At 42.9% G+C, this 270,348-nt stretch overlaps 4 protein-coding genes and 2 long non-coding RNA genes across 18 annotated transcripts; 3 read left to right on the forward strand and 3 right to left on the reverse strand.

Annotated features, from left to right (window-relative positions):
* Positions 1 to 307: 307 nt before the first annotated feature.
* zhx3 (zinc fingers and homeoboxes 3) lies at positions 308 to 16,092 on the reverse strand. Its single transcript, XM_037104387.1, has 7 exons — positions 15,550 to 16,092; positions 8,935 to 9,838; positions 8,745 to 8,852; positions 7,074 to 8,642; positions 5,081 to 5,842; positions 2,666 to 2,942; positions 308 to 1,431 (listed from the first exon to the last, which is right to left on the reverse strand). The coding sequence occupies exons 2-7, from the start codon at positions 9,670 to 9,672 to the stop codon at positions 1,421 to 1,423; spliced, it is 3,465 nt and encodes a 1,154-aa protein (XP_036960282.1). The 5' UTR covers positions 9,673 to 9,838; positions 15,550 to 16,092; the 3' UTR covers positions 308 to 1,420.
* A 3,684-nt stretch (positions 16,093 to 19,776) lies between these two features.
* On the forward strand, positions 19,777 to 24,525 carry rab5if (RAB5 interacting factor). Its single transcript, XM_037105371.1, has 4 exons — positions 19,777 to 20,074; positions 20,939 to 21,042; positions 21,417 to 21,546; positions 22,922 to 24,525. Exons 1-4 carry the CDS (start codon positions 19,967 to 19,969, stop codon positions 22,961 to 22,963), a joined length of 384 nt encoding a protein of 127 aa, XP_036961266.1. The 5' UTR covers positions 19,777 to 19,966; the 3' UTR covers positions 22,964 to 24,525.
* A 1,453-nt stretch (positions 24,526 to 25,978) lies between these two features.
* zgc:158828 (probable ATP-dependent RNA helicase DHX35) lies at positions 25,979 to 35,845 on the forward strand. The gene is made up of 21 exons (XM_037105357.1): positions 25,979 to 26,111; positions 26,510 to 26,637; positions 26,763 to 26,855; positions 27,188 to 27,265; positions 27,406 to 27,510; positions 27,595 to 27,656; positions 27,855 to 27,924; positions 28,951 to 29,010; positions 29,497 to 29,609; positions 29,692 to 29,788; positions 29,894 to 30,052; positions 30,792 to 31,002; positions 31,187 to 31,311; positions 31,567 to 31,621; positions 31,780 to 31,970; positions 32,085 to 32,162; positions 32,291 to 32,420; positions 32,615 to 32,696; positions 32,797 to 32,868; positions 33,733 to 33,844; positions 34,080 to 35,845. Exons 1-21 carry the CDS (start codon positions 26,072 to 26,074, stop codon positions 34,116 to 34,118), a joined length of 2,100 nt encoding a protein of 699 aa, XP_036961252.1. The 5' UTR covers positions 25,979 to 26,071; the 3' UTR covers positions 34,119 to 35,845.
* Positions 35,846 to 36,841: 996 nt separating this feature from the next.
* On the forward strand, positions 36,842 to 228,172 carry LOC119022914. 13 transcript variants are annotated; one of them, XR_005076118.1, is made up of 11 exons: positions 36,842 to 37,187; positions 39,339 to 39,441; positions 59,981 to 60,027; positions 122,573 to 122,656; positions 144,140 to 144,276; positions 210,650 to 210,719; positions 211,123 to 211,242; positions 211,864 to 212,056; positions 218,754 to 218,924; positions 226,056 to 226,449; positions 226,595 to 228,172. It is a non-coding gene; the product is annotated as an uncharacterized LOC119022914 (long non-coding RNA). The 13 variants fall into 13 exon arrangements; XR_005076114.1 differs by having other exon boundaries at positions 226,056 to 228,172; XR_005076116.1 differs by having other exon boundaries at positions 218,754 to 218,879; positions 226,056 to 228,172.
* Positions 50,725 to 63,349, reverse strand: LOC119022915. Its single transcript, XR_005076124.1, has 6 exons — positions 60,197 to 63,349; positions 59,944 to 60,052; positions 57,917 to 58,020; positions 57,705 to 57,766; positions 52,575 to 52,724; positions 50,725 to 52,467 (listed from the first exon to the last, which is right to left on the reverse strand). It is a non-coding gene; the product is annotated as an uncharacterized LOC119022915 (long non-coding RNA).
* Positions 228,173 to 241,954: 13,782 nt separating the features above from the next.
* Positions 241,955 to 245,618, reverse strand: mafba (v-maf avian musculoaponeurotic fibrosarcoma oncogene homolog Ba). The gene has a single exon (XM_037104115.1). The coding sequence runs from the start codon at positions 244,216 to 244,218 to the stop codon at positions 243,013 to 243,015; it is 1,206 nt and encodes a 401-aa protein (XP_036960010.1). The 5' UTR covers positions 244,219 to 245,618; the 3' UTR covers positions 241,955 to 243,012.
* Between the last annotated feature and the right edge of the window lie 24,730 nt (positions 245,619 to 270,348).

Raw genomic sequence — 270,348 nt, forward strand, 5'->3', positions numbered from 1 at the left:
GAAGTTTTAAAGTGCCTTAAGTATTAAAAGCACAAATAATAGTAATACATATATTGCATGTATGTATATATTGTCAATTGTGCAGTTAGTGCAGCAGTACATACTTTTGCATCACAGTAAGAAGGTCCTTGGCTCGAGACCCTGCGGGGGTGCAGTTAAAAGTCCAATACTGATATATTATCCAGCCCTAGACAAAGTAATAATATAGTTTGTAGTCGAAATTAGACAGACATGCCAGTACCTGTAGGACCACCACCCTCTTGTTATCATACACCATGGGTCAGATACCCAATGACACTCCAAGCCACACATTTATTACATTCTGTTTATTCTGCAAATACCATCTGTAAAAATTATACATCAAGCCTAAGTATGGAACTCCAGGAAGTTCACAGTTCTTTTACAGTCAGATTTATTTCTTAGAAAGTCCCATAAAAACAAGATGCACGTACACGTCAGTGACGTAAAGAAGCACTTGATGCTACAACACAAACCAGATTCCATATAGTCTACGATATTGTGTCACCTTTTGTTGTTCAAACACAACAGGGTGCTTGCCTTCTTTGGATGACAGAACTGAACATTATGTACAGATAAGAAATAAAAAGTGAGCAGAAAAAAAACAAACAAAAAACCTAAAGAGATCATCAGTGCTGTGTTTCACATAAGATGCTGAACAGCCGAGCTAGCACATTTAAAGTAAGCTGCGAGCATGAAGTCAAAGTGTATGAGTGCAAGTTGGTGGAAAAAAGGAGCATGAAGATGACCAAAAAAAGGGTTGTTTCGTTGACTTTAAGGCCTCGGCAAGCACCCTGTAGCAAAGAGCTGTGCAGTTTTCGTACCCCCAAAACAATCTACGAGCAGTTTCTGAACTCTTAGCCGAACCTGGCCTGAGGGTGTCCGGTCAGTACAAGTCCAAACCAAACCCCCATCAACTCCTCATCAACAACTGCTGAGCTCTCCATCTTCTCCCCTTTTTTCTTTCCTCCTCCTTCTTCCTCTCCTTTTTCGCCCTTCCTTTCTCCAATCATAGCAGGCAGGTGGAACAAACACGGCACTGCCCCTCCCCTCCTTCACCCCTACACACTCCACTGGAACTTCCTTCTGAGGGGAAAATGGCTGACGGGAGAAGGTCTGTGCCGTGCAGGGGTGGACACAATGGGAGGAGGAGGTCAGAGAGTGGATGGATGGAGATGGAAAATGAGAGCGAGAAGGGGCGATAGTGGCTTTAGTGTCCGTTTCAGTTGGAGGGGGAGGTCATCCCTACCTCTTGGGGTGTGAACGGGAAGGAGGGAGAGGGATGGGGGAGTATAGTTTCAAGGTCCATTTCCATCCAGTGATCCTGTTACAACCGCATCTGCCGCCTTTCCATCCAGGACCACCTGCGCTGTGAACTCACATCCTCCGACAAAAGGCCTCTTCAGTCAGTTCCTGTGGCAATGAAGACGAAAAAATTTAAAATGTATCGCCCTGGCAACAGGCTCCAAAAGTGTGAATTTCCTTCATGATTATACGCAGTGTACTGGTGTCAGACGTCTTTGTTCTTCTGACACAACATGTCTGATTACTCATAACTGGGATCAATGTGCATTTTACCTTAGAGACAACTGTTACAGTTATGATTCATCTCTATTTATCAACATTTAAGAGCCAGAATTACAAATGAACAACACTAATGCCTAGGTGGTAAAACAGAGAGCCGCAGTCTTGTGCTTCCCAAACTCAGTTTTAGTCAAATCTACAGACCGTTTAAGTTCATCCTTACAACAGCCCTGAAGTCACTTCTATTCAGCTAATACGCTAATACTTTCTACACGGTTTGCAAACATAAAGTGGGTCCAATCAACGTCTGAAGGCCTTCACTCAATATTGCTAGTTTTTCTTGTGTAAACATTTTAATGTTTTTTTCTCTCTTTTATCTTCCTTTACATCATATTACATGAGAGCATGTTGTTAGACCATTAACCACAGTGTTTCTACATACTCTACGAAGGAATTAATGTGTCTGACCTCGTCTTGATTCATTATACTTGTGTAACAGACAGTCGTTGTACAGGATGAATTTAAATGAGACACATTACAGTTACCAGTTCTTGTAATCGCTGCCTGGAGAATGCCATTTTTCAAGGCCATGGAGGATTTTTAAGCAATTCTCCTTCACATTCTCTTGTCATGCAGTGTACATTTTTGTTATTTTTGTACATGGAAAACGAGAAACAATAGCTGCATCAATCAGTCGAATGGTTTTGAAAGGAAGATTTCACGTAGCAATATGGTTATTACAGTCGGTTAGGCTTATAATATTTTCCAAAAAGGTAAGTGGAAGTATTAAATAAAAGGAAAGTACCATATAGTCACATCCTGATCTGCTGCGGAAATCCGACCCAAGACCTTCACAAAGAAGTCTACAGTCCAGCATTAGTAACTTACACAAATCGTCCACAGGCTTGTGAAGGCAACTGACAGAGTCAGGTCACACTACAATCAGCTCAGATATGGCTGATAACAAAGTGATTACTGCATGTAAATAGCTACAAAATATTAAACAGAGCCCCTCTAAGGCCTCATGATTATACAGTATAATCTAAGATATTTTTAAAAAGGACTGGCAGACACCGTGTGTGTATGTATCTCACTACAGACTACACACAAACATGAAGACTACCTTTAGTAGGATTCACAGTCTTGTCAGCGTTGACCTCCTCCACTTCCGTTGTGACGCCGCACACCGACTGCTCCATTTTCTCCTCCGTCCCTCCTCCTGGCTGCGGCTCCAGAGGGGAGGATCCTGTTGTTCGTGCTTCAGCTGCTGCACCTGATGCAACTGGTCCTGCCGCCTGAGCAGCAACGGTTTGTTCCATCTTGGGCAAAGATGCCTTGGTGGAGAACCAATGTCGCACCAAGTCCGCTGATAAACCACTGGCCTCAGCCAGCTCCTGCAACTGTGCACGGAGAATAATCTCTGTTAGTTTCACACATCAAAAGGACAGACGTGCAGAGGTTGGACCCAAAAGACAGCAAAACAAAAGCAAAATTATAGAGCATACTGAAGGCTTGAAATGTATATAAAAAGGGCAATCTGACTCAGGATAGAACTGTTTTATGTGCACAACAACACCAAAAATAATTACTGCTGGTATCTCATATCTTATATACTCACATATTTACACCTTATACATCACATTATCTATTTTTATCAATTCAATGCTGTGTTTTTTGTTTTTTTTTGTGGTAATAATCTCATCATCCAGCCCGGAAAGCTGCCAGAGAGACACTTGGATGCATTAGGCAGCGTCAACAAAGAATGCTCATGTGGTTATTAAATAAATAAATCAGATCAAGCCATAAAAAAGGAGGAGATAATATCGCTCAGCTGTTACTCTAGTGTCACTTGGCAGTAAAAAACATAAATAACAATTAAACACCTTTTTCACAGCTCGCCAGATACACTTGCCTCGATGTGCAGACAGACAAATAATATATCTATAAGGAATAATCAGAGAAAATGTATTCACTGTGAAAAAGTAAGTGATTATATTTAGTACCTCTTTCTCCTTTATGTTATACATAGTAAATGCTCATATTGCATCTTCTGGTTTACTTCTGCATGTCTCTTGTACTACTTTGCCACTGTGACACTTTAATTTACCAATGTGAGATCAATTAAGATCATCTTATCTTACATACAGTAGATACTTATGTCAATAACACTGGACAAATGTGGCGCAGTGAGAAAAAAACATAAACAACTTAAACCTTCTTAGCTGAAAAATAAAGATCTGTGCTTCTGATGATAGACAAAAATCAACAAGTGTCACATAGAGAACAAAATGAACGTAACAGCTGTAACATAACACACACGTTTTGACTCCTCAGGCAGCATAGCAGAAGCTTTAATAAACATTTTTGACTCAAGTGAGAGTGTGATTCTGAATCTTTGCTTTATTATAAGCAGCAAAGAGAAACTTTTTTTTTTAAAGTCACAGTCAGCAAACAATGGAGCTCTTTTGAGTCAAACAGGCTGACAGGAAAATCCTAAGGCACTTTAAATGTTGAATATAATAAAAACCTTTCATTTTATGCAGCTGCATTCGAAATTCTGATGAAAACTCTGATAAAACTGTTCCGGGGTACAGGTGCTGTTAAGCTATTCATGACCCAGCACACAATCCTTGAAGCAATAATTGTGAGGGAAGCATACCAAAGTGCACAAAGCCTAATTCTTGCACAAACTGGATGAAATATTTCATTTTAATCTGCCTTTGTGCAACTGTTATGATTACGATAAAACTTAAACGTCAACAACGTCAACAAATCACAGTCACCAAAACAGATTCTTTGCAGTGGAGAAACACAATGATTGATGGAAAACAATCTCGTGAAAGCTGTAAACTGATTACGTCGACACTGAATTTTATAAGGTTTTGAGATATGATTGTAGTTCCTTTTGTGTGTTAAACACACCATTTTGTGGGATCACGTGCACGACTGTGCACCTGCACAAATGCTACAAAAAGCATCACATTTTAAATTTTAAATTGTATTCTGTGTGTATCACGAGGAGCAGGATGCTCCTCAATTCAGCTCCATTAAAGTAGAGACACCTTTTGGAGTGAATCATTTCCTTAGATAGGAGTGCATTTTCTGTTGCAGAGCAGTTAGTTAACCACTACTGCTATCTATTAATTTAGATCGTTTTGATGTACATTGCAGAATTGGCGATAGTGGCTATGCAGATTTCGGCCTTCTCTCGATTATATTGAAATTGAGCGGCACATTAGATGGCATCCACAGCCATAGCTGTGAGCAGTTTCATGCAGGAATTATTTCCTTTCTATTGAACTACACCACCGCAGAATGAGGCAAGCATCTAATCAAAGACAAATGGCTCATACTGGAAATGTAAACATTAGTGTCATCTTGTGTTGTGCTATTATGTTAGCTCCCATAGTTAGCTTCTTAAAATAGCTTCTCTTTCAAGAGAAGATGCACGCTTCCTCTCGCTTCTATGCAGTGATCTGCAGCTGCTTCTCAGGTTTCAGTTAAGAAATGTGTGAATGTTACTTTATGTCTTAAATACCTGAGAGTCGTCCAGCCTGCCGTGTCTGTCGAGGTGGGCCTGGAGGATCTGGGAGTTCCCCTTCTTGAGGTCCTCTTCCAGAGCCATGTTCTGGTGCTCCTCCAGCCACTTGAGCTGGCTGTTCTTCTGCATGTAACGACAGTCCCCAAACCAGCGCACTACCTCGGGTCTGGGCAGTCCCGTAGCTGTGATGAGTTCATCATACTGAGTAGCGCTGGGCCACTGGGTGCGGGCATAGACTTGTTTGAGCAATTGCAGCTGCTCCACTGTCTTCTTACCTCGGATGGCTGTGGGTTTAGGGGAGTGGGATTGTTTGGGTGTTGGAGTGGAGGATTGGGGTGGTTTAGGGGTGGAGGACTGGGGTGGTTTAGAGGTGGAGGATGGGGTGGGGCCTGGGGAGGATGTAGATGTGCTGCTGGATTGAAGTGGTAAATTGAGGCTATCCAACCCTTCACCCTCTGCTTTCCCATTGGCCTCTGTTACCTTCAGCATCTTCAGATTTATTTTAATAGGGTTGACTTTTAGTTCTCCTGAACTGTCCTCTTTCTTTCTCTCTTCCCCATCGACCTCCAACTCCTCATCCTCCTCTCGCAAAGTCCGTTCTGCTTCCTCTTTCTTTTTCTCAGCAGCCATTCTCTTCCTCCTGTCAGCAAACCAGCCGTGGATCTCCCTTCTCGTCATCTTGGTCTCACATCGTAGTCTGTCCACTTCTTCTCCTGGCGGGTCAGGGTCCAGGGCAAAACTGGCCTCAAGAGCTTTCACCTAAACACAAGACAGGAATACAAGGAAGAATTGAGTGAAACTAAATAGATTATTTGATTTACCGACTGGTCAATCAACAGGAAATACTAATCAGTGACCAGGGCTGGTTGATATAGCCTGAAAATAATATTGAGATATTTTATGGTTGCAACAAAAAATATATATCTTAACATTTCTGAAAGAGATTTCAAAATATAAATACTGGGGAACAAGATGAAAATCATAATACTGACCAGCTACCTCAATACTGATATTGTGACAATACTGTAGGAATGACTAGTAGCACTATTATTATTAAAACAAGGAGCTTTTGATGAATACTCATCAATAATGTGGATATAATGACTATGAGGATACAGGCAATGTATTAGAACAAGTTCAAATATGATAAATATCACGAAGTAAAAAAAATTACATAGTTTCACTTTAGAAAAGGACATACAAAATCTAGGACACTGTACAGTCTCATGTCACAATAATGATAAAACATCAATATATGGCCCAGACCTATCAAAAACAGATTTGATTTTTGAATATAAATTGGAGTCAAATATCAAGCAAAAATGCAAAATGTGCTTTGGTCCCAGCTTCTCTGATGGGTGGCTTTACTGCTTTTCTCTGTTCTACATCATTGTAAACTAGTTATATTTGGCTTCAAAACTGCTGGTCAGACAAAACAGCATTTGGAAGTGAATAAGGACATTTATCACTGATTTTGTTTTTTTTTATAGTTAACAATTGACTGATTAAAAGCGTAAAACACAGATTTAGCGATTAGCTCCCCTAACACCGTTGGACTCAAAATCAATACTAGAGCTTGACTGATACATACGTGGGTCGACTATCCCAAATACATTGATATCAGCTTATGTGTTGGATTATTAAACTAAAATGTCCTACCTAGCAAGTGTTTTGTAACCACATTTGAGGGATCAGTAAAAAAGTGTATAAACACACAAATACACATCAATATGTATTTTTACTCCCCAATATCAGGATCAGCCTCAAATATTTAGTATCGGTTGGGCTCTAATCAATACAGCAGAATCAGGGATATTGTTTGATTCTGATTCGACTGCTGACACTACAGTTAGAGGGCTATATGAGCAGCAGCTAAAGTAGATTCAAGCTGCAGGCCTCAGCCATCAGTTAAGACCTATAACTGATTAATCACATTGAAAACAGGCACGATAAACCCACATCTATTGTAAAAGTTACGGCAGAGTCTCACCTGATGCGGTTCTCTCTCCTTGTAGCGGATAGCTGTGAAATCAGGAGAAGGGGGTCTGGGGAGTCGGCGGGAAGGTGTGGTGGGAGAGGTGGGAGTCTGTGATGCTGTTGGGCTAACGGGTGCAGAGCTGTGCTGGGGTGTTTTTGCACCAGAGCTGCTGCTATTTTCAGATAAATCAACAGGGTGGGCACAGCCAGATGAACCGCTCCCTGGCGTACTAGAACCACTCCCTGCTCCTGCTGTAGACTTACTACTCTGTCCACCCGTACTGGAGCGTGAACCTTTGAGGTTGCGAAAGTGGTAGCGCCGGTCGCTGAACCACTTGCGAACTTCTCGTACAGTCAGCCCGGTCAGAGAGATTAGTCGATCAACCTCCTCCTGGTCCGGAAACTGGCAGACCAGAAAACTGTCCTTGAGAGCGTTGAGCTGCCCCTGCGACTTCTTGCCCTTATAGAAGTTTGGGTCCAGGAATGCGTTGACAGGTGTCTGCGAGCCAGGAGCAGGAGAAGAAGACTTTGAGGCAGGGGAAGATGCCTCCTCCATTTTGATGGGTGGAGAGTCACTGGTGGTGGACTCGACATCAGTTGTGCTTGTGCTGGTTGGGTTATTTTTGTTGCTGCTACCATTTGTACCTTTGCTCTTCTGTCCGTTGCTGCCTGTTCTGCTGTTGTTGTTACTAGATTTAGTGTCTATATTGTTTTTGCTTTCTTTGTTGTCACTCTGCACACTGCTGGTGTTGTTGGCTTTGCTGATATCAGTGTTCTTAGCATTTGCATGGCTGGTAACGGAACTATTGCTTTTGTCATTGCTGTCCGCATTAGCACTGCTGTGTTTTCCATTGACACTGCTCGCCTTAGCATAATTATGATTACTGCTTCCTAGACTAAGGTTGATGACACTAGCTTCACTGCTAGTAATAATACCACCAGTGCCTCCTCCCCCAATCCGACTACTACTACTACTACTACTACTACTACTGCTGCTGATGATGTTGCTCCCAGTAATGCTGCTGCCTACTGTCCCCACCACCATGCTAATACCTTTATCTGCCACCAGGGCTGCAGCAGGTCGGGCCTGCATCATGGGGCGTGCTGCTGCCTGCGGCTTTGGTGTGACCGCTAGGGCCACTGGAGCACTGCTAACCTGGATACCGTTTGCAACCACAGGCTGTGTTACAATTACCCCTCCTTGGCTCACAAGAGAGCCCTGCAGGAATTGAGGGATCCCAGTAGCTCCCAGTGAGGCAGGCAGGACTGTGATTGTGTGATGGGCTGGGCTACGGTGCCTCTGGGCCTGGTTCTGTGAGCTAGAGGGTGCAGTCTGGATGATGGTGTTGAACATCTTCCTCCTGGCTTCCTCGATCTCCTCCGGAGACCAACTGATGCCCTGTTTAAGTCTCTGGGCTGTGAACCAGATCTTGATCTGCTCTTCGGGGAACTTTGTGACCACAGTCAGGTAGCAGAGCTCAGCCTTTGTGGGGTATGGGAACTTACTGAAGGAAGTCTTTAAGAAGGAAGAAGAATCCATGGAGGCACTGTAGGTAGGGATGCTGCTTAGAGGAATCATCACCTGGGAAGGAAGTGGGAGAGCGGTTAGAGAGATTATTACTTCATTTAATATCTGATTACCTTCATGACACTGGGACACATGAAATAATGTAAAATCAATTACCTTGGGGAGATTTTTTGAGGAAGAAGATGAGGAATTGGATGAAATATTTGGGGAGGCTGTAATTGGTGCAGATTGATGAAGGCTTTTGCTTTGAACAACTGATACCACCTGTAGAGATAATTTAAAAGTCAAATCAAAACAGACTTTTCCAAAACAACTAAATTTGGGGAGAGAATTAACTACCACCAACCTGTGTGATTGGAGTCTTCAGCAGTGGTAATGATCCAGAACCATTCACAATCTGGATCCCTGGGGGCAGAGTGACCTTGGTCGTTCCATTGTGGACAATAGTGGGAACATGGGTGACTGTCACTGCAGTAGCCTCTTTTCTCTCAGTCTCTCTAGAGGCAGATATAGAGTGTGGCTCTGAAGGACCATCGTCAGAGACTGGATGAGAGACCACTATCCGTTTCGGTTCAGATTTGCCCTTCAGCATCCTCATAATTGGGGTTTTGGTGATAGAAATCTCACTATCCTTCCCTGCCTCTGCCCCAGGCACCAGATTCTGCTCCACCACTACTCTCCTGTCCCTCTTCTTCAGCTGCAGAGTTGTGTTCAATGTGCTGGGGTGAACCCTGGCATTATGCAGGGCCAGCCCCTCAAACTTGGGCGCAGAAACCCCACAGCTCACACAAAAGAAGCTGGGGTCTGCACGGAAGTCTGGGTGCCCGGAGTACACGTGATCCAAGAACAAGTTAAGGTCATGGGTTTCAAAGTTACAAGGCTTACAGGTATAAGTGCCCGTACCATCTTTGACAACATCCCCTGCCTCTGGTTTGGAAGACTCTCCAGGGTCGAAGGGGCTATGTCCGCTAGAAATCCTTGATTGATGAAGAAGAACAGGAGAGTCCCGTTCAGCCTCCTCTACTGGACGTATGATCTTGCTGGGGATCATACAAGGCGTAGTAGACTTCCTCTTGCTCGCCATGGTGTGACCACAGGGTGGGGAGGGCCAGTCAAATGGCTGAGAATGGGGTGTGAGTGAGAATATGGGTCGTTCTCTGGTTAACTATAGTCCAGGCATGGGGGAAGGAGGACAATAGTATGTGTCCATAGGTCCGCTTGTAGTTCCTACTGCAACTTTGAGGGAAAACCTGTAAACGAGAGAGAGGAACATGTTTTAGTTCAGTAGTTCAAGCTGAATCGGTTTGGTTAGTAGCACAAACTCCTGAAAGTCAAGGGAAGAGATGGGAGTGAGGAAACCGATGGGAGGAAGAAAAAGGATGGGATATCTTACGCTACTCAGAACAAGCCGGTTTCCTCTCAGCTGGACGAAAATCGTGCATAGCTGGATGCTTCCAGGTGATTATCAACAGGGTTTTTGGAAAATAATCAGCTGAAGCCTTTAAAATCAGGCATTGCTCTAAAATCTTTAATTAAAAAAAGAAGAAAAAAAACTAAACTCTCCTGGCCAATGAAACTGAATGCTATCTCTTTTATGATGGTTTTAAAACAAGCTCAGTCTGCTTCTGCACTGAAGGCTTTTGGGGAGAGCTCCTGTCCTACCCCCTTCTTTCCCCTCCCCCACACAACTCTCTCTCACTTCCCCTCGTTCAGACACACCCCCACGGGGAAAGCACATTCTGTATTTTCTTTCTCATCCAGAGCCTCTGTAGCTTCACTGGACACCTTTACAAAGATTGCCACAGAAATACACGCTCGTGAACGTGTTGCTTAACACAGGGGCTACTTGATGAGATGTTGTGCAAGTGGGTGCTTCAAAAGCTTAGTTGGAAAAATGGCGCCGTCTGCCAACAGATGCAAATTCACAGACGGGCATGAGAATATGAATCTTCACATTTGGACTTCACCTCTAGATCCCTTGTTTCTATACAAAATGGTGAAGCTTCCTGTGGAGGAGTTTCTCCCTCCCTCTGCCCTCTGCTCCCTCCTTGTAGTGATGCAGTATTGGAGGACAGCTCTAGGGCAATTACTCTCCCAATCACTCTGCACTGACATGACACCTCATGCACGGAACAGCGTGAGCTCACAAAAGTTCAACGGCTCAAAGAAGTCCAACAGGAAAACCTTAAAAACCTTTCAAAAGTATGAGTCCCCCCCTATGCAAAGATATTTGAATGCAGATTTTCTTGTAGGGTTAGAATAAATAATCCTTCCCTTATCATGCACTAACAGATCAGCCCCATACAAACCTTTTCTGGGACTCTTTGTGCATGAAAGCTGCTGCCACACCGCCAGCTCTGTCAGGTGTGCGGTGCTCAATAAACCGTCCACTTTTCCACTGAAATTTAACTTGTTCGATGGCAAAGCCTCTCTCAAGCCTTTACCTACAAAACGCACTCGCACACAGCCTTGCTTTGCACCAGAAAGGTCATGGTACATTAGCTCAAAGCCAAGTTAACCCTCACAGGACTGGGGTGTGTGACAAATGGCTTTTCACACACTATCCGAGCGAAAGAACACAAAGATCACTTTCCTGCAAAAGCCTGCAACCACAGTTTCAGTTTGAGGCAATGCAAAACTTTGAGGTAACTTAATGTGCAGCTTATTTACAGTCTACGCACTTTCATCTTAACTGGAGTCGCATCAAATTAGTCACTGAGAGGGCTACACCTCTATTTGGATCAGAGTGTGAGGGGTTAACAGGCAAGTGAAGTTTGCTACTGTGCAGGGAACGTGATGCCCCTCGTTCCCCTGTGCACCCCCCAGAGAGAGTAACTGCCCTTCTCTTGGGCTGTTGTGTGCACCCCTCCTACTCCCCTGCCATTCAGTTCTGCATCAGGGGGCACCGCTCTGCCAAGGCAGGCTGGTCACATGACCAACACAAAGGCTTATGGGTGGGCAAGCCTCAGCCATCCATCACGTGGTTCTGTTGGGTGTGGGTGGGCAGGCGAGAGGAGAGGAGAGGAGAGGAGATGTGAGAGCGAACGGGAGAGGCTGGTGGGGGATGGGCAGCCGGTTTGGGGTGAAGGAGGGGTGTTAAGTGTCGTGGAGGAAGCACTGAGGTGTTTCAGTGAGGAATTTTTTCCTCAGATACCCCCCCTCCAGTCGGCCAACACCACCCCACCCTGCTAACCCCCGCTCTTCAACACCCCCTTCTTGCTCCAAACTACAATCACACAGTCCTTCCCTCCTCCTCCTCCTCCTCCTCCCTCCCTTCCTCGCTGCACTGCACAAGCAAGCCTGGAATGTTCCAACCCGAGCTCTTCAGCCAGTGGACATAACCTGAAGTTAATCTACAGTGTCTATGTGTCTACACAGTGCCTAAAAATAAGACAAATAGTGAACACATAAGGTGTCACGAGGTATAAAATCCCATCTGTATATTGACAGGCTGACAGGCAACGTGAAAATGGCTACAAAGTTCACATCACATGCTGATGGCATGTGGTAAAATCAAGATCCAGAGCAGTGTGAACACCTCTGCAGACAAAAGGTGTGAGAGTAACCAGCAGAGGCCTTGAACAGGTGAGGAGAAACGATACACACTGCAAGCTGAGCTATTTATCAGTGACTCACAGCGATGTCAGGCTCACATGTGTCCTGTTGGCTCAATGGTATGAGGGCACTGGCTGGTAACTTTAATCTGAATGTTGCACATACGTGGACTGACCATGTGGTGATGATGGGTCGGCGTCTGTTACACGTGCCGGCATTTGCATTTGTGGGTTTCCTGTGAGAGTGCAGAGAGAAGTGAGGTGGGGTGGGGTGGGCGGGGGTGCATGTGTGCTCGCGTTTGTGTGTATGTGGCGTGCGGGGGTGGTTGCCTGCATGCCTGTGTGTGAGGCTTGTTTACTGAGGTAGAGAGGCTTACGTTTTTTTTTCTGTGTGTAAGAGTCAGAGATCTCCCAGCGACACACAGACACGATGTTTTAGTACTCTTAGTTCATAACCTATATTATCTACGCCTCATCAGTGGCTCAGCACAGCATGACCTCCTTTTCATCCCCTGGCCTGACTCTTGTCTAGGCCTGCGATATATCCTCTGAGTGCAGGCCAATAATAGCTCACACACACACGCGCACACACAAACACACACACAAATCCTACAGCTTGGCTGCATAGCATACCTGCATGCTAGCAACTACCCGCCACACCTAACTGAGAATACAGGTGTAACAAATGCTCTCTTTAGCAGAGAATAGGTGTACAACACAAGCAGCAGTGTCCTTGTTTCCTCGATTCCTCCCTCGTCTTTTTTCCTCCCTCCCTTGCTCACTCACTCCCCCTCCCTTTCCCACCATCTCTACACCCTCTTCCTCCCCCTTCCTTCGCTCCTTCTTCTCCTCCCTCCCTGAGCAAGTTTGGCCCAGGGAGACAGGTCGGCAGCGCCACTGGTGTGTTACTGTCCCCATGGCAACCACCTCCTACCCCCTTTCTCTCTCCCACCAGCTCATTTCTCTGAAGCACATGTGTGTGGGTAAACACACACACACACACACACACACACACACACACACACACACACACACACACACACACACACACACACACACAAACACACACAAACACATCTCCTATGCCATCCAGTTGCTGGCTCGAGCGGGACTTGTTTGTTCCACACACCCCTGCGAGTGGTATTTGGAGAGTCCCTGCCCTGCTCCTATTTCAGTGCCTCCCTCACACGGTGTTGATGTCTCCAAGCTAGGTGTGGTCGCCGTCGTCAAGGCACGTTATTGGCTGGAGCTGATGCCATCTCTTCCTGTTAACTCATGCCCGTGTCCAGACATCTGCCCCGTCCCTTGGCCTGCTGTGGCCTGAAGCCTGCAGAGCTCCTGTATCCACTGCTAAAAATCTGGCAATATCCTTCAGAGAGGATCGGAAGAATCACCTCAATACCCAAGCGTAGTCAAGATTATCATCAAGACTGCAGCACAACACGAACCCTTCGCCACCTACAAGTCTCAGTAGCAAAACAGGAATTCTTCACCATAGATTTATTCCATCCCAAACGTCTTCCCATTACTTAATTTAACTGCACCTTAAAAGCAGACAACTAGCCTCCTCCTGTCAATCAACTCCCTCACTCTCCACCCTAAACACTTGCACCTTTTGTGTCTAACACTTTTTTCTGGCAACAATAAGAAAACCTCAATGACAGTGTTCCTACAGCGTCACTCCATCTGCTCCTCAGTCCCATTTGGGCTGCTCTCAGGTCAGAGAAGCGGATGGCTGCGTGGGTTGCAAACGGCTGCATTGCTGTGGCCACTGCCAGTGCATGCGTTGAAACTGGGTTGCTGAGTGGGGAGGGAGAGAAAAATGGCGGAGCACCATGCTCTGTGCTGTCCAACCTAAAATGGCTGACATCACAAGCTGTTAACCAGCCAAGCAGAGCAAGAGGCTGCTACTGCTGCTGCTGCTGACCCAAACCTGCTCGCTCTCTGGACGTGTGAGTGGATCGCACAGCTCCCCCACCCCCCACGCCAGGACTGTAGAAAGGCTCTTGAGCAGCAGCTGATTCTGCTTTTGTGGTTGGGATCTGGAAGTTAATTGTCATTACACAGGTCAACACAGAGAGGAGGATGCCAATTACTGAGGGGCTGACGCACAAAATCAGATTGTTTGGGGCTTAAAATGGGAAAACAAGAGGACTCTCAAGATATGAGAAGAGCAAAAGTGCAAGCCACCGACTTAACCTGTATGAGCTGCAAAAACTCAGGGGGAAAAAAGCAAAGAGAAAGAGGGGCGGGAGGCGGTGAAGGGGGTGTGTGTGAGCGAGACTATTCACTGACATGCACAGCCATTGAGCTCAGGCATCACCGTGGAAACACAAACAGGTACACAAAAAATGAGGCAGAACAATAATAATAATAATAATAATAACACAAAACTTTTGTACCGCTGATCACACACAGACAATTTGCACGGGTTTGTTTTTGTTTTTAAAATCAGTGGGACAGAACATGGGCCTATTCTCACAGTAAAAGGTGTACAGCAGGTGATGGCTGGATTTAAGCTGCTTGTCTATGGCCGGGACTCACGTGGACATCGGACACAAACTGACTGATAGCTGTCTGGGAAAGCTTTGCTCTTAATCCCTGGACTCACAGACAGACAGACAGACAGACACACACACACACATACTCATGACAACACTGACATGATAAATAACCATGGCAACAGCTTTCAAACTTATACCTGTTTTGGGATCGTGGAGTAAAGCATGAGTTTATGGAAAGAGTGAACACAAACATTTTACAATATAAAAAAGGTCTAGTAACACTTGTTAATTAGCAACTCTGACAGACATTATTGGTCACAGGAGGTCAAAGTTATGTCTAACTTCTTCATTCACAGCACAGACTTTGTGTACATCTGCCTTTTGTTTACTGGGAAAAATCCAACATGACACTCTGTGATATACAGACAGCAGCTAGTCTCTACTAATGTGAACACAGTGCTCTCTACACGTGTGGGAACATAGCGTTATTTTTAGTGAAAACAGCCCTGGTTGAACCCCAACGCCGAGTCCCTGAGCGGAGCCGCGTCAAACATTTCCGAAAACGATGCGTGTTCATCTTCCGCTCAAGTTAGGCAGAGTGAGCCCCAACTTAATGGGCTCGTCTGCATGTATGGGTTTAAATACTGTACCCAAATCAGAGCGGAGGAAAAAGGCAAGCCCACAGCCTGAATAAAAAAAATAAATAAAACAATAATAAAAAACTACTCTTTCTCCCACCCCCCCTCGTTGGCTGTCGCCATTTTAAGCAGGCGACATGCAGCTGGGCAGCACCGCTGAGCCAAAGCGCAGCCCGCAAAGGTAAGACCGTCCGCGATGGCTCACATAAGTTTGGGGGAAAAGGTGAAGCACTTGTGTAAATGTGTATGATAAAACCGCACTCACCTCGCTCTGTTGGGGCTCGGTGTATGCGGCGGAGGATTTGAGAAAGTTTACAATGATATGGACTGAGCGGAGCCCGAGACTGACGGGAGGTTCGGGCTTCGCTGATGGTAACTTATAGGCTGGAGCCCCCTCGGTCCATCGGCTGGTGATAAACGTGACACCGGAGCCACACCGGTCCCCACGACGGCCCCCTTGTTTTTTTGCGCTTGTTTATTTCGAGTGGCTCTCGGTGTTAAAGCAGGCAGTGGAGGGGAGGAAAATACGACGGACGTGCCGAGGGAAGAGACGGACACGTGACGCAGACGTCACTGACGATGGAGTTGGCGTGAGAGCTCGAGCTCCGCCGCGCGCAGAGCAGGAGTGAGTCAGACATCCCGTCCTGACTCTGACCCGGCTCTGCAGGGGGGGTCGCGGTCATGCTGGAGGAAGAGACAGAAACCCTTCCGCCGGTCTCGGTGAAACATGATTGTTACAGCAACTCACACCTGTCCCGGTCCCAGGTGACCCACTGTCTTAAAGAGACAGTACACACATGATGTCAAAAGTTAGCCCGCATTCACCCCCCCCCCCCCCCCCCCCCCCCCCCAACCCCACTCTACAGCCATGAGACTCTACGCTACTAATGTACAAAATGATAACAAATATGACATGTTCAGTATGTAGGCTAATTAATCTTACAGTTGTCTCCAAGTTCACATCAAGCAGGTCGACTGTAGATGCACAAAGGCACAGAAACAGTAGTCATCACTCAAAATGAGTTAGTCATATTGGGATATTTTTGTCTTTCACTATTCTGTGACAATTTGTATTTTGTTTGTATTGTCAGTCAAATATGATGCTCTGTGTCTGTTTTTCATTTTTGAACATTGGGTTGCTGTGAGAATTGCAGTCTGGTAACATCAAAACCGCAGTCTGACCTGAGCCTGGCTGTTTTTGCTGACATTTTTCAAGGGTAATGTATGAAAGATAAATACCATTATAAGACATTAGGTTTGCTCCCTTCAGCTGGACAGGGAAAATTATTAAGAAAAATCTAACAATTGATCATAATTTTTTTTAGGGGTGCTGGGATAAAAATGTAGGCGTGCTTTAGAAAAAGGTCTTACATTGCCTGAACTGAGACTCTATAAGCAACTACTATATAAAATGATAACACATATGACCGGTCATTCACATGTTCAGTATGTAGGTTAATGAATCTTGCAGTAGTCTCCAAATTTCCATCTAGTAGGTCAGCTAAAGATGGCAGCTTCATGAGATATTTAGCACAAACACACAAAAACAATAATAGTAATCACTACTTAAAATTACTCTGGGATATTGGGAATTTTTTCATTATTCATTCTGTCACATATCTGAATTTTGATTTTGTGTTTATATTATCTTCATCGACTGTAATAAACTTTGATACTGTTTTACTTTGAGTTTGAATTTCTTCTCCGAAAGTACATAGTGCCCCTTTTAAATTCCTCCACTTTCTACTCACCCCCATGCTGATGGAAAGTCAGGTGAATTTTTGTGGTCCAAATAACATTTCTGTTGCTTCACAGTGAAACAGCAATGCTGCTGACTTATTTTAAAATATGAAAAAATACTGGAAAAAAAAACACATAAAATGGATATAATGAAATAGCACAATAGCTACTGAGCTTGTTTTTATGAAATATGCTGACATAAACATAAAAGAATAACTATTTAAAATGATTCCTACTGAAATTTACTGTTAAAGATGCTTTTGTCCAAAGCAACTAACAGTAATTCATGCTTTCATACACTGAATGGCTGCCATGCAAGCAGGAGCAGTTTGAAGTTCAGTATCTCACTCAAGGACACTTGGACATGCACATCAGGGGAATTGAACCAGTGACCTTCTGATAGCAAGACTGGGGCTCTACTCTGATCTACCACCCTCAAATATAAATGTATTGGGTTATTTGAAACAGCTTTGCGTTGAGATTTTATCAACCTAAGTTATGAACATGTAAAGCTTGACTCTTGTGGAACTTCTCCTGTGTTTAACGAGAAGTGTAATGGACTATCCATTGTGCCACAGAGCCTCCACATTAGGTGTTTGTCAAATGAGGTGCCTAAAATAAACAACTCTCACTACAGCCTCCAAATGGACCATGACGTTGACACCTCTCTAGAACTGTTTAAAAACTAATCATTAAGGATTTATCATTACGTGCTATTGTATTAAAATGCATGTCAGGTTAATGTGTGGGCCATCTGTGAAAGGTATATAGATGGAAAAAAAGCTACTAGGTCACAGTAGTAAGAGCACATGTTGTTACTTCCCACCATTTCTCATTGGAGTAAAAGCTTTCCCCCGTACAGCCACAGCAGTGTCACCGTACCTGTAAACTCACTACTGAGCATTGCAAACACATCATAGAAGCCTATTCTGGGACTATAATTGATTTTCCATTAAGCTGTGTTTATTAATGCATGCTGTTAGACTCAAATTAAAGATGATGACACATCCCACACATCTTCCTGAATGAGTCAACCTTAGTGGGCCACTTTTAAGATTCAAAGCAGAATCTGAAATACACTTACTCTATTTCATATGTAGGGGGTTAAGAATCCATTTACAACCACAGTTTCCGGCTTATTTACACCTCATACCACAACAAAGTACATACTGATGTCTTAGAGCTGAGAAATGTGTTTGGTGCCGATTTGAGATATATTTCCATCATATTCTAGCTGACATTTGGTTGGATTAATTTTCCACATGTGAGATCATCAGTGAACCTGCTGTCATGCACCAAAACCAGTTTAATTTCAGTGTTAAAACCTCACAGACGTTCTCTTCTTCCATTAAATCTGATCACTTAGAAGTCGGTCATTACACCATAAGTCTAATAATCACACTATTAGGCAAATCCCTCCATTAACACCTTTTTATTAAGCAATATGTAAACGCAGTTAAGGTCAAGCAATAGTTGTTGTGTCACATCAGTGTTGATGGGCAGAGGATAAAGCAGTAAGACTTTCACTAAAGGAGGCCCTCTGCTGGACAACAGAGAGAAGGACAAAGGGCATAACTGCAGAAACAAAGACATTTAGGAGTCCATTGCAATGCACTGTAAAGGAAGGCTCATATTATTAATTAATGTCATTATTTCATACATTTAAGTGTTTGTCTTTAGTGTAAATAAAACCTGCAGCTTGATTTGTTTATTTAATACCATAATATTGTTGCCAAAGCTCAACCTTTTGTCTGGTGACCCCTTAAAATGAAGTATTGTTTGATTGAATAACCTTTACAGGGCTGAAATAAGAAAACATTGCAGAAAACTTAACAAAGGAGGAATTTACATTTGAGTTTGAGAGCAACATATTTTCTCTCACACATCTGCACATGTTTTCATGCCACCAAAGAATGACTGACAATGAAGTTTTATGGTGTCTCGTGAAATGCCTGACAAGGCAAACACCAGTGCAATGATGTGTTGTTGTTATTGTTGTATACACATTCATTTAATCATTGCAGCTTCTCATGAAGGGACGCACTGACAGCAACTTGTGCTGAATATAATGTCTGCTTAATATAAGCCACTTGATAATGATAATATGGGGATTTATATTGAGAATTAGAGAAAATTAAGGGGAGGGGAACTGACATCGCCATGGAAACTGCACACGATGACAGGGCATGTCACAGCTTGAGGGAGGAGTTGGACTGTAAGTTGGACAAAATAACAAACTGATTAATTGAGAAAACAATCAACAATGGTAATGAGTATAATGTGATGCTGGTGGAAATACCCTGTGCCTGATCTAATTAACAACTCTATGGGAAAATGTAATTGCTGTGTTTATGTATTTATTTTGATATATAGGAAGGATCTGTAGGAGGAAGACTATATACACTATACAGTTTATGTACTGCCATTTACTAACAGATATGATCAGGAGGACAACTGCACATGATAACATTTGCACAGATAGTTGTAAAACACACATGCTGTGTAGCACAGTACTTAAGATCAGTACATGAAAATAACTCAAACTCGCCTGGGGTCAATGTGATTACACAGGATACAAGCATGGATAGCACAGTGTAGGTATGTTACATGTATAAATATATATAGGACAGATCAGATCCCCACCGCTGGGGGTCGCTGTAGAATTAAAGCAGCTTCTTGGCAGTAGAGGCGCAGAAACGTCGCACTTTCTGATTGGCTGTCGGTTGCTGGGGTCAAATAGTGTTGCGCACGCGCAGGTGGTCTTTTTTGGGTTAGCGACTGAAATCTGTCAGATCAGCGGAGCGTACAATCTCCTCATACCTTCATATATTTCATGCTGTTTCGTTCCCCTAGACATCGCTAGAGGCTCAGGTGTAGTTCCAGGCGTCAGTAGATTTGGATTGTAACTTTTTGTCGTCTGTAGCCGAAGGAAACAGCAAAGAATGACGAGCAATACAAAGCGGAAAGAAGAAAGTCATCTGCTGAATGGGGGTGTAAAACAGTCCACATGGAGCAAAGCCTTCAACAGTAATGCTGTTTGGGAAGAGAAGGTCAGTCAGTTGCCCTTTAAAAAATACAAATCAGCCCGGCTCTTACCTTGTCGTTGTCACCGGTAGTTGCCACAAAGTTTTCAGTGCACCTAATTTGTCGTCAGGTGGCCAAAAAACCGCTGCTATCTGGAGCTAGCTGCCATGCTAAGGATTAATCAGATTTGGTCGGTTTAGCTGACAAATCGATACAGCGAAAAACTAAACGTGGAAATAGGCGACGTGTAAACGCTGCTTGGATTCGTGACCCACTATTCACTGAATTCAAGGGATGAAGTCAACGAAATCCTCTTCATTGCAAATAATCACATTTTTAATACAGTTAATCACTGGTATGTGTGTAAAATGTCAACGATATAGTGGGAAGTCCTCACATTGGAGAGGCTGCCACCATTCATGCTTGATAAGTTGTTTATTTATCTCAATTGTGATGGGCAGTTGATTTTCTATCTAGTGCTTGCAAGCCTGTTGTGTTAAAGTCCTCCTCCTCTCAGCTTAACCTGAACATAAACCTCACCAGTCATTTCAGCAGCTCTTAAAGCATCTCATCAGTTAACTTAAACAAGGCCTCATTGCAGAGGTCATGTGAGACACTTTTTGAAGAAGAAACCGACTTTGGCACGAGACTGTTGATGCCTTTTTGCTGTTTAGTCACAACATCAGATTACTCATTCCTGTAACGAATAATTTGATGTTTTTCTTTCCTGTTGAAAGAACAGTAGCCAGACTAGCCCTGATTTACTGCACTAGGATAGATGTTTAGGGGGAGTTATAATCCATTTTCAAAAGCTAATGCCGGTGTATTGTTCAGAAATGGCATTGCATCACTTCAATCGAAATTAATTTGTCTTGTATTCTCTTTCACAGGATGAGTTTTTAGATGTGATATACTGGCTTCGACAAATTATTGCAGTAATCCTCGGCGTGATATGGGGTGTTGCCCCGTTGAAAGGATTTCTGGGCATAGCCATGTAAGTATCCTGCACAGACTGTGTCAACTTTATATCTGTAAAGGGGAACTATGAGAGTAAATTCCATCTCCATCTCTACAATAATAATCAGAAATACTGTACAATAAGCTGTTCTCAGAGGGAAAAAAGTCAACACAACACTGTTTGAATCTAGAAAGGTGGCAGGTTTTTGTATTCAGTCATAAAAACAAGAATTTGTTTATTTAGTTTGTTTTAGGTATTAAAAATTCAGTCAATTAGGATTGTTCTCTTCTGATTAAAAGTTCTGCAAAACAACATAGTGCACTTTTGATTGTTCTTTAAGTGTCTTCATATTTGAATGTACAAGGAAAACCACAAAAAAGTGAACATCTTCATGTTTTTGCCTTTTTTAGATTCTGCATCATCAACGCTGGCGTCCTGTATGTATACTTCAGCAGCTTTCAGCAGATTGATGAGGAAGAGTATGGTGGCACGTGGGAACTCACCAAAGAAGGCTTCATGACATCTTTTGCTCTGTTTCTGGTGAGGATGCTAATGTTTAGGGCCTCATTTAGACTGTTTGTTGTTTGTTTTATACGCAAATTATGGTGATAGTGAGTATAAAGCCTTTTGTGGCTCCTTAGGAAGCTGCAAGCGTTCCTATAAATTGCCTCCAGTGATGTCTCTCAGTGGCGAAGTTGCATTGTGGGTAATGTAGGTGCCAGGTTTTGATAAGCAGCCCACTATTCTAACATTGCACTTATACAACACTGTGGGACTCATTGACAGTTTGATACCAAAGATATCACCTTTTTGTTCCATGCATTCTTCTTTTTCAAAACCTGCCACTTACATGACCCATGGGAAGGGAAGCGTGCACCAAGTAAATGTTTAATTCTCCACATTCTATGACGGCAAGCATCTAAAATAAAAGATACATTTCGTAATTTAACGCTATGTGGTCTTCTGCATCTGTGACACATAGAGAAGAGGTTCACTTGTAAAAAGATGTGAGAATGAAACACGGCTCTAAAGGCGCCTTCACACTGTGCAATCACTGTGCAATTTCAGGCTTGGAAAGATGACGTGTAAAATGTGGTGAAATCCTTGGTCATCGAGATAAGTCCACTGGTTGCCCATTTTAGAGCTTCAGCAGCTAATTGGTATGCGACAGGAATTGGTCTCGGAGTACATTGGCAAGCTAGTGTCGAGCTTCTGCCAAAAACATATGTACGCCTCAGACTCACATTCTGTGCTGTCCTTTTCCCACAACCAGGACCACACTCGATTCTTACATTGTGCCAGTGCATATTGTTTTCCTGCATTTACCAAAGAGGACAGTGTAAACATTTTAGTAAACCAATATCACACAATGTAAGACACGAGAACAAGCGGTATCACTGTCATTGTACAGTTTATCATGAAGAAGTAAATGTTGATGTCACGATTTAACGGCTTTCGGATTGTTCGATTAAAACCTCACATTTGCTGTGCAGTTTCTTCTGCCACTAGACAAGAAATCTCCCCCGAAAATCAAGGCTGATTAGCAATCCAGTCAATCTGTCACCCTGGCGCCATTCCTATCTGCTTTCATGTCTCAATTTCAGACTTACTGAATGAATAAACTCAGGATTTGTGTACTCCGAGGAAAATGGAAAGCGATCCATTTGCCTTTGCTACAGGAGCATTTATAGCATTTATTATCATTGTTGCATTCATACTTAATGGAAATGCTTTAACATGGGGAGTTAATTAAAAGTAGACATTCTTGTGTTTTAATGTTCTCAGACCTTCTGTTTTGCTTTTTAGTTCGGTCAGTCTATTGTGCTTACTGCTATGAAGTCACACTATGAAATGTTTGTGAAGCAACTGAATTGATCATTAATGTCTAACCAGTTGTTCTTTTTGTCTTTTCCAGGTGGTGTGGATAATCTTTTACACAGCGCTACATTTTGACTGAGAAGAATCAATTGGACACTAAAAACAAACATTTCTGTTGAAGTAAATTGTCAAGACAGAGGAACTCCATGGCTTGTGGGGGTGTCAACACTCCTGCATATACAGTATGACTTTTCAGTGTACAGTGCTTCATTGGAATCCTAGTTTGATTAACGAGATCCTGCAAGACCACCGCGATGAACATGTTCCAATACTGTACATCTCTCTTAATTTGGGGGCCCCTCCATGACACTCCCCATATGTTATATTACCTTCCCCACCACCATCTCTGACAAAACACTAACAAATGTGACCGCCAGATAGTTCAGCTGAGATTGGTAAATCAGAATAAGGATTTTTGTTGGTTTTACTGCAGGCCTTTTCTTGACATTAATGCAGATTTTAAATTGTAAAGATAACAACCATTGTCTGTATTCATCCTCGCTGCTTGCAAGGTTAAGTAACAGGAACTGGGAAATAAAAACGAAGTCTCACCATATAGTCATTAGGGTTCAATCAGTCCACATGTGTGAAGTGTTACCTTTTAATTTAGGGACAAAACGCACCATATTTGATGTCTAAAACTACTCTTAAAGGATTAACTTTTTGTTACCGTCGCTGTTAAATCACCCCCCTTTGAAATGTCAATTCAAAATGGTATGTTTGCCTTTTTAAGAAACCAATCTGGGCCTGACAATAAATGAGTTAAGTGTCATGGCAGTAAGCACATTATAGTACTATAAAGAATAACTCCTACAGTATGTGTCTGTGGTTTTAAATGAAATATGTGATGAAGAGCTTCATTTTCTTTGCTCCATGGATATAAATATAACATTTTTGAATAAAATCTGACAGTTGTTATTTCTTCTGAAGAGTCTGGTGTCCAACAAATGTGAAAACTAGTAGCTAACCACGTCTTAAATCTCACTAATTTTAGCATCACAAACAAGTGCTGGTGGTCAGATACACATATCAGCTGATATCCAATCGCAGTATCTACCAGTAGTATCAATGCGCTGTTACTGCAGTCAGGAACTAACAACCATCTAAGTTATCTGTCCATTGTAATCATTTCTTCAAGGGCAAAGGGGGGGAGGAAATGTGCATGCCGTTTCCAGATGCAAACGTTCACAGATTCAGACTACAAACTGGTCTGTGCACTGCCATGACTTGCTGTTCATATATATCTAGATGTCATTTACCAATGGCATTAGTTAGGAGGGTAGGAATAATTTAAAAATTATCTGTTTTTTTTTTCTCTCACATGTAGCTTCCAGATCAAAGTCTTGCCTGTTTTATTGAAATTAATTTAAACATGTCTGTAAATTCTGTACAATGTCCCTTTTGTCAAATCCACCTTGTATTATTACACAGATTTATTTGTACTTATGTTATATCTTGTTTGATGTAACATATTTCTCAGTATTTTATAGTGAAGAACTCTTAAAAACAAGTTCTCGCCAAGTTCTTGTAATGATACTGTTATATTAGATACGCAGCTGGTGTTTGAAAGGATTGTATTTTCTGATCAAATCTTTTGGGAATCATTAAACATGGGCTTTATTTGGCCTCCATTTTCAAAGAGATGATGTCTGTTTTTTTTTAAATTAAAAAAATGTATTTTTGGTTTGAAAATGTAGATAGATGTAATAATATTTAAATTATCAGAAGAAAAGCAATACCACATGAAAAATATAAGTTAGAACTGTATTTCTAAATTATTCATGCAGAGTTACGAAATAATTAGCAGCAGAAAGTACTTCCAAGTATCAAAAATAAAAAGTATTCACTGGGTGGGAGAATGCCTAGTATCATTATTTCTGTGTAAGAAGCATTTTGATCATTTTCTTTCAGCTATTTCATCGACGGTTGGTTGCATCATGTTTTGTAAACTGACCACATGCAACATTTGTGTGCAACACCCTGTTTTTCAAAGTAAGTACAGCTGTCAGATAAATGTAGTTGAGTAAAAAGTACATCATTTCTCTGACAAATGTAGAGAAAAATAGAAGCAAAGTACCTGAAATTATACTTTAACAAAAGAGTTTCCCTAAAACAAGAGTTCAGTTATTATTTACTCACCCTCAAAACAATGGAAAGATGAGTGTAGTGCCATAGACCATATAACATTTCTGGAGCTTCACAGCAAAACAGTGCTGCGGCATTTTCCTAAACCACTGAAGTAGATAAGGATGTTAAGTTTAACAAACAAACATATAATGACTTCATACGACTTTTTGGGACTAATCCAGGTCCCCAGAAGCCCCAAGTTCCAAAATTGATATGAAAAGACAAATATATACTCTTGATGCACAGTTGAGCTTGTGCATTCTCCCCAGACAGGGTGTGTCCTAAAACTGTTAGCCCAGCAGCTAACATTAAGATTTCGGCTTTTTAGGGTTGTACTTTACAAGGAGAGCTTTTATTTTGCTTTAATAAGTTTAATGTGTGGTCACCCAGTGTTCATCGGGTAGGCTAATAATCTGAGGTTAGATGACCAAACATGAAGTTTTAATAAAGGCAATGAGAAGCTCACCTGGTAAAGTCATGCAGGCAACCTTGGTTGAGGTTTAGGGTTTGAATCTTCCCAGCAGCTTCTGATGCGTGGAGTACTAAGCCATCATGGGCCATGATGTTGAAAAGATTTCTAAAGAAAAAAACAAAACAAACCCAAAACATTTGGACGTCCAGTCAATCTGGGTGGCCAAGTTTTACAGCAAAAAATACATATAGAATTTGAACACTGAGCCTCAAACCCAGTAGTCTGGATGAGGCGTGTACATAACCAGAAGAGCTATTTATTAGCTTTAATAAATATTAATGTTTGATCATTCACTGTTTAGGCAAAGTTTGGATGACCAAACACGAAGATTTAACTGATGCAGATACTGTAGCTGTTTGTGCTCAGTATGGAGCTATATCACTTTTTATAATATAGTAGTATTACGTATATTTTAGTTTTCTTTGTGTGTTTGTAAACAATGAATTTCGCCCAACGTGAACTTGCAAAACACCCTGACATCATTCATAAAATCTCCGACGAAAACCCAGATCATGACGTCAGCTACAAAGTAAAAAAAAAAAAAAAAAAGAAGAAGAAGAAGAAAAAATATGTGACGTAGTAGCCAAGATGGCGGCTCCCCTTTCCACGATGAAATTTTGGAAGCCGGGTAAGTACGAAAAAACGCATAAACGAGGCTGTTCATGCAATTTTTCCGTGTTTGTATTTATACCCGGGCGGCCGCTAATGTAGTTGAGTCGGTCTCGGTTCGGGTTCGGTCGCTTTTCACGGCCGCTGCGTGCTCTGCAGACTGTCGGGCACGAAAACGTAAGCTCTGCGGAATCAAAGTGTGACCTGCCAAAATAAAACACACAAGCTTGAGAGGAGAGACAGCCACACGACAAAAACACGCCGTTAATGCGGCTTTAATCGCTCACAGGTCGTTCATGACGGTGTCGGGACATTGTGCTAACACCCTGGCGGTCGTCCTCTCTAAACCTCCATCCGCCTGCTTGCGTTTTAAATAAAACATCTCGTCTCCACCTTCACCATATGTTCATGCTCCAGGCGCCGAGGCTCCGGGGATCTCCGAGGAGCGGGAGCTGAACACAGAGACCACCGGCTCCCCCATCATCTTCAACCCGCACACCGCCCTCTCCATAGAGAAGCAGCGACAGAAACTCCCCGTTTTCAAGGTTTTCACACCAAGTCTCTGCATGAATGATACAACAGCAGGAGTGGGAGTTGTTTGATTCAGTGGTGTTTAATTGTTCATTCTGAACCTTTTTTTGTTTTGTTTTTGTCATTGTTTCCTATCCAGCACAGAAACAACATCTTATACTTGGTGGAGAGCTTCCAGACTGTCATTATAGTTGGTGAGACAGGATGTGGAAAGACAACACAGATACCTCAGGTTAGTGTGATCCCTGCATTTTGTCACTACTTTGAAAAAAAAAAAAGAAAAAAGATTCCCCTCAAAGTCACATATTCACCAACTCTGACAGCCAGAGGCTCATTATTGCCGCAGTGGACTAACACCCTTCATGTGGTTTTGCTCACACAGAGATTTTTTTTTCTTCACATGACCTTGTCTTGATGCTTAGTGGCCTTTTTTCTGTTTTTCTGACCACATCAGCGAGGCTTTAATTTATGCAGAATCTGCTGTTCTGCAACATCAGTGTCTCCATCTCATGCTTTGTACTCCTCTCCTTGTTTTTTTTGATCTGATCATCTGACTCCTTGCAGTACCTGATGGAGGCCGGCTGGGCGGCCGAGGGGAAGGTGATTGGAGTGACACAGCCTCGCCGTGTGGCTGCTATCTCTGTAAGTCTCGCCACCGCTCAGCCTCTGTCGCCGTTCGCCAATGTCATCTCACTGCAAGACATTTAGTTCACAGTGACAGAAGGACACGTGCCTGCTTCAAATTCAAATCCTCGATTTCCGCCTCTCTTTCCTGCTGATAGGTAGCTAACCGTGTGGCAGAGGAGCGGGGGGCCCTGCTGGGACATGAGGTGGGCTACACCATCCGATTTGATGACTGCTCTGATCCCCACGCCACAAGAATCAAGGTATTCCCCCACCAGATGTTTGACGTCTGCATTAAAGGCTGTCTAATATTCGGCTCCTTCTTTAATTGTGCCCATGTGCTTTAGTTCCTTACAGATGGCATGCTGGTGCGGGAGATGATGGCTGATCCTCTTTTGAAAAAGTACAGGTAATGAAGGCGTCAGAGTTACATAGCTAATTTTCACTCAAACCATGACAGTGAGACAGGGAGCCAGAATGACAAATACCAGCTGCCTGAAACCGGCAGTGAAAGTAAAAGAAAACAGTCGCCTTTGTACACATAAATTTCTTATGAAGACCGGGATGGATTCACTCTAATGTTTTTTATCATGCTGTTTCTCGTCAGTGTGTTGATGCTAGATGAAGCACATGAGAGAACCCTGTATACAGACATCGCCATCGGCCTACTGAAGAAGGTAATGACAGCTGATTCTTTATTGTTCAACTCTGATATGTACTTTATTATCCATTAAAATAAAAAAAAATCCCTAAGAGATTATAATGCAGAAAAAAAGGCTCAAGGTGATATAATTATTAAATTCCCAAAAAAGTTTACAGTTTAAATGCACAATAAAGTAATTGCTAAACTCTTTAATATCCTGCCTCCACTGCATATTGAACATGACTACACTATAATTAACTATGATATCATATAGCAGCAAACAACTACATGTTACTACAAAGATAGAGTGGAGTAATGGCAGCATGACCAGAGAATACGTTCCCACTTTTTAAGTGTGTGTTGTGATCCAAGCCTCTGTTCTTTGTTTTGGTGGCGTCATGTGCATGTTGGCGCAGGTGAGTTACATGCTAAAGCTGTTAAAGTGCCCCTGCTTGGTGGTACGTAATGTTACAGACTATATGATTGGCTGTATGACTGTTGATTAGCTGTTACCAATATTTTGATTTTCTTTTCTTCATCAAAGGTTACAATGACTAGATGCTAGTTGCTGAATGTCAGATATAGCACCTTTTGAATACAACTGTGATCTTTGTCACAAGGTTTTGGTAGCCACGTTTGAGGGGTCATTAAAAGAAATGTGTGTACATCAGCTGATATATTGATATTTTTGCCACCTGATATTGGTATTGTTGTCAGCCCCAAAAATCGAGTATTTTTACTTATTTACAAAATAAAACAAGCCAATAAAAAATGTGTTAACACATGCATGTTAAAGAATTTATTAACCTTACTCAGGCGTGTTTTGCTTTATATATGGCAGCTCCAAAAGCATAGCTAACTGCTAATAAATTCATAAATAACTATGTATTTATCTTGCTAAAGTGACAACAAAAGCTTCTAAACAGTCTGTAAACAGTAAACAAGTTTTTATTAGTGCTTCGAAATGTCTTATAATCGACCAACTAGCCATGAAACTAATCCTAGAAGTTTTTTGCCTTTGAACACTGACTCAACCTCTCGTTTCATGATTCTCCTCCAGATTCAGAAGAAGCGGCGAGACCTGAGGCTGATTGTGGCCTCTGCCACTCTGGATGCCAAGGTGACTGCATCATTAAGATGAACAGATATGCTTGATTCGCGAGAAAGAGAGAAAACAAAGAACGGAGAGAGGGAAGAGTTGATGTCAGGTCGGATCACATTGTACTGACATCCGCGATACTACTGATGAAAGAAAGACACAATCAGGCCACGACCGCGCTCAGCATGAAGCAAGTCAGCTGAAATGCTGTATCAGACATCTGCTGCACTTTCAGTTTAAAAAGGTTTTTAACCACACATGCAAGGTGTTTAGTTTTACTGCAGATCCGAGTTGCATCATTTTTAATATGTCAGATTTAGGGCACAGAGAGTTTTACATTGTTGCTGCAAACATTGGGAAAACACCAGCAGATTGAATATTATTAACTTCCTCTCTAAATGAATCTGGCAAATGTCACAAGCTGCTTAGCTGGTTTCTGTACAGTAATTGTAGCTGCCCTGACTGCCTCATTGATGTTTTCTTTCCTACCTGTAATATCATCTGAAGAAATTCCACGACTTCTTCAACCTGAACGAGTCCGGAGATCCCAACAAGGACACGTGTGGAATTCTGACGGTGGAGGGACGCACCTTTCCAGTGGACGTCTTCTACACCGTCAGGTAGTCAACACACCTAATCCAGTGTTTTAGACAAATGTGTATGATTTGCATAATTGTTTTTAACTCTTTTGTTCGTTCTCAGTCCAGTCCCGGACTACGTGAAGGCAACAGTGGAGACGGTGCTGAAGATCCACGAGACGGAGGATGACGGAGATGTCCTGGCTTTTCTAACTGGGCAGGTGAGCGGCCATATCTTTCATGCTACCCAACCTTATTGTGATCATTTCCATTCAGCAGCTGATTGTGTTCTTCTTCTTATTGTCCCTTGTGTTTTTCCCCCTCAGGAGGAGGTGGAGAAAGTGGTGTCCCTCCTCCAGGAGCAGGCCAGGACTCTGTCACGATACGGCATGAAGAAACACCTGAGAATTTTGCCCATGTACTCTGGACTACCATACGCTGAGCAGATGAAGGTCTTTGAGAGGGCTCCCTCCTCTGTTCGCAAGGTAAATGTTTTGGTTTGTTTAGATGCATTTATAGATTCTGAGTGAAGTTTGCATTTCCACCATTGTAGATAAATTCCCAATTCCAAGCAATAGCCCCAAAGTAGGATGATAATCAGATTCAATTGCTTTTTCACGTCTCTCTATCAGATCTATATTATTCTGAGATGTGTGCAGCGATTCAAAGTTCTCTTAACATTTATTCTGGCAATCTTGTAAAATAAAAGTACCCATAAGTCATACTTCATTTAAAGTAAGATGTCATGTTAAGATATTACTTTATTAAAAATGATAGTCGCCCATACGAATAGTACTCGAGTCAAGTATATTAAATGTACTTAATCAAAAGTAGTTTCCTGACGATAAATGGATTTAAAGCTATTCCAAGGAGCTTTCATTTTTTTGTTGATTCTGGCGACACCTTTGGACAAACAATGATAGCGTGAAGCAAGGTAAACTTTATTTTAGTGCCATAACCAGACTACAGCTTCTTTCCTCCTCATAAATTAATCTTCAGCATTCCACCATAAGCTTTAAAATCTTTTCCTGTGATAATGGTTTGACTTGAGTTTTTCTTGATAATCACTAATCATTTATGCCATTATCACAGAATAAAAAGATTTTCTTGAAATCTCTCAAAAACAATTGACCCATGATCATTGAGGGCATCTACAAGACAAAAGCTGGTAATTTAATGTAATATCCAAAACGTTTGACTTTCTTTCCTATTTGCTTCTTCCAGGTTGTGGTGGCCACTAACATAGCTGAGACCTCCATCACCATAAATGGCATTGTATTTGTCATCGACTGTGCGTTTGTGAAGCTGCGGGCCTATAATCCTCGCACTGCCATTGAATCGCTGGTGGTTACTCCCATCTCCAAGGCTTCAGCCAGCCAGAGGGCTGGGAGAGCTGGGCGAAACCGACCTGGGAAATGCTTCAGGCTGTACACGGGTATGTGAGAGTTTGAAGGAACAGAAGGAAGATGATGAAAATATGAGATGAATGCACACGTTGTTAACATCTGTGGCAAAGTGTTGCAGCCTTGTCCTCCTCCCTCCACCCTCTCTGCCTGTTTTTCTGTCGCTCTTTGTCATTTCCACCCTGTGTTTCTTATTGCCTCTGCTCCTTTCACCAGAGGAGGACTTTGAGAAACTGCCTGCCTCTACTGTGCCAGAGATGCAGCGCACCAATTTGGCTCCTGTCATCCTGCAGCTTAAAGCATTAGGCATTGACAACGTGCTGCGGTTCAGCTTCCTTTCTGTGAGTGGCTCACTTTGCATCCATGGGGTGGCTGTGATGTGTTCACCCACTGTGAAAGGAATTGTACTTTACATTTTAATTAGCGAGAATGGCCCTTGGCCTCTGGGGGGAAATGCATAGAAACCATAAAATTAATTCAGTCATTGTATAGTTAGATGTAATGACAAGACTTACGAGGTACACTAGAGTCTCACTTAATTCTGTCTTTCGGAGTCAATAAAAGTTGGACTTTAATTTTTCTTTATGATCTTGCAGCCTCCTCCAGCTCAGACGATGGTTCAGGCACTAGAGCTGCTCTACGCTCTGGGAGGTAAGAAACAAAACTGTCAGCACGATGGAAAAGTAAAAAGGGAAAATGTCCTTCAACTGCAAGAATAGTGTTCAAAATTCAGTGTCGGCAAGCATCTACAAGCTAAGGTGTCCTTGCACATGATGCAGAATCTAAACCAGCTGTGTGTCTGTTGGCAGGTCTGGACCATTACGGCCATTTGACTGATCCCATGGGTGTGCGGATGGCAGAGTTTCCTCTCAGCCCCATGTTTGCCAAGATGCTCCTGGAGTCAGGAAACTTTGGCTGCTCCAAAGAGATTGTCACCATTGCGGCAATGATGCAGATTCAGAATATATTTGTTGTGCCGCCCAATCAGAAGAAAGCTGCTGTAAGTGGAAAAAAAAAAAAAAGGCTTTCAAAAGGAGCGTGTTGTACTGGATATTTGGCAGAAATGCTCTGTCAGCATAACAATTAGCACATTTTTGCTATCTCACCCGTGCAGGCCCGAGAGCACAGGAAATTTGCAGTGGCTGAGGGAGACCACCTCACCATGCTGAATGTGTATGAAGCATTCATTAAGGTACAGTGTGTGTATATGTACAGTCTGTAGCTCAGCGGGTGACAGTTGACACAACACGGAACTCAGCAAAAAACAGGGAAGAAGTTGACCAACATCAAGACTCTGAAATATTCTCCTCTTTCCTGCAGCACCAGAAGAGCTCCCAGTGGTGTCAGGAACACTTCCTCAATTACAAGGGTCTGCTGCGGGCTGTGACTGTACGAGAGCAACTCCGGCGTCTCATGAACAAGTTTAAGGTACCACGGACTTCCAGTGAAGGTATGTATGCGTTCATTTTATGTAATGTGAGTTCATACCAGAAGAGGTCTTGTTTTTAATCTAGTAAATGTGTGCTACTTTGAAGAAAGTTGAACTTAGTATGAAAACATGGTAGTAACCTTTTGCATCAACCTGTTATACAAAAAGAAAACCAAAATAGTAATTTGACATGTATATTGCCATCTTTTGCACAGGTGACCCTGATGTGATCTTGAAGTGCATTGTATTAGGATTTTTCGCTAATGCAGCCCGCATTCACCATTCTGGTTCCTATCGGTGAGAGTTAGATATAAGACTTTTCTCAGCGAATGATTGTTAGTGTCTGTGCATGTTAAATTCACATGTCACACACACTTGCGTTCCTTTGCTCTGCCAGGACTTTAAGAGATGATCGTGAGCTTCACATCCATCCCAACTCTGTGCTATTTGGGGAGAAACCTCCAAAATGGTCAGTATAGTTTCTTAACGTGTTATCTCGTAGAATAAACATGATTTTATTTTAATTCCTTATTCTTTTACATTTATGTTACACAGAATTGATAGTTTATCAATTTTCATGTACATTGAGTGTAACATTTATGTTCTCCTGCTTAAAGTTTTTCCTAGTTTCCCCACTGTTTATAGATGTTTGGCTCTATGAGGCCATGCTTCACATTCAAATGTATAAAACTGTGTGGAAATTGTTTCCCTTTTCTCCTTTTTAAATGTTTTTTGTGCCCAAAATAGTTTGCAATTTTATGATGTGTGCTGTATTAAGACTGTTGCCAAGACTGTTATACATTACTGTGAATATATCATGTAAATATGACATTGTTAAATCATTGCATCAGAGTAGGATGCATTTCTCTATCCAATGAGTTCAAATTGGTGGTAAACTTAAAGTTGATACTATCTGCAACATTATCAGCATTCAAGCCAAAGTTTCATGGATTTCATAACAAGTATGGGCTCTCTTTCTTCTTCCACAGTACAGGTCACCTAAGGCCTCTTTTATGCTCTGACACACAGAATGATTGAAGAGTTTTGTTAATTGAGTTTGAACTGGTGAAATCAATTGGTAATTAGGCTCTGGCATTTTGAAGGCCAGTGGTTTCCCACTCAACAAAGTGTGCCAAATGATGTTATTTGTGCTGTACAAGTCATTACAAATCTTTCAGAGTGAAAACAAGGAAATTGTTCTTGCAGTTTAGCAGTCTGGAGTTTTGTTTTTGATACATGAGCTTTGAGTTTTCAGAGCTGTGTGCATGGTTCCAGTTTTTCTGTGTATTCAACGGAGAAAAACTATAAAAGTTTTCCATTGTCTCGTTTCCAGGGTTGTTTTCAATGAAGTGGTGCAGACGGCTAAATACTACATGCGTGATGTGACTGCTGTAGAGTCGTCCTGGTTGGTTGAGTTGGCCCCTCACTTTTACAAGCAGGCCAAGGTAGGTCGAAGAAAGAAACTTTTGTGATTACATGACTAGTAACAGTCTAGTTTCTAAAAAGGTCAGTTCGTTGTTGCTGGAGAGCAGCCCCAGTTATGTTGAAAGTGTGTCGCTGTTTTATTATCGGTTTTAATCTCTAAGCCTCCGACACCAACATGTAGCGACTGTTTTAACAGTCTGCTAGCGTGATTACTCCGATTTAATATTAACTCAGTCCTGTCCCTTTCTCTTTCAGCATGGTTCACTGGCAAGCAAGAGGTCCCGGGTCCTCTAAATCTCGCCTTCATTTCACCACGACCGGAAGACTTGTTGAACTAAAAGGAGAAAACCCATCTCAGTTTGCCACTGTGCTCCCCCCTTCCCCCTCCATTTTATTGTATATAAAGATGTAAAATATATTTGTTGTCCATATTCACCCGCACAACCCCACTACACTATGTGGCCATGCTAAAATGGGATCATTGACATTAACAAGTGTGACTTGCTTCATTTGAAAGCGTCCGTCTTACGCTTTGGCAGGGATTTATATTTGATTTGTGAGAGTAAATGGTGATGAATGTGAGATGAGATCGGGCTGTGCCTGATGAGTGTCCATTCAAGTGTGGTCATGTAGTTCATTCATACTTGTACATAGTCAGAGCAGGCTCAGGTCCAGGGAACGGCTCAGGTGCCACAGGCCCGTGCACACCTGGTTCTTTGCTTCATTATTTTTTTAATAGCTGTATTTTCCTGTTACATGATAACTAATGGAAGACACTGGAATGTGAGGATGTTTCCCTTTGAGAGACGAATGGCTTTTTTTTTTTTTTTTCTCCCTTTAGTTATTTCTTTCCCCTCATAGCCTGGGTGCCTTTTATGTTTTGAATTCATTTAACTTATTTCATTTCCTGTTTAGATTTGAGTTCTCAAACTTTCTGTACCTTCATACAGAATGTAGTGATATATATATTTTCAGGAAATTTGGTGCAGAAGGAAATACATTTCTTTATTTTTCGGTGAGCCTCAGATCCTACATCCTAAAATGATACTGTGAAAAGACGGCTTTACTTTTTGATCATTGTTTTCTGATCTGTATTGCCACTTAACTACAGTCTAGCTCAGACATAGTGGCCTTGTCACCACTCTGTGCCAGTTTTTCTTTATCAGCCTAGTTCACATTTCATTTTCAGGTGGAATGTGTAAACGCACCCAAGCATTGTAAATGAAAAGCTGTGAAATCAAAACTAAAAAGTGCCATTTGTTCCTGTGATGACACACAGTGCATTCAGACGTGCATCTAAAGCCTCAAAGAAACAGTAGCATTTATTCGATTTCAGCAATCTCTTTGGCCATCCTAATTGCTTCTCCTTTAACTGTTTGTCTCCGTTCAAGCAAAACAGTATTTGTGCTTTTTTCCCCCTGTTATTGTCAACACCATCTACCTGGAGAGTTACAAAATGGCCAGTTATTTGTGATTTCCGTGATCCATTCCATAACAGCTACATGTGCTCTACATTTCTGCTTTTGTTTTTATTTGTACTTTGTTGTTTTTGGCCCCGAAAGCGTAAGCGAGCAGTATATTGTTCAAGGTTTGTCATTTCACCAGTAAGGTCACTGTCACCAAAATTTACTTCTGCCTGCATGGTTTGTCATTTATCTTGTTCTTGGGGTTACTACCACTGTAGATTCAGTGAAACTGTAATCAAACCGCAGAACAACACATCACACCGTAGCTAGGTAAACCAACTCCAATTAGATGGATATACAAATGAGGTACCTTTGCATGTAATAATGGTACTCTGATGTAGACCTATAGACTTAACATCATCTCCTAGACTTATTGCAAATGAAAACATTCGCGAGATGACTTGTTTATCCTCATTTGTGCTGATACTCTTGAGTATGTATGCAGCCAAAGCAGTAATCTGTAGACCTGTGTAATTGCTCACCACTGAGATTCAAATTGTCACCTGTCATTCCTTCCTCACATCCTCAAATAAAGCCTTATTGTCATGCACCAAGTCAGCTTTTGACTTATTTGTTCACAGGTTTTGCTGCTGAACTTTTCTTACAGTGTGCGACGCTGCCAGCAGGTGTCACTGTTGTATTACAAACAGCTTGTACACTGAGCGATTCAGAGGACTGACAGTAATGTGAGGGCATTTAAGAGAGTCTGTAGCTTTTAGTTCTACATGTGATGTAGTGTGAAACTTCATAAATAGTCTTTTTGCTGTTGACACATGGGCAAAAAAAAAGAGGAGTTTGATGATTGAACAAATAATCCCATTAGAGGCGAAGAAAGGATTAGCGTAAGGACTCTGCAGTAGTGGCCCATTTATGATGTCTTCATGTCAGGTGCAGGGTGTAAATATTGTTTGGAAACATTAAAAAAAACAAAAACACAATATAAACAGACACAATAAGGACCTGAAATTGCACCCTGTTATATTACTTTAATTAGTGTGGTCGCAGTGTCAAAGTGTAGTTTTTCAGACCCTCATTATTTATTGAATCAGCTATGGGACAGTTATCTTCAAAATGCATTTCAGTCTACTACTCTCAAGAATTATAAATATAAGCTTAGGACGTGTCTGAGCTGATCATATCTGACTATATCTGACCCTTCATCACCTCCCTTTTGTCAAGAATCGTCTGAACACAACTGTGCTTGCATCTTGCCTGCACAAGCTCTTAAGTACTCACAGCCCCATTACATTATCTTATGTTGTGCTTTCATTTTGAACTTATCTTTGCTTTTGCTTATTTGTGTGGATTACATGACATATTTGCTTGTAATGTGACTTTCTATGACTTTCTATCTAGGTTTTTAAAATGAATCTCATCAGCACTATCTGCTACTTTACTTTTGTTGCAGTGTTTCTGCTGTTTTGTTTTACAGTGAAAAATAAATGAATACAATTCAAACGTACATTTCTAAATTCATGTGTTCAATCAAATTACCTATGACTAGAGACCATTGTGGGCCCAGGGACTGTTCTAACATAGAGAGATTGTGTGGTACATGCTACATATTATTCAAGAATTTCTGTTTCATCAAAATATCACAAAGTAATTGGTATACTGACAAACTAGGCCCAGCAACACCGGGCAAATTCGGGGCATAACGGACGGGCAATTGAGTGCAGCCGTGCAGGCAACTTTCAGCCACCAGGGAGCACTGACTGAGCGCATAGTTGCTTAGAAGCAACGGAAGAAGGAAGAAAATGGCGTGCTATCGCACCTACGTTGTCCGTCCGACTGGTCCACCTGTTAATGCGTTCATTCTGTTTGGCAGGTAGCTAGTCGAAAATATGTGTCTCGCCAGAGTATTACATACACAAACGTTCAACGGAAAGTGAATAAGGTGTGTATACTAGCTGATAATGAATTTTCATGACAGACATGCGTTGAAAAGCACTTTAGCTAGCAAGCCTCCATGGCTATGCTACGTGCTAGCCCCGTTTTTGACCGTTAGCTAGCTGCTATACTGCAACTAACCCCGCCATATTTTATGGTTGGCAAATTCTTTGCTGGAAATTAGTTTTCTAAGTAAACCTAAAAAAGTACTCTAAGGTTAGGTACAATTTTGAGGCAGTTTTCTCATGCTAGCATTAGCGTCTACCTCAGAGTGAGCTTTTTAAACGGTTTAAGGAAACCAAAATTAAACCAATTACAGGTATTATGTTTGGTAACATTAGGTCATTGGAAAAATAATGTCTCCATCATGTTTATTCTCTCTCTGACAAATGGAGGCTTGGCTATAAAAGAGTACTTTTTCTTGACCCTGTTAATGTTAAGCTTTCAGTTGGGGTCATTTGGGGGCAGCAGAAGGACTTTGTCTCTCGAAGCTTAGGCCAAATGGTAGCATGCATAGCTTTAGGTGTGCCCTCATATGTGCCATTCTCCAGTTCTACCTACTCTTCTTGTGTTTCAGTGGCATGCCCCTATCTCAACTCACTGAGCTACACACTTAACATTAACAGACCTTAAAATTAACCTTTGGTAAGGGCTCCCATAGAGATGGCAAGGAGCCTTCAGAAGAAGAAGGATAAAACAGTGTTGTTCTTGAAATGTTATTTAGGGAAAGAGGAAACAGTCAGACAGTGTAGGACAAGAAGAGTTGTGTTTAGGGTCCCAGTGCAGTGATTGTTGGTTTCCTTTATAGATGAAAAGAGTGAGTGATTGTGGACTTGGGCCAGGTTTCTCAAACCAGCAAAATGACTAAGGGTAAATGAAATTGGCTTCTTAACAGGCACTGCATTTCAACTTACAGTATGATGGTTAAAGGTACATGATTTGGGTACATCTACATGCCTGGGACAACTGTAATGTCCCAGGCAATGTCTGTTCCTCAACAGATCTGTCATTATTTCCAGCGCTGCAGCTAATGTCTATTTTCATTGACCATCAATCCATCCATCATATTTTTGATGAATCAATTATTTGTGTGGTCTTTTTAAATGTCTTTTGTAAAAGTGTCGATCAGTGTTGCTGAAGCCAAGGACGGCATCCTCAAGTTTCTTATTTTGTCCACAACCCAAAGATAAGATCACTTTACAGTCATAAAAGGGTAAAGAAACAGGAAATATTCACATGTAAGAAACTGGAATCAGTGAAATGTGACTCAAACAGATTAATCAATTATCAAAATAGTTGTCTCTTCAATTGATAATTCACAACTAATTGATGAATTGTTGTAGCTCCAGTTATTTCAGTTAAAGTACAGGGTATGGCAGTTTGTTGTGTTGAGATCAGTTAATCAGAAGTTGTTATTACACACTATCCAATTCATTAAGGCATTAACTGTATCAATTAAGAGGCAATGCAAATTGCTGCCCACACATCAGTCAATCGTGACTGAATTTCCCACCGAAGTAAATTAGATATCTAAACATTAATTTTTACCTTGTTGTCAGCAACTTGATGGTTGTCTGGTATTTTAAGTAATCAGTTTTGAGCTACTGTCAACCATAGCCTTTCTGAGCATCCAACAAATGAGAGGTAGGAACTTTTGCAAAACCTGAGCAAATCCAAATACTGTAAAGCCTGTGTAAAGTACACCTTAGTGTTTTCTGGTTCAAAGAAGAACATCATTTGTTAAAAATAGGGGAGGGCAGTCAGAATGTGGCTTTGATTACATTTTAATACATTTATTCTAATATTTTATTTAAACTACTATGTGAAGCTGCTCCTTGTTCCAAACATGTTTTTTCCTTCTTAATATCACCTTTTATTATGGAGATTTGGAGTTGAGCAGCATCACTGACTCTGCAAAAACAAAGATTTCATACAAAAAATAAAACACAACCACCCCACTTTAAGCAATCAAAAGCTTTAAATGTCATGTGAGAAATTGTCTATTATTCAGTTGTGCGATTAATGATTTTATAACAAATATGTCCCAGTCTGAGGTACAAGAAGTGTTGAATCTCCAAATAGAAACCAATTAACTTTTTTTTAAACAAAGTATGAAATGTGTTTCATTAGGTCTTAATGTGTCCTGTATGATTTTTAGGGATCCTTGGAAGCACAATGGATGAAGCAGTGCTGTGACTTTGTATCATCTGATGTGATGATGGCTTCTCTTTGCCTGGTGCCTTGAAAGAGGACAAAAACAAGTAAGGATACATTGGGTACATTTCTACATGTATTTTTTAGTTCCACTTAGCTGCCCATAAGTGTTGTGTAGCCACATACATGCGATGTGACAGCCGGAGGTATCAGTGATTAATCGTGTGCATGTGACACGGACGAGGCAGCAGTTGGAGCAGGTTGTGTGTGCGTGGTTGAGTGTTCCTTGCCATATTTCAGTGCTGTCAAAAAATCATTGACATGTTCCATCCAATTCAAAGAATGTTTAACTGTTTTCAAAGGGTTTGATGGGAAAGCAAGTGATGTGTGACTTGTAATTACCCCCTGTTCAAAGTTTATACTTGTTTTGAAAGACAACAAAGTGGTTAATATTTCTCCCTTCAGTGAACCACCATGATAAGTGCTTTCTCCCAGTGCATGATGGTCTGATTTCTTGAAGGGGTTTAACGTGTAGCTTTGATTTCTGTTTCCTCCATTTAAGTTTGCTTTGCTTTTATGAACACGTTTGGTTGTATGAGGATTTTTTTTTATTTGGGCAATGTTGCAAACCAATGAGCAAAACTGCTTTGTGGCAGAAGAGGCTTATGTGACTTTTTTGCTTCAGTGTGATAAAGTGAGTTTTCATTTGAGATGTTTCATTTGCTGGATAAGCCAAAAATATACATTCCAGTCTGTGTCTTTGTTATTGTTGAAAAGCTGCTTGTGAGTAACATGCAGACTCTGATAAAATATTAAATTCTCTTCAAAATAGAGCTAATCATATTATCTGATGAAAAGTTATGTTACCATACCATTTCAATACTGTGCAGCTCTAAGATGCATGTGAGATTCGAGGATTATGCTCAACACTGTCATTGACGTAACAATAAGAGCTCCTGCTTGGACTTTATGGCAGTTAAGCACATGATTCCTTTCTAACTGCGCAAAGTGGCAGTGATAAACATATTTTCCAAAATTAACATGCTGTGTTAAGTTAAGAATTAAGCTAAAAAGATTGCATCTGTTTAGCTGTAGGGAGAGAGGAAATAATTTTGCAATCATCTGAAAAATCACGAGTAATAAATTAATTAAATCCTTTACTCATTAACACAAAATGTTAATATCTTTTGTACATGGAGCGTGGATGTGTGTTGTTATCGCTCAGTAAATTTTTCATAGCATGAACGATAGGCTCTATTTTTCTATTTTCAAACAGCTGTATGCATGTTAAAAGAAAAAAATCCAAGAGATTTCAAGCACAGGAGGATTTTTTACATTTGGGAGGGAGGATGCAATCAGTAGCATGGGACTTGCAGAGGCCTCCTCGGGTGACAAATTGAAAGTGTCTCGGTCTAGTTTATAGCCCTGATCAGGTCAAACGAAAAATATTGGAGGTCTGGGTGAGGAGACAGGCCCGCCTGGTGCAGATAAATGGACTGATCATTTCTTATTGAGAAACAATTCCTAAAAGGTAGTTTACTGTGTGACTGGGGAAGCGGCGAGCGGAGAGCAGAACACGCACCCACTGCTCCCTCCCTGACCCTTCCTCCACTGCCGGAATTAAATGGATAGAGAGAACGCGCGTTTCTGATGGCACTCCTCCGCCAGAGAGACACTCCATTTGTTATGAAGTAGGGGTTCTGATGAAGTGTAGGGAGCTCCTCTTTCTTTTTACCCCCTTTTTTTCATCCTTCCTTTCTCAGGCACTACAAGGCCGGCCTTCAGTCTGCTTCACATGAAATGGATGGAAGGAGCCGATTGAATTTTACACTCCCCTGGTCATGATTAATGAGTTTGGTGTGGGGCGTCTTGGCAGTGAAACTCCACTACCACTAGCTGGTGCTCAAGCTCTCCCATCACTGTAGCCTAATAACTTTGCTGAGAGGTGGAGGATAGGGGGTGGGGGTGGGGATGGTGTTGGCTGTTAAAGCAGGGCAGTTTTGTTCAAGAAACCGGTCCTTTCATAGCCCACAACCCCTTCAACTCTTCTCCCCCCGTGTTAATAGAAAATCTCTTCTCTTGCCCACTCACTCATTATTACTTCACGGTCAGGTTCTTAGTGTGCTCTGTACCCAGTGTTACTTGGCAGGCTGTGCTGTAAATGTCAATTTATCACTTAACCCATTGTTAAAGGGTGAGAGGACTAATAAAAGATGCCAGGTCATGTTATCGGATTCCTTAACAGATGCTCATGGTGCTGGTTTATGTATTCAGACTCCATGCGTGGAACTTAAATTACACCAGATTTCCCAGAGTGGAACATTTGTCTTTGAAAATTCTTTTTTTATTCATCTCTTGCAGGAAATTAAAAAATGTGAGCAGGAGAGTTGTAAGTACGTTCAAGAACTAAACGACACAAAGAATTACAATGGCTTAAGTTACAAAAGACATACACTTAAAATAAACTTTTGATAATTATATAGTATTATCTTGTGAATAAGAAAATGAAGTCGCCAATCGTGACCTGTACTCCTCCAGGCATCCTCAGGGTATCTGGTGATAAGAGACCCATATTTAATGGCATTAATGGCAGTAAGGCTGGGAGGAACTGGACTGGATTTACAGAAGTGCCTTAGATGAGAGATCAATAAAGAGGTAACTGAGTGGATAAGCCAGACTAAGCAGGAATAGGAGCAGGTTTAATTTTGCATAAATAATGTACAGTCTGAGAAGGGAGAGGGAGACAGAGACAGTGCAGCCAGATGTCAGCTCGATCTTTCTTTTTTGTAATTTATTTTCTCCATTATTCAGTCGCAGTTTATCTCATTTTCTCTCAAATCACCACAACATATTTTTCCTTCATTTCGTTTGAGTCATAATTTTGTTTCCTCATCACTGCTGTTCATCTATTTCCACATTAATTTTGCCAAGTACTATACAAATATACGATGTGTTTATACAGTTATAGCCCAATAGAAGCCCTATAAGTGGATTGTATGTTGCCCTGCTGGAACTCCCAGTGCATCCTTCTCTGTAGTCCAAACCCTGCTTCGATCATCAGGACTTCAGAGGATGATGGATGGCGCTGTCTCCCTCCAGGTTGTCATAGCATCTGTTGCATGGTGCTCACTGTATCCTGCTCTGTTGATGCTTGCATGCACACAGATAGGTCTCCACCACTGTTTGTGTATGGGCCGTTTGGTGGGTAATGATGGAAAATGAGAAACACAAACCCACCTTTCAGCACAAACCTCCCGACGTTTGAAATTATGTATGTTTTTCATGCTACAGGTAACAAGGTGAACACAGAGGGTTTTTTGAGACTAGCTAACATTAAAAGATGACATCCAGGCCACCTTTTGTCTGAGCTAAGCTGACTCTAAACAGAATGGGTGTCTGGGTTGAAATGGTTTAAAAGTGGCTGGCAGGTCCATCCTCTACTTAAGTTGGTGGGGGTGAACATATAGAGGGAGGAGAGAGGAGATAACTGGAGATAAAAACAATGGGAGAGTGACGAAGGGAGGGATAGCTGAATGAGGGAGAAATCAATAGGAAATCAGTGTTTGGGGAGGGCCTGTCGTTTATCAGGTGACACGGTTAAACAGCGTTAAGGCACTAAAAGTGAGAAAAATATGGGCCATCCCCATGCTGGTATTGATCACAGTGGAATGGGGCGGCAGAAGGCCGAAGCCACTAATAAAATAAGACGTATCTGAGTGGGAATCAGCCAGGGATCGATGGGCACGGTGATCAAGGCCAAAAACATCTTCACTGGGATTTAAGCTTGTACTGCCTTCCTGTGCCCCCTTTACACACCCCAGCATGAACAAGGGGTGGTGTGATTGGAAGTGGTGGGGTCACTTAGAGGCCCCTCAGGCTAGACTTATCTGTACCATGAAAGTTTGACAAAGAGGGAGTAGGGTAAAAACATGGATTGGTAGTGAGAACTTGAGGGATGGGATGAGAAAGGGAAATTAGCTTTTTATCTGTCATATGCTTTAATTCATTCAAATGTAAGTACTTTTTTCCTAATCTATACTGTTACTTTTATCTGTATGGCACAGTGACAAAATGTCTCTTCCACAGTTTTTTTTGATCACTTAAGCTCACATGTCGAAGTGTCTTTTGGCACTGAAACTCAAATTCATATAGTGGTCAGGCCAGAACCTTGCATGGCACCTTGCTGCAATTGGTGTGTGAGTATTTTTGTGAATGGGTGATTGAGAGGGAAATTATGAAGTGCTTTTGAGTAAGAGTTTTTAGGTGTTAGCTGTTACTGGAGCTCTGCTGTCGGCCACAATGACAATCCTGCAAGATTTTGCATTTCCCTCTCTCTTTATCTTCATAGGGCCTCATTTAAAAGCTGCTGTGTTGGTGTCATCACAGCAGAGGTTTTGTACCAGAATGGGCCATAGCAAAAAGAAAAAAGCAGGGAAATTAGTTGTTGTGGCTGATTAACATCTGGCAGTCGGCATTAAATGGAATTAAAGTGTTTTAGTATTATTCCAGTGTCTTATTTGTGTTTCAGTATAGAAGCAGTGATGTAAATAGACAGGATATCTCTATACAGACCACTGTTTTCTGATTGTTTACCAGTTCCTCTCATGTTCTCTTTCCATTTATTGCACACCAGATGGAGAAAGAAGGATTCTTTGAAGCAGATATGATAGGAGAGGTGCTAACAGAAAAGATAAGGCCTGCGGTTAAGGGACGCTCATTCCAGTAATTCGAAAGTCTCATTTTTGTCTGTTGTCTTTGTGTGCATATAGTCTTCTGTGGGGTAAATAGCCCAAAGTGTCAATGAGGACACTGGATGTTCTTTGTGTTTGAGACCCCTCTAGACCCTGTCTGCTTTCTGTACTTGGTATATCTTTCAACATCACATACATAACACTGCAAAAACATTGTGTAATAACAGCTGGAAAGCTGCTGTAGTTCTTGGAACATTCTGGTCCATCTTTCAGCATGCTAATGAGCAAGCAGCTATGCTATTCACAGGATTTCGAAGGAAGCTTCCTGTGTTGAGCAAAAATGCCAACTGGCTAGTGCAGGTCAGTGGCAGAGGGCATGACGAGAAAATCTGGATAGTTCAGAGTTTTTATTCAGGACAGGGAGGTTACATGGGCCATGGAAGTCTTACGAGAAGCGAGTGGAAATGCTAAACACCCAATGACCAGAATCAGTGTCAGTTTTTTCTTCTATCTCCACATTTTTCTGCGCCTTGTACCGCAGTATGTTTAGCAAGTGCTACAAGTGAGAGGCAACTGAGGAGAGAGCAGAAGTGTGACAAATAGCAGCAGATCATGCAGAAAATGTGCAATGCTAAACATCAGTTACTGCACATGGGAGAAATGGTGTGTTTGTGCAGTGTTTGCTGTCCAAGGAGTTCTGGTAGGGAAGTTAAAAAAAATAAATAAAACAGGGTCGCTCTCACATCTGGGGACTTGGAATTGAATACATGGCTTCCTTTTCACAGTCTAAAAAAATTATGTTGAGGAGGGCAGAAAATCTTGCTGGGGTTTTGAGTTTCTTTTGATGTGTCCTGATGGCGATTATGAAATCCAATAAAAGCTAATTAGGAAATTAGGAGGCAGATCAATAAAGGTTTGCTCTGGTGGAGCATGCTGTTTCTGTGTGTGAGTGTGTGTGTGTGTGTTGGTGGGGGTTGGGGGTGGTGGGGGGGGGGCGGTCAGTTACTTGTCGACCTCTTTTTGCCCAGGGAGTGTGTTGCAGCTCTGACCCGGCCAAAGCAATTGTTACTGATACTCCTCTGTGGATTCAGTTTGCTCTACGCTCACATGGCTGTAATTTATATTTTGTTGACTGCCAGTTTCTTCGTCCATGTGTAATCTGATTCTATGGGTTCTCATTTTTGCTAATTCCATCATCTAATGTTACACCTAATGTACCCGGGAACCTCTTTATTGCTCCAGCTTTGCTTTAGTTACTTAATTTATTTATTTAGAGTTGGTTTAACCACTGCGAAAACAAGTGACGTAGTGGTGTTGCACTGACAGGAATTTGATGGAGAGTTGTATGAGGTTTCTGTCTTGCCCTTGTCTTGAAAGATGGATGGCTGAGTTCAGATTCTGTATAGACAGCCGCACTATCTTGAATTTTACGCCTTCAGCACTTTTACAAAAGTGAGCAAAAAAGTTTAATATTCATGAAATTAATATCTTTGTTTATGATATCCAAACTCAGCAGTGCATAAAGTATATCTGGACATTTTTGTTTCAAACCTTCATGTGAGAAACAAGTGTAGAACCAGTACGGAGGGACAGCAACCTGGTTCCCACCGGGAATGGGGTTGAAGGGTATGGTGGTGTTGGAGTAGGGGTTTGATTTGAGGGTGTATTGGTGAGAGGTGAGTTCAAGCCATGGGCCTGTAGGATAATAAATTAGTTGCCAGGCCAGGCCAAGAGGATCGCAGGGTGTATTGGACAGTACCGACCCCTCCCCACTTCACTCTCCCACACCCCAGTCCTCTCCTTGGCCCTACATGCCGCCCACCGGTCGGTATGGAAACGGGCCTTATTTAGCGGCCGGACTCGTCCGTGTCCGTGGCTGCCGATTTGTCCTTGTCTAATTACGGCTTCTAGCTGCTGCCCGCGTGCACATGACTAATGGAGGGGCCGGGGATGGGGAGGAGCGAGGTTGGGTGCAGGGGGGAGGCTGCAGGGGAGGAGGAGGCAGTGGACGACCAGGCCGGCCGCCGGTGATTTGTGGACCAGGCACTCTGTCATTGCCCTGGACCCATTTGTCTTCAAGAGGAGTCGGTAAGAAGAGGGGTGGAGGGGATGGGGGTGGCAGCGGTGGGGGCTCCAGGGCAGAAAATGGTTTACAATGACTCCCATTTTCCAGCACTTTCATCCTTGGCCACAACAGCGTGCATGGTTTGCCAGCGATGGGATGGACTGGGCGGCTGATGTGATGTAGGATATGACAGAAACCTTGACAGCTCGCTGCTGCTATTTCTTTTTAGGGGGCTGGCTTGATGGCCACCCTCCCTCTCCCCTGAGAGCAAGCCTTATCTGTTTTCTGCCTGTCATGTGGCAAGAGCAGAGGCTCCGTAGATTCAATGCTCTGCTGTCTGGACTCTAACTTGGAGACCAATTTTATCTCACATGTCTCTGACTATGCACATACATCACCCACAGCTTAGACTTTGGATGTTTTGTTTTCTTTTTTATGTCATCATTCAATGCTCAGCATGTGTAATTCATCCAGAGATTATAGACATTAAAAAAGTTAAACAGTAAGGTCCCATTTGGTAGGCATAGATTAGATATGTAGCAAAGAGTATCTGAGGTGCATTTTGTGCCAGCTTCCCATTCTCTACTGGCCTTTATTCAGCATTTCCCTCCTGTTTTGTGCAACTTGCTGAAGCCACCTGCGTCCCTTTTACACCTGGGGTCCTTATTAGACCCGAGTTTAGGTTTCTTCAGCCGCACAGACAGAAAAGAGCAGCAGTAGGGCAGGAACTACTAACACTGTATTGATTTTACACTGTTTTTTATCTGCCCCCCCCTTGCTCTTTCTCCAGGTCTTTTTAAGTAAATAAACACCAGATTTGTCATGTTTGTCCGAGGGGGGGGTTCGATGAGGGGATAGGGGGTGGTAGTGAGAGGCCAGGCTCAGGCCTTGCGCTGGGTCAGCCATGATTCATTCTGCCATCTCATGGATGGAGGGATTCTGGTAGGATTGTTGAAGGGTGCCTGTGGAGCCTCTCTCTGACCTCCCTTGCTCCTGTCCCTCCCCTAACGCACCCGGGCAGCCCCGGTCCTAAATCACCAACTGTCAGTGTGTTGGCAGAACAATGGTGCAGGGTCTTCTGTTCCATCTCAGGCTCCAGCCGACTGGACATGGTTTCCTCCATCGTTAGTGTGAGCTCGTACCCTCTCTGGTCCTTCCCGGCCCCTGAGCCCCAAAGGGCCCAAAGGAGGCTTGGGGTTAGGCTTAGCCTGATGGTCGGATGAGTCGCTGAGCTTGAGGACCATGTGGGGGCAGGGAGTAAAGAATGTTGCCTCAAGGATGTTATATCTCATTTTTATTTTCTGTTCTATACACAAAACATTTATTCTGGTCATGAGAGAGTTTGCGACAGTTGTTGAATAATAATTAAATGCTATGTTAAGCTGAGGGTGATGAAGAATGTCAACAAGGGTTGGTAAGGGCTTAAAATATATGACGAACAATTTGAGTAGCAATTATGATAATAATTTTTCAGTTGTCATTTATTGAGGAAAAAACAGTTGCTGTTCATAGCCTCTCAAAATGTGCTTCTTTTCGCCATTATATATCATTGTAAATTGAATATATTTGGTTGGTGGACTGCTGCTTGGACAGAAGTAATTTGAAGATGTCAGCTTGGGCTCCGGGAAATTGGGTTATATTTTCAGACATAATTTAGACGAAAAGTGTGATCGATTTAATAGTAAAAAAAAAAAAATAGGCAGATTAATCTAAAATAAACTTTAGCAGCAACCCTTAATTAAATATAATTCACTGGATAAATATCTCAGTGATTGGTTTCTCTTTTTTACACTCTCCCTTTTTGATTGTTTTCTCTGACTTCCCGATTTGCCCTCCTCCTTTTACTGTTTAAAGTCAAGAGTCCGAGGTCAGTCTATCAAATCTCCTAACTGAGGGTCGATCAATATGTCAGCAGCCCAACACTCCCCTCAGCAGTTATGATGATGTTCGTGGTCCTGCGCCTGCCTCGGCTGCTGTTACTGCCGCTACAGCGTGCTGAGCAGGGGATCGAACCCAGCCTGTCAGGGGGCCTGACGGAAAGCATGAATCACTATTACTGGAGCTGCTGTTTGCTCCCCAGTGCTCGGCAGACATGTGCAAACTCTGATGCACCCTAAGTAGTGTACCAGCCTGGACCACACACACACACACACACACACACACAGGTTATTTATAACAAGAGGAACTTTATATACTGGAATGTAAAGGTGAATTAAATGCGAACAAATACAGACACACACACACACGCTCACACACACACACACACACACACACACACACACACACACACACACACACACCTACCTAAATGCGCACGCTTTATCACTCAATTAAGTGTCAGTTGGTATTTGACCCATTAGCTGCTGGAACCTGATCCAGCCTACCCACCACCTCTGGACTTGTTTGCCGCGCTGTAAGCTCAGTTCAGTGGGCCTAGAAGGGCTCCGGTTACCCCTCTAATCTCATTGGAATGTTTTAGCCACGGCTAGCGGATGCCTGTATGTCCGACAAACAGCCCACACACTAATAGCACCATGCTTTGTGTTTTATAGTTTGTGTGTGTCTGTGTGCGTGTTTTTGCACGAGCACAAAACAGTTCCTGTATGGATCTGTTACTGAACGGTGAGCACAGGGCTAGGGAATACGATGTTGAAAAATGGTTTGTGTGCGTGTGTGTGAAAGCAGTGTGTTTGTGTGTAGAAATAATATTCTAGTTTACAGGATGCAATTTCCCCTTAATATGCCCATCCTAATGTAATTTGGCGTCTATGGAGTGTCTGTGTGTTGGGCCAGGCTGGTGTGTGTTTCTGCTGACTGCTCCTGTTTTGTGTTTATATGGATGAGTGGCTCTCTGGGAGAGCATTATGCATCCTTTTCAGCATTTAAAGATTATGTGCACGGTGGCGGCAAAAGCATTAGACAAACAAGGAAATATGTCTTTGATTAAAATATCTTTTATCTTTTTATTGATTAAAAGGCTGAGTTTGGTAATAGAGTGTCTCTGCCCCTTCCCTCTGGGCCTTTCTTTGCTTTCTTGTGCTTTCTATTTTTTCAGTTACCCTTCTATTACTAACGATATAAGGAAGTGGATGTTTAAGTATCTTAACTATACAGTCAAACTAAATATTTTATAAAGCTCATTTCTAAGCAGCTGCAGTTGTGTGAAATTACAAATAATTGCTCATGGTGGCACAATTTCCTTATAGCAATTACATTTTCATTTGTGAAAGTTAGACAACAGCAACTTGTATAACATCAAAACTGTTTCACACAATCAGAACTGAGGCAGCCCTGTTTGTGTTTTTCCTTTTCACAGAGTTGGTTGTTGAAAGAATGTAAAGCCAGACAACAAGTTGCCAACATATTGTACCACAAGGTCCATTTTCCTCCCATTCTTTTAGCAAATTTATTACTGTTTGGAATAATTGCTTTGTCAGTTGCTTCACTATATTTCTGTCCTTTCATTTCCAAGAACATATCTTGCACAAAGAAGAATGAGAGCAGTGTTCACTGTTAAAAAGTCACTAAACCAATCAACTTTGTGGCCAAAATATTCCCAATATGACTGATTACAGTAAAATTCTATAGGTTACAGTTTCAATATTTTTGTTGGGGGGGGGGCTTTAATGAAGAATTGTTTGAGCCCAATTTTAATATTCTGAACATAAGGTGTCTGAACTTACACTACCACACTACATATTCCACTACTTGCATTTCTAAGCACTAAAATACAGTAATTATTTACTAATGATTCGAGTTACTGGAGTTTTCCACAAGCATGTGCAACTTGTAAGTGGAAAGAGTTGGCCAAGCACACTTTTTGAACCTTGACTTCCCTGAGGGGCCACATGTGACAGAGGACTGATAGACACATTTACACAAACACAGTGAACGTCTTGCCTACAATGGCTTGATATCCTCTAGTGGCTTCTAGACATCAGGGTCAAGCCCCGTCTGTACCTCATTAGTCAGGTCACGAGACAAGCTGGGTGAGAGGCCAGATTATGTCCTTAAGTCAGAGCATGTTTATCTGTGTCCTTCTTAACACCTCAGTGTCAGGTTTTTTTGTCCCTCTGGTGATGACAAAGAGAGACAGTGTATCACACACACGGTAATTCTCTGTGTGTGGGTGGGTAGGTGGGTGTTATGTGTGCTTGATGGGGAGACACTGAGCTGAGGCTGAATGAGAACAGATGGAGATGTGCTCTTTAATTAACCCTGCAGAATCACAGGGCTGAAAACAGGCCTCGGTCCGTGAATAACATCCAGCACATCCAGGGTGTGTGTAGAGTGCAGCGTTAGTGTATATGACTTGTGTGTGTGTGTGTGTGTGTGTGTGTGTGTGTGTGTATGGAGTCTGCTGTGGAGTAGCCGGAGCATCGACCCGTTCCCCACCCCCCTTCCCTAGAGCGGGGCGTTTTATTTCTCATTAGCGGGCAGCAAACTGCTGGGGGATGAAATTTGCTAACAGGAATTAAAAGTGCATTAACACATCTGAGAGATTCATTTCTGCTAATAGTTTTATTAGTGCTCTGACCTTTCAGTTCATTAGAGGACTACAGGAGAAGGGAGGAGTGGAGAGAGGGAGAAAAGGGGGAATAAGGGGGTCTTAGGGCTTGCTCTACTTGGGTAAACCTTTAGAAGTGAATGCAATCACAAAACGGACAAAATAGCAGCAAATGACTGCACGTGTTGAGCTTTTTAGATTTGTTAACGATAACTGTCCCTTTAGAATTGTCTACATCCTTCTCTTTTACAAGGTGTGGCCTCTCTCTTCTTTCATGAGATGATAATGATGCAAAAGTGCAGACCACCTGATCTTCAGGCAACTGTTTTAAGATGCTGCCAACTCAGCCTCAGTTGCCCGATGTTCGCCTCCCTCTACTCAATTACCAGAATTTATAACACAATTTTTTTCAGGTCTGTTAGCGCTTGAGTGTATCACTTATCCAGCCGGTTAATTGTTTATGAACTGTGCCCTCCCCCTCTCTCAAATGAAGTGAGAGAACCAAGAAAAGAGCAGTGAGTGTGACAAGAATGGCATTTGGTCGAGGGGAATGGGTCAGAGTTGTCAACAGTGTTTTAAATTTAAAGTCCACCAATCAAGTCCAGCAGTTGTTAACAGTGTCCCTCATAGATCCACAGATAGGCAGTGAAATAGTGATTGAATTTACCCTACCAAGGAGGGCAGCTAAAGGGGAATTAATGTTGTTTTCTTTCTGTTTTATTGGAAAGCAAGTGAGACAAGTTACAGTGCAATTTGCTTTCCCCTGTTCCCTATAATTAGCACCTTACAGAAATGAAATAACATTGACGAGAAGGTCAATAATCCTGATCTATAGTGAAATTAATCCTGCTATCGACACAACAAGCAAACAATACAATTAAGAGCAGAGGGAGGGGAGAGCGGAAAAAAGAATATACAAGGAAAGGAGCAGGTCTGAGGAATAGGATGTGTTTTATCTCCTGGGTTCACTGTGCAGAAATCCTATGAAGGTTTCTAATTAATTCATCCATTGTTAATGAAGGCAAAGCGAGGAACCAGGGATTACACATGAGGAGAGGAAGCAACACAATTAGAGATACCAGCGTAATGATTGCTTTTTAAACTTGCTGCTTTTGTTTCTCCCTCGTAGTTAGTTGACTTGCTGGGGTACATTTATTGGCCATTTTAAAATGAGCTTAACCTCTTCTGTGAGCCACCACGTTGAAAGACATCAAGGTGATGAAGTTAAAGTTTAGTTTTAAGCAACTTTGTGGTAAAAACAGAACTGTGTGCATACATTTTTGGAAACGTGTCATGTAATGTTATTACAGTGCTGATCAGCATGCAGGCAGCACAGTCTTAAATTAACAAAGTCTTTATTTACAGAGAGGCCTCCCCTGTAATAAACAAAGTGACCAATCTCCAAACTGAATGTAGGCTGTTGATTGATATCTTTTTCATCAATCATACTGTACAAACACAATAGAATACAGGATATTCTTAAAACATGATAAACATATCTAAATAGCGTCTCCTTGTTGGCACTGATCAAAGAATGGACCAAAGAGCAAACCGAGGTCGCAGCAGCATTACTCACACATATCTACACAAAACTGTTACAGGATGCCTTGTCCTGTCAGCCCATAGCAGATAATACAATGCCAGTGACAGAAGGGGCACGGGGCTTTTTCCAGCTGAGTAGTTTTAACTGGCGTTTGGACTGGCCTGGGGATCCAGAGGGGAGCAGAGGCCGAGCTTGGTGGGCTGCCGGAAGAATGGTGCATCCGAGCGTCGGAGGGTGAAGAAGGATTGCCTTTCAAGAATTACGAGCCATTAAATCAGAGCCTGGAAATCTCAAGGTTCCCCAAGACTGCTGCACAAGGAATCTGGGCTGGAGAAATATTGTTTATGGTTTAAAAGGCCTGGCGATGGATTTATAAAAGAAACATTCATCATTGCAGGAAAACGGAACAAAACATTCCGGAAATAAATACTCACTCTATAGGTATACTTGTCACCCAGACAGCACAATAACAAGTGAATTGGGAGGGAGATCCTTCATTTGCTGGCAGCTGGTCCCCAAACATGCTCTGTGTGAGTTTGGGTGTGTGTGTGTGTGTGTGTGTGGGCACACAGTGGTTTGAGTGTCTGTGAAAACAAGCAAGCAAATAAGTACTTTTTAGCTATTGAACTTGTGTGTTTAATTTGCTATACAAGAATATCATGAAGTAATTTTTGATAAATAGATAATGTACACTACAAAGTTTTATCCTGACTGGTTTTGCTCTTGTTTTACTGGTTTGTGTACTTTTAAAAAAAAAAAAGTGTCTTCCCATCATTTTCCATTTGACATGCCGGTATAAGTTAGGCCTCCAGGAAACATAATTAACGGTATTGATTATCTTTTGCTGCCCCGTCCCTGGAATAGAAAAATATGGCTTTAGTGAAGTAGCATTTTACAGGAAGGTGATGGGTTTTTGTCAGTGATGTGACCTTGAGACAGTGTGAAAAATCGATGCTGTGGTCTTAGTGCTGTCTGGTACAAGAGGTGCACTGAACAGGTAAATACACTGTTGTGAGTTGTATGTTGTAATTGCCCAGTATTCCAGTGATAGCTGTAGTAGTTTTCTTTTGTAACAGTCCGTATGATCTTACCACATTATACTTGACAAAGGGTTTTTATAATACCACGCCTAATAGTGAGACTTCATACATTAGACCTCTGTGAAATATGTTGAATAAATCAGAAGAGTTTCTAGCCATGTTATTGCCTTTGTTAGACTTTAGTTAGGCATGCAACATTTTGACCTGATGACGATGCTTAATGGAAAGTCAGGCAAAGTTAATACTATAAATACTATAAAAATATTCACAATGATGCTTTTAACCTATCCATCCATTTTCTTCTGCTTATCGCGACTCAGGTCTTGGTGGCTGCAGACATGGTGTGGTATTTCTGATGTCCCTTTCCTCAGCAACCCTATTTTCTGCTTACTTGGTTACTTAGGTCAACACATAGTTCCTTAAAGATGTCGGGTGCACGTACAGTCACATTCTGTAATGTGTCACCTTTAAACCTTCCCCAGCAAGGTGACCACTGTGCCTCTGCTCATCATTGCATTTTATAGAGGTGTTTTCTTTTTGATCTGCTTGATTTCTTATCTACTGTATGTATTTGGGGGGGGGGGGTACGGACACTATTGTCGGATGGGGGGAGTGAGACGGTCGCTATCGTCGGACGGGTGAAACGCTCCTCGCCGTCAGGCGGGGAATGGACGGACGGACGCTAGTCACCCTCACCCGCTACAAAGCAGCTAACATTGAAAATGAGTATAGTGGCGCTGAGCTAGCAGTATAGCGGCGCAGCGCCACCGTTCCACCGTCTGGGGAGAACCCTGTGAATGTAAAAGATTATACATATTGACTGATATTGATGAGTGAGGATTTGATCAATGCCACACACTTATACACACTTGTCCTCTTGGGGATTGTCACATAGGGAAAGTGACTGTAGAATGAAGATGAGAATACAGGAAGAAATAGAGCTAAAGACAATGATGGAGTGGTGTGGAAGGAAAAAAGAAGCGTGGGAGAATTCACCATTTGAACTACACATGTAAGTGTGCGTTGTCAGGGCAGGGTATGCGGGTGTAGAGATAAGTGTGTGAGGGCGGATGCAAACGTAAAGCTGTATGTAAATATGCATGTCTCTCAATGTCCAGGAAGGCATGGTGCTGACAGTCAGTGGGCAGACGTGTGTGTTGTATGTCTGTGTGTGTGTTTGATGGATGGGCTAGGAGGGCAAGGCCGCAGATAAGAGTGCAAACAAACTGGGTAATAAATGAGAGCGTCTGAGGAGCAGTGATGGGGCCCACTCCCAAGCTCCTGATGCATGCCGTCCAGCGCAGGCAGCCATTTGTATTAGAGAAATGAGGAAGCTGTCACAGGGATGAAGAGACAATGTTCATCCCTAAAGAGGAGAGAAAGGTCTCTCTCTCTTATTCTTTCTCTGTCCCTCTCTCCCTGGCTCTCTCAACCAAATACACACACACTGACAAAAGCCACACTTGCTCTGTGGATTTCAGCTCAGCAGGGGGGTAATCAGGGCGAGGTAGGGTGCTAATGTAGGCCGTAATGAGTGGAGCTCTCAGTGACACATCACACACCACTAGCTCTGTTAGGGGAAGGCACAGTGGTGAAACTACTGCTCGTATCTCTCTCTCTCTCTCTCTCTCTCTCTCTCTCTCTCTCTTTCTCTCTCTCTCTTTCTCTCTCTCTCTCTCACGCATACAGATTGAAACGCAGGTGTATCTTCCAGCCTGGTAACACCTGGGGAACCGAACATCGCAACAAATCTGACAAAGAGTAAAATATGTGTGGAGGAGACAGTGAGAGACAAGTTTTGGTTGATGGAGTTGAAGAAAATTCAGCACACTTACTTTTGTACCATATAAATTTACATGAGTGCACTTAGCGCTGCAGAATAAAAAATCATGTTTATATGATTATAATTTCAGTTTTTTTAATTTTTGATTTTTGATTCATGATAAGATAAGAGGGAATGATACTTTTAGAATTTAATTTTCATTAAAATCATATCAATGGGAGATTTGTTGGGAAACAAACAAAAATCCTGTTTTCTTACCTCTGGAGAACAATTGCAGCCTCAGCAGTTTGGATATTGCACTTTGCCATGTTGCGATTTTGATTATGTTTCAATCAACTGTGCAGCACAAACCACAATTATCTAACCGCTGAAGTTGATTAAGATTTCTTGAAAATCAAAACACAAGATAAAGAATAAAATTAATACAGATTACAATGCTGCTTATACAAAAGAAAGTCACTAATTTAACCCTTTAATTTTATGTAGCCCCAGATTGGTCCTTAAAGTCAAGTTGACTGCTCTAAATGCTTTAAAAAAATGTTTACTTCACCTTAATTTGATATATAAATGCAGGACTTTTATTTATTTTTTCCATTCTGGTGTGGTGAGAGGAAGGGAATGGGAGGAAGCAGGAAAACCTGTGCTGCGGGAGAGGACGCTCCAGGACAAAGTCTGTTTGTGTGCATGTATTTGCGATTGCTATTGGTTTGTTATTTACGTTTGTGCTATATCTGGGTGCGCAATCCGTCACCACTGTGACGGCCAGTGTTCTCTGTGCCACCCAGACACTATAAGCACAGCCTGGTAAGGCAATGGGGCCAGGCTTCATATGCTTGCTTGCTTGCTTTATTTATTTATTTGTGTGTTTGCGTGTGTGTGTGTGTGTGTCTGTCTCACTGCCCAGGGCTACAGCTGGGGGAAGAGGAATTTGGGCCTGCACCTGCACGGGGATAATTAATGTGGATGGAGTGGTACCTAAATAAATCAGTGCCTCTTGCAGCCTCAACAGGACTTTTCTGTTTAGGGTCAAAATCTTCCCACTCTGCACTGGATTAATCATGCCTGCAAGCGGAGACGAGGCACAGGCAGCAGGGACACAAGCTGTATTTGCGTGTGTACGTGTGTTTGTTTTGTTTGTGTGTCGCTGCCTTCGTGTGCCCTCTCAGAGAGAAGCTGTGAGGCTCCATCCTCAGCATTGTAATCTCTTAGAGGACAAACAAAACAACAGAAAGTCATAATTTTCACAGTTGTATAATTAGCCCCACCCTCCTCGCTACAGTGATGAATAGGTGAACCTTTTGTTTGCATTTGTCATGCTGCGGTGGCATTGTCACAGATGTGAGTATGTGTGATGCAGAGGTGTGGGGGGTCAGTGCATTCAGGGATGGGTGTGGATGCAGGCTTATGATGAGATGTTTCTGTGTATGTTTTGGGACCCTGGCACTTCTCCTATCCTTCTCATTCTTCTCTGTACATATATTTGTGCCACAACCTCTCTAGTCGAGTTCTCCCTGGTCTATAGAGTGCTTATCTCCACCTCTCGCTGCAATCTCTGACAGCAGGTCTGCTGTTTCTAGTCTAGTGCAGATCTACGTCCTACTCTGTCCACTCCTATCTCTCAGACAGATAGCCTCCGATTGATCTCATCACCTCCCTCATCTATTATTCATGCTACCTTTCATGTCCTGATGGAGGAAGGGCAAAAAGTGGAAAGGAGACACTACCTGTTTGCTGGGACCTCTGGGTTTGTAGACAGAGAAACAAGACTATTCACAATTAGGAGGTTGGTGTTGTTTTTTTTGTCTTCTGTCTCATCCAGCCCTGAACATGTGTTCGCAGATTTCCCCAACCTGATTGATCTGTATAATAGAGTGGAATAGCTTTGGAATTGCCGCCCCATGGGGGTACACAGAGATGGGCACAGGGACAGAGAGACATGTACTTACGGCTGTTTGGGGAGGAAATTAATGGTGCATTTTTTGTTTTTATAATGTGATTTAATGATGCAATTCGTCTAATAAAAAGAACATTTTTTAACATTTACACATTCATTTACACATCCCCTTCTTCACAGAGGGAAACCCAGTGGGCCAATACAAACATCTCACTCCTCTCACCCACTCAGAGCGCTGCAGGCCTTTTTATTGCATTGTGATGGATGATTTCAGTTTGGCATTTTTCACCACCGTGCAACATCCAAATACACCCCCTCCCCATTTGAGTGTATAAGGAGGCCATCCTATATTCACAAAGCTGACATCTAATGCATATTGAGTGTGTTTTGTAAAGGATCATTTGATTGTCTTGTAAATGAAGCTTTGCCTCTCAGCTGCTAATTTAGCCACATTCCATCTCATTAGAGAGGAGAAGAAGAACAAACGACAAAGGCATTCACTGAGAAATGAACACTTCTTTGATTTCGAACAGCACTCACTGCTGCTGAAGTGCCAACAATTTGAATAACCTTGGATTATAGCGATGTCTAGGAGTGCCACAGTAATACACCAAAATTGGAGGGATGAAAACAAAAAGCAGACTTCCCTCAGAGTGTCCGGCTTTTCCTCTACCTTTCTATTACTCTTTTCCTCACCCCTCATGTTTCACCCTGTCCCTCTATCTCTTTAGAGGATGTGCAAGTGTATCTGGTTTCCTGAAGCGTTTAGCACCTTAGCCACAAAACCCGGACAGGAAGCCCACTCTATTTGCAATGTATCAATTGCTCTGAACATCACTCCCCTTACCTCCACCTCGCGTCAGTCGGCAGCTGGCTCAGCACGCACTTCTCACATACCTTCACTCAAATCTGCAAATGCACAGAAGGATTTTTCCTGTAACATTTAGTACCGTGAATATACTGTAACCAAGCATGCAGTCTTCATCAGCACTAACACCTTGAACTAAATAGACACATGCATCCCTTTGTGCACAGATACACACATTCAGAGAATCTGACCTTGGCTCCAGTTAGTCCCGGAGTTCATCCTCCGGCCAAGCTGGCAAGTCAAATGGGCCCGGCAGCCAAGACAGCGGCCCCAGCCACTGCAAGGCTGCTGTCATCTGTTACACAGAAAAACACACAGAGGAACAAAGCAGACAGAGTGTAGAGAACAACAGAAATAAAGCTTTAAAATATACGAATACGGAGAGGTAATGGAGACATGAGGTTGTAGACTTTGTGTTTGACCTTATTTGTTGTATGTGTCAGTGTAATCGCAGGTGTGTGGGCATCTGCATATCTTGCATGCTAGCAGAAATGTTTGCATCTGTGTGCGTGGAAGTGCGTATACAACGTCACGCACGTATACATGCATGCAAATGTATGTATGTGTGTGTGCCTGTGTGTGTGTGAGAGAGAGAGAGAGAGAGAGAGAGAGAGAGAGAGAGAGAGCAGGAATAAGTGCCTGAGGTGATGCCTTTTGAAAGGCACTTTAGAAATTAAAGCTGTGCCACTGTTCTGTAATGGGGCTTAAATGATCCAGAAAACACAAGATATATTGAGCATTTAATGAAACACACAGCACACTCCTTAATTCTGTTCTCAGCCTCACCAAAGTGTCTGCCAAACCTGCTTTACGCACACACAGACATGTACACACATCTTTCACACATTTACTTTAATTATTCACTCACTTTTATCTTGTTTGTTTATTGCCCATATTATCTTTTTTAACGTATGTGTCTTTCACACAAAGGTATGATCAAATAATTCTTAAAATAATAGCACTGATCTTGGTTTGTCTTGGAGGACAGGAGGACAGTAAGGACACATAGAGCAAAACAACTGGGGTACTCGGTAGAGAAAAACGGTATTCAAGTTCTATATATGATGTTAGTGTATGTTATCTATATTTAAGATATTTCATTAGTGTAGACCAGACATGACATACTGAGGTAATGTTTTTTTGTTTAGTTTGGTGAGTGGTTTAAATGTGTGTTGTCGCTGTGTGATTTGTTCTGTTTTGACTGCACTTTGTGGGTAAGATTGTGGGTCTTTGTTTTGTTGATCGTAGTGTATATTGCATACTGAGTAATCTAAATAAAATCTTTAAAAAAAAGATAACAATAGGTCTGGTTATCATTTGAAATTCTTCTGTACTAGTCTAAATAGGACACCAGCACCACAACAATGCTCACTTTCAGGAACACAAAACAAATATTTTTGCAAAGCTCTCAAACTTCCCAAATGTTACATGTTGTCTAAACACTCCATCCCACAAAAACGTTGACGGAAAAAAAAGCCTAGAATCCACACAATTGTGATAGAGATCAGGATCCCAGTGACAAAAGAATAAGTAAAAAAAATCTGATACATTGAAATATAGAAACTTACTTATAGGACAACTTTTTGGATTCATTGGCTGGTGCCTTAATTTATCCTGGTCTCAATGAGGATATAGGCTCACCAGCCTTTTCAGATATTTTCTGGTGTTCGTTTTCTGAATGCTGTGTGCATCTAAACTTTTATGTCATATAATTTCTTGTTGTTTCATCGCTTCATTATTTTCTGTTTGTTGAACCTGGATGTCATTACCTGGGTAATGCGATTGCCTCTGATGAAGGTGGAATCATGTTAAAGATTGGCCTTCTAATGATTTAGCTACTGTAAGACTTTTTACTATTTCCTTTGTTGTTTGATGCAATTTCTTATATTTAGAGTGACTTGATCTCTACATTGTATCACACAGAGCATGTGTAAGTGCAGTTAATAGTATTATGGCTTAATATTCAGCTATGATAGTATAATTTTATATCTAGATATTTATTTCCTCCTCCAGCTGTAGTTATGTGTGGTTCGTTTAGTGCACAACACAGTTTAAATCAGACATCAACCATCTCCATACATTTAACTGAGGAGAGCAGCAAAGCAGTCACTTTCCTCCTTGTTGTCTGTGAATGTCCTTTGTGGTTTGGCCATACATTAATAATGTAAAGGTAATGATCTCGAGACTAAAGGCCCTGTCCTGCCTTGTCTCCCCCTACCTCCCTTTCTCTCTCCGTCCATCCCGTCTGTTTGTAGAGAAGAGGGCTCGGGGCAGAAAAGAGAACGGCTGTCGTCCAAAGAGGGTGAGTCAAAGAAACAGAGGAATTCCTGTAGAAACAGAGCAGGCGACGTGTTGCCTCATTGATTACTCGAGAACAGGGGGAAGGAAGGAAGCAAAGAATCATTCTGAGAAAACATCTCTCCTCTGCCTTTCCCTTCTCCCTTTCCTTTTCTTCTGAAGTTTGGTCTTACAGAATGATGGATGAGGAACTTGCACTGTGGCCTCCGATGTCCTCTCCTCTTCCTCTCTCCTTATCCTCCTCCTCTTCCTCCTGCAGACACACACACACACACACACACACACACACACACACACACACACACACACACACACACACACACACACACTCAGACGCACTGTGTTAGCGAGTGATGGATGGGGAGCTGGCAGTGTGGCAGTAATAGCAGACACCCAGAACTACACTGCCACTTATTCATTTGTCTCCGTATTCACATCTTTATTTATATGTCTGTCCCCATACCAACACCTAAATATAGACATACATATTGAGGAATCGAACTTTGCTTACAAAAAAAGTGTGATTCTCAGAGGATTTTGAGTGAACTAAAACGTGTATGGGCCTTATAATGCACAATATACTCATAGAAAATTAATTGCATGTTTAATCATTTTCAAGGATGTGTGATATAATTGTTAAAAGTTGACATTTTTCTGGATGATTTCATGATTTACTGTTGTGATAAGATCTGGTTTGTGTCCCTGAGTGTGACACGCTACCCGAAACTTGCTGTTAGGAGCACACAACTCTGTCCTACGAATCTGTTTTTAAAAATGGCAGACAAGCACGAATGATGGACAGCAGGCTGCTTATACAACATTACACATTATTAATCATGTTCACATTGTCCGAGAAGAGGGGGTAGGGTGATGGGGAGCAACAGCGCAAAGATGAGATGGAGCGGAGGAGGAGGAAGATGAAGAAAGTGAAGGAAAACGAGGGAGTGGAGGCAAAAGAGGAGGGTTAGAAAGCCACAAATAACTACCATCAATCATCAAGCAGTCAACATTTTCACATGTTAGGATGGCCTGTTATTGGCAGCAGCCTGAGATCTGTTTGTGCGTATAGGGTATTTTGTGTTTGTGTATGTTTGCTCTGTCTTGCCCAGCCCGGACTCTCCCTTTTTCTCACTGTCTTCGCCTCTCCTTAAACTGACGGCATAAACAACAACAGTTGAGAAATCACCCTCGTCAGCAGGAAGCTGGCAGGTGTGTTAACTCCCCCAGTACCAAATTAGGATGTGCAAGATTGCAGAAACGCCTCGGCTCTCATATCTCCCTTTTTAATCACAAACATTTACATGAGCCTGGATGGAAACACACATTAGGCTTTAGCCGAGGGTTTGCTTTGGATGCCAGACAAGGTTTGGGATCACAGTCAACCCTCCAAAACCTAACTGGGATGTTTGCCCGCTAGCCTGAGAGAAAAAGCCCAGGTCAGCCTTCGTCTGGGGTGCTGTAACCTACTGATTTATATAAATGTTATCCCCCCCCCCCAAAAAAAAAACTAAAAAAAACTAGATGTGTTGGAAGTTTGTATTAAATCATCTAAATCTGATGTCCCAGGATTGAACCAAGAAGAATTTTAAGCTGTCTGTGGAAAGTTGCATAAAAAACAAGGTGCAACCTTCTTTTGCAGTTCTTTAATTTGCTTCAGCTAAATAAAATGCCTCCATGGTCCATAAAGAAAACATGAGGTTATCCAGATTTTTCTTCTTTTCCAACTTTTTTTTTTAAGCTTTTAGTCTCCATGTAGATATTTAAGCATAGAGGGATGGCAGAAAATAGAAAGAGAGATGCTGACATGCAGTAAAAGGCCATGGGTTAGATTCAAACCTGGTCTGCTGCGGGGGGACTCAGCCGCCATACATGAGGTGCCTTTGTCTCTTTTCTCTTCTCTTTTTTTAGATTCAGAAACATAGTGCTTTATTAGCCAAGTATGCAAGCATATAAAGTATGTGGATTGGCATTTGTTCCACAAATACAACATTAAAAAAATAAGGGTAAAAACAGAAGCAAAGTAAGGTAATAATAAACTAAATGGAAGTAGAGCGCATACCTCCACTAAGGCTCAACCGTCCTTTTTAATTTAATAAACCCTGAATTTTAACTGTTTTATCCTAACTTAAGATCACCAGATCTATGATCCACATAAAACTTTACTCACTCGTAGGTCCATGCATTATTCTCTGAGATGTTAACAAAAATGTCAAAAACGCCTCATGTATAATATTAAAGAAAGTGAGGAAATATTCCTGGATCCGTCCCTTTACCCAGATCTGCACCAAAGGCTAATGGGGTCTGTTATTGGCTGAAACCCATCCTTCATCCAAGCATTGTGTCAATCCTTTTAGTATTTGTGCTTCAATTATGCTGAAAACTAACCACCCCACAAACAAACTGACATGGGTGGAAACACAACCTCCTTGGCAGTGGTACTAAAATCTTATATCTATTTGCAGATCTCTTGAAATGGGATATATAAGTTTCTTACATATAATGTGATGTAGACAAAGTGACATTTATTAAAGTGCAAAAATTGATTGCCCTGTCTTGATGTCAAGAAAGGAAGAACATTGTGTTGTTAGATTAACAGACTAATTACTATTAAATAACCAATACCTTCCTCATGGTGCTGTACTTTGATTTACAGCCTTTGGACACATTTGATTGTCAAGAACACATTTCTCTATGTTGATCATTTCTGCCTTGTGGATTATGTAAAAACAACACTAGGGGGTGCTCAAGGTTTATCCAGCCAACTGTTGAGGTTTCACATGCTCACAGCTCCAGGTTAGTGTGTGTGTGTGTGTGTGTGTGTGTGTGTAAGTGTGTGTGTAAGTGTGTATGTGTGTGTAAGTGTGTATGTGTGCATGCAGATGTGAAAGTATTGTGCACTTGCTGTCCAGAGAGCGATCCAATTTGAAGCCAAGAGTCAGTCTTCCTTTTCTCCCATTACAATCACGCCACATCCTGCCACAAGACCTCTTTATCATTAACTCTGTGTCTCTGTTTGTGTCACTGACTGGTCAGAGGTTAAGTGTCTCAGTTACAATGTATTGCGTGATAATAAAGTTAATAGATGAAGGTTTTTCATGAGTTGGGTCCATCACTTCATATTTAGTTACTTAATGCCATTGAACATGAACAAACCTGCTGAGTGGACACAAGTGAATGCACTAATTGGATGTTTGAGATATATTATTTTAGTCTTGCTTAGACACTTTCAGAATTAGAAAGATGCACTAATTCTGTCTTTGTTTATGAACTTTTGCCCTCTCTGCTTTCGTCCCTCACACACACACACGCGCGCACACACACACACACACACACACACACACACACACAAGCACGCACACCCACACAACCAAACACACTGATTCAGGAGGTTTGAGATGCGTCTTCTCAGTTTCAACGCAGTAAAAGCAGTGTGTAAAAAAATATCCTGCTCCCAGACTTATTAACTCTCTGTCGGCCGTGTTGGTTTCATTACTAAGATTAGGTTACAGACAGTCATTCAATCACGCAGCCTTTAGCAGAAAAGCACTGTGATTTAGCTCTCCTCATAGGCGCACAACACTCATGTGCACGTTGCCCCGGTGTGGCACACTGTTTAGACGAACAGTTTTCTTGTTGTGGAATTTTCCATCTTTCTGATGGCTGATGCATTGACACAATACAAACCCTCTTGTTGACCCCCAGCTCTATTGTTGTGGGATTCACTTGCCTGTGGCTGAAAAAACATCATATTAGAATGATCGAAAATTAGAAACATGTTTTTTAAAAGAAAGAGCAACAAAACAGCAACATATTGAAAGCGGCGTCTGCTGTGTTGTGAGGTCTTGGTGAACTTCAGTTGCATGTTTGTGTGTGTGTTCGTGGCCAGACAGTGTGGCTGGTAGAAACAGCGCTCAGGGCACTCTGGATAAGGACAGTGGCGTGGTACTGCGAGGGATTTCCACTCCTTCACCACTCATGTCACACTGTCAAGTTTGTGGTACTTGGAGAAGAAAAATCCACCATATATTTAGCTTGTCTTTTGCCATGGAATATTTGCTCTATATTATTAAAGACAAATTCCTCCATAAATTTTTATTCCTCTATAAATCAGCTGTCAGTTTTCCACATTTTTAGTTTTGTGAGGAAACACTGGAAATAATCCCAGAACCAGAATCCTAAACTATAAAATCTAAGACATCTTATGTTTTTCTTATTTTGATCTTTCATGGAAAGAATTTTTGTTTATTTTTTGTCTCTTCCTTCACAACAGAAAACTAGAAAACAAACAGTCATGCAAGACTTATTTTACTGTACACAATGATAGAAATATTTATACACTGCCCTGTTTTTTTTCACCCCTCCTTGGATAATCTTCTCCCTCTCATTGTCAATTGAGAAATTGTTTAATCATAGAACAAGTCATCCCAGGCCCTCCAGATGTGTGGCTGTGAGAGAGACAGCGCTGATGTTCAAGCCCCAGATGACAGAGACAAGTAATCCCAAACATGGATGTGTAGTACAAATGCATGCATCTGTTCTTTGTCAACCTGTAGGGATGTTGACTGATGATGCACCTGACTCCTCTTCTCTTCGCTGCTCTCCTCCTCCTCCTCCTCCAGTCACTTTCAGACTCCGACAGACCCCCGCCTGCCTGCCCCTCTATAGAACATGCGGTGAAATCACGGAAGCACACAGCCAGATTATTCACCGTGCACCGTTATTGAATATGTGACTAACACACTGAGAATCGCTCTGGGAAATCAGATTAAAAAATGAATTATTTATAAGGACATGGAATGCCGGTCCAATAGGGCGGAGAGAGTGGAAGAATACACCTACAATATACCCCAAACAACATTACAAGTTTGATCATGACACTTCCCACTGTAGTTATTCATTTTTATAATGCTCACAAATGTTCCCCCTTATATTCTGATATTGAAATATGACTCATGGTAAAATTACATGGTAAAAGTGTTTTATTATTTTTGTTTAAATGATATTACCTATATTTTCTCTGCCACCCCCCTCCCCATGCACAGTCAAAAAGACAGTTTTATATATTTTCATGGACGCTATAAAGCCCGATATCAAATCCAGTTAAACCACTTTTGTTGCTATTTCTGTGTAAACTCTCTCCGATGCATGCGTCACACTTGAATGATATTGAAATACAGTAGATTAAAAAATGATACATTGGCTGGGTTCAAGAGGAAACAGATAAAATTCTCTTATCATAAATTAGGTTACATATGAGGCAGGAACCAGAATCAAGGATTAGTTATTCTGATTTAAGATTTAGTTTCATACAATAAATCAAATTCATTTTAGGTAGGAAGTAAATGTATGTGCTAGGACTTTTTAAATTCTTTTGAAATGATTTGATCAACAAATATTTTAAAAAAGTAGCAACGTGGGATGATAAGAAAGAAGATAATCTTGCTCAGTTAAACAAAGAAAGCACATGCATTACGCGCAATATTTATCAGCATCAGCGCTGCATTTGTGGTGTGTGAGCTCTCAAATACGTAGGCCAGGAAGTGCATCGTCAGTCTTTGTGTGTGTGTGTGTGTGTTTTCCGGTGTCGATTTATATGCACACAAACCTTATACTGCATAACTCCTTTTCTTTCTGTTCATAACTATTTCACATTGTTTATTCTGATTTTTAATTGATGTGTAGGTCTGGTCTTCTTGGTCTTTCTTCTCTTAAATTTCCTAAATCAAGTGTCTGCTGATTGATTCTGCTAAGCAAGTTAAGTGTCACTCACCTGTATCACCATCTTGTGTTTACGATGTAGCGCACGGATGAACAGTTGCTCCATCAACTTCACCAGGACTGCAGCTTTGTCACCCTCTTCCTTCCCGTCTTTCGGTTTCTGTGCAGATGTAGATTCCCCTCTCTTGGTTGGTCTCCCTGCCTCGGTCTCTCTGTCGCTCTCTCTTACTGTTCTTTGACAAGCAGCCAATGTGCTGACACGGGGAAGCATTTAGGCGTGCAGAGATGTGCCAGAGTAGTCCCTGCCTAAGTGATCTCTCTTTTATCTGATCTTTTGCGCAACGGTCAGATGTTTTTCCATTCATTTGCCTCTCTCTTTCTCACTGTCCTCTGTTTTAAATCCTGCCTCTCCTTTTCACTCTGTCGTGTTTTCACGTCACATTCATACATGTCCACACACATCTGGCCTCCTGTGACAGGTGTGGTACTTGAGTCATGCTGGCCATCGCAGGTGAATGTGGGAAAAGGAGGTTACGTCAACACCTCGAGCCCCTTTGACACCCCTCTCTCCTATCCCTCATGGGCCAAACCACGCACTTGGCAGCCCCCAGGGGAATGCCAGGGAGTTTCCACTATGAGCACATGCAGAGGTGAGGAATAGAAATAATGCACGCACATCTGGAAATTACCCTCTGCTCTATATCTTCACCAGTTCTTCTGTGTTTCCCCATTGCCTTTTTCTCAGGGCTGTTTTAGGTGCTATCGTGTTCACAGTTTTATATTTACAAGTCCCTAAGACAGATATGTGGTCAGCTGGACATCAGTACAACAATGTTATTTTTCTTTTTATTGAGCCGTATGGTCGTGCATTACTGATGTGATCTTATTTTGACCGGGTGTACAAGCAAGATGCAGTTGGATTTAAGTGAAAAAGGCTTGTGAGTCTTGTTTGCCCGGTGGACTTTTCGGGAGCACGCATGGATATAATGTCTGCATTAGAGCTCAGGGCTCATATTTAGCTCTCCATAACCAAAGGTGTGTGATGGGAGTAGGAGTAAGAGGGGAAAGATGGGACGGATGAAGGAGTGGTAGCATCAGCAGAATGTTGTTTTTCTGTGGCCTGGAGATTTTATTTAAAGTGGGGTGGGTGGGGGTACAGAGGGGAAATGGGGAGGCAGACTTGGAGTGGTCCACAGCCTGGAGAAACGGGGGCAGGATGAAGGGGGGAGTTGGGGTGGTGGGAGGGGAGGATGCACAAATTCTCTCTGTTTTTGCTTTTGATTGAGGTTGGTGTGTGTGTGTGTGTGTGCACATTTTAAGAGGTTCCATGAGGGTACCTTGCTGCGTGGGCGCAAATGTGTGCGAGTATGCCCATGCTTTTGTGTGTGTGTGTGCATGGCTGAGGTATTAATCTTCTTTGTCAGTGGAGCCCAGATGCAGGGCCCTTCCAGCAGCACAAGCCCGGACTCAGCAGTCTGCATTGGGCTCTGGGAAGCAGGCACGCGGTGTAAGTGGGGGTTTTTGGGGGGTGGATGCCGCTGGTTGTGCTACTAGACCGGGGCGCTCCGACTGAGAGGGCAAGGGGGATAACACACAGCAGATTAGCTAATGATATTAGCCAGAGAAGACCCTCAGGTAAAACCCAGTGGTCGCAATTAGTGGAGTTTCTCCAAGGTTGCCCTGTGGCCTCTACATGCTCATGCGTGCACGGACACGCACACACACACACACACACACACACACACACACGCACACACGCACGCATAAATGTGTACCCACGGCTTCTGTATGACACACATAAACACCAGCAACCACCTGCATTAAGTACTGATGCAAATCTTGCTCCACATTAAATTATAAGCCCTCTACCGTCTCCCACCTCCTGTGCTGCCTCCCAACTCTAACCCTTTACCGCTCTCCTTCTTCTCCCTATTAACACCACTCATGAGCCCCCTCCGCTGTTTGCCCACTGCGAGAACAGACGAACTAACATGTTTGCTCTGCGGGAAATGCACACACACAATCACTCAATGGGAGCGAAACTGGGACTGCAAGAGAGCCGGCAGAGTCAATTCAAGACTGTGCTGATATGCACAAGTGCTCGAACAAACACACACACAGACGTACACACATCACACACACAGAAGCTAAAAACTTCAAAGCAGGGGGTAGCAGAGATTGACATAACAAGCTGATAAATCTCTTTCTCCGGCTGAGTTGCCAGGACAGCACTGAGAGGAAAGATGTTGGTGTCTGTTGGTGAGGAGAGATATTAATGTATTAACAAAACAGAGTTGATTTCAAGCATATTTAGTAATGAAGATGCTGAGCAGAGCACGTAGTGATGATGAGGCTTATAATCAATCATTAAGTAATCTGAAAAGCAACTGACTGGACTGATACATCATCATCCATTTTGAGGTCTTTGAGCCACAAATGCGTACTGATTGCTGAAAATGTAAACTCTTATAAATGATACGATATGATAAAATGACAAATGATTTCAATTTCACGTCACACGTGGGTGACATGTCTGCGAACTGCCCTTGTTCCTGTTCTAATTCTTGATGTTGTCAACTTCTTCTTCTTCCCATTTAATTCAGGCAGAGGATTTTTCATTGTTCGGAGCGAAGTACAGAATATTATGAATTCCCAAGATTAATTATTTAGTTGATTGTCAGATTGAATTAAAAAATCCCAAACATTTTCTTTCAGTGTCAAGATTTTCTTCTTTTCTCTGTTTTTAATCATTATCATTGGGTTTTGAAATGTTGATTGGTCAAAAAAGACCAAGAGATTTCTGTGGGGTTTTGGAAACCTGTAATGGGTATTTATCTTTTTCATTTTGCTGTCTTTTTTCTGTTGAGACCAAATGATTAATCAACAAAATAATTGATCATGAAAATGATAATCTAAATACCGTGCATGTGTTGAAATCTGTAAAACACCTGCTCACATGCCAGCAGCACTTTTTCATAATTTTCTTTACTGCTATAGTTTCTTGTCATCTTTCTTTTCACCCTCTCTGGCAGTTTATGGTATCAGAAATAAATCTTCTACAAGAGCTGATAAACACGCTGCTCTTCAGCTACACCTCCTCTGTGAAGTTGTGATTGCCACTTAGAGTTGCGTACACAACCTGGCTTTCCTGTGACAAGCCGATGAATTGCGAGAGCTTTCAAAAAGATCTCTTTTGCTCTGACTCTATCCGTCTCTGCCTCAGAGAAATCTCCCTTTGTTGTTCTCCGCTTATAATTCTTTCACTGTCTGTTTTTTTATTTGCACCTTTTGTCTTTTCACATGCACAAACTGCGCTACGATGGGGTAAAATTGTGTCACTGGAATAATAAAGAAGGTTAAACGATCGATCTTTACAGTGCATGTGTGTATGAGAGAGTGAGAGAGAGAGAGAGATAGAGAGCGAGACTTTACATAGTCTCCCTGAGCTTGTCAGCTCCGTCTGGTCTTTTATATGGCCTTCCTTATTATAGTGCTACTTATCTTATCCAAAAGGCCATCAGGCCGGGCGATTAATTTAGGTACTGTATCCCTGAAAACGATGGCTTCCCTCCTCTAGATGCTGTCCCTCCCTCCCTCCGTCCATCTGCAGGAGATTAAACCTAGACCAGCTCTACTTTTCTCTCTCCTTCTGTCCATCATAGTGAAAAATTACCTTTTAGTCTTCCTCCTTAATCGCACTGGCCGCAGAGCAATCAGACAGGAAATAATGGCTCGGCGTCTGGCTGTGCAGGCTCTCCACTACAATGCCTCAAGACTGGATTGAGGTGAGAATGGGGAAGCCTCACATTAATGATTCCTTGTAAGTGTCATCTTTCTAGAAATACAGATAGTGTAAAACTATCGTGGTGTCAAATCTTTGCGGAAATACATTTATAAATGTTCGGCTGCTTCACAGGACAGCCTCTCAAGTCAATTTTCTCTTGCTTTTGCACTCGTCCTGCCTTCCTCATTGATCATTTATTCTCTTGTCCGTGAGCGTTTGTAGAAAGTTTATCCCAGTTAAAAACAAGATGGAATTCTCGGAGCGACTTTGAAAGCAAAACTAAAAGCAGCATTTATTTTTTTGGTGCATTTTGATCCCTGTGAAAATGTATCAGACTACACACAAACTTTTCATCTTGGTTTATTTCTCCATCCTTCTCCACAATTCTTTTTCTCCAAATCTCCACTGCTCAATCTCCTATACTTTTTTCCACTCTGTTCTCACTCATGTTCTCTTGCAGTTTGATTCGGTGTAAATTAATTGCTCCTCATATGGGAGACGGCACACGATTAGTCTCAATCCTGATAATGGTGTGTGGCTTGGCCGCAGGGAATACACTGCCAATTTGCTCACGGCGCATCTGCCAAATGATTGGTGTTTACACGCCACATCCCCTGAGAAGTGTTTGTCACAACGCCACTTCTTACATCTCAATAACACACAGGATCCCAAGGCGGACGTCACCGAAGATGCACACAGACACACTTGTAATAAGCATTGAATATAGTCTGACATGCTAGACTGAAGTACAGACAGAGGTGACTGGGTCCATATGTACGTTTGTTACTGCTCTTAATTTTTACATGATCACACGTTCCCCCTTTCCCAAACAGTTTACCTCCTCCCTTTGCACCCCAATTCTCCCCTCAACCCCTCCCACCTTCCTTTATCTCTCCTCCCTAACACAGTGCTCCTTCTCTGCTGTCCCATTAATCACCCCTCTCTAATTAACAGGCCCACTGTTCCCAATCTTCCCACTGCTCCCACTCCACACCTGGCCCAGCCCTGCTGCCCAGCAGGCATGCAGCTCGCGCCAACACACACTCGCACACGCATATATGCACACAGCACACACTGGTGCGCAGCTGGCAGCACTGACCACTACAGAATTGCGCTTGGAGGAGCAAAATTATAAGAATGGGATAATATGAGTAGTGTTTTAAAAAGTTTTGTTTTTAACATTGTGTTAGAGTGTGTGGGAGGAGGAATTGGACAACCGTGTCAAAAGTTGGCGTTACTTGGCAGAACTGCACCCCTGTCCTCTACTCATCCTTCTCATGCATTCATTCATCACCTCATCAACCCTATCTTCCTTGTAATAACTCATGCATTCAACCCTTTCCTCACCCACTGCTCACTCCCCCTTCACAGTTTTCATTTTTACAACCATCCTCACCCATCCCTCTCTTTGATTCACATCCCATCTCCTCTTCCTTTCCCACCTTCTCCCTGTCCTCCCCCTGTTAGCCAGGGTGGCCCGGCAATGCAGTAATGCCATCTGCCAGCGCAGCATGCCCACAGCCTCGTGTCCACACACACACACTCGCCCACGGACGCACACTCACAAGCACACGCACAGCTTGGCAAGGACACCTTCCAGCGCAGGATATACCGATATCCACGCTTCCGCCACCAGATCACCATAGTCCCACGCGTTGTGTAACACACACACAGACACACACTCACACTCACAGCCCCGATGAGTCACACGCTTCATCTGTCTCCCAACAGGGGGAGCCGGGGAGCATCTGCCGGAGCCGAGACAGGAGTTGTAGATGAGAGGCTCCTCTTACAGTAAGAGAGCGAATCATTACAGCAGTCAAACTGCCTAATCATAGACAAACACAGGAAAGATGACCACATGGGTGTGTGTTCCACACTGACTACAAATGAAGTAAAATAAGGGAAAGCAAACCAGCAATTACATGCAAATGCACATTCTTGAGGCAGCAATCTTTGCTTTTTTTTGCGGCCTGCTGAAACATTGCAGTACTATACACTGTAAAATTGTTTCAGATGTTTATGCTGCAATAACTTTGGTGGCTAGGCTTCAATATATTGATATAGAAATATGGGAGCAGAAACAATCCAGTGTATATTTTGAAATGTGTGATACAGAGAGAATAGATAGATGGAGAAAAAGTTTTCAAGCAAGTCAAACAGCAGCATTAAACATCAGTCCATCAGGCCTTGCTACAAAAATAAGTAGCTTGTGCTCACAATTAAAACCGGGGAAGATATATCATGTCATAGCATGACAGTAAAAGGTACAGGGCAAAAAGACATGCAGGGGAGTAATGTAACATGTTTCCCCATTGGTTATTTATATAATTCATTAATTTATTTAAATCCTCTCGTGCCTGTTGACATTGAACAAGACAGAAACAAAATTGATGGGAAATGCCGCAATTAGCAAATGAGCTCTAGAATGTGTTGCTGTTCGAGCTGTGTTTGGTGCTGCATTGGGGTGCTGGGTGTGTGTGTATGTATGTGTGTTTGTGTGTGTATGGGGGTGAGGGGGGATATGTGTGTGAACGTGGTGCACTGCCAGGTGCGAGTGGGGGTCTGTGGCAGTATATTTATTAGCGGCTGTCAGGGAGGTGACACTTTGATGAATGGTGCAGAGTAATCAGGGCTGGGCTGTGACAGGCTGCACTCACAGCCTTCTACCTGCCAAACAGCCCAATCACACACACTCACAGACACACGTACATGCACGCATATACATAGACACATGAATGAGTGTGTTTTTCATACACACACAAATGCTACTGTATATGCACATGTACAAACACAACCTCCTGTAAATATCCCCTGCTACCAGATGAACTACGTCATCAAACTCCCCTCATCCTCCCCTCCTTTAAGCTCTCTTCCTCATCTCAAAGTCCTTAATATGAGTATCTTATACCTTATAGTCTCTTCTGCCATGGCATTGTGATTTTCATAACCTTTATTGACAGAAAATTTACGAAGGAGCATGTTTTTCTAGAGATTAATGAAAAGGATAAATTGGGTTGAGTTAGTTTGAGGGAAGGACAAAGAGACAGAAAGATTTGGAGTAAAAAATCTGCCGAGCTTTGTTGTTTTTTAATTGCTGGTGAGAGACAAGGTAGCTTTAATTAGTCTTTGTCTCTCTCCTGTTGTTGTGCAGGGTCATAATTCTGTGACTTTTCACTAATTAGTCAACTACAGCCGACTAACTCATTCTTTCCCCATAGGATCAGAATAATGCTTGGTTTAGTGAGTTGGAGATTTCAGGCAAATAATTACACAAGTTTTTCCATTTTTGTGTAACAGTGGCCCGTCTCTGTCTTCTTTTCTTCTACCCATTCAATATTATCTGTTTCCAAATAGACATTGTCAATTTAAAAATGTCCAAACAACCTAAAAATCAAGCAACTGTTACACGCTGTCCTTGGCAAGAAACCACAGCCAAATATTGTATTACAACTCAAACACAAAATGGAAATCATTACTTCTCAGCGAGCTTCTAATGCCTCCAAACCAGCAAGTAATGGGAGGTTGTAATCAAATAATTTCACTGAGGTTTGGGTTTCCAAACAGTTTTCCACTGATTCTATCGACAGACCACAGTCTGGCCCTTAAGAAAGGAGACGGGGGGCGGCAGAACAGAGGAGAAGAGGGGGAAAGTTTCGGGGGAAGAAAACGACTACAGGATAAAGTTGGACAGCAGAGAGGAGTGGAAAGAGAGGATATGATAGAAGAGTAGAGGAGGCAAGAGGAAGGGCGAACTGGCTTGCCGTGGTAGTCGATGTTAATATTGATACGTAATGTTCAGGCATACACCGATTTCTCAAGAAAGAGATTACTTGCCCACAACCCTCACCATAATTTTGCCTAGATAAAACAGCAAGATTAAACCCATTTATTTCATTCTTGCATATCAGCAAAGGCGTTCATCAAATAAAGAAACTCTAATGTGAAAAGGAGCAAACATTACAACCAGTCCACAAAGTACGTAAGTAAGTAAGTAGTGTAAAGATGCAGAGCGTCATCAACTTACATTTTTTTAGAAAAACATCTGGTATTATCAGTAACACGGGGGCTGTTGAGCGTTTATTAACCGGTGGTAAATTTCTTTACCGTGGCATCCCTGGTGGTGGGGTGTGTGTGGGTTATAGGTTTTCTTTTTCACAGGGAGCATTGGTGAAGGCAGCGTATGTGGGACGTGCTCACATTCACTCACTTTATGATGGCCTGTCTGAATAACCTCTGTAAAACCTCAGACAGAGCTTGAGCCTGGCTTGATAGCACCATCTCCTCCCCTTCCAAGTATTCCTCACTGCAAAAAAAAACTCCTCCTTCCCAAACCATTTTTTAAGTCCTTGAAATTGCATTTTGCCAATGCCAGTGGGTTGAGATGATTTCCCAAAGTCCGTTTTTCTATAATCAAGTGTAATTTTGTTATAGTAGAGTGATCAGTTTAGTTGTTTTTGGTTTCAGGACATTTACACTAATGTATACAAAAAAAATAAAAAATACTGAAACGTGGGATAAAAGTGTCATTATTGCGACCAATTTACAGATTAAGGAAGATTCCTAGATGACACTAAATGCATGTTAGAACCACCATTTTCAGCTGTGGTTTTCAGGCTTGTTTCTGCACAGTTTTCCCAGCTTGAGGATACTGAGCAGCATCCAAGTATTGCATAAAGAAGAGATGTGAAGATGCATTTAAACATAACTCTTGTCTAGATATTTCAGGCTTATAATGATCTGCAGTGTAACAGATCAGCAGCTGCAGCTTAAATGAATAAACACACAAGAAGACATATGGAAGAAATTAAATAAACATCCTAATTAATGACTGAATGAATGAATAGACTTGCAGAGGGATTCAACCCCCCCCACCACCACCACCACACACACACACACACACACACACACACACACACACACACACACACACACACACACACACACACACACACACACACACACACACACTCTCTTCCTCTTCCTCAGAGGAGGATTCCCTGCCAGGTTGAGTGAACATTGACGAAGTAACACTTATTCTCTCCATCACACCAATGGAAATCAATTGGGCGGTAATTGCAGTATTTGACCCCTCTTCAGTCTCCACCACATCCCATCCCCTCTCTGTCCATACATTCTCCACGCTCTGACCATAAAGATGAGCCAGAGACAGTCAATTCATTTTATACAGCAGGCATTTTCCACTAAACTTAACAAGACTCCAGTGATATATTTCATCAGTCCCGATAAAAAACCCGAGGAGGAGGATGAAAGACAAACAGGAAGAGGAGGAGAGGAGTGTGTGGACGAAGTTAACAAAAGCAGGAAAAGGGGAACGGTGGATTAAGAGGGGGAACAGTTTACAGAAGATTCTTATTGCAGCTGCCATCTGCATGTGTTCGTGTGTGCGTTTTCTTTCATGTGTTTAGGTTGGAGATGGCTGGTCAGATGGGTAATGAGTGACCCTTCCTCCCTGGCATGGTTCTGCCGTCACACCAACATTAATCTTCCTACATCAGCCCCTCTCTGATCCGACAGTGGGCCTCTTGGGGCAACAGACACACGTCCACATATATACATACACACACTGCACACACACACGCACACACAGAAGCATTGATGCATGAGCGAGGTGGCAATGATGAATGGAGATGTTCTTAAGATCTGTTTAATAAGTGTTAGGCAGGGCCCCTGCGAGGAAAAGGCGAAGGCATATACATATCTGCAAAGGAGACCAACTCACTGGGGCCTGAATTACAGCCCATTTGACCGCATTTGCACTGCTCACCAAAAGAAGGGTGCACAGACAGAGAGGGATACAGTGATGGGAAGTGGTAGAAGGGGAGGATTACAAGTCCTAAAATCAGAATATGTGAATTTTAGGGGTTAAAATGTCTTAAATGATATAAAGTGACTTTACTTCATAATTATATCTTTGGCGGAGGCAGTTGCTTGAGCTAAAGGGACTTGGCTTGGGAACTGAAGGGTGGTCTGCTCAGAGTGTGGACTAGTAGCTGGAGAGGTGCCATTTAGCAAGGCACCAAATACTTATCTGCTTGGGGCTCCTGATTACAGGACATATGCCTAGGTCCTGTTTGTGCATGTATGTGTATTTTGGGCCTGTGTATGTGTGTGCGTTTAAAAAAAACCCAACAGAATGAAATAATTTAATTTCCCTTATAAAATGGGATTCTTCTTCTTCTTCTTCTTCTTCTTCTTCTTCTTCCTCTTCTTCTTCTTCTTCTTTATATTCTTGCATTAACTTGGGGGAACTTGGGGAAAACATAGATCACACTGTAACAAAAACTACAAAAAGAAATCAACTTTGATCCAATAGCTACGTCCTCACATAAAGAAATAGCTACTTCGAGAAGAAAGTATTTCAAGTTGTTGCTGTTTGTCACTTTCATCATTCATCAACCTGGGCAAAATCCTGTGTGAGGACAGTGTATATAGCACTTGGTTGAAGCCCATTGGATATTGCATGGGTAGTCAGAAGAACATAAAGCTGCCGTAAAAAGCCATCATCAGACACCAACCATCCTGTCTTCTGTGAAAAAGTTCTTTATAAAAGGTCTCTTATGTAACTTTAACTGTAATAACAGTAATACTCCCCCCCCCCATTAGTATGTCAACTAATATTCATTACTTGTGACAGGTTACAGTATGGTCCTACCTGTTGAATCTGCATGTGTGTGCACGTGATGGAGCTAGGAGGGGTTGAAGGTGTCAGAGGTGTGAACATTAAGAATCAACTTGACAGTCTGTCAAGATTACCCAGACAGAGGTGACATCTCAAACCCGCTAATAACCATGTACCGTGCATATGGCATTGACACATTCATATCAATCAGGTACCGTATCTAAACATAATCTGTTAACAGTCCTCGATTACTCATCAGTTCTTTGCTCCACAACTGTAGACGCAAATTTCCATTCATATCCTAAGGTATTTTGAGCGTTGGGAGAAAAAAACAGGGTGGTAACAGCAAATTTTATGTTTCATTTAGCATGTTGAGTGTGTGTGCCGTGGTGCTTGGTAAATCATGCCCAAACAATATTAACACCAGACAGTCTCAGTTTTCATTCTGGGACTTTCTTGCGCTGTTTTATAAACTAACACATGTCCTTCTATACATTAAGTAGATCAAACAAATCCAGCTGCTACTGAATCTTCACTTATTTTAAACCAAGGCAATCTGGCCGCTGTGTGTGTGCGCGTGTGTAAATGTGATGGTTGTTGAGAACTTCAGGGGCTCCTCTCTGTCATGCAGCCTCTGCAATTTAATCCCTTCATCTACCAAGCCGTTTGTATTTTCATGTCTTTATCTTTTCATCCATTTGAGCCCTCTTCTACTTCGTAGCTGTCAAGTTGGACCTCACCTCTCAAAATTCCCTCCTTTTATTTTCTTCTCCCGTTCCCTCCCTGTTTAGAGCCTGGTCATGGAAGCTTGGGCTCTGTGTTGTCTGACAGCTGCTGCTGCATGCCTTTTTTCTCTCTCCCTCCCTCTCTTCCCCCTCTCCTCTTCTCTTTTTTAAACACGCGTCCTCATTTCTAAACTATCTATCATGCTGGCAGGGCCAGTGGGGCCTTTAAACTGTGGGATTGGCACTTTCTCAGCTGCTGAGCTGGAAAAGGCGACTGCTTGCAGACGAAGACACAAGCGGCGGGCCAGCCTGCTGCAGGCAGGAGGAACAGGAGGTAGCTTGTCTGAACGCAGGTGGACTGACGATTCTCGTCCACCTTGTGAGTGTGTGTATGTGTGTTTCACTTAAAGTCCTGCAAAGCTTTAATGCTAATAGAGCTCATGTGGTGATCCAAAGCATTCCTCGTTTTAAAGTTGTTGAGATTCTGCAGTTGCTGGTGGTAAACCCTCAGTCTCAAGCAAGAAAAGTTGCACAGATTGAGGAGTCATTTTAAGAACTTAATTAGAAAAAAGTTGATGTTTTTTTTTTTTTTTTATGGGACTGTGAAATAGAGTGTGTGGGTTAGGCGGGTTGTCTGCACCGAGTTGACAAACTCCGTCTCACTTGGGAGTGAGAGGTGTCTGAAAAGATGGGAACTGCTGACAACATCTGTGTGCGCGTGTGTGTGTGTGCGTGCATCGAGGCGCCACATTTGACAAACATGAAGAAATAACAATGCGGTGCTGTCAGCGGGTCTTGTCCCTGGCAGGGGGTTGGAAGCGAGCAAGAAGTGTGATTTTCTCAGATGAGCAGAGAACCCGCGATGACGCCTCATATCGATTTGCACACGCACACATGCTTAAACATGACATGTGCATGCCTGCACACACACACACACACTCACACATTTACCCACCAGGGCCCTGATATTGAATCTGTGCATTTACCAGTGATGGCACCATCCCCAGTAGGGCAGGAAGTGTAAACAAAACAGAAAAGGTGCAGCCAGACTTGCTTGTGATCACACTCACATATGTCCTAATGTTAAAGGCTCATATGTCGATATGCTTTTCCTCTCGAGATCCTATGCCACCCTAAAACACCCCAGTGCACCGTACACACACTCCCAACGCTCCCTGCGTCTTCTGGCACCCAGACAGTCACAGCATGGCCTTGTCATCACAAGCAGAGGTGTGAAGGGATTCAGCAATATGTCCAGGAAGAACACATACATCCATCCCCTCTCGGTCGCACTCTGACAGTCAACAGTTGGCAGTCTGTGCCACTTGGCCGTCCCTTCTGTGTCCCACAACGAGGTTATTTGACAATGAAAATAAGAGACACAGCCACTCTGTGCATTGCAGATAGGATCTCAACTATAATGAGACTATGGGATGTTCCTACTGTGGGGTGAAAAATTATTAGAAAATTATCAGAAATTGACTCAGCCCTGTTTATCGTTTGCCTTAACATTTAACTCTGTGGTATAAACCCAAAACATGTCACCACTTTGCAGGTCGGGTTCCAATAATATATGCAAAAATATTTAGATCAGAAGATGAAAAATAAGCAACATTTTGACTTCAGCAACTAAAGCGAGTCCAAGGGTTAAAAGATGTTTAATGATTAAATGTTTTTGTTCATCTGTTGGCCCGAGCAGAGAAGTGCCCTAAAAATCAACGGAATGATTTCTGAGACATTTGTGTCACTTTTATTGCACTGATAGAGTAATTGTTTAAAAAGATCACCATTTATTATTTGTAAACCTTGTGTGTTCTGGGATATAGAAAACAGTTGAAGGCTGTGCAGACTTTCTGCTGACCTTTTCTAATCTGTCAGTAGAGGGCGGTCTATCCTCAGTGGTCCAACTGCTGAGTGTGTGCGTGTGTGTGCGCGCGTGTGTGTGCTCGCGTGTGTGTTTGTGTGTTTAGTTAATTTCCTTGCACAGTGGTTGTTTTCTTGTGCTCTAATTACACTGAGGCACACAGGCTACCTCTTTCTTTGTCTCTCTGTTTTTTCCTTCTCTGTATGTCACTCTCTCTCACTTATGTCACCTGGGTAAGGTGATAGTTTGGGCAAGTGGCCTCTGCATAGTATCTGTGCGTAGACTTTCCCGTCACTGCCGCTTTAAGTTATGGAAATTTACCCAGTAAATACTTTGTAGAGCTAAAATTACCAAGTAATTGCAGCTGTAATTAAATAACTGTTGGAACATAAGTAGGCTGAACAAGTCCTTTGATTGTTCTGTAACAGAGATCTTATGTGTTTTGTGTGTTGAGACTCAGTTTTCCTTTTATAAAACAATTACTAATGTAATTTTTTGAGCTGACTAAAAAGTTTTTTTTTTAGATCTTTGGTACCTTAAGAAGAGAAAATATTTCTGTTTAGAAACATTTTCTAGCATCTATTGCAGTTTTCAGTTTGGGGCTTGAGATGAACATATGACTTATTTTCCCTGTGCAGAACATATAGGTGCATGCAAAGCATTAAGTGTGAGTCACTTTCTGCCTGAAAAATGTCTCTTTACTGTAAATGACCCGGAACATACTGGAAATGAAATGCATTTTTATTCTGTTTCCTTTGTTCAGATGAGTTTCATCAGGCTGCACTTATTCTGTTTGCTGTGATAATTACTGCAGAGCTGTTGCACTGAAAATAATTAGATAGTAATTTATTGCTGACAAAAAATTAGCTGTTGCTTTTTTACAGTTCATTTTCTTATCACTATACCATTGCAGAAGAACAGTGAGTTTAAGTTTATCAGTTTAAAAGATTAGCACCATTGCAGAACTTTTGTACACATTTGATGCTGTCTAGATCAGGGATGCCCAAACTTTTTCCCCTCTAGGGCAACCTGAAAGTTAATGGTTGGCCATGGGCCAAAAAGCAAACACCTATTGGATTGTATTGTTAAGATGCAAAATGGTGCTAAGATCCCAAGTTCCTTTAATTGATTGAATTCCTGTGTCCCTCCGCCTGCCATGCTCAGATTATAAAAAAAAACAAAAAAAAACATAACAAATAACTCACAAAAACAGCCAAAACAGTGATATATGGATATATTGTAGATTCTTTATTATTTTTTTTGGCTAAAAACATCTGACAGGCCAAATCGAACATCATGCGGACCAACTTTGGCTCGCCAGCCCCACTTTGGGTAGCCCTGGGCTAGATGAGCCAGACCTGAATTTTCTGCACAACAAATCACAGTCTTTTGCCATTTCATCTTTGAATGGTTTACTCTGAAAATGTCCTGTAAAATAAGGGTCAAGAAATAAGCAGATAGTGTAAATAACACAATCTCAACAATTGCTATGAACTAAAAAAAATAGATAATTGTCCAAGAAACTTTATCTTCATCCCTGGCGTATAAATTCAGGTTGTTTCCACTTTGAAACGGTATCATTTATAAAGCACAGAAGCCATTTGAAGTGAAAGTTAATTTAATTTTTTTATATGCACACCTCTTACTAGACAATATTTCATTGTTATCACGTATTTAGCTGTGAAAGTTTATTGATGAAATGAAAGGTTGTGTTTGTGGCTATGTATGACACACAGTGTGCATGTTTATAGTCACCAATTTGCCAGAGCACCAGATATCGCTTGTTACGATAGACCATTTTTCTCTACATTGTTCTTGAAGAGTGTGGTTCAGGGAACTGTGCGTGACATTGCCCGAGTCACCCTTTCCCACAGTTCACTATAGTTCACTCACCACGACTGTGACTCATACAATTATATGAAAAGCAGGTGGTTATGCTGACATTATTCTCAGACTTCAATAATTTTACCCCTATTGTGAGCACACCACACCTCTATTATGCCCTTATGACAGTGTATTAACCAGCCAGTATGGCAAGCCAGACACTGTTGTTTATATTAAATATGGTGAACTGATATATCTTCATTAGATGCAGGTCTTCAGTTGAAGTGGGTGAACACTGTTATCTGTATATAGCTTTATATTGTACATATTGTGATGGTGATTATAAGTTGATGCATGCTTGTAGGTGCCATTTTTATAACAACAAAGCCTGACCTGTATTGAAATATGAATAATCTGCTACAGTATTAATCTTTTATTTTGAAACATATGAGCTTGCAGCACAAGGAATGAGACTCTGAGTATCTATGTCTCTGACAAAGTGTTGTTTAATTGGTTGTCAGCTTTCTTGCTTCAGGAGGCATAACAGCTGAATATATTCTGTACTCACAATGTGGTTGTGTATTGTACATGTATGTGTGTATTCATACAGGTGCTCTGGTTCATCTTAGAAGGTATGCGCTCAGGATGAGGGAGACATGATAGATAAGAGTCTGTTAGAAGTATGTTCGGATTGCCTTCAATTAGTCTGGTCCAGGAGAGATGAGGAGAAAAATTGGATATAGATTGGCACTCCACTGGACAAGAGAGATGGCACAAGATGAAGAGTGTGTGATGGAGGGAAAGTGAGGTTAATGACTGTCTGCTCACAGGCAGGTAATCTCTCTCCTTCTCTCTCTCTTCGGGAGTAATCAGTTTCCTCACACTTCTCTCAGTAGTCATGATAATTATTATAACAATTAGCTTCCTCCTGTCTCTGTCACAGTGAACTGTCCCACCGCAGCTTGAACTGCACAGTTTCTACCTCGCTCAGTCCCCGGCCAGTCCCTCCTCAGCCAGGTGTTTCTCTGCATCATCTCATGCTATCTTACTCAGTCTGTATCAGTCAATCCCTTAACGAGTATTAAATCTAAAAACAGCTCTGCTTTTAGAAAGAATTACCAGGGGCTGCATTGGTGGAAGCTTGTTGCAGATACCAGTGAGACAATGACTGGATCTGAAAAATATTGAAAGATACACAACCTGGGAAGGCCAGTTTGAGTAATAGATTAATAGACTTTTAGTCTTATAGTTACTACAAGTTAATTTAAATGAGATTAAACTGGTTAGTAACCGAGCTTTAGAGATGCTGGTTATAGGTAGGTTTTGTCACCACTGGACACTCTTTCTCCGTGTTACCCAGTATTTCTTGCTAAGCTTGCCGTTGGCTGCTTTATTTTATCATACATATAGGAGTATAGTAAAGATCTACTCTAACTCTCTGCTAGAAAGTGAATGAAGAGGTACTCCTTTAACATTGTGTTACACGCGCTCAAGTGACGAGGCTACTCCGAGAAATCAGGTTGTACAGGATATTGAAAACATTTCATTTTCTAAAAATGGCTAAAAAAACATGATGTACAGCTCAAGAGAGGAGCAGATACCAGGCATACTGTAGGTTACTGTACCACAGCAATTGTTTTGCTGTCAACACTTTCCTGGTGACACATCCTGGTGTGATTGGCTGCTAACTCACACATGCACATGTGAAAGGCCAATTAGAAACCTGGTTGCGTGATAATGATAATCATTAGCCAAGTTAGCCATGTGGCTCTGGAAATGGCTCCACATAAACAACATTGTACGAAACTGTACAGACATTTATAGTCCTCAGAGGGTGATCACACTTGGATGGATAACTAGTAGTAGTTCTGTGTGGACCCTCATAGCTGTTGTGAACATTTGTAATGTCACAACTTATTGACTTCAAAAGTGTCAACATGTTGTCATGTCAGCCCACGGTGTACAAGGTCAAAATCAAATCATTATCTCACACAGGATATTCAAAGTCATCACACAGTCACTTGTGCATGCATATATGTGAGGTGAATAGAGTGCAGGTGTTTTTCCCTCTGAACCTACATTCTTGGCTATCTTTTATCTTTTTAAATATCAAATAATAGAGAAATAATGGCCATTGCAATATTTAAAAGCCCAGGGTGACATCTTCAAGAGCCTTGTCTTGTTTGACTTCAATCAGTTTCATTCAGGATACAATACAAAGAATATTGCGAGTAAGTAGAAATCTCAGGTTCTGTATATTTGTGTTTGTGTGCACGTGTGTCCAGCGTTGTAGTGTGTAACCGGGCCTGTTAGGTTGAAGCCCAGTGCCGTCAATCATGCAGGGTGATGGTGGAAGAGGGGGTGGGGGGTGGCATGCAGATACTACTAGCTGTCAACAGACCACAGGAAAATGGATGCCTGAGAAAGCCATAACTATGATAAATTTACTCCTTCAATTCTCCGAGTAGCCCCCTCCACTCTCTGTCTGTCTCTCTCTCTCCCTCTCACTAACACATTCTGATAGACAAGCATGCAATTCACACACAATGCCCCCCTCCCCTCTTTCCAAGCCCCCATACACTATCTCTCCTAGCCCCCCCCCCCCACACACACACACCAGCAGTCTGCGAGCGTGTGACTAATGTATGCGGTAAAGCTGCTCGCTACCATGCCGCTCACCAGCCCACCACCACCCCGATCGGCCCATCCATCTCTGCGTCCGTACCGGAGACTGCATTCAAATGAATTTGTCACTGTACGTTTATGAAATATTGATGGTGGGAGAAAGTGAGATGGGGAGTGAAGGAGTTGGTTAGGGACAGATCAAAAGGTTTGACTGGTAAAGCAGGGAAGAGCCAAGTGTGAATAAGAGGGGTATCATTGTTGAGTGGAGGCCAGGTGAGGCTTAAATAAAGATGTGAAGTCTCAGGACTGACGGGGGACATGGGAGGGAGTTCAGCAGGGTTCACATACATCAGGCGCCAGACAGCCAGAACACATGGAGATGTAAGCCAAACCATGGGTCAGTGTTAAACTTCAAAATGGAAGAACATTTTAATTGATAATCAGATGCTGTTAAGAACTATTTGCACTAAGCATTTTACTCATTTCCTGAAGGGTCGTTCATGCCAATAACAAATATACGTATTTTCTTACTCAACCGTAGTGGTAATTGAGTAAACAGATGTGAATATGTAAATATGATTCAGTCTGTGATGCTCAAACTACAACCCATGTTTTTCATTCACCTCAAATCCGGGGTTGGTAATTTTGGAGAACCAGCAAGAACAAGCTAGATTTTGAAGGAGCAGAAGATTTGTTGTCATCGCTAACTGTATCCAGCCTCATGTCTTATTTACATGTAAGAAAACACCGAACATTATCACAATGAACTTGGCTACTGTTCATACCCACTGCTGTCAAGGTAGCATTTTAATATTGTGATATTTTGGCTGCACTTTCTTTGCTTTCTTTTTGTTGTTGATTTAATACTGATAAAAATTTTGAAGAATATCAACATCCTCGTTCTACTGGAAAATCCAGTCTCACTGTGAAAAAGTTTTGTGAATTACCTTTTTCCAAAGAAAACAGCTCAAAATGTGCTTTATGTTAAAAGTGTTATAGAGTGAAGGTGAATATCTCAGAACCTGTAAATAACACAAAAACCTTCTGCATGGCTAGATATGATTTGTTGAGGTAACTGTGTTTGTGGTCGAACTGAACCTTTAAGTGTAATTTGCAAAAGAGATTCAGTATTGCCTAGCATGGACTGTTCTGTTTTCACAACACTAACCTCGACTTTGTCCCAATTAAAAGTACAGTAATCGACATGTTCAGGCCCAAGACATTTTATTCCGCAGAGGGAGCAGCCTCGAGAGAACAGGCTGAATGTGACTCATACTAGCACAGAACAATCAGAGTCACGTCCATTGTGTGTTCTTTTGTGTGTGTTGGCAAGTTTGTGGGTGTTTGTGTGGTACATACCAGAACACAGAGGTCACAAACATCTCATATGGGCAGAGGAATGGTAGGAATTCTTGGACGAGGAGCTAATGCACTTTTATAGGCCAATCTCTGCGCAACTTCTACTCAGATATAACTTCTTCAAAACATAACAGAGTGGCAGAGTACAACCTGTATTCTGCTGGAACCCAAAATATTGCCTCCAGTAATCTGTGTGCCAAGGTAAGAGACCGTTTACTGCGTGCAGAGTTATTGACTATTGTGATTATGTGTGATTATTGTGTGGTGCCAGTATGATAAGCTGCTCATTGTCTGGTGTTTGGTCATGACGGAAAGAGGAGAATGAGGAGGCTGTCAACAATATTGACTCATCCCGAGAGATGCATTCCTTCTTTCTCTTGCCTCTCTGGTAAACACATGATCCTTGTTTTCTCTTCCTCCCTCCCTCCCACCAAAACCTACAGTATCTATCGCACCCCCTTCCCCTCCGCCCGCCTTGCTGTTTTCCATCCATCTGTCTTTCCCTCTGTCCCTGGGCCTATCAGCAAGATGAGTCACAGGCCTGCCCATGTCAGGGGCTAAATGTTTAGTCCTCTGCTTTTAGCCCTCCAAGCACAAATACACAACGCAAAGCGATCAAAACAGGCTAAACATGATGATGCTGGAAGTTTCCACCCTCATCATGAGCAGTCTCATGCTGTATTCGGTCAGAGATAAACACAGTGTCAACAAGGCAGTAGAGACATTTTGTGCGTATTGTGGATGTGATGATTCTCAAGGCCGCATAAAGAGATAAGAGCAATGAATGATGTTTAACAGGAAACAGTGATTAAGTTATCTGTCGACCATGTGCTTGAACATTTCAAAGATGAGTTTACCTTGATATGATACTTAAGAAAGAGCATCGTTTGATTGTTAAGATCCTGCTGGCCTTGCTTTATTGCTCAAACAAACTTTTACATAAAGATGCATATCATTTAAAATGCTTAAAGTGACTGGAATCAATATGTTTATGTATTAAACCACAATCTGATAGTGTGACAGGGTTTGCATGTGATCAACAGAGAAATAGCACCTGAATCTTCAGTTTTAGCTCATTTAGCTGTTTTGGTTCACTCTCTCTCTCATAACGTCCACATTCTCTCTGTGGCTACTGCTCAGAACCACAGCTTTATAACTTCCACAAAAACACAACTTTAGGACTCAATTCACTGATTTGTGTGAACTGGCTCATGATATATGATGAAGGCATTTTTCTGATGTCCTCTGGAATCTAGATGAAGAGCTTCACAAGTTGCCAAAGTAAATGTCAACTAACGCCGCAGCTAACCAGCCTTCCGGTGAACACCTCTGGACCCTGTCTGTACGCGGTCTCCAAGAATGACAGAGGCCAGTTGCAGAACCAAGTAGATTTACAGAGTTCTCGTATGGACTTATACTGGAAGCTTTGTTGCTAAAGTGACTGATAACTGCTGCAAAATGTAGCTTACAGTGTGGGGTTCATAATTTGTTTCTGGCCAAAGTATCATTGGTTATTGCAGGTTTATGATGATTAGTGAGGCACATTTAAGCTTATTACAAAGTCACTGGTAGTATTAACGTATGTTATTACTTACTTTGAAAGATACTGTTCAGACCAGCTTCAACGGCACCACTCTGATGTATTTAATACATCAGAGTGGTGCTGTATGTCTCCAGGACACATACACACACGCGCACACACACCATTATTATTATGTATTATTATTATTATTATTATTATTATTATTATTTTGAATTATCTTTCTTATTCTTTTAAAAAAACCCTTAGTTAGATATCTGGCTATTTGGCCCGTCATCACAGCGTGTCTGTCTTTCTAATGTATTCCCTTTGCATACTTCATCTGTATGTGAGCTCATGTGTGCTCTGTCTCGATGTGCGGTGAATTTTATTTAATCTTCTTTTTAAATGAGGATCCTCATGTGTATTGTTGACTGGCTCGATCTGTGAGGTGCAGGGATGAGTGCGTGTGTGTGTTTCTTGTTCACCTGAGAGACAGATAAAGCGATACTGTGGACACTCGTAGGTCACGGCTCTCTATTATCTAGACACGGACTCTCTGTCACAACCTGAATCTCACTCCTTCTTTCCACCTCTTTATTTATCCCTTCTTCCACTCTTATTTATCCATCTCTCCCTCCTCCCTCAGCTGACGCACATGCAGACGTCCCCGAGTCCTCCCTAAATCACTCTCTGACAGAAAGAGCGAAAGAAAGGGGAGATGGAGAGAGAGATAAAGGGGGTAGAGAGATAGATAGGGGAAAAAGAGAGGGATGAGGGTTTGAGCATACATGGAATGAACCTATCAATCCAGGGTGCCTATTATCCCGTGTGAAATGCCTCTCGCTAGCAGACGCCTAGTTAGTGTGCCTGTTCAAAATTAATAAAACGCCAGCCGAGTCTGGACCGAGACTGCGACAGGCCTGGTTATTGATTAAGTCATGTCACAGGAATGGGAGGCTCTGCCATTAAAAGTACAAATTATGCAGCACGTTTAGCCATGCCTCTTATTCATGTAGGAGACAGGCAAGAGTCACTGGAAGAATGGAAGCCTGCTCCATTTTCTTACACTGTCCAATATGCTTCTCTCTCTCTATTGTGTGGGCCTTTTGTTGTACTTAGTATCCTAATGGTGTGAGCCTGTGTGAAAGGAGAAGGTTAGACTGCCGGTGTCTGAAAATGGCCTCAGACAAGACAGTCAGAAGAAGACAAAGAAGAGGGTAGACAAAGAGCGATCGCTTTGTCGTGTACAGCACGACAAAGAGAGCTCATAGTGTCCCGAAGAAAACACAGCAAGCGAGAGACGCGGCTGCGATACACAGATCCTGGAAGCACTTTTCAGGAGTCAGAGCTTCTAGTGAAAAGAAGCCATTTAATCATGTAACAAATTAAATGATATTATTTTGACACGCAGCCAGATGGCACAGCTCCTCTCGTCTTCAGCGCGAAGAGGGATGGAGAGAGGGGGTGAAACAGGGAGAGGTTGATGGAGACGGAGGTAAAATTAATTTGTATGTTGTGAGCTTCCTATGTTAGGTGCTCGGAGTCAGCGCTGTGATGTGCGAGGGAGAGTAACAAGACAGGAGCAACATGCAAAGGCTTCCATCAGCGGGCCTCACTCTCGCCTCCTGTTTCTCTGCCTCACACATGGCTTGGTGGAAGGAAACACAGGTTGATATCCCCTTTTAAGTGTTTGTGTGTTGAGGTGGCGTAGGGGTGAGTGCGGGGGGCAGAGAGAGAGATAGATAGGAGGGAAATGAGAAGATAGGTGGGGAGTGTCAATAATTTATAGCAAGTGCCTTGTGTCAGAAAAAGGGCAGAAAGAGCTCTACCCTGGGATCCTCAGGCCACCATGGTGCTCGGAGCACAGGCTCTCGTTAACACAAAAAATGCACACTCTATACTCACGCACGCACATGCAAACACACACACACGCGCGCGCGCAGACGTCGAAAACCAAAGGCATATGTAAATGAGCATTTGCACGTGCACACACACACATTCACAGCCATACAGACACACAGTCACAAACATGCACACCACAAAAAAACAGCCTCACTTCAGTCAACTGGCAGGTCATTAATTTCAACACTGGAGATGAAGATGGAGAGAGAAAAAAAAAAAATAGCGTGGTGTGTAACGGCGTGTGTCCTGATCCAACCAAGAAGCATCCGCCCAGCCCCTCAAGAAGCCCATGTTTATGCATTCTAAAGTCTTTTTGTTGTTGTGGTTGTTATTGTTGTTGTTTCCAAAGCGCTGAAACCGTTGTGACGACCTTTCAGATCTCAGATGCAAGAGGAAGAGAGATTTCAGAGTGGCAGCTTCTTTGTTGTATGATTTATCACCGATCAGAAGTCAAGAACTGAGGCCTCGGTCTTCTCTGACTCTCGGTTTGGACAAATGCTGTCATTTTTCTGTCAGAGAGGTTTGTCATCTGAACTGTGACCCATCTGTTCGTGTAGGCACCCGAAACAGTCGTTAATGGGATCCAAATCACTGCTGCGTCAACAGCAACGCGATACTCACTAATTTTTGAGCTCCTTGTGAGTATAGGTATGCTGAGGGAGGGGAGGAGGCAGGGAGGAGGGATAACAGAGGAACGTGAGTCCAATTAATCTGTTAATTGGGGCTATTATAGAACAGATGCTGGGGAATAAAAGGAAAATCTCCTTCACCAGTCTGTCTCTTTGTTTATTCTACTTTCTCCTCTCTCTCTTCTAAAGTACCTTTTGGCAATCAGTGCCTGTTTTCCCTTTTCCTCTTGGCTAAAGAGCCAGCCGTGGCTAATGGCACAGTGTACGGCAGGCAGACTGCCCCCTTGGCACAGCCCGCTGGAGGAGCACAGGGCTTTAAGATGGCACGGAGCAGTAAAAATTGTTAGCTGAATAAAGAGGCACTGCAGGGAGGGATAGACCGGCTTTATGGCCCTTTGCACACACCCGGGTGTTCAACTTATTGTGGCTTAAGTGGAAAACTATGAAATGTCCTGTGATTAAAACTAGAAAGTGTCCATTTTTTAGTTGTATGATCTTTTCCAGCGTATTTGTGCATGTATGAACGGTACAGTTCTCCATGTGACTTTGGGCTGAATGGTCTTACGGCCCCCCCAGACGTGAGGTGGAGGAGGAGAAGGAGGAGGAGGAGTGTTGGAACGAGGTAGCGACAGAGGGGTAGAGAAGAGGGGGCGGAGGGGTGGGGGTGTGAGAGCTGAATCAGCGGGAAGCTTCGCTAATCGCCGCGGCTCATCTGTTAATGGAGTTAATGAAGAATGGGAGCAAACCAAATGCGCTGAGATGAAAGAAGTTCCACCACACTGCATAGGCCGCTGCTCTCTGTGTGTGTCCTCTGCACACTCACATAGACGCAAACACAATCCTGCGCACACACTCGCTTTCTCTTCTTTCACATGTATCCTTGCTATCCCACTGCGTTCATCACATTTTCAGCACCTATTGACACAAAACACTTTGTTTTTGCACCCCCTCGCACCAATATGCACATTCTGCTGCTTTCACACTCGCCCATCCACACTCCCGCTCTCACATACGCACACACGCACACGCACACACGCACGCTTTCCTCGCCTGTCCTCTTTCCATATGCTTCTTTATTTCGCCTCATAAAGTGTGCAGGCCCCTCTTTAGCCCCGCTGCTTTCCCCTTGGGAGGATCTACACTGTGATGCGGCTGTGTTTGCACGGAGGTGAAGAGATATTCAGCGATGCCATGAGGACCTCTCACCCAGCTGATAAAGCTGATGGGTTGACAGGTCCCTGCCGACACGCACACACGCTTGCACACACACGCACACACACCCGCTGCTCACTTGTTACAGGCTCAGTAGCACTTATTAGCAATCTATCAAACACTTGTTATTGACACAGCAGTTATCGCTCAATCAAGACACAATTTTTGTAACTCACTCCCATCAATCAAACATTCAATGCATAATTCAGATTTCACCAGAGAGAGCCCTTAGGTCTAATCGTTTACAATGTGCTGTGAAGAGAGTTATTTAATAGCTAATCGGACAGTAATGTATGCGCTGAAAACATTTAGCAATAGTACCTTTGGTAAAGAATTTTCTCTCTGGAAAAAAAATATATATAAAGATTGCTGTGCTTGAGGCCATTTTTGGTGTAGTGCCATAATCCCTTTCTCTATGTCTAAAGACTGGCACCCAATGCAGATAAATTAACAAAAGTATAGATTTTACTGACATACACTCTGTGAAACCTCATTTTCAGGTAGAAACATAAAACTCTTTTATGTGGATTTATGTTAAGCTGCTTTTCACTGGGATTGTGAAACTTTTAAGTGGCATTGTGTCATCCTGTAACACACTGAGGGAATGAACCTCAACCACTACTGGATTTTTGGGTGAAGTCGATGCCAAGTATTATTTGACAGTAAAGTTAGAGCCTAGGGCTGGGCAATACTTAGTTATTATATTTCTATTGTGATATGAAGCTGTATTTCTTAAAGTGTTGATTTGTCCTGGTTTTAAAGGTCGTATTACAATTAAGTGATGTAATTTCTGAACGTCTTTCTACTTGTTCAAATACTTGCCTTTGGAATAGCCCTCTATTTTGAAAAAGCATTTGAAAAGGTAAATCTCATCTTCAAATCGAAAGCCTAATCACATCGTGGATTTGGAGAATTGTGACTGCCCCCCCCCCCCCTCCCCCGTTAACATAGATCGATGGGGATTGTTTAAAATGTTTTGAGATTGTAACCAAGATATGTGTCAAGGGTTACATTTTACAGCTGTCTTTGTTAGAAAATATTGGCATTGTTTTCTGTATTACTGCAAACATAACATTGGCATTTCTCTACTGTTATTTTGAGCTTATTGACGGACATATACAGTGATACCAATAGATCTGCAATAAAGCTATTAGCCGGCTCAAGAAGTAACAATGCAGAAGCAGCTTGACAAACAGTACTACATTACAAGTCTAGCCCACATATGCATGTGGCAGTTAACACGTGATGGCAATCTGTGTGGACGTCTGTATTCATCTCCACAGACAAATAAAGTGCTCAGTTATTATTTTGCTATTTGCATGACAAAAATACAAACATGGTTAGTGTAATGAGCTTGTAGTGAAAGGTTCTTACAATCTTACACACACAAGCACACAGACACACACAGGCTGCTGGTTAATCAGCTGTGTAAAGTACCATATCTATCTTTCAATTTCCCCCCATTAGGGCAGACGCTGGCTTGATTAGGCCCCTAATCTCCTGAGATTGAGGCATTAAAGCATGAGGAGTGATGGGAATGTGTTCTCACATGCTCACACACACAGAAAAATCTGTCACAGCAGAGCCATGTTTGTTGCGACCGTAACACGCCCAGTACGTATAATAAAGTGGTTGTTTTTTTGTTTTTTTTATCGCTCATTATTGTTACATCCTCATTTTATTATGTGTCACCTTTTGACCTCTACAGTGAACTAGGTCTTGACCTGCAGATGTGTTTCCCGCAATTCCTGCTTATGTATGAGTTATTACGTAGGAGCTTGTTGGAGCACTGGACAGCAGAGGAAGCTAGGGATGGGCTTTCCTGTAATCTCTACACAGTCACATACACACATGATGGTCTGTGTTGGACATAAAAGTCATCCCTGTTTACTGTTGAACCATTGTGGACCCAATTCCTGTGATGCCTTTTGTCATTTTCTACCATCTTTACTTTCCAAATTAGTGTATTTTTACTGTATCCCCTCAGTAAATATCAGAAGATATCAGCAATACGGTCTTTCTCTGGAAAAGTTTGGGAGGGAGGAGCATGGAGCAGGAGGGGCAGGTGTATCGAACAGCAGAGTAAAGATGTCTTGAGTTCTGGGCCATTTCCTCCAAGGACAATAACCCCCATCTTGTTTAACAACTCACCCGGCAGGGACTATTACACTCATTTTAATTGGTTCCCACTTTAATTGCCCAGGTGGAGGGAGGGGGTCGCTTTCCTTCTCCTTATGCTCTTAAAGTTAGCCCTGCCAAAATGAGTTTAAGGCAAAGCTGTGTGTGTGTGTGTGTGTGTGTGTGTGTGTGTGTGTGTGTGTGTGTGTGTGTGTCGTTCAGAAAAAAATACATAACATTATCTTGGTGATGACACAAACTTGAATCACTGTATTTCCCCCATTCCTTCCTTTGCTAGAATATAAAAGTAAAACATATCACAATCTATAGATCTTGGTCTCGGGGGGAGACGGGAAGCAGCAGGGGTGGCTGTCGCTCTGTATGATGTGAAACCACCACACATTATGGTCTGAGACAATTACCCTCCTGCTATCAGTGCATCACTACCAGTAGCCTACACACTGTCCTGAACAGCTGGTGGAGACAGAGTGATTGAGATGGGACAGTGAGTTGGTTAATGACAGGGAAAGTGAGAGTTTTGGGTGTTTTGGGGGTTGAAAGAAGGGAAAACAAAGCAGCACACTGACAGGTATGTCCTGCAAAGCGAGACAGGAGACGATGAGGGACAGAGTGGAGGAAAGGGTATGATAAAAGATGAGGGGTAGGGGAGTAAGGTGGCTCAGTTAAGCGTGACCGTGATGCTCGGCTCCACTCTCGTGTAGCCCTGCTAGTGATTTCGCTAAATGAACAGTGATTGTACCAATTAATAGTATTGAATGTTATTCATTACAGCTGTCAAGGAGCAACCTCCTGCCTTCATTAGGCCGTGTCTACCCTCTACATTTATCTCTCTCTCTACACCTCTCTCTGTCTTCAGCTTTTTGCTTTCCTGAAACACTGTCCTTTTGGGTTTAATGCAGAAAATGGTTCTTATGTGATCCTTAAATGTACCGTTGCTGTCTCCTTTCTCTGTATTTCTTTCTCTTAAGGCCTTTGCACACAAAGGACTTAGTGTTTTTGTTGTCTGAAATTGCCACATATGACCTCATGTTGTGTCATTTGTATTTACAGTGTTTAGAATTTTCCCAACAAAAATGATAATAAGCTCCTATTATATTTGGTATGCAAGGTTTCTGCGCCTAATGGTTTTTAATGGATTTAAAATACCTATATGAAACAAATGGACTTGGTTTGCAAAGGCCTTTCTCAAGACCTTTTTTCCCCCTGTGATTGCCTGCATTCAGTGTCTGATTGACTACGCATATGTGTGAATGCGCCATTGAATTTTGTGTCTGACCATGGCAGGAAAGCATGTCCCGTCCCCCACCTGCAGGCTCCTTAGCTGTATGAGTATTGGATGGGGGCAAGAAGGGGTGAGGACATCAGAGATCACAAGGGTTCAGAGGGCCTCACATCCGAGTGCAGGGATTCCCCCAGCCTTCTCTGACAATGGGACAGGAAGGAAGGAGTGTGCAGGCTGCGGGAGTGGGCCAGGCGGTAAAGAGAGGCAGGACAGAATTACATGGGAGATTTGCGTGGGACAGTGGGGGTTGTCAGCAGAGAAGAGGAAGAGGAGCACCTCAGCTAATAAAACCTTCAAAATGTGGTGTGTGCGCACGTGTTGCTGATATTGTAGCACAGACAACCTTGGCACATGTTCATAATTCATTGATAGAAGCACACAGTACACTCAAAGTACATGGTGTAAGCTTCTTAGATTGAATGTAGCCTCATCCACAAATTAAATAAAATCTTCAAATGCAAGGGTGAGGTCTACATTCAAAGAGTAAAACCAAAGTGTTTGAAAGAGTTTGTTCACTGAGGTACGACTAGACACAGGCTGTAGTTTGATGCTGGAAGAGTGCAGTGGAAAATACTGACATGGAAATGGGGAGGTGGATGGAAGTATTTGACTCCCACGACCTTGGATCAGCTTCCAACTTAAGCAAGGATTTTTTATTTTGTTATTTCCTTTAGTCAGCCATTGCCAAGTCTTAAACAAGTCCTTTCAGTTTCCGAGTAAATCTTTAACCTTAAACTGAATCTTTTTATGTGACAAACAGAAAATAAGTTTTATGAAGGATATAATCATGACATGTTGCATAACTAGAAAAGACTAGAATTTGTGTCTTAGTGTTCATAAACAGTTTTGTAGGGTAGCACAGTGTCTTCTGGCATGTCTTGGAATAAAATTAGAGAAAAAGAGACAAAAGTTTTCCCAGAGTGCTGGTGTTGTTTCCACAATTGAAATCTCAGCAGTCAGCTGCTGGCTTGACCTTGAGCTTTTCTCCCTGATTGTGGCCCTTAGCTTGATTTCATTATGCACTGCAAAGCTTTTACTTTGTGTTAGGAGGGATCACAACATCACATCTTAGTGTAAGGTGACTCATGGTGCAAAGTAAGAGCGTCAACAGCAGTCTGGCCTTGAGGAGGAAAAGCTGCTTGTGTCTGTAAACTAAGGGGAGTTGAAGAGATCAGGGATCCTGCTCCGCTGTTTGGAACCAAAAGTTTGGAGGAGGTCATTTTTAAGGGGTATTACATATATTATATATAACTTTAAAAGCATAGGTTTTGGCATGCCTTGTGCAAAAGCCTCGGTTCAGAACAGGAAGTTTAAAAAATGGCTTTTACTTTCCATCCTCTGGCTTTACCTTCTATGCTTGAAAAGGAAAAGAAAAGAGGAAATCAAGGAAGGAAGGGGACACAGATAAAGAGTTCTTATCTAAATTGTCTTGGCCCTGACCCTTACTTCTCATGACTATAGATACTAAATCACTACTGTATCCTAAACTCTGACCCCATGATATCTGACCTTTAGACCTGGTGGCCTGTATCAGCCTCAGCTGGTAAACCGTCCTGGAAAGTCTGCAGAATGTCTTATTGTGTTGTTTGATTATACTGCTGGGATCCTGACAGCATTCCTACTCAAAGCAATTTACTAGACAATACATGTTAACAGTAAAAGTCAACATTGCCTGTAATGGTAGTTGGATAATGAAGTGGTGCAAGGTATGATGAAATGCATGGACCATGTGTGAGTGTACGTGTGTGTGTGTGTGTGTTTATTTCATGGTGAAAGCCCTTTAGAGGATGGGGGCATCAAGAGCTTCCCTGCAGCTGGATCCTGTCGACAGTGCTCTGCAGAATAATTCTCCCCTTGTGACCTTTGGCACATTTTGTTGTGCTATCAAGTTATTTTGTAATGCATAACGTGCAAAACATGCTCATATCAAAGGCAAGAGTTTAAAAAAAACATCAATTTAGAATAAATAATGTGAATTTGCATAATTGCAACAGTAGAATAACTTTGCTGGATATTTGTGATGGCATCTATGAGAATGTGTCATCAAATAAGATAAGAAGTTCAGTACTACATTGTATGGTAAATACATCACTTGTGTGTCACTTGGCATAAAGACCACGATCAGGGCAAAATGTTGTGCCTGACTGAAATTGTAGCTAAAACAACTGGTACACAATTTAAATGAGTCCATCCTATTCTCACTGCCAACCTGTCAAATACAGCAACCTGGTTAGTGACCCCCTTCTAAGTTTGAATCTGTAGTTACCTCTTGTCACTTCTAGTGCAGTGGTATAAAGAGCATGAGAACTTTGAATTTTGGGTGGTTGGATGGATCATGCACTGGACTTTCCATCTGAGACCAACTCAGAAAAAAAATTAGCTGCCTGAATACATTTTCGAGGCACCACTGTACTCAATGCACTTTGTTTTCTTTGACACTGTGTGCCTGAGCCTGGCCAGTAGACGGACTCTGACCATGACCGGTGGTGGCACGCAAATGTCTGGCTTCAGCCTCCAGCACGGCACATAAACTACTGACCAACCTGGACTTGTCTGCTGTGCAAGACAGAGATTTACACTTCGTTTGTGTAGCCCCGCTATGCCTCACACTCTGAGGCCTTGACGAGAAAGTAGGAGAGAGAGAGAGACAGAGACAAAGATGTGACACACAAACACACACGCAGACATATGGAGGCAGACACCATGACTTACAGCCCAGGTCTTTTCCTTCTCTCCACTGTAGGAAGGCTGTTATTATGAAGACCTTCATCCTTTCTTCTTTGTCCCCTTGCTCATAGACTCACTGCAGCCCTGTAAGTCACACTGATGTCAAACAAACACACAGATAAACAGGCAAAAGCAAACACACACACACGATCAACAGAGACATGTGCAAAACCCCCCCCACCCCCCACAGTCTTCCTCTCTGAGTCTGGCGTCCCCCACATTGCCACCAATATTTCTCATGAGCTCTCGGCCACCAGCCCTTCATGAATTTTTATTAAACAAAACTCTAAGCAGATTGATTTCACACCGGCTGCTTTATTGCATTTTTATTTAATTCTTTCTCTCTCAGATGCTCACTTGCTCCTCCTTGTCCTTACCTCAGTTTCACCGCTCCAGCCTTTCACCTCGTATTTCCTTCCTGATGCTTATCCTACTTCCTCTCTGTATTTCCTGCCTGTTTTATCCACTATCTCTCTTTTTTAAAATGCCATACTCCCCTCTTTCCCATTCTCTCTCGTCTGCCTTTCATTCTCTCCATTTCCTCAGGCCTCATTTTCCTGCCAGTCCTGATTTATGTTCCTGGATTTGTGGCCCTGAGGAGGGCTGTTGTTGTTGGGGCTGATGAGCTTTGTTTTGACTTTGTGTGCGTGTGTCTTGGTGTGTCTGCGTGTGCATACTCACATATGTGGTCATGTGCGAGCTTGCTAGAATATGAAGTATTTCAGCTCTACTCAATTAGTCAAGTCACTTCATAAAGTAACACATAAGTTGTTTGTTTCATTCACACAGAAAGTGTAAAACCGGCAAAATTGATTTGTCTTTTTCATGGAGAAAATCTTTAAGCCCAGTGAAGAAATGTTCCAGCACACAACCCCTGTCAAACTGCAACTTTGTGCTCTGAGTGGCAGAAGGGTTTAGGGTGCAAACAATGAACCTCAATGTTTTTAGCTTCTGTCAGATTGTTCCTTTCAGTAACCTCTATGTCTCTGTGTGGAGGCATCTGCATCTGTTATGTTTTGGAGCCTTCTATCAGAACATGACATATTTCTCTGTATAATGTAAAAAAAAAAGACTTTGAATGCGTGTTCCTGCACAATTCCTAATTATTATTAAAGTAATGAATGATGACGATTCATCCAGAATGTGAGTTCTAAATTACAAATGGGCCTTTGTCCCGTCACAGAAGCAGTTAAAATAACTGATGCTCAAATTTTAGATGGACAGCTTGCCTATACTCATACTATCTGGTTTTGTGGTGTGTGTGTGTGTGTGCTTGAGTGCGTGTGTGTACAGTCGTAAGCAATGGTTGTTCCCAATACAGCCAGAAGTGATGAGGCAGAGTAAGGCTCCTGCTGGGTGTAATGAGGCTCCCTGCAGCTCCACACTGCCTCACCAAGTCTCCCTATGTCTCTCTGCCCAGCAGGCTTGTGTTTGCACAGCACCACGCCTCGCCACTAAACCACACATGCACAAACACACACACACACACACAGGCACGCACACACACACACACACACACACACACACGGACAATCTCACCTTACATCTCTTTAAAATGTTTATTGTATTTCTCTTTCTTTTTCCCGCCTCCGTCTTGTATGCTCTCATGGCGTCTTCCTTATGTTTTGCTTTCTGTCTCCTCTCTTAGCTCCTGATCGCTCCTGCCCTCTGTCCTCAGCCCCTCCTCCTGCTCCTCTCTCCTCTCAGCAAGAGTCCTGTGTAATTGGGCTGTTGTCAACAGCACATTAGCCTGGATTAGCAGCGTAGCGACTTCTGGCTGGCGCTGTTGACCCCCTCCAAACACAGGCCAAATAAGGTCATAAACAGCAAAAAATGCAGACAGCAGCAGCAGCAGCCACACGCAGTCGTCTGTGTGTGAGTGTAACAGTAAATGACAGCGTTCTCACTTTAAAAAGGATACAAAGATAGGTTGTAAACCCTATTATACACACAGTTTCTTTTTCTGAGGAATGAGTACATTGTCATTACCTGTCAATAGTCTGAGAATTGTCTGTGGGTGTGTGCGTTTCTTGTGTGAGTGACACAGTGTGAGCCTGTTAAGATCTCAGACATTCACACATCACACACGTCAGGCTGGCTGTGGTGCAAAGGTTGATGTATGTACATGTGCCGACCATGTGTTACGCGAAAAAAGACCCTGTGGAGTGACAGGTTATCTCTCTGAGCCCCCCCGCACCACCCAGTCTGCACCTGCGTGTTTGGACTCAGTCACCATGAGCCGCTGCTGATGCCGTTGAGCGTACCGTAACTGAAGTGTTGAATGTCTAATAGATCAGACGAGACAGCCCCCGAGGTGACTGTCTGACAGGCGGCCGTTCTCTTAGTTGCTCTCACTGTGAGCGCCTTATCTCTGTTGTGTCTTCTTGTTGTGGCTATCTGTTTCTCTTACTCAGAAAGAGCTGTTCCTCCTTAAACTCACAGCCTTGAACTTTAGGGACAAACTGGCCATGACGTACATGCGGCAAACTCCGTGTTTCAGTCAGTGATGCAGAGTTTAATGTCTGTTGGCTTTGTGAATAGAAAAAAAAACAACATCTTTTTTTTCTGTTAGATTGGTGTAAGGAAATATCTGCCGTCAAGGACATCTCTTCTAATTTTGTCTGTCTCTGTTTCGGTCTTCCTTTCTCTCTGTCTCTCTGTAGGCCTCCCATAGCTCCATCCTGTCCTTGTCCACCCACCTTTGTTTCTAAAACAGAGCCACTTTTATTGCTGCCCCAAGGCAGATAGAGCTAGGCTAAAGGAAACAGAGGATCCTAGTGTAAGGATAGGTATGGAAATGAGCCCTCTGTCACAATACTCAACAATATCTCCTGCACTCCCCCCCTTTTTCTCCTGAAAATGGAGAGAGGGGAGAGAAGGGGAGATGCTGGACGGCATTGTTCTTTCCTGCCCAGTTTTGTGAGAAATTAATTAATTATGAATGAGTAAGTGAGTTAAGAAAGGGTTTTTTTTGGATTCTCTTGGTGTTAACATAATTACAATTCTCTTTTTTTAAATGAAGGGACGAGGGCCATTTCTCCCGCCTCTCAAATGGGTTTTTATCGTCTTCAATTTGGAAAAGAAAAGCTGATAAAAGCCTTTATAATGCTTTAATTTGGCATCGATTTGCATGAATCTCCCTCAGTAATTATCAACTTACCCCTCCCCCCTTTGGATGACAGAAACAGTAGATTCTGATAAGAGAGAGAGTGTGTGTATGCGTGTGTGTGTGTGTCTGTATGTGTAAGGGTGGGGGGTATCTTCTGCTCTCCATCTCCAATTTTTCTATTTCCATATCTCATCCCTCTGTCTTTCATTGGGAGAGGCGTGGAGCGAGTGATGGCAGTGGCAGGGGAGAGGGAACAGAAAAATCCTAAATCAAAGCACTCAATTATAGGGCTGCAGTAATTATGGGAGCCCTTGAATTGAAGTGCTCTCGGAGGAGAGATGGATAGATATATGGATGATGCATGAGGGGCGGGACAGATAGGTAAATAAATGAATATGCCACACAGAAATACAATGTAGCCTCTGGGCCCGGGATGACATAAATACACGTATTAATCGATAGGTCGCAAACCATCCCAACGCAATTAAAAGGGTATTGAGTGGAGCGGGCCACACTTGGGCTTGGGAGTGGGCTTTGGCAGGCTGTAGTGGGTCAGAGCCCTGACCTGTGGGAGGGTTAATGCCCCCCTGGCCCTCACTAGCCTCTGGCCTGTGTATGGTGAAATGCTGAGGGTCAGTCCATAAAGGGACTCCAGTCTCTGCGGGGCCCTTTACTGGTCAATAAGACTGAATGAGTTCTATCAAGTACCACTGTGAAACAACTCCACTGCTGATAGTACTCCTAACACTGCCTGGAGAGAAAACACTGAAAACACTTTTTCTGGAGGTGTTTAGCTTCGATAGGTTTATTTAAAAGATAAATGCTGCTTCGAAGTCCCTCCTCTCTCTGTCCATTTACACTTACTGTACATTAGGGAAGGAGGCATCTTCCTTTGGTTTCCAAACTTCACATAACCTAATCTGACTAGCAGATCTGCACTTTGTGAACAAAGAAATAATTATAGCTAGCTAGATTTGTAAAATTACTTACCAAGCTGAGGTAAATAGTGCAACACAAAGGTTGTCCTTTAATGGTTAAGATTAATCAATTATTTCAAGCCTGGCTTGTCTGCAGGGTATTTCAAAATTGAGAAGAAGGATCACAGGTTTGCGATTTAAATAAATATCTTGAAAACATTTTTTGGGCCAGATTGCCCAACTCTATCTCTATTCATTTAAACCTGTGTTTATTTGTTGTCACATGTTTATCCTTTGAAAAATTACAAGAGTTATTCTGTCTAGATAACAATGATTAAATGCAAACTTGGATTTTGGCCATGCAAAAGTACGCATGCGTGTTAAGGTATCTAAATGTGTATATCTATGTGTGCCAGCTTGCTATTGACTGGCTCCAGATCCATCCTCATTTTAGCACATACAGGAAGTTTGTCATGGGCCCTCTGCTGTGCCAGAGCTCATTTGGTTTCGATATGAAATTTATCACAGATGTTCCTCTTCCCTAACCAGGCCTTGCTGCCAGAGACTACAAACAAAAGACCCGTCTCTGCACACAGATAAAAACCAAAAAGCAGAAACAGATTGCAGTCCTCTGTTTGAAAAGATAACACAACATTAGGAGGACATTGAGATTAAAATCAGAGCACTATAAATGTAGTAAATGAAAGTTAAGAAAGGCCCGTACCACGGAAGTGTTAACATTGTAGTCTTGTTGTTAAAGATGTCTTAAGAGATGTCTCTTGTTTCAGTTTTATCTGTGTCAGCTTGTGCTTTTGGGCATCCACCAAAGCCTGTTCTTGCATGTCCATCTCATCATTTGTGTATATGTTGTGTGTGTAAAAGTCAGTACTAAATGGATAAATGGATGGGACACCGCTCTACCTACAGCACAGTGTTTGGGTCTGTGTTTGTGATTAATGTGCCCCTGTCTGGGCTGACAGTGTCAGAGGGAGTGATGCGCTGGGACGAGCGCCACAGCAGCCTGCTGATTTACTGGCTTCCATTTCCACTGGTGTAAAGTCAATCTCTGTGGAAGGTCAGCGGCCCCCACGTGCACATTAGCGTCTTTTAATCCCCATCCGTCAGGGCAGGCCAGCACCACGCAGGTGGGTGCTGGAACACACAGAGGGGACTTTCACGCAGTTCCTCCTTGTGTGATTCCTTTACCCTCGTTATGTCCTCAGTTCATCATAACACACACACTGACCTCATTCAGTTCACAATGCATCAGCCGGGCACTGATACTTGTTTCACATTCATACTTTTTAACAAATGCGTTCAATAGTGCAGTGGATATTTACGCAGTGAATTTTATCACAATTTAACCTTTTTTTGAGGGGGTGGGGGCAGACTGTAGAGGGAAGGAAATGAGGACAGGAGAGAGAGATACCAAAAAATCAGCTTCAAACTGGGATGTTGCCGTTTATGGCCATAAGTGAATTGCAAATTGACATTAAAGTTGACATCAGCAGCTTGTACACATTATCTCCTTGCACAGCTACATGAATTGACTGAAATTATATCCCAACCACAGGAAAGATTGTTGAAATATGTTCTTTTTATTTGAATGAATCACCACAAAATTTGTTAAACGTGCTGCTTGGCTTATTCTCAACTGTGATGTGTGAAAATCTAAACTTGGTGGAAAATGCTTTGTCGACATTATGGAATGGATTCCTACAGACATCTTTATGTTGAAACAGTAAGAGCCTTTGTTTGACCAGAAATAGCCACTCTTTTGCTCTTTCCAAATCCAGCAGACATCATTGTATAACAGACAGAAAGAGAACAAAACTCAGAATAAAAAGTCTTGTTTGTATTGCCACTGTTCCAATAATCTCTAACTCTGTATTGAATTTTATTATAGATATTTGTGGAGGCAACAGAACAAACTGTGAACACAACATTGACAGATAATACTCATGAATTTGTGCTAAAAGAGCCACATTAGTGTTCATTTGGAGTTGTGATTGTACAATGTTCTCTCTCCTTTTAGCTCTGTTTTTGGTCTCCACTAACTCCTGAGGGAAATATCTGGCTCTTAAGCTGCTTAATGCTCCAATATGTTCACCAGCTAGATGCTATTTTGTCTGCCTGCAGTTTGGCACTGGACAGGTTGTGTGCAGTGGAGTTTGAGAGTTTGTTTTTTTCTTTCTTTTTTTTTTTTTCCTTTTTCTGAAAACAGCTGTGTTCTGCGGCTGGAGATAGTTAAACCGAAAATTAGAGAGATGAGGGGAACTGCAGAGTCAGAGGTTCATATCATACAATTTGTTTTGATTTGTTTTGGTGTGATTTAGTCCTGAGCTCAGCTCCCACTGACTGTTGACTGTAATCCTTGTCACTGTCTTGACAAGTCCTCACATTACGGGAGCAGGCTGGACAAATCTTTTAGAATGATGTTCAGTTGTTGTGTCGACCATAACTTGGCGCCAGCGCACAATCTCAAATCAGTTTTACGCCATCGGATAATCTGGGATGTCTCTTTGCTGTGCTGAGTGCTTTATTCTCAATGAGTCTGCTTCCCATGAGCTATTTGTTTGTTTTTTACCTCTTCATATTTATTTCCTCTTTCGGTCTAGAGGATAAGGTGCCTGCTAAATACAGACTGACTGATTGTCTGACTTACTGATTGATTGGTGTCTAAGAAGCCTCTTTTTCAATGCAAACTGTAATGATTACCTTCTTTCTCACTCTCTTTCTGTCTTCATGACCACCCACCTTTACAGAAGCATCGGTCTTACTCTTTATTCCGTATGTCTCGCCTTGTCTCTTTCTCGTCCGCCCTCATCTCGGCCTGATTGTCTTCTATAGGCAGGGGGCTTCTCTCTGCCTGGCTGCTGAAGGACAAGAGCAGTAGACAGGTAATTTTTTAATCTCCTCTCCATCTCCCCTGCCTTTTTACTCCATTCTCTGCTAAAACATTTCATATTCTAATCGGCTCCTATACGCGTCACATCCCCTCCAGCACCTCTTAATACCTTTCTATATATCCATCAAACTCACCAACAATCTGAGTTTATTAAATTTTTTTCCCCTCCTTTTCTCTTTTTTTCATTTTCTCTGGAACAGAATCCAAATGCAGCTTTTACATCCTCTCCCTCTTTCCCTCTCTTTCTTTACTTCCCCCTTCTTACCTTCCCTCCCCACCACCCGTTTTATCCTCTCCCTCCCTCCCCTTTTAACTCCTTTTCTTTCCTTCATTCTATGCCTGGAGGTTAGCGCTAAACGTGCATCATTCAGCGAAAAACAAAAGGAGTGAATTGATTGGGTTATCAGCTGCTGCTCTGGTGGACCCTTTGATCAGAACTGAAAAGCAGCGCTACATGTCAGAATTCTGCTTCAGCAGCTCTTTCTGAGTTTTACAATTACTACACGCCACGGTCACATCCAAAGTTTCCCCTCCCTCCCTCCCACCCCACAGTCTTAGGGTTAGGGCCTCCGGCGATGAGCGTTTTCACGGCTCATTCTGATTTCTCCCTGCTGAGCATTGAGAAGAGAGATTGTGTTAGGGAGATATGCTGCTGTGGTAAAGCTGGCCACAGTATCGTTGGTGATACTGTATGTAGTACGGAACAGTGCTCTTTTGACCAGCAGGGCTCAAGAGTAATGGTGTCCTGTTGTCCATGGTATGATAAAAAAATGTATTTTAGGATGAAAAGAGATCTCATAGACAAAAGGGATTTTTGTATGAATGCATAACTAAAGCTTAGCAAACCACAAACTTAACCAAGCGGTGACTGTAATGACTATAACTGGCTGGCTTCACAGTGCGAGAAAAGAAAAAGATACTTTAAAATCAATCAAGGATGCAGTAAACTGACATTTGGGGACTGCTCTGTGTTTGGCTAAGAGAGCTTAGTTTAGTTTAGCTTAGTTAATCATTGAAACAAGTTTACAGTAAATAAAGGTACCACATTATTGAAGCTAACTTTTGGAAGTGAATATATTTATGAATACATTGTAATTGTTTTGATGAACAAGTAGGACTGCACAATTAATGGAAATATAACCTAAACTGCAATATCCAGGAAGATGCAATTTTTTGATTAAGGTGAAATTTATGACAAAACAATATTGTAATGAAGTACTATAGTGCTGCCTGTCCTGGCCGACATATCTTGTTCTCTGCATTTAAGAAAATATGTTTGTTTGGTAAACACATGTCACATCATCATGATTTTAATAGTTAGTTTAGTGAAAATGAAAATTGTGATATAATCAGTTGTAAAATAATCATTCAACTATGAATCCTATGGCAATATGATTGCTTGCTGATATCGCTCAGGCCTCCTAACAACTATAGATGATTACAACATAGTATAAAAAAACATTTGGAACATTTGCATCCATTATCTTTGGGACAGTTGAAGAAGTCAATCAGGAGGCCTGACCAGGGTGTCCCACTATCTGTCGCCCACACAGGGTTCCTTCGGTGACCTGTAATTGTCTAATTGTGGAGATTCCCGCTCTGCTCTGCGATACAAACAGTGCAAACAAGTTCATCTCCAGATGAGTTAACCTTGAACCAAGATAGATGAACTAGAGGAAACTTGCCAGTTCATTAATAACCAGGCAGCGCACGGCAAGGTCAACAGGTCAACGTGGAGCAGTACTACTTGCTACGCTCTACTTTTCTCAGGCTCTGACATAACCTGCAAGGTCAAAGACAACAATAGAGGGGGAGAATGGCTCTGTTCTGACCTGATGAGAGGCAGGAGTTCATACATCAGATTAATGTGCACTGTATTACAGTAAATGTACATTTGAGGAAACCACTTTGGTAGAACAATGAAACAGAGCCTCCCAAAAAAATAGAGGAAGTTCACAGAAAAAATAAACGCTCAGGATTTCTGATGAAACACACACACACACATACACACACGCACACACACACACACACACATACACACACACACACACACACACACACACACACACACACACACACACACACACACACACACACACACACACACACACACACACACACACACACACACACACACTAAAACAATGGACTAGTTCATTTCTTCTCTCTACAGAGAGCCTAAGGGTCCAGGCTCCTAAACAGTCACCTCGCTTCCTCAGTAATTGGCTGGCTGGTACTTAAGGCCAACAGCTTTTAATAAGCAATAGAGGCAGGAGCCAAACTGACAATAACTGCTGCCCTACATCAATTATTGGATACATATCCATCACTTGTTGACTTATATGTGACCCCAGGCACCTGCCAGCTGAGGTATTGACTAGCCAGCTCTCCCCAGTGCAAGTGACAAGTTCCATTTGCAATCACATTTATTAAACGGCTGTTAGAATGAGTGAAGGTCTGGGCCAGCCCACGTCGCTCCACCAGCTTTAGCTCTTATTAATCTGAAAGCCGCCAAAGAATGGATAAATGTCTACGGCAGATAGATATGAAGAGGTATGTGATGGAAGGATTGGATGTGGTTTCTCACTCTCTGTCAACCTTGATCTTGAGTGCTGCATGGTAGTCCATCCACTAATTTCCAAACAAATTGAACTGTAGTTGCTTTTGTTAATGTTATTGTCTCTCTGTGATAATAATCTTACTGCAGCTGCAGTTACTTAGATGTATGAGTTGAAATATAAGTGATACTCTGTACCAAATGGACCAGCTTGTGCCAATAAGTGCACATATCCTCAACAGTTAGTTGTATTGCTGTCTTTACCCCCACAGTATAATTTGTGTTACATTATATCTTTTGGGCTGTAACAGAGGTTCACTTTATTAGGATATAAGCTTGTGTGTAAGCGTGTGGGTTAGTGTGTTTCTTCGTGTATGAATGTATAACTGATGGCTCGTTAACATGAGCAATACCATTATCTTTAATGGCATTTGTAAAGCCTTGCTGTTTGTGCAAGTCCAGCAGGTCTTCTTGGGGAAGTGCCTTGACAGAAAAACAAGGGCTAGGTTCACTGGCCAAGTATCCATCCTAAAATTAAAAGAGAGTGGGTGACCAGTTTCAATGAAAAGGGTAGAAACCGAGGTGGATCCAGTTTAATTGGATCTATGCAGCTGAAGTTCTATATCTATAGCTTCTGGGTAGAGTTAGGAAGGAAGTCCACAAATGCATCATAACATGAACAAACGAAAACATTACCTCCTCCATGAACATTTGAGTGAGGTCTGATTTTTATCAGCATTGGTGGTTGTTTAATGTTGTGTTCACCAGTGAAGCGAATTTGACCACAGGAACAAGATCATTTGCAGGAAAGTTTATTAGCCCCAAACAGTCAGATTACTGTACCACTAGCCACTACCACCGTATTAACCATTAGCTGTTAAGCAACGGCATGCACAGAGGATGTGTATGTCTGTGTGTTTGCATTCAGGTCATTGAGTTGGCCTCCTATAAGCAGCTAAGCAGCAGCTATGTCCAGCTGCTCCATCCGGCCCGCCCCACACAATACTGTAAATGTCTGTTGTTTTGTTTTGAGGAAACCCTAGCGGCAGAAATTCCATATTGTAAGTTTAAACTGAACATAAAGTTCAAATTTAGCTCTTCCCCCATTATCTGTTTTTAGTATGGTATTACTTTTCTATTAATTATTATTTTGAGTTAAGTAATATTAGCTCCCTACATAGATTTCTACTAGGCAAGTTATTTTGTTCTACTGTCACAAAGTTTCCTGTAGAGTAAAAGAAATATGTAAGTTTCTCTCCTTCACCACTGCCAACCTTTTTAATACACCTGTCCTGCGTTGTTAGCAATCTGCTTACTGACCTTTCCACTTCTGATTTACAAAGGTGAAATTTACATTCATTTTAGCAAAACAGGCAGCCACATTTATCACAAGTCCCGCTCTTATGCTCAGTTGTTCCAATTCCAATTACATACACACAAACACAGCATTGAGGGGCGCGTCTCAATGCTGAATCCGCAGACAAACTGTAGGCCAGGCTGCTACATCTGTTTTAGATGCATGACTCAAGGCACAGAATTATCAGAATTAAGCTGTAAAAGGCTTCTAGTGAATCCAGTCATCAAACTAAAAGTGCAAGAAAGAGGACAGGGCAGGAAAATGATGAAAGACCTGCTGAAAAGCACCGTCCTCTCTTCTTTTCTCTCCCCTCCTCCTTCCCTCAGCCCTCCTCCCCCCTTCATTCCCTGCCCCATTGAATTATGCCTCCCCTAATTGGCTTCAGTGGCGCTTAAAGCAAACAGTTTAAATAAGTAAAAGGCACTTGGATGAGGAAGCAGGGCCTTGCAATTATTGGAACTACATCAGTCAGGATGGTGCTCACACTGGGGTTGTTCTTTCCCTCTATTCTCAGTCTTACTTATTCTCTCCTGCATGAGGATTTTTTGGTGTGGACTTAGCAGGATAAGAGATGATACAGTGAAGGCATGTGTGTGCCTGCGTGTATTTGTGTGCGACAGACTGAGCCAAGGTAGCGCTGAGCTGGCATGACGGGGGAGTGATAGGCAGCCCATAGGTACAGGATCCATTATCTAATGACCGTGCCGTTTAATCACGCGTCTCACTGACATGTTTATAAGGCTGAACTTTGCGGCGCTATTAGAGATGGAGACGAGAGAGGGCCGCAGCCCCAGCCTCGGGCCCCCAGGGCAGGCCTGGCCCTTTACCTCCTCTCCCACACCTATTATATGCTAATTACAGCCATTCCTAAACCACGCTTACAAGGAGTTAATTTAGTGGGCCATTACGCCAGTCTATATTTCAGGGTGCCGTGTGTAGGGCCCTTGTGGGGCTTTGGGAGAGGTGTAGAAGTGAGGATGAGAAGCTGGAGGAAATGGGTGAAGGGTGCTTTATGTCTCACAAGGGAAAAGAGAACAGAGGAGGGAAGAGTGGCAAGTCTACTTGCCGAGCTATTTGTCTGACTGGAATGAAAGAGCTGGCACAGGCACTTTAGGTCAAACAGTTGGTGACAGAGGGAGGATTGTCGACTAAATCAGGCAAAGCTATAGCTGACACAGTTGGTTGGGCAGATTTATAATTAAGGCTGTCCGATATGTAAAAAAAAAAAAAAATCGTATTAAAATTATTTTGACATATTACAATAACAGTATGATCCACGATTACTTGGAATAATTAATTTTGCAATCTCAATTTTCATTAAACTCATAAATATGTGACATTTGTTGCAGTCTGTGCCAAACATGTTTTCTTACATCATAAAACATTCTTTGTATTGCTGGGGTATCTCTGCAGCACCACAGTGCTTCTTCATGAGGCTGTTTTGTAACACATTTGGCAGCTTCTGCAATTTGGACATTGTACTCTATTTTGAGAGTATTCCGATCAAATGTGCAACCCTATTTATAGTGTAAAAATTAATTGTTTACTTTTTAGGAACATACAGGATCAATACTCAGTGTTGTTTATTATGTTGTCGTTCGACAAAGATGATGTGAAATGTATGGATCCCATGTAAATTATAGTTTAAAACAATTTAAACTGTACAGTTCATTCTACTGAACATCAGTATCAGTATGCAATTTTGCGTGCATTTTTCATCAAATCTTACTGATTGTGAAAAAGGCCCAGCTCTTGTGAGGAGCATGTTTCAAGAGATCACTACATGTTTTATTCATGTATTCTGAATAGTTTTCGTCACTTTTAGATTACTAGGCGACATCTAAGGCAAAGTGATTTGAGGATCTGCTGCTAGCTGATACTCTGAGAGGAGGAGAGGTAAAAACAGGCACAGAGGGATAAGCGTACATGGGAGCTGGGGAGGTATGGAGCAATGGGGACATGAAATCAAAAGGCAAAAATGGTAGTGGAAATCTTAGGGGACAGGGGGCCCTGTGGAGTGGCAGAGAGGAGCAAAGGGAGTGCCTGAAAAAAAACGATGGAAAGATGTGGAGACAGCAGAAGGAGGGAGTCAGATAAATGCAATAGCAGAGACGGAATGATGATAGAAAAGCAGGTCCCTGCTTTGGGGGGTAATTAAAAGAGGTTTCTTCTTATCGCTGTTAGTGACACTCTGGCATGGCATCGAATGTACAAAGGACACACGTACATGTGTATATCCCACTTGCTGAAAGCTTGTCGGTACCTGTCCATATGTCTGTGGACATGAGGAGATAGCACTGTGTGTGAGTGTGTGTCTGTTTATTTGAGGCTATGCTCTGCTGTGGCTCTACCTCCAGGAGGCAGGAGGCTATAACTCCATCACCTCCCCGCCTATCGACTCCCTCTAAGGGGGATCGATACTGGAATGATGGCCCTCCTATGTCTTCCCCATCCATCCGCTGGGCCATTGAGTGTATGTTAATGTTATGAATTATCGAGAGAACAGTTACTATTGATTGGCCGAGGATTATTGGTGGGCTGCACAACGGGATGGGGAGGGCAAGGCGAGGCTGGGGAATGGCAGACCAGAAGGGAAGGACAGGTCAAAATCCTGCAGAAAGGTTTAAGTATCTACTAAGACTCCTGACCCTTAAAGGACCTGGGTCAGAGGTGACCTGGAGGCCATGGCTGACTGTTTGATGTTTTCTACCCCCACCCACCCACACCTACCCAACATACAACACTGAGCTTGTTCAGAGCACTCTGTTTTCTCCTCAGACACACATTTTCTCAATATCTCTTGCTCTCTGCCCGACACTTGACGTTTCCTGAGCCTTATCGTGGCTCACAGTGTGATTGTTTACAATAGCATGCATTAGCCAGATATGAGACACAGATACCTGAGATAGATTATTTATGTTAAGGGAAGGGTCCTTAAGTCTTGGAAACAGACAGGTTGTCCTTTATTATTCAGAAATAGTTTCTCCCTCTTTGTCTCTCTGCTCCATTTTTATACTAACGATGCATGGCTGGGAGAGAGTTGAAGAGGGGTGAGATTAAAGCCTGTACACCTGATACTGTCAAAACATAGACCTCCGCCCCTCGGGGAGACATATAAACAGTCAGACATACATTCATACCCACACCCACACGCACGCACACACACACCCGAGCGCGCGCGCACACACACACACACACACACACACACACACACACACACACACACACACACACACACACACACACACATCATCATCATGCCTGCATACACTTACAATCTCCAGTTTGTATGGTTTGGAATTGCCCTGAGTTATCACAGAGCCCAGGGGAGAAGAAAAAAGACTTTCCCAGGCAAACGCCGATCTTATTCAGCTCAGGGAAATTCTGCAGACCTAGAGAAGCAGTGCCACTGTAGTCTGGGAAGAGAGAAACTATTATTCCACAGGTGGACATCACAAGAGTTTCAGTAAAATTCCACCAAACAATTCCCTCATTTCACAGTTGTTTTGTCTTTGAGAGTGGTTCATGTGTTAAGTTTACCGTAGTGTTTCTCTAATGTGTGCAGCAAACACTATAACTGCCACATTGTGATATACTGTACAGTTTACTGTATTTAGCCCATTCAATAGAGCACAAGTACACGAGTAAATATTGTGCTTGCCAACTTCTCTTTATAGTCCCACAAAATTCTCCAAGTCGTCACAGGAGCTGCTGCATCCTAAGCAGATATAAGAGCTTACTGGATACCTGATACACAACAACTTAGTTGATTCTTAATCATTTGAATATGTATTGTATAATATGTATGTCCTCAATACAGTAAACCACAGGTTTCTCAGTAAACTGGTCACTTTAGTCAACTGTAGTGGATTGACAAAAAATGTGACATAGACTCTGAAACACTGTGGATACAAAGTACAGTCATATCGGGTTAATTGTTAATCAGCAGCATTCGTCAACGACAAAAGAGGCCTGACCATCATCCCTGCATTGTACGAGTTATCAAATCTGCTTCATCAATTTGAGAGATTTAGCAGAGGTTCAGTAGAGCTTTGCCCTAACTGCAGGTTTGTTGGTCAAAAAATAATAGCCCCCTCACTGTTCGGGATAAAAGGTATAAAGATTGTGTGGAGAGCATTTTTGTTTTACCTTTGAGCTGGTAACAGTGCCTATATGTGTGACGATCTGTTATGGCTACGACCCACAAATGGAAGATTTGAAAAAGCAGCCAACAGCAGGTAGCAGCTAACTCAAAAATGTCTGCGACAACTTGAGGTCTGGTGGCTCCTTACCCTCTGAGTGGGGGACAAGTTCGACCACTGTTTTGTTCGGTGTCCAACCATCCATTATCTGTAACCCCTTCTCTTGTGCAGGGTCACAGGGGGCTGGAGCCAATCCCAGTTGATATTGGGTGAGGGTGGGGTGGGGGTACACCCTGGACATGTCGCCAGTTCATCACAGAGCTGACATGTAGAGACAAACAACCATTCACACTTACATTCACACTTGCAGGCAATTTACAGTTACCAATAAATCTAACTTGAATGTCTTTGGACTGTGAGAGGAAGCTGGAGTACCCAGAGCAAACCCACGCCAGTCGCAAGGAGAACATTCACAATCCACACAGAGAAGCCCTAGCTTGGAATCAAACCCAGAAACTTAAGTGATAACCACTGTTCCACAGTGTAGAAAGACATAGCCGGCCTAGTGGATGGTCTTCTTGGCAGCAGTATTGTACAGTCTGTGTGTATAAAAGGCTAATATTTGAAGTATTTCAGGGGAAAAGCAGAACAGATCAACAGAAGATGAGTAGTTCGGAAGAAACTAATAGACCCTAAGATGACACCATAAATCGTTTTCTGTTATTGTTCCTTTTATAGTTTGTTGTGTTTATTCCTCCTGTGTGTTTTTCATAAAAGATTACTGTGAAAGGCATGGATTGAATTGGTGATGAAGCTAATGATGACTGATAGAAAGTCTTGATGATGTGCCCATGGCCTGCTTGTGTGCTGGATAATGTTTCCAACCCACATTCCCCAAGGTTTTCATTCAGAGACAACAATCTGCACACTGAAGCATGTTTCATCACAGCAAGAAGAGCACTACGGTCCACCCAGTGACAGATAACCAAGCAACAGCCTGGGGTTGTAAAACTGGTATTCACCTTCATGTGCTTTAAGATCAGTAATGGAAAGCCCATGAGGAGGAAGATAAAGCTCATAATTAGTAAATTCAAGCTTAAATGTTGTACTTTAAAATATTTTTGTATATTTTGTACATTAGTTTCCAAAACCAATTTATATTTTTTTTTTGTCAGATACAGGTAGCACAATTTTTGCATGACAGGCACACTGCAAAACTAAGATTCAGCAATATAAAAGCCACATCAGAACCAGAATGAAGAATAATAATGCATTGTGCATGATGGCAGAGGATGGGGTTATTTCAAGTATCTCTGAGGCGTTTATGTCTGAAGCATTCCCTTCTTCAGTGTTCTCCATTCTGAGCCTATAGACATTTACTGGCAATTGATCCTGTGTCTAAGTGTTAGTCATAAATTAACACCCCTCTGCTCTCCACCTACGCTTGACTGTATTCTCATCTGGCCCATCCAATCACTAGGCTTCACAACACAAGCACACACATACACACACACACGCACACACACTAGTGCCTGACCTAAGCTGTGACTCATTCAGCTTCAGCATTCAGTTATTCTATGATCTTTTTGACTCAGCAGGGAAAGTGTACGTAATAATGTAGTTCAAAGAGTAACGGATGAGTGTCTACAATTGGAAACTGGTGTGATGTTGGAGAATGATGAATTAATGATTCTGGCAACTGATACAGCTGTAAGTTGTGGAAAAGGGTTGGAGAATAGAAGCTAGAATATGACTAAATGCCTGAAAAAAAAAAAAAAAACTAACTTTCTCTGAAGCCATTGGATTTGGTGTGAGAATATATAATTCCTTAAAACAATTCCGTCTGAGTGGACCAGAGCCTGGGGGAACTGCACCGAAGGCTGCTCAAATGAATTAATAAAACAGCATTGATCTTTCATAGTAGCCAAGGCCTAGTCCTGGCCATGTGGTAGGCCGGGGGCAGTGTGTAAAGGCCCTGCCCAGGCTCGGTTAACTGTCTCCTGGGTCAGGGCATAGGAGGAGCGTGGTCCTCCTACTCCACCTGTTCCTGGAAAGAGATCACTGCACAGCTCCAGCAGTATTCACAATGAATATTTAAAGAGGAGCCCTGATTACTGTGTCAGAGCCATAATAAGTGAGGCATTAGTACCTGTTATGAGTAGATAGTTGATAGATTACCCACGTGTTGGGCAGGACAACAGGTTGAAATCGATATCAATATATCAATAATAATAGTATGTCTATACTATATACACAAAATGTAGATTGTACTGAATGAAAAAAAAAAGAAAAAACATCAAAAATAGTCAAACTGAACGTGTTCCAGTGTTATGCAGTGCATGAAGCAGAACACAAAAGTCCCCTTTTGTACTCACTCACAAAAGTCCACACATTATTCTGTGAGAAAATTACAAGATGAATTCAGTGAAAGATACAAAACAATTATAGTTGAAAGGGTTAATTGATTAGTCAGTCAACAGAAAATAAACCTCTTGATATTCAGTTAACAGTTTGAGTCACTCTTCAAGCAAAAATACATAACATTTGTCGCTACTAGATCCTGGAATGTGAGAAAGTTTTGCTTTTCCTCTTTTACATCAGTGTAAACTGAATATCTATCGCTTTTGGACTTAATAGACATCGCAATTGTTTGCCTTTGAAAATTATAATGATCATCTTTCAGTTCAATATAACCAATTAATTAAGAAAATAATAATCAGATAATGAAAATAGTCATTAGTTGCAGCTTCATGTTGTCTTGCACATGGTAAAATGAAAAAAAAAACAACAACTAAGCAGACATACAGAGAGTACAGCACAAAACTTAAGCATCAGATCTCTTAAATCAGTTACCATTGAAAAAATAATTAAGAGCATCAGGACTTAAAGTCTTAAAGAAAAAAGGCTACAAAACAAGAAAAATGTGGGAACAGGTCAAATTTAGTTAGTTCATTTCAATTCCAATAAAATGGAACTAACCAGTGAATAACACCAACCAGTCCTTTAATAAGTTCATAAATAGTGAGCCAGAGGAGACAAGGGTTCAACTGGGGGCTCCTAAATAAAAGTTGCCATGTGCAAGGGCATATATCAAGATCTGGCTATAAAGCCTGCCCTTTAGGGTGGGGAGTAGTGGGAGTAGTTGACTCCTGTCTGCTGATAGGGAGCCGTATATCACTCAGTCCCCAGCCCTGCCAGTCTCGCACACACACTCACACACTCGCACCCTCGTAAATGTCACCTGTTAATCTGGCCTCAAGTGCTGCTCAGTGCACTCACCCATCAACAACCGGAGCTTGGGAGAGTGATGCTCTGAGGCATCCAGAGGTTCGACTGAATGAGAGAAAATGTGTTGGTGAACGAGACATACTTCACATAGATACACACTTGTATGCAGAAATACTGTATACAGGAAAACACACACATTCAATTTAAGAGCACAGCCCACAAGAAAAACAGTTTGAGCTTCTCCAGTAGAGGTTATAGGTCAAACAACAAGCCTGGTATTTACAGTAACACTGTATGGGCAAGTGTGACTGTAATAAAAGAGCACATGGCTTCAGGAGAAACTATGGGCTTGTTGGTAGCTGCTAAAACTAGAGTTAAATGCACTGTGCACTTCTTCAGAACTACCCCCTCCTCCCGTGCCTTTCCAAGGTCCTTGCTATATCTGACCATTTCTGTCACCTTACGAAACAGTCTGACATCCAGACCCACTACTTGCTGCGATTGGTCAGCTGTGTGGAGGTTAGGAAGGGTTTAAACTTCTCTATTTCTTCTTCTCTTTTCTTTATCATTTGTTACACAATTATACCTCTCACTTTTCGTGTAAATAACCAAGTGCAACACTCTGAATGTCTGTTGAGCCTCAAAGTTTAAACAGTATCATGTGTTGCTTTTTCACTACAAACACATTTGATTTTTGACGTGGTTGAAAGAACATCTTACAGATCATGAATACACACACCCAGGCAGTAGAGAGGCATTGACAAGTATAACCATAGAAATATTTTAGCTGTGGTTGAAACATTTAAGAGGACTAACTTGTACCCATGTTGGTAAGTTTTTTGCTGTTTGATGCCCACTCTATGAGACACTACTGCTAATACCAATTTGACACTGTGATGTCTGGGCCGGGGCACCTGCGTATAAGTACCTGAGCTCTTTCTGACAGCAGCGTCCGACGCAAATGCGCTTTTAGCATTGTACATGACATTCCTCCCTCCCCATCTAATATCACAGTTAATTGTGTGTTCCTGAAGGAAAGGCTTTGATTGACAGTTATCAAGCGACATCATATTTCATCACACCTTTGTTTTGAAGAAGGTCATCTTACACATTCTTCACCACACACAGTCCAAATCCACAAAGAAATGTTTTTAAAATTATTTATTTAAAAATAATTTGAGTTATATGACACACATGTGTTCTTGTTTGTGTGTGGATAAGTGGTCTGGTGGTGTGGTCGAGTGTCTTCATATGGGGGGACCTACTCAACCGTGCATGCCAATATCCAGTTGCTGTATATACACATGTGCGCACGAGTATGTGTGTGTGTGGTGATGTGGCTCCAGGACTGCTGTGAAGCAGCCCTTGTCTCATTAGCATGTCAATTGACTCCATCTGCTTTGCACATGAAAGGGCCAGGATGTGTAGGAGGACAGGAGAAAGAAAGAACGAGGGATGTGGAGGGGGGCCGGGGACGGCTGTGTATTTATCTCCACCTTGTAGGAATTTGTATCGTACACTGAGTGCACTTATTAAGGATCACAGTGTGGGGTTCTCTCTCTCTCCCCTTGCCTTCTCTCCCTTGTGCTCTCTTTCTCTTTCTTACACACACACACATATTCAGGTACACACATAAATGAAAAGACTGACACATATGCAAATACACAAGCAGGACACTTCCATTCATTTTCATGCTTACAGTCGTCTGCGCCATATACACTTGGATGTTATATCACAGTGTTTGTTGGGAGATATCCAGATGTGCACCATTGTTGGTGGCGAAGTACAGAAAAAAGCACTAGTCTATAAAGGCTATCGTCAACATATGTGAGTTCACGCTCAACCTTATGTTCTCAGTGTCTCATAGCTGCGAAGTACACCAGTGCCAACACTCCCCTCTCTCCTTCTGCGTGCATGTCTTTAGGGTGATGATAACTCCCATGGCAGGTTTAAGAGCACAAGCCATATCCAAGTGTTGTGAAGTAAACATAGACAAACAAACACTGACACAAGTATACAGAGACACAACATGGGCTGTTGCCCCTGCTGCTGAGAGGAGGGAGGGTGATGAAATGTGAGGGAGAGGGGTGAGAGACACAGAAAGAGGCCTGAGGGTAGGGCAAACAGCAGGTCTGTTTTTGCCTGATGAGCAGATCACACACTCCATAACTGCTCTCTCATTCTATCTGCACCTGTTACGGCATTGATGCTCTCAGCCTCCTTTATTTAGTCTTTATTCACAGTTAGTAGGTTTACAAGCACTTAAGTAGCTCAGTTATTGTCGCTTTTCTGCACTAACCGGATTTTTTAGGGGGCTTACACACCAACACTTACAGGTGGCTGTGCTGTGGCGCGTCCTTGGCTGATCATTGCCTGTAGTTTTTGTGCTGTTGCCATTTCTGTTAGCCCCAGTCGGCCCTTGGCAGTCGCTGTCTAGCCAGTTTTTCACTAGGGATGGGTATCATTGGGATTTTATCGATACTACTACTCTTACTGATTCTCCTTATTGGTTCACTGACTTGCTTTGTGTGCATAAGTGGAGGAGCTCAGCAGAAGACAGGCAACATGATGATAAATTACACCAAACCGGAAAGAAGTTTAAACCCTGCTTAGTTTCTCACCTCCGCACAGCTGGGTCCTCATGGCATGAAATGGGTGTGAATCTGATTGTTGTTGATGGTCTGACAAAGGCCTTCCATAATCAGACGTAGGAAAGACATTGAGGGTGGGGGTTTCTGTACCTATTCAACCAGTTGACTAGCGGTTTTGATGAGGTATACTGGCAGCTCGAGTATAAGCTGCTTTCTCTTTCACCAGCAAACCATCTCACTTTGTTGTCAGCCGTGATGCTTTGACAAAAACCTGACAAATACATTTAAGTTAAGCCATCCCGGTCTAAAAATATGGCTAATTACAATAAACACAAGCCTACAATAACAAGGTTCTTACAGTGCATGGAAACACATCCTTTTTAACCTGGTTTCTATCTCTATCCTGGCTTAATGTGTGCGTGTACACAGTGAAAGCCACTATCAACAAAGACTCCGATCACAATTCAACACTTAACACTTAACTGAAATTTTCAGTTCAGTGTGGTCCCTCCAGGATTAATCTGTTCAATCCAGTCCAGCAGGAAGTGTCTTGTGTCCCAGGGAGATTCTGTCATGGAGGAACTGTGGCGCACTGGCCTCAATGCATTGGGGACGCTTGGCAGATACAGGATGAGCTTTCTCATCCTGTCCACGTGGATTCCCAGCAGTCTACAGAGAGCGGCTGTATCTAGCCTTCAGTAGGAGTGGGGCAGGCTAGAGGGTAAAAGAGGCAATTAGAGAGAGTTAGAGGCAGAGGGGGGAGGAAGAATGGGGGGGGGACAACAGGGATGCGAGAGACAGGGGTTTACCTTCTAACCACGAAAAGAGAGAGCATGTGACAGGTTTCACTGGAGGAAGATGCGGACAAAGACGCACCAACATCAAAGACTTGTTCTCCGTTTCTACTCCTTCCCTCCATTCTTTACCTATTCTTGTGTTTGTGTGCCTCATTCTCCATGCAGGATGGATGTGTGGAAGTGTAAGGAAGGAAAACGCCTCATTTACACAAAAAGGCCCCTTTCACTCTGTGTGCCATCTTAGGATGCCTCATTCCTCTTTCTCTTTTTCTGTTTGTCTGTGAGTCAGTGTCTCTGTGTATCTGTCATTACACCAACCGTGCTGAATAATTCATACAAATAGTTGCCATATTCCTACTGGACGCTACTGGTTTTCTCTTACAGGCAGATGGAGATAAATACTTTAAATGCCATGTGGAGCTCCTGTTCTGCAAGTTTTAAGTAGGGCTACAACTAAAGATTTTTTTTACTAACTAATCTGTTGAATTTTGAAGGAGGATCAATGATTGGTTGTGTAGTTTATTTTACAAAAGTTCAGAAGTTGTAATAGTCCAATTTGTCACCCTCAAATTGCTTGTTTTGAACAGCAGCTTTCCAAAATTTCAAAATGATCCATTTACAGGGGTTTTAAACAGAGAAATTAATCCAGACCTGCCCATTTTCACTCTGTGCTCCAATTACAGTTGAGCAAGCTCGATACATGTATGACCCTCAGACAACTTTCCAGTTTCATGTTAAGCTCATACGCTTTATGTTCTAGATTTGTGTATTTTGAAAAGATGAAGAAGTAAATGGTGAAAAGTTGTTGCACCTGTACCCTGACGCCTTGACAGTGAGAAAGGTGTTTATTTGGTTCCCCATAATAGAGAAAGCTACTATAGTAGATACCTAGATATTATGTCTGAGGGGTATTAAGCTGTACAGTAGAACTCCCCATCTGGTGAACATCAACACCATCACCAAAGACACCTACATCTATTCAAAGGTAAATAATACAGTAAGGTAATTATATCAATGCCATGATTGTCACTGACACATTGCATCTTGTATAGTCATATCTTTTATCTTTTAGGTTAGCTAATGTTAGCAAAATGCTAGATGCAAGATCCTCATTTTTTCTGTGGTAACATTAAAAATGTTTGGAGAAAGACAGATAGGTTGGTTGCTGAAGTATGTTTAGGATGACATGAGTTATTGTTTGCCAGAAAAAGTACTTTTTGAATGAAAAACTGAAAATTGACTATCAGCAGTTCAACATGACAATGACAAATTGCTGTTTCTGTGCAATCAGCAGCCCACAACCCAATTAAATTGAATTCACACTGATAAAAAACAAAAAAAAAACAGCAAAAGCTTTTCTTTATCTTTCCTCGATAAATTAATAAAACAATTAATTTATTAGTTAGTACAATGTTTAAACATGAGTTCTAAGTGATCTGCTTTACTTTAGCGACAGAATGTTCTCGGCAGAAGTGAACGAATGCCCCCCCCCCCTCTTCATTTCTGATTAGTGATGACCACTGTATGAAAAGTGTTTTGAGTTAAGGTACGATATCCAGTACGAAACTGTGTGGTGCTTCATGATCCTTTGTATGTTAGTGTGCTATAAAACTAGATCAGAACTGTCCATGAGTAAGTTGATCCACCACCCTCCTCCTTTGGTTGTGTTCTGTTTGTATATCCCAGCAAAATGTGTTTATGTGTGTGGATGCACATGTAGACATCCGCAGATAGACAAACCGAGTGACGAACACAAGCTCGTGCCTGGTTCCTTTCATCCCTTTGCCTGCTGTTGTGTTTGGTTGCTGTGGTGCTCCTGTGGTTTGCCGGGGGAAACTGGCAGGTGGAGGAGTTGATTTGATGTTGGGTTGGGGCTTTTTGACCAGGGGCGAAATTATGCCAGCTCAAAAGAGGCTGCAGCTGCCTGCTGACACTTGAGGTGTGGGAGTATGTGCTGATATATGCGTCAGCCATACAAACAGCTGATGCCCAAAACTGATAAAAACACCTCAGATGTAAACATAGCGTATAGTACGTTAGATCGAGTAGATAATCGTTTAGCCCACAGTACATGTACTTGTTTGAGAGAGTGTGTCAGTGCGGGGTTTAATTATTTGGACAAGATGAGCATGTGTGGGTGTAGTTTAAAGAGCCCAAATTAGAAACATATGAAAGCATCTTTCCCTATGAGCATTAATGTGGCGGCTCACTCCTCATCTGAAAATAGGTTTGAATCGCCAGCAGGATGACAGGGTGTAGCAGCAAAGGGTGATTCATTGGGAATAGTCATATGCACTATTGGGAACACTCACCTTTTACTCACTGTGTGTTTACATTGTCAGCCTCAGACTCATCTATTGTTATGCAAAGCCAAATTTGAAACAGAAAATTCAATTTGACATGAGGGACCGTATGGATTCAGTTGAGTCTGTCTGTCTGTTTTCAGTTCTAAGTGTAAGCATGCATGCCTGTTAACCCCAGTTGATCCAGGTGCAGAGAGTTGCTTCCTGGACTGGGCTGTGGCTCTGCCTGTAAATCAGCTGTCTTCTCCTACAGTAAGTGGGAGCTTTGATTGGACCGACGGACTCATGCATGTTGAACTGAGTTGGCGGGAGGCAGCTGGCAAGCTGTGTGTTGTTTTTCCCTGGTCTGGTTCGGTATGGTTGGGCTCGGTTTGGTCTGTACCAGCCTGTTGTGACCACATCAGTGGTGCTCACAGGCCGTCCTGAGGAAATGAACAGATACAACTGACTCAGCAGCACTTAGTTCTGGTTATGATCACCAAACACACACACATGCACACACACTATTCTGTCCCGATTACATAGTGTACTGTATGAGCTTACTCATACGCAGATGCACACTCATCTCATGCCGGCTTGGTGTGTGTACTCTGCTACAGAATACACACTCAGCAGTACCCTCCTCCCCTCCTTCTTTCCCTCATTCTCTTTGTGTTTGATGTTGTTCATACTCCAAAGGATACAGTCCTCCATGCCCATCATATTAATTGTCAGGCACCATGATGGAGTCATCAGTCCTCCTACTCAGCAGTAGATTTCACTCACGCAGGTGTTGGATCTGCTGACCCGGCTGTCCGCCCTGTCCCACTGGACCAGCAGGCTATGACCTAATGGTCATCTGATCCCCTCAGCGCCAACCGCCGCCATCGTTCTCCTCCTCCTTTCTCACTTTTTTCAGTCCCTCCCAGCCTCCCCTTTTCTCTTGCACCCTCTCACTCCGGTGTCTGGTTTGATGTGACCAGAATAGTCATGGTGATGTCATCAGCGTGAGTCAACAGGTAGGTGCTTCAGTGTCCAGCTGAGTCGGCGTTTCCGTTTCATAGCAGGCTGGGAAGCTGTTCTTCCATGTGACCACTGCTAAAGCCATCACATCTGTGTTTCACTGAGCACAGGTCCGGCCTGTGTCAGCACAGTGTGTCTTGATTTGACTTTCACTGTGTAAAACGGACATTGCTGTTATTTTTAAAGCCTTTTATTCAACCTGTGTGATGTTGGCATCTGCCTTTTTTTTTAACTGTCAGGGATGTAGCTTCAGTTGAAGGTTGCAGTGTGTTTGTTATTCTCTCTTTGGGGTCTTTCCAAGTCCACATTCCAGTAAACGAGTGTAAGAGCTGTGGTAGTTATGTTGTAATTCTCACTGTCATAAACACTGCTGAAGTGTGTATGTGTGCATGTTTGTGCGTGTGTGAGAGAGAAAGAGAAAGAGTAGAAAGGTGGAGCGACAGGGAGGAGTGTGTGCATGTGTGTATTGACGAGGGTCTTTTGAGTTACCACTGAATGTGGACAAAAACATGTTACACCACTCCAAATTCCCCCTCTGCTGTGGGCACTTTCCATAAACAAACTTTATTTTTCAGAACCCAGACAAAACATCCACCACAGTTCAGAGAACATTTAACAGAGCCCCTGGCCATCGAAGAAAATGAGAGCAATAATTCAGTATTGTTTAGTTTTTTGGTGTATTTCATAACATGATATAACATGATCCCTTGATAAACTATTCTATATACTAATGTGAGCCAGCTTAATTTGACGAAAACAGCAAAATCCACAGGGAAACATATCAGGGGTGATTTACTGGTTAGATTGAGTCATTTTATGTCCTGGCTGTTGAATTTATATAGGACTGATTTTCATGGTTGTGAGCCTCGGATGACACAGTGACACAAAATGATGATTCAGAGAGAAGATTATTAAACATCTGGTTCAGTTCTGTAGAAGTGTATTTACCTCACGATTTCAGCAGAAACTTTTCCCTATTTTCCCAGAAGTTTTTCTCATCTTGGTGACAGCATTTCTATAACCTATATGTGACATGGAGCTATTGAGATGAATCTTAGGCTGACAACAAGTGCAGGGTAATGTTTTTCACATGTGGGCTTGAGCCATAGGGGTAAGTGTGAGAAATTTTATCCCCTCTGGGGTCGCAGTTTATTTGTTCAGTTTGCACTCATGCGCTGTCTGAGTAGGAACCTCTCTCACTCAGACATGTATTTGCTTTCCAGTGGAACTTAGCAGTTAGTTCTCTCTTGTTTTCCTCCTGTTTCATAGCGTCTCTCCTCCAACTCTTCCTCCCCCCCTTCCCCCTACACTATTAGTATCTCCAAAAGTGTTTCTCATTATGCTCATGATCTGACCATATGGTTGTGCGCTATTTGTGTATCTCTGTGTGTTTGTGTGCACTGTGTGAAAAGATCCACAAGAGTGTATTCAGGCCATACAGATACACACACGCACACACACACACGCGCACACACACACACACACACACACACACACACACACACACACACACACATAAACACACTTCAATCACTGAATCACACACTTTATTTGAGCCATTTCATTCTGGGAGATCACAGAGCTTGTGCTCGTTTTTGTTGTGGTCTTTTTATTCGCCTGCTGGTGCATGTCCATAATACACACAAACACAGAGATGATGTGTGTGTGTCTGTGTGTTTACAGCTGTGCTGTGTGGGCTTCACCTCTCAATGTGAGGGTTTTTCAGCTGCTGCCCATTCCCTCTGGTCAGAAACCTGAATGCACACGGTAATGTGCCCATTAACACACACACACACACACACACACACACACACACACGCACGCACGCACGCACGCACAGGAGCTGCGGTTTGACCTGCTGTCTCCAGATGAATACTCTTGAGACCTTTTAGTTTATGGCAGAGCCATGTTGAAATACTGTGGATAAAGAAGGCCATCCAAAATCTAGAGTTCGGGCTGCTGCATGTTGGGATTGGCTGCTTTTTGTGAAAGTTAGAAACACAGTATTGTCTCTGATAATTTAAGAATGTTAAAGGTCTGTATTATGGCAGACAGTTTTAATTTAATTTGGTTGTATTAATTTATGGCTCTGACTACTACTAGAGTTAGTCTCAGCTGAGTTTGCTTTTGTTGTTGAATCAGAGCTGTAACAAATTAAGAAGGCTCCTTCAATGCAGCTGGGAACAAAATGCTGTACCATAGTTATTCATCACCTAATCTTTTCACGCATGTCCATCTGCTTGTTGATTGATTGTTGTTACAGAACAGATTTCAATGAAACTTGGATGGAGGATGGGTCTCGGCCCAAAATAAAGACCCCATTCACTCTTGGTATGGATCAGGATAAAGGGACTGATCCAGAACTTTTTGACCTTAAGCCAGATTAACAGAATAAACTGTAAATGCTGCAAACCAAAAGTTTTTCCTGAAAGAATTAGTGTAACGAGGTAGAGTGTACAAAAAGAACAAGTGCTATCCACTACTAGTTAAATTACTAGTGAAAAGGCAACCAGATTAGCTCATTAACTAAAAATACATAAAGACGAACATCATCACTGGATATTATCAAATGTGTAACAATAACACATATAACACACAATTCAGTTTAATATCACAGTCATCTCGAGTATCACAATATTGTGACAAGCACATAAGCAAGACCATTTTGAATCTGTTTTTTTTTTATATTTCTGACCAAGATATCAGCATTTGACATATAAAGTATGATATTCTTAGGTTTTTTTTATATATGAATTTATACAACTTTCTTTCAGCTATCACTGTGAAAATTGTTTAATCTCTTGTTGTAACTATCTTAAGTTCACCAATAGAAATACTCAGTTCATGTAATCTACCAGGAATGTGCACTTGCGTGACTGTGATTGGCTAACGCACCGCAATAGTTGGCTTTGTTCAGCTTATTGAATCATTCATCATCTCATCTCACTTTGAACCTTAGTTTACTCAGTCATGGTCCAGTAAAAACTGTGCATGTCGAAATTTGGGGATTTAAAGGTTTTCTGGTAAACTGCAGCATTAATTGTTCCTTCATGGGTAGAAACAGTTTTCCTACCTTGTAGGCAAAACTTATCTGAACTACATTGCTATCAAGCTGAAAATGAGCTGCTTTTCTTAGCTTGTGAAAAGTACAAATTTTGTTACAAGGTTGATCATTAAAGGCCCAAATAAAGTGGATATGAAACCACAGGTAGTCTCATTCTGTCTCTCTACTCTCACTCTTCTCTCTCCATCATCTCATCGCAGATTCGTGATGATCTGTCTCTCTTTCCAGCTCCCTCTCACAGCATTTCTTGCCATTACCTGAGACTTGTTTTTTTTCTTTCTGTTCACACAGAGGCACATAAGGCACATATAAGCACATACACACAGGACGGCAACACAATAACCTCGGGCCTCTGGTTATTAGAAAATCACCCAAACCTGTCTTCCCCCCCAGTCGTGGAAGAAAGGGGGAAGATTTCCCAGCTATATTAAAGGAGAGGTAGTAGCCTCTGTCCCGGCTTCCCTTCATCTCTCCCCCGTTTATTCTAATCACACCATGGCTGTCTCCTCTCCTGCCTTTATTTTGCTCTATTTTTCCATCTCTTTGTTTTGTTTTTCTCCTGACAGTGACTGGGTCTCTTCTGCCCCAGGGGAACAGAGTTATGAGCCCGATGTCCTTTCATAGTCAATTGTATAATGCGGTGTGTGTGTGTGTGTATGTGTGAAAGGAGTGGGGGGGATGCTTGAGAGAAAGTGTGTGCATGTGTGTGTACGTGCGCGTGTGCACGTCACTGACAGTTAGTCGCCCACTGAAAGCCTATATGCCAGCGTGGGTGCATATTGTTTACAGATCATGTCCTTCATTGTGGTATTTTGGTTGGGTCCTTCCAGGATTCTGCTATCATGCTGACCTCCTCTCTGTCCTGTCACACACCACTTGAAGTGCTGTAATGATATGTGCACAGTCCCCATCCACATGGCCATCCTCTTCCCATTCTCCCTTGTAACACTGTGTACAATGCCATGCACTGAATGTCATATCAAATTGGCCAAATCGCTCTCTACTTCAAAGTTTACTGCATGTTCTCATGGGCTCTGGGCATGTATGTTTGTCAGGTGTTGGTCAGGGTATCTCAGATAAGAGTGATGTGTCAGTGAGTGCTGGGTGCTGAATGTTCTCCCATGTCCCTCCAAACAAAGCCTCCCCATGTCACATTCTGTCTAGGCATGTTGGAAGGGAGGCTGACTCTGTATCTTGACCCCCTTTCCTGGGCTGGGAAACTCAACCCGCCCCCTTCACCTGCTCCTGAGCGGGAAGCCCGTGGTCTGTGGGTTTTGTTTGGGCTCTGTGCGCTATTTTCATACAACCTAATCTCGCTTACGTTCTGGGAGTAGTGAGGACAAGAATTAGAACTACCAGGATGAGTGGACAGAGAGTTAAAATGGGAAATGGTCAGTCATCGTTCTGACATGTGTTTACATTGTGGCCAACTTCATTTTAGTCACAACTCTCTTAAGAAATAGGTACTTTCCCATGTAGCTGTTTCTGGCAACAGGTAATATATCACAGGGTGGTTGATGTGAGGCAGGTCTTTAAAAAGTCTGGAATTTCGAATAATTAAAGATTTAAAGGTGGTAAAATAGTGCTTTTGAGTCTCACATCATTGTTAGACGTCTTAAAACTGCTTATTTAGTCAAATGTTTAACTTGCAACAACCTTGACTGGAACACTTTTCATTTTTTATTTAGACTTGCAAACTCAAAATTTGAAAACTAATTGTTCTACTTTTGTAAAAGAACTCCCAAACACATTGTTTTATAACAGCCGAGTGAAGTGTAGAAACAGTGTAGTAAACCCCTGCTTCCTGCATAAACTTAGATACAGTTTAATTGTCTGTTTTCATGATGATATTTCAAAGTTTGACATCTTCGTCATATAACATGCATGTTTGATGTTTTCATGTTTCATTAAAACTCTACACATTTACTGAGGGCTGGGTATCTTTAAAACATGTAGATACTATGTAGTTATTTCAATAACAATACACATTCACATGTTGAGTCCAGCCTGCCATAACCTATTTTTTTTCCTGCATGCCTCAAGACAGCCAGTCACCAGTGCTATTAGATCTTTGCACAACTAGCATGCTGCGTGCTCATTAGCTCACTGACCCCTATGAGATATTGATATTGATATTCGATATTGGAATTTTTTTATCAAATGACAGGACATTTTTTGAGACTGCAAGTTCAATACACAGCCCTAATTTACCTTTTGGGGCCGCAGACTAAAAACAACACAATTTGATTTTACCCCCAGTCAGCTGTTAGTCTGGGATGTCACCCTTGGGTAGATATAAAACGCACAAGCAAAGCAAAAAAGCACGGCATGAAATAAGTACAGCAGAAACGTCAGATAGAACGTTACAGCTGCAACTGAAAATGACAACAAGATTGCAGAGTTCACACTTCTCCACAAAGCAAATCCACCCCTAGTTGTTTACCTGGAGGGGACTGTTGTTGTTAACATGGCGTCACTGTGATTTAGTCCACCGACTGCTGATTGAATCACATGTTCAAACTGATACTCCTACCATGCTACTTTGGCGCTCATAAACAAGATTTGATTTTTCAGCTGTGTGAGTGAATGTGAGATCATCCAAGAGCTGTAATGGAGGGAAGCTGGGAGAAGGTCAGCTGGATTTTACAGTATTGTTTATGATGAAGGTTTATCACGAAGGGTGCATGTGTTTGATATACAGCTGTTTAGGTCTGTGATCACACCTGTAGTGCTGAATCACACCAGCCTCTGAAGGAGTTTTATTAGAGGACCAGTTCAGAAAGTAACCCAATACTTTTGATCCATGGCTCATCATGTGTTTATTAACTATTTGACTCATATGTTTTTAACTACTATTTTACTTCTTTTATAACCCCCAAGTGTGCTTTTAGTTTAACTTTCTTTGATAGTCTTGATTAAAGACATTGAAATTGCTCGATTCAGCGGCTATATGACTTCATAGACCCCGCTCTCTCACATTATAGTGCTTTGAGCCCCACACAGGGTGCAGCAGCCTGACCGTGGCTGACTAGCACTCTCCCAAGCTGGGCAGGGCAGTTCTGGAAAGTCCCTGGCTGAGGATGGGGCTGGCAGACTGGGGGGGCTGAAGTCCTGGAATCGTGTATGTTTTCCTGGATCAGGAAGGAGGATGTGGTAGACAGAAGACACCCCTCAGCTCACCCTTTTAAAGAAAATCACCCCCTACCACCCACACCCACACACTACCTCACCCCACACTCAGTCTGAAGAGGTGAAGAGAGCGGGAAAGATTACAATTCCAGTAAATTATGCTCAGTCAGAACAACAGATGGGGCAAACCAAAGTTAAAAAAAAAAAAAAAAAAAAAAAAAAAAAATTAAGGGAGAAAAGTAAAAGATGTTGAGCAGAAGCCCTAATGACAGAGGGTTACATTTACGCATTTACTAAAAAACACATCATACATGCCGAATCTATTGGCTGTGGTGCAGACTTAGTGAATGATGGACTGTGGTGTGTGTCTTGTCTACTTATGTGTCTGTTCGTGTGTATTCAATGTGTTATGTTGACAAAAAATGGGCACAAACAGTAGTCCATCTGGGCTGCCCTGCCTCTTAACCCAATGTCTGGCTGCCATTTATCATACAGGCACGAAAACCTACACACACACATGCACATGCAAACACACACACGCCATTGAATACAGCTGGCCGTATAACCACATCACACACACTCACGCACGTAAGTATGGTCCACATTATCCCACTCTGTGAACATGGACTGGAGGATATTTATAGCTAATAGATTTTTTTCTCACGAGAGGGAGAATTACAGTAAAAGTGTGTGTGAATCTGCCACAGTTGTGTTGTTGTTGTTGTTCTGACAATACTGTAATAGTGAGTGACTCAGACTCTCTGTGCTTGCCAAAATCTTGCCTGCATTTTGTTTCTCATTCATATTTTTTAATTTTTTCCACTGGGCTGTGTGTGTGTGTGTGTGTGTGCACATGTGCTCCATCAGTCACACTCTTTGTGTTTGTATGTGTGTGCACGCGCGTGCGTGTGTCTGTGTGTGTGTGTGTGTGTGTGTGTGTGTGTTGAGCTGAGGAGCTCAGCTGTATGGCCCACTCAGGTTTCACCTTGGCACCAGCGCTCTCACCCTGGCAGCAGATTCCACACACTATTTGCTGCCAACTCTCCACTGCTTTCCACACCACCTGTAACATATGCTCACTTCTAACGAGGGTAACTACAGTTTCCAAGACTGCTCGGGCCACAAAATATCATATATCCTTCTGTTGCAGAGAAACTTACAGAAAATTCCATGTTGATATTGTTTTTAGAATTTCTGTGAGAGTCAGAGAGCCTGTATTTTACTGCATATGCTGCAGTAAAGTTTTGCTCCCGTCTTTACACTATTGTGCCTCAAAGAGTTATTGAAATAATTAAACTCTCAGAATAATGATAAGCATTGACCTCAAGTGGGACCAACATTCCAAAGCTCGAAAGCTGTTCAATATACAGTCATATCAAACAGATAAAAAGCAGCGAACTTCAAATAATGCAAGTGGTTTTGCACTTTTACACTCATCATTTAGTGTCAAGCTTCCATGATTAGATTAAGCTTTTGATTTCAAGATTATGATTCAGTTACATTTTTGATTTAAACATTTTTTTCCTTCCCCGACAGCTGTGCCATTGTTAGACTCTTCTTTCTATGAATTAGGGCTGTAATGACATCAGGTTTTCACTACAGATCAAAAGATGTTTGAAACTATTTAAAATTGTTTCACCAGTCTGTTAGGAATTCACTTCACAAAAACAAAGAGTCACTAGATGGGGTACTACAACACAATTTGAGTTCCCTCCTCTTTAGGATTGAAATCGAGACGCCACTTGCCCTAAAGGGTAACAGATTTTGGGGCGAACTATTGCAAATGCAGGGAAAGTTATGCCTTTTGCAGCAGCAGCTGCACAAAGTCTGATGAACTGCCTTCTGTCAAGGTCTGTTGGGGCTGAAGATTAAAAATACCAAATCTGTGTGTGTGTGTGTCCGCTATTCATATTTGCTTGAGGCTAGCAGCCTTAGAATACGTTAGCTCCTGCTAGCTACTTGCACACCTGAATCTCCAACTGAACTGTCAGTGGCTGATTTGCATTATGGGTAATGTAGGTGCCAGGAAGGAGCAACGATGGGTGAGTAAAAAATGGGGGTTGAGTTATCAATTTGACCATTTGACAAAAAAAAAAAAAATGTCCACGTCCAATGTTATATGGGTGCAAAGCTAAATCATCATTAATTGGTTATGTGTTTATGAATATTTTTTCTGTTATCAAGCCATCAGTCCAATATCGAATAATTGTCTCTGCACTCATATGATACTGTCTGAGCAGCGCAGACAGCAGTCTAGATTCATAATTAGGTGCATCACTGACACTTAATGGCAACAGTATAAATAATACATGATACAAATATTGAGAACCTATTCATACTGTTATCTATTGTATGTATCAGTATGTAAGAATATATAAGAAAAGTCAGTGATTCCCTTAATTAGAGAAAGGTTGAGGAGGAGGATCAACAGGGGCAGACAGATGGAGGCCCAGTGGTGAAGGCGACACCACCACCTCAAGAGTCCCCTCATGTGGGCACAACCTTCGCCCCCCCTCTGCCATTCTCCTACCCGCTTCACCACACCCAGAGGGGCACCGTGGCATCCTACAGGCTGGCAGCTGTTTTTTGGGAGCTGGCCCCTCCTTCACCCTGCTTCTCCTCACCTTACACCTGAGGGAGGGACACAGGGGTCAGATCCCCATCTTGAACTTGTCTTCAGTTCTATCGCTAATGCCACATTAAACAGTGGTGCAATAAAGGACAAGCTCCTGCTGCACAATACAAACACTGCAATGCCTAAAGTAAAGGGCATGGAGGACAAAAGCTTGCTTGCCAGTAAGAGTTTGCGTGTGAGTTTGGTGTGTATGCACAAGTACACAGTATCCGCAAATGCATATGATCTTAAAAACAGAAGGAATAACTTCAGGCCCGTTTCTGCCATGTCAATACAGTAGATCTGCTCAGTGGTCCTGCACTAGCTGCCCCGACCTCCCACTGTGCACCTCTCACCGCGCAGCACTCACAGAATAAATAACAATCACAGCCAAGTGTAAGAAACTCTGGGCTTCACCCAAACTGTGGCCTCGCTCAACCAGCTGTGGGAGGCCAGGGCATCAGGGTGTGGGGTGGTGAGTGTTTGCATGTGTGGTTGCTGGTGTGTATGAGGGATGGCTGCTTGTATATGTGGGTGTGTGAAAGCAATGGAAATGATTGCCTCTTTGTGTGTGTGTGTGTGTGTGTGTGTGTGTGTGTGTGTGTGTGTGTGGCTGGATTCGGGACTGGGAAACGAAGAGGCTGAGTGACCCCAGTGATATTTATGTGTTTTATTATGGTGAAGGTGGTGGTGTGAAATCCCCTGACCCTGAGTGTTGTCTTTGTTTCAGTAGGTTACACTTACCAGTACATTGACAATATGACTCGATGTCGCTGGGTGCAGATTCTTAAAATACGTTTCTTTATTTTTTCTTTATTTTTTTTTCTTTTAGATACTATAGTGGCTGTAGGAATGGCAGTGTTGGTTGTTACACCACTTTGGTACTGACTGAAATGTGTCAACAACAGTGAGATGGATCGCCATGAAACTTTGTACAGACATTCATGGTCACCAGAGGAAGAAGCCTACTGACACCTCATGCATCACATTTTTGGATTTCTCTTCCTTTTTTTGCCCCACTGTGTGACCACTTGCTTCTCTTAAAACAACAACATATTTTTATGATCCATAATGATGAATTTACTTCCTTTATCTTTGATCATGCCCAGCTCAGCCACCTCACCAAAGCCAGACAATCACAATGCTTTGAATTGTTTTGGGTTTTTTTGGCCTTTTCTTGCTTTATTGATAGTACAGCTTGAAGACGGTGACAGGAAACACGGTAATAGCAGGGGAGTGACACGCAGCAAAGGGACCCATGTGCCGCTGCAGAGCCTCGGCACATGGGTCGCGCGTGCTACCGACCGAGCAAAGTGGCTTGTTGACAATTGTTTTCTAAACGTGCGATTATTGTCTTGATTCTGCGTCAAGACAATCTTTCGAAAGATAATCACAGTGCATCTATGGATCATACATACCACACATAGTTATGGTCTAAACTTTCCTTGACCACTTTATTATGCTGCTTATTTCCAGAGTAAAGCAGATGGTAAACTCTGGGCCTTGTGCTTCTATAGGCATTGCTGCTGCTGGGCAAACTGCCTGCTACCTCCCCAGCCTTGAATGCGGCCTCCCAGGGGACAGTCCCAATGCCATCAGGCCCACTTATACCTCTGATTATGCCACTAGGTCCGTTGTTCGATTGTGTTAATATAATGACCAACACTGTATACGGCTGTTAAATGATGTTTTCCCTGCATTACAATAACGCTTATTCTGTGCATGGGGTGCAAGACAAAGTTTATTATGTCTCCTGCAGATCGATAGAAACTTAGATTTATAAATACAGATTAGCATCGTGAATAACAATTAAAGAGTGGATCGATATCACTCACCAAAATAAGTTGGCCTCAGACAAAGCCTCCCTGGGGATTTCCAGCCAGCTTAGCCTCTGACTCACTGCTGGGAGCAACAATAGTTTCCCAGGGGATAGCAGGCTGGATGGGATTGTGAGGAGGAGGAATTAAGAGTTTGAGATTTTTGACAGAGTGGTACATGGAAGAGTTGGAGAAAGGGAAGACTATGAAGGCATTTGCAGGAAGGCTGATGGCAAGAATAAAGGAATGGATGATCGAGAAAAGCAAGGATGTAACGGATTAGCAAGGATGATAAAAAAACACAAGGGAAAGTGAGGCGATAGAATTAGAAAGGATAAGAAAGACAAGATTTGAAAGAAAGGGAAAATGGGAGCCTGAGATGATGGAAAGGATTGGACAAGAGAAAGAGGAACAGGCATGGAGAAAGGGTGCTCGGTGGGGAAGTGGGGTGCTAATTCAGAGAATGGATGTGAATAGCAGCCAAGGCATTTTTGTATTAACATAATTAACAGATGGTGTTAGTGATTAGGTTACATGCGATTCAGGAAGCCAGGGTTGTTAGCTGAGTGTTAAGGCTGCACATTCTGTCAGCCGGAAAAAAAAGAGATCGGAAAAGAACAATGTCAGTGGAGGGAATTAAATCAACAACACCTACACAACTGTGGGGGGAAGTGGGGTACACCCGCACGCTCACATATACACAGATGCATGTGAACACATAGGCACCAGCACTCAAATGCACCCCTCGCGCGTGCATAGACAAATTCTTTACACACACATTATAAGCACTGGTCCAATTGCAGACTTAAAATGCATTGTTTCTGGGTTTTTTTAGTGTACCGGCGAGGGACATAAAGGCGTTTTATGAGCCATGGCCCACTTTCAAAGCTTTGTCTGCTATAAACGCAGCTTTGATATGAGAATAGTGACATGCTGCTGGGAGAAGACTCTTTGTGACTCAGTGAAATGTAAAAATAGTCCTGTTGGCTAACTAATGTGAACACGGTGATGCTTTTTGTTCTGTGTGCTATTGTCTGTAACTATAGGCAGGAATGTGTGTATGTGTATGTGTGTATGAGAGACTTGAGAGCGATTACACCTGCTGTGTTTATGCATTTTGTATCTGTGTATGCTTTGTATTATTGCTTTCATCTGGCGTATCGAGTTGCTTATACAGCAGTGTTCCCACCAGTTGTGATTCGGTCTTTCACCTGTTTGATATTAAATCGTATTACTCACTTCATGTCTGCTGCCATGTGAACGTGTCTGTCTGTGTTTGTGTCTGTCTGTATCTCTGTCTGTCTGTCTCGTCTGCCAGTTGGTTTGTTTTTCCTGTATACTAACAGCAGTGAGTTGACTGCGCTGATACGTCTGTGTACCATGTGAACAGACAGACAGACTATACAGTGGAAACAAACAATTTGCCTTGAAGCAATAGGTACGTGTGCACATGTGTGAGTCGGTGTGTACGTGAGATCATGTGTGTGTTTGCGTGGTGTCTGTGTCTTCAAAGCAATCTGGTTTTAATGACCATGGGATATTGTCCAGCATGTAATTCAGACAGGCAGGAATGTGTTTGGATGTGTTCTGTGTGTCAGTGTGTGTGTAGGTGCATTTGGCAGTCGGTCCGCAGCCAGCCATGCTTACGAGTGTCCTCGTCCAGTGGGGACTAGCGTGATTATGACTGGCCCTCTGGTGGTTTCCAAATCAATCACAGGACCTCGAACTCAGACCAAAACTCTGACAGTCACTACCAGTTTCCTGGAACAATCCGCTCCCCTTAAATAACCTCACATGGTTTCAATGACTTGTGCTCTGTCATCAGGCAAGTTGGCGTGTGACGATACTGGGTGAATCCGTCCGCCCAAGGCTCCTTGGACAATATAAAGTGGGTCATTCAGTCTCTTCGTCTTGCTTTTTGGCTCCACGTTGATGTCTTTGGTTTAAGCTGGCAGTTTAGGAGGCTCATTAGTGGTTGATGGATAGATCCTCGCTGAAGTTTGTTCAAATATCAGGCACCAGTACCAGCCTTACTGTGTTACTGCTGTATCTTGTCCCTAAGCCCAGGCTCATAATAATCACTTTCTGACTTGTTTCCCAAGAAACCTTATATGTATGTAATCGACTTGTTTCAAAGCCAGTGTTATTACGTAACTCATCATTAACTACATGGCAACACTGTTCTGTATTTCCTCTCTGCTGGTTTTGCTTAAAAAAATTTCCCACACTAAAGTTTTTATTCCAAATTTGCACTGTTATTCCAACTGATTTATAGTGTTGCTTTTTCAGATAATTTTTTATTCAAATAATTGTTTATTGATCTAAATAAAGGGATATAGTTACTAATTTTTTAATTAATTAATGACACATGATCTAACCTGCTTTTTGTCACTGTTTGTCATTTTAAAAAGCGAGAGTTAGTTGGCTGTTTTGCTCACTACTACCCTTCCCAGTGAAAAAGTCAAACCTAGAATTTAGGGTCATTCACATCGATTCCCCCTGATAATTTTCTTATTGATCTAATTTTCATTTGCATATGAAAGAAATACCCTACTATGGAGGTTTTTAAAATCTTTTATTATGTTTTTTTCCCCCTATTGCTTCTCCCTGTTATTCAGTCGTTCCATAGCTGTAGAGTTGCAGCACTTCTTACTCTGTTTTATAGTCATGTTTCAGCAGCTTCAGTCCCATGCCTCCTCCAAGTCATGCCCTCTTCTGTTGCCCAACTTAAATCCACAGCAGTCCAGAGTGGAATCAATGCAGAATTAGAGTGATGGCACGCTGTGGCTGGGCTAGGGTCATTTTATGGTGTGGACATGGAAATAGAGGATCAATCAGAGCCATGATATCTTATTACTAACGTTAATTCACCCAGAGGAGTATGGATCCATGCATTAGCTTGGCTGAGCCTTGATTTAGAGCAGAGTGGAATTGAGTGCGGAAAGAACTATGTGTGTTTGTTTGTGTGCGCATGCTACTTTCTTCAGGTTTTGAGATTTGCCTATTTTTTTCACATTTGTGTGAGATTATATAATGTTTTGAGTATCAATATGAATACAGAGCAAATATCTACATATTTACAACATTAGATTTATATACCCTACATGAGGTTAACATATAACTGAAATCAGGGGGATTCCTCACTAGGGCAGAGCGAAAGAGAATAACATGTATATGCACACTTCCTTCTTCAACCCTGAGCAGTCAGGACAGCCCTCTGCCAGACAGCTTCATTATGAAACCAAGCTCAAGTCTACTAGAGCTGGTCATCACTCACTTTGGCCCTGTTGCTGGTGCCTCCTGGGAGTATTTCCTGGTGTACAGTATTTCTTAGGAGTGGGGCTCGCCAGAGAGGGGTCGCCCAGAAAGCATGTTTTATTCATCCAGCCTGTCACTCGGGGTGGCTTGTTTTGGTTTTTGTTTAATGTTTCTTCTGAAGACCGGCATGTGCGTGTGCGTCTGTTTAGTCGCTACTTTGGTGTGACTGTCGGCAGTTCCTCCTCTCTCTGCTTCCCTCTACATTAATACTTGTATGTGTGTGTGTTGTGTGAATAAGTCTGTGCATGTGTTTGTGTGGGTGTTTCATCCCTGGAGAGATGAAAAGCCTCGGACCATATGTTATGCAGCAGTAGCCACAACAGACAGCACTGTTGCAGAGTTCAACAATATGAAATTGCCTAATGGCTGGAGGCCATTTGGAGGTTCATTTGGACCAGTCGCCTGGTTAGTCAGTCGCCAAATTGATTCAATGCCAGAAGAAAAAAGTTTTTGCACTCCTGCTTCACACTGACTTTCCGGTCTGCTTCTCTGTCTCACTACTGTCTTACATTCTGCTATTGGCCAGCTCAGCCATGTGTCATTGTTTGACCAATCCAGAGCTTTCCTTGAATATAAGACACTGCATTACATGCAAATACAAAAGTCAGGTAATTTACTAAAATATGCACAAGCATGCATAGTATCAAAACCATAAGATGAATAAATAGTGGAATCAAAGTAAAATAATACATAAATATAAAATGATAATATGATCCTAAATAACAGTATGATGATGTATATTTGCTGTTTTAGTATGCACTAAGCTGAGGTTGCAGCTGTGTATGGTAGCATTGTCATTTTGTGTTGTAATGATGGTGGAGCTGTCTTGTGCAGCCGCTGTAGCTTCTGTTTTTTGTCCATTATTCCCTTCTGATGATGTTCCTGTTTGTTAAAAAGAAGCAGCTGGTCTCCCTGGGCCAGCAGTGAAAGTTAGCAGTGACAAACACCATCATGATTAAGGAATTGGTCATTCCCACTTCAATCAGGAAAAAACTGTTTGACATTAAACAAACTAATCTTCCCTTTACTCAACCATTGATGATGCTCTTTGACACCCAGTGCTAATTTGAAATGAAACACTACTGGTGACTTTGTTATAGAAGCAACATTTTACTGGGTTGAAATGTTGAATAAAAGCCTTCCTGTTAAAAATGAACAGCTTGAACATTATTATGAATAATTACACCTTCCATCATCACACACTTACAATAACAGCTGGTGGCACTTAGTCTGCATGCTGGTAAAACAGGTAGCTGACAACCCCTTAGAATGTCAGAATGAGGTGCATTGGTGGGACAGATGAAGAGGGAGAATATTCAACAAATACCACAAATTGCAAGTTTGGAACAATATGCATTTCTACAGCAATAACTCATATCATGTCACAATCACCACAATGAGCTATTTTGAATATACATGACATTGTCAGTCGCTGATAACTTTGAATTATTTTACTTTTCCCTAGTTTTCTCTTTTTAGCAGCTGTAGTTGAACTCAACAACAATATTTCTGCAGATGTTACAGAAAAGTCCAAGAAAGGATGTGCATTATACTCTCTGTACAAATGGAGAATATTTAATGTGAAAGTTAGAGAAAGTGTTGAGTCTATGTTTGATCGCAGCATGAGAAGATTAATAGCAGATCAGAAAATAGGTTTTCTAACTAAAACATGATCAAATAAAACTATAAACAGGGGAACTGAGAAGTAAAAGTCTGTTTCAAATAAAAGCCTGTTCATCTCTTCTGTAAAGGCTCGTCTTCAAACACAGTCTATCAAGGGCCACAGGAATTTGGAGTTAATAAAATGTTCAAATGATTTTATATCTGTGATTTACTCAAATCTATGATCTATGATCCCAACAGAGCAAACAGAAACAAGTCTTTAACAATGACATTGAACTTTGCAGTAATACTGGAGCCCTTCTGCAGCATGAGACACCAGACCAAAACCACATAGACCAGTATCATGAAATGGGGTTGGCTATCAAGCTAACAATTTAGAACCCAAATATGGGATTTATTTAAAATTTATCAATTGCAGCATGTGTTCATAAATTCTTGAAAGAAGGGGTCGATGATGGGAGAGCAGAGAGCCATTAATCCTGAAACTTTCCACTCACACTGAAGCTCAAATTACAACTCAGTTTCACCACATGGCTGTAAACAATAAAAAACATAAACTTACCATTTGATTTTCACTAATACTCTTAAAATTGAAATTGAAATTTAATGTACTCTTATGCACTACCATATACCCAAAACCTGACTAAATCAATTTAAGAAAGAAAAACTGATTTTAGTCCAATGTAATTTACATAATCAAAACCAGCACTGAAACTTTCAGACTAAAAAACTCAAGTATGCACAGAGGAGACAAGAGCAAATACCAGCATTTTCTTGCTAATTTGCCTGCGGCTAAATGCTGCATGCTCAAACACAGAGACAGCTACACCAAAACAAACTTGATGCCACAGTGGTATTAGTGGGCCTCAGTTAATGTTCTGCAGTGAAATGCTAATCTCTCAAATCATTGCTGGAAATTGCTGAAAGCACGGTCCCCCATAAGATCATATTCCCTGCAATGATTAGTATAATAATATCATGTGAGATCATAATGACAATGCAAAAGCTATTGCATAACTAGACTTGTACCAAACAGTCTTTTTATATTTAACGTTAGTGTTACTGTTATTAGTGATCACAGATGTTGGGTTGCTTTTACACATTTTTAGGGAAGTGGGATCTGCTGACACTTGCAGATTTAGCAAAATCCACCCTGTTTATGTATAACCACAGTGTTGTGGTTTGCTCCTGTGGATGTAACTATACACTCTCACATGCTTACTTAATACCAAAGGCAACAGCACACACATACGTACAAGCAAAATGTAAACAACCGCTTGTTTGTCTGCATTCAGGTAGTCCCTCATGCAAATATAAAACTCAACAATAGACAGACATTTAAAATGTTTTGTTTTAACCACATGAACTATCCCCACTATCCCAGCTTAAAGGTTTTAAATGCCAGCAGGCGGGAATATGACTGAAGTTTATACAAGCACCTATATGCCACCCACTCCCTCAGACGTCTCTGTATCCTCTTGTGTAATAAGAGAGGGCAATCGATACTGTCACACTGAAAAATCCGAACAAAGAAAGCGACCAAAGTGAAATTGACAGACAGGTGGGGGAGTAACAGGTTTAAAGTTAATTTGTGCTCCCTCTCTCCTTCTTTCTCATATTGTTTCTTGAAGACTCTCCTCCCCTTCATTTTGCTCCCCTCTTTCTATTTTTTTTCCCTCTATCTACTCACACACCTTCCCTGTAGAGGTCATTTTAAAGACAAGGTTTGGTCCAATCAAACTGAAGTTGTATAGCCCTAGTTGTGGCTGCCTGATTGAGAGTGACATTGACACGATTACGACAGACAAACTAGATTAAGAACGACGTGGCACTCCCTCCCTTTCTCCGTCTACCCTCTGTTCCTCCGTCTACCTTCATTCCTCTTTGCTCTTGTAGTCTTTGAGTACACTGTTGTATCTCACACAGACTTTGCCCTCTAACGGCACTCCACATCTCAGCTTCACTCATTTCCGTGGGCCCCCCTAACCAAAAAGTTGTGTCTATTTCCAACCCATAAGGAGAAGTCCACTTCATGTATGTGGGCTGCTTCTTTGAAAGGCCAGTGCCACCACTACAACAGCAGGCCCTGATTGCTCATAGCTCTTGATTGTTTTGTCAGAAGATGATGCAAGTTTCCGTTCTTCCTGCCCTGCTGTAGTTGTCACAATTGACCCATACTTGCAGTTTACCACCACCAGACTCCAGGAACATTTGAAGTATGCTTGTAAACAGCAGTGGGCCCTTTATCCCCCCAATCTCCTCCCCTCACTGTGATGATAGCAAGGTGTAGCAGCAAATGCCGCACTATGCACACCACTCGTATCCATCTCCAGAACTGAGGGCCCTATTCCAATCTATATGCAGCTGTTCTATATCACACAGGTGTGTCTGAGTTGCTGCTTTCTCCTATTTCCTGAAGTCTTTTTCTTAAGTGACATGTAAACAGACAAATTCTTGAAAAGTTTATTCTTGTTCAATCTGCCACTTGAAGAGTTTGATGACAGCAATGTGACTTGAGGTTAAATGCTGATTGAACAGTGGCAACATTAGAAATATGAAGAAATCCTCAGCTTTTTCTCAGATTCCCAGCCTGGCAGAGGTAACCCAGGCTGATACAGGATGTGACTACAGCATCTCTCTACAGGCCTTGCTATGCGATACTGGCATTGGTACCTTCCTTCACATCCTCTCTCTAAAACTGTTAGGCCCTTGAAAATATTTTAGAATTAGCCATTTTTACCTCTTACACTGTTGTACCCTTGTCCGCAGCCATGGTAGACAAGCGGAGTAACTGCCAACTTGAAGGTTTCTTGCCAGGAGGTGAGATTCCAGAGTAAGATGAATATAAACTGTTGAGGTGTCATGCTGTGCATCTCTACTGACCTTAAACGCTGGTGTGTTGTAGGTGGGTAACCTTTTTGTAGGTGATAACACCATTCTGGCTAATTTACCCCTACAGTGGTGAACAGGAGCTGACTCCCAGGTAAACGTGAAATTATATGATACAATACGATATGATAGACCAAGCTATCCATACGTTGACTCATATTCCTAGGCCTACAAAGTGCATTAACAGTCATGACCATAAAGAAAGATATCACAACAATATCCTCAGATTCAGATATTAATTAGAAGCACACTGATTTTGGTATAGCAACAGGATGGCCTGTTGTATAAAATAGTTGTTCGGCCTTGTTGTTGATCTCCCTATCAAATATCAGTCCTGTTAAGACCTGAAACAATTGGTTTATTAATTGATAAATCATACAACAGATACTTTATTGGCCATTTGATGAAAACATTTTTGTAATTTTTCCCAAATAGACACTGAATTTGAAATTTGAGCAGTCATGGCTTTTCCATTCTTTCTGTCATAATTAATTAAAATTCCTTTGGTTTTGGGCGAAAGAAGCTGTATGTTGCCATATGTAGTAAATTACTTTAAACATTTTCAGTACAAGAATTTGAAGAAATAACAGTTTCATGTTTTGACATCTATGTATTGTGTTGCAGAGATATTTAGGGAATTAGCAAACTAACTGGCTAGTCCTAGCCCGTTCCAATCCAACATTCCTGTGCAAGTGCTGCAAATGCTTCCCTGGTGCTATGCGCTCCTTTTGTGGACCACTACAGCTAACTGGGCTAACTGAGCTAACTAGCCGATCAGGGTTCTTCCTAGACAATGGAACGGTAGCGCAGCTCCACCATACTGCTAGCTCAGTGCCACTATACTAATTTTTAATGTTAGCTGCTTTGTAGCCCCCCCCCCGTCCCATGTTTGCGACCATCTGCTGACATGCCCTCCCATGTTAGTTTTTAGTATGAATTGACCAGTTCTTACATGTTGCACCTTTAATCCTTCATTGATTAAATATGATTGTTTTGTGCTGCATTTATGAAAATGATCATGTATTTTGTCAGTCCCATGCTGTGTTTGTGAGCCTGTTTAACTGTGTGTGCATCTGTGTGTGTGTTTGAGTGTGAATTCTGCTATGAGCGGCGAAAGACAATTGCTCGGTCTGATCTAATAAGTGTTCATCTCATTTCTGAGCTTTCTCTTCACCTCCTCTTCTAAACTCTGTTAGTATCGGTGGCCAGATTAGCTTAATGAAGTCCCGGGGAAGTCACTTTACCTTTAGACGTATCTCTGCTCTGCTCCTCATCTCTCGCTCGGTCTGCTCTCCAGGATGGTGCCTTGTAGCCAGGAGAGGAAGGAGGCAAGGGCTCTGTTTTGGGATTCTTAAAACGTCAACTGTAGAAGTTATCCTATGCATTAGATCAGCTCAGTGTAAGCCATATAGTGAGTCTTTGATTGTAACACTGCTCTTTTTAGTGACATTGATCCCATGGTGATTGACCTCTGATCTCTGACTCTTCCAGCTGGCCCTCAGGGACCAAACCAATATGTGCCATCAGCCTCTCCCAATCTAATCACTGTTGCACATAATACAACTGAGTGCTATTAACTTACCATCTGGTAATGGAGTAGCTTGTGACAGCACACACACATACTGTATTGTACTGACATATCACACTGAGATAAATATAAACACGCTATTAAGGCTGCAGTTAAGCAGATATTTCTCCTGTTTTGGAGGAGAAACAAAGGCAGAGGATGTGAGAGACAAATGATGACGCATTAGTAATTATACAGGTACACTTTCCTCAGGGGTAACCGCTTGATCATACATCAGGATCCCTCAGCAGAACATAACTCCAAAAGAACGTTCATTGATTTGTCATAAGTTAGGAGCACCAGAAAGCAAGTGCTGCAGCATTGCTGATATCATTTCTTTTATTCCTGTGTTCATCCTAAACACGTAATGTCCTTTTTTTTATAGCTGAATTCTGAGTCTGTAATGTTTTGAAGTGTCTCCATTAGTGATTGTGTCAGTGGAGTGGTTTTAGTTTCCCTTGAGGGACAGAGTGGAAGGACCCCATTTTGTATCTTCTCAGTGATCCATCTGCGACTGGTCAATACGGAATGATTGACCATGTGTGCTGTATATATACATGCTGCTGTATGGTGCACGGCTGCTGCTTTATGTACTATAAGAAAATCCAACATGGGGTTCATATTTTTGCTTTAGAGAGTATTGCATGCTTGTGTTTGTGTGTGTCGGGGCGGGGGGGGGGTCCACGTGTGTGTGTGTATCGGTGAAGTCTCTTTCATCCTGGCCTGTCCCTGGGGACAAGAGTCATAGTGGGCATGCACCCTACTCCAGACCTTCTTTGATAATCTTCTCTAATTGGTCTGAGTCGCAGTCTCATGAGAAAGCTAATTAAAACAAGGTGTTGAAGGGGAAAATAACAAAATAATTGTGGTTGTGTGCGTGTATGTGTGTGTTATGTGGCATGTTTGTGTGTGAGCGTGTGCTAATGCCAATATTATATTCATGCGAGACCATGTTTCAGTGAAGTCGTATTTGTTTACAAAAACATGACTTGCGGTTCACATGCGGGTGAGTCATCATGTGCTTCTAAGCTAAAATGCGATGAGTCTTTTTGAGCAGGACACGTTAAGGAATTTTCACTTATACTGCATTGTATTTGTCTGTGTGAGATGCACTTCCATATTTCTACCACATGCATGTGAATGTATGCTTGTATGTGGCTGATTTACTGCAGCTCCATGACACATTGATTGATTGAAATCAACCTTTTATGTAGTTGCATTTTCTGTATGACATCTGAGTCAAACACAAAGCAGATCTTCAGTGTTTTAGCTTTCAACCCTTTCACTCCTTCTTAGTTACACCTCTTCTCGCTATGACTTATGTTACCTTTGAGGCGTTTAAATTCATTTAAAGTTAATGGCTTTTTTCCCTTTCAAGATTTCTGTGCTTCACATTTATGATTTCTCCTCTAGTATTTGTGACTTTATGTGCAGATGCCCCTTGATGTTGATTCAGCTTTGCATTCATAGTAAAGAAAGGAAGGCGGGTGGGGATGTTGGGATTGTTGGAGGGAGTCAAAGATTCAAAGAGATGAAGAAAAAGGGGGAGGGAGAGTCAGAGCATCAGAGAGATATCGTGAGAGAAGAGAGTCAGACCATCCTAGTGAGGCACATTGGTGCGGCACCTTTTTTTTTGTCATGACAGCCGTTCAATTTGTTCTCTTCTTCTTCTTCTACTTCTTTCCCTCCCTCATTTCCTTTTTCCATCACTGGCCATCTCCATTTACTTATTGAGCTGTTCTGTCATTGATCTGTCCATCGACTGGCCCTCTGATCCATCCTCCATCTGTCTGCCACTGACAGACTTTTAATTGATGAGAGAGCAGGTCAAATTAAGCAATTAGGCCAAGTGGCGGAAAAAGAGACAGAGCGGCATGTCTTTTTCAGGTAGACAGGGGGCGAGGAGGGGTGGAGGAGGAGGAGATGGTGGAGGTTGGGGGGGTTGAGAGGGAAAAAGAGGGAGAGTGAGAGGGAGAGAGTGAGGATGTTGTGAAGGATAATGAATGCGGGCGGCATAGGCAGATGCGGAATGTTTACGCTTTTTCATTTTGGAATTTGAATGAATTTTTCATAGCTATTCATAAAAAATCCATCAATATTTCACCTGGGGAGAGTGAAGGAGAAAGAGAGGGAGAGGGAGAGAAAAAAGGACCCTTACGGAATGAGTTGTCATGAAAGTCCATTGAAGCAAACAGAGTCGCTGAAGAAGAAGAGAAAAGAGGGAAGGAGGAGGGATGGAGGGATGTTTATGCCGAGGACACAAACACCTAGATAGGGGAAGCGGTGCGTGGGGGGCGGGGGTGAGAGGAAGGGATTTTGGGGGGGGCGTACAACGTAAATGTCTGGGTGAGAATGAGAACGACGGCTGGCGTGGTATCTGTCGGAAGGTGTGTGCGTGTGTGTCTATGTGTTTTGTGTGTGTGGCGTATTCTGAGACAAAGCCATATCAACCACCCCCTCTATCAGTAACAGCAGGAGTGGGGCTGTGTTAATTTTCACTTTGTCAAACCCCATTATGTGAGAAGAACGTCTGATCCTTCCCATTAGCATACAGTCGCCCAGACACCTGCGATGAGATTTCATGTGCGTTGCTTTCTTCCTTGGGAGCAGAATTGAGAGTCACAACATTCAAGGCGCAAAATCAACCAGTGGCTTTCCTTTTTCCACAAATCCCTGTTTGCAATTTCAGATGTCAACGTCTGTCCATCTCTGGTTTTTAAATAATGATTTGCTCTTGTTGGGAAGTTTTTCTTGTGCTCACAGTAACATAATGAATTGTCATAGTCTTGGGTAACAGTAATATCTTTGCTCAGTGTTTTCCACACATAGACTTCATTTGGCCGGGCCACCCAGGTATATCAATGGCCGTCCAAGTATATATGGCAAACATTCACACACTGGTGACAGAGATGTTCTCTGGGATTACACCCCTTCTGTATTATGACCTCCCCTATGTAATGGAGGCCTGCTAAACCATTGTTTCACTCAAGCTTGTGTATACATGGTTGTTGTGATTTCATACCACACCACATTGATTAGTTATACAGATAGAGAATCGAGTTATTTTGCCACATGAAACTTGTAGCAGTAAAATTTGAATTGAGCTCATCAGCGACATAGCAGAGATTGGTAATTCAAAATAACATTTCAAAATAAAGGACTGAAATAAATGTCTCTGTATGTGAAAATTTAACAGCATGAAATTAAAGATTTTGTTCTTTCATTTTAGGGAGGATGGGGTGTCGGGCAGGCTACAAGGCAGTAGTAGGGGAAACACTGGAGTGTGAGATCAGCTGTGCCTCTGCTGAATAAAGCTCTTCTGCACTTTGGGTTCTCGAGGTCAGAATAGGAAAAACATTGCCAGAGGTGAGTTCTTCAGTTCATCCATGACTACGCTGCCATCTAAGATGTTCCCCACTTATTATGGGTCCAGGTGATGAGATGCCAGGATTTGGGCCTCGTGTTTAGAAAGGTGCTGATGATCAATTGTATGATCATATTGAGGGATTGAGTTGGTGATGCTGTTGAATCATATAGCATCTTACAGGGAAGTGCTTCTGTTATGTATATAAATGGGTTGGACAAAATGCCAGAGTCTGATCATGGTTGCCTAAAGGTTAGAGGAACAAGCTTTCATCTGAAGGGATAGTGGTTCAATTCGTGGGAAAGTGGAAGACAGCGCGTGCCCCTCCCTTATTACTACCACTACTACTACCTTGAGCAAGGCTCTGAACCCCAACCAGCTCAAGTGCTCAGTGGCCAGCTTCCTGGTGTGAATGTGTAAATGTGTGAATGTGATCAGTGAAGAGGGAGCTTTGCTTCCAGCAAACCTCCCCTTTTAAAACATAGATTAAAAAATACAATTGAACAGCATCAGAAGTGACTGTACAGTTAAATCATCACATCGCTAAAACTATTTCAATCAAAACTAAATATTCTAACCTTCCTGAATGGAGGATTTGATACTGAACTGTTGTTTTAGACTCTATCAGTTAAACCTAGGTGAACCTAGTAAGTGGTAACTGACTGAATATTACTGCTTCCAGATAAGTATGGCTTTCAGAGATGAGTCACAGACCAGTGATCGGTGAGTAGTCTTGACCCGCACAGCCTCTTGTTGAACTCTGTCCTCACAGGACTGTACCATTAAATCCACCTTGGGGGAAGGTTAGGTGGGATGTCATTTGCATGAATTTATGCCAGCAGGCGGGTCAGTCATCTGTCTACAGGTAGTCAATTAAATATCTAATTAAGTGGGGAGGAGTTTGAATAATGTAGAGGTATTGACTGACCTGGTTGGGTGGATGGGAGGGAGGGAAGGATGATGGCTGCGTTTAAATCAGTGCTGCGGCAGGAGGGTGATAATAATCAGTGAACATTTGTCATACTGTAGAAGCCCACAGTGCACAAGTGTGATGTAACATTAAACTCACTGGATCTCTAAGATCTTACATCGAAAGCAGTTGAAGATAATTCGGATTTTGTCTGTTGCCACCATGAAAATTATTTTATACACAAAATTTGTGCCAGAGACATGAAGTGAATACTGGCTGTAGTTTGGTTTCCTTGGTCACAACCAAAAGAGAAAATGATTATATTATGACTTTCCGTGTCTTGTCTTCTTCGTCAGTGCGTTTACAACGCTCAAGAAAACCGAATTACTGGGTTAGTCCGACTATGATCAGATTTTTAAGATGCATGTATACACCTTAGTCTGACTAAAATCGGACCGGATCGGATTTCTCATTGTCGGACTAATACACCTAGATCATTCGATTGATAGTCACATTATTCCTGCATATATACGCTGCATCAGATTGGATCGGATTTTTACGTTCTGAGCAGGCTCAAGAGTTTTTAACTGGGGCTGTGAGCCGGAAGTAGGCGGTGGCAGCGGTGGCAGCGGTGGCAGCAGTGGCGGCGGCGGCTTTCCTCCGAAATAACTGCAAGCAAGTGCGCCATTGTGCATCTACTTTGTGTAATTATCATGTACACCATATACGAAATGTACAAAAATGTAGCTTCTCCTCGCTCATCGTATGGCATCTTTCTCGAATGCCGAGGCAGCTGGTGACGTAAAGAGGTCAGCCAGAGGTGGGTCTGTTGCCACCAGTTGAAATGGGTACAGCGCCACCTATCGTAACAGGTTTTGACATGCTTCGGCCAGTAATTCAATTTTCTCACCGGCATGTATTCTTGGACAATTGCAGTTGTCTGATTGAGTAGCATAGTCGAACAATGGCTGTAATCCGACTAAGCTGTGCATGTAAACGCACTGAGTGACTTATTACAAATGGGCCAAGAGCTGTAAACAAGATGTCTTTCTGACAAATTGTTTACTCATTAACTGGACAGTTTTGGTGACCTGTCAGCCTGCATCATCAGCATTACACAGCAAAGACATAAGGCAAAAGTCACTGAACTTAATTGCTTAGTGTTAAGTAGGTGCTTTGCAACTACAAACAATCAATTAACAAGTCAACAGTCTTCTCAACCCACTGGGCTGTCAAAGAAACACCACAGTAAGCAATTTGCACAGTATATTGCAGACACATTTTTGTGAAACCCACATGAAATTTTTGCCATATCAGATGTTATCATATGACTGCTTTCCTCCAATTGTGTTTTATCCACCAACACGCAGGTTTCTTCTTCAACTCATCTCACTTTGAGTGATGTTGGGAAGATGGATTTAATGACAAATTTATGAATCAGTGTTTATGTTGGAACCCATCATTTTCTCTTCTCTGCTGAGATGCTGGCAGCCCTGATAGCATGATCAGAAATATCTTTCCCTCTCATGCGTGCTTGTGTTTGTGTGAGAACTTCCGTGTGTCTGCTTGTGTTAAGAATTACCGACAGATTGGGCCGGGGCACTCATGCAATATTTATACAAAACCTGTACAAATACAGGTGGATTACAGCTGTTAAAGAGCTGTAATTAAATCTACTTAATATCTCATAACAGCTCAGCCTCCATATCTGTTTTTTAAGGAGAAAAATGATCTGTAGTTTGTGTTTTTTTGCACACAGTAACAGCTGTTACAACAAACCTTTTCACCCCTTTTCGCCCTCTGTAACCTCAATTAGTTATGTGTAAAACAACAACAGTAGCAGCCAGAACAATGCAAACATATTGCACTGAACAGGTGCTATAAAGCAAAGTGTGCATGTACTTTTATGTGTAAGTTGTCAGGGCTATATTTATATGTGTGCGCTTGGCTCAGTGCCAGTGTGATTGCTTGATTATGCGCTAAAGTGACCATGACCGCAGATATGTCTCTGTTTATGTTGCTTCACAGTGGTTGAAACACAACTATGCTGTTTTGATGGTACTGAAACCACAGATGGATACTGATATGAGTTAAGATAGAAGATAATATGAAAAGATTGACCTCTTGCAGTCACGCAGAATGGCAACAGTGTTCCATGTGGGCGCCTTGCTCATGGGGTTTTTCCAAGAAATTTTGGCTGTGGAAAATTAATAGATAGTAATCAGCATGGAACAGCACATAACTGTCTGACCCAACCCTAGAAAGGGCGTCAACTAAGCTAAATCAGACTCAGAGCAGAAATAGAGTGAGGTCAAGGGCAAGAATTAAATATTTGATATTCCTCTTTTCAAAGAATAATAGAACCTGATAGGATCCAATTAATTTAGTTCAGGTTGATGGCAATTACATAGTTTGTTTTGGTCCTTCCCAACTCATCAAAATGATCTTTTGGGTTGGTGGCTAGCCTGTCCTACTAATCCAAAACATCCAAATGTGACATGTTTGGAATGAGTCGCAATCAGCTGTCTTACAAATTGGACTTTTGGCATTTTGACATTTGGCTGAAAATATCGAGTCAGTGAAATAAAGAAAGTATCTGTTTGGCATGCATTGCCTTCATTTATCTCGACCCTCAGCACAGTTTCTAAAGCATTTTGTCAAAAAAGAACCAATCCAATAGTACTTCAACAGCAACAAACAAAATGATTTAAAATGGCAGAGAGTAAATTCACCCAATTTTTGTTGGTCATTTAACTAGTTTCAAGCTTGCCTTGATTCAGATGGTGAACGCACACAATTCATCAAACTCGGTTATATTGCTGCTGCACACTATGCGGAAATAACCCTGTTTTCAAAGTGTTTTTTTGTGTTCTCTGTGTTTTGGGACAGACAGTCTGACTGATGGGCATCTGGTGAGCATGGTGCTGCGGCACAGCTGACTGCCTCTAACATGACACATAGGATGGTGCCTGGGGGAGTTGAGTGGAGAGTCCCTCATTCCTCACAGTGTGTTTATGGTCTCCACGTTTGTTGCTCTGTTTTCTTGTTTTTAACTCATTCTTTCATTAGAGATTATCAGACTCAATGAATCAGAATTACTGAGAACGACTTCCATCTCCTGCTTCTTCCCATTTCATTTGCCTCCTACTCTGTTTCACCCACCAGCCCTCCCTTGCCCCTCACCCCCCACCGGCTCCCTCCAGATGTGTTAATCAGTACTCCCTGTTAACACATGATTCACCCCATATGTTTTCTACAGCACAAGGCCTCCACTTGGGAGCTGAGATTGTGCGTATGTGCGTGTGTTCACATGAGCGAGTGCAACTTTGATGTGTCTTCTCTCTTATTCGCTCTCTCTTTATTTTTGTGCGTGTGCATGTGTGTGTGCTTGAAAATCCACCAGGCTTGCCCGGGCTTTCTCCAAAGGGCTGCTGCTGTCGGCTCAAATCAACCTCCTCTCCCCATGAGTGAACACACTAATCCATTTGTGTATCTGAGTACATGTTGTGTGTGCGTGCGTGTGTGTGTATGTGTGTATGTAAGCATGCTAATCCAGGGGAGGGCCCTGCCTAACACCCCATGAAAACACTCTATTCACCAGCAATTAGAGGCAGGGGCCCTGGGCCCTGCACTACACTTCCACTGGGAGAGAGGGAGACAAAGGAGGGGAGGAGAGAAGGGAGGAGAGGAGGAGGATATGAAGCTACCACAGGGACAAGAGGAGGGGGACAGATCTGGATATTTGTGTCTTCTCCGTGAGGGACAGGAGGACCGGGTGGAATATATATATGAAAGTGGAAAGGGACAAATCTCCTTCTCGTATTGTCTCCAAGCCAAATGTTGAAGCGCTTGTCTGTCAACAAGTCGCAGAAACAGAGAAGCTGACCAACAAATAACTCGTCTTTTTTTCTGGTGAACCACCATTAATGGATAATTGATATCTATCATGAATCCAGACTGATCGTTATCCACTGGGAGAGATTACACAGAAAAACAGAGCTGGATGGAGTCACGGTTATGAGTTAACAGTCTGGAGACGATCTCTGTGGAACACGACATCTTTCTTCCATTAGGGTCCGCCGAGAGACAGGATTCATCTCTGCCTCACTGTCTGTCTCTGATTTTTTTCTTTTTTTTTGTTACAAGTGTCTTTCTATCTGTGTGTGTACTGTGTGTGTATTGTTGAAGTTGTTCTTGCCCATGTATCCCACCATGAACCACCATGTAAAACACTAAGTGTACCACAGTGAAACACCAGCCCAGGGCCCCCAGCAATCACAAAAACAAATGTACACTTGTAGGGGGGGGTTTCTAAAGTTATCTGCGACAAAGCAAAATTCCCAGTTGATTCAGGAAAAATGTATAACAAACTGTTGTGGGGGATTTATGTTTTACTTGCGCTCGGCATTGATGCATCCCTGATAGGGTTGCAGTGTTACACTGTTTTCAAGGTAAACTATGGTATGAAAGTTGAGAATTTTAGATTTTGGATTTTCATACCAGGCTTTAAGATTTACATCAAGTTTCATGTCTCTCAGGGTGTAACATTTTTTTTCAATTATGCTTAAGCATTTCTTCAACCAAAAAAGACCTTTTGTTTGCGTTTTGTTAAGGGTAAATCATAATCGGGGGGAAACATTTAAAGGCTTGCTAACGTGTTGGGACCTTACCGTGTCTTTTGCGAAGAGTCACAATCACACCAAGCTTAGCCACAATCAATAAATCAATCAGACTTTGTCACCAGATAGAATTGACCTTTCATACCTTCATGTTTTTGTGTATTTGATTAACACTTTGGTGTGGTTCCTGTATGGATTATGTCCTCACTTAACATCCTGCCTTGACTGTCTATTATTTTCTAATATTCTGTAATATTTTAATCATTTTGTAAGTAATCAGTACAAACAAATTCAAAAGTAAAAGGTAATAGCCATACTAGTATCCTCAACAGGGTGTCATGCTTATTTCAGTCCTAAATTGTTTGTATGGATAAACAAATGGAGATATAATAAATATAACAGAAGGTACATACAGATAGCAGACAAACAATAGAGTGACTCTCAGTTGAGTGCATACCTCCACCAAGGCCCTATAGTCCCTTTTGTGCTCACTCATAGATACCAGCAACTTAAATACTCCTTATTTGTTCATCAAGATAAATGAATTTTTATCAGAGAAATTAAACACTGTATCACACTGTCTTGACGTTCTTGTGTTATCCTGTGCAAACCAATCAGCCAAACAGCCAAACAATGGTCAAAGGTGGAAACATAACCTCCTTGGTGAAGGACTCCTTTGTGAGGAATGGGATGCCTTCAGAAGTTTGAGGGATGACAGAGATGGAAATGTTCCCTCAGTGTCTGTGCTGCTGAAGTTTTTATAATTTGTAAATTATCTGTAGATGTGTTCCTTAGTGAAGGTATGACCACAAATTACCATTAATGAAACAATCCCAACATGCTATGTGTACAAGTTTTTTTCATTGTACATTGAACCATGGGTGTTTGCACCATATGGTGAAGCTTACCCTTTTACTTTCCCTGGCTATATCCTCATCTGACCATGCAGAGCACTCATCAGGAATTACGTGTCCAGCGACATGGCTGCCCATACCATTGTAGATCTACCACTCATATTTAACAGTTGGCCCTGGATGCTGTGGGCTCTAAGCATTTTTTCTCAGCTCTGCCCAAACAAAACCCATATGGATGTTGGAAGAAGGGTTACAGTCACTCATCAGCCTCTTTTCTTTCTTCCACTTCTCAGGGTTTGAGGTTAACTGCCTTTTACTGCTTATACTGTTATTCAAGTGTTTTAGCCAACAAATGACTAGATGTTTAATTGAGTTTTGGATAATGAAGATAAAGGAGAAAGGATTTAATAACCTATTATTACAGTGACATATGAATTGGTTAAAAGCAAGGGCTGAATGCCGTGAAAGAGTAAAGGGAGGTTAAAGGCCAGAGTGTGTGTGTGCAGAGTGCTGTTAAAGATGGCAAATATGAATGATATGAAGCAGAAAAGTGCAGAAAAGATTAGCTAGCAGTAACATGTGCAGCACATGCTCTATATGGTTCTGAGTGTGCCTGCACAATTCACCTTAAGTGCTATTGCACGAAACAAAGCTCTCTGCAAAACATACAGTACCGCTGCATGAATATATGCACACTCAACTGTTTTCATTAACGTGTTGTGGGCAGACACGCAACTGTCCATGCATAACCAGTAGTGCAGCAGAGCAAGTGGTGCCTTCAAATCATCGCCATGGGCCATAACCTTGAAAATTCCAGTTAAAAACATTTCCCCCACTTTTTTATCGCTATTTATGTTGACAGCGCCTTGGCTGCTCAGAACGCTCAATCTATCAAAGCATTTCTGCCTGTTTCAAAACTGCTTCAGTGGCTCTTAGAGAAACAAAAAAGTGCCTTTAAACATGAATGAAACCGTATTGCTTTTGAACTCTCAGGTCCCTCGCAGTACCCTCCTCCCTCTCCCTCTCTACCCTTCGTTTCTCCTCCCTCCTGTCTTTTTTGCCAGCTTTAATTTTTAATGCTTGTTCCTGAATAGGTTTGTAATAAAGAATAGGTACAGTAAGTAGCATAAAATATTGATTTTGTACATTTCCTTATGAATTTTTATTCTGTAGAATGATTAAATTTTTCATATTTTCTGCACTTGGGAGATTTCTGATGAATTCATCTCTGTTTATTGTGTGTGAGCACACAACTGGTGTTGCCAATTTGGGGGAATGAATAATGCAGCCGAGGTCCTGTGTGTGCGACTGTGCACGCATTTGTGTGTGTTTTCATAATGCTGGGTTCAGGTGTATTTGGCTCACTCAGATTGCTAAGACATAAGTGTGTGTTCGAGTTTAGCAATGGGATCATTTCTCCCCCAGACAAAATAAATCTGAGGTTGGTTGGTTGACAGCCAAGGAGGATACAGTGAGTGCCTATGAATGTGTGCATCTATGAGAGAAAGTGTGTGTGTGTGTCTGTGTCTGAGTGTGTGCATGTGATATTGTGTATGTCTGCGCTTGGGGCTAGCTGTGAAGCGATAATTAACACAATGGTATGATTAGCCATGCAGACGAGTGGCCACAGGGTCCCTAAAGAGACAGAGGGGGAATGAAGAGATGAAAATTAAAAAAAGGAAAACAGATTTCTCTCCATTTCTACCGTCTGCTACTGTACTTAGACTGGATCTCTCTACAGTGTTCAGTTCATTTTGAAGCACTGCTTTAAATCAGTTTACTTCAGCCTAGAGACAGCTCAGTGTCATAACCTCAACTGCACACACGCCAGTGCTGTCTGGCTCACACACCCACATGCTCTTACACAACACATGCACAACTTCACAGTGAAGAACACAAACATTGGTGTAGCAGAGCCAAGTAATGCAGATCAGTAAAATGCTTGCTGTTAGTCGTAATTTAAGGGAAGTTGTGAAATAAAGAGCCCAAGAGACAGATGCGATAAAAATAAAATAAAGCAAACCGAAGATCTTCATCCTTACCATCCCAAACAACTTCATCCCTGACTTCTGATGGTAAAAGTAATATCACAGAGTGACACGTCTCATATAACGTCTGGACTCGATAGCAGACATCATCTTTTATTGGTTTCAGTGAGAACAGTAATTGCGCAATGGTAAAAAGATAAAAAATAATCTCTTCGATGAAACGCTGGTGAGGGGGGAGGACTTCATTTGTAAGTGAATTGTGAGGCAAGTGTGTTTTGAGGGGACCTTGAGCGTGAGTTTGAGCGGGATCGATGCGCGTTTGGAAAAGCCAATTGTGATCAATGAGAATGGATTTAGTTAGAGGGAGGGAGCGTCGCAAGCACTATGGCGACTGAAGCTGCTGAAATAGACTTTATGAATATTAAACAGCAGGGGGTCGATACAGGGACAGGGCTGCTACAGTCAACACAGGGACATGCTGCGGTGGGTTTGTGCACGGGTGGGTGCAAGGAGAAATGTACATCTATTTTTTTTGCAGAATATCCAGATACCTGAAATACAAACTGGTATTCAAACAAAGTAATTGACTCTCATAATGAATATTTTTCCTTGAAAAATGAAGTTGGTCAGGAGTTATCCATCACCCAAAGTGTTTCTAAAGTGCCGACACACAAACATTGCCCACACCCTGACCACCCCACCTCCAGCTCCCTATTGCTGACAAGCTGAGTGGTGTGATGGGAGAGCGTAGTAAATAAATGAATAAGCAGACAAAGCGTGTTTACAGTACAATGTGACCTCTCTCCTAATATCAACCAGGCTCTCTCTGCACCCCCAACAGATGAACTTGAGGCCCGCTCAAGGGTATCCTTGTATAATGATAAGCCTTGTGTGTGAGTTGTGTGTGAGTTTCATAGGTGTGTGTGTGTGTGTGTGTGTGTGTGTGTGTGTGTGTGTGTGTGTGTGTGTATGTGTGTTGGTGAATGAGTGACTGAGTGAATAATATACCGGCTATTAAGGAAACAAATTGGGCTGGTGTTACCTTGCTTGAGTTGAGTGTGGGGTGCTGTCACTAATATGTTCTGACATGGTCCCCCAAGACCTGGGGAGGAGTGTGTTTGTGAGTGGGTGTGTGTGTGTGAGTGTGACTGTGGTTGTGTAAGCCCACATGTTTACACATGCTTGCATTGATTGTACACCTCTCACCGGGGCTGGGTAGGGTTTGAAATTTTTGATTCACGGTGCTAGAGGTCTTCAATGGTCCAAGGTTTTGAACCTGATCGAAACAGATGAAGAACCTGCCATACCCTGACATGCATAAATTAATGAATAAAATCTGAAAAAGCTGCCTGGTCATATCTGATCCATATCTATGATTTTTTTTCCTGTTCACAATCTCAGTTTTCTTTTCAGTTATCAGACACACTGACACAAAGAAATGCCCCAGTGACAATTGGACCCTTGACCTAATTAAGTTGAACATAATTAGGATCCTACATGATGTAGGTCTCAGAGAGTAGGCACCAAGTGGACTTCCAATTAATTTTGTGATACCTTATCAGAAGCGAATACGTTTTGTTTTTATTGAGCCAATGAAACCAAAAATTGTGAATGTTAAAATTAACACAGTGTATAGGCTGACTTCTAAACCTTGTGAATAAAGACAAAGTAAATAGTTTCACATATTGTTCACGTTACATGTTAATGACCTTACTTTCATATCAAGAGGAGGAGGGGGATGGTGGTTGAGTTACTGGCAGAAAGGCTGCCAAGCCAGAGACCACAGTTCAAGACTGTCTTTCAATATTTTCAAAGTGTGAAACCACTGGCTATTTTTGACTTTGACTTTTTGACTTGAATCCAGAGGATAATTTAAGGTCACCTCGGGACAATTTCCAGTCATGTTTGTGGTGAAAAAAAAACAAGTGTATTTAACAAGACCTCGAGATATCTCCAGATGTGCTTGTGGTGACCAAAACAGGTATTTCAAACTAAAACATGATCTTTTCCTAACTCTAACCAAGTGATTTTTAAACCTAACCAAAGCAAAAGCAAAGTGTTGTCATGACATAGGATTAAAATAATTGAACCTAAAGAAAGGGGAAGCTGTAACATATCTGTGGTTGGTAGAAATGTTCATTATATAGATTTATTCTTGTTACTGGGTTGAAGTAAAAAAAAAAAACAGCATGAAATCACAGTTTTGCATGCATCTACTCACACACGTACTGACACTCTCTCTCCTGTGCCTGTGCTCACTGATGAGTTAATGCTGTCAGTGTTTGCCCTGGCCTCTGCACCAGTGGGCTGATGTCCCAGAGCAGGGAGTCCAGGGAGCCGAGACTCCGGCGTCCTCCCTGTAATACCTCCTGAAGCCGAAGCTGAAGCGGCTACAGGGCATCAAGCCAACTCATAATCTAAGGCATTGCAATCCATTAGTTTGAAAAAGCACAGTGATGACCGACTCTGTGTATGTGTGTGTGCATGCGCGTGTGTGCGTGTGTGTGTGTGTACGTGTGTGCGAACCCCTGAGACGGTTGCATCCCCATTCCCCTTATCCTCACTGCTCCAAATCTCAGTCTGTCTCTCTATCAGAATCAGCGGTCAAAGTTCATGTGTTTGGCTCATCACACTAAGGACTCTGAACCACTACGGTAAACACATCTCTTGCAGTCATGCACAGCTGCTTCATATCACTTAGCCCTGTGCATACTTATCTGTACATGTGCATGCTCTTGTTTCTTGTCTCCTAGTGTCTTTTTTGTTGTGTTTGTTCTCCCTGTTGCCTGTCAATGGACACGCAGGCTTTTACATTGACCTGACAACAACGCTGCAAACGCTTTTAAACATAACAGATGTCAATACAAACACACACACACATTACATTGATTGCTCGTAGAGTCTCTTCCAAATGGTTTACCCAGCAGAGGAGACCTGAAGACTCCCCAGGGAGCAGGAGTAAGGATTGAAGGAGTTAAGAAGGAAAACAGCAGAGTGGAGGAAATTACGCTCTTGATGCAAATGGGGGGAACTAATAGTCTCAACAGTGAGCAAGTAATTTTGGCTGCTTTACCAAGATACACAATACTGATGCACTAGTTTATACCTGGAATGCGTCGTAGTTATTACTCATTTCATAGCGCCTTACATAAAGTGTGTGGATCTGTTAGTGGGTCTAAACCTGTCTGGTTTGTGTAGTATTTTCTGTGTGTGTGGGTGTGTGTGTATGTGTGTGACTATCTGAGAAGTCCAAGGCCGGCTCTGCGTGGTGTGGAGATCAATGTAACCAGTCTGGCTTTGAGATGGAGGGAGCTGTCAGACCTGAATTAGATGTTAAATCTTTTGGACAAAATGTATTGTGTTCAGAATTTATCATGTGCTGTTTCCAGCCCACTGATGTATGTTGTAGTAACTGTGTGTGTTTGTGTGTGTGTGTGTGTGTGTGTGAAGCTGCAAAGGTTCAGTCTGAAAGTAGTGTTTCAGGGCTAAAGTGGCTGTCTGGGAAAACATGATGGATTCCTGTCATGGCTCTTGTGCTGTGGTAAATTTCTGGATTTCTCTCTCTCTCGCTTTCTTTTCCTTCTTTCTTTTCATCCTCACTTCTCTCTTTTCTTTTTCTTTGTTGCTCTTTCTGTCCTTCTCTAATCGACCCCGAGCTAGTTTCATCCACCCTTACTCTTTCTGTTTTCTGCTATGCATGTCTCCCTCCCCGGCAGTCCTCCAAGGCAGTCATGTTTCATATATCTGTCTTCCTTCATACTGTATATCTTAGACCAAAGGTATAACCCATTCATGCCGGCTCTTGTGGCCAAGGCTCCCCACCATCTCTCCCTCTTTATCCATCACTTTTCACCCCATCACTCCTACTCCTGCTCTGTGTGCTCACGCGCCAGTATGTCTGTCGACTGATTATGGAGCTGAGTGCCTGGCTAACTACAATACCAGCTATGTTTTTCTCCTCCAGAAATAAACTGTCTTTTCCCCCTCTTCTGCTTATTTGTTGAATATTTTATTCAGATGTGGCAGATGTTCATTGTGGCTTGTAGTCTAGAATTCTAAATGAACGTCTGAGCGTTGTTTGTTGTGCTGTTTATTTTCCTGTCACAGATGATCATAATCAAAAAACACCTTGAAAAATAAACACTGTAAGACAAGCGAACTGAAGTCAGGTCAGTGATTAAAAAGGCATCAGATTGGTTAAAAATCTGGCAGACAATTGTTATGAGTTGTGGTTAAACAAGATGAGGACTCAAATGCGGACGCACAAGGGAGGCAGGAACAAAGGGCGAGCTTTAATAAAACAAAGCTGAAATACAAAAATCAAGCAAACTAGAAAAAGCAAAAATGAGTCACAAGGACCAAAAGGAAAAAAGCAACATAAAGCTTAAACAAAGTGTAACAAAAGCCAAGTACAATTGAAGGAAAAGTCAAGGAGCGAAAATAAAAAAAAACATACTAATGGGAGAAATGAGGAGATGCTGGAGGAGAACACAGGGTGGCGTCGCAAGGGAAGAAAGACGAACAGCAATACAGGCAAACACGGACAAAGACAGAAGGATATGGACGTAGATGGAACGAACTGACAAACACGAGGGAGAACAAAGACTGTATGCCGACAAACTAATGAGGGGATGAGGTACAGGTTGAGTGAGGCGAGAAAAAGACAGGTGAGGGAAGGAATGGGAAAACACACAGGAGGAAATTGAAAACGGCCCAAAAATATTGTCATGATCTTTAGTCGCAAGTATGATTCACATTCTAAATTGAAGTCCTTTTCCACAATAACGATCTAGTTGACGAGATCAGCCATTTGGCTTGTTCATGTCATGCAGATGTGCTGAGCTTGTGAGGTCATGTGAAGTGCAAAACACAAGTAAGGAGACTTTCAATACCCTCGACCTGAAACTCTTTAGATCGCCTACCTTTAATACTTCATAATAATATTAGGGTTGTGTCTGAAATGAAATGAATTACCATTTACTACCAGGTGTATTCACATTCCACCATTTTATTGACTTGTCGGTAAAAGAGTACAATGTATGCCACAACTTTCAGTGATTTGACAATAGAATTATTTATTCATCAGTTTCTGAAATCGTATTCTACTACACACTATGGAATACACTGTTATCTATTATGTAGGGGAAGGTGAATCAGAATGAAGGAGTCTTTTTGGACATGGCCTTTCAGGTTCTCACCACTTTTGACCCTCAAAAACCCACCGTGGAATCTGTATGACTGCACATTTGACCACTGTGTACCGCTGATTATAGCTGTAAGCAGCGATGCTTTAATCACCAACACTATGAATTTAACCTTTCCATGCCCGCACCTCAGTCCCGCCATAACACACACAGACATACACTCACACGCGCGCGCGCGCACACACACACACACACACACACACACACACACACACACACACACACACACACACACACACACACAAAAGTGCTCCCCATGCATCCTCCGGTGGTACGGTTCAGTGTGAGCGGAGGCTTTCATTGGGCACAGTGGTCCCAGTGAGAAGTCGACCGCAGCAATTAACAGAGAGATGAAAGACACCAGGCTGCCTGCTGAATAATTAAGACTGGTTTGATGAGCAGGGAGGGGCACAGCAGGGAGGTCGGGTGTAAGTCCTCACTACATGAGTGCGTCCAGTGGAATAAAATGTGCGACATGGACATTAGTAAATACATTTGTGTTTTGTGTGTTGATTGATTTGCTTTCAAAACAAAATGGACGAGTGTAGATGGACTCCACAATTTAGACAACAATTACGCTTCAGACCACATTTAGGCATGACGAAGAGTCTAGAAATTTTATTACGTGGTCCTCGGGGGAAGTTAAGTTATCCTGTGGCGGTCGGCTGAGAGCAGGCCCAGACGTGGTGACTGATTTTCAGCCACAGTGGTCTACCATTATGCAAACTACACAGCAGGGTCAATAAGCACATTGATCGGCCGGTTTTCTGGTGAGGTAGAACATAAAGGAGAGAACAAAACCCCAGTGCATGAAGGGAAGAGTTTGATTGGTAAATTTGAAAGAAAAGGAGTACTGTACTGCAGGCAGTGTGAGATACAAGCAGGGAGAATAAAGGGAGCGAGAGATTGAGACAGACACAGCAAACAGGAACTCTCCCAGGAGTGTTTCAGCCAAATGTATTTAAATGTATTCTGCTAATTACAAAACTCCTAAACACATACACGCTGATGCAAACACTGTCTGGCATTTTGTAGCGCCGTTGTACCGAGGTAATTACATGCGCCCGCTTTACGCGCGGTGTGTGTCTGTGTGCATATTTGTGTAAAGATGTATGTATGTGAGTGTTTTCATAAGTGCATTTCTGTGTGTGTGTGCGGGTGTCTGAGGCAGAGAGGGGAAGATAAAAACAGACTTACATGCGGTAGACACGATAAGGGGAGCCTTTTCCACAAAGATTAAGTAGTATGGATTAAAGCAGAACATGCGGGTGGTTGGCTGAGCTTTTCTCCCAAGTGAAGATGAATCAAGACGCTATTATATCTCAAACAAAAACATTAAGTGTAGCGATTTACTTCAAAACAACTCGAGTCTCTTGGGGAAGCCTATCTCAGTTCATACCCAACTACTGTAAAAACACATCTGAGGCCTGTATTTTGGAGCATTGATTCCACAATAGTTCGACATTACAGTGTTCTCACCAGCAGCTTTGTGTAATGGACACACTGTAGGTGGTTTAGTGGTGAGTGAACAGAAATGAAGACAGAGATATCATGAGGTGTAGTTTTTTTTTTTTTTTTTTTTTTTCCCGCATTCTGGCGCTTATCTGGCTGGTCAGATGAAGAGCGGCTCTCAATAGTTACTCTCTAACCACCTGCCTGTGTGACCTCTCCATTGATTTATTGACCAGCATCTGTCTGGACATTTGCTGGGCACACACCTCTGACTGCCCCACCACCACCACTCAGTCCAGTTATGTGGCTGTATGATGGTTATTTGTCCATTCGTGGTAAAGAGGAAGGAAGAGGTTTTGAGTTTATATTTGATGGCCATCTTTTTTTTTGTTACTATGCTCTACAGAGGCCATTTTTGGTATTGATTCAACTTGTGATAACTTTTTTAGGCTGTTGTTTGTAGTGCTGTTGGACTGTATTACATGGTGAGTGGTGTTTCTGTTATGTAGACTACCCTCATAGATTTAATGGGCGGACAATATAATAGTCTTTAGACTTTTATTCATCCCATATCGGGGAAATTCACTTGTCACAATACAATAAGTACAGGAATTCAGAATACTAAAAAAATTCTAATATATACCCAGTAAACTGGAGTGTACCTGAAATAAGCCAATATCATCTGATATATCAGCCTGACTGATCTAGCTGTACTGGATATTGTTTTTGTCAGTTTTGTGATGATTTCAATGTATTTTAAGCATTTTTATGTATTTATTTTTCATTATATTTACAAAGCTAACTTTATCCACCACCTTCCAGGCTCTGTCACGCAGAGCATTTTGTTGTCCTGACGTGAACGTAAACGATTCCAAAATCAAGATTTTTGTTTTTTTCTTTGTGATCATCATCAGTCGTTTGTAGTTAAAATCATAGGCATTCAAAGTACCTTCCCCTCCAAACTGCACTCATCTGAAGCACTTCAGCACATTTCTTCACTGTAACCTTTTTGCGTTGTCCCATCGAACTACAGTACACCTCAACAGAGACCTTCAGTCCTGCTTTGTATTTAACTCTGTTGGCTCTGTTTAGCCAAACACACCCCAGGACTCTCAGTTCAGTTTGTCATTTGCTAATCAATAGATATACAAATAAATGTACAAGAACAAAAATCCCTTTTGTCATGCAGAAGATCTGTGTTAGTCCCAATCTAATGTTCCTGGGACGACAGGAGGCTGTTTGCCCGAGCCCTGTGTTTGCGCAAAGAAAGGAAAACAGAAAGTATGACCAGCAGATACATTATTACATCACCAACTGTTACAACAGAAGTCATTGTTAGGGATAAGATTGCGGAAGATGGAGGTGCGTGTTGGGTGTTTTATTTTCAGAAATGTGATCGTCTTGGCCTCGAACAATCTCCTCTCCTCTTTTTTGGATCAACGAGCTACAGTTTGTACACTGCATGCCCTTGGTTGAACCACTATCCGGTCAAAGTGTTTGTCAGTGAGTCAGTGATAAAGAGAGCCAGCTGCACGACAAAAACACTTCACCTTCACTGTTTTCAATTTTCAGATCCTAAACAATCACAGATGCGTGTCCATGTTACCATGGCTTGAACCGGAGTCTGGCCAGAACAAGGATCTGTAATTTGAACTAAATTGCAACGAGATGCCTGTTTCTCCAGCAGGAACAGTGGGCAAACGAGGGGAACAGAGCCAGGAGAAGAGAAGGAAAGACATGTCTCCAGGGATGCATTTTAATTCACTCAATTGCCCTATATTCCCCTGCAGTTTTTGTTTTGATGATAGTGACGCTTTGCATATCTTCACCCTCCAAGCACAGAGGATGTGCACAGGAGGGGGACCTGTGTGTGTGTGTGTGTGTGTGTGTGTGTGTGTGTGTGTGTGTGTTTTCTACCTTCCAGCATCGGGGTATTGTGTTCAATGGGATTGTGACGACATTAATTAGAGACACAGTGAGAAGAGGAGGAGGAGATTGCATGTCAGTGTTATAGCAGGTAGAAAAGGGAATATCATGGTTCATGGCTCACTGCTTGTTTGTGGCTACTTGTTCGTCTCTGATATGTTTGACAGTAGAGGCGATATCTTCATGTAGAAATTACATAGTATTTTTCTCAACTTAACCTTTTCCTCACGCAGATTAGTCATGTATTGGTAATTTAGTCAATAGGAGTAAATGACCAGAAAATGATCAAAGAGCTTTTGATTGATAATATACTTGTAGATATCATACCCTTTTATCCAGTCTAAGAGCTACTTTAGGGAAATAACTAGGAGACATTTTCTTTGTGGAAACTGTGGTTACAGTTGTGTTTTTGGTGTCTTTTTTTAACCAACGACCCCAGTAGTCAGCATCCCTCGACAAAACACCTGTGGGATCTTTCAATTAGACGTTTGTTATTGCATAAAAGAAGCCAAGTGGGAAAAAACACACATTCATGATTCTTAGATTTTTCTCAGCAAGATCATCTTCTTGGATGAGCACAGCTTTTGCAAGGGTGTAAATGAAATTGTCAGTTATAAGCTAAGGTGAGGCTATACATGGACTACATCACAGATATCACATGACATTGCATAAACATCATCACCGTTAACCCTCCCTCTACACACCATACAGTACAATACACACTTTACTATAAATTGATCTAGTTGAGTTTGAATAGTCCAAATCTAAACATGGACAAATGAGTAGATGAGTCTCTGAGTTCAGCTCTTAAGTGTAATGTCCATGACTACTTCTGGTGTCTCACCTCCTTTTTGAAGACACATTCATGCTTTACAATTCACAAGTGTTTTATTTACTGCATTTTGTGTCTTAGAACAAAACCTGATGACAATAGGCATCTAACCGAAGGGCCCATTCAAAAACCTATTGACTTCAAAAAGAGGGAACTGGAAATGCAAAAATGCAAACTTATTTTTGGGTTTCAGGACTCATTCCTGCGGCACTCTATTGTGTGGCTGGAAAAGGGTGGGAGTAGCTCGCAAGGGGAGTATCAGCACAAAGGAGTGGTGATTTGTGTCTTTGCCCTCTTAGAACTGTCTCTCTACTAAGATGTAACCAAGTTTTAATCATGAAGCCAAGATAGCATTTTTTCTATTTTACTACTTTTTCACTTCGATACACATGAAGCAGTGTACCATGAATCTTATGAGGAGTCCATCTACCTGTGTATCAGGAGCACCTGCTTTGTGTGTCATAACTGTGAGACTGAAGTCCTTTCTTAATTTTTTTTGCCATACATCCAGTCAGTTTGATGACCACAAGAACACAGAAGCTTGTGCGGTTGATTCTGCGACAGTGTCGGTGCTAGTTGCATACGATTTAATCAAAGTAACCATTGGATCTGGCACGTGTGATCGTAATTTGACAATGTGCATCGCTCAAATGAGAGTGCAGATGGAGCACACACAGTATCTGCCACCTTCAGATGACTATACAGGGAGTTAATTAATTGACAGAGAAGGCGTTCATACTTACAAGCTGTTGTGGATGACGGATGCTGATGATACTCTGCCTAGTTGGAAATATTGCCGTAATCAAAAATCAAACTGTAATTCAGATTCCTCTACCTGTTGAAAATGTGTCATGAAAATTGTAACAGACAAAACTCATGAGATGCAATGCGCTTTTGACCTCCCTTTGTAGCACTTCACTGGATTGCCAGTGACACTCCCTCTTCTGCGCCTCTCCTCCCACTTTGGTGTCTGGCAAGTCACCAAAATAGCAGACGCAGGCAAGGGAAAAATAAAAAACCTCACCATTCCTCCAGAAAATGCCACACAAAGATAGAGCCTGGCTGTTGTAACTTTAGCTGTCATAGAGAATTTGCATCAAAAAAATACCAATTTAGCTCGGTATTCACTTGTCTGTTCAGGGTGCAACAAGACCAAGGCAACAAAAGCCCTTCACTGTCTGTGTGTTGTTGGAGCTGAGAAACAGTTAACTTGGATTAAATTGACTGAGATGTGCGTGATTGTGTGTGTGTGCGTGTGTGTGCGTGCGTGCAACGTGCTGGGAAGAGCAGTTGAACAAAGATTTATTTTTGTTAGTTTTATGGCCACAGTGAAACTCCAGGCCTATCCTGGCACCCTGCCCACCCACCTTTATTCCAGATGTTACCATAGTGAAACCTATGGGTGGTATCCCGGCAACCAGACAGCGGTTTGGGAGCTGGAGACGACTGTTGTATGAGAGTGACAGACAGATTACTGGAGAGAGAGGGAGAATTGAATAGTCTCGGCTCTTTCTGTGTTGTTCTTCCCCCTCCGGAGGCCAAGGTCTGGTGTTGATTTAAGCCCTGTCTTAATGTGATTATCACCCCAACGTTAAGGGCTCTGCTCATTCCCTCTGCTACATTGATTTCCATTTAAAACTGTAATTGAGAGGAACAAACATTGGTATTAGCTATTCTCGCTCCCTTGTTCTCTTTCTTACAGCATAGACTGCTCAGTTTTTTTTTTTTCAGGAGTTCATGGAGGGAGAATTTGGTTGGCTGGAGTCCAGGGACGGGGTTGCTTCCTGGGAGCAGAGAGGAGGAAACTGGGATTTTGCCAAAGGCTGTTTACTGTTGGGCAAACGATGGAGCGGGGCAGCGCACACTGTCCCACACTGTCCCGAACTGTCTCACAGTGACACAGCTATGACGGCACTGACCTGTACACAATAACTATAGGTTTGTCTTCAGTCTCATCGCCGGCAATGAGAACCCCATATGGAAAGCTGCGGTTTGGCATCTGTCCCAAGCGATGTTAACTCTTTGAGACGGATGTGGAAGCAAAGGAGCGGATTAACCTTTAGAGCACAGACACAGAAAAAGATGAGGGATAGAGTCCACTCAGTCAAGCTGGGACTTGGTGGGAAATGAGGCATGAAGATGGATTTGGCTTGTTACCAGTTCATTTCAAGAGCTGGGAGGAAACTTGTTGATATCATAAACTTATTTAGCAAATTGGTAAATGTAACTCTGTTAGGGATGGGACAAGAAAAGACATTTCTCTGATTAAGATTAAATGATAAGTTAATAATGGGAAATTTTTGTTACGTGACTTGAAAATGCTTTTTAGCTCGATAACGTACAGCCCTATACTGATTTACTTTGAATTGCCACAGGAGGAGTCTGCATCTTTCTAGTCATTACAAATTCCTAAGCCTGTCACCATGGCTGAACGCTCTGCTTGCCTATTGTAACCCTCATAAAAACAGTTAAATCCGATGTTTGGAAATACTGGAGAACGACAGGAGGATGAGGTGGCCGCCTGCAGAACCTGTCAGAGAAAACCTCCCATTTGCACTCCTATCTGTGTGACAACCATCCAGATCCATACAATGGAACAGTCTGTCTGATTTTCATGATAAAGAGACATGTGTCCTCTCTGTGGTGGAGTGGAAATATTTGTTTCTTCACGAAATGTAACATGAAGTGATTCCAGTATGTTTTTCGTGCCAAGTCAAGCATATTACAGTGATTATTGGCATAATACCAAGATTATCAATTATTTTAGCCATGAAATTTTAATATCCTCCGATGCCGACTTCATGGATGTAGCCAGCAGTTCCGTGGCCCTGGACCAGAGTTTCAGTCATTCTCCACCTTGCTTTCTCCTTTGTAGATCAATAACTCTGTATACCTGCACTGCTATGAAGTGATGCTGTAGAGCAGAGTAGGGGGAGGGAGGATGAGCAGGTGAGCATATGAAGAATATTTTGATGGAAAAAAAAGGGCTGAGACAATGTAATGACAAGTAAACATGGGGGCGAGAGGAAAGACGTGAGAGTCATATTTCCAAACAGGATAGAAAGTGAGAGGAATGAGGAATAATAGCGTGATGGTTATGGGTTGTCTTTGTGTTAAGGGGAAGAAAAAAAAAAAACACCAAACAGATGAATTGGCTAATTAGCTGAGGCCAAATCATAGAGGAGGTTTCTTATTGGCTCGATGGATAGACACACTTTCCTTTCATTTGCATAATCATCCCCATCATCAAAATAAATACTCACACTGGGAGAGAAACTCAGAGTTCAGTGAGGGAGAGATGGAACACGGGGATGGTTGACAATTATGCCAAGCAAATAAGGGGGACAACTTAGCAGTGGGAAGTGTCAAGTGAGTAGCGGTGTTACTGTATCATCATTACTGCACAATGACTGCAACACAAAAGCATGCAAAGGACATGACATGAAACTTGCTGCCGTTACGTTGGGGCAATGGTAAACTACAGCCGGCCTGCGTCATTACTGCGGCGACATCCCACCTGCTCTCTTTCCTCAAGTCTTTTCAGAGTGCGCCTCAGCGTATGCACTTGCGGAGGAGGATTCAAGGGCAGAGCTAAGTGATATTCTATGAGGGAGTGTGAATGAGGAGGGTGGGGAGCACAAAGGAAGAGAGTGCGAGAGAGAGCGAGGAAGAGGAGGGTGAAGAGAAGGAGACAGCGGCAGTAGATGCCACGAAGATAGCGGCATTGTTGGGGACCTTTTTTGTTGTTTGGTGTTTTTGTTCCCCCGCATCATTCCCCCACCTCCAAGTACAAAAGAGAAAAGAGAGTTGACATTCAGCACTGGTGTGGGGAAGCCAGGCAAATGACAGAGCACCCCCCAACTGCTGTCACCTGTGTGTGTGTGTGTGTGTGTGTGTGTGTGTGTGTGTGTGTGTGTGTGTGTGTGTGTGTGTGTGTGTGTGTGTGTGTTTGTGATGGTTTTTATGCATGTGTTGGAGTGCGTGTGTGTGTTTGTACTATCAGGCAAACAGTCCAGGCATTTTGTAATCAAGGACAAACTCACAGAAGACCTTCACCTTTCCAGACTTACTTGTAGCCCATGTTTCTCTTGCTGACAGCGTTTCTTTTTATGATACTATGTGTTGTGCTCACATTCATATCTTCCGAAACCACTTTTTCCCCCATCACGAATGGACTGCATCGATTCACATCTTGTCCTTAATCTTGTTGGGAAGCAGCGATGCGACCAGTCCTGCAGGTGTCGGGGTGTTTGTTGGCGTGTTGTCTCTGGTGCTGGAGGCCCCATTGAAATGCCAGCTGAGTGTCTGGAAGAGAGACAACCTCACTGATCAATCAGGAATCTCCTCATTCATTATTCACAGTGAGCCCCATCCAATCGCTCGGAGCCCAGGGCCACCACACACTGTCATCAATGCCGCCATTGATTATCAGGCCTCATCAGCGTTTGTTTGGCTTGTCAAATCAATGCCTTTTTAACGGCATGCCGTCCCTGCAGGAGACCACAGATGAATATTTCATATCCGCTCTGATCCAATCATAATTCAAAGCGTAACACACGGCTGACTCTCCTTGTGTTGTGATAAATACTTTTATCATTATTGTTCAATTGTTTTCTCTAGTGCTAGCTACTCAGTTTATATAGACAACTACAGTGCTCTGAAAACTGGTGGTTATATATTCCTCTTAACACTAACACACTTCAGGTAACAGTTTTTGTCAAATGCTTGCATGTTTTTTCCAATCTTTGCTGTATAAAAGGCCACGATATGTACTCAGCATGTATGCACAGTTTGCAGCCTGCACTATAGTAGCAGTGCAGGAATGAACTAGTTTTATATTTGGCTTTTGAGTTGTTTTCAATAAGCTTTATAAATTATGAGCGAGTGTGGATTTATGGTAAGAATACACAGGATGATCACTTGCAAATTATGTGGGGGCCTGTGATTAATCTAAAATCTGGCAAAAGTTTGAGGGGATTTCTTTTAATGAGTAAAATATGTTTAGTCTACTTGAGGCTTGGCCTGAAAGCGATGATGGGAAATGAGAGGCTGAATGAAACTTTAAGCATGTTTAGCGTTGTTGCTAAAGCACATTTGCGTTTAAATTGAGTTCTCATGGCTTTTTTTTTTTCCCTCAGTTTAACAGCTGCAGTCGTTCTGGGGTTAAATATTTCTACTTATTTGGTTTGACTCCCACTTCAACCCTGATCCACCTGTTTGTGCAGTGGTTATGACAGGTCAGTGTAGAAAAACTAGTGCTGACAGGCAGAGCTTTGCTGGGAAATGGAGAAAGGGCGCTACCCTCCCCTCGCAGTGTGTCTGTGTGTTTGTGTGTGCATAAATCCCTATGACAGGAAGTCAGCAGGAAATGGAGGGACTTCCACAGCAGTGTTTACTTTTAACTTTCAGCAGAAATATCTGCTTCATTCTAAACAGATATGTGGCATTATGGAGAAAGGAGGGATCTCATATGCCTCTGAAAAGGAAATAGGGAATGTAAATATTATTCACCAGACTAATATTTTTGTTTGTGGTTTGCTATTCAAGGGCATGACGATATATGCAAATATCATCATTTTTAGGATGTCTGGAGACTGGCTGTGTGAACGAGTGGTCAGAAAACTGCTTAAACATGTACATGTAGGATCACTACAAGAGGGAATAAGATCTGGCACCTCCTAACAGAAACTTCTGAATTTCTGAAATCATATCTTATCTCGGTTGAGGATGACATTCAGAATTTTTGTACCGAGGAAACATGTTCTTCCACTGAATTCCATTGAAAAATCTTGTCTTATCTAATGTCTGGAATTTTACAGACCCATCCTGAGGAATTTCCTAAGTTGGGATGGCAGAGACCATGTTTCAAATTCAAAATATGGCCAGAAATGACAGAACCAATGTTGTAAGCCCTGTAAGGCAGTGACAGAGAAGATGGGGAACAGTCAACTCATACTGATACTGTTGGAGAAGCTAAAACCTATGTTAGCCTGATGGAGAAGCTAACATTGGTATTAGCCTATTTGAGGAGCTGACATCTGTGTTTTTTGGAGAAGATAGCACTGATGCTGGCGCTTGTTTGAGGAGTTCTCGTTGATTTTAGCCTGTTGGAGAAGCTCGTACTGATGTTAGCCTGTTTAAGATGCTAATATACCAATTAGCCTACCAGACAAGCTAACATTGATCTTTGCATAGCTTTAAATTTCCTGGACCATTTATTAGTGGGTATGTATCCTCTGTCTCATTGAAGCTATAATTGAACTCATACCTTTCTTGTCTATTTTAGCAAGCTAGCAAGCCGCTGTCAAATTTAGTAGAATGGCCGTTGTCAAGGACACAGTCTGTCTCGTTTAAATTCCAAATACAGATACTGCTAGTTTAGGATTTGCCTCTAGAATGGGAGGGTGGTATTTTTCCTATCTGAGGAAACTTAAGCAAGGACAAGCAGTGAAGAAATTGTTCCCTAATGAGGCCCCCGGTGTCCCCTTGTGCATACAGCCCTGTTGCCAGGCCCTTTTGGGTTTGGAATAGGAATCACCTGCAACAATGAATTTACACTCTAGAATAGCTCTTTTGTCAGATACCTGGATTATCCCGTTGAACTAACAGTGCAGACAGAGGATGTGCTTGCTAAACAAAGACTTTTTGATGCTATGAAACCACAAACATAAACACACACACGTGTCCCACAAATCCCTCAGAACCATGCCTGTGACTCGCGACCAATTGCCGTAATCAGTAAAAGATACAACACAGTCCAAACCTGATTCATCACTTCTGTATACTTAATTGCCCCCTCTGTTCTTCACCTCTGTGTTTTTTCCTTCTTTCATCTCTTTATCTCTAACTCTGTATCTCCTCTGTTTGTTTGACAGAAGCTGAGAGGATTAGTTAGATAGGGGAGCTCTGAGGACGCTGTTTACTGTAAAGCACATTCATGACACATCTTCCCCTTTTCTGATGTGCGTGAAAATAAGCGAGACAAACCCCTCCTTTTTTTAAAAGTGTCTCGCTGTACTGTACGCCCCCTTGTCACATATTCTTGCTTACTCCCTCATCCTTCCGATGCTTTCTCACACTCCCTCATCCCTCCTCACCCCCATAGAGAGTGCCCCGTGTTTCTCAAAGGCATTTCAGTGTTGGCCTCAGGCACATCTTTTGTTCTTTCGTTCTGTATCCCTCTTGTGAACACCCGAACCACAGTCACTGTGCCCCTAGCCAGGAAACACAGGCTGGCCTGAAGCGCTGTTTGGGGCAGTAGCACCGGGTGTAGACAGACACGCTATCACACTCACACCCACACCCACACGCACGCACACACACACACACACACACACACACACACACACACACACACACACACACACACACACTTTAGGATGTAGACATGCACAAAGGCATGCTTTCTGTCTGAGTTTCTGTCTGTATCACTGTCTTTGTCACTCTCTCTCTCACACACATGCTCTCACACACACACTCTCACACACTTGGACTCAGTGCTCTACCTGGGGCTATGAATCAATGAAAGCAAGCTCTGAAGTGTTTGACCTCTGAGTCTGGCTGTTGTGCGTCAGCAGGTATTTTCACTCATAATATCAGCACCAGGGAAGACGCACACACCCACACGCTGACATACATACTGCAGATGAACATGACCTAGCACTTAAGGAAATAGCTAAAAGAGAAATGGTGAATTAAACAGATTCATATTTTTTGTGTGTAATGTGCAATATCTAGGATTTGTATGTGCATTTTCAAAATTGTATTGGCTCATTATTAGAAATCTGATGTAACAGCAGTGGAGGAAAATGTACTCAGGTCCTGTACTTGCAAGTTGCAATACAATACTACAGTGTAGCAATACTTTTTTGTGAAAGTAATAGTATGTAGATTGTAGAAGGGCCTTTTTAGAAATAATCTATATCATGTGACTGGATAATGATTTTAGATTGATTCATTGCTTTGATCATGGTCTTAATGTGTATATCATTTCAGTGTTGAAGATGGTACAGCTTTAATATCATGTGTTGTTGTTGATTATATTTTGCAGCTGAATCTGAAAAAGGAACTAGTAAAAAAATCACTGGAGTAAAAATTGCACCATATCTGAATATGTTGAGTAGAAAGTAGAGTAGAAATGAAGTATCATAAAACTGGAATACTCAACATAAGTACACAATCTGTCTCTTTCGACTCCAGATACTACTGACAAAGTTTTTGACCTAAAGTGAGGTGAGAATATTCATCCGGCTCTTGAAATTCACAAATCCACCTTCCAGCACCTCTACACCTCATTAACTAACTTGTTATATGTTTTATTAACCAAGCAGAAGTACAATAACACCAAGTTGTGTTTTTAGGTTAGGTGAAAGTCTTTGTTAGCAGTCTGTTTTGAATTTTCTCTCATACATACATTCTGGTCTTGTTAAAGTGTCTGTATATGAACATGCACATGTGTATATAGTGAGTGAGTGTGTGTGTGTGTGTGTGAGAGAGAGTGTGTGTGAGAGAGAGTGTGTGTGAGTGTGAGAAAGAGAGGCTGGTTGAGAGGGAGAGTGTGTTTTGTTCTCCCTGAGTGGGTTAGATCTGATAAGGCTGACAGCCACAGGTTGATATTCCTGAGAGCAGCCAACCTCTCCCCTTCACACCGCATGGTGACACACAGACCTACAGAGAGACAATAAGATTTATGTTTCTGTAGAATATTTTGAAATATGAAAAAAGAAACGGGGTGAAATCTTTATGATGTGTTTTCCAGAGGCATGCACAAATCAAAACTGAGGCACCGAAAGCAGGTGTATTGCAGGGATCAGTTTGTGCATTAACAGTTTCATAATGTAATACTCACTGCCATTTAAGAATCAAGCAGACCTGGGAATCAGCCAGCGGACACTTTGCCATGCAAATGCTCCAATGGGAAAAGTCTCTGTTTGTCAATGTGACAGTTACTCTAATATACGCCACACCTCAAAGGCAACGTGTTCTCTCCGAGGCCTACTTCAAACACAGCCCCGGGCTGTCTGTTTATGCTCTGGTCATGTCTGCCTATCTGGTTGTGTTTTTCAGCCTGCTTCTGAATTTGTCTCCCACAGGACTCGAAGGGAATGACAGTACCCACCAAACAGCACATCTACATCTTAATGCGCACAGATTTTATCCGTCTAATTTCCCACGTGGCTCAGGATTACAAATACACCCTGGTGATCCTACATAGAGTACAATTGGCCATCATATTCACATCATCGTTTCACACAGTGCAAAAAAAAAAAGAAAAAAAGCATGGCAAAACAAATACCTACAACTGCACACATGCAAAGCAGTCTCCATTGCTTCCTTTTGCCTGTGATGAGGGCCCTTGAAGAGGGCAAAGCAGTGGCATAATGACATTGAGGAGAAGCACAGAGGCTTGTGTATGTAGAATGAAAGCAGAGAGAAGGAGAGAGGAGAGAAAAGGCTGCACCCTTATTCAATTAGTGGCACTGGCCCGGAGTAATTACTTCTACTCTCCCTAATTCGCATGTAAATTTGCGACGAGCACTGCACTATTTTAATACAATTTAGCGCCACTTTGACTGGATGCCAGTGTTGTGCACATGGAAGAAGATTTGTGTGTTTGTGTGTGTGTGTGTGTGTGCGCACGCACGCGCGTGTGTGTCAGGCACATAACCGAAGAAGAGAGATGAATCCTTTGTGCGATTCCGCCATGGAGAAAGGCAGCGAGAGTCGGGGAGTAAACAGAGAGAGGAGTAGGGCAGCAGAAGGAGAGAAGGTCTACAGTGTTGACACGATGATCAGATAAGATCTGCTGTGGGACCTGACTTACTCTGTCTGTCCTGTGGGAACTGCAGCCCTGACTCTTTCCTACAAATCTGCTGTCACCTCTCCCCTGCCTGATGCTGACACACACACAAACACGCACGCATACACACACCAGCACACACGACACACAGACATGCCCTGAGGAAATACTGACGGGTTCAAATCTAAATGTGTGTAACCCTCAGAGCATCCCCTCACGAGCAGTGCAGGCAATGCAGGTGAGGTAATAAAAAGTAAATCCTAATCTCCGGCACTATCTCTCCCCAGCATAGATTTTCTCTAGCCAATAGATTGTCCGCGTAGATAATTGTCTAATTAGCCAGCTAATTGGTCCGTATAATTAGCCATTTTAGGATATTGTCCAGGATAAATAATATTGGTCCGTGTCAAACACTCCCCGATAGCCATTCCCACACGGCACATCTCTCTGCCCACCAAAGACACGTGAATCGATGCCTGGGTTTTGTGTCTCTGCTGGCCCACAGGTGGATGGATGGACATGAGAAAAGTTGTGTGAATAGACCATGAGACAAACGGGAAAGTATAAAGACATGCAGCTGAACTCAAGGGGGACAAGCAAGAAACTCAATATCTAACACTTTGCATGCCACAGTGCCTTTTTCTCAAGGGCTGCCTACACCAAGAACCATGACAATAACTTCAAGTAGATCGTTTTAAATATCATTCCAGCTCAAGTAGATGGTGGGTATTATGACAAGTATAACGAGAAGCACAGTGGCCAAAGATACCGTTGGAATCACTTTCAGAGCGATTTGATGAACAATAGAAACACTCATTTACAGAGAGGTAGGTTCACACCTTATTAAAGGCTCATATAATGTGAAATCATGCCACACATTACATGCAGAATGTAAGTTTACTTGCAACATACTGCCAAAATATCTTTGGCACTCATGGGATCTCTGATGTTCATCAAGATGTCTTCAAGAGACAAGAACTCTCGTAATGCAGAGTTGGACTTGCCTAACTCCACTCATCTCTGAACAGTTTCCCCCACCCATATCCTTCTGGTGTTCGTTTTGTTTCTCTGTGAAACGTATAACGCCAAAGGCTGATTTAATGTCGTTACGTTACATACAGATATGGATGGAGACTTTCTGAAAGCTTACGGATACGGAATGATGGAGCAGTACCTATAGTAGTCGTGGTGGGGGGCAGTGTAGCAGTGTCACCAATGATTCAAGTGTGACATGACCACAGGACAAGGGGAAAAAGGTTTTAAAAATTATGCAGCTTTTTGAGGAGAGGTTATGTGAGTTGGTGAGAAGTTTTAACTGTATCATGTGACTTCGCCCAGACACATAGACAAACAGTTACTACTGACAGCTAGGAGGAGATGGGAATTTCAATGTGAGTTGGACAGTTGCTAGGGAAAAGTGGATGTCCATGCGAGACCGAGTTGATTCTGAGTGGCGCCCTCTAGTGGTTATATTGCTAAATATCCATGCCAACGTCAGAGGTATCTGTTTTCATACGTGAAGAGAGCATAGATCATCCTCAACGTGTTATCAATATCCTTTTTTTATAAGCTGCCAACATAGTTGAGTAGCTGATGAACACAGGGATATATACTTGACAACACGCACGTTGTAAACCTCACTCCTGATACGTTACTTGAGTCATACCATTCAGTTTTGCTGGAGCTGGCTTCATCTAGAATGACAGAATTAATCACTTTCCATACAAATAGATGTAGAGGCACTATGCAATGAAATAAACCAAAAGCTCAGGTGAAAGAGAGAATTTGCACGCACTCTTATTCAGGACAAGAGGTCACCACAGTCTGAAAAAACCTCATGTTAAATAGACCGCTAATTATCTTTTTTAAAATTGTATTTGCCACAGAAGCTGAATAGGTTTTCTGGCTTGGGTCCTATTCCCTGGACTCAAAATATTCATGACCACCAGATATTAGAGTAGAGGGAGCTGGAACTCCAGATTTAATGAACATTTTTAAATTAAGCAGCAGAGAAAATACTAATTTAAGATTTTAAATTTGATCAATAATTCATCATTTAATTAATTAATCATACATATTATATTGATCATGCATATTAAGGAACTCCAAATGGGTTTGATTAAAGGTTTCATATGACATTGTCACTCCATCTCACCATGAACTCAGCAAACATGTTTGATATAAGTGGTGCAGCTGCAGGCCTTAACTTTTCAATCTCCCGGAACTAAACAATGATCAAATCTTCATCAGGCCTGAGCCTCAGTACGAGACATGAGATGGGGGATTTCCCATTCAAGGCATCTGTGAGGCATCAAAATGGTCAGATGATGTCACAATCCTCCAGGGTGTCTCATTCCTAATTCGCTGGAGAAAGCGAGCAGGCAGGTGAGACAGCAGGACAGTCTAAAAGCTCTGCACGTCACTTGAGAAGAAGGAAGAAGTGCGGTGTGTTTGTAACCCAAGCAGTGATACAGGAAGAGGGGCCAAGCTATGTTTGGTGCTAAGCTAGGATGCTGTTTGTTGATTTGTGTATGGGCTCTGTGAACTTTATTTGAGGTGAAAACAGGCCATGCATTGCCAACTTAACTGTGTATATGGGTAAGCACGAAGCCAAATCTTCAGGGGTGGGGAGTTAGGCACTATGTGTCTGTGATCACATTAGCAGGTGTGTCTCAGCTGCTGAAGTGATTTAGATGCCTTGTGACTACTTTAATGACCTCTGATGGCTTTCACCCCATCTTTTCTTTGTCTTCCTCTCTCTTCCTCTCACACACACTTAATAGAAGGTGAGAAGAAGAAGAGGTTCTTTCTGCCTGTCCTATATTTGCAGGTTTTACGGCACACAGAGCAGCTGTATCTGTACATAGCTGCACTGTACATACATTTGTATTGGAGCTGGGCAGATGTCACCTGTTTTTTTTGGCGTGTGGAAATCCCCAGCTCCCCAGGCCCTGCTGGGCAACGCAATGACTCACTCATAATCTCAAGAGTGTGTTTGTCGGTGTGTGGTGTACGTGTCTCTGTGAGTGTGCACCAGAAGTGTGTTTGTATGTGCACTGTGTGTTTTTGAAGTCTAGATAGACTTCTGGTTGTGTGTGGGTGTATATGTGTGTTCAAGTTTTTTTGGAGGCCTTGTTTTATGCAATTAGGACACAAGCAAGTTGTAGTAGTCTAATTTTTCATAAATGCTTTGTGAGGCCTGGAGAGAAACTAACCATCAGAGGTAAATGATCACAGTCTTTCTGTGGGCTCAAGTATATCCATGTATCCCTGTGTAGGACGGTGTTGGTCTGTGTGTGTCTGGCGGAGACCTTTGACATTCACAGTTGTTCCCCTTTGACCTTATTAACGTCGCCTCGCACTCACCAGACCTAAAAGACTTTTCCGTCCTGTTTGTATTCAGCACAGCGCCTCTGCTCCTCCTCTGACGGATCCACATTTGCTTTGAGTTATCACGGCATTCAAAGCAATTTCTGCTCTGGCATAAAACATAATTTTCTTCCTTGCTTTCGTAACATTCAAATTAACATCTTGTTCCTCACTCCCCTGGCAGGATCATTCGATCTTTCTGTCCCACTTTGGCGTGTGCTCTTCGCTTTCCTAACACGAACTCCTGCTCTCTGCCTTTCACATTCCTTTTCTGTTATGAGCAGCACATTTGTCTGTAAGTGGGAGGTGTATTCCTACAAAGGTTTGAGCCGTTGTCATTTATTCAATTCAGTTGCCTCAATTCAGACACCTAATGACGAACGGAATCAAATTAGATATTTACAATAGGCAGAACGCCCCGGCAAGTCATCTGTACATGCACAAAGAATAAAGGTGACTGCCGTTCAACAACCAAGGACAAGCTCTCTCCTTTTTCTCAGAGTCTCTTTCAGTGCAGCTTTGACTTAGTGGCAGTGACATGGGGGTGTGCACACACACTCACACACATACACACATGGAAAGGCACACCACTGTTTTTGATGCTACGGTATGACTACAAATACGCACACACATGCTCAGATATCCAGGTATGGACATAGACACATATGCTTAGGCCATTGATACAGACAAATTCTCTCTCTCTCTCTCTCTCTCTCTCTCTCTCTCTCTCTCTCTCTGATAGACACACACACACACACACAGACACACACGCCAAATAATATACACAAGTTGCTGGCACTCTGATATGTGCTGCTGGATTGATCCAACTCTTTTATCTGCTAAATAACTTACCATCGATTGAGCGGGGGAAGGAGGAGGAGGAGGTGGGGGAGTAGGAAGAGGAGGAGGGAGACATGGATGTGCAGAGAGAATTAAAGCTCACCAATATCCAGAAGCTGTCCACACCGACCGGAATGAGTCAACATGTCGGCCACGACAGAGATGGGAGAGCATGATAAAAACAGACGCAAGTCAAGAAAAGCTGCATGGGAACAGGGTTTTGTTTCACACCAGCATTCCTACGAAATAATATAGATTTAATTCCTTCACATGTCTCTGGAAGCCCTCCAGTACACTGCCATTATGAGTCCGGACTCTAACAGGTATTATCTATTTCTTATCATTTAAGGGAGCCTTAGGAAAAGTGTTATAGTGGCCCTCTCCTCAGCCTCAGGGGAGCCCGCTCTACACCCATAGAGGGTTCAGAGGCTAATTGGATATATCACTGCGAAAAACATTTAAAATCCCAAATCAATACCTGCCTCTTTAATGCTTTTCCTGAAGAAGTGCTCCTCTCTATTGCGGCCCCTCCTCCCTTCCTCACCGCTCTCTCCACCAGGACCCTGTCTCCTGTACAATCCCTCACCGCCTATAGGGGCCAAGGGATACGTGTAGGGGTCAATGAGCTAAGGGCTACTGGGGGCCAAAACAGAGTGAGCCCCACGGGGGTCATAGAATTGAATGGTGGCTAGTGATGTACATGTGACGCTTATGAGAGACATCACCAGAAATAACATCCAACTCAACATTTCTACCGAACAAGTAACAGTGCATACACCAGCAGATAAAGGGCAGAACAGCAGCAACAGGCAGATTGAGTTGTAATTAGCTGCATGTTCTGTGTATGCTAGCGGAAATTCTTAGAAGAACAGCTTCGATTCTGCAAGTGTTCGAGTGCTGGTGTGTGTTTGTGGTAGTTATTGTGCGCTGTGTGTGTGTGTGTGTGTGTGTGTGTGTGTGTGTGTGTGTGTGTGTGAGAGAGAGAGAGAGAGAGTGCGTGCGTGAGTGTGGGTGTAAGAGCATGTAAAAACAAACAGATGTCCATAGCAACACACCTTCTGCCGAGGGGTGAGTGAGTAAGGTTTAGGGTTAGAGGTCGGCAACCACTTAAAGACCCTGTCCCCTCACTAACTCACCTTCCGACAAACACAAAAATTCCCTTGTTTCCTCAAGCCATGACAAAAAATGCTGTGCCACTTTGAACTCAGTAACAGTGGACCTGGAGCTTGAGTTTCTTGCGGACAACAGCAGAGAAATTGTCCCTTCTTTACCTTTCATGCAGAAGTCAACTTTACCAAGAAAAACAGAAGTTACTGGATGTAACTCCAGTTCAGTGAGTATAGGTTTAGGTCCTCCAGCTGCATGCAATCACAGCCACAGTAAAGCCCATAAATGTAATAAGCTAAAACATCTTTCACAGTAAGGAGGGTATTGCAAAGTCCATGTCGTAGCAAAATGTGACAGTGCTGATGGTGATGAAACCGATGTACTGCCCACCCCTAGGAACATACACTACTTTCACTGTTACTTTATCCACGTTTGAATAAATGTAGCCTCTTTCCATCACTTTCACTGTTCTCAGCCTCACCTCCATTATTTCTCTCCAGAGGTGTTATATTTACCCTCAGCTATATTTTTAATTTTCGGGCCCCAGAGTGCCGTGTTCCCAAATCGCTTTACAAACAGATCCTGTTGGGTCCCTTTAAAACCCTGCAAGCTCTCTCTTATAGCCCCTCTGCTGCTGAGACTGGAGGCCAAAGGGAGCGATGGCAAGCTGCTGATAAATGTTCCAGTAGCGATCAGTAGCAGGTTTTTGAAAGGGGAGTATTTGGAGATAAAATCACTATTTGCATGTCCTGTTTGTATTCACTGCCAGTGATCAAATCTTTTATTGAGTGCAGGATGCCGGAGCACACTTGGGAGAACTCCTGTTATGTCCTGCCCCTGTTTTGAAAATGGTGCGGTGTGAGTTTTAGCGTGTGTCTTTACAGTATGTGTGCACAGGGATTTCAGTTTTGTTTGCGCTTTAGGAATCAGTTTCTAACTGCCAGTTTTTTGTACTGCCAGCATTATTGCCTTTTGACATAGTTTCATTTCCAGAAAAACAGGAAGCAGAGATGGTTGTCGTGCACTTCTGTCCCAGCGGCTGCAGTTAACGTGACCCTGGATGTGCACTGATGTACTTGTGTGGCGTCTCAGCATATGTGTGCATATGTATGTGGTTGGTTGCGAGCAGGGAGTAATGTGACACAGTAGGTCAGACCTGTTAGTGTGTCAAACAGTGAACGTCCTTGATCGCTGACGTGTTTCTCTGAAGTGACAGTGTTAGTGATATTTCTATGACAGTTGATCCTTTTCTGTTTTTGTTCTGTGATCTCCTCCTGCCTGTGCTGTGATTGGGGTCGTGAACCAGAGTGTCCATTCACTCGTGGTCAAGAAGTGGAAGTGGGTCATTATAAGCGAGTCCCCGCTCCACACAAACGTGTTACATCTGACACTTTGTTTTTATTGGAGCTCGTCCGCGCTCTGCTTACAGCTTCACCCCCTCATCCCATCTCCCGTTCCCTCTCCATCCCCCGCCAACTTCCCTCCTCCACTTTCTCCCTCCCCCCTTCCCACTCCTTCCTTCCTCTGTTTGCTTTTGCTCCCTTGATTCACTTTCAGTGCCAACTTCTACCCTTTCTTTGTCAAATTACTCTCCCTCACTCTCTTTACTGTGTCTGCTTGACTGCAAAAGAGAGACTGTGGAGACTAAAGAGAGGAAGGGAAAACAAGGGGGGTGGAGGAGCCTAATGTTGACTAGCAGCTCAGAGGCAAATATAATTTTCAGTGAAGGCAAGGTTATGTTCCTTTGTGTGACTAAACACAACAATGAATGTTATTTAGTTGTTAAATTATCTGCTCAAAATCACTGTGGCTCTCCTGCCAATCATGTACAGTATCTCTAAATAATACGTTTAGAATTAAAGTTGGCAGTTATTCCCCAAATGATGTTCACATTTGCCAGATATGTTTGGAATTTTTTAAGCTCCAGTGGTGTATTTGTTCAGCTCATTTCACATCAAGAGCCCTTTGCTAAATCGACTCACTGCTGTATGCTGGGCTTCAGCTCAAACAACTGACTCACCAAATAAACCATAACTTTCTCTTCATATTAATGGATAGAAACGTTAACCTAGAAGTTATCTTAAATGCAAGTTGCTTGTGCTTGCCTAATCATGCTGAGTGTATTTGAAAATAAATTATTGAATAATGAATGATCAAATCAGATATTTTGTAGATAAATTATATAGTGTTTAACATGCCTGTTGCCCAAAGTGGCCTTTCCAGCCATTTTGTATTATCCAACCAATGTCCATGAACACAAAGATATTCTTTTTATTATCATGTACATCTAAGAAAACATCACGTCATCACATCTAACAGTGAGTGTTTGGAATTTTTGCTTAAATAATGACTAAGGCTCCATCTTACCCAGCATCGCAGCGCTCAGCTTATTTTTGTTTTTCACTTCTTCTTCTTGTAAATCTCTGACCTTTTCAGGCAGGTGCTTGGATCTTCAGGCAACCAGTCATATATTAAATTTGGCGGGACTCGTCATCCTTCACCCTGGTAACCAAGAAAATGGAGGAGAAGATTGTCAGACGTGATAACAGAGACCCTAAAGCCCATTTGTGGGAGCACATTGTTAGTACAGTGAATGTTGCTGATGAGTGTGCACGTGACGCGTAGTAAGCTTGTTTTCGACTTTGTAGTTAGCCCTGATAACACAGCATTACCTAATGCCAATCAAAACCAGCGTGCAGTGTGTTTTTTTTTTTTAACCTGGTGCTCTGCCACTGCATTTCTACCATGTCCACTTTGAACCAGTTAGGTGGACAAGGCCAAACTTAAGTTGTTTATGAAAAACAATTGCTGATTAATTTTATGATGGTTAACTTGTTGATTAATGGTTGTAGCGCTGTTATGATTATGACAACTTTTCAAGTTTCAAGTTTTCATGCCCAGCAATGCAATCCTTTGTACTATTTCTACTGAATCTATCTCTTTGACTGATACACTCGTCACCCACACCTGTCAAACCCACAGCTGACATGGAGGTACATTCTCTGGAGGTTTGTCAAAAGTTGTTCCTGGAAAATTCAGAGACACAGGAGAAGTGGAGACAGGTTGAGGGCAAGTCAAAGATGTAATTTAAAAATAAATGTCTTGAAGGAGGGGTCATGGTTTCGCTTCACTCTTCAACAGAAGAGCACAGTCAGTACACTAATTTTAAACTTAAGTGAAACAGTCATTTCTGGATACGTTGTAATGAAATTGGTCAAAAAGAAACTGATGCACATGCTAAACGTGCATGTACAGTCCTGTTGGGTTTATCTGTATTCTGCATCTTATTTTATGTCCCAGTGCATGTGTGCAGACTGGACATATCCTCTGGAGTGTGACTGATGTGTGGAGACACACTCCATACAGTTGGGACAAGTCAGAGATCTACATGATAACCCTTAGCCGTTAACCAAGAGAGGAGCAGTTGTGTAATCTGTTGTGTTTATCTGAGCTAGTCTCCCTCATGATGACACATTTCCAAATGCCATGAAATACAAATATCAGCCACATAGCCGTCGGCGTAAACAAAAGACAGAAGGTTAGGGCAAAGGACTTCACTGTGCACTGTGCACCATATGGCTTTAGTTTGTCCAGCTTAGTGTCGCCATACAGGCAACACGTGTGGAGAGAAAATTGTAACACATTCAAATTACAGGAATTAAAGGGCTGAATGTAGATGGACAAAGTTAGGCATACATTCAAAAGAAAGAGGGAAGACTTTCTCCAAAGAGGAACCATCAAAATAGGCCATTAAAACTTCCCTAAACTGCCTACACCCACAGTAACTTGTACTTTTTGTCTTTGTATTTTGGGTCTTGTCACCAGGAATTGGCCGACAACTGAGAGTCAAATGAAAATAAAGTTTCAGTGTTGACTATAAACAGGACTGAAGACTTGGCCGATATGCACTTTTTGCATCTGTCATTATTAAGGGTTTGTCTACAGCTAACAGATTAAACAGTCGTTGTTTTGCATTTATTATGCAAATAATGAACAGTTTCCCTTGTGTTTAATACCTGATCTGATGTATCTTGTCAAAGGAGCTCTGTGGGAATGTCTGCGCTGTGTTGGAAGCCAGTCATTATTCAGTGTTAATGGACTCCATTTCAAAACTAGTGTTAGCTTCTTTTGTGCTCTGTTAGCAGGGTGGAGAGAGGAACCAAGAAGAGTCACTGGAGAACCTCCATAAAGTCACTACGAAACGAGTCCAGAACAAATCATCCGCAGGCTTGTAGGCAACCAAGAGAGACAGGGAAGGTCTCATTTTTCACATCACATTACAATCAGCTCATATATGGCCAATAAAAAAAGTCACTTTTTTCTACAAATTCTGACGTTAAGTCTTATATTACTTACTTTAAACGCCATACAAACTACACATTTCCTCATCTCTTGAGTAAATTTCTTTGCAGTGATGAGATTACAGATCACATGACATGGTTTTGCAGATTCCTTCGTGTTTGTGGAGTAATCACGATACAGTTACACAGAAATCCACGCTTATGGTAAACTTCTATCTGTTGTGTGTTTACTATCTATTGTGTGTTCACTATAACATAATCTTATGTTATGGCACAGAGGGCAGCTGGCTGCACAATAACAAGCGGATGAAAAAAAAAAACCTCCTTGTTAAGATGGATGACGTTAGGCCCCCAGCATTCTTATACTATCTATCCCTCTTATAGACAGGCAAACAAATAAATACACAAAGAACTGCACACGCAAATGCACACACACACACACACACACACACACACACACTGACACACACACACACTTCACAATCTCTCCAGTCCTCCTCCAATTCAAATCATGTGCCAGATGCCCCCACTCCAACTGCTGTTAATCATATTATCTAGAATCCCTAGCACTTAAATCCATAACTGCTGTGTGTATTAATCGCAGGGAATCTCGTTATCATGTCTATATTAATTAAAGCCATCTGCCAGGGATGGGGTGAGGGTGTGGATAAGGTGGAGACAGAGCAGTGAGGTAGGGGCACGTTAAGCTGAAAGGCATTTTAGTTGATGTTGGCGGGGGGGTCAATTTGCTATTTTAGGTAATTTGTGCACAGTTGTAACTTGAAACTTTTCCTGCAAGCGGATTGTGGGTGACGATCCAGGCGACGCTAAAAAGGGATCTACTGTGAGTTCACGGCTGGGAGTTGTAACATGACTTGACAAGTACTTCCTGGTTCAGTGTCACAGCATGGTGATCATATATCCATCTGTCTCTGCTGTCAGAACACATTATTCATCCATGGCATGAAGACATGCATGTGTAGGCTTTAACTCTCTGTCTGTAGACCTGCTGGAGGAGAATGGGATCAGACATTTAGAGATCGGGAAGAGGAGAACTAAAGCCTTTAGCTTGCTACGTTTCAATCACAAGCTTGCACCACACAGGAGGCTGTTTGACTGCCCGTAAGTGATGGCGCTAAAGCATCTCATCTCTCCTCATGAAGGGGGTTGCCCTGAAGGAGAGAAGAAGCAAGCGCAGGAGTGAAGTTCAAAACAAAATAATATTGAACTCAGCATTATTCAGAAAAGGAAATGCCGTTAAGTTTTGATATGTTGCCTTTTTTCGCAGTAACGTATGGCTCCGGGGCAGACAGATAGTCAAAGAGAGAGGTGGAGTTACGCTGGGTAGATGGAAGATGGGAAAGGCATGTTAGATGGGAGAATAAAGGAGCGGAGCAGTGTACTGTATATAGCCTCCCACATCCATCCATCTATTGCCTTTACCAGCCACTCCCTCCCTCCATTCACACCCTTCCGTCATCTCTCAAACTTCAAGGCACTTTGGAGGGAAAACATGTCAGTAACTGGGGGCGTAATCCTGGGCGGCCAGTGCTTCTCACTCAAACACGCACAACAAATACACACTATTGCACACACAAGGCCTCGTTCTGAATGACAGCTGATCAGGAGTGCCTGCCAGCGCCCTGCTCTTCTCCTCCGCACGCCCTCCTCTCATCTCAGCTCTCATCTGATTTGATCCATTAGCATTCTTTTCTCTGTGTTGTTCGAGCTACTGTCAGGCTTGGTGGCACAGCCTCAGTCTGAAGCAGTTGAACTGTCGCCTGGGGGGCCTCACCTTAGAGGGCTGACAGCTGCCTGCATAATCAGCCCCCTCTGCCTGGATCCTGATAGGCCCAGACCAGAGAGCATGGGGGCGGAGGTAGGTGGTGGGTGACTTTACAATTGGAGGCCGGGTATTTTTCAAAGATGCACATGAGAAATGAAAGCGGGGGGGAAATTGGTGGTGGTGAAGGTGGGGGATGTATGGGAAAGACGAACAACTAGCAAAGAAATATGAGGGGGAGAGGTAAGTTGGGAGAAAGTGTGATGTTAGATTGATCATCTGTGAAAGCAAACCACAACATCTGATTCGAAGCTGATGACTAATGAGAAACATGGTGTAATCAACCACCAGGAGTGAAGGTATTCTCAAAACTGTATTAGCTTCCCAAACATTTTGATCATTTCGAGAGCAACACAGGCCTGATGAGAGGAAGAGGAAGTATGTGTGGTCATCTGTTGTTTCTGTAGAAAAGCAACTGAAAACATTCAAATCCTGGAACACTGAGAAATCAGGAAGGGGTGACTGTGATCATGAAATGATTAAAAGTGACATAGATTTTGCGGTGTTAAAAGTTAATGTGTCAAAGCATGAAACCAGCGAACTACATTGTCTTGCATGACATTACAAGCTTGTCACCCTACCAAAGAAAAAGAGTTATTGAGAACATTTTTTGTGTACGCAGAGTTTACTAAAAAAATGTTTTTTTGACTACTCACTGTAGGAGCTGGATCTCCAGCGCGCGTCGCTGTCATGGCAGACGAAAAGTGTCGATCCCCGAGTGCAACCTAACAGGCAGGCTTGACGAGTGGTCCACCATTACTCTCCTGCCTGTAAGATTTTGATGCTAGCGTGCCAGTGCCCCTAGCACCCCAGTGAAAATTTGCTTGCAAAAACGAAACTACGGTAAATCTTAATAGTGCCTCTTTTGTCGTAATTATGCATTCACACAAAAGTTTGACTCATATTCAATCACAAATAAAGCCTTGGTTGCTTTTTGGCAAGAGTTTCACTTTAAGAATTGGTCAGTATTGTGAGCTCCAGTTCTGCAAGGTTTTGCTGAGTGTTAAGGGAGACAACATCACTTCTGACTGCTGGGTCTTTCTAAATACGTATTTTTAAAGTTTTTAAAGTCTTATGCTCAAACAGTTTTATGACAAACTGCAGCTTTTGTGAGCTGAAAAAATATCTTTTAAATGGACAAACAGCATATGTGTAACTCATGGCACAATTCAAACTGGATCCAAGAATTTTTCATGTAAACTCTGACAATTAACAACGAGCAGATTTATTTCTGAGATAAGGTCTTGTGGGTCTGGAATAGGTCTCAGAAAGGGAGGGGACTTTACATCACTGTCTCTTACTGCTAAGAGGAAACTCATATATTCAACATTTTATAAAAGTAACACAGTTTGAGGTGACTTGTCCATAATGCTCGTACATCATTTTCCATTTGGTCCGTGAGAAGTAATTTGCAGGAAATCACAGAGCTCCTGTACTCGCTTGAATAGTCTTCTGGAATTGGAGCCAGACCACACACAGCACATAAAAATTAAATTACAGCATCTCTTCCAGTCAAACTAATCCACTTCAGATGGCACTTTAGATTCTGCTGTCCTGCCCTTGACCCCTGACCCTGACACCTGGTTCAGAGCAGGGAAGGGCTCCTGTGCCGGAGCCCTTAAATAGATCTGTCACATTTCACATCCCGGTGTTGCTGTCCCCTCCCCTGGTCCACCCTGACCTAGACAACAGCCCCTCTGTTAGCCTCTGTTTGCTCTGGAGAGAGCCCTGCACCTCACAACCCTCAACCCAGGCCCACCTTAAACCTCTTTCTCCATTTCTGCGGAAGCTCTGCTTCTGTCCACTTCTCTCCTACTTCAGTGTTCATCTCTTTTTTCCCCCTCTGCCTGTATGACTCCTTATTTTTCTCTTATTTCTCCTCGTCTTCAGTCTTTGTTCGGTTTTTCTGTTCATCCCCTCAGTGTTTCCAATCTTCCCTCGCAGCTTTCACTCCGCTATTACTCACTCTCCCGTGAGATCAATTTACCTGTGCGTGGCCGAATCCTTTTCCTCACACAGGACTCCTCTGTATGCTACTGTTATGGAGTCTTCCCCTCCTCTGTCTTCTCTCCTGTCATTCACCGGCTCTTCATCTTTAGCGCTAAGCCTTCCAGAGCTTCTGCTAACTTTCTGCCTCCCGACTCATTTCAAATTCAATTAAACCTCCGGAGATTCAAACTAACTTTTTAAAGGATAGGGGCATATCTCTCTGTCTCCTTCATTCACTGTAACTTTATGGGTTCCTCCTACTCGGATTTCTTTTTTCCTATCAATCCCTGATTCCTCCACCTCCCTCTCTCTTTCATTGCATGCCACTTTATTACCTTCAATCGTTCATTTTTCTTTTTTGTACCTCAGCCCCCACTCTCCCTTTTACTCTTCCTGCAGCTGTCTAAATGGTCAGTGTTATCCAGGTACATGTTATTCTTGGTGGAGGACAGAAGTAGGGCATGGAGCTGCACTCTGTGGGAACAGGACTTAAACCTTTCCAAAGGGAGGGGAGTGGATTTCTCCAAAGCAAACCTCATCAGTCTTCCACCAATCTTTTCTTAACCCGACCAGAAGTGATATAACCCAACTCGTGTCGCAGTCCACTGTGCAGTATATCCTATTGTACAAATCACACCACCGGACTGGAGATATTCAGTAAATCCAAGGTAAATACAGGTGATTTAGGTTGAGGCCTGTGTGAGCTCGGGGCCAGGGTTTACAGGGCCGGTCCAGTGCAGGTGTCTGGCTTTGGACAAAATCAAAAGTATACAAGGGCTGGCTATGTAACAAAACCTGTCCTCTTATTGTTTCACAGTGGTTAGAGAGCCACCGGCCCACATGCTCATTGTTTTACTTTCAGTTCATGAAAAGACATTTGGAAGACCACAAGACGTCCAGTGCAAGATTGTGGCGGGGCACTTTGTAGTCATCGCCGGCCGCAATCGTCTCGCGGATCTCTTCCTCCTTTCTTTCCCATCTGTAATTGGCGGATTAAAAATGACTTGTTTGTATGGCCGTAACAAGATTGTGGTGGGTAAATGAGGACTGCGTGTTTTTGTTTTCAGCCAGAACCAAGCTGTATAAACACAAACACTGTTACAGTTTAATGGCTGCTAAGTGACTTGGCCCATGATTGATGTATGACTGTAATACCAGTCAATGGCCCGTATAAACAGAGTTGCTGTTTATTTTATAGTGTTTAATTCAAATGCAATACAATAGTGTTGGACATAAAGCTGCACTGAATGTGCAAAATGCAAGGAATGATAATGAAATCTTAATTGGTTGAATTATTTATCTAGATTATAAAACGCAGCTCACTCTCAAATGAAAACATGTTTCATTTGCAAAACTTTCATCATCAACTTCCCTTGATCACAGTTATATTCTACCTCGGTGTTAAGATGTGTGTGTGTGTGTGTGTGTGTGTGTGTGTGTGTGTGTGTGTGTGTGTGTGTGTGTGTGTGTGTGTATGTGTGTGTGTGTGACTGTATCCATGCCACAGTGTGAATCTCTGAGTCGTGCCCCAGCTTGCATCGCTGCACAGTAAATCACAGCCAGAGTTTTTAACGTCTTCTCCAGTGTGCCTGGGAGAGTCATTAACACACACTAGAATTACAGAACACTCCTCAGCAACCGTACTTACTATGTGTGTGTACATGCCCTCTTGTGTGTATACGTATGTTTCTCTGACTCGGCCACTGTATGTTCAGGTGCTGCCAACTCCTCTAGTTAAAATGCAGCATTATAAAGCCCAAACCTCTCACTTTCACTTGCCCCATACTAGACTCACCACACGTAAGCATCCAGAGTTTAACATACATTTGACTGCTGTTTAATTCTGTGCTGGACTATCATTTCCATAGGATCATATCCATATACTATTATTAGTCTGGACCCCTCAAGGGATTACTCCAGAGGTTACCCTCTGATAAAGGTGGGAGGGCAATAGCCCTGCCTCCAAGCTGACACGGTTATTGGAGCAGCTATTGCACCGTGGGGATCTATCTTACAGGAAGCAGAGAGAAGAAGGAGGTCCATCGTCTTTCACAGTCAAATCCCACAACTGCTGCAGATAAGGTCAACCCATCTGTCACTGCACCCATCATACTTAACACACTTTACAACAGCTCTCAATGGCCTTACATCCCATCTCCGCCCAAGCCGTCTGTGTCATGTTTCAAGCTACAGTATGGTCATTACTTGCTGATGACCCATGTGTGTTTCTGGGTGTACACAGACCCAGATGCCTGGTCTTTTATTTGTTCACCAGCTACTGGCGCACATGCTGACATCATAGCCCAAATATTGACTGTCTCCTGCCCTGCATGCTCACAAATCTGCACAGAGACAAGCTGTCCTAAGAGAGGAAAAAAGAGAGGAGGTGGTAAAGATAAAAAGTATTAATGAATCTGTCCAATGCAGAAAACACAAGTACAGTCTGTCAAGTTCAAGGGTCAAAGGTCAGTTGTTTTCAGTGGGCATTAACAATGAACTTCCCTGACAATGAAGCAGCTTTCTGGGGTAATGTGAAGCAACAGCGGGTTAAAGATCAAATTGCGACTGTGGTCACATAAATCTTGTCATAAAAAAAAATCTGTTTCTCCATTGTTGAGTTGAGCAGTAGCTCTGTAGCCACTTGAGGAGACCTCCTAAAGAGTTAATCAGCGTGTACTGAGCATTAAAGAGACAGCTCGCTTGAAAAGAAGTTGTGGCTTTCTGGGATTATTGCATGTGGCATGTATTTGCAGACATTTGGATAACAGACTATAAGAGGGCCTGACCTGAACAGTCAAGCTTTGACAGACAGCGTCAATGCTCCATTTTTGGGGGTTAAATTGGACCAGTGTGAGCTCTTGAAGGGTTAAGTGATACAGTGCTGGGGCCGTGCAGCCCTAAGGCTGGGCATAGGGCCAGCTCCACTCATAGACATGGAGAGCTTCAAGTATATGTGTGTGCGTGCATTTATGTGCGTGTGTCTGTCTGTGCCAGGGACAGCCCAGTGACTCACGGAGTACAACCCTGCCCCCTTGGCTAAAGAAGAGCAAAGTTTTAAAGAGACACGAGCAATCTTACTCTCTCTCTGTGTGTGTGTGTGTGTGTGTGTGTGTGTGTGTGTGTGTGTGTGTGTGTGTGTGTGTGTGTGTGTGTGTGTATGTGTCAGGGAGTAGTACAAATTAAGGCACGAAAGGAGGCGCTGTAGAGTTTTTACTCTCAGCTCCTAGCTCAGATGGATGATCACACAGTTCTCATATCCTGTGGAAAGATGTCAGTCCTCTGCCACAAGCCCTGCTGGGAAACTAAGGGGCCACTGTGTGTCACACTTACACACACACGCACACACACACACACACACACACACACACACACACACACACACACTTAAACATTCACTCACTTCTAGTGGATTTAACCTGAACAACCATGCAAAAATGTTTTTTAAAAGAAAAAGTGGAAGGGACGTGTGTGTTATGCAAGTTCGTTCTCTTATTAAGTAGAAAAACAAAATATGTCCTGCAAAAATATATTGTAACCCATGACCCTCCAACCCACGACATGCACTCACATTCAGATGAAAACACACATACACTCTTGACACTCCCATCAAAAATGTTCTCTTGTCTATCTGTATCTTACAGACTCTCTGTCCGGTGTCTTTTACACACACTCACTCAGCTGTTTTCTCTCTCTCTCTCCTTTTTACACACACACTCACGCAAACAGGCGTTGGGCCAGCTGAGTCACGTCTAAATGGCGTGGAGCGTGATTGCAGCGCACACTTACATAACCTCTGTCTCCACACCACTGTCATTAGAGCTGCTCGGCAGAACGGGAGAGAAAACAATTGTTTTAAGTACTCTCCAGCCAGCAGAGCCTCCGGACTCACCGCCTTAGCTGACCCAATGTGTGCATGCAAGCACATGCATGTCTGTGCTTCTCATGTGTTTCATGTAACTTTTTATCTGTGCATCTGAGCACTAGTTATCTGAGCAAGTAATGAGGGAGTTAAGTTTCTCTGCTCCTCTTTGGACAGAGGGAGTCGACATTCTGGCAGCGTTTGTGTGTGTGTGTGTGTGTGTGTGTGCGTGTGTGTGCGTGTGTGTGTGTGTGTGTGTGTGTGCGTGTGTGTGTGTGTGTGTAGAGAGAGAGAGAGAGAGAGAGAGAGAGAGAGAGAGAGAGCCTACATTTTGGCAGGCTCCAGTTTATACAGATGGAGCAGCTCTCGTTGGATAAACCACAGAAAATTCCTCCCACTGTCCAAGTTAGCACTTCTTAGGGAGAGAACTGTGCACCCTCCCCTCTGTCCCCCAAAGCAACCTTCCACACCTCAGTTTCTCCTCCCTCCTGTTGCCCCTTGAGAACCCCTACAACAACCTCCACCTCGTCTCCCTTTGCCACACAACCCCATTGGCAGTCCCGGGGGAAAGTAGAGCAGGCCCAGCTAGTCGAGTCTGGGCAGGCCGGATCTCTCTTCCTGTACCAGCTGAACCAGACCAGAGCAATCGAACCGGAGGCAACTGGCTGACAGCATAGATCCTCTCCTCTCCTCTCATCTCCTCTCCTCTCCTCTCTACCCCTCTTATGAACCTTGACTCATGCACCGTCCATCATGCGCTCTTACTTGTAATAATGACAAGTCTCTCTGAAATCTGGAGAAGTGCTTATGTTAACACTTGATCTTTACTACAGAGTGACCAGAATCATGACAAATGTTTTTTTCAGAGTAATGACACATCCCCTGCTTTTCCGTTTAACCTCAGCTACCTCTACACCCGGCCAAGTCCTTACCTCATGCGGCCGGTGTCATGGCTCATTCACTGCGTACAAATGCCGCTGTGAGATGTAATATCATTATATCCCTGGTAGCTTCGCACTGGATTCGTATATGTGGCATGAGTAACTGGGGGCCTTAGCGTTAGCAGGAAAATGTGTTTTTTTTCACCCTTCTGTTGAATTAGGAGGCTTTTGAAATGAGTTACTTCCAAAACTGAAGTGATTTCAGTTTCTCCGTAATAAACAGAAAATGGAACCAATTTAGACTTGTCTAATCTAACAGACTGTTGAGGTAAACTAATGTCAAGCTAAACAAATGTTTAATGGGGGAGAGTTTCCTCATAACACACACACACACACACACACACACACACACACACACACACACACACACAAACACACACGTGCTCACACAAAGCCAAAATTGATTCTAACGCAATGCTGCGCTCATGCTTATCTTAAAATGACCTAATTCCTCGCCAGCAGTGTTTTCACTGAGCTCCAGCATGTGTTTACCAGTGGCAGACTGCCTCCCCATTAAAGCTGCCATTCCCCTGAGGCCGCCACACTCATTATTAAGACACAGGATATGGACTCTGACCGTGGCGTCCTACCTCTGCTTGTAGCCACATGGTTCCTACCTGTAAACCCTCTTATATATGCCCATTTTTCTGTCTGCCTGGCTGCTTGCCTACTTTGTGCTTGTTTGGTTTTCCTTTCTTCTCTTCTTTCTCATGCCTGTCTGTGTAAGCCAACTTCTATTTTCTCTACTGGGAGTCTGTTGATCTCTGATCAGTGTGTCTAACTGTATATTTGACAAGTTGAGGCAAATGAGTGATTGCTGCAGGCCTATGTAGGGAAATGAGCGATCAAAACTGGCGGTGGAGGGATGTCTGAATTTACCCAACAGCACTGCCTCCATCACACTAATGAATAGCAGGAGCTGCAGGTGTTAACCCGTCAATCAATTTAGTAACACACAAAGTTGTGTTGGCAAACTGAGCAACACAGGAGCTATTAGAAACAATTAATGTGACATAAAAAAACAAACGTAGAAAATGAATAATCAAGTGCAAAAAGGAAGAAAACGTTACGGAGCTATCCGAGGTGCACAGCTTTAGTGTTTGCTGAAATAAGACCAGAGGGACAAAGCATTCAACACCCTGCTGCAATGTGCTATCTGGAAAGTGTTGCCCGATAAGACACTATAGAAGTGTAATGCACTCATAATGAATGCAGTTAAAGAAATCCCCCACCCAGCCTGGATGCTTTTTCTGGCTCCCCCACCCGCCACCCTCCTACCCCGAGGCCAAAGCTCCCCAGCTCCCCAGAATAGAGTCATTAGCCGGGTGCTAATGGTTTCAGACTTTCTAATTGAATGGGAACCCATTGATCTGTAGGCAGAGAGAAATGGTTCTTTTCATTGCCTCAATATGGGCCTGCACAGCATTTGTCTCCATTCAGAATTAAAGGCCATACACGTTGGAGATGTAAGGTGGAGGTAGGCGTGTGCAGACATAGAGGTGCAGCATCTGCATGCTTACACACGTGTGTGTACAGAGGCAAAAATCACAGAAAGTGGGAGCTCATACATCAACACACACTCTCTTACTCACACATGCATGTAGAGCTGCTCTCCACTGTGTAGCCTTCAGGGCTCCCATTGTGAGACTAGCAGACTTTAATCTGTGTTCGCTCGCTGAGTTATCCTGGTGGGAGACTGCGCTCCTCACATCTTTTCAAACACTGCAACAACAAGGGGTTGCCTGGGGCAACAGGGGTCAGGGAGCCAGCTTAGTAGAGATGTCAACTACTGAGCCATCCGCGCACATGTTGGAGGTTGAAGTGCATGGGGCTGAAAACTATTGTCATACTGATAAAGCAGTATGGAAGACATTCCAGTAGTTTACACTGAGTGTACACTCGAGTCATACTCACGTGCCTTTTATCTTTTATCTAATGTTACTGATAACTGTTGTTGTGTATGTGTGTGTGCATGTGCTTTGTCTGGTGTTTTGCTTCATTAAGATGATTCAGATAAACACACTAAAGTGAATGGAACTTTTCAGTGGCCAATAACACCATAAAAAGTGTCACCAGTGGTTAGTCATGTTTTGGTCTGTAACATTTTCCGCCGGGCTGATATTGTGGAAATATTAATGATTTTATACTTGTTTCAATTAACAAAGTAAACTGGAGTGTGAGTGCCCTGGAAAGGAACTGATGCTTTTCAACCAAGTAATACAAATTGACAAAAGTCCAAAATGAGAGTATGTGTTGTTATGTCATCATCATTATTGCAAATTGTTTTACAGTAATGGATTGAATTAGTTTGTGTGCATTTTGTATCTTTTTATGCAGCTCACTGTACTTGAGCTTAATTGAGCAACACTAGTGTTTTTTATTCACATCTCAATATCAGATTTTCACAAACAACTATTTAGGCTAAGGATTGGTAGTTGCGTGTTTGTGTGTGTGTGTGTGAGTGTGTGTGTTTAAGAGACAAAAGCCAGCTGGTTCTGGTTATCAAGCTGGAATTCACTGTAAAAATTACAACATTTTTTTTCTCTCCCCCCCCCCCCAGTCCTTTACCCCAAACCGCACATGCACACACACACTCACCCCATAATTATCCAGCTCCATTGCCTCTCCATAAGGAGGCTCCTGCTGTAGCTACTTCTGGAGAATATGTATTTTACTGCTAGACACAAAAAAACAAATAGGCTCACACTCACACTGATGTCTAACAAGAACAGACGTTGACCCCAATTCAAAACAAACGCTTGCTTATAAATTTATAGATGACAGCTCTATCTAGATAATGAAAAAGGTCTACGTCAAGAGCCTTGGCGTGTGTCAGGTTTAAAGGCACCTCTTATGAGTGGAGTGACATCACGTCTGGGAGGGACCTGTAATAACATCTCTCCTCTCTCTGCAGATTATCTCTAGATAAGTAGTGTGTGTGAGAGCATGTGTCTGATCTCCAATGAAAACGTGTGCACGTTTCTGTGTGTCGTGTGCGTTGAAGAAGGACAACCGAGGTGGTGTTGCATCCTGAAGTGAGCACAGAAGCAGAAACACTGGAGGTCTCGTCTAGACTTCCTAATGAAACTGTGGTTTCGGCATTCAAGAATGAACACAGTGAGCGTGTGTCCTTCTAAAAGTGTAGCATCTGATACTCATCACCAGCTGATCAGTTCTGTCTGTATCTCTGCCCAGACATAAATAATGATCTGCAGAGTATATACTGAGGTGGATCATTAGCAATAACACTCATTTTGAAAAGCATTGAAGAAACCTTTCACGAGAGGTTTCTCTGTGGCCAACTTTCACCTATGCCAGTGGCTTGCATCTGGTAGCCATTTTGTGCCAACAGCACAGTTTCCAGAGAGGTAAACCACAGTGGCAGAAGGTGGAGAAACAGCAACAGCCCACCCAGGGGTTGTTAACCCACAACAGCCCTGTTTGTCACAAATGACTGATAAACACATCTAACCACTGTTGTCTGTTGATTGACAACAACACGTGTAGATAAGACTCCTCGTCAGTGGCTGTGATAGAGGCCTCTCCATCAAACAGGACCCAGGTTAAATGTAGCGAGAGCACATATCTGATTAGAGCAGCAGCTGTAACACACACATGGTTACATCCCTGTCATTTCCTCATGCATTTTCTCTGGATCACTTTATTACCCCGCAATAGCCCCAGGCGATACCAGCCCATGATCCAAGTGTGAGTCTGTGTATCTTTTCCGTGTGTGTGTCTGTTGGGGCAGCATGCCTTCGTCTCTCCCCACCCTCCAAAGTCCACTGTCAATAGCCTCCCTGGACTTTGCCAGGCATGAGAAACAAACATGAGAGTCTGGCCTGCCTGCTTGCCTGCCTGCACGCTCTGGAGTCATTAAGAGAAATGCCCTCACCTCATGTACAATTGCATTGTGTCATACATGAACAACAGCGTAGGTGAGGCGGCTGTGCTGCAGGGGCATAAAGTAGGTGGAGCAGAGAAGAAAGAGGGAAATTGACAGAGGGACAATGTGTGGTGAGAGCTGATCACCTTTATGGTCTGAAGCCACAATACTGTTGACTGACTGTGAGCCAAGTTGTTCTGTCCATGAAGTGTGCTCTCACAGGCTGCTTCACATAAGGGAGCAACACATGAGGAAAGCCATCAAGCAGCATTTTAAGGACTCTTTAAGGGACTTTCCAGTGAAGAAAGACTGATTTGATGCATAATAAAATCAGAAATACAACCAGAAGTTTAGCTTCCAGGATTGTCATTGGTTTAACCTTGATTTGATGTTACAGAGTGGCATGAAATAGACTCTTTCAAAGAATAACCACAATATTGCCTTGGCCTGCATAGGACATTCTTTCAGCGGCAGTAACCCTGGGGTCAGAGTAGAGAGGTCTGGAAAAATGAGAAAGACAGAGAGAGAGAGAAAAAGAGAGAGAGAGAGAGCGCAAGAAGGAGACACGAGATATTTGAAAGACAATGAGAGATGCAGAGTGGAAGAGATGAGAAAGAGAGAGATGACATAAACAGAGATAGAGAGTGGCTGAAGGTGAACTGCAGCGCTCGTCTGGCTCTGGGCCTCGCCTCTGTTCTGGAGTCTCTCTCGCATCCACAGTGACATGTGGTTTCACGGCCATTACCACACCACATTATAGTGCTATGTGCCATAATGTGAGGCGTCCATATGCACTCCACTCTCTGCTGGCTCCATAAAACACGCAGGCCCAACTGTTTTTGCTGGTGTCAATGTGTGCCATTGGATCTCATTTAACTCCTTTTTGTCCTCCTTTCATCGAGTGAAACCCAGAGTCCAACATCCAAAGTTAGAGAAAGGTCGCGCGCAGAATCATAAGCATACAACAGCTACTGTATGTCATAATATTTTCAATACTTTTAAACCAGCAATCATAGCTGGTATACTGTATTGTTCAGATCTGTCATCTCAACCTACAAAGGTCACCATCTGCACATTATTTAGTAAACCAGTCCATTCTAAATGTCAAACTTTGAGAAAACCATGAAATGACAAACAAAGACTTTGAGAGGTCAAATAACAATTCTTTCAATTCTCTATTGTTTTTTTCTCTCTGTGACTGTCTCTCTCTCTTTCTCTCTCTCTGTCTGTATGTGTGTGTGTTTTTTCTGTGCACGTGTGTGTATGTGTGTGTCCTGGGTTGAGGAACAGAAGGTCTCTGCAGGGCTTGCCTGTGTGGGTGGACTCTGGGATTCACCGTGAAAACAACCAAAAAGCCAAGGACATTTCCTAAGTAGGAGCTCACACCGTACAATACAGGGCTTGGTCGTCTATTTGCGCTGTATCTGTGTATTGATTCCAATATATTTTGGGTGTGTTGGTGTAGTTTTGAGAGCGAATTTTGGATTTCTGCTTGTGCATAATACAAGTCAACATTCATTGTCTTGTGTTTGTGTTCTTCAGTGGATCATATTGCATATCTTCTTACGGCACAGCATTTTTTAATGCACACAGATGGAAAAAAGGCAACTAAACTCTGCCAGCTCCTGCTGCCTATAGTGGCGTCTGTGTAGGCGTGTAAAAAATCTACTTATTTGTCTCGTCTCAGGCGATTATTTTGTCCGTGCTGAGTGGTTGACAATAAGCCTTCACACACAGAGCAAGATTGTGTCCTTAGGTCTGATAGTTAGACAGTAGCTGTTGAAACACTCTGCTCTGCTGCCTGAGCCCCAGCCAGATAAGTGGAAGACAAAGACACTATTATATTGTCACACGTGGCCCAGAGACATTACAACTCAACACAATGCCATTGTGCTGCATGCTGCAGTGGCCGTGGGCCTGGATAAGGTCTAGCTGAACCATGCATGTGCAGTGACTCCAGATTATCTGTCACTGACACTGTGATTTATGGGTATGTTTTTAGAGTTGTGGGTGTATGTTTGAGTCCAACTTTTGGGGGCCATACCACTGAATATAGACAATCTGATATTATGACCATGGATAACGCTGTCCTTGGTTCCTCTAACTTGCTCAAAGGGGAACTCTGCAATAGACAGGCAGCTTAATGCTACATTAGCTACTAGTACAACATTCCTGAATCTCTGACCGAAAGAGTGGTTGAGTTGAGTTATGCGTTATGCGTTATGCGTTATGCGTTATGCGTAGGCAATAGAGTGTTGCTCAGCCTGCATTTTTTTTGTCCAAACCCAAGTGAGTCCAAGAGTTGTAACCTAGCCTGATCCAAACTTGAGAGGCATCCTATTGGAATTGAGCCAGAGACAGCTAATGTACAGAGATAAAAGAAAAAAATTGTTATATCTATGGTTACACAGATATTAATACAAGACTGGAGCTAACCTGGACATTTATAATATTTTGATATGAACCCGGCCTGGCCTGTCGAGACCCAACAGATTCCAGTTGGGTATCAATGCTCTTTTTGACACTAGGTTTTCTCAAGCCAGAAAAAGGTGTAGAATAAGAAAGAGGAAGAAGGTGTACTCTTTGAAAAAGGCGTAACCTTCCTCTGTCCGTACAAACCACACGCTCTCTACAGATTCCTCCCTTTCCTGCTTTTTTGTCTTTGCTATCAACTATATTTTGTCCCTCAGGAGAGCAGCTTAGATTTATTTGGCACCATGCAGGCCTCACTCTGGATCTTTTGCTAAACGGTAGCTAGAGTTTATTTGTATAGAGCTGATGTCCACCAGATGGCTGGACTTACTGGACCTGGTTCTTGTGCCGTTCCCATGGCAACCTCTCTGGAGCAATGGACAGCAATGGACCTCTTGTAGCCGGGCTGACTCAGGTCAGTGACAGGTCATAAGACTGTAAACGCTACCGCAGGTTGACTTGGCTGTTCCCTCTCTCTGTATTAAATGCCTCCTCAGACTGAAAGAGTCTGGATGGCTTTAATTGCCTGGGTGGATCCATTATAAGATCAGTTAGACAGTATGTGTGACGTCTTACAGAAGGAAAAGCAACTGACAAAATTTCATCTGTTATATTTTTGACATAAAGGATGGGGTATTTTTAATTTGACACTCCAAGAATAGACTGATATGATTCAGAGGCAAATGTGTTTCTTCCTGGATATGAGCTGAATATGAGCGGAGGGGAAATAGAGAGATAATACTGGTGGTGATCAGGGCCCGGTAGAATGGCCCATGATGGAGAGCTATAAATAGCTTCACTTGGACACTTGTCTTGGCTCCTGCCCCATCCTCCTGCACCACCCTCTGCTCTGCTGTCCCACACCTCCATCCTCTCCCTGTCCTTCCCCAATTCCACCCCCTCCCCGCATGTCTCCATCCCTCCCTCGTTCCCATATAGCACCTGCTCCAACACCTCCTCTGCCAACTGGCTGATGTCATGCTTTGGTACCGGACAGACGTCCTCACGCTTAATTCTGCCCTACTAAATGGCAGAGACAACCAGGCTTACCCACACACACTCCCTCACACACACACATACACGTTGCCACCTCCGGCATGTGATCATCTCACGACACACTGGCCTGGTGTGACTATTTCTACTCTAACTGAGGGTTTAAGAAATGTCCCGAGGTGATTAGGATCTTGTAAAAGCAATCAAAAACAAACCAGCCAGGATTGCCACTCACGATTTTGCATTTATTTTTTTCAGTTTTGTCCATTTATTGTTTATGTTTAAAATGTCCCAGCACAATTTCCCAGAGCCCAAAGTAAAGTCTGATTGCTTGTTTTGTCTAGTTAATGGTCCAAAACTGGAAAATATTTAACATACAGTTAGAAAAGCGAGAAAATCCCCTCAGATCCTGATGCTGTTAAATCATTGGTCAGTTATATTTTTTGGCAAGTGACAGAGGGGACATGACAAGAAACTAGAGGAAGATACAACTGTAATCTAACTGGAGATTTTGTAGTTCATGAGGCCATGAGGACACGTCTGGGATATTTACCCGATAAAAACTTGAGTAATTATCAAGATTAGTAGAAGTAATTGTCTGCGCATTTAATTTTAAAGCTTTTCTGACTTCTTGTATCTGTCAAGGAAAGTCACTATTTCCTGGAATTTCGTTCATTATTACCAGCCGATGACGGCGTTGACTGGTAATATTTGGGTCTCGTATGGTGTGTGCTCCACCACGGCAAAATATTGACACACATCCTATTGTTGCTGAACTACCACAGAAGCAGTTTTGAGCTCTTTGGTAGCTGTTTATATATCTGTCCTTTCTGCCAATAGACGAGGTTAGCGTCCTGTTACTCTCTGCAAAACAGGTCCAGTTCCTGTTATGTGACAGGAAGCGCAGGAAGCCAGACCTATAACTGGTGCAAGGTAACGTGGTTGCTTGGAATAAGGTGAATAAGCAGTTCTGTTTTCATTCAACTGATAACTGGATACTCAGCATGTGCTTCCATTGAATGTGTGTCTCTAACAATGCCTACCACTTCACTTAGAGTTTGGGCCCTTATATGATACGTGTTAATGTGCATCAGCCGCTGAACAGCTTTTGGATTTCAGCCTCTTTGCTCTTCATCACAGACATCCTGTGTGACCTCTCATTAGCTGTGGCACTGACCCATGACTTTGTTATTGCCACACAGGGGTCTGTCTCCCCTAAACACACTTTGCATACCCACTGTCTGTGTGCATTTCCTGTCTGCAGCATCTCTGCTTCCTGTGTTCTTAAACTCTGAAGACCTCAGTTGGGGAACTCGGCACAAGAAAAACTCTCCACTTCACTCTGTCAGGGATTAAAGCGGAGACTGCTTGACTCGACATAGCCTTTCTCCCTGTATACATGCCCATACAAATATACACACACACACAGAGTACCTCTATAAAACTGCCCACTCTACCTCGCTCCATCACATTCTGCCATTCTGTCTCTGTGCTCTCCATTGTCACTTTGCCTTTGCTTTTACGTCCTTTTTTTTATTTGCTCACAGGAAATGCAGTGCAGTTGATTTACAGCAAAGAGAGAGTGTCTGGTTAACAGAGCTCAGTTGTAGTTCTTTTCTCCTTTTAACAATATCCTCCCTGTTCGTTGGTTGTCATTCCACTCTCTTTCTTAGTATTCCTCACCCTCTTCTCCTCCTGTCACCCATCTCCCTGTCTGCACTGACTTTTCATACATCTGTGTGTCTCTCGCCCTGTTCTGTTAATATTTACTTGCGCTCAGCAGCACAGAACTAGACCCCTGTCCTGCAAAGATACACAGACACACTTCACTGGTTTTAGTCTGGTGGAGGACTGGCTGTATAATAACACATACTATGACTTCACAAATAAAATGAAATTTTGAATTAGTGAGAAAAGGTTTATTTTCCTCTTCTTCTTCAGAACCTTGACTATACTTCAAAACCTCTTCTTGCTTTTTCAGGAGAACTTCATCTCTGTTTATACGCTTTCCAGCTGTGAGGTCATGCAGGCCAAATCATCATGCGTGCTGATGTAATTAATGTATTTATAAGCCAGCAGGGGAGGAGTCGAGTGAATGACAGTAAGTAAGGAGCAGGGTAAGCTGAGGCCCTCAAGGCTGTGGAGCCACTGAGGCGTCCGTGCCTGGAGCCTGCTAGTAAAACATTTTGACCCCCTCATTAGGGCCCATTTAGAGGATCAGGAGTCCCTAAAACAACTTGTCTGCATTTCCTAACATAACTGTTGCATGCAGTCATGAGGTCGCAGCTTGAACCAGGTCTGTCTGGTTGAATCTGGAGCCAGCTGCCACTTCCATCCTCTTGTCATCCTCACACGGCTGTGACGAGGGCCTTGCGACATCGACTGCGGCCGCGACTTCGGTTTGGGAGGAGGAACCGTGAATCACAGCACATCTCCCTCTGTCTGTCTCTCTCTCCCTCCCTGTCTCCCTTCTTTTATCAGTCTCTCTACATATGCACATTAACTTGCAGCAAGGCACGGTCTGACATTCCTTTGCAAACCACAGCCATCACCATTCACCCACCCCACCCCTATAGCCCCACGCATGCTGGCCTTGTGCATGCGTGTGCACACACACACGCACATGCATACCTGGACCCGCATGCACACACATACACACTCTAAAGACCCTGTTTATTTAAGGGGAACTGAAAGAAGGCCTTCCTCATCTACTCCTCTGTTCTTTCATGCAATGGAAAGGAACCGTGTGAGCCTGAATGTGGGGCAGATCCTCTCATATGTGAAAAAAGGATTTCAGTAAAACTTTTGTTGAGGTACACAATCACCTAAGATTAACAGCCTCTGTTGTAAAATCCCATCTGAGCGGACCACCTCAGAGCAGTTTGAACAATATGTCTGAATTATTTTGCACATGTGCATTTAATTCAGATCGCTAGTCTCTGATGTGACAGAGATTTAGAAGAGTTTATCTTTTAGTAGTTTGCTATTAAAGAACTAACCTTATATTTATATGTTAATTCTTAATGAAAATGTAAGATTTTTTTGTATTTATTCAGTTTTTTTTATTTATTTGGGCAATTTTTATGTGGTTTTTAATATAAACTTTATTTAAATCTGGCCCTTTTCACATATTATTTTGTATTTTGGTTTATTTTTTGTTTGTTATGCACATTTGCACACTGAACATCAGCACACAAGCGTAAAGATAAAATGTTCTCAAATTCAAATTCAGATTCAAATAAGCGTCACTAGCACGAAAATTTAAGTTACATGTTGTTAAAGCTAAGCTACATATTATTGAATGGTAACAGTTTATCCAGGAAACCTAAATAGATGATCACAGATAAGAAATATTTCTATCTTTAGGGACTTTTTCATGGCTTTATCATGACAGTACAGCTGAAGAGTGACAGGAGAAGGGATAAGTGAGAGGGGGGATGACACGTGGCAAAGGGTCACAGGTCGGAATCAGACCCTGGGCTGCTGCGGAAAGGATACAGCGTCTGGACACAGGGCGCATCGGCTACCAACTGAGCTGCTATACCAGTGGATGTATTTAAGATACATTTTAGATATAAACACTCTTAATAAACACAAAATCACTTAGATGTCTTTGCCTTTGTCACACACAGACACACGCAGGTCTAATTCTTGACCTCTTCCATGTCATGTGGCTGTGATATAGCTGAAACCCAGGAAGGTCGTGTAAGTTAATGGTGTTTGTATTTCTACTCATTTGTTGGTGTTATTTTAGATTTTCAAAAGTGGCCGATGTGCATGTGTCCCCATTTGTTTATTTTTACACTGCTAAGTTTGCATCAGCAGAGTTCCTCATAATGAGTTACGCAGGCTGTATACTGCCAACAACATGCAAAACGCCAATGCAAAATGTTTGCTGATGTTATTCTGAGGTCTTTTAAAACTGGTTGGGGCCAGATTGCACCGAGCCATCCTCTTCCTGCTGTTTATTTATAAGCTGGTCGCTCTACTGACCTCTCCTCTAGCTCTCTTTTCCTCTTCTGTCCCTCACTCATCAAACTATTAATGCTTGGTCATTCTTTCCATTAGTTCACACGCTTCTTCCTTGTTCTGGTTCTGACAACGTGACCGCTCGTTCTGGCCTGGCCTGCGAGAACTGGCTGGAAAAAAAAAAAAAGAAGGACACTCAGTGAATTTCTCAAAATTTTTCCACTGAAACTATGATGTGAGGGCCACCGGCATCGAGTTTCGATGTCGTAATAGTCGTTAACTGTCCTTCGTTCTCCAAGTGACTCAGGGTCAAAATGAGGAAGAGGTTAGCAGGAAAGATGAAAAAGAAGATGAGTAGAGGCAGCAGACACAGTCCTCCCTCCTTTCAGTTCCGATAAATGGCAGCTTAGTGTGTGTCACGCTGTGGATTGCAGGTTAACTGTGCCTTTGATTCATCACATAATGAAATAAAATAGCCTGAGCACAAGACGATGTCAGGGAAATGGGAATTTAACACAACTTGAAATGTTACGTTTGTTGCACAAGCGAGTGGGTGTTAGGGCAAAAGACAGAATCACTGTCAGTGGAAACAAAAGCAACTTTTAAATAGCTAAATTAAATTTACTAAAAGATTATTTGAGATTTTTGTACCAACTTTTGTGAAAAGAATAGACCAACTGATAAATCAAAATGATCACTTCACACACAGTCATTGTTTTTTTTAACCTTTGTGGGCCTGAATGGTTCAGTTCAGACTCTGATAGACTTGCATATTAAATCCTTAATGATTAGGAGGTGTGTATATTCAAATCTCTGTTTAAGCATGCATAAGTATGTGCGCAGTCATGTGGTCTTGCAGTCTGCAGGAGCACATGTTTGGCACAGTTTAATCTTATCTGATAAAGGATTAGTCTCCTTGACACTTGCTCGCACACAGCACAGCACATATACCTCCTTGTAAAAGACGAGATGCTGGTTTGCATGGTGCAAATATCCGTGATGACATCACCTCTTAGCACCAGAAGGACAGGAAATCTTGGTGTGGTAAATCATTACCTCATTGGCTCTTATCATCCAAAGTTACTACTGCCAAGATTCCACAAAGCACATTCGGACTGAAGGAGGGCCCGACTGACTGTTCAAATGTCGGACATGAGTGTTTGGCGTTCTTTTAATTGAATGTTTAGTTTTCTGTGGCGTCAGATCTGATGTCTTTGAGCCATAACACATGCTCATGAGTAATTTAAATCATTTCACATGCATTGATATCAACTGGCACTTGCCCAGTTTGAGTCCTTGCGCACAATTTTGAACTTGCAGCACTTGCAGAAACACTCTGCGCAGTTGGTGGCTGCTTTGTGCAACTTGCTGCTTAGTTCTGTTCATGCATGGGTCAGTCTTTGCATAATAATAATAATAATGAAAATAATATTTAAGCTTTTCATGCAAGATTGTCTTCAGATTACCTACACAAACATAAGTGATTCACAAGAAATGATGCATGTACGTCATCCAGCAATACTGTCTGTAGTTTTGTCTCACTGTTACCTGTTGACTCCATACAGCCATGTCAGAGCAGAATTACAGGGAAACTCTACTGATTTCATACAATGACATCTGTTTGCAGGCGTGGGGGCGAAAAAAAGTCTGCCAAAATCTGTTAAGTTTCCCCGAAGTAAGCAGCAGTTGGAATGGAAGACTACAAAATTGAAGAGGAGAGAGGTTAAGGGCTTTGAAATGAGAAAGAAGTTAGGAGGAAGTGAGATCAAACTGCTGTAGCCCTGCTCCTTATCCTGGGTGATGCTAGTCACCCAATGCTACATAAACTGCTACTGGCATAACAAACCTGAGTCTCTGACCAAGACGAGTTGTTAAGGTGCACTATGGGTAATTTAGGAAACATAATTTAACAAGGTAGAAGACTGCGTGGAATACAATAAATGGTGTGGTGCATTGATGTTCATATTCTTAAAAACTGTCCAACCTAAGACTACTAATGTAAACCAAACAATTCCAACTGCTGTTAACAAGCACTGGCAAAACTCAGGGTATTACATGGAGTAACAGAACAAAATCAAGCAACCACAGTGAGACAAGATAAGCTCTCTATTCATCCCATGAGATATTGTTGATGTGAGATGAAGAGCCAATTCCAGTTGATGTGAAAACAGCTTGCATCGTGTGCAGCTTTAAATCAGATTAACGTTGTTCATGATGGAAATAAGAAGGGCCGATCCTTGAATTTCTTTCTTTATTAAGACAACATGAGTTGTTTGGTTGCACAGCAAACAGTAACTCAAGAGGCTCTCATGTTGTGTTTCTGACAAGGTAGCTACACAGAAATCTGGGACTCGTAACATTAAACTGCCCTGGCTGTCACCTCGGGGAACACGAGTATTGCCAAATCCACAAGGACTGAAGTTTTAAGGATTAAAAGTTCAAATACTGTGTTTTGTGACCTATATATAGATCTGCCAAACTTGTCTGAGGTGCTGTCATGACCTCCTTGAAATATCTGTCTAATATGTGGAGGTCAGCAAACAAACTTTAGACCTCTTTTTATGATGAGTTTTAGCACTATGGCTTCGTAGACTTTAGCTTGGTCATGATCCGAGTGAGTGCACGTGCATAGTGGCTTTTCCACAGTGTCATGCTTTCGATGTGCTGAATCAATGAAATGTTAAGAGTTGCGTTTCCAGCTTTCTCCTTTTTTTTATGTTTTTTAAGAGCTTATCTGAGCGCAAGTCATAGTCACGTTGTCTAAGGAAAGTTCATCAACAGGATGCAGCAGATGCAGAAGTAAAAGAATGGGTGGTGTTTCACAATCCGTCAGAATCTTGAAGCTGCTGGGCAACTTCCCATCTTATTCAACCTTTATTCAACCAGGTCGTCCTTTCAGTTAGAATCTATTTGTCAAGTATCTGGCCAAGATAGCGTGACATTGAAATGTTACAAAAGCTATAACTTAAAGCAAGTTAAAACCAGACAAGAGACAGTTTTAAAGAAATGGAGCTTGTTAAAACAACAACAACAACAAAAAACAACAACAAGGGACAACTGATAGATCAAGGAAAAAAATCCATCTTAGGAGAAAGAGAAGTGAGTTCTGAAGGTTAGTCCATTATCAGGCTGAGCAGACCTGAGCAAATCCTTAGTACCTAACAGGGCAGCCATCTGGTAGAGCAATAATCACAGATGTTGATTGATAGGAGATTGCACAGATATGTCGAGTTTAACCAGTAACCATTACTGCTATTTCCTTAGGCTAAACGAAGACCAGGAAACCAGATGAATATCCAAACACTTGAAAGATGATACTATAGTCAGCTATAGTTTCAAAATTATGGATCCTTATTCAATAGTATGGTAAAAAGATGTTTTGTACTCAACAAATCTGTCTTCCTGTGTCTCTTACTCTCTCTCGCTCCGTCTTCCTGGGAGTACAGTACAGCAGAGGGAGGGTAATTACTTTGTGCTCCTACCCTAAAATAACACGACTGGCCCAATTACAGTCTGGGCCTCATTACACAGCCTCGCAGAACAGAGGGAGAAATACTAGACCAATCAAAACAAAGAGGGAAAGCGGAGATGTAAGGAAGGACAACATTTAGACGGCAGGTGTTGATTTAACTTGCCTGTGAGGGGAGTGTCCAGGTGGCACAGCGGAGCGGGGTACATGCCATGTCCTGCCCTGTCCTGGCAATGTTTTGGGTTCAATCTCTGGCGTCTGCTCGCTCTCTGTTCTCTCCGTCTTTTCCATTTTGTTGCCGTCTTGTGTCACGTACAAAGCAAAAAAAAAAAAAAAATTGCCATTGGCAGACGCTCAGACATTTGAATATTTAGCTCCGTGCGTTATCCCACACATACAGTACTCTTTTCCCTTTCGACCCGTGGCCTCTGGTGTGGTCAGGGTTGGGTAAGGTTGGGTCAATGCCAGAGAAGCCTGTTTACGTAAGACTCTTCAAAGAGAGCCCGTGAAAGAGCACACTGTACAGGGGAAGGGAAGTGTAAATACCAGCCTGATGTTGGCATGACACATGCACGCACATACATCACTTACATGGGTGCACAAAATCTTACAAATAAACATATTCTACACCCCCTCAATGTACAGAAAAGAACATCTGGCATCTGAAGTCTTATCTGTGCTACTTTTACAGTCGGCTTGGAGGACGTGAACCCTTAGTTACTAGAAAACCCAAAGTGTTCTAATGTGTATGTGATGTTGTTTGACTTGCTGTTATGGTTAGACACTGTATCCCAAATTAGACCTACCCCCCTTTTTCTCCCTACTGACCATGGCTTGACAGGAAAAGCCTGCCAGAGCTTTCTGTGTATATGTATATTTGTATATCTGCTGCGTGCGTGTTGGTTTATATGTGAACATGCAAGGGAGTCTTTATACAAGCGTTATCTGTATATTGCTGGACACTGAATAAATGTTTTTGTACGCTTATATTTAATTTTTACCATTAAATTTTTATAGCAGCGAAGGGGTGTCATGCAGAGGTGAAAGGAGAGGTTTGACAGCACTTCTGATCAGACAAGACAGAACATGGTTCTCACACTTACTCATACACACCTGACTACCTGACTGGAATCTGGCAGAGGGCCAAAGGAAATTTTATGGGGAACTTTAAATACTGCCGTAACATAATTTTGTGCGTTTGTTTTGGCGTCCACCCGTTGACCCCGCTTTTCAGAAGAAGTCAGGATAGAAGTGGGACAAAAGCGGTCGAAGGGCTTGTGGACAAAAACAAAAAATCTGAAAAATGATGCATCAAAAGAGAGGAAACACAGCGTAGGGGTGTTGTTTGTAAGAGTTGGAGAGCAGAGACGAAGGTGGTGGTTGAAGGGGGAGAGGGGGCGCTGTGATTCTGTTTCGGTGCCTGGCACAGCATGGCCTGGTTAGGCTCCAGGCCTCTCTGGGGGAGCCAAGTCTTCTCCCCAGGCACTGCCAACTCCCTGTGGTGGTGTAGCTACATGTTCAATTATGCTCTGGAGCCTGCCTGTCTTTACCTATGCCTCGTAGGAAAACACTCCTAGCCTCTGTGTTTGTGTGCTGAGAAGGGGAGTCATGAAGAGATCTCAATGTGGTTTTAAGAACAGGAGAATTCACGGACGTTCAGGCTTCATCTCAAGTTAAAATTGATTGCAGTAGCTCCTGCTGTTTTGTTTCAGTACAAACATTTTATTTAGCTCCTATAGGACTGTAAGAAATTTTAGAAAGTTCTTGTTGATTGAGTCATTGGATACAGTATGGCATACTAAGAAAAGAAACAGTTCTTCCTATGCTGTTATAGTTTCCAGGAAAGTAAAATTGGGCATGCTGAAGTATTTATATAACATGGCAGTGCAGTAGTTATGCTAGTACAGAAAAATTAACAAAATCAAGACAGCGGCACCAGTCCCGATCTGAAAACAAACTTCCTTGATCCTTTGAAAAAAAAAAAAATCTTTTTATAAAAAACTACACATTTGAGTCAATCAGTAGAGATGCACGGATGGAAATTTTCATTAAACTGAAATGCATGTGTCTGCATTTGTGTGTGCAAGCGCACATGCCTGCAGGAGTGTGGACGCATTCCTGTGGGTATGTAAGTGTGTGCATGTGTGTGCCGGCATGCTCGCCTGTGTATCTGGAGGCATCCTTAAAAGGGGAGGGGGAGCAATTATCACTGCCAATAAAACAACAACAAACAAACAATCATTGTTCTGGGCCTCACCTTGTTGTACCACACCCCTCCATAAACCTTATTTCACCAGGACGACTGACACAGAAAATGTGCTGCGCTGTGCTGCCTAAGCAGTCTCCTCAAATAGCGCTTATGCAGTCGACACGCTGCTCCCACGTGGACCTGTGGGCGTGCTCATGTCAATTACATACGTGCACGAAGATATGCAGGGTGTAAAAAGCACATGCATGTGATGTACACACACAGCTGGTTGTGATTTCAATCAGCACCACATGGGTAACTTTGCCTTTGAACACATCATCTTGTCTTCTGGTCTCAGCACAAAAGGACACAGCGTGCATTGAGTATTGATTTGGGCAGAGAGTGTACCCCTCTGTGTGTTTATGTGACGCACCTACCGCGGCCATGGTCATTTTATACCTTCTCCTTCCGCCTCCCCACTTTTTAATTGCTCTTCTCCATCTTTCTCCAATTGTCCTGTATCCCTAATTTGTTCAAAATATATGTGTTTTCCGGGGAGACACTAAATGTGCACCCTGCAGGAGTTTTGTTTAAACTGCGTAATGGCAAATTGTCCCTTTGGAGTGGGTTGTGGCTGTGTGTGTGTGTGTTTTTGAAACATATGCACAGTGTATTTCTGCAATACTCATGCACATCCTGCCTTGCATATACAGTATGAGTGCATGTTGGGTTATAAGCATGTAAACATCCCCGTAGACTGCTGTTGTGTTTACGTCTTATTACCCTGGCAAGAGCTCGGTCGCTGGGGAGCTACATTTGTAAACATCGTGCCTTGAGAGGCCTGCAGTGTGTGTGTGTGTGTGTGTGTTTGCACGCATTTGAGCAAGAAGTCTCAAGAGGTAGTATTGCTCAGTTTGTTTTTTCCTCTTGAATATGATATACAAGTAATGTATGATTAAGCTAAATATTTTGTAAAATAAACAAATAAACATCATTATCAAATCAGATGTGATTTGAAGTGGCAGAAAGGTATGACACGCACATACACAAACACACATACAAAACAATCACACGCACCACCATAAAAAAGATATGTGAATAAAATGCTATCACATCATTAAAGCTCATTTGTGGCCTGCGATGTTGATTGAAACATGCTAAATTTGTCTTCAAAGGTTTATTGACTATTTTATTGACTCTGATCATTTAAATCAACGCTATATTATAATGTATTAGTAAAAAATCGTCAAGTTTGACATTTTCAATACAGAGCTTTAGCAGATCATTTCAGATAGTTGGGATCCGTTCAGCTCGTTCACAATGAAACACGAGCTGCACCAACTTGTCCCCGCTGAGTTTCCCCCTGTCTTTGCGTGCTCAAAGTGTTGAACTGGGCTCCTGCTGGTTTGTTTGGAACTGACCAATCAGGCGTGCGGGACATGGACACTGACATCAAAGACATGACACTGCCACCATTCAGAGTCATGGCCTACTTAACTCTCTGTCTGTCTGTCTGTCTGTCTGTCTGTCTCTTTCAGTCTAACTCTGCACCAAGAATGCACAAACTGACAAAAGACAAGTATGATGTCCATCACAATGTATATTTTTTACAGAAACAGATATCATTATTATTATTTTCTTTATAAAAATCATGATTGTTTCTTGTCTCTTCGTACAGATTATCAGAGCTGCATTAATCTGGTTTTGTGTTGCCACCATGAAATGCTGATCATATAAACTTGACTTTTCATTGTTTGTGACTGGCATAACTGGGCACCTCTTCAACTGGTGAACAGGTCTGTCCTCAGCACAGCTGTTCCTTATTTAAATGTTTTCCCCAGTTTTTGAAGTGACATGCTGTATCATGTCTGGCAAGACTTGACTGTCTTGCAGAACAGTTGGCGCAGGCATTCGTCAGAATTAAACGCTGGGAGCTATTTTCACTATTATAACCAGAACAGTGCACTTGAGCCTGATCATGCTGTACTCATATGCACTACCCTTTGCACCCCAGCAGCAGGGGATAACCCAGCTGACCTGCAATATTATGGTTCTGCTTGGGAGCGAGGCCAAAGAACGGTCTCCACCCTCAACTGGCTGAGCTGTCGCCCTTAGCTGATGTGGTCAGGAGACAGTAGAGAAATTATTAAAAGTCTTGCTGTGTTTCACTTTCATTATATGGTCTTACCCTTGTTTTACTTATATTGAAAGGGGAATTCCAGCTTTTTAAACTTGGGTCCTATATTTGTTTGGGTGTGTCAATGATTCACACTTAGTAAAGTGTCTTGGAATGCAAATGGCGGCAAGGTAATCCTTTCAGACGACTCCGTCTGTCAAACTTATGTCCAGGCTGACAGGCTGTGGTTGTTATTCAAAGTGTCTGACAACATTATGGAAATGATTTGACCTTTCTGTTAAATAATAAGATAATTTTTGTAAACACAAGTCTCACTCATGAAGAAGTCTCGCTGCGAAAGAGGTGTGTTGTTGGAGGAAGACGACGGAGAGATGGAGTTGGAGAGAAGCATTCAGATTTTACCTTGAGAGAAAAATATATTTCCAAAGTAACTGACTAACTGATTTTGACCGTCCAAATGAAGGAACGACTATAACAATTCACCTCGTCAAATATGCGGTGCCGGGGACTTCTCCTTGAATGAGACGCGTGTTTCAGGTCACAAAAAGGATCTCAGCATTTATCAGTCTGTAGGAATTGTGTCCATAATGTTGTCGGAGACTTAAGAGAACAACCTCAGCCTGTCAGTGGCAATTACAGGCACTTTCAGTGGACATTAATTTGACAGTTGTAGTTGCCCCAAAAGATTCACTGCAGCCATTGCAGCTGTGTTGCAGCTGCCAGCTGAGGCGATCTACTGGACTGATACAGAAACTTGTGGTAAGTGTGAACCATTAACGCACAAAGACATGTTAATGTTCCTCTTTAAGAAGCAGTTTTTGATATCTGCCCCCATTTCCTGTTTTTGCTGCTTCAGATTGAAAGTTTTCAAACGCCAAACTACCAGAAGACACCAGGGTTACTGACTGATTAATAACTTCTTGTTGTCGACCTAGCAATTGATAGATATTTTCATTATTTTGTTTTTGTTGGCTAATTAGTTTAAATATTGCAGTGGTAACAGTAGAAGCGGCCACAGCAAAGGTCGGGTGAGGAGCTGCAGGCGACAGGTGGTTACACTCAGACCTCCACTGCAAACAATCATCACGAGTACAGTAAGGCAACACCTTTTTCCATGCTGACACACCTGAATCATCTTGTGCCAATCCCACATCACAGGCTCCGGTAACGCCTTGCTCACGGTGCGGCACAATCAGGGTGTCCCTGTTAAATCTAAATATTAATGTGTGGGAAAGGGGAGAAGAATACAACAAATCAATCGGCGTATGAGGGAAAACACAATGGGCCCGACAGAAAGCGAAGGGAGACACGTAGATGAGGAATTGTGTCACTCATTGAGATCATCATCCCTCCTTGACCTGCAGCACTAAACTGGGAGAGAAACAGTTCACAGTTAACCCTTACTGCCTGTTTCTCCCTGTCTGTCAGTGTCCGTCAGCCTGCAGAGGAGTCATGCAGCTTGGAGGCTGGGACACTCTGACCAGCGTTGAGTGCGGAGGTGTGTAGAGCAACACACACACACACACACACACACACATACACACACTCCTGGACCCCTCTGACTGTTCCCACAGAAAGGCAGACACCGGGCTGTTTATCTAGCCATTAGCTGGGGGGAGGGGAGGCCAAGATGTGTGAACAGAGGTGGACGTGTGGTTTTTTAGTAAGACTGCATTTTTTACACACACACACACACACACACACACACACACACACACACACACACACACACACACACACACACACACACACACACACGATGATTGAACCCCAAAATGTTTTACATACATATTACATGTTTTGGTTGCTCAGGGGGGAAGGGGAAACAAGCTGTGAACACAACAATGACATGGTTGATATTGTGTAACTCATCAGTAATAGTTGCGTATTTACTCCTTCAGCAGTTACAGAGCAAATGAAAAACTCTCTTGCTTACCATATTTGTGGCTCTGTTTTGGTCTCCACCAACTCCTGAGGGAAACATCTGGCTCTTAAGCTGCTAAATGTTCACCAGCTTTTTGGTAAGTGAAAGTCAAGAGTTGTGGGTTGGACAGCTAAACTGCGAGCTTAAACCGGCTCTACAGCACCGTAAAGCTGAGGAAAGCTACAGATTCTGTGGTTTAATCATAACGAGCCACCCGTACCTACCCAAAATATTGATTATATCTGCTTTAATGATGTACTCAATAATGGACTAAGAGTAATGTATTGACATGTAGAGGATAACAGTAAAAACCTGGGGGTGTTTGTCTGGTACAATTAATTTGCATGTCAGTATTTTTCTCCGACTGTTGTTCTTGGCACAGGAAGTGCTGTGTATTGTGTGAAACTGATGTCACATCACATATCATGAAAACAGGCAGCCTTGTGATTATTCATCATGGCCTTGTTTTACATGATAGCGGAGATAGAATTTATAAAGAAAATGCAGCAACGGTGACTTGCAATGAGTAACCTCAATCGCTGCAATACATGTGGGAACTGAAGCTGTTAGATCCATCTGTGCTCTCTTCGAATGCACCAGACTACTTGATTAAAAGCGGTAATATTGTCTTGTAGATGAGATGTAGATCTTATGGGAGATGCTGGTCTACTACTGACTCAACCAGTTAATTCGTTACTTTGGCAATTTAACGTATAAGTACATCCTGCTGAACCCGATCGGACTGGAGCCCCTGGACATGCAGCTGAGACAAACCTGGCGAATGCGACCTCTCTCTGTTTGTCAGCAAGCCGGGCAGTGCTGCAGTGCGACCCCAGAGACCCCCGAGGCCCTCTCAGAGCTCTGCAAGCTGGCACCTTGTTTCTGCCAGTCCCTGTCGTGCTTGCTCTGCGGTAAGTTTTATTTTAATGTCATAATAACCCTGTGTCACAAATTCACATATTAGAGCACACCATCTTCTTCTGTTTAGTTTTGATATGAATGTTACACCTTGATAGACCAGGCCTTGATACTTTATGCAGTTTCTCAAACACATATGCACACATTTACATTGCGTAACATGTATTTACAGTAGCTGGTGCTTTTTTTAAACAGCGACTCACAGTGTGCAGCATTAGAGCAACTTTTTATGCTATCAGCATAACCAGCATCCCACACCACAGCTGCCCTGCGGAGGTGTGTGTTTGCAAAGAAGAATTAACAGATTGAGAAAGAATAATACATTTCGAGGTTCAAGGTGACTTCACTCCCCCAGCTGATGTATCAAACACTAGTATGAATCCTCCACGGTATTAGTGGTATATGTGGATAAATGAGAGCTAAGAGAGAAGTTACCCTCGGGGGGGTGCGGTGTGATTCAGCTGGAAGAGAGGGATGGATTTTCACTTTAAGATAGTATGAGGTGAGGAGTGACGGATGGGGTGAGAGCGGCGTATAATTCTATCGTTTCAGACACACACAAACACAGAGAGACAGAGAAACAATGAAAAAGTAAAAGAGACACTGCCTCAAATATGACACACATGGCCATACACACACAGTTTGGCATGTGTTCACTGTAATACTGTCTCTCTCACTCTCTCCGACCCCCACACACACACACACACACACACAGAAACACACACAGAAAGAGAGAGCCAGACACAAAGAGAAAACTGTACTTAACGGAGCTCCTCCACCCTGTAATCCTTTCAGACCAAACCAAGCCTGAACACCTGCAGTGAGAGCTACGACAAGTGCTCCGGTTGAACAACCATCCAACGCAGTTCATATGTCACAGTCTCTCCTAATGGAATACAAATGACGTATTTTCTCAGGTCACAACCTCTCAGTTATGTTCCAGAATACTAAATCTCAGTCCTGGTCGTGACATGTAGACGTTTTGAAGACTGTGACAGTGGAACTAAATTCTTCCTATCCAGACACTGTGTCACAGGTAATACGACTGTGGGTTTCTTTGGGCTTTCGAGAAAGAAGAGGATGAGGAGAGCAGAAACTGGGAGGAGAGGAGCGTATGGTGTATAATCACACAGACTGGATAACATTGAAATGCCTCGGGCCAGCACTGACAAACACAGCTGCTTACTGACACAGTAAATCTACTGGATGACTCTCTGCCCCTCTCTGCCTGCCTGCAAGCACACATACGCACACACACACACACACACACACACACACACACACACACATACGCACACACACACACACACACACTTGAAACTGTGCATGTTGGAGGGTTTGTGCAGTGCCACTGGGCTCTCTCAGGTTGGATAATAACTCTTGGCCTGTCAGAGCGGAGTGCTAGCTGTCCAAAAAGCTGTCAACATCCCACTTACCCTAAACCCGGCACGACTACGGTCTGTGCTTACGGGATCTTTGCAGGCAGTCTTCCCGACACTCTTTAGCTGGCACATGCTGTCGCAGCCCCAGGAGTCAGACGCAGCTTTGTTTTACTGTAACTGATGGTGAAAGAAAAGTTTGCACAATTGTTTTCATGAATGTTCATTTAGGTCAATGGAGCTGGAGCTGGCCAGGGTAACCTTAACCCTTCTGCTTAACAAACTGGAGATAATAAGGGGACATGAACTGTAATGGCCTTATTTGACCAACTAGATCCTGGAGCTGTAGAACCAAAGGCCCACGGCTAGACCCTTTAGCACATTCCCAACCTGGCCTTGTAACTTTACAATTTTAAATTTCATGCAAAACATCAAAGTCCAATTTTCCATGCAGGTGATATGAAAATCCCTTCCATCAACTTCTGAGGAAAGCAGGTTAGTAGTCAGGGGACCTTTGTCGACATCAATGCATAGGTGACATGAACATGTAATCATTACAGGTTGGTACGGTTTTGCCAACAAAACTACTTGGTTAAGGTTAGGAAAAGATTACACTACCTAAGTATAATTTGTAATGTCGTTTAAGTTACGAGCATTGGCTTTTGGATTTAACCGTGCTCTTCTTAGGGATAAAGTCCTGTGTTGTTGTCCTGTACTTTACTGCGTCATCTGACTAGACTAACTTAATGAGAAGAATGGGTGTGCCACCCGCAAGTTCTCCTGGTCCTAATATTAGCACAAAATGTCTCTTACTCAAACTACGAAAAACGTAAACGTCAAAAATAAATAAATGCATCATTAAGGCTTTCCTGTAAGAGCAACTTTCCGTGAAGTCGCCCCTACCAAAAATATACCACTTCTTTGTTTTTTTGAGTGAAGCACACACGTTGTAGTTGCCTGTGGTCGCGGTTTTGGGAAAGTATATTTGGTCCCAACTCCTCCTGCTGAAACACAGGTAAAGGTCCTGAGTTCCTCTAACAGTTCTTGGGCCGCTGGGAAAGTTCCTGTTGTCGTAACGCCCAAGCTGATATTTGATTTTCAGGCTAAACTTTGCTGTTACAACTCTGGTGGTAGAAGGTAAAAAAGAGGAGTGGGACTCCACACTTCTTTCATCCATCTGTTCATCTTTACGCTTCTTTGTTTCTATCATGTAACTGTTTGACGGCATCTTTAACTTTTTACGTGAACTGACCTGATTTGAAGACCTCGCCGTATTCCCTCCTTGCCGTATGTTTGTGTGTTCATTGTGTGAACATGAGTTAATGTCATTAAATGATGTAACAGCATTATGTCTTTTCCAAGGCTGCCCCCCGCCCCCCATCCCCCCTCTCTTTATTTTTTTCCCCCACCCTCCCTCTGGCTGCAGTAAGGCCCAGATGAAAATATGAACTCAGAGAGAGAAGTTAATCTCCCGCACAAACGCAGAGCGGAGGCTGTAACTCAATACAAGCTGCTTTGTGGGAGGCCAACTTGTCCTCATCTCAGAGAATTAATACAAGTTGTCCACTTATGAGGAATGAGATTAAACTGTAGTTGGCTCTTATTAAAGCCCAGAATGAACACAGAGGCATTAAAGATCTCTGTGTGAGAGTGTGCGAGGGTTGGAAGGTGCAAAACGCATGTGTGTGTGCGTGCGTGTGTGTGTGTGTGTGTGTGTGTGTGTGTGTGCAGGGTGGGGGCTCGAGATTCCCAAGCAGGCCTTATTGGAGATGATTACGCTCATAAAACCTCTGCTCTCTAAATTGCCCCCTCCTCCTCCTCTTCCTCCTCCTCCTTCCATCTACAGTCTAAACACACTTAATCAAGCGCAGGTGTGTCCTGATGCATTTACAGACGCCTCGCCGACAGACGGCAACAACACAAGCGAGGAGAGGAAGCAGGAGACATTTAGCCGTCTTTTCATTGTCTTGAGGTTGACAGATATGAATGAAAATCATGAATGAGAACAAATGTGTCACATGTTGGTTGTCTTTTACTTTGTTTTCTTAATTTCTGTTCCCTCTCCTCTCCTCCATCACTCCTCTCTCTTCCTCTCCCTCCATCTTAATTCACTTCTGGATCAGCCAGTGTCGGGGATCTGTGGGTTAATACGGTTACCGGGATAACAATCTCCCCCTGCATCGCTCCATGATAGATGGGCACTGTGTGTGTGTGTGTGTGTGTGTGTGTGTGTGTGTGTGTGTGTGTGTGTGTGTGTGTGTGTGTGTGTGTGTGTGTGTGTGTGTGTGTGTGCTGAGTGATTGAGCAAGTGGGTGAGTGAGTGAGAGATAAAGTAAGCGGCGGCTGTGTAAAAATGTGTGCTTGTGTGTGTGTGCGGTCCACAAGCGAGAGTGTGGAAGCAGAGGGGGCCGTGGTATCCGTCAGAGGAGAACAATGGCTTTTAAATGAATCTGGGAGGTCGTAAATCACACAAAGAGAGAGCCCAAATGCAGCGCTGATTGCCTGGACGTCAGAGTCGGCGGACGACAGGAAGGAACGAATGAACGAGAGAATGAACGAGAGCCCCAGCGAGACACCTTGTTAACGCCTGAACAAAACGCCTCCATTAGGAACCAATGGCCTACTTATGCAAATGAGTCCACGTACGCATGCTTTTCTCTCCTGAAAGTTCTGTCCTTGGGAGGCACATGCAGTCAGTCAGTCAGGACAAATGTAAATAAATCAAAGGACAAACACTTTTCCATTACATATTTGTCGGTCTGAGGTGAAGCTCAAAGAGAACTCACAGGAGGCGTTCACCCTTTATGCCTGTGCTGGCGTTACACCGTTGCCTAATACTGTTGATCTCTTCAAATATCGAGCCCTGCGAGGACAAAGACATTGCCTAACACAAAATTCCTCTTTGAATATGTGTTTTTCTTTGTCGCGTTTAATTTGGATTGGCTTGATAAAGATATAATTTCACTGTCACTGGTAATGTCTGTAGCTGTTGCTGCGTGTGTTAATACTGAGCCGTTGTAAATCATTAGAGCCATGCTTCATTATGGTTAGCGCGAGTGTTGCCTCAGAGAGAGAGATGAGTGGTAGGCAGAGTGTAATTACAGGTATGTGGGGAGAAAACATGCAATTACAGATGTAGAGGAGGCATTTTGCACACTTTTCCAGTTTGTGTGGTGTGGAAGCTTGATTACCTCCTCTCTCATCAGTGGTGGAAATTTAATTTACCCAAGCGGTTCTGTACATTTTAAGTTTAAGGAAATATTGCACATTTTTTAACAGCTATAGTTACTTTGCAGTTTAAGAAAAAAAAATCATTTGATAAGGATGTTAAAATTGAGATAAGAACTTCCCAACACAGACTTGAGACCCTTTACAAAAAAATGGTGTCTAACTGGGTTCCTTGTCACATTTCAGATGTAAATTAGGTGTCAGATATCTCCCCTGAAAAATGTCTCAAACACTTTCGTTCAAATCACTGTTTGAAGCCCAGGAAGGTACAATTATCCAACATTTCACCCAAATTTTAAGATGAGAGAAAAGTCCAGAAAAATGTATGTAGCACCATTTCTTATTTTCAATTTTTTCCACCCCACCAATTGTTTCAGGTCTCCCTAGAGGTTGTGAGCCATTTGGACAATTTTTTTGTTTTTTATAAAACACAAGTATTAACAATCTAATAATGTTATACATGATAATGTGTCAGTGACAAGGGCCATTTATTTGCATCACAAATAGTTAGTATTAGTTAGTATTATAATAGTTAATATTTTAAGCTCCTCTATACTTATTTGTGAAAAATAGCTGATATAATAACTGAATTGTTTTTGGAAATACTGATGACATATTGATTTGCTGTATCTTTAATGGTGATATAGCAAACATATCAAACAGTTTTGTCTTTACACATTCAGAAGATGCAGGGCAATAATTGTCAGTTATTTGGAGTTGTATCTCGAGGCAACCTTGAGTCCAGTTTTCACTCTTCACTTATCTCTGTTTTTGGTCTCTACCAACCACTGGTGGACTCAGATGGACTTGCCCCCCCTGGTGCCCCCAAAAAAGTCTAAAAGTGACCTATGGGGTGCCCTTCCATTGGAGAAAACATGGTGAACTGCCCTCTCTTCACTATAAATACATCACAACGTTGTGAATGCTATATGTTTTTTGGGGCCCTGAACCTCAAACGTCCTCAGTCCACCACTGCTACCAACCCCTAAAGGAAATATCTGTCTCTCTCTACCTGCTGAACGCTCACCAGATAGTTGCTAACTGTTTCTCTCTGCTGTTTGGATATTGGCCAGGTAGTGTTAAGTATCTTTTCAGAGCTTTATATGCTGTAAACAGCTGCCTGCTTCAGCCTTAACAATGTTTTGAGAGTGGTGAGAATGAAACAAAACAGTAAAGTCTGTGAGCCGACAACCAAACAATGAGCTGATCATGAAAATACTGATTATTGCTGCTTAAAGTAGGAGTATTTTTACTATAATTTAGTGGTACCTGTACTTCAGTAAGGGATATAAATACTTCTTCCACCACCTCTCTCCTGTGTCTTTTTTCCCGGGCTCGTTGTGTACAGTTGCAGTCAAATAACAACTGGCAGTGGCCCGGGGTCACTGTAAGGTTTGAGGTCAGGTCAACTCATTTGGCCACACAGAGCAGCCCAGCTGATGATCCAGGGTTAGAGATGAGAGGTTAAGGGTCAGGGCATCCTGGTTAGTGCTTCTTGTGTCACCTGTTTGCTCACAGGGAAAAGAGACAACAGAAATAGAGGCGAGAATAAGAAGTGTGAGAAAGTGAAGACACAGAAGTAAACAGGTGTCTTAAATCCTGGCCTCTGTCTTGTTGTTTAAAGGTTGTTTGGATTTCATCCACATGACGTATAAAATGTTACGAAAAATGAGCCAAAAAAAAACAAACCTGTAATAATTTCAACATCTGAATTCTCTTGCGTTCGTGATCTATCTCTCACTCCCCCTCTCCCTCCCTCCCTCGCTGTAACCATAATAGTGTGTAATGTGCTGGCTGATTAGGACTTTGACGGCGAGGTTCAGACCAGCCACCCAGACACTGAGGTTAGTTAGTCTGGGTTTTGCGGCCAGACTGTTTGGCTGGGGATACCCTCCTGTTAGTTAAACCTACATTGACCGCAAGTCACATTCCCACACATATACGTGTGTGGACTCAAACCTGCTTTGAATGAACAACGACGCAAGCCGGTTACTGACTAACTGAAACACGAATGTTGCTGTAGGTTGTTGTCCTTCCTGAGAACAATTGGCTATTTGTACTGTTTGTTTTTAAATGATTTCAGGGTCTGGTCTGTCGGTGGGTGGACCCACAAGAGTGGGACACTCACAGAAGAAGATGCAAGAAAACAAAAAGGACAGTCACTCCTCAATGGCATGTTCCTGAGACAAATGCGACCCCTGAAACAGAGGTATGCGACAGCTGCTGGGGACTGAGGAGAAAGAAAAAGTACAAGGTAAGAAAAGAGTCAGTGCTCCGACTCACTGCGACATCTCCAAGCGTAAAACAAAGACAGGTGGGTGTCTGCAGTTGGGTTTGAAATTGTCCGGTGGCGATGAAAACATTCGGAGCAGTTGGTTGCCGCAAAGTTGCCGTTGTCTGTATTTTTCTCTGACGCACGCAGTGCACATAAACACACAGATGCGAAAACACACACACAATATTTACAATACTTAGAGTATTTGGTGACGGGTTAGAGGAGGCGTGACTGACCTCCTCAGTCATAATTAAGAGCCTAAGAGAGCAGAGCCTTTAGGCCTTTAGGCCAGCCGGGGGCCCTGCCCAGACACACTCCCTCAGACTGCACTGTTTATGTTTCATTAGAGCACAATTATATGTCGCATCCCTCTCTCTCTCTCCCGACACCTCTCACTCTCACACACACTCTCTCTCTCTGACTTTCCCCCAATTCGTTCATGTGTGTCTTTGACATGTGTGCGTTTTGCTCTCAGCGTGTTCAGAACAGAACAGTGTGTGCCTGGCTCCGGCGAGCAACAATATTTGTCTCCCCTCAATCCTTATCACAGGTCAAACAAGCTGCTGAGAGGCCCTTCACTCTGCTATACATACAGAGAACAGGAGGGGGAGGGGGAGAGGGAAAGACGATCAAATATTATATAAAAAAAAATACTATGGAGGTGTTACAAATCAAAGAATGTAGCAGGGGCTGCTGGAGGAGGGAGCATGTACTGTGTGACACTAGGAGGAAAGCAGGAGGAGGAGTGCCTTCCAGTAAAAGGTGGACAGCTCCTCTCCCCCGGCTGTCTCCACTTCAACACCGCCACAAAGGAAATGACTACGCATTGCACGGATTAGACAGGAGAGTTGTACAGTCCTATCTGTGCCAGATAAACCACACATCTCAATACCAAAACAAACGAGGTCCTTGCAACTTCAGCATGTCTTTTTTTTCTTATAAGTGAAACAAAAACGTTACATGCTGGAACTATTTTTTGGCGGACGCAGTGACTTCAAGCAGTCTCACCTGGTCTGTCTGAAAACCTCACCTTGGCACTGAAGGTCCTGAAAGTCACTGGCCTGGACAAGAAAAAGTTCCATCACATAACTTGAGAGTGAAAAAGCCAAAATGTCGAACTACTGCTTAAATTGCAATGGCAATGATGTTTTTTCCTTTCTCTGTTATTTTTACCAACATCCATGAATTAAAACAGACACAAATGATTAGAGCTGCCGGGTGCAGTTTAGCTCAGAGGGTAGAGCAGGCGTCCCATATACAGAGGCTTTGTCCTCACTGCAGCGGCCCGGGTTTTAGTCCCAGCCGGGGGCCCTTTGCTGTGTGTCACTCCCCCTCTCTCACCCTGGTTCCTGTCATTTCTCCAAGCTGTTCTGTCACTAAAAGTCCCCCCCCCCCCCAAAAAAAAAGATTAAAGCTGCAACAGCTTATTGATAGAAAGACTCGAAACCTGCTGGAATAAATGTTTGCAATGTTTCTGCAGCCATGGATATGTTGAAACTTTACATTTCTATAGATTCAGTTTTATGTTGTGATAAAGCTGTGCTAATGGTCTGCTTAGGTTTAGGCAGGAAAACTACTTGATCAGGGTTAGGAAAAACCTTGGCTCAGCGTGCCACAAACATGGCTGGAGATGTCTGCAGGTGTCCTTAAACATTTCTGGTAGTTTAACGCTTTCAAATGTCGAACAAAGTCTTGAACTGCTGTCATTAGCTTGGCAGCCTCTTCACCTGTAACTCAGCCACCATACCCTCTACTCCTGACATGAAAGTCAGGTCATAACCATGTAATGTAAACGTGATACAAACCCATTTTAGTGATGTGAACACGGTTGGTAGCCTATGACATGTAGTAACTTATCAGCGGTTTGCAGAAACATTAACTGCCAACATTTTGTCCTGGTGACTGGGCTGGAACCTGCAAGCTGCCCGCTATTTTGATAATCACTTCATCGTTTCTGTCATTTTTCAAGCAAAAATGAGAAACATTTGCTGATTCCAGCTTTTTAAATCTTTTAAAAGTCTACTGATATGATTTATGACGGTAAATGAAGAGTCTCTGTCTCTGTTGGTTTGACAAAAGAAGCTATTTGAAAAATGTCATCTTGGTGTAGACTAAACAATAATTCGATTAGTTGTGAAAAAAATCTACAGATGAGTTAAAAATGAAAATGAAATGATGGTAAATGATTTTAACCAGGTACCTGCACTCTCACCTACAGCAGGACTCTGGTATCCCCAAGTTACCAAAAAACAAAATTTAAAAAAATATCTGGGCAACAAGTAACAGTTCAGACTTTTGCCATGAGGTGTTATACAGATGGTATATACACACTACAAGGTGGCTGAACCACTGTCAATTATGCAGTGAGAGCTACACATGAGATCGCAGCCCTTTAAAAGATGCTGTGCTCTGTGAAAGGCAGAGGAGAGGAGACGAGAACAGCTCCAGAGGGCACAGAAATGTCAGAAAGCGAGTTTTTTCACTCCTGCTGTCTTTACCTGAGGATACTGAGGAGTAATTAGCAGGTCTAAATCAATATTTAGTGATTCATGGTTGTTTACGCCTGCTCCTACACCACCATCATCATCAAACATACATGGATGCACATGTTGGAGTCATCAGGTCTAGACATCCAGCCAGGGCAGAGACAGTGTTAACCCCATCCATGACCAGAGGGCGCAAACCACACACCAGCCAAACTCTCCAACAAAAACACACACGCACGCACACTGTAGGTAAATCATACACATTCACCTACAGCTGTGTTGATTTGATTTGGCAAAGTTGAAATGCTGTTTTATGGCTGTTATTATACCCCACAGGTATGCTCCACAGTCTAATCTGTGATCCTGATCCTGATCCCCAGTCCTACGCTTGCTATCGTTTGGCTTATCTGAATGGCAGGACAGATGTTTTCGTGAGCATCCCCGACCCTTTCTTTGCTCGAGACATCACTACCGTCTCTATCTCCTCATGAGTCATGGCTGGAATCATTCTCCTGCAATTTTGGCTTGTTGTCTCGTTTATTTTCATCTTGCTTTCGTCTCTCTTGTTCCTGGTTTCCCCCTCTTTTGCCATTTCCTTCGAGAACAGGAAAGCCCCTTCACACAAACAGCCCTAGACCGTGCATTCAGTACTCTCTCTCTCTCTCTCTCTCTCTCTCTCTCTCTCTCTCTCTCTCTCTCTCTCTCTCTCTCTCTCTCTCTTTCTCTCTCTCTCAGTTCAGCAGGCTATGTAAACACTCAGTGGACTACAGCTGGCGTAAAAAGGAGAGTAGGGGGACATAGTTTGTGTCTGTGTGTGCGTAGGTGTGTACATATTTATGTGAGAGCATACAGGCAAATGCGCACTGGAATTAGGAGTGAGGAGACATTGACCAAATGAAGAATAGTGTGTGTGTGTGTGTGTGTGTGTGTGTGTGTGTGTGTGTGTGCATGACTGAGTGTATTTGGAGTGGGGGTGTTACAGGCATGAGATACCGAGGGACCAGCGAGGAAGCTCACAAAAGTCTGGAGCTTGTGGGGATATTGAATGGCTCATTAAGTGTGTGTGTGTATATGTGTGTGTGAGTGTATGTGTGTTCATACAGCTGTGTATGCCAGACGCTGCTGTACAGGAAAACAGGAGTTGGCCTGAGACCTACCCGATCAAAGAATGTGTTAAATCAAAGTTGTACTGTTGCTCACTTGTGTGTATTTTTAGTGTAAAGTGCTAGATGTTGTGTGTGTGTGTGTGTGTGTGTGTGTGTGTGTGTGTGTGTGTGTGTGTGTATCGACACGCCTCTCTCTCTGAACGGTCCTACAAATTTTGTGTTTGCTGAAGGAAATACCTTGACAGGTTTTTGGAACAGCCGCCTGGGTACCCCCGCTCCATCTCCCACTCTTTCTCTCCATCCCACTCTCTTCCTTTGGTGTAGTTTTTTTAGTGTTATTTTACACTTACACACCCTTCCTCTGGCTCCGAGCAACACGCACTCCCTCTTCAAAACTTGTGTTGTGTAACTGCCATTTGGTGATCAGAAAACTTAACATTTGGAGGATGAAGTGAGAAGTGATTGTAAATCTCCTTCTGTGATAGTACCGATGCGTCATTAGTTATGTCACAGCCACATCCTGAAATAAATAAAGTTTTTCGAAGTGTTTCTTTCCAGGGATCTTTGGTATTATTAATAGCATTCATTTTAAAAAGCTATACTACGCAAGTCCGCAAGTATTGATAAGAGGAGCCTGTGTACTGGCTGCAGACTCCTCTACCCACACCCTTTTTTTTCTCACTTCTCACACTTTCCCTCCTACCTCTATTTTCTCTCTGTTTCACACAATCAGCGTTGACAGTTTAACAGCAGACAGAAATGCTCTCACATTTTTTTTTCTGCGACAGATGTGTCAGTGTCCCATAATGATGAAAGGTGACATTCCACAGAACTCGCGGAGACGGGAAGCGCCGCTCAAAGGCCACAGGAAACAGGAAGTAACCAAGGATGAGCTGTGCATGTCACTTACGGTTACCGTTGAGGAGACTTAGGAAGTCGTCAGAAGATGAGTTGTGACGGTTTGCTCAAATGCAGAAATGAAAGAGAGAGAAATCTCGTGTTGAAATTCGAGGTAAAGTGATTGCAAGGAGTGTGTGTTGACAAGCAGCATAACAGACGCGGAGGGAGAGAGAGAGAGGAGCGGAGAGGGAGTCTATAACTAGTTTTGTGTTGAAAGGTCAAAGTCAGGCCTCGGATTTGAAATTGAAATGAAGTGTTGGTTTGGCTCCGTGCCCACCTCAGTACTCTATGGAAAGAGAACAAGTGTGTTTGTGTGTGTGTGTGTGGTAGCACCTGTGTACACATTTATCCCCATTTTCCACAGTTTTATATACTTTCTGTTTGGATTTGTTACACAGGTATAAAGACTGAAAACAATTAATTTTATATACTGTGCATTTAACTGTATATTTTGATTAGGACAATGCTTCTGTTCCTCTGATGGCATCAGTTACAACCAACTTCCTTTCTACAGATTGGCTTTTAGTGTTAAGGCAGCTGGATGCTCTGAGGTGGTGCCCCTTTCATTCATGAGGACGCTCCTTACTGGGGCAAAACATTCTTAAGGCTTTTGAATTTTTAAGCCCTCGTGTTACGGGAGTCCAAGGTCAACCCCTTGATACATGAAGGACCCAAAAAATGACATACTGATGCAGCTCTTCAAGTCTCTTTAATTTTTCAATTTACTTAATGGCTCAGATTGTACAGTAATAATGCAGAGGATCATTTTGGAGTTACTGTGACAGGCAAATGTATGCAGTGTTTTACCAATGGTTCTTTCCAGTGTTTCCCACACATAGCCTTTACTTGGGAGGGCGGCCCAAGTATATTTGGCAAACCATTTTAGCCTTTCAGACTTTTTTTCAATCACTCTTCGTGATTAACTAGTGGACAATCTGCCCACGCTGCCCATAGCCGTCTATTGACAATTGCGCATGCTCTGCAAAGAAAAAGAAAGAGAGAGAGAGATGTTCTTTGGTATTAGATCCCTCCTGTTAACACAGTGATTGTGATGCAACCTCTCCTATTTAATGTAAGCCTACCTATGGCATTGTTATGTACAAACCTCACAGTGCACCTGGTTGTTGTGATGTCATGCGGTACACCGTTTGTTTCGGTAGGCTACATCATCAGCGACAAGCTTCCTTTACATGCATCACACCTGCTGTTGTGAAAACGGAATCAGGGGCAATAAAAGCCACAAGAGAAGGTGTGTTTTTATTAAGCACACTTCTGTGCCCCCATATCACAGGTGCCCAGCCATTCAGTGGGAAATATTGGTGTCTTCTCGCCCCAAAAGCCGGGATAATATATTTGGTGCAGTAGGGATCGCTGTGTGGATGTGTTGACCTTGTTCTCATTGCTGTGTTTTGCATTTGGCCCCCACTTGTGTTTTTTTGTAGTGTGCAGTAGTTCTGGGGTGAAAAGTCTTCTAAACCTGCTAGCATCTTTTGACCTGCATTTCTAACTGTCCTGCAGTTGGCAAAAGCGCCACACCACCAAAATCTGTTCTCGAGTCCTCAGTTCTCCAAAATCTACCAGAAGTCACATACAATCCAGATCAATGGCAAATAGGTTTCCTCCCTTTTTTTTTGTTACCATGACTGAGGTGTGATTGTTTGCAGGGGAGATTGGAGCTTGTAACTGGTTGGCTATGCGTGGCGCAGCTTGGCATGTTATAAGGGTTATTGAAAAGCAAATCAGTGAGGCATGGTTTGACTCAGCCGGTGGAAAAGTCCCGCTGCTGTATTACACAAAGAGATAACCCACAAACTTCTTACAGACACCTCTCATGACTGCAGGCGGTGAGTATTTGATACTTGAAAGACAGTAGAGTATTATCTATTAGGGTGAAGCAAGTATCAAAACACAACAGTGAGTTAGCTCACTTTTGTGTGCTTCACTTTTATGCCACTGTTGTTGTTCAGGAGTGATGATATATATAAAATGTCAAAAGTGTGCGTTTAGCAAAAGTTCCTTACCCTGACATAGTAATGGCATCACGTTATGACACATTAGTACTCTTTCAAGGTTTTGACATTATATAATAAATGTCACACATAGACTTTTTTATTAAAGCACTGGTAGATGGATGGTATGGATGCAGGATCAGTAGAAGTGAAGTCCGACCGACTCTGGAAGGTGAATTTTACATGAAAACTGATGTCGTGTGTTGACTCTTTCTGGAGCTTATAAACCTAAACATGATTTACCAGAGACGTGGTTTCCAAAAAAACTGGTTGGTGAAGGTGTTTGTAAATGTCTTCTAATTTGTTCAGGCTTCAGCAGAGTTCTGAGCGTTTACTATGCTGCAGGAAACATCCTGAACAATTCAGACTAGACAGTTAAATTCCAAATCTCTTACGACATTTTTCAAAGTGTAAACAAGGACGTTTCTGCCCTTTACTAGCTAATTTCCTCAGATAATTAAAAGGCAGCCTTTTAATTCTTTCTTCCACCAGTCCTCCTTGATGACGCAATGTTACTCATACGGAGTTTAACTGGATCAAACTGAGGAGAATTTCCATTGAGGTTTATTTATGAAATTCACATCAGAAATTGTCGGTTACTTTTCACAGGGACTCCCCATCTCAAAACTGACTCTGTGAATGATGCGCCACTGACATCCCTGGTGCTGACAGAGAGGGCCGATTGCGGGAGGCCGAGGTGCCGTTTGAGCCGCGGACGGATAACACAGGGTGAAACGAGGGAGCGGGGAAATGGCTGCCTGCCAGAGCCCGGTGCCAGGTGCAGAATGTAGGGTAGAGAAGTGTCCTTCCTCTGCTTCCCCGTGGAGGGCACCAGCCCATACTGAACCTCCACTGTCCCAGTACCCTCTACCGCTGCTGGGCCACTTCTCCTCCTCCCCAACCTCAGCTGTTTCTCGATCTCGCCCTCAATTGCTCCCTGTCCCTCTCCCAGTAGAAAACAACTCTGCGCCAAACAGAAGAAGGAGATTGTGTCAAATAAATGGTATGTGCTGCATGCCGCAAATCACACACACATGTTCTGCACTCGCGAGCAAACCCCCTTCTCTCTCTCCTCTTTCCAATCTGTCTCTCTCTCTCTCTCTCTCTCTCTCTCTCTCTCTCTCTCTCTCTCTCTATACATTGGACAGAGCTGCAGAGTTTTATGGCTCATGTGTGTTGTGACAGTGTGAAAGGCACAGGAAGGAAAGGCCATGCTTCCTCTGATGCTCCTGCTGCTGTGGACCAGAGGAGATAAGAACACAGACACACACACACACACACACACACACACACACACACACACTTTTACACACACACAGCCATGAACAAACAAATGACAACACAGATCCATGCCGCCTGCACCAACACCCCCTCCCTCTCCACCTCCCCTGCAGATCAGCCTCCACGTGGTTTGGCCCTAATCAACCCTCCCCACCTCCTCCACCTCACACATTTTAGTTTGCTCTCTTCGCAACAATTTGCTCTCCCCGGTCTAACTCAAAGTATTTGTATTGGTCGGCGCTGGATGAACACTGGAGGCTGTTAGTTTCAAATAAGCAAATAATTGCTGCTCAAATTAACACTGAACTATTCAGGTTAGTGATAGACAAAGCATCCTGAATGCTCCCTCATTAGAAGCGTCCTCTCCATCCTGATCATTTTTTTGTGTGCATGTTTGGAAATAAAAGCACCTCTTTGACAAATAAGAGCAGAACTTCCTGGAAAGTGTGTATGCTGTGCTTTCCAGGGTGAGACCGCTGCTGAGAGTGTGTGCAAATGTGTATTTTCTGTGTGTGTGTGTGTGAGTGTGTGCCCGCTGACGTAAGCCCCCTCTATCTGATGATGCCCTTCTAATCCCCACAGTGATGTGTCATGAATATGGAGTTTAAGACTCAAATCCCCAGGGATACACAGGCTATAGATAGCTTGCTCCTTTTCACACATACACATGCACACAGAAAGGCGCACACCTTCAGCAGCTGTCCTGCTCACGCACACACACGGCTGACACACCGCCGCTGACCCTCGTGATGTTGGACGGGCAGAACATTGAGAAACCAGAGAGAGGTGATTAAGAGGAAAGTAACAGAGTCAGAAGAATTTCAGTAGATGGCAGAAATAACTGAGGAATGCAGAAAATAAAGACTTATGGGGCTGCTGATTGTCTGTGAAATTTAAAGAGTAGCAACGTCAGTCTTATTTCTCATCTCTGGCCATCCTTCCTATTGGGAAAAATAACAATTTGGTTGCCTTGTTAATAGCTGACAACAGATAACAACGATCCAGTGTTCCAACTGTTTCCCAAGTTAAATTGTGAATGTAATGGCTGTGTGGATTATGTTCTGGAGCAATGTTTTATTGAATGAGTGAAGTGCCATATATCACACTGGAATCGCTGGGAGGTGAAGTGTACAAAGCACTAAGGATTGTGACACCAGATACCGGAGCTTGAATCCAGAGTTAAGCGCATTGGTTAATGTTTGGGGAAGATCATGGGTTTGGTTAAACCTTAATAAAAAGCATGAACATCATGAACAAATCACTGTGGATTTTTTTTGCATCATACTGAGGAATCAATCGTTCCCTAACAAGCAAAAGCAGCAGTTATGCTGCAATGAGTTGATACAATAGAATAGTTAAGTAAAACATACAAAATTAGTCAAGGAACGTTTAGCTGATACACTCAGTACGCTCCACGTGTTATGTTAGTGTACACTTTAATAAAAGAAAACTTACCCAGTGTGCATGTGCTTGCTTCAAACGTATCTGCTGTCGTAGAGATTTTGTATTGTTAGAATTCACAGGATATGGAACAATACAACATTGCCAACCCATGGGGCAACAAGCATGGGCAGATAATCATAACACTCAGACTTTCAAAAAATCTAAAACACAATGAGCATTCTGCAAAATTTACAGACTGCATTCCATTGTTCTTTGAACAAGGACAGAAGAACCAAAAAAGTGCAATGGAACGGCCATCCGAGTAGGAATTCTGGGTCAGAAACTTAAGAACCCCCAAGCCTGAATTTACCAACATGGAACATGTACATCAAAGCAGTATGGCGGCCACACAGTGAACAATTACCTTTTAACTTTTGCATCACTTTTTACTTCATGTAGTGTTTATACGCTGTGGGCGTTTTCCTGAGCAGACGCACTGGGAGGCATTTAGATTGGACTTTTGGAATTGACTCCTGACTTGCAATGGATTGTAGCATTACAACTAAAACTTTACAAACACTAGTATCAGATCCAGAATCACCTTTATTGACTAAAAGCCCTTCTCCATTACAGCAGGGCTTCCTGCTTGTAGATGTCTCTTCAGCTGATGATGCTCTCATCTCGAGTCAAGGACACTTAAAGCAGTGCCAACATAAGCACAGTTTACTGTCACACTGCGCAACATGTTGGTAGCCAGCAACGTTTCATCGTGGATTTTTTTTAAGATTGTTGCCGCAATTTTGGCATCTGGCATCTACAGCTTATTGAAAGACGAAAATGGATCTAGATGAAGAGGAAGCTTCCATTCATCCCTGACAGATGACAAGGCCCCTCTGATGTCACCACAACCCACTTGGAGGCAGTCGGACGTGCTTCGACCTGACTCTCGAGATGTTCCATCTTGGGTGCGACTTGGCACGACTTACTGCGTTTAAAGCGGTAATTGAAAAACAAATCAACACGGCATGGTCTGAGCCAATGGAAATGCAGGGAGCAAATTTTACAGGACAATCCGGACACTTTGTTTATGCTCCCAGAACCCAGCGATTACTTTTGTGATTACAATCTCGCCATAATTGATATAAATTATTGCCACAACTATGAAAATCTGACTCGAGCTGCAGTAAACCTGAATTACCCTTGAATATCAGATAGCGTGGCTGCAACGTACCTTCACATCATGTGATTATGCTGCAATCGATTACGTTTGCCTTTAAAGTCACAAATGGCTGAAATTACCAGCTTGTGTAAATTGGCTTGTGCGTGCATGTGCATAAATATGTGGCGTGAAATGGTTGGAAGGCTAAGAGGTGTACTGGAAGCTCTTTATGTTTTATTGAAGGCGGTAAGTGTGGTTCCTCAGGTTATTGTGGCCTGGAACACCCACAGATGCGTACTGTAGGTGATAAAAGTCATGGTGTCAAGTATAATCACACACTCCTGCCTTATCCTAACGCACACACACACACACACACAGACACAGAAACACACAAATGTATTTCACCACGCCCCAAAAGCTTGCCAACCCATATGGCTGGGGGATAATAAACCGAACAGCCAGCAACACGTCTCCTGCACTCCCGAGCCAGGCAAGCCAAAGGAATGCACATCTCCCCAGTTAACTCCCTCCCTTTATCTGCCTCTTTCCTTTTTCTCTCCCCCCCCCCACCCCTCTGTCTGTTTGTCATTCGCTGTCTTTTCCTGCACGACTCGGAGGCATTGAGTGAAGGACCCTCTTTTTAAAGCGTCGGAGTGTATGTTGGCATCCGAGTGTGTGTTTGTGTGTTCGAGGTGTGCCAAAGAAACCAGTCCGACGAGTCTGTGAAGAGTGTGCCCTTGGGATGGAGAGAAGAGGGGAAGAGAGGGGAAGTGGGATGGAAAAAGGGAGGGGGTGTAAGGATGAAATGAAAGGGAAAATAAACAGCCATGTGAAGGAGTGAGGGGAGAGGGGAGAGATGATCGCCGAGGAACTTTTGCTTGGTGGAGCAGCATCTTTCTGTGTCCCAAACTCCAACTACGCGTGTGACCAAAAACACCCCGCACCTCTCATGTTTCTTCCTCTGTCAGTCCACCGCCCCCCTTCCCCTCGCTCCTCTCCTCCCAGGCCTCCCACCTCTCCGTCTCTCTGTGGTGCAGTGGGACAGCCAGCGAGGCCTGCGGCAGGAGCGCTAAGCCCGGGCCTGGATTTGGAGCACGGCTGCTCTCGGTTGAGCAGGATCCAGGCCCCCTGAGGGCTGAGGGGTGGGAGCGGAGGGTAGAGGGAGGTGAGGGGGTGGAGGGCGGGAGGTAGGGAGGAGAGGGAGGAGAGCAGAGGCAGCGAGCAGTACAGTTCTGGATCACCTTCAAAGAGCTTCAATCCCAACGGAGAGACTGGATTCCTCTGCGGAGAGAGAGGGAGAGAAAAGGGGGAGTGTACGAAGGGAGAGAGAAAGAGAGGGGGAAAGACATGGGAGACGTGAGACAAGGGGAAAGTGTGAAAAGAGAAAGGAAAGAAGTGGTTTGTGTTATAACTTCTTTCCCACTCTTCCACTGTCTTTCCCCCCCTCCCTCTTTTTTTCTCTCCCTGCACGGCGTGCATACACTTGCCCTTCATGCAGCAGGCTATACTGAGATGATCTATCTGTGTGCTGGAGCAGGGAGACATGGGAAATCTGGCCCGCACAAAGGCGTCGTTGTGCCTCCCTGGAGCTTCCTTTAGGGGCTGGCATGTGTGTATGTACGCCTGTGTTTGTGTGTGACAAGGATGAGTAGGAGTTTACCTTCTCCGGCCCCCCACCCTTCAGAAGGTTCTCCTAACACAGGCGAACACACACATACACACACACACACTCTCAATTGCACCTCCGAAAAAGCCAAGGACATTGCAGATTGCCACCTATGTGTCTCGTTCTTGTGCGTGAGGTGGATGACTTTCAAGCTCTGCACCTATAAGCCTCTTATAGAACACACATAAAGTGTTTGACAGTTGAGGAAACCTTGGATTTGTTCAGCTGGAGTTGCATGTTCGCGTTTTGTGAATTTGGGGCAAATAGTACATTTTATGGTTTGTGTACCACTGTGTGTTTCTGCGTGTGCATCAGTGACAGACCTTCATCCTGAGTCTGGGTCAGCAGTTTGTTTAGCATCAATTAGAGGCTCTGTGTTCCTCAACGCAAGCGTGAAGGGAGAATTAACGTGCAGTGGCACATTCCCACCAGCGTATTATTACAAACAGCACCTCAGCTGGAACAGTCCTAGAGCATATTTGTGCGCGTGCATGTCTTAATGCGTGTGTGCACACATATGTGTGCATGTGTATAGGTAAATCGTTCAAATTCAAAAAGCACTCAGCTTTTCCATTTTTTATGCCCCTCTGTCTTCTTCGTGCGTTCCTCTCCTCTCTTTCAAGGACTATGGTCTGACCACAGCCATTTCCCTTAGCCTCTGCTTTGCCTAGCAACACACAGCACATAGTTTCCATAGAACATGCATTTAATGGGCAAGAAGATATATAGATACTGGAGAAAGTCTCATGTAAAGGCAACTGGGTCTAAAGATTTCCTGCTCTGCTCACAAAGTCTGAAAAACACGTGTTCAGTGGCTTTAGCATAGACTTTCAACTTAAAGGCTGGTAGTGGAGGACTATACGTGAAATGGAGGCTGAATCGTGGCTAATACCATCCTGACAGCAGCATTGAAGACAGGGTATGGCTATGATCAATGAAACACCAATGTAATTATTTTGCCTTGTGGCGATGGGTCATGGTTTTATTGTTATGGTTTTGGTCGGGCCTTTACACAAAGAGTCATCATCGTTCAATAAAACGATTCAGAGTGATCATAATGTGAACCCTCCGCCCTTAAAACACAATTCATGTCAGACACTGCAATGGCTTGAAAGTTTGGCCATAGTCTGACCCGGTCTAATTCAGGCCAGAGCTGAGCCTGGGCTGACAACTACAAAACCTCAGCCGTAAGCTTGAAGCCAAAATTTGAATGTGAAAACTGTTTCTTTCTCTTCTAATGTCAATTGGAAAGTCAGTTCGCCTTGTGAGAAACACATGATGAAAAAAACAAAGTTCAGATGTGTTTTCAAGCCTGCCTTATCCATTAGATTTTTTTTAACTATCTTTCCAAAACAGTCAAACTTAGAAAGCGAGTCACAACCTGTTGACTTTCCATGACTCGTAATGCAGAAAGAGAGAAAAAAAAAAGAGCGAGAGAGAGAAATGACAAGGACAAAATGATTGTGTTATTAACAACTCTGTTAAACGAAGTCGGTGTCCTTCTCCTCAAATGATTTTGAAACATCAACACATCTCGACACGTTAGTGGAGCCTTTGTTTTCTCCGAAAACCACATCCAAGAAAGATATGCATCATTCATGATCATTCAACATTATTGTGTTAGAAGTGATTAGAACATGCCTAACCCTCTTAGGGATTATTGGATTGAATTCATGCCAGGAAGTGTACCACACGCAGCCAGAATCCTTCAGTTTGGCACCAATTATGTTGCTTTTTTCCTTACTTTGATTACACCCTCTGCATAAATATGGCATATAGTTTCATTTCTTTTGTGTCCTTTTGTGTGGCGGGGGAATGGGATGTCAGTGGGCCTCTGCCAGGAGAAAGGTTTCCTTGCTTTGCCAAGGTATGCCCTCCTCCCTCTCTCTCATGTGGAGCGAGGCTCTATACTCGCTTGTAAATAGTGAGATAAGTGTGGTTTACCCGTAGCTAGGGTGTAAGGTGCACTCAGCACCGCCCTGACATGTCTGTGCCAAAGCCCAACAGGGGTGTAATTACCTGAGACTGGGTCAGCACTTTATTCTGGGTAAAAATACCTGCCTAGTTATAGAAGGGGAACGGAGAGGGCAGCGCCATGTAAAGGGAAGCCTGTCTTCACACATCCAGCCAACTGCGACACACTCGTAGTTTCTCCACCACTCCTTCCGAAGACTCGTACTGTATTACTTAACAGTCTGTCGTGGGGACTCCCAGACAAAACCTTTCCATCGCCTTCCTCCTCTTTACATGGCAGCGACTGACTGACCTACAAAACACTTAAACGCACGTCCAATATTCCACTCTCCACCTCCGACTGCAGCCGACTTTCAGTCCAGTACCTTTCCACACACTCTGTGTTCCCCTACTCCGCCCCTTTCACACCACATCTGTCTCTCTGCCCTCCGAGTCAAGGACAGAGAGGGCCAAGCAGACGTGCAGAGGACAGCTCCGCACCAATCAGGAGACAGCGAAAGCTTGTGTCAATTAAATGGTATGTGCTTATGCCGCAAATCACAGACACATGTTCTCCTCTCCCCTCCCACCCTGTGGCTGTTGCCTCTCTTCTCCACCACCTAATGCAGCGTAATCATCCTCATTACCTAATGAGACCCTACTGTACACACAAACTCTCTTACACATGCGTATAAAGAACAGCCACATGCAGCTCGCGCTAAACGGTATAGCGATACACGGCCCACCTGAACCTCCGCGACGCTGTCAACAGAGTGGCTCTCACTGCCACAACACCGTAAAGCCTCTAATGCCACAGTAATACTATTGTAGTGTGTATTATCAACAGGACAGTGAGCACTGAATTAGGCTGGCAGCTGGGGAGGGGAGAAACCCCTCATTAGCTCCCTTCAGTGTATCTACTTCCCCTAATCTGTTACAATAACATAATCTCTTTAAAAGTGCTGCAGCTTAAATCCAATCTGGCTAAAAACCTGACACGTGATTGAGGTCAATCCACAGTAAACCTCCGAACTGTGGGGTCCAAGGAACTCCGCACACCACCCCCAACCGTTTAAGCTGCTGTACAGTGCGTGCTGGTATTGCATTTATATATATATATATATTTTGTATTTTTTTCGCAGGATATATGAATGTCTTTCCCCGATTGAGACACTTACTTCAGTCAGACGGAGCCCGGGCCTACCGCCTGCTCATGCCTCTGATCCCAGTGCAGTTTGTATCCTTTTTCACAGCCTCTGTTCTATCTTACCCTGGTAGCAGAGCGCTGTTCTGCTCTTTCTTATTTTTTTGATGTTTTTCCATAGTGTCTCTTGCCTCCAAACCACTTACAGATGTTGGCAGCGGGGAGCGTTGTGGCAACTCCAAACGAGGAAATCTAAATAGAGATCAGGCAGTAAAATAAAAAAGAAGGCCCAGAGAAAGAGAAAACAAGGGGGGAAAGCGAGAGAGTGAATGCGAGAATGGGGTGAATGGATGAGAGAGCAGTGACTGGGCATTAGTGTAGAATTAGTAGAGAGGGGGAAAAAAAAACTAAGCTTTCTGGGCATGTAAGAGCGGTGATGTGACCTGAGGGCAGCTTTTTTTGATTTGTCGGGAGAACTTGGAGTCAGACGCTGGTGTTTCGCCCCACAATTACATCTTCTGATTTGTTTCCCAAAGAAAAGACGAATATAGGCAGAAATAAATACCGAAAGCTGTCAAGTGTTCGCGAGAAGGAAGATAAAGTTAGCACAAGATTAACATCAGGAACCATACATTTTCATTAAAACCTCTGCAGCTTTTCAATGGCTGATAATGAATCCTCGTAAAACTCTATATGGTTCTAAACCACAACTTCGTAGTCGCTCCTGCCGTTATAGCTCCCTTGGCAGGATTTTATATTAAACAGCAGCCTGTAACTTATAGGAATAACACCCACCAACTGGAATTCACCAAGACCTACTGGAAAACAGTTTGGCTGGGTTGAAAAGGTGGAGTTGGCCCGGCTCTGTGGCGGTAGCTCCCTGTTACCTCTCTCCACCTGTTTTACAGGAAGTAGCCCTGTCCCGGTGGATCATAGAGGAAATGTGTTGAAATGCCACATCCTGCTCCGAGCTCAGAGTCAGAGTTCACTACAGCTAAAGCTTATTATGTCCAGACACCTCCTGGGGAGAAAGAGAGCACAGCGAGGTAGAGAGAGAGAGGGAGGGAGAGAAGAGGCAGGCGGTGTTTGCAGTTGCGCCACTCCCTGCGCATTGATTGTAAAGATGAGTGACCTGTCTCTCCCATCTCTCCTCTCCCTCCCTCCTCTTCCTCTCCACCCCCCCTGCACTTTATTTATTAATGGATCCATTCAATTATTTACTTCACATCTTAGGGCGACAACAGGCCAGAGCGCAGTACACAGGGTGGAGATGATACAACACACGACAGCGCTCGTTTAAGGCAGTCCAGGTACTCGGTAGAGTTAACCGACTGTGTGTCGGTGGATAGAAAATGATCTTTAGAGACATTTTAACCAAGATAACTGGATTTGGAATTCACTCAGTTGATGGAGGGATTATTTTTTTTGAATAATCGTTTAGCTCATTAAATGTCAGAAATATTGATGAGGCTCGTCACAAGTTGTCTGAGCTCAAGGTGTCGTCTTCTAATCGTGTCTTTTGTCAGATTAACAGTTAAATGGCGCAAAGATCTCTTATATGAAACAGTGAATTGCTGTGAAAATTCTCATGTTTGTGGGGCAGGAACAAAGAAAATGAATTGATTACAAAGTCAGTTATTTACAAAATAACTAATTGTGTCGGCACTGACTGGACTGTACGATTCTGCATCATTTCATTTCCTTTGACAGAGGTGGGAAGTAACCAAGTACAAATTCTTTGTTACCTCGAAATACAAATACTTAATGTTAATGTACTTCAGTAGATGTTTCATGTATCTGTACTTTACCTATTTATTTTTCTTTACTTGTCCTCATCTTTTACCTTTACTTCTTCCATTTCAACACACAGATCTTACACTTTCCAAACAGACGCATTACTTTAGTTTTTTAATGCATTTGAGGAGAGTTATTGATTCTTTTTATTTTGCGCCACTGTATGCTTTATTCCAAACACTGCAACACGGATTTCAGCCTATCAGCACGTCACACATGGGAGACGTGGCAAGATGAAAAGGCATTAAAAAAAGACGTGAAGGAGGGGACAGACGGACAGAGAGGCAGACTCGAATGGGGAGAAAAGGTATGTTAGTGTGTCGTATTACCAGAGAACCTGCAGCCCTCTGCCTGGATTTTCTAATTTTCTTAAATTTTTGCTTTTACAAACTCAAAATGTTGTATTTTTACATCCTGGGGAATGAAACTCCAACTGTCTCTCTGGTGCATCTACAAATAGCTCGGAGAAATCCCATTGATTCTACTTTAAAGTTGAATAGTCTTTTTCCATAAGTATCTGTACTTGAGTACTTTCATATTGTAGTATTGCTGCTCTGAATATAAGATCTGAATGTGTCTTTCACCACAAACTTTCAAAAGCAAAAAGAAAGCGAGCTGTACTTAAATGGCAGAAAGCGCTCGACACATGTCCCAATGAAATACTGTCTGTACACCTTTAAAAGTCTGAGGAGGAGGAGGGGGGCATCATAGTGTCCTGTTTGCATTAGAGGTTGATGGTTCAAACGTATCATTGACCGCTCGGTGTCTGCTCTTATCTTCTCCCCCTGGCCTTATCCCCACAGCGGCCAGACATGGATCAATCCCACCCGGAATTGGGTTTCACATCCCGGAAGCGGAGATGTACACATGGGTCACTTTCATCGACTCACTGTGGCCACGGCCATAGGTATCCATCATATAGACCATTGACTGGTTGTGACCATGAAGGTACGAATTCATCACAAAGAGGAGGCTGCGGTGGACGAGGTCAGCGGAAAGCGGCGGCTGCTTCTCGTCTGCAACCATGTGGAAATGGAGCCTTTTGAGATATCGTTAATGTTGATGTAATTTCAGCGTAGCGTGAATGGGCAAGCAGAAAAAGTTTACGGTAAAGCACTGAGCGAGCATTTATTGTAAAGAAAAATATTTCTGCTGGCTAAGATTTCCAGCACCCAAACACAGCATGCAAGACAAGAAAATTAAACCACAGACTTAAATTTTTTCGTAAAGATCAGTGTGTGTTTTTGTATGCTTGCTTGAGTATGCATCTGTGTGTGTGTGTCTGTGTGTGTGTGGTGTAACAGGCAGAAGATAAATAACAGACTCAGCGTTGCCACCTTGATCTGAGCTGCAGACACGTCGGGGGCTCGGCTGAGGACTGAAGGAGAGGAGATGAAGGGAAGGATGGAGAGCGAGATGAGGGAGAGACGAGGAGAAGAAGGTGGTGAGGATTGATTGCCACTGACTCGGGTCCAATGTGCTTAAAAACTGAGGTTTCAACAGCCAGCCTGAAACACACACAGACACACACACACACACACACTCACCAATAAGATATGGTTTAGTTGGAAAACATAAGCAGTCATTATCAACACCGTAAGAGTCTTAACACCAGAGTAAAACAGACAAAGTCTAAAAAGAGCAACATATTTCTTTCACGTCCTCTGCTCGTTGTGTTTACACTGGGAAGTGCACACTTATAGGCAACCACACACACACTCAGTAACTGGTTAATGTTCTCGAGAGTGTGTGTGTGCGTCTCTTGGGAAAGCCTGCTTTAATTCCCTGGGAAATCATTGTGATTTAGAGTAACAGGGAAGTCACTTCCAATGAAAGTCAATGGACCACTGGTGTGTGTGTGTGTGTGTGTGTGTGTGTGTGTGTGTGTGTGTGTGTGTGTGTGTGCGTATATATATCTCAGCAAAAGTGTGTGCATGAGTGTGTGTGTGTGTGCACGTAATATACCTACGTTCAATTTTATCTAAATTGTAATTAAACCAACATGATAACACAGACGGAGATGAAACCACATAGAAGCTGGTGGTAATTAAAATAACCATATGCGGCACTGTGGATGGAGCAGATACAGTAAAATTAACGCACACACACACACACACACACACACACACACACACACACACACACACACACAATTTTATAGAAATTATACAAGATGCAAATGAATTCATAGTGTTTCGGGCCTGCATGTATGGAAGAGGCAGGGACGAGGGCTTTGAAATACCTGCAGTGGGGCTCAGACTAACGCTTGGAGAGGCTCTGGCCTGCTGTAGCCGCCTCCTCAAACACCACTGTGGGGTCCAGAGCGATGAACAGAAGCAGGCCGGGGTTGGGGCTTCCGCGCCTGGGCTCTTCAAAGCTGCCGCCGCTGCTGCTGGTGCAAGGAGCTGGAGGTGGAGGCTGGCAGAGCAGGCTGAATGCAGATAGGATCTCTGCGGGGGGGCGTGAATGTGTGATCGGAGACTAAAATCATTACAGTACGCCTGGTCACTGTGTCCTTGGCTCTTCCGCTGAGCTGAGCCTGATGCTTTTCTCTCCTCTCTGTCTTTTTGTCCCCTTCTTTCTTTTACCCTTTTTTGTAAAAAAAAAAAAAAATAATGATAAAAATAACAAAACAATTTTCTCTCCATCCTTCTCTCTTTGAAGTTCTGCACGCCATTGTCTCAAAAAATACATGCAGTTCTTCAGAATATTTTTTTTTAAAATGCTTCCTGCAGGTAAGGATCTGAAAGGTTGTCCTCACCCTGTCATCCCGGCAGTGTTTTGACTCAGTGAAAGCAATCAGCGCTAATGCAACAAAACATCACACCAATGCTCTTCAGTGGACCAATTTGTGTGCATTGATTTAAAAATCAGGATTCACTCCCCCCCTCAAACGCTCCATCGCGAACCGATTGATTCTAGAGATTTATCATAGAGAAGGTGTAAATATAACCCCAGCATCCGGCGTGAAACTGTTAACAGCCCGACAGCTTTTGTACACTTAATCGAAACAACTCACTGTGCATGTTTGATCGCTTTTCTTGCCTCTGTTCACTTCTGCGGAGTCCGGCATGTTTGTTGTGTGTCCTTCCAACATGTGTGTGGAGCTCTGGAGTCACAACACGCCACATGATCACTGTACATAACACAGAGAAGCCTGCTGCAGCACACACACATGCAACACACACACACACACACACAGCAGCTCCTGTGTACACTCTGGAGAAGAAGAATAAGAAGAAGGTGAAAAGATCCTCTATAGACACCTAAAAAGAGTTGTTTTCTGTGAGATTATCATAACTGTAAATGTCTCTCTCTCTCTCTCTCTCTTTCTCTCCTGGTTCACCACAGCTGCACTCCTGCCCTCAGGCTGTCCAGAGAGAGAGAGAGAGAGAGAGAGAGAGAGAGAGAGAGAGAGAGAGAGAGAGAGAGAGAATGTAAACTAGACTCGCCCTCCTTGGGTCTCATTGGTTGATTCTCTGTCTAGCGGTTTTGTCCTTGAGAATGTGCAGACATGGGGCAGATAATGTTCTGACACCAGAAACTCTAGACCGGGACCAGATCAACACTTACTCCCTTCTTCTTCCTCCTCCTCTTCTTCTTCTTGTTCTTCCTCTTCTTCTCCTTCTTCCTCCTCTTCTTGTTCTTCCTCTTCTTCTTCTTCTTCTTCATCTTGTTCTTCTGCTTTTCCTTCTCCTTCTCCTTCCACTCCTTCTATTGTCACACTATCTGGACGCACCAGATTGCTGACATGTCGTGCGCACAAGCAAAGATGAGAGGGAATGCGCTCCTCTTTTTTAAAAATAAGATAAAGAAAAAAAAGATATTGCAAGTGTGTTGACACATGGCAATCATAAAATCTATTAATGGCAGGTCATAAAAATATCACACCCGCAGGCGTTCAAGAAGGATTATTTTGAAGCTGAGGTCTGGCAGTGCAGACCCTGCAGAGGATATCGTGGATGGATGATCTGACGCAGCGCATTAGACTTTTTTTCTTTTCTCAAATCGTCTAACAACCAGTCAGATTGAGCCTTTGAGCGTATTCAAAACCACGGCACGCCGGAAAAAAAAAAAAAAACCCGCAAACGACTCCTGTACCACTCAATGTAAATGTGAGGTTTTTCATCTCCTTCTCCTCCGGCGTGTTGCAAGGTCAAAGATCTCCTTTTACCGCGCGCTCTGGTGACGGCGGGGTTTCTGCAGAAGTCAGCATGCCAGCAGAGGCCAGCAGCATGTATAGGAATCTCCCTGCAGCGCCGCATAAACGGCCAGACCCGGTGATCTAATCACAGCAGGTCCAGTGGGCTTTGATCCAACACATCATTCTTAAAGAAAATTGTATAAAAAGTCTGCAAATACAACAAGAGACCAAGGACCAAAGTGAGGTGGAGGCGGTGGAAACGAGTTCTTTGAAAGATAAAAAAAAATATTCTGCGCAAAATTCTGAGTGCTGTGGCGACAATATTACATTAAAAAAAAAAAATCGCGTGTTCTCTGGCGCTTCTGACACCGCACTGTGGGTGTGGGATTATTAATTACTCTGTGTGTGTGTGTGTGTGTGTGTGTGTGTGTGTGTGCATGTGCGTGTGTTTTATTATTACGACTCAGTCAGCTCACACATCTTTTCCTATCAAGGCAGAAAAAAACGTCTGAGAGGGTAATTATTGCCATTTCAATGACTTTAATAAGCAAAATAGGAAACAATTTCTTCCAAAAACAACCAAAAAATAAGACAAAACAGAAACCAGCCTGAATGGAACAGTTCAAATTTAAGTGTTTCTTTTTTCTTTTTAACTATTATTTATATAAACAGGATTGAAAATTGATCCCCATCATCGCAAAGTACATGGTATAGGTGAAAACAAAACAACAACCCGCTGCTGCAGTTTCATTTAAGATTTCAACACAGTTGAATCAGTAACAAACCAAACAACGAAACAAAACAAAAAAGAAAAGATTGTTAAATGCATGACTTTTCAACAATAGTTTCAAATGCAAGCACCATGCTTATTCGATATGATCTGACAGTTTGTTAATTTAAATCATTAAAATAAAAACTTTTTTTTAACTATGCATCTGGCCAGCAGAACCAGAATCATCAAATAATAATAAAACAAGACATTAAAAAATCGTATTACATAACATACACTTGGTTTTCATTTTGAGAAATTTGCACAACCTGAGTCCCCCTTTTTTACTGACCGGCAGGAAAAAAAATCAGGATAAACATAGAAAAATGAAGTGATCGATATTTCATCTAAATATTAACTCTACGTGAACCTCCCCCGAGTAAGTCGTTGCACTTCTATTGGAACTTTGTTTAAAAAAATATATAAATCATTAACATCAGGGCCCAGTGATGATGAGCTACAGGTGGCCGCCAATCGGGAATAAGAGGATCGAGCTTCGAGTTTTGCTCAAGACATCTGAATTGATCTCTAACACACACTGTATGTTAGAAGAAAGAAAGGAAAAAAACCCACACTTCCTCGCCTCGGTGCGCAATAGCATCTCCTCTGTGCAAATCTGGGTCCAATAATACCGTGGCCACATGTTTGTCTCTCTCTCCTCCGCAGCCCTCTCACACAAACACGTGTCCAAAATATTACACTCTTTTTTTTCTTTGTTTTTTTGCACTCCAGGCCCCTCTGCTGCTCGAGAATATCACAATATAGTATCATAGTATGTCTTCCTGGAGGGAGGTGTGCACAAATTTCAAAATGAAAACTTGGAGAGGAAAAAAAAAAAAAAATCATTATCCAAAAAAAAAAAGTGCACTTGACACACAGAGTTTGTTGTATTTTTAAATGCAACTGAGAAAAAAAAATTAAAATGCACTCCATTTTCAATCAATAACACCCCCCCCCCAAAAAAATGATACAAAAATCATACAAAATAACTGAAATATACACAACACATGAGAAAGAAAGAAGGTCAAACCAGCCTCCTCGATCTTGTTGTGCAGTTTTTGCGCGTTGCATAATATTTACAAGCCCAGAATAACCCCCCCCCCCCCTGCCCCCCCCGCCAAATACCCCCCCCCACACCATGATGACACCGCACCGGCAGTCCTGCTGTTCTGTCCCCGCTGCACATATCTCTTAGCCACCCACCCACCCAGCACCCACCCTCCAACAAAAAATTTTAAAAAAAGGAAACCATGGAGAAGCGCAGATCAACAACATGCTCTTAATATACACGAGAAGATGAAAGTACAAAATAGAAATTATTACCGTACATGTCCAGCATGCAGGATTAATATTTAATGCAGATTTTTTCTTATTTTTTTCTCCTTTTTTTAAGTTTGTTTCAATATATATTCGAATATAACCAAGCAGGCAATAAATCAATGAGATGTTGCATAAAAATGCCCCCCCAAGTTCCCCCCCCACACACTTTCCCCTCCCCTCCCGTGCCTCCCTCCCCCCTCCCAGCCTGACGGAGTGTGTGTGTGTGGGGGGGTTTACAAGTAGACAGAAGTTTTTAAATTTTGCATAAAAGTTGGAGTCTTTCTGCTGTTTTTGTGGTGGTGGTGGTGGTGGGGGGGACATTTCTTCTCAGATTATTTTGTTTTTAGGAGGCCAGGCCCGCTCGTTGCTCTCATAACAGAATTACAAAGACAACACGCCTCGACGCCAATCGACCCCCCCAACACCTACTTTACAGATTATTTCAAAATAAAAGCTGTAGCCTCAAATGAGAGAGAGAGAGAGAGAGAGAGAGAGAGAGAGAGAGAGGAAATAAACAAACAACAACCAAACAAACAAAAACAGTAAAGAAAAAGTTCATCAGCCGATCCCCTTCTTTGGAGAAGAAGAAGAAAAAAAAAGAAAAACAGTCTCTTCACTACAAGCAACTAGTCTACAAAGACGCTGCGACTGATCAGACACTCTACTGTTGCTCTTTGTATCTCAAGTTGACACGTGGATGGAGAGATGGTTATATATGAGGATACTATTCGATGGATTATTCTTCTAATATGAATATAGTTGTTGCCGTTATTAGTATAATCATAAACAGTATGAGGAGGTGTGGGGTTGTTGTCAGCCAGTCTGTCGTTTTTGTGTGGAGAAAAAGGCAAAGTTGTGTGTGTGTGTTTTGTGTGTGTGTTGTGGTGTGTGTGTCTGTGTGTTTGTGTTGGGTGGGGGGTAAAAGTTTTGTTGTGAAAAAGGCTCTTGACAACTCACATGAAAAACTCTGGTGATGAGGGGTTGTCGCTGGTCGAGCCAGCCTCGCGGAACCCGTTACTGGCCCCCGACCCCGTCAGTTTCTCGCACTTGAGTTTGTAGGCGTCCCGCTCCCGCGCCAGCCGGCTGATCTCCGCCTTCAGCTGCTCCACCTGGTTGATCAGCTGCGTCTTCTCGTTCTCCAGCACGTGCTTCTGCTGCACCCGCTTGAACCGGCAGGACTGCGCGTAGCCCCGGTTCTTGAGGGTCCGCCTCTTCTGCTTCAGGCGGATGACCTCGTCCTTGGTGAAGCCCCGTAGGTGTCTGTTGAGCTCCCGCACCGACATGGACACCAGCTGGTCGTCGGAGAAGCGGTCCTCCACGTTCAGTCCGCCCCCGGAGCCGTGGGACTGGCTCAGGTGGCCGTGCGGATGATGGTGGTGATGGTGGCGGTGGTGATGGAGCGGCTGGTGGGACTCCGGGGAGACCGGGGACGGGCTGTCGGGGTCCTGGCTGTGGTGGTGGTGGTGCTGGCTGTGTGGGTGGCTGTGGCCGCCCGGGTGCCCGGACAGCTCCTCGGCGTGGTGCGGGATGCCCCCCGCATATGGGTGATGGTGCTGCTGGCCGTGGCCGTGGTGGCTGTGGTGGTGGTGCGGGCCCCTGTAGCCCTCGAAAGCGCCCTGCTGCTGCAGCTGCTGCTGGACGTGCGGAGGCGGAGGGTGGCCGTGAGCTGTGGCGCCGATCAGGGCCTCCACCGCGTCCTCTGGGGTCAGGCTTAGCGTCTGCGGGTCTAGCTGCTGGTGGTACCCGCTGTTCGGCATCCAGTACAGCTCCTCTAGGTGGTTTTTCTGCTCTGTGGGGCTGAAGCTGGGCGATGAGGGCACCGAGCTGCAGGGTGTGCTGATGGGGGTGGAGGACACGGAGCCCTGGGGTTGGAGACGGTTACACTGGCGCACCCCGTTGCGCTCCAGCCCGGCCAGGCCTTCCTTCTTCACGTCAAACTTCATCAGGTCAAAATCATTGACATATTCCAGAGCCAGAGGGCTGCTGGGCAGCTCCGGGCCCATGCTCAGCTCTGTGCTCATGTTGCTGTCGCGACTCTTTTGCAGATATGCGAGCGTCGCGAAAACTGACTTATTAATCAGCGTCTCTTCTCTCCGTTCTTGTTTCATGCAATAGTTCTTTTGGCTCCTCCACCGCTGTGCGCTGACTTGCTGTAGCATGAAACACCGTGTGATTGGTGAGAGGTGAAAAAAAGAAAGAAAAAAAAAGGAAAAGGAAAAAAAAAGTAGCGGAGGAAAACTTTCAGACTAATGCTCTGCACACGGTTTGCGTCATAGCCTACTTCTGCTGGGATAATCTGGCAGAGAGACCAGACAGGAGGTAGAGAAAGCAATGCGTCTCAGTGCAAAAAGTTGAGAGAAAAAAACAAAAACCTCAGTCCCTTCAGTAGAAGTGTTCACAACAAAATAAAAAAATTAAACAAAAATCTTTTTAAAAAAATCAGCATAAATAACAATAATAAAGGAAATACCACGACTGTTCGCTGAGACGGGCACCAGTCCTCGTAGCGACTTCTTGGTTGTAAGTCCCTTTTTTTTCTCCAGGAAAATAACAGGAGCGAATAAAGCGAAGAGTAAATAGGGCGTCTGGTTTTTCGCTGAGAAGCCGCTTTTCCAGCTCTGCACCGCAGAGATTTTAAAGGCTCGCCTCTCTCACTCTCTCCCACTCTGTGGTATCCAGCAGACTGCGCTTGGAGCCAGCCAGCGCTTTATCCTTATAGCACCGTGACGTCGAGCCGAAAGGGATGGATCCGGAGCGCTCAGCGCTCCAATGGGAGCGAGACTCCGCACTGAAATAGAGGAAGAGAAGGAGGAGGAGAGCGAGCGCGCACAATACAGTCCTGACAGCCACAGACAGTCAGCTGACCGACTTCCCTAAAAGCAGAAGGTGGGGAGGAAAGTGGAGGAGAGAGAAAATGCCTCCACTTCATGGAGTCCGGTGCAGCGCAGCGCTTCGTGTCTCCTCTGAACGCTGCTTCAGATCTTAATGAGAGCAGCGTGAGTGATTCACGGGCTGTGATACCGAGAGCCAAATGAGAATCCACTAATGGCACTTTTATGGCACAAAGCTCACTTTGAAAACGTATTAATTTAACAAAATGTCCAATATTAAAACAGCCGGGGAGCTTTACATGAAGGGGCCAGAGATCCTGACAGATTGTGTCCAAATGCACTTTGACTGTTTTTCCAAAAAGAACAGTTAATAGAACATGTTCCTTTCATGTCGCCATTCATTGATTCAATAATACTGAAATACACTGATTTATTGTGCAACTTTTATATTTATACACCTCATATACTTTGCCCTGCTGTGCTTTGATAAGTTAACCAATCGCAGGTGTCTTTTGTGTTCGCCTGCAGATAAAGGTGGAGGTTGGGAGCTCTCCAGTTTAACACTGGTAAAAGTTGGATCTTGACCTTTTCTCACGAACAAGGACGCACAACTTTATAATGTTTAATGTTCCAGACACAATCACAGTCGTCTCACAGTCAGATTTTGAGGTTTAGGTTTATAATAAAGAAGCATAATAAACTTTTTCTTCTTAATTTACACATCTGTGATCTTCTCTTTGGTGACCTTGCTGTTTCTTCCTACATAATTTACCTCTGATTGGACCGCAGCGCTGTTATTTGTGTAACCCCTGTGTTATAATCATTACGGGTGAAGTGCATTTTTCCTGGTAAAAAAGTTAAAGTTGACTTTGTTCACAGCCTGTTATTACTCCCAGCTTTTCCCACATCAGGCTGGTGTTGGCTCGGACGGTTTGTTTTACACCGGGGCAGCGTCACAGCAGAAAACAGGCTCAAGGCTGCCCCTGCGTGGACAACACGTGGACCTGGATCAGTTTGCTGGTGCACACTCTCCTTTTTTTATTCTCTGCGCTCGGATTTTTTTTCTCTTCTCCTTCTTCTTCTTTTTTTTTTTTTTTTATCTCCTTGCTAATTGCTCGTTTTAAAGGTCACATCCTGCAATGACTGACAACAATTAATCTCTGTCATTTGAGCCTCATAAACACTCAACTGTCTCGTGTTTAATCATCCGCCCCCGCCGACTCTGTCTTAACAGGTAGTTTTGGCCGAAATAGACTCGGGATCCTGCACAAAAAACAGGACGTGTGCGTTGATTTGTATCTGGATTTTTAATTGCCCTGCCAAAAAAAAAAAAAAGAAAAGAAAAAAAGAGTAGTGTGAGCAAATGTCTCGCTTCCCTGCAAAAAAAGAAAAAAGAAACCGCCTGTAAATGAGTCAATTTGAAGGATCGATTGGATTATCATTTCGTTTCCACCTCATATGCACGCTTGAGTACAGCCGCGACCAAAGAGCGTATTGATCAGGGCTGTTCGGATGTGACAGGAGGCTGCCAGAGACGAGATCCCGATAATGAAGGAGCTTACTTGTTTGCTTTAAATTCCTCATCAGCTCCAGTTGCGCTGCAGTGATGAACTCTGGAATCCAACACGTCGTAAATCATCGTCGTTTCTTTTTTTCTTTTAAACGCGATTTAAGTCTCGTTTTGGGTTATTTCAGGATATGCTGTGTTTTTTCTTATTTCGCTCAAAGTCTGAGTTTTATTTCTGAAGCTATAAAAAAAAGATGATGAAATCATAAAATGACACGTTTTCAAGGAAATATTAGATTTTCATGAAGCATTGATGAGAAAGAGGCAGAAACTTTACGGAAACGCTCGAATAATGTATCATAATTATTATTATTAATTGTATTATTATTGTTATTATTATCATTATACGATTTTTTTTTGAGCCTGTATCATTATATTTTGATCAATAGTTCATAATAATAATTGGTTGTTTTCTCATTTAATTGCACTTTTAAGCGACTGGATTGTATTTCTCCCTCATCTGATTTTTTTTTTTTTTTTTTTTAAATCTTTTATCAAGAGTAACTGGTCTTGTATTCTGAATATTCCTCACATTTGAAGCCTTTTCTACACTCTCACTACTTTGTCCTGTTTCAGCCTCACATCCTCACACGCTCGAACACTAACTGAGACATTTTTTTTCTCGTGCAGAATCTAAAACGTGCAGGTAGCGTTCATGTTACTGTCATCCTTTCTTTCTTTCTTTTTTTTTTTTTCACTCCCAGCTTCTCTATTCTCATCTCCAACTTCAAAAGCGCCCCGAGCGAGTCGTGCCGTGCCGTGCCGAGCCGAGCTGCTCTGAAAAAACCTCTTCCCTGCGAGGCCGACCTGGCGGCAGCCCCATTAGGTTGTAATGCTCTCTAATATAGCCCGAGTCCACCGTCTAATAGATCCAGGCAGGCCTGCCGGCGGCTCTCCCCCCTCGGTAATAACGGGCTGTAATGGAGAGACGAGATGTAAAAAAGCGTCCATGTCAGCAGCATATCGGTGGTTAATGATCTATTAAGTGATCCGTGTGCTTATGGACAGCGAAAAAAAGTGTTGATGCTTGCTTATTCGCCCCTAATGAGAGTCCCATCCTACGGATTTTAGGAATGAATAACAGAAATAAAATCACCTTTAAAATGTTACATTTAACAGTTGAGGCATGGAGGCTGCAGCGGCTGCAGAGCTTCCCTCAGCTCACATCTCACACCTGCACCGGGCCCGCTCGTTTCACACAGGAGGCCCATGGAGCGTCTATGGGAAGAGACACGATTCCCCTCGAAAATATGGATCTGTATTCTGCTCCAGGATCTATCCATGCGTGTGCACCTGCTGTCCGGAGGGCTGCGCTGCCAACACCGGCCGGATCTGCAAAACTTTGGTGTGCATGGGAGGATGCGTTTGCTATGAGGAATACTTTTTACTTTTTACCCTCCTGCTTTTTTTTTTTTTTTTTTTTTTAAAAAGAGGCAATCTGTTTTATTCGGTTGTCTTTTGGCCGTTTGGTCGTGCGTAATGATTAACTTTAATGGTCCCTCCACGACCAGTCCTGGAAATGTTGCAGAACAAAACGGAAGGTATCCGCTGTGGAAGGCCCCTGACAGGGAGAGTGAGGGATGGAGATGGAGAGACAGGGCTTTTCGGAAGTGCTGCTTTCATGAGGCTTGACGCGGGAGGGAGAGGAGAGAGGCGCAGAGCAGGCGCAGCTTCGGCGCCGGCTTCCAAAAGTTTTTAGGCGTTACCGCTCTTCAGTGCGCAGCGACTGACTGAACTGAGGAATGCGAGTGTGGAGTTCAATGTTCAGACTGTTTTCTCAGGATATTTAGCCGCCTTATGTTTATTGTTGTGCTCATTTATGGAATGGCTTCAGTTGAAAAACCTCCTATTGCCAGTTTTTACCGCAAACTTGCGTGAAATTACGCACAAAAAGTTTATAATTTCAACTAATTTAGAAGCCTTTTAATGAGTGAAACGGCCCCGGATCACAGCATGTAAACAGGTGTCCCCGTTTATTATCTCAGCCTGTGTTTTACCATAAAGCAATAAGAAGCAGATAAGCTCGAGGAAGCCTCCACTTGTTTTTTGTTTCCAAATAACATTTTGACTCCACATGCGGCGCATCAGTAATCTAACATCTTCCGCTTACAAGGTGAACTTACTCAGGCATTCTTGTTTACCCCCAGACTGATCGATTATCTCTGTGAAAACATGTATTATTAAGACGTGTCGTCTGTGTAAACAGGCAGAGGCCAGCCTCTGGAGAAAGCTAACATCACCATCAGGGATAATTGACCGAGGAGTTTGTTTTTTCTTTTTCTTTTTTCTTTCAGGGAAAAACAGGAGGTAAGATAAGTGCACAAAAAAATTCTGGCATCTCATTAAAATGAAAAAAGGATCGATTTAACAGTGAACCATCAATTGTTTATCTTTAAGAAAAAGAAGAAGAAAAAAAAAAAGAAAAATCCCTGTGCATGCTGTCCTCCTCCTGTCTGGGCCTCTGACAGCCACAATTCTTCAGCGTTATCAGCAGTTACACTCTCGCCATTTACTCGCTGCGGAGGTAGTTGTGTTCGCAGGGAAAATTAGAGCTTATTTCTTGTGACAGGGCGCCTCTGGTGGCGCATTGACTCATTGCTAATAGTTTGATGTGTATCATCAGTGACATGCAGCCTTTTTTTTCCTTTTTTGGCACTCACCTCATGCAAAGTGCTCCAACTTCACAACTTAAGTTATTTAATCCTGTTGTTTGTTGAGAGGGTGTGAAAGTATGATGTGGAGGCCGGCAGGTATAATCGTAGGCCCCTTTCTGAGATTAGATGTCTCTGATTGACGTGTTGTAAATATTACAACAAATAAATGTCAGTACGCACTGTACTGGCTTAATCCCAGAAGAAAAAGAACAATAAATCTGCCTTTTGCTGTGGTCATTTCATTAATGTAAATTGCAATGCTATGTACAATAGTTTGGCTCCCGTCCAGCTGGCTCTCTGCTGAGGCTCGTGCGTAACATCGGGTCTTATCATAAACTCAGGGGGCCGCGTAACCACAGAATGCAGGCGACACCACAGGAACTGAATATCAAAGTGCAGGCATAACATAATTAAAGCCCCGTATGCTCTGGTCGTGACCGCAGTTTACATCTGTGTTTTCTGAGCCATAACAGGCTACCGTAATTCTGCAGAAACGTGCGAGTCACTCAGAATCTTATGATGTAGTGAAAACATGATTTTTACGCATGACAACGCACCTGTTTCTTGTAAAAGGTTCACGTGTCAAGCTGACTTTTTTCCCTTTTTCCTTTTGCTTTGCACCAGAATTCTGTCTGTTCGGCTTTAACGTGTCAGCGTTGGGGAGCGTCCCTCGCTCATAACCCCTCTCTAATTATCTGCATGTGGAGCTGTCAGACCACATCTCCGGCCTTTATTAAATTTCCAGTTCATTTGATATTCCGGAAAATTCATGTCACGTAAAGTAAGTGTGCACGGCAGCAGTGTAAAAAAGGCAAAAAGGCCTCGAATGGCTCTGTGTGACGTCTGAGAGGAGTTTTCCTGTCGTGTGTGTGTGTATGTGGTGTGTAAATGTTTATGTGAGAGTTTCTTTCAGGACAGCAGGTTTACCAGAGAGCATCACCAGCCAGCCAGGCAGCCAGCTAACCCCGGTGTGTGTGAGTGTGTGTGTGGGTGTGATTGATCTGGTGGTGGGTGGCTGCAGCAGCGGGTGTGTTTTAGGGCTTAGAGATGATGCAGCATTTCTTCTTGATTGTCTCTGCCTGAGTCTCCTCTCCTCTCCTCTCCTCTCCTCTCCTCTCCTCTCCTCTCCTCTCCTCTCCTCTCCTCTCCTCTCCTCTCCGGACCTGTTCACCATGAATCAGAAGACGCTCGCTTTTATCAAACATCTCTACCCTCCCTTTCTTTTTTCTCCTCCTCCGTCCTCCTCCCTGGCTGGGTGACCTCCTTGCCTCTTGGCTCTCTCACCCCTCTCCTCTGGCCCTGGCCCTAGCTGGCCCTGCCCACCCTGGGTCATTTATCATGGACCAGGAAGGGAGCCCCTGGGCCTGCAGGCCCCTGTCAGCCCCTGCAATCGCCTCTTTGTGGCTCCCAGCAAACAAGTGTCGGATCAGCAAAAGTCTATTAAAGCCTGGTGGGCCTTTCTCAGCCAATTGGGTTCGGGTCACTGAGCTGCTCTCCGTGCTGCTCCGAGAGCTCTTTGTGTCGCCGCTGTTCGCTGACACAGATCCCCACAAGATTAATGATTTTTAGCAGCCATTTGGGTCTCATTCGTAGGGTCCTTCTCTCTTTCTCTCCCTTTGCCCCTTTTCCTCTTTTCTCCACTCATTCTGTCCTCTTTTTTTTCTCCGTTAACCTATTTCTTATCCCACTCTCCCTCCTGATTTCTCGCCGCTCGTTCGCTTTCCGGTTTACTCCCCCCCCCTCCCTTCCTTTCACCGTTAGCCCAATCAATGTTGGCCGCTCCGTGTCTTCACTTTGAATGCTCCTTATCCATGCAAAGATTGTTTTTTTGTGACTCCTATGTGATAACTGTCTCTGTATTACAGTTTTTATGACACAAAGCCTTCAAATTGCAGTTGCGAAACATGGTATTTCACTTGTTTGTACTGGAGTGATTTGCTCCTGTCTGATAAATCCAGCAGATAGTAAGAAACCAAATCAAGCATCCACATTACAGTCCTGGCAGGCTTCCCTGCAGTCGGCCTCCAGAGGTTCGGAGTAATTTGAAATCTTCGAGCCACTTCCACGACTTCCATGTTGCCATGTTCTCAGTGTTGTTTCCAGTAATTACTGCAGGTTAAGTGCACGTCCCGGAGCCCAGTGGAGGCAGCTCTATCCCTCACCTGGGACATGACTCAGCACAGTCCAGGTCATCCGGCCATTTCCCTGACCACTGGACCACACCCCGACCTACTCTAAACCCACAGGACAAGCGCTGTTTACGCAGGACTCATGTTCACTTGCATCACGTAATGTAATGGCTGTTTTATTTACTGGCTGGATTTTTTTTTTTCGTCAGACGCACAGCCTCACGCTGACATGTTTAACCATTTGAAGTCCATAAACACAAGTTTATATTTCTTCTTTATTGTAAAAGTGTAGCTGTTTTTCCTGAACTTTACAAAGAATCAGAGTTAAATAATGAGTACTTTAAGTGTGTAGACACTTATTTGTCAATGATTTTCCACAGTTAAGAAGATTCGTCTGTCCGGTCTTTGACAACCAGCTTGCTATGAAATTTGGACATTTAAGGATAAGTTCACCCAAAAAATTGAAATGTAGTCGTTATCTACTCACCATCATCCCAATGGAGAATCAGGTGAAGTCTGCTTTCAGAGTCCAGAGTCATGTGTACTGTGAAATAGTTGCTGTAATTGTTCCTGATCACACTGTGAATGTAGAGATCCCGTCTTTATGCATTGTCAATTCAGTTGACAAAATCCACATTCCTCATTCTGCCCCCAAAATATGTTCTGAAGTCCAGCTGGAGCTAATACGACGCAGTCTGAGTTGAACTAAACAACCTTGGTGTTTTGATATGACTGTGTTGCAGCTCAGCATGGGAACACTGAGAGGAATGAGCCTGCTGGATTTTACTAATTATCGCCTCATTTTAGTTCCAGATGAACTTTTTGCTCCTTTTTAGCACAAAAGGAGAGATTTGTTCTGGAGGCACGTTAAGAAGTGGTCTCGTCATAATTCAACGTCATAATTAAAATCATTTTAACCTTTTCCCCCCAGTTTTATGTTGCTGTGGATAACTTGAAAAAAGTCACTAATCTATGATTTTAGAAAAACGTGCTTGATCAGTTTCAATGATGGTCCTGGAGCAACAATAATTATGATGTTTCAACAGCAACATATTGAAATGAGATTGTGTGTCTCTTCACAGCCAGCATGGACAACAACTATTTAACTGTATACATGCTCATGTGAACAGGAGATATATTCTGATGCTATTCAAGCTCTACTAAACTATTAAGAGACCTGGTCTGGGCCTTAAAATTCCTCAATCTTTTATCTTAAACATGTATGTACTATATTTCCCAGTCTTCTCTGTCTTTTAATGTTTATGTTACATGCTTACAATCTCTTTTATCTCTGGAATACCTTTCTAAGGTGGAGTGTGTGGGGCAGCAGTGAACAGAAACCGTGTGTGGTCATGTACTGTATGTGTGTATATGTGAAAACATAATATTCCTCCATCCTGTGTGTTAGTGAAGCTGTCAGTGAGGCTGCTGGTCGCTCAGCTCTCCCTGTGTGTTTACAGCGTGTCTGTTTTAGGCCAGAATGGATGAACCCGGCCTGCCGCCATGTCCATCCACCTGCCCTGTTTCCTGTCTGATTAATCTTCTGTGGGTGTGTGTGTGTGTGTGTGTGTGTTTGTTTGTATGTGCGCCCGTGTGTAAATGGTTATAGATGGGGCGACACCACCACACTGGCAGTCTGAATCATTACTCACAAAGATAGGGAGAGACCCGGGGCCGAGGAACCCCTAACATCATCCTCCTTCCTACACACACACACACACACACACACACACACACACACACACACACACACACACACACACACACACACATATCCCCAGGTTATTCATTTCTAAGCAGAGTGCCTGGCATTTCACCACATCCACCCCCCTCTGTATTAAGAGACTGAAGCTCCGGGTTCCCTCTCGGAAAAGGGGGAGTGAGGGATGGTTTTCGATTGGGTCTTCTACTCATTGTTTGCACCCTTCCTCTTTGCCTTCTCTCTCGTCATTTCTCTTAATCTTCCATTTCCATCTCTTTCTCCCTCTTTCTCTGTCTTTTTCTCTGTTTTTCTCCCTTTTCCTTCCAGGGAAAGTGTCCTCCCACCCCGACAGCAACTTGTTTCACCAAAAGACCAAAGGTAAGCGTGAAAGAAATACCTCTGCTAACTTACAGTTTGTGTTTGTATGAACTTCTAAATCCATTTACATTGATTGTTGGCAGCTCATAGCTTCTGGACTAAGCTGTCTTAGAGTTCACACTGATGATGGAAGGAGCACCTGGAAGAGCCAATGAGGCCTGAACAAATTCAAGTACTTAAAGGTGCACTATGTAGATTGGGGTAAGAAGAGAAAGATCTCCATGCACTGATTGTTTTGTGCCTAAACAAACAAAAACAAAAATTAAACACACTCCCTTCAGTTTCATGACTGAATCAACTGAATAAACAAACTGACATTAAAGGACAACACAATTATTAATACTGTTTTACTTTGCATATATGTGGCGGACCCTGCCACCTTTCTAGTTTCAAACTGTTCTGGGGAGCTTATTTTCCTCTGAGAACAGCTTGTTTATTAAGTAATTTGTGTGTATTATAACCTCATAAATGTTTTGAATATTAAAATTCCTCTCCTAAAACTACATAGTACCCCTGTAAGTTCTGCATTTCTATAATTAGTAATTATAAGCATTACAGGCAACTTCCCCGATAAGTGCCACTGTGCTCCCCTCATTCAGTGGAAAGAGTTTAGAGAAGGCAAAACATTCACAAATAAGATACGGATGTAGAATTTAAGTTTCTGCCACAGTTTCCCGAGGCATATTTGTAATAATCATTAGGGACAAAAAAGGCAAATATTTATTTGGTTGTTTGTTTTCTGCTCAGGTCGAAGAAAAAGCCCTTTGTTTTTTGTGGAATATATGAGGGCAATTATAACCCCATCATGAATAGACCGCGGACCTAAACAGAATGGTAAAATGGCGATATCGTTGAATATCCTCATCAAGAGCAATGCAGCACGCGGGAGATAACAAATGTGTGTCGTGTGTGTTCGTACATTTGATTCCAGGAAAAAGGTGTGTTTGTGGTCCTCAGCCGCTTGAACGTGTCTGCTGTTTATAGTGCATATGCATGAGTATACGTGTCCACAGCAGTATGTATGCATGTGTTGGAAGGGGGTATGTATGTACGGGAAGAGAGCCTGTAAATAAATCTGTTTGGGGATTGGGGGTGCGGGGATGAAATATGGTCCCAGGGATGTGGAGCAATGTGAAAAACTCGGCAACGCCAGGGAATAACAAATCTCCTGATGTCGCCTCGCCGCAAAATAAATACACTCCCCCGTACAAGTCATCCATCTGGACTATGAGTCGCAACAAAGACGCCCCCAATACATCCCCAACACACATGTCCACACATGCACCCAGCACCCCACCCCACACAGCAGCCATATTTATTCACACGCTTATTTATATGTTTGTTTGTTTGTTGGATTAAATGAAAACAGCTCGTGGGAGATTGGAGAGTCTATTTATTTTATGTTTTTTGTGAATGATTTTTCACTCCCCCCTGCTCCTCCACCACCATCACCACCACCTCTCCTTAAAACGCTGTCTGTCTTAATGGTTGGTTTGGAGGGGTGCATGGTGGATGGAGGAGGGTGGAGGGGTTCGTGTACCGGGCGTTTTAACTAATGATCGATCACGGGGGATTAAATAATTAAATTTCAGCCTTGACAATTTAAAAGTCTCCCTGCACACGTAAGTCGACTGAATGAGGAAAGAGGCAAAGATGAAAGATTCCGCCTGCAGCAATGTATCAGACGGATTCAACATCTAATACATTACAGGGAGCGTGTGTGTGTGTGTGTGTTAGCATAGAGCTGTACCATTTTTAGCTCATGTGCATGCACGTACACACACACACATACACACACGCACACACACACACACACACACACATACACACACACACACACACACATACAAGCACTCTGTACTGTCTTTTCCTGATATAAAAGCAGCAGTAAGTACAGTCAACTAACCATGTAGGCCCACCAGATTCCTCTTTCCTTATCAGGGCCTAAAGAGACAAAAAACAGCAAAAAGGCATTCAAAGTGTTGTTTTTTCCCTCTAATTCAGTTCTTCTTTTGTCCAATTAAGGCCCATTCTCTGGCTTAATTAGGTCACAGTGAGCCGTGAGTCATACTTGTGTGTGTGTGTGTGTGCGTGTGTGTGTGTGTGAGGGTCATTCTGTCCCTCCCAGGGATGAATATTAGCCCTCGTTGTTTGCAAATAGGTGATGTATGGTGGCCATATCTCTCGGTGCTGGATGTTTTTTAGAAATTTCCTCTCCTTTATCAATTGACTAACAAACCCATGTATCACTGCCACTCTCTCCCACTCCCCACATAAATTAAATAACCATCTCTCTCTCTCTCTCTCTCTCTCCCTCCCTCCCTGCCTCTCACGTCCTCTCTCGTCTGTTCCTCCGTGCCTCCCGAGTCCCTTTTCATTACTCCTTTAAGCTTTATTCGTTTTATTACGTTTTGTACGTTTTTATATCGGTTCCGTGCACGCACAGCAGTCGCTGGCGATGCTGTGGGAGTAATAATGATGCAGTTGTAATGTACACCTCGATCACAAATTTCCCTGTAATGTGATGGAGACAATAAAGGTGCTTTTCACTGATTGCCACTCCGCCTCCAGCATGTTATCTGATGTGCTCATCATCAGGTGACGCTTGGCGTATTTAAGGACGGATCATCATAAGTGAAAATATGTTTACTCGTTGCCGTTTACGACTGTGATGCCTTCTAAATCTGCTGCCTTTTTTCAGATGGACGGCGGGTAAAGAGCTACAGGCTGAAGCTGGGCGGGTTCCTCTCCGTCACACGATGATGACAGGAGGCCGATTATGCCAGAGTGCCATATTGTAAACTACTCATCATTAGCGGGCCCATCCCGTCTAACGACCGCACTGGAGATAAACAGGGGCGATGTGGAGAGCCATCTTAATCAGGAGGGCCGTTTAGGAGTGGGGCTCTGTCATTACGCACAGCTGTATCGCACCAGGATATGGGAGATGCTGAGCTGTAAAGCGGCACAGCGAAGCCGGCCCAGGCACCAGCCCCGAGCTCCACAGGGGTTCAGTGTTGTTCTGATCGCCCCTTTAAATCCGTAACGATCAGGAATAGAAAGATAAGTGCCTGAAACATCCAAGCCAAGTTAAATTATTACCCGCCATTGAAGGTCTCTAGTCACAGCCTCCCAGGGACGCTCGCACAAACTTAAGTCAATAGCATGCGAGGGGGAGGGGGAGGAGGGGGGATGTGAGATGAGTTGAATTTGTAGTTTATGTGAATCCCACTCCCTCGCTCCTTCTGTCTCCTCCACTCTGTTTATACGCAGCACTCCCCTTCCTGCCCGTCTCGCCTTCCAAAAAAAAAAAAAAAAAATCATCAGCGTAAAACAAATAGATGTCTAATCATGAGAATGACACTCCTCAAACACGTGTGTACACATTCAACACGAATAAATAACTCCAAGGAGTATCTGCTTGTCTTTCCAGGTCAGTGAACCTACCGTGTAGACAAATACATACAGATAGTGTTGCCTTACTCACCGTCTGCTCCTTTCACTTATTCCCACGCTTTAAGGGACATACTCTCACAAGTAAATGTTTTACAAGTCAAATTGTAGAAGTCTGGGTGGGACTTTGGTCCGAGTATTTCTGAAATATAGTAATATACCATGAATCTGCTATTGTCAACTTGGAGATGTCGCTCATCCTTACGTTCAGTTTTTCCCCGTGGTCACTCGCAATACTGCAGCAAAAGATTTCCCACAGCCCAAAATCTTTTTGGCCACCATTGTGAAAGAGATGTCCCTCTATTGACATAACACCTTAAAGGGCCGAATTAGGTCAATTCAGACTTTCGTTAATATTATCGTAAGCCAAATCGAGCAAACAGGTGACACCACAGTCTGGCGCCAGAGCTCAATTAGGTGACGTAATGACCTTTCCTTTTCTTTTTTTAGGCCCCTTGCGTGTAACCAGGAGGTCAAAAATGAAAAATAATCAACCAAAAAAAAAGTGTAATGCTCCAGCAACCCATCAATACATTTTATTAAACTAATTCCTCATTTATTCTCTGTTTGAACACGGCATTTTTCAGATTCTCGCACACTCAGATCTTTCCACGCGTCCTCGTTCCTCCCCCTCTTGTGTTGTCATCATCCGGTGCATCCGGCAGTCTCCCTCATCATATCTCCCAGTAACCCCGCTCTCCTGTCCCTCAGATGGACAGGCCTGAGTTGTCTGGACAGGCCGTAGCTCTCCCCACAAACGCTTGAACAATTGGAGGTAAATACGTCGGAGACAGCCCATTTGTTTTGTGCCGGCGGTGATGCATGCTTTTGCAGCAAGCAGCACATTTTTACCACGCAGCCCAAAGCAGCTGTGAGTAATGGACTGCTCCGGCCTGTCCACTCATTCTGCTATTTTTATTATTGTCTCCCTTATAGTTTTCATTTTTCATATTGGGGAGAGAGAGAGAGAGAGAGAGAGAGAGAGAGAGAGAGAGAGAGAGAGAGAGAGAGCGCACAGCATTCCCTTCAAGTATGTTCTTTCCCTAAAAGAGGCGGGAAGCGAGTGGCCCCACATCCCCCCCCGCTCCCACTCGCTTCATCATCTTCCATCAAGCGTCCCCTCGCTTTTTTTAGTCGGACTGACAGATTTTGTCGGGTGCCAGGAAGAGACAAATAAGGGATTATCAACAGACAGCACAATAATTCAGGTTGGACAGCTTCATAATAATTTTTCATCCATCCATCACCGGGCTTCTCTGGCATGCTGTCTGGTTCAGCCTCTGGGGACCTCGGGGTATTCTTGGATCGGGAGACCTGAGAGTCTGTGACGAAATGGGCAAAAAATACAAAACAAGAAGTTGAACTCAAATGAACAGAATATAGTAATGTGTGCTTGCAGTAGAAGCTGTAACCACAGAGCTGAAAGAGCTCGGCTTTGAAGATGATTCACTAAGTAGCTAAAATTATCTGCTGTAGCCGGCCCCGGGGAAGAAGACTGGTATTTTGCATTGAGGCACTTGTATGGGCACCTATAATGGGTGCCTCTTAATTCCACTGACAGCTTTACAGGACCTGAGTTATGTAGCGTGAGCCGTGCTGCTCGTTAGGCCCTCGCCAGGTTTCGCACTGCGTTACACTAATACACCCACCTACCCCCCGCCTCTGCCCTTTCCCCCCTGCACACACATAAAATCACACACATGTATGAAGGCTCGTGCTTAGAGCTGCCGGCCCACACAATTCCTCAGCACACCTCTCTTGTGTAATGGGGGTTATTTGTTCAAGTTGCTCAGCTGATGTTCGTATCAGATTTATTTCCTTCGCTTCTTGCCCTTCATTTTGTGCTCCTCTCTCCTCTTCCACCTACATTTTCCTCTCCCCTTATCCTCTCTCTCTCGTCGTGCCCACCAGGCCAACCACCGTCTCCCCCTCCTCCCTCGCCTCCCCCCCTCTGCTCCTGCACCGACAGTAGCAGGGTCCTGCTGTGTGATCCATCTCTGTCAGCCTGCTAAAATGATAATGCCAATTAAATCAGAGGAGTAATTGCCCTCCGCTGCCTCTGATCCCCTGCAGACCATCAACAGGAGCCGTGGCCCCAAATACGAATGAGACCCGGGGGCCCCCAGAGTCCCTCGTCGGCGTGAGCGTGAGGACAGGTGGGGAGGGAGGAGAGGGAGAGGGAAGGGGTGGAGAGGCAGGGCAGAGTGGGGGAGGAGGGGTGATTTGTAACTTTTAACCTCCACTGATCACCGATGGCCTTGACAAGGGAGGAGTGTAGGGAAAAGGAAGAGACACACAAACACACACCGGTGGAGATGCTGGTCGTTGTTGCACATGGATGAACACACACACACGTGTTCAAGGTCGCTGTCAAAGGACTTATGGCCCTTGCCACTGCACGCAGACTCTCAGTGTGAGGAGCCTAATAGGAAGTGAAAGGACTATCTGGCAGCGGACTGTAACACCACTGATCAGAGGTGACACAGCTGCACTCCCAGGTCAGCCAGGCGGCCATTATTACCACCGTCCCGATCACAAATTCACTTTTAGGGTTTTTGTCTTCCCTCTGATAACGTGCACGCCATACGGTTCAGTCCTCAATATGTAATCAATGATCTTTATAGCTTCGTGTGTCCTCTGTCTTCTGTAGAAGAAGAAACACAGCCTCACTGGCACACCAACCACACACAAGTTAAGACATGTTTGTAAATCCTCTTTCTGTTCTGTTATTGTTTAATTCTGATGAGGTGCCGTGGAGGGCTGTGAACAACTATTATTACCTCCGTCAAGGAAGTTCTGTTTTCACCAGTGTCAGATTGTTGGTTGGTTTGTCGGCAGGATTACATGAAAACTACTGAACGAAACTTGCGTGGAGGATGGGTCTCTTTAACATGAGGAGATATGGTGTTTTCAACATCCTGGTTAATTTGTCAGGGGATAAGCATAGATCTTGATTTAAAAAAAAAAATCAGGAGTATGTAGGTGACTGGTATCTGTGAGTGAGAACACTTTGATGCAGATCAGCATAAAAATCTGGATCCAGCTGTTGTGAGTAGCATTCTGAATCTTCATTATGAATTAATTTCTTGATTGTTTTTTGTGCAATTTATCTGTCAGTGGAATGTGAAAATGGTTAAAATGCACATGAGGTTCACAGTTTTCAAGTATGTCTTTAGTCAGGGGCTTTAGTAGAGGGGTAGAGAGAAAAAGATGGAATTTAGTACTCAAATGGCTGTAAATTTATCTATGTCAGATTACTGATGCCTTATTTGGACTTGAAAATCGTGAACGTATCCTTTAACGTGACTCCTTCAAATCACTTGTGTTGTTTGACCAACATCTAAACAACAGCCAGACTCACGATGATACAAAAAACAGTAAATTTTCACCTTAACTGACTGTGAAAATTGCAGTTCTCCATCAGTTGATTGTTTGATTGACTGATCGGCTCATCTTCCGGCCATGTCAATTATCAGACACAGCTTAGTGTCAGAGGTGACGCCCCGTCATTATGACATAACAAGCACAGGCCTTCTGCCTCAACTTCACCACCGACCAGGCAGCCATGACAGCCCATGCATCACAGCATACTTATGGCAGCTCGGCGCTGCATGAGTGTGTGTTCGAGAGTATATTATTACTGCTCAGTTCCAGGAGTGTGTGGGTGGAAGGCTGGACGCAGGACGGAGTGTGTAGGTGGCTGTTAACACAGGCTCCGTCACCCATCGTGACTGGGTGGTGACCTGTGGCACAGACCAGCGGGAGAGTGCAACAGCGGGGAACGTGACACAGTGTTATAAACAAATGGGGCCTGCCGCTGTATTTGAGCTCTGTGGTGCTTCTCTGTGGGTCTGTGAGCATATTTAGGACACATGAGAGACGTGTGTTGCATAGCGCGGTTGAGGCACTGACAGAAGGGAGACGCTGCTTCCTGAACATCAGGAGAGCAGCTGATGAGCTTCACTACAGAGACCCAGTGAGCTCCATCGCAAGAGTAATGACCACCGGAGCCTCATTGTGACAATAATCGCCTCTAACTTCATCAACATAATTTATGCCAGCAGGCCACCAAATGCTTTCAGTATGCTCTGCATTATGATTGTCTTCTCAGCTAAAATCATAGTTAGAGTAACAATAATAAACCATGGGCTGCTCCCATTGATTCTGCCGGGCTACTCGACGCTGTGTGTCGTAACGCTTTAGCACCACGTCGTGGGCTCGATGCTAACATTGACTTATTGCGAGGGAGCCTGCCGCCAAATCCATAATTAGACTCCTTTTGTTGCCCCCGTTGTTGTTGAAAATGTAATTATGAAAGATGAAACACAGCCTTCAATGAGATGGCTGTAAAATAGCATAATTAATATGGGCTTTTGCGAGAACAATCCCCGCTTTACGGGAGCCCCGCGTTGGCCGTGAAATTAATTAAGTGTGCCAGGATTTATGGCCTGTGCTCGGAAATGAAGAGAATTAATCGCAGGCCGAAGATGGATGGTTGCAGGAAAATGATGATGCCCAGGACCATGTGGGGGGAGGCGTCTAACTGCTTTAGGGGGGCGCACTTGGAGGGGAATAGAAGGTTTTGACACAATTACACACCCCCAGACAACAGCTGGGCCAGCGGTGGGATGGAATACTTTTCGGGCCAGCTCGGAGTTATGAGATTTTTTCACACCTTCAACCCACCTGCACCTTCTCCCTGCATGCCGCACGTGGCCCCAAGGTGGTGTTAGCTTTGGCAAAGTGGAGGATTCTTGGAGAGCAGAAGAGTGTGTGTTTGTGTTTTTGTTGGGTGTTTAATCGCAGATGACTAATGTCTCATTCTCCGCGTCCTCTTCTACCCGCTCTCCATTCAGACAGATGAAAAGTAACCATATAATGAACTCAATTATTGCAATTATAGCCTAAACACAATTGTTGCCACAGACAAATCCAGAGTTAACAGTATGTGACAAGCAGAAAATTATTGATTATGCGGAGTACTGATTTAATGATATAACTTTACAGAGCTGGCTCTACTGAGTGTGATACAAAAAACAGACCCTGTGTGCTTCGTTTTCTCATAGTGGAAGTGAAAACTGGGCATTTTTACACACATAAGAAAACAAAAGAATTAGTAAAATAAGTGGATAGTTACATTATTGCCCAGTAAGAAACCAAACTCTAGGCCATTAAGATGCAACAGAAATAATAATTTCAACAAATATTGAAAACAAGCACAGTGGTAAATATTAATTAGCTACTTGCAAGTAATGGTGGAATTACTAGTAAAACTACTGATATTAAAATGACACTTAAGTAGAAGTACAAGTATTCTTCTCAAACACGACTTGTCTATATTCTCGAGTTTTCACTGGCCGTTTGTAATCGGATAGCTTATTGGCAACAACAATGCTAATACGTGTAGATATTAATCATGATTTTAAAAGTAACTCAGTAGTTTACATGGTGTAAAAAAAATACTGTAACCAAAAAATAAGAGTACAGCCATTATTACTTGCTAAAAGAGTGACATGCTGTCCCTAATCTACCGGCCGACCCAGCTGTTCTGTTAGAAGAAGAAGAAAAATGACCAGATCACACGCTTTGTTTCATGGCAACTGGTGATAAAAAAACCCAAAACAGATTGTTAACTTTGACCTCCTGCAGTGTCCTCAGACCCAAAACAACCTCCCAACCCTCCTACTGCACCTCCACTCACTCCGAAGTGTGTGTGTGTGTGTGTGTGAGTGTGTGTGTGTGTGTGAGTGTCCATGTGCGCTTTATATATGTGTGTGTGTGTGTATGTGTATGAGTGTGCTGTAATAATGGAAGGCTAATTACCCACCTCCCATGTCCCTGGACAGCGCCACAATGTCTGGGTTAGGTCTGTGTGTGGGATGGTTCATGCTGGTAATTAGCTTGATACACACACTCACACACACACTCGCAGACAAGATAAATGAAGGCTTGGTGGGTGTCTGTTGTTGGACAGTTGATTGGGCAGGTACTAGGGGAGTGTCTAGGGTCTCCAGAGCATGTCCGCTCTGATAATTACGTGTGTCTGTGTGTGTGTGTGTTTGTGTGTGTGCGCTCCGCTGAGAAGGAGCTCTCAGCCCAAATTGCTGTCTCTTGTCTCATTGTCAGAGTGATTATGAAATATTGTTTAATTTACTGGGTGGTAGAGCCTTGTGTGATTTTGATGAATCGGACCTTTTATTTCTTCATTCCCTTTATTGTCTAGTGGTTAGGTGTCGTGTGTTTTGCGCGCTCGAGTGTGTTGAGTGCTGGTACCCATGCGAATTGAAGTACACACACACAGTGTTGCAAGCACACTGATAGAAGTGTGTGTTTGATGTGTGGAAATGTGAGATACATGGAGGCTCAGAGACGAGGGGCACTGTAAGAGCTAGTCTAAACCATGAAATATAATTAACATTATCAACAGATTATGAGGAAACAACAGGGTAGACATTATGTCAAAGTTATGTACTGTGCTGCAGAGGTGTCTACTGAAGTTAGCATTCTAACCAGTCAGCCCGTCCTGTCTTCATAAACTACCTCTCACAACATAAGGCTATTGTCCGATTGTGTAAAGTTTGCTTTGCTTCAAAGTCTCTCTGAGCTTTTCATTGTGTTCAGCCACGTTCACTCTGAAGCTGCTGAATCTGGTTGAGTCGCAGTCCGGACAAACTCAATCGCTATGGGCTCCACGGCTAACTGAGCTTCGGGCTAATTAGCTAATGGTAGCTAACTGCACCTAAAAAAGAGCAGCAGTTGTTGGTTACTGTGATAATATGCTGCCGCATGTTTCTGGAGCTATTTTAGAAAACTGGCAATATTTGACAAATAACTTTAAATGGGAGATTTAATGTTACTATGACATATTTTTCAGTTTTTTCATGAAATCAAATCATTCTGTTTTCATAAGAAACTTAAAGATGGTGTTACAATGAGTAAAAGATCCGTTATTACCTGAGGAGACACTGTAGTCAGTCATATAAAATGATATGTAAACATCCCAGATAGCCCAGATCTGGCCCACATCAATAAACCACAACTGGCCCAAATCTGGGCCACAGTTCATTTCTAGGACGAGTTCTGATGTATTTGGATCGCTCTTGGCTGACAAGTGGCCACTGTACAGCCTGCTTGTGGCTCAGATCTAGCAAACAGGAGTGGACTGGCCAAGTGCCATCATTGAATGCAGTGTCAGGGCTGCATGTATCTGGGATATCTCATGATTATGTAGATACTAAGACGGGTTAGGATTATAATGGCTGTGAGTTGCTTTCTTTTACAGTTGTGGATCAATCGGCCCATGTCCCAAACATCACATACAACTTCAACCATATGTAGGATTAGTGATATAAGCAAACATCTCTAGTTTTTATGTTCAGACCACTTATAACATGTAAGTTCAACTTCATTTTTCTTTTTCCTTAAGTTTGTTGAACTTGTTTTCTCAAGTTCAGCGAACTTTCCTTCGTGGGCTGAACACATTTTTCTACTTATTTCAGATATGATCGCATTTGTTTAGGCGGCAGGGACCATCTTAAACGGTTTTACGGCGAAGATGCAATGATTGTTGAGTTATTAAAAACCTCAAACCCTATTTTCTGTCCTACATGAATCTCTAGAACATGCAGGACAGGAATAGACATCATTCGAGAGTTTTTAGTTACAGAGCCTGTGTGTGTGTGTGTGTGTGTGTGTGTATGTGTCTGAGAGAAACAGAGAGAGAGAGAGGGAGGTCTAGGCCCACTCTAATTGATTATACCGCTATCGACAGGGACCCAGAAAAACAGGCACTCACTTTCCTCTTGATTGAATTAAACACCTTTTATGGGGCAAATCGATGGGACGGAGATGATGGGGGGGCGGTTGACGGGGATAAAGGGAGAGGGGAGACGAGTGTTATGATATGTGGAGGTGAGATCTGTCTTTACTCGCTCTCTCTCTCACACATTCACTAACACACACACATACACACACACACACACACACACACACACACACACACACACACACGCTCCTACAGACAGGTGAGAGGTCCGATGCCATGTTGTAATTCAGGCAAATCAATGCTTTTAAAGCATTTATCCATGCCGGATGATGAAGTACAGTCAGAATAGGCCTGCCAAGCGATATAGTGTGTCCCGGGCCCAAATCAATCATAATTACAAGAGCACCGGGCTGGGACAGTGCAGTGACTGGACGGAGGAATGACTGGACTACATTCGGTCCTTTTTTATAGTTTGATCAAAGATGAATAGTAAAAAAGAGAACTGCATATCAGACACCCACTGTAGAGAAAGAGAAGAGCATGTACTCTGTTCTTACATTTACTCAGGATAGGTTTTACCTATATTAAAAGCAATAAAGGTTCTACTCTATTCAAGTGTCCCAGTAAGCCATGACTGTGTGTTACACCTGTGCTTAAGATAAAATGTTGATAAACCTCCCGTATAGCCTCAATTTAATGTGCAGTTTGGTTTAACGTGGGCAAAGTTCATTCATTCATGAAGTCAATAATAGAACACCAGTCATTCTTCAATTTCGCAGGAGATTTTGTGCCTATTGGCAGACAGAAATGCATATTGAAAGCAGTTCATAGGGAACCAATCTTACATCCCAGTCACCAGGTTAAAATGTTGGCATTGAACTGATGTGTCCACATTTCTATATGTCATAAGCTCCGTACCATACTGACATTTCTCCAACACGTGTCATATCATGTTCACATCACATGTTTATGATCTGAATATTGTAGCAGAGCTGGAGGGGATGATGCTGGAATTACAGGCGAGACTTGTCAAAACCAGTGACTGTGCCTCGGTTTTGACGAGGGACCACGGCATTTCAACATCTGTAAGCGCCGCACCACTTGATGTTTTTAATGAGACCTGGGAATAATTTAAAGCAGTGTTTGTGGCAGTCAAACTGGTCATCTAAACCAAAACATGATCATTCCCTAACCCTAAACAAGTGTTTTTGTGCCTAAACTTAACCAGATCATAAACACAGTGTTGAAACTGAACCTTAAGTAATGTAAAGTTTTAACATATTCCTGGTTTGGCGTCATGGTGTCATAATTCTAGCACCACTATCAACATTTACCCAGTAAAGACAAGTTTATGCAAAATTGTCTATTGCCAGTTTAATGCTGTTTTATGATTCCATAACATTATAGGGAAAATACCTCCTTTAACATTTGTTTTTATCGGGTTCACTTCCTTGTCAGTTCAACCACACAGTTTTTCCAACGTTACAGAGATTTCCAGGAGGATTACTGTCTCAGTCTGCCTTCATTCAGACTTAAAGACATTTGGGATGACTCCTGTTAAACTAAATATTTTGCAAATAGGCAATTTGCAAAGGGGGCCATGCTCTTTCCCTCAACTGACAAGATTCTTGCCAGAGTCCTGTGTTTCCTTAATATCTATGAAGGATGTGGTGAGAGGAATGCATTACCAATGGTTGTAATGGAGAAAAATACTAGGATAACAAGCCAGGATGACACATGCTCGATTGTGTCTTTAAGAGAGAACTTCATAGATCAAAATCTATGCGGGAGAAACAGAGATATTGTCTTTTTTTAAAACATTCACTTTATTGTCTTGTCGAAACACCCCACATTAGCCACACTGCAATGTGACTGCTGACAGGTTGAGTCTGAGATTTGAGTGTGTTATTCTAGTATTGGCTGTGCTCAAACAGACTTCTGGTAGCATCACTTCTTCCTAACTCACCCCCCTCCAGATGTTTTTTTTTTTTTTTTTTAATGTAGCTCCCACTGGAGCCACAAAGACCTTTATGCAATTTGCCCATGTATGTAGCAGTGCTCCCTATAACCTGTAAACAGAGTTCGATGTGTGAAATCTTTGGAATTCCCCTTTAACTTAAACTCTACGAGCCACAAGGGATCGCGCTGATGTCAGAAAGCAGCAACACTGCACCTCTCTGCACAGACATGGCAGCAGATCCGGGCAGAGTGACATCATCCCCACAAGCCTGCTGTGATCAATACAAAACATTTGGCTGATCATTTTAAAACTCTGCCTGTTGTCTGATTAGAACTCATTGACCCGCTCCTCCTGGACCTGATTTTAATAGACCTCACTTGTTAGGACAGTATGACCTCATGTTGCCATTGGGAGACCCCCCCACTACTCCCACCGCCCATCCTAATCAGCTCCTCAGCCCGGACTCTTGGTCCACCATGACTACATTAGTCACCGACAGCACCCTGCCGCTGACCCCCACAAACCACCGCGCTAACTCCGTCGTCTGGCTCGGCCAATCAACACTGCTGTCAACATCGGCCAAACCAATTAAAGTGTCTAATGAGCGTCTTGTATAACACTAACACGGCCATTAAAGAGCGTTTAAAGAGAGTATGGGGGTATCGGATGGAGGGCTGCGGGTTATGGTGTCATGGCTTATTAGTATTCAAGTAGCGTTTGGTTTCCATTAAGGACGTGTTCATGAGTGCCTCAGGTGTCTCAGAGGATCCGAAAACAGCGGCGACGCGATGATTCACGCATCCAGGACTTTATAAACAGCTCTCACAGCGATGAGAACAATCTCCCCTCGTAAAGAGCACTTTTTCGATTTCATTTGCGAATATTGAGATACGGAAGAAAAATAAATAAAAAAATAAAGCGTGTGCGGAATGTGTTTGAGAAAACAGTGACTTGACAGTATTACACAGGCACTCAGTTTAATACCCAGCCATAATATTGCTGAGGGAACAGGCCCAAGGCGCTACTCTCTTTTATTAGTCATTCACTGGGATTATGGACACATTGCTTCCATTACCTAAGAGAGAGGAGCAGAAGCCTTGTCCCCCTGGGGATGGCCAAATAACTCTCTCCCTCTCTCTCTCTCTGTTTTCCTCTCTCTGTCTCCCATACACACACACACACACACACATTAACATACACTCTGTGGCTTAAATAGATTTGAGCTTCTGTGTGCAGACGTACACACAAAACGCGCTCCATCATTAAGATGAACGCGAGCTTCTATGAGCCCCTTTTTACCAGCAGGGTAATAGAATCAATACGGCATGTAAATAAATGGCAACTAAATAGGTCCATAATAAAGTTGCTGAGAGACATTGTATCACAAAGACGGAGTGGATTACTTTTCTACCTTTAATCTGCATTTAAGTTCTCTGTTATTTCTGTGTCTGAGTTGATCTGCTCTCATATCAGCATCTCAGACAGACAGAGATGGAGGTTATGTGTGAGGGCGCGCACACATAAACACTTACACGCACGTTGGTTTTGTCAGCAGTGATGCGATGAGGTTGATGGATGGCGGCAGAGAGAGAAAGGATGGACAGATGAATTTGATTTGTCTTAATGCAGGCGAGGTGGCGGGGCCTTACATCACTGCGTTACTACTACCGCCGGGGATGCATGTATCAGAGTAAATCAATTACCGATCGATAAGATTCTCCAATTTGCATAAATCAGACCGTTCTGACCAGCGAGGCTCTCTCCCTCTTCCCTCCGGCTCCCTCAGAGAATGCTCTTCACCTTCATCGTCACTCTTTCATCCCTCTGTCCCCCCCCCCCCAATCCCCGACTTTGATGTGACATTGCTTACAAAAGAATAAGACGTGCTCTGGGGACAGAGAGATCTGCAACCATCCGCCGCGTTATTCTGCATATTTAATCCTTCACAAGTTGAAATAAACATGCCTCTGATAGCTCTTTTCCAGGTGGATTTAAAAAGTGGAAGCAAAAGATAAATAACTTTAATTGCTAGATCATCAGACTTAGAATAAACAAATAGTACCCTTGCGGAATTCCCAAGACTGTACAGCAGTGGGTTCTTACCTTGGGGCCGTGACCTCCCAGAGGGATGTTAGATAAATCCAAGGGGATTTAAGATGATTAACACGATATCTTCCATTAAAACACGCTTTCTCTTGCTTTTTTTCTCCTAACTTTGCATTGTTATTATGGAATACGGCATAACTTTAGTACCTCCTGGCCACCGTCTAAAAAGGGAACATCACTTCTTTGGTTGAACTCCAGATTGATTGAAGATGATTGAAATTTCTGCAAACCACTTTTATGTTTCACTATTAGCTAATACTTTTTTATGTTTTGAAGTGGAGGGGCTGATATATGGTAACAAAAACCTGATATGCAGCTGTGTTTGTGGAGATGAAACTGGTTGTTTTAGATAAAACTTAAGGATATCTCCAGCTGGTTTGTGGTGACCTGGTATGTTATGCCAAAAACATTATCTTTCCCTTACCCTAACCAAGTGTTTTTTGTTGCCTAACCTGCTCAGGCCATAAGCACAGCGCTGTCACAAGGTAAAATTGGGGCAAATTAAGCACAAAGCAATACAAGGTTTCAACATATTTGGAGTTTTACAGAAGCACACATTGCACATGTTCATTCTGGCAATGAGGTTGGGTTCAATATGACCGTAACCTGTATGGTTTGAGAAAAACTTCACTTCACTTCACTTCACTTTATCTGTTATGACAAGTAAGTGTAAGCAAATTCTAGAGCTGGATCATGTCATCAATCAGCAGTTCATAGATTCATAATCCCTCTCCGCCAAAGTAAAAATTCCATCACATCCCTGAAGACAGAAAGGGAACGCTCCGTCTTTTTTCGATGGCCCAATTAAATCATGAGCTGAAATTCATGTTCAAACATTTGTCATTTAATAGAGTCGAGATGCATGAGCAAGAAAACACAAGCGGGGGAAAGTAGCTGCCTGTTGACATCAATTCAGAGAATTAATGTGCCCCAACAAATCTTGTTGTTTTATTTCCGCCAGGGCCTCCATTATGCGCTTTTAGTCATTAGGGCTGATACTTAATGATTGACACCCAGTTAAAGTGCACCTTCAGTGCATCGCTTATCATGACCTGCTCTCGTGCACTGCGCAGGCATGCACACACACCCACACATATTAATATTTACTCTCTTAAACACACAAACACACACCGCCATGCACCCACTCTCCTAAACCCCAGCGTGGGCATAAATTTCTCCAGCTGTGACTTAAAAGACAAATAGCCAATAAAAGTGCCAGGGGTGTTCACACATGCGTTTCTGGCACAATCAAATCAATTTCCTCTAAGTAGCCATAAACATGTTCTCTTTTAAAAGGTGTGTGAGGGGTCCCATTATCCCCGGACCCCCTGGCCTGCTCCTCCACCCCCAGAGGCTTCTCCATAGGGGTCAGCATCAAGGCCTAATCTGTCTCAGTCTACCAGATCCATCTGTAGCTCTCAGACACACAGAGATCAGGACCTCGGCCACGTCCGAGCCTTCTGATCACAAGACGACGTCCATTAATCAGTAGCAGGCAGCACAGTGACAAAGAGATTGCCTGGTAGGGGGTTAGAGTCCAGGGAGCTACGCCGGTCCTGCTGCAGGGCCCAGACTAGGCTGCGGACCTCTAGAGGGACCAGAAAAGAGGCTGTGTTGTGGTCGATGTATTAGTCATCACTCGATCAGTCATGAATGGTGATGTCTTGATTAATCAGAAGTCTAAAATCCCTAAGATCTTTGGTCCCGTTTACTTCTGTGCTTGCCAGTGTTGGGCTCCATTGTG

This window comes from Acanthopagrus latus, chromosome 7 (assembly GCF_904848185.1).
Source record: "Acanthopagrus latus isolate v.2019 chromosome 7, fAcaLat1.1, whole genome shotgun sequence".
NCBI classification, from domain to species: Eukaryota; Metazoa; Chordata; class Actinopteri; order Spariformes; family Sparidae; genus Acanthopagrus; species Acanthopagrus latus.

What these genes read in the sequence shown, in the direction of transcription:
- mafba (XM_037104115.1), bottom strand. Translation starts at nt 244,218, where the DNA reads ATGCTACAGCAAGTCAGCGCACAGCGGTGGAGGAGCCAAAAGAACTAT.
- rab5if (XM_037105371.1), top strand. Translation starts at nt 19,967, where the DNA reads ATGACGAGCAATACAAAGCGGAAAGAAGAAAGTCATCTGCTGAATGGG. An exon ending in ATGCTGTTTGGGAAGAGAAG is followed by an intron (nt 20,075 to 20,938) that starts GTCAGTCAGTTG and finishes TCTCTTTCACAG; the next exon opens with GATGAGTTTTTAGATGTGAT. An exon ending in CATCTTTTGCTCTGTTTCTG is followed by an intron (nt 21,547 to 22,921) that starts GTGAGGATGCTA and finishes TGTCTTTTCCAG; the next exon opens with GTGGTGTGGATAATCTTTTA.
- zhx3 (XM_037104387.1), bottom strand. Translation starts at nt 9,672, where the DNA reads ATGGCGAGCAAGAGGAAGTCTACTACGCCTTGTATGATCCCCAGCAAG. An exon ending in CCTCAAAAAATCTCCCCAAG is followed by an intron (nt 8,643 to 8,744) that starts GTAATTGATTTT and finishes CTTCCTTCCCAG; the next exon opens with GTGATGATTCCTCTAAGCAG. An exon ending in AGGAGAGAGAACCGCATCAG is followed by an intron (nt 5,843 to 7,073) that starts GTGAGACTCTGC and finishes TCTTGTGTTTAG; the next exon opens with GTGAAAGCTCTTGAGGCCAG.
- zgc:158828 (XM_037105357.1), top strand. Translation starts at nt 26,072, where the DNA reads ATGGCGGCTCCCCTTTCCACGATGAAATTTTGGAAGCCGG. An exon ending in CCTCTTTTGAAAAAGTACAG is followed by an intron (nt 27,657 to 27,854) that starts GTAATGAAGGCG and finishes GTTTCTCGTCAG; the next exon opens with TGTGTTGATGCTAGATGAAG. An exon ending in GGGGAGAAACCTCCAAAATG is followed by an intron (nt 32,869 to 33,732) that starts GTCAGTATAGTT and finishes TCTCGTTTCCAG; the next exon opens with GGTTGTTTTCAATGAAGTGG.